This window comes from Mustela nivalis (assembly GCF_964662115.1).
Source record: "Mustela nivalis genome assembly, chromosome: 16".
NCBI classification, from domain to species: domain Eukaryota; kingdom Metazoa; phylum Chordata; class Mammalia; order Carnivora; family Mustelidae; genus Mustela; species Mustela nivalis.
In genome coordinates, this window is record NC_139035.1 from 29,359,686 (window position 1) to 29,593,570 (window position 233,885).

General features: G+C 45.5%; 2 protein-coding genes and 4 long non-coding RNA genes across 28 annotated transcripts; 4 read left to right on the top strand and 2 right to left on the bottom strand.

Annotated features, from left to right (window-relative positions):
- Positions 1 to 6,068: 6,068 nt before the first annotated feature.
- Positions 6,069 to 17,332, bottom strand: SRP9 (signal recognition particle 9). The gene is made up of 3 exons (XM_082704487.1): positions 17,118 to 17,332; positions 12,285 to 12,353; positions 6,069 to 8,341 (listed from the first exon to the last, which is right to left on the bottom strand). Exons 1-3 carry the CDS (start codon positions 17,187 to 17,189, stop codon positions 8,222 to 8,224), a joined length of 261 nt encoding a protein of 86 aa, XP_082560613.1. The 5' UTR covers positions 17,190 to 17,332; the 3' UTR covers positions 6,069 to 8,221.
- LOC309850498 lies at positions 17,326 to 20,766 on the top strand. Its single transcript, XR_014304282.1, has 4 exons — positions 17,326 to 17,667; positions 18,978 to 19,135; positions 20,013 to 20,187; positions 20,356 to 20,766. It is a non-coding gene; the product is annotated as an uncharacterized lncRNA (long non-coding RNA).
- Positions 20,767 to 22,113: 1,347 nt separating this feature from the next.
- On the top strand, positions 22,114 to 28,604 carry LOC309850497. 6 transcript variants are annotated; one of them, XR_014304276.1, is made up of 7 exons: positions 22,114 to 22,342; positions 22,893 to 23,241; positions 23,387 to 23,473; positions 23,910 to 24,023; positions 24,392 to 24,660; positions 24,762 to 24,837; positions 25,928 to 28,604. It is a non-coding gene; the product is annotated as an uncharacterized lncRNA (long non-coding RNA). The 6 variants fall into 6 exon arrangements; XR_014304277.1 differs by lacking the exon at positions 22,893 to 23,241 and having other exon boundaries at positions 22,148 to 22,326; XR_014304278.1 differs by lacking the exon at positions 22,893 to 23,241 and having other exon boundaries at positions 22,227 to 22,326; positions 24,762 to 24,909.
- Positions 28,605 to 34,562: 5,958 nt separating this feature from the next.
- Positions 34,563 to 38,111, top strand: LOC309849742. The gene is made up of 4 exons (XR_014303871.1): positions 34,563 to 35,088; positions 36,972 to 37,016; positions 37,253 to 37,349; positions 37,525 to 38,111. It is a non-coding gene; the product is annotated as an uncharacterized lncRNA (long non-coding RNA).
- Positions 38,112 to 99,762: 61,651 nt separating this feature from the next.
- Positions 99,763 to 231,836, top strand: ENAH (ENAH actin regulator). Of its 18 annotated transcripts, none has more exons than XM_082704457.1 (16): positions 99,763 to 100,393; positions 161,534 to 161,699; positions 171,851 to 172,028; positions 192,416 to 192,472; positions 197,244 to 197,328; positions 210,950 to 211,263; positions 212,426 to 213,220; positions 215,375 to 215,679; positions 216,596 to 216,741; positions 216,891 to 216,948; positions 217,582 to 217,630; positions 219,321 to 219,387; positions 221,935 to 221,997; positions 225,199 to 225,277; positions 228,132 to 228,189; positions 228,966 to 231,836. In XM_082704457.1, the coding sequence occupies exons 1-16, from the start codon at positions 100,389 to 100,391 to the stop codon at positions 229,001 to 229,003; spliced, it is 2,463 nt and encodes an 820-aa protein (XP_082560583.1). In that variant the 5' UTR covers positions 99,763 to 100,388; the 3' UTR covers positions 229,004 to 231,836. The 18 variants fall into 18 exon arrangements, with proteins under 18 accessions (XP_082560583.1, XP_082560585.1, XP_082560596.1 ...); XM_082704472.1 differs by lacking the exon at positions 99,763 to 100,393 and adding an exon at positions 100,404 to 100,689; XM_082704473.1 differs by lacking the exon at positions 99,763 to 100,393 and adding an exon at positions 100,538 to 100,689 and having other exon boundaries at positions 213,110 to 213,220.
- On the bottom strand, positions 110,635 to 111,532 carry LOC309850499. The gene is made up of 2 exons (XR_014304283.1): positions 111,155 to 111,532; positions 110,635 to 110,773 (listed from the first exon to the last, which is right to left on the bottom strand). It is a non-coding gene; the product is annotated as an uncharacterized lncRNA (long non-coding RNA).
- Positions 231,837 to 233,885: the final 2,049 nt, after the last annotated feature.

The window sequence follows — 233,885 nt, forward strand, 5'->3', positions numbered from 1 at the left end:
GTTTGTGTTCCTACCAGCAGTGTATGAGATTTCTGGTTGCTCCAAGTCCCTATCAGCTCTTGTTACAGTCAAGCCTTTAAATTTTAGCCACTCTAATAGTTGCGGAGTGTTATCTCATGGTCTTAAATTGCATCTCCTAACAACTAATACTTACTGCTCAACATGTTTTCTTGGGTTTATTGGCCACATGTACATTCTCAGTCAAGGGTCTTTTGTTTACTTTTTGGGGGGAGGAGGTTTGAGAGACCTTTATATGAGAGTTTATACATATATATATATATATATATATATATATGCACACACACATATGCTTTACAAATAATTTCTTTTGATATGTGGCTTGTCATTGCCTTAGTGTCTCTGGAAGAACAGAAGATTTTAATTTTGAAACCAATTTTTTTTTTTTAATACATTGCAGAGAGATTAAGAAATCTTTGCCTAACCAAGGTCACAAAGATTCCCTCCTTTTCTCTTCTATAAATTTTGTGGTTTAGGGGAGAGTGGGTGGCTTAGTCAGTTAAGCATCCAACTCTTGATTTCGCCTTGGGTCATGATCTCGGGGATCCCGATTGAGCCCCGCATTGGTCTCTGTGCTTAGCGAGGAGTCGGCTTGGATTCTCCCTCTCTCCTCCACTCCAGAATAATCTTCTTAAAAAAGTTTTGTGGTTTTATATTTAGATACATAGTTCATCTTTTAAGTTAATATCTGCATATGGTGCAAGGTAGAGGTAATGTTTGAATTTTTTAAACCATAGGAATATTGAATCCCGGTACCATTCACCATTCGTTAAACAGACTGTCTTTTCTCCAGACTGTCTTTTCTCCATGACTTGCTTTTAGATCTTTGTAACTTAAGTTATCCTTATATGTGTGGGTCTGTTTCTGGACTGTATTCTGTTCCACTGATCTCGTTTATGCTGGTGCGGTTTATGCCGGTAGCTTTGCAAGACATGAAAAAAGGCAGTTATATCTCCACATTTTGGCACACCTTTGGCAAAGATGTTTTAGCTATTCCCACCTGCTCTTTCGCTTTCCCATGTGAATTTCAGAATCATAATACCAATTTCTACAAAAAAGCCTGCTGGGATTTTAACTGGGGAATACATTGAATCTATACATCAATTCGGGGGAAAATGACATTTTAATATACTGATTCTTCTGAGCTGTAAATAAAATAGCTCACTTGTCTTCTTAATTTCTCTCAGCTATGTTTTGTAGCTTTCAGTACATATCTTTTGATATTAAAAATGTACTTTCAGTTTAATTTCCATGTTTCTTCTAAGTATATTCCTATATATAGGAATAGATATAGGAATATAAAGTTGTATATATTATAGAAATATATTAATCTTGTAACCTGCAATCTTATTAGTTTCTGCAGTTTTTTTTTTTTTTGTAGATTCCATAAGATTCTCTATGTAGGCAATCAAGTTATCTACAGATAGTTACTTCTTCCTCTTCAATTTGGATGTCTTTTATTTCTTTTTCTTGCCTTACTGCACTGGTTTGTCTCCTGTATGACATCAGTGAATGTTCTACAGCTGAGATTTATTGTAAAGAAGTTTTCTGGTCTTTATTCCAGGAAACCAAGGTTCCTAGGAATTAACCTCTAAATCTTTGCAGTCTTCTGAGAAGGAGAAGTACCTTTGTTATTCATGGTGGGTCCCTGGGACCACCTCTGAGTTTATGCTAATGAAGTAACTCAGGAAGGAGGTTAGCCATGCCAGAAAGACCAACCGTGTAATTAGAGGATTAGGGCTCTACGGAGGGTGGTTAGCCCTCTGGGAAGGGTAAGGGTGGCTGGAGATCAAGTTCTAGTGCATGGCCAGTGATTCAATCATTGTTACATCACAGAACATAATGGACAGCCAAAGCTTGCGTTTGTAATCATTCATGAACACACTAGGAGAGTAATAAACCCTAAGGTCATGGAAGGCTTACATTTTATATCTTTCCAGACCTTATCCTGTATTTCTTCATTTGATCAATCCTGATTTATATCTTTTTTTTTTTAAAGATTTTATTTATTTGACAGAGAGAGATCACAAGAAGGCAGAGAGGCAGGCAGAGAGAGAGGAAGGGAAGCAGGCTCCCTGCAGAGCAGAGAGCCTGATGTGGGACTCTATCCCAAGACCCTGAGATCATGACCCGAGCCGAAGGCAGCGGCTCAACCCACTGAGCCACCCAGGCGTCCCTGATTTATATATTTTATAATAAACTGTTAAGTAAAGGGCATATAGTTGGTTCTAGTGTTTTGTTTTTTGATTTTTTTTTTTTGAAAATTTCTGTGTGCTTAGACTATTGGCACTTAATGTAAGTATTGATATGTTTGCCTTTAGGTCTATCATTTTATTGTTTTGTGTTTGTTTCCTGTTTTGTTGTTATTCCTGATAACCCTTTCTTGGGGTCTTTTTTTTTTTTTTTTCAGTATTTCATTTATCTATCTACTAAAAGAACTACTTGCAGTTATTTTAGTGGTTGCTTGAGAGATGAGGATACACATATGTAGTTTTTCAGTCTACTTGGAAACAAGATTTCATCACTTTGAGTGGACTGTAGAAACTTTATCATACAGTTTCCACAATCCCCCTTTGTTACTGATGTCTTATGTGTATTCTATCAGTGAAAACACCATTGGTGTCTTATTTTATTTCTATCATCAAATGTATTTTAAGAACTCAAGAGAACTGTTTAATTCTTTTAACCCAGATCATGACTATTCCCGTTGCTCTTCCTTCTTTCCTCAATGTTTCTGTTTTTGTTATGGCGTCATCTCCTTTCGGTCTGAGGAACTCCCTTTAGTGGTTTGTTTTAGACCAGGTCTGCTGGGAATGAATTCTTTGTTTTTCTTCATCTAAGAGTGACTTTTCGGTTAGTTCCTGAAGGACATTTCACTGGATATAGAATTTTGAGTTGTCAGTTCTTTCCTTTTAGTCTTTTCAAAATGTTGTGCTCCTTCCTTCTGGCCTCCATTTCTGATGAGAGATCAGTCATCCAAATCATTATTTCCCATAATGCATTGCTTTTTCCAATGGTTGCTTTCAAGAGTATTGTCCAGTTTTCATTACGACTCTGTTGGGTGTGGGTATCTTGTGAGTTTCCTGAATCCAAAGGTTTAAGTTTTTCACCAAACTGGGTAGTTCCTAGCTAGTATTTCCTCAAATATTTCTTTCCAGCATTATGCTTTCTCCTCTCCTCCAGGGATTCAGATGGCACAAATGTTAGACCTTTTATTATTGTCCTGCAGATCTCTGAAGTTCTGCTCATGGTTTTGTTTTGTCATTTCCCAACCTTTTTCTCTGGTCAGATTAAATTCTCTTGGTTTATCTTCAAGTTCATCGTTTCCTCCATTATGCTACACTATTCAGGGAGTTTTTCATTTTGGTTACTGTGTATTTCAGTTCTAAAATTTCCTTTTTGTTCTTTTTATATATATCTTCTATTTCCTTGCAGAGGTTCTTTTCCCTCCCATTGGCTACAAGAGAGTTCTTGATTATTTGCTGGAGCATTTTTATAATAGTTGCTTTAACGTCTTTGTCAAGTAATTCCAACATGTGATATCTGTGTCTTTTTCTAGGAGCTGAGGTTTTCCCCATTTCCTGGTGTGCCAGGCAATTCTGGATTGTATCCTTGACATTTTGAACACTATCATTAAACTCTAACTCTTGTTCAAATCCAAAGAGTTCAAAACTCTTTGAATAAGAGTTCAATACTGAGTTTCTAAAAACTCAGTTTATTTTTAGAAAATACTGAGTTTTTGTTTCAGCAGGCAGTCAACCTGGCTAGGTTGTAGGCAAAAGTTTATTATTTTTTTAAAATTCTGGCAAAATGGACATAACACATTATATGAGTTTCAGGTGTGTAAAATCAGGCAAGAGTTTTTTTTTTTTTTAATATTTTATTTATTTAACAGAGATCACAAGTAGGCAGAGAGGCAGGCAGAGAGAGAGAGGGAAGCAGGCTCCCTGCTGAGCAGAGAACCCAATGTGGGGCTCGATCCCAGTACCCTGGGATCATGACCCGAGCTGAAGGCAGAGGCTTTAACCCACTGAGCCACCCAGGCGTTCCAAGGCAAGGGTTTTGAAAGCTAAACTAACACTGGACTCACAGCCTTCAGAAGACAGTTTGGGATGTCTGTTCAAAACTACTGCAGCGCTTTCTGGATCTACAGGATGTAAATGCCTCCTAGTTGCCAGGCTGGGATCTAGGTGGTGGTCTCTTCGTTAGTCTTTGGTCTACTGAAAAGGATCAGATCCACACATACGTACAGCTTGGCTGTGGACCCAGGGGTTCATCAGCAACTTAATGAGGTCCCTTTCTGAAATTCCTTCCTCTCTGTGATCCCTTTGGTATTTTTGGGTTCCTTCTATTTCTAATTCTCTGGACAGAAGACTACTTTGACACTGTGTCTGCATCCAGGGCCAAGTGGAGGGAGGCCAAAGAGAGAAATGCAATGGGGATTGGTTCTACCCTCTTGGAGACAAAGCTGTACAGGAGAGGAAGGGTCCTCTCCCCACGTTTTGGCTCCCACAGGCTCCCAATGCCGACAGCGGATGCTACCACCATGATGGGACTGCTGGGGATCAAAGTGGTGGTGTGGTAAGATAACACAAAAGAGCAAAAAACCAAAAGATTTCTACACTCTCTTGGGTGTATTAGAAGTTCCCCTTGTACTCCTTGAGCCAGACTGAGAGGGCTTATGCCCATCTGTACTCCAATACTCACTTCCAGCTTTCCCATGTGCTGAGTTCAGGCTGTGGGATACTGGGGGCACTGAGGGAGGGTAGACTCGTCCTGGGTTCAGTAGTACTTCAAGCTCTCATCTTCTTCACTAATCCACCTGCTGTTTTCTTTTGGAGGTCCACACACTCATAGCTGAAGCTGGTAGAAGAGCTGCGGTGGCAAGTGGCCGCTCCACCTTATCGCAAACCAGTCCAACTAGTGCTTTTAAAGCTTATTCTCTCTCCCCACCGTGGGTTGCAAACTCACGACTCTGAAATCCAAGAGCCACACATTCCTCCAACTGAGCCAGCCAAGTACCCCCCCAACTAGTGCTTTTAATATAAGAGGAATGAAATTATTTTGACTTTCTTCTCACATTATCATACATTTCAACTGCAGTAAAAGGAACGTTCTCCGTGTTGTTCCAAGAGAAGTAATACTGAATATGATGACAAGTTACCACAAGGCCATCTTTGACGAAGATGAACAGGAGGAGTGCAACGAATATAGGGATTTGGCTTTTAGTTTTATTTTCAGTAGGCAGAAAGGATAGGACCTCTTACTGTTCTTGGGCAATTAATTTCATATTTCCCTCATTTTGAATTTGTTTTAGAATACTTTGAAGACTTTTAGCATCATACAATTGCTAATCTTAGAGTTTCCTAAGGGTAACAGAAGGTATCAACTATAAAATGCTGCCAACACTGCCTCTATCAATGACTTAAAGCTGTGGCTGAGAAAGACACTTTATACACACACACACACACGCTTTTTTTTTTTTTTTTTGCGAGCACAAGCAACCCATGTGGGACAGGGGTAGAGGGAGAGGGAGAGAATCTTAAGCATGGAGCCAAATGCAGGGCTCAATCCGACGACCAAGGTCATGACCTGAGCTGAAATCAAGAGTGGGACACTTAACCAACTGAACCACTCACATGCCACGAGACCTTTTATTTTTAAGACAGAAAGCTGGCAGACTAGGTACCCCAAGAGGTAAGTAGAGAACATATGTAGCCTAACAGCAATGTTTAATGAACTCTGCGCTCCAAGGAGAGTGGGTCCTTAGAAGGACAAAATGAAACTGTTTTAACTGCTAACTACACCTAGAATCTCAATCATTACTGTGACTTCATGTGGGTTACATGAGAGTCAGCAGGGTTTGACCAAACATATCACAAACACGTTTGTTAAAAATTAACCCGGGTGTGTGTGATTAGGGTGTCTAAAATACTTCATGAGTAAAAAAAAAAATTGGGAGTATAGAGCACTGCAATTTTCAGAATATATGATGATTTGGGGTTTTGTTATTTATATTTACTTTAAGAAACTCGATACTTACAAATTAATTATCTTAATAGTTTTATTTTGTGCAAACACAAACAGAAGTTTTAGATTTAAGGATTTCTGTTTCTTCCCACATAAGAACACTCTTTATGGGGACAGTCCTATTTTGTTCCCCAACTGCCAAAAATGACATTTAATAAAAGATACAGCTCTCAGCAGAAAAAGCAGATGTTATTTCTAAATAATCCTTCAATTAAAATTATGAAATAAACTTTAAGAGCCAGGTACACCTTTTCCTCTGAAAAAAATATAATTACTACTGCTAGCAGCTACTATTTATTGACCTAGATAGGCTCTACCATTTGATTCTCAAGTCCTAGAAGTACTGTTGTCAGCCCAATTTCCAGAGAAGGAAATGGGCTCAGAGAAGTATCCAAAGACCACAGAGTCAGGAAGTAGCAGAGCCAATACTGTAACACAGGCTATTTGCCTTGCGCCCTCTGCTATAAGCTCTAAATTGTAAGGACCCGAGGAATCCCAATCCCAGTCTCACCCTTCCAGGTTATTTTTATAAAGTAGTGTTAGTAAGTAGAAGGCGTAAATGAAAAAGAAAAAGGCCAAAAATCCTCCAGTGATCCCACTGATTCAGGGGTGGGGGGTGGGGACACAACCCCAAACCCCAAATACCCTTTACTATTTGATGTTACTCCTCTTAATGATGAAAACAACCTTGCCATCAACATACCTCTTCAGAGAAAGTCATGTAATAAAAAGTACCAACAAACAAAACAAAACAAAATTTACTTACAGCATCATCAGGTTCATTTTAGACTAAACGAATACAGTATATTCTTGAGAACTTAAAAACTTCAACAGAAACAATATATTCATATAATATTTTACTTAATTCTCTGAAACATGCAAAAATTTATATGGCTAATGAAATTTTCCACATTAAAATGCTGCTCAACATGACAAATTCCTAACCAAAAAATACTGTAATGTAGGAAGCAACATGTGAACATTTAGGTGGTAAAATTAAGGTTACAATATGATAAATATCAAATAACATCCTTCTGGCCTAATGGAAAACATAACAGCTGTGACAGTCAGGCTTAACACCCTGGTTAAATACAGAGAGAAACCAGTGGGGGGAGTGGGGGCAGGCACAGACACATGCAAAGATTTAACAGTTGGAATAATCTTTAGCCCTTCCAGGAAAATGCAGATGGGAAATCTGTGGCAAACACTTGTGTATACGGTGCTTTTAGTCCACTAGTGATCACTCTGTTCATGCACTTAAAGTAACTGTAGTTGTTTCCAAGCACAGAAAACTAGATTCAAAGCAAGTCTCTGCTTGCAAATCCCTTATATTCAAAAACACAGTTCAAATTTGTAAAGTGTTAGGTAAGGAAAGCATTAACTGTTTCCATGATTATTTTTTAAAGATTTTATTTATTTATTTGACAGAGATCACAAGTAGGCAGAGAGGCAGGCAGAGAGAGGAAGGGAAGCAGGCTCCCCACTGAGCAGAGGCCTGATGCAGCCAGATCCCAGGGCCCTGGGATCAAGACCGGAGCTGAAGGCAGAGGCTTTAACCCACTGAGCCACCCAGGTGCCCTCCATGATCACTTTCAGACAGAACAGAGACTACACACTGTATCATACAGAGTCTGGTATGCTGCTGTGCACAGATTAATTCCAGTTACCATATTTTGTTTGTAGGTCATCAACAGCACAGATTTCATGCTCCAAAAGAAATATATCAATCTGGCAAAATAGTTACATTTAATTTTCTTTCAAAGATAGATTAACTAAATTTAATAAAGGAAGAACTGCCTTTTAATTAACTGCCTTTTAATTAAATTAACTAAAATTTAATAAAGGAAGAACTGCCTTTCACTGGTATCTCATTTTCAAATTACCGAAACAAACTTACCAGAGAATACTTAACGTATTTTGTCCCACATCAACCTGCAAAAGGTTTCCCAACATAGATGTATTTGTTCAGTTTCCAAAAATAAATAAAAGTTTCCTACCTGAAAGCATTTACATTCCTAGCTCTCTAAAGTAAACATAAAAAAAAAAAAGTACAAAAATCATCTCCCCATTTCTGAAGAGCTCAGTTACATAAAGCATTTTCTTTCCCAATACTTTTTCAGATTCAAAAGAGATTTACTTCCTAAGAACATGACAGATCTTCTTTTCAAACCATTCAGTCCGTTTCCATGGCAACACTGCGGGATTCCTTGGCTACCATAAGTCGCATTAGTTGACTGTGGAATTTCTCAATCTTCTTTACGTCTTGGGCTTGGTCTGTTCTATACACCAAACACTGTCAGAAATGTTAAAAGTACACATTAACTACGCAAAACTAGATTATCAACAACGTAATGTAGGATTGGGTACAAATAGGAGTCTTTCCTCATACTAAGGCAGTTAAGGTTTCTATGCGGACAATTCATTCCTTTAGTATCTTTTAGTATTTCCAACTCCACTGCCGTAAGCAAAAAACTAAATGAACTCTGAAGCTCCTCAAAAATGACTAATTAGGGGCGCCTGGGTGGCTCAGTGGGTTAAGCCGCTGCCTTCGGCTCAGGTCATGATCTCAGGATCCTGGGAGCCTGCTTCCTCCTCCTCTCTCTGCCTGCCTCTCTGCCTACTTGTGATCTCTGTCTGTCAAATAAACAAATAAAATCTTTAAAAAAAAAAATGACTAATTAAGTAACATGCTAAGTCCTGCTGTAGGGTCTGATGAGAACTCCAGGCTAGGAATCAGATTATTTTCTCCCTGGGATCTGGTCATGAGTAACTGAGTTATACTGGGAAAAGCACAGCAATATTAGGGCTTGTTTCCCTACTTGTGAAATTGGGAGATGGGAAAATATAAAAATTTTCCTTTTTTAAGGAAAAAAAAAATCCACCATCCCTTGCTCACAGCTGGTGATGGTCTAAATTAAACCAGATAAATCTGTCCAGCTTTGATTTTTTGAAGGTATTCACAATTTTTAATCCAAACCAAATTCTTCCTTGCTCTAAGTTAAATATTTGCTCCAAGTTAAATACATGCTTAAGATCTGCCTGTGGTTTGTCAAAAACCATTTGTTCTAGAGTCTTCAAAAATATCAAATTTAAGCTGCAATTCCCCCCCCCTTATTTTGTATTAAAAGGTCCATTTTTCTATAGCCCATCCTAAGGGTTCACATGAGTCTTAAAGAAACGAATGATTCCACAATAATATTCATCAGCTTAGGGTACCTGGGTGGCTAGCTGTTAAGCAACTCCCTTAGGCTCAGGTCATGATCCTGGAGTCCCTGGGTCGAACTCTGAACCACCCTCCAAAGTCGGACCCCCCCCAAGTCGGGCTCCCTGCTGAGCAGGGAGTCTGCTTCTCCCTTTGGCCCTCCCTCCTCTCTCAGGCTCGCTCTCTCAGATACACAAATAAATAAATCTTAAAAAAAAAAAAAAAAAATTCATGAACTCGAGTGACCTATAGTTCAATCTTATCATCCCCGACTGGTCTGAGTTGATTTAGCCTTTAAAAGGCACTCACTTAAAACTGTTATCCACGTACTGTAGAAATTTGTGTAACAATCTTATAAAGAGGCCATAATAGTCTCCAACATTCCAATTTCAGTATATGTGCTGTGGGAGAATCTATCTGCCTTGTCACTATGGTTTGACAGAAAAGATTTCAAAGTCCTAGAAAATATTATAAATCAGTCGTGGGATCAGAAAAAAATGAAGCATAAATGGGATTATAAAAAAGTCAAAGACACAGTGATAATAATAAATGTAGCCTAAGACTGAGTTTCTGAAGGAAGTAGTAACTATTAAGATGAACTGGCAAGGGGAGTGCACACATTTTTTAAGAGTCATTAGGAAACAGATTTTTTTCTGTCAGAGTTGAGTCAGATAATTTATTATTTAGGAGAATGGATTTGGTTGTGTCTTTGGCCCCTTCCAAACATGGACTAATTCTCAGTAGATTTAAGAAAGAACACAGAAGGCATTATTCACATTTCGATCTTGTCACAGGAATCATCAGTGTGACATAAAGTTCCTCCCAATACCGGCATCCATGCATCCTTAATTATGTTTAATCATTACTGGAGGCAAAAAGTCTTCATTTTGAGTTAAAGTCTTTTGTATTAAAATCAGTTCTGCATTTTTTCCTAACTTAAAAATAGGGCATGCCAACTTGTCTTCAGTAGATAAACCTCCCCACTCTGTGCCCATCACAACGGAGATGATGGAGACAATCATCAGTGTGAACACCCCAGACTCAAGTGCATGCGCGGATGTACTGGGAGGCAAGCACTAATGCTAAGTACCTTCCTGTGTAGGGTTTATGTCCCACCACTGATCAGGGGAGCAGATCATCACTACGCAGTTTACAGATAAGGAAACGGGGCCCCAGAAAGCCAAACTTTGGTCTGAACTTTTCCAAGGCTGAGACAGTAGTAAATGGCTAAACTCCGATTCCAATCTCTTGACTCTAAGTCTAGCACACAACACCATTTTTCACGTTTTCAGTTACTCCCAACTTAACTGGTGCCTGGAAGACACGATAATCATTAAAAGTCTGAATTCACGCAACCTCACAACAGAACGTGGAACGCAAATATATAAAAAGCTAATATATGAGCAAAGACAAAAGGTCACTCTGAAATTTTTTAAAGAATTCATCTAAGTAACCTCCGGGTCTGGATACCATGCTAGTCACTGGACATTAGGTAAGAACTTTATTGCTCCCTACTGTCTTGAAGCTCACAATCTACTAAGAAGACAAATATGATAAAACAATTATGATACAGCACAGAAAGAGCCAAAAAGAAAAGCAAGAGAAGAAGCATTCCTTTCAGCTGGATTTTGAAAGATAAGCACCCATCTCACCATACTGGGGCGGCAGTGGATTCAATGCCGCAAAGATGGGAAGAGGACACTCAGAGGCACAGAGGCCCAAGACAGCCCGCCCGGTCACAGGAGCCCCGCAGTAATGCAGGAAAGGCAGAAGATGGAGGGCATGTGAGGTTGCAGTTACACTAGCAGTGACGAGGAGCCACTAAGGTTTTAAGCAGGGTCTAATGACCAAACCTGCCTTTTAGAAATCTCTCCAGACAACTAAAGGGTGAACTGGAAGCAGGGACACATTTGGGAGATGGGTCTAGCCAGCCAGCCAAGTGAGGATGACACCCTAAACTCAGGGGAGGCACAGTGGAGACAGAATGCTTGTGACAAGAAATGAGACCAGGGTGCTTGAGTCAGCAATTCCCAAGTGCCTGGAAAGTGCACGGAGCATGTCAGAGGATCGAAGACAAGCTCTTCACTTGAGGAGCCAGTGGACGTGAGAACGGGAAACGGCGGACTCTATTGCACTAGAAAACAGGAGGTGGCAGTTTCAGAAGTGATGAGGAGTTCCATCCTGGACAGGCTAATTCTGAGGAGCATCGAGGAAAGGACGCTGAACAGGGAGCTAGTCAGGAGTCAAAAGAAAAATGTGACCTAAATGTACAAATCTGAAGACAGATTTTGTCTCCAGATTGTAGCAGACTGCAGCAGTCCTGGGCACTGTGGCTGAATGGACTGCTCCAGAAGCAGTATGAAAAGCTGATCCAGGATAGATTCTGGAGAAACCAGTATTTATTAGCAAAGAGCACTAAGACAAGCACAGAAAAAGAAAACGAAGATAAAACGGAGCCACAGATGCCAAAACAATTTCCCCCAGAGTGGTTTTATGTATGAGAAGCAGCCAGGAGGTCCAGTAAGATGCAGACTGCTGAGACCATTAGGTTTGGAAGCGCAGGGCTGCTGCTGGGCTGGCCGCGAGACTCGTTCAGCGGACAACTGCTGCTGTGTGGAGATCAGGCGGCAGAGGGTCCCCGAAGTAACGGGGTGTGCAGAAGGGACAAGACTGAGCAGGGCGGGAAGGAGGGAGGAGGGAGGCAGCTATGAAGCCTGTAACATGTGTCCGAACACCATTTCCTTCCCATACACTCATAAGGAGACCTCTATCCCCTCATCCCCAGTTTTAGTTTTAGTCTGTACACTCCTTTTGTTTAAGGTCTGAAGTAATTACTAAATGACACTTGACGTACTACATTATTTCTCCAAGAGTCTATAAAAGTAGCTTCTAGAATGAGATTTCTGACTTTAGAATGAAATGCAAAATAAGCATCCTAATGGGCAATCTGCATAAATTCTATGTAAACAATTTCAAACAAATGATTAACTCAAACGAATCTGGAAATATGCAACAAATAAAAATGTATACTTACAACTAAATCATCTGTTACTTTAATACACAAACTCCCATCAGAATGCCTATATTTGAGAACCACACGGGCCTGAAATAAAAATACACATTTAGAAACAGTGAAGTCAGAAGACATTTCTCATAAATAATTAGTCTTCATGTATGCTAAAGAGGATCCCTCTAGAATAGCCAAAACATCTACATACATCTTTACTGTAAACATCATTATTGAAATGAGATAGAGAATAGTATTTTAGTTCCTTCCTATTACTATAATTCACTTTTTAAAAGGACTTACTAAAAAGTTCAATATTTATTTGCAGCCAGTTTGAAGAGATATCCTGAAAATTCCCCAAAACACATCCACATTCAGGGAATATCCGTGAGACTCTTAAGGTGGTTTGGCATTAAGAATATACAGATCTCAGGGCACCTGGGTGGCTCAATCGGTTAAGCATCCGACTCTTGATTTTGGCTCAGGCCATGATCTCAAGGTTGTGAGACTGAACCCCATGTCGGGCTCTGTGCTGGGAATGGAGCCTGCTTGGGATTCTCTCTCTCCCTCTGCCCACCCCGACATACCCATCGTGAGTTGATCTTCCTCAACTCACGATGGGGTTATTCCCCCAATAAACCCACTGCCAGCTCAGTGGGTAGAGCATCCAATTCTGGATCTCGGGGTTATGCGTTCAAGCCCTTCACTGGGTGTAGAAATTACTTTGTGGCCCGAGGAAAGATCAGAATTCAAATTCATAGTACAATTTCAACTGAATTTATATTGCTTTTGCAGTACCAAAAGTCAAAAAACTAAAGTCCAGGGCGCCTGGGTGGCTCAGTGGGTTAAGCCACTGCCTTCGGCTCAGGTCATGATCTCAGGGTCCTGGGATCGAGTCCCGCATCGGGCTCTCTGCTCAGCAGGGAGCCTGCTTCCTCCTCTCTCTCTTTCTCTGCCTGCCTCTCTGCCTACTTGTGATCTCTCACTGTCAAATAAATAAATAAATAAAATCTTTAAAAAAAAAAAAAACTAAAGTCCAAGCATTGTAAGTTGGGGACCACCTATATACTGAAGGGGATCACAACACGCTTCCTCAAAACATGTCACTTTGGCATAAGGACTGTTCTGAGCAGAGATTAGCTCTCTGCCCTTTCTGGCTAAAGAATAGGACATAAATTAACCTTCGTAAAGGTGACAAAAAATTTCTAGTAATAAAGGTGCTCCTTTCTCCCTTCCTGGGAAAAGGAGGACTTGTATCTGCAGAACAATCCCTACTAATCACCTTCCCCTCCATAGTACCTCCAAATCCCCTGTCCCTCTTTCCCACACTCCATCAGTATTGCTGATCACAGTAAGTAGGCCCCAATTCTAACAACCTCCTCAAGTCAAATACTTTGTAAACTCCGTGCACACTGCATACATATGCTGAGTTTTCTTTCTTGTTACTCTGTCCATTATCAGTTTAATTTGCAGGGCCCCAGCTATGAAATCTAAGGGGGTAAAAGAGGTTTTCCTTCCCTACAATATCAACCCAGCCACGGAAGAATGAAAGGAAAAGTAGGAGGAAAAACAGCAGACTACGCTGTGCAAGTCCAAATCTGTGTGGCAGGAAGTACGGCAGTCACAGTTCATGCTGTCCCCTCCCTGTGGCTCTCAGGAGGTAGAATCGGACTCAAGCATTCAGCGAAATCACGGCACCACACAATGCATTAGGACAGAAAAACAGGATTCTGTCCTGGAAAGAAGTCTCCATCAACGACTTTTCCAAAAACAATCCCTATACTGAACACCGTGCTACATACCTTCCACTATTTGGCATTCCAGTTAGGGAGCCAAGAAAATGATTTATTTACAACAGAACATCTCCCAGTAGGGTTTACCACTTCTGGGAACATCAATTTTATTTTTTTTAAATGATGGATTCAAAATAGTATAGTGCGGCAGAGTCCATTTTTTGCTGACCTACAACAATAACCAGCTGTTTCAAAAGATGTAAAGTATCTAAAAGCCAAAACAGGAACATAATTTTAAAATGGCCACGGGGCGCCTGAGTGGCTCAGTGGGTTAAAGCCTCTGCCTTCGGCTCAGGTCATGATCCCAGGGTCCTGGGATGGAGCCCCATGTTGGGCTCTCTGCTCAGCAGGAAGCCTGCTTCTCTCTCTCTCTCTCTCTCTCTCTGCCTGCCTCTCTGCCTACTTGTGATCTCTGTCTGTCAAATAAATAAATAAAATCTTAAAATAAAATAAAATAAAATGGTCACAATGTAGAACCAGAAGCCTCGAGACAATTCTGGAAACTAAAGAAAAAGGGCTTATGAAGAGCTGTACTCTCCAGCTTTCCCCATTATGTCTCTGCTCTCCTGGGACTGGGGGTGTGTGTGTGGGGGGGGACACCAGTCAGAGATTTGTTTTGGTGAAGGAGAAAAAGGAACTCAGAAAGCACTTATATAAATTACAACTAGATTATCTTTAGACACCAGATTCTATATATTGGGTTATTTAATTCTACATGTTTAAAAAAATTCAGTTCTCCAGAAACAAACAGAAATTTTTAAATGTGCTAATTAACCAGTGGACTAAGCTTCTGACTTCCCCTCTGCTCAGGTCAGGATCTCAGGGTTTTGGGATGGAGCCCACCTAAGGCTCCCTGCTCAGTGAGGAGTCTGCTTCTACCTCTGCCTCCGTCCACTTGTGCTCTCACTCACTCCCTCTCTCGAATAAATAAATAAAATCTTTTTTAAAAAATGTGTTAAGCATGACAACTACGTAAACTCTTCAGTCTCGGTTGAAAGAATAATGGCTGGCTTCATGAGGGGAAGTGGGAGTTAAAAGCTCTATGACACTGTAAGAGAGTCTATTTTGTAACTGAGGGGGCACCTATGTTATTGGATGCCACAAAAGGAGAAAAAGCAATCAAGATTCTTGCTCTCTTAGGAACTCTGAATTCCATCAACCAAAATAACCAAGCACAAGACAGCATGAATGAAGTCCTTTTATAGAGGCGTACACAGGTAAAATGCCAAAAGAGAAAACAAGTCATTATAACTGGGGGAAGGGGAAGTGTAAAAAAGCTTGCTAAAGATGGCTTTGTCAATGCACACTTTTTTCTTTTAGGGAAAAGGGTAGGAGAGAAACTGAAGGAGCAGTGTGAATGAAGATTTAAATTTTGTAACTCCATGAGACTAGAACAGACAATGGTGGATATGGTGGGAAGACAAAGCCAGAAAGATTGGAGAGGGTCAGACTGTGGACTGGGAGTCTGGATTTTACCTGGCAATCAACGAAAAGCCAGTATTTAAGTAGAAAACTGAGAGAATTCCATTTTTGTTTTAGACAGGTGTGGCACGAGTAAAAAGAGGGATTAAAAAGGCAGAAAGACTGACTGAGAGGTTATCACATGGTCCAGCAGGAACACCATCTCCAGTGAGAGCAATGCAAGAGAACAGTAAAAGGTGGCAGGTGTACTCAGCAGGCTCAGAGGGTGGGAGAGAGGACAGAAAATTCTCCAAAACGGATTCCGAGGAGTCTTGACAAAAGTCCTCTTCTTTAGTTCCAGCAGAGACAGCACAGACTTGGCGTTTAGAGAATGGGGTTCAAATTCTAGCTTCATCTCTCGGAGACCAGGCAATCCATTTAAAGTATCAAAGACTATTTATTCATTTGCCTCAAGGGATTGTTTTGACTGTTCACATGAATTATACACCTGAGGATACGTAGTGTAGAATGTCACATAGAAGGCACTCCACAAAACTGTTAGTCAAGCGCCCCTCACCTATCAAAAAAATCAAGAGTTGAAAACCAGTAGAAGTTTTCATGCCCTGGACTTTTCTGTGAGGTGAAGAGAGGAAAAGCTCTCTCCCGATCCTGCGTATTCTAGACAAGCTCTGTTCATGGCAATATGCTGTCATTACTATCTTGTGTTCATTTCCCTATTAAATTTAACTAATTAAAATACGATTACTCTTGACGTGAACTTCTATACTCTTCACTATGTTTTCAGATATTTTGTGTACCGTGTGGGTACCTCTGGACAAAAATCCTGTATCGTTCTCACAGTACACTGCACGGAGAAACAAATGTCCCAGCACACACAGGACGTCAACCAAATGGAGGAGCTAGAAATCGTGTCATACACAAAACACTCGATTTCAAAAATACCTAACTCATGTCATCACCTATTATGTTACTGTAAAGAATGGACAAACACTTTCACAGCTTCTTGTTAGGTATCTAGGTCTAAAAACCTACCGAAACTTTTAATTAACAAGGAGCGACTTAAACAGTCTCTGGATAGAACAACAAAATTAATAGAAACTCGGGAGGAAGAAAAATGAAGACCTGAATGCTCCAGTTCCCGTCATGGGGCCCTCTTTGCTCTTTAATAAGGAGCTAACCTCTGGCATCTACTCACCATAATTTTTGTGGGGACCACGAATGAGCCCCCTAAACTGTCCGCCAACATTTTACGTTTTAAGAGTATTCTCCCGAGAAAAGGGTGCAAGCCTTCTCATATACGCCACAGCGGGACAGGAAAAGGGCACCGAGACCACCGAGGGTCAGGAAGCCGCAGCCGCAGGGGGAGGAGCCCTGCCCTTAGAGACACGTAAACCTACCGCGGCCACAGGGCTTGGGGGCGGGGAAGGCAGAGCAGGGCCGCTTGGGGGCCGGCGACGACCCGGTTTCCAGGACTCGTCCGGCCGCTCCTCCGGGAGGAGGCAGTGGGAGCCACGACACCTGGCAGGGTCCGTCTCCGCTCACACCTAGCACCTCCCGGCGGGGCTGGAGAAGCTCCGCAGGCCGCGCGGACCAAAGGGATGACATCCTGACCCGGGGCCGATACAGCGGCCCCGCGGGGATTTACCTTCATAGGGTCGGCGAGGTAGAGTTTCTCGGCCGCGCGACTGAACTCCTCCCAGGTCTGGTACTGCGGCATTGTGGCTCCGCAGCGGAGAGTGAGGGGACGAGGCCGGGGACCGCAGGCAGCGCGACCCAGCCCACCTACCACCTACTTCTGACGGCCAGAGACCGGTGCGGGGGGCCTAGCGGCCCGAAGATGGCGGCACCTCCTCGCACCAACGCCTCGTCCCATTGGGCGGCCTGGCCCGCCCTTGCCCAATGGGAAGGAGAGATGCTGCAAGGAGGGGCGGAGCCCCGAGCGAGCCGCTCTGGGAGCGCGCAGGGAGAAGTCAAGAGGAGGGAGACAGGCGCGACATTGCCACAGTGCCCCCTTCAGGTCTGGAGGAGCGAGTCGACGGTGTTGTCCCGGGGGTCCTTCTTGAGAGGCCCAGGACGCAGCGGCTGGATGGGAGGTGCTGGAGACGCAACCCTGGAGCCGGCTGGTTCCAGCTGACACGCCCGCAGCCTACCAAAGCGGGGCGGAGGGGACAGAAACGCCAGGACGCCACCGGAAAGTGTGTGCGATGGGCATTTATGTCTGTTCGCGGGACCCCATGGGAAGCCTTTGCGCCCGGAGGCTCAAGCCTAGTGTCGAGGATAGCAGCGGATGTTCCGCGGAAGGGCGGGGACGGAGAGGCCCCTTCCAGGTCTCAGGGGTACGCAGTGGGCTGGTGTTTAGGGGAAGGGGAAGAGGTCCCATAATTACCTGTGCAGGGGTCAGAAATTTTAACTTGGCTCTCCAGGCACTGCGGTGACATGGAAGGGTATCTGGCTTTAATCACCTTTATTTAGGTATACTTTACATACAATCAAACACACTGGTTTTAAACGTACAGCCTGATGCATTTTGACAGGCATGTGTGTAGACCCAGCAGTCACATACCAGTATGCCCAATGCCAAAAAGTTCCCTTATGCTACTTTATATTTAAACCCCCCCCCCCGCCCACCCCTGACCCTGGATGATCACCCATCTAGAGTTGCTTTCTGCAACTCTAGAGTTCTGTCCACTGCCTTTTATCGGACTGAAGGAAAATAGGGCAAATCCAAAGGTAGGGGAGGCCCCTTAATGTGCTGGTGCCTAGTTACAGGTATAGGAATTTGGATCTGAGTTAGGGCACTCACCTGGGGCTGGAGAGGAGCTTACAGATTAGGGATGGAACTGGTGAGTCTGGTGGGGTATGCAGGAGAGAGCGGAGGGATGCCCAAGCCTGGAAGCAGTTGTGGTGCCACTGATGGGGGCACAGGGCAAAGAAAAGGGAACAGCCTCGAGGGAAGCTGGGGAAGACTGTGCGGGTGGAGCCCTCTGTCTCTATGGGAAACTCCAACAGAGGTCAGACATAGGAGTCATCAGCAGATAGGGAGGGCATCACGGAGCCTTCCTCCAGGGAGGAGGAGACTAACACAAGCCCTGGGAACAGCCACACGAACAAGGGTGAGAGAGAGACAGACAGAAGTTATCAGAGGGATAAAAGGAGGGCAGGAGGGTCTGTGATGAGAGGGGAGGAGCAGGTTCCAAGGAGGAACTGTCAGTGATCTCAGGGGGCAGAGAGATGGGTACACAATTACAGAGAACTGAAAGGAGTCAGTAGATTGTGGTCATTGGTGACCTGGGCCAGAAGAGCCCCACAGTTGGACTGGGATCTGGGTAGAATTGACGAAAAGAAGCAGGAGGGGCAGAAAAGCAGAGCCAGTTACTTTATACTCTTCTTGATAGAGCTCAGTCGGAAACAGAAGAGATCAGAACACGGCCTGAAGACAATGGTGAAGCATGAGTATTCTTTTTCTTTTCTTTTCTTTTTTTTTTTTTTTTTTTTTTTCTTGTAGGCTCCCCGCCCAGTGTAGAGCCCAGCAAGGGGCTTGAACTCACAAGCCTGAGGTTGAGACCTGAACTGAGATAAAAAGTTAGATGCTTACCCGACTGAGCCACCCAGGCGCCCCGAAAGAGAGTTATTTTTTAAGATGGAAAGAGTTTGTGCCTGTTGGTAACTTTCAGAGAAGGAATCATAAGAGCTGGAGGGATTAAAACTAGAAGGAAAGGGGAAAGCAAGATCTCAGGGAGAACATAAAGGGGACGACCAAAGGCAGAGATGTGTGAATGGGAGGAGGTTCCTGGCTGCCTTGGAGGTCGTGGGGAAGGAGGAAAAGGGGAGTGATGTGGAGGTGAAGATGTCTGTAGGAGGGCAAACAGGGATTTGGAGCTTTGAGGAGAGGATGTGGAAAAGCCGGACTGAGAAATGATGGAAAGAAGCAGACCGGAAACTCAGATAGCATGTCAAACAGAGCCAAAGGCCCAGTTGAAGTTGGAGATCCTACTCCTGGAAGAGCCCTGATCTGTGTGTTTTGGGGTCCATGTCCAGCACCATCCCGAACCCTGGGTCTTGCAGTGCGAAAGACAGGTAGTAGGGATTTGTAGGGTGGATGCGGCAGAAGGACAAGGGAACAGAAATGTTGAAGGTACTGGCATGGGAAGGGATACATCAGCGTGGGAAGGGTTACATCACAGGAGCTGGGCTAAGTAGGTGGGTCTTGAATTGGGTCAAAAGAGAGAGGTGAAGGGAGCAGGTGTCGAGGGCATCTGAGGCTTATAAACCAGGAAAGAAGAGCTGATTTGAGAGGAGAGGTAGCTCCTGGGGAGGCTGACTTTGTCTGCTCGTTGTCAATGTCGTCTATGAGTCAGGCAGAGGATAGGGTGAAGAAGAGGACTGGGAGCCAGGGGCCCAGGTACTGAGAATGGGGTGGAGGAGCCATGCAGGACAGCAGTGAGGGGACGGAGGGCAGAGTGTGGACCAAAGACCCTCTGGGAGGAAGGGTTTTTGCCTGTAGGACATGAGACAGTGCCATCTTCGCCTTCTGTCCTAGTGAGGAACATTCCTATGTCACGTGCCTCTCCGGGGAAGAGCAAGGCTGACCTCGACCCTGTATCCTAGACACCATGGCTTCACGAGCAGGGATTATCGTGGTGAGGGGGTTCCTGCACCCTTCTGCTCAGCCCAGCTCTGGTGCCTGAAGACAGACAGCCCAGGATGAGCAAGAGGTTAGGGGATCTGTGCTGGAACATTCCAGCATCCCCAGCTATGCTCCATGCATTCTCTAAAGCAGGTTATTTTTCCAGCTGTAGAGGAATGGCTTCAGAAAGGTTCCCTGAGAGCACCCTTTCTACATTGCACTTGGCCTCCTTTTCACACACACGTGTCTTGTTTAGGTGTTCGAACGATCCCGAGAGGGTGGTTCTCAAACCCTTAGCACAATTCTGAACATCGGAGAAGCTCACAAAAACCAAAGTATCTTAGTAACTGCATTGGTAGAAGACGACCCAACCTATTGGATGGTGGAGTCTCTGTCCCTCCTGGTGTGTTTGAAGACAGGCTGGAGCTCAGGGTACCACATGGCCGTCCTCCCTTTGTGGACTCCAGCAAGCTGTGACATCCCCAAAACACGTGGCCGCCAAGGATTTTGGACAAGGGGTCATGGATCTGTGCAACCCTCCCTTCTAGGTGACAAAGACACTGAGTCTGAGGGGCGCCTGGCCGGCTTAGTCCATCGAGCTTGCGACTCTAGATCTAGGGTTTGGGTGCAGAGAGGAGTTAAAAAATAAAATCTTTTAAAAGAAAAATCGGAGAATAAATTATACCCTCCAGATTGGCACAGAACTTTGCTCCTCATTGGCCGTCAAGTGGCAGGCCAGCGGATGTGTTAATCACAACAGGAAGTTGATATGATTTGTTTTGGTTTTCAGAAATTGCAACTGGTGAAGTAGGGGAGCTGGGTTGGTGGGGCCAAGCTCGGTGCAAGGTCAAAACCAAAAGCCTTTATCCTTTGGCCTGCTTCTGGTTGATTCCCCAGTTGCTCTCCTGTCCTGGGAGGGGGTCCCCTCCATCCCCCATCGATCCCGTTGGCAGCGGAGCTTGCCCCCCTGGCAGCCCGAGATGGTCCCCATCTCCCTTCATGTCACCCCTCCTGCAGACTCTCAAGCCTTTCTTGACTACATTACTCACCAGCAGTGACTACATTACTTACTATATTACTCACCTTGAGGCCACTGGCCACCCCATCGTCCTGAAAACAGGGCCCTGACTTGTCTGACCTCATTCTCCCTTGTCCTCCCTCTCCCCATGTGGCTTTACTGCTCTGGCTCTGTTCTGGCCCCAAGGGCTCCCCAGCTCCTCCAGCAGCGGTCCTGAGGAGCTAGACTTCAAGCTCACCTCCCAACCCCCAGTTCATCCCTGGGCCAGGCTATGCCACTCCCAGATTTCTGTTGAGTGTCACCTTCCTCCCTAAGTCTGATTCCTGTGACTAAATGCCTGCCAGGCCCTGGGCTAACCCCAGTTCCATCCGTGGAGATGAGCCTAACTTCTCGGCAAACCGTAGCAATGGATAGGCCATATGTGTGATACCTTCTTTTTTGTTTATTTTACCGTCGCTATTGGCAAATTAAGCCACTCCTGTCCTGTTACCTGGAGTTGAGGACCTGTGCTTTACAGATGAGTCCGTCAAGTACTTACAAGCTAACGGGGTCAGGGCAGAAATAGTAAGGCAAATTAAGGAGTCCCCGTAATCGAAGAGAGGAAGAGTGTCATGGGGAAGGAGAGAGCAGTCTGGCCTATGGTGCATGTGAGGGCTTTCCCTTCCCTTGATCTTTCCCCAAAGGAAAAGTTTTGATCATCTCAGTAACAGGCTACGGTGTGGTTGGCTTGCCAGTGACTTGGGGTCGCCTTGGTTTTCAGGCAGTATTCACGGGACCTGCAGTGTGCCAGGACTCAAGCAGCCTTGTTCACTCGTACCTTCTTGGGGGACGGGAAGTTTCAGCAACACATCTGGGCGAGAAACCGATCAGGGGAGAGGATACTGCTGAGAAACGGAGAAGTGGGTTAGGCTGGGAGCTGGGGACCGAACCAGAAGGAAGGAGCCCCGAGGGCGGCCGCGTCCCTCAGTGTCCAGTGGGGGGCAGTGGTGTTCAGACAGTCACGGGAGACGTCCCTGCAGGAAGGGCCCTCCCACCCTCGGGGAGCCAGCCGGACTCCCAGCATTGCGGGGGAGTGGCGGGTGCCTCTGGGTGCCTGTTGCTCAATCGACACTTCCTTTGGGGAGACAACCCGGGCACGGAAGTGCTCGCCAGGAACTTCCAACCCCAGCTGAATAAGTTAAGGACAAGGAGCACCTCTCCAGTGCTGCAGTGAGCCCAGAGCTGAGTGCGAGAGCAAAGGGGACGGGATGGGGCGAGTGGGTGAGTCGTGAGAGCTGAAGGCTTTCCTGGAGCCCCTGCAGTGGGGACCATGAGGCGCCCTGTGGAGCTGGGCAGGTCTAGGCGCTCCCTCCCTCCGGGGTGGGTGGGGCCAGGGCTCAGAGGTCGGGACAGAACAATAGAAGGTGTGACTGTATAAAATGCCAAGACTCCCCGGGAGTGTCCGTGGGAGGAGCCCGGGGCGGCCCCAGGGGCTCACCTTCTGCACTCTCTGAGCCTGTAGTCCGAAGTCCTGGTAGCGGCCCGGGGACAGCAGGATGACCTGCAGGCTGGGAGTGGCAAAGGTAGAGAGGTTCTCTAAGGGATGAAACTCCTTCCCAGGAGCCAGGCTGAAGGGGCTCAGAGACTACAGATAGTGTGAGATCTGTAACCCAGTTACAGTTAAGGGTTAACGGGCTCCCGGGTCAGCTCTGGGTGTCCCAGGTGCATCCCAGTACAAGAACGCTGACATTGCCCTTCCATTGGGTAGGTAATGATCTCTTTCTCTCTCTAAGTAGGCTCCACGCCCAACGGTGGGGCTTGAACTTGCTACCCTGAGATCAAGAGCAGCCAGCCAAGCAGAATGAAAACATCTCACAAACAACAGGGTAGAAAAGCCTTCCCCCCAACCCTGGGTGTTGAAAGGCAATGACTGACTGAGCCCTGGGGTTGGGGAAGACCACCCTCAATGTTAAATTCTCTGGGGGAACGTGGGTCAGGCGGGGTCAGACCTGCCCAGGCCCTCTGCTGGCTGCTCTAGAGGTGGAGGCCAAAGGCGGGTCCTCAAGATCTCCAGGATCCTGGCTGGTCAGTTGCATCTGAAATTGTCTGGAATGAAATGCAAACCCAAGTAGCTGGGAAGAAAAGGTCAGAATTTTAGCCCTGTGTGCTCCCCTTGCTGGCCTGAGTCCCATCACTGCTCAGGTTCCCCTGCACTGCCCAAGGCCCAGAGAATGGCCCCATTGTCCGTGAGACAAACAGAAATAGCAGCATCTTCTGTTCTCTGCCTTAGGGAGATTCACTTGAAACCCCCAAGTCCCAGATGTGGGGGACAATGGAGGTTGTTGTTGCAAATTCGGGAGCCTGGAACAGATGAGAGGCAGGTATTGGGAAAGTGGCCAGTGTGGTGGGCTGGGCTGCCGGGAGAGCCACCACGTTAACCCAGTTAGCAAGCACTGGCAGGAGTTTGTTAATCACCAAAGAAGGGCGGTGGATAAAGGGGACGACCAGCTGGTGGGGGTGGAGGGGCCCCCCCAGAGGCCAGGAGGGGGACCAGCGCTGGAAAGAAAGGACGGGGAGTTATTTCTGGGCTGGTAAATGTTATTTTTATCATTTTAAAAATGTTCTGTTTTTTTTTTTTTTTTTGTCTAACCATGCCCTGGAGCATTTGGATGAACTGTGTTTGCATTAATTAATAAATCAGATGACATCTCCACTCGGCAGCGAGCTGTGCCTCGGAGACTGTCTGGGTGGCCCGGGAAATGGTGGCCGCGGCCTCCTGACTGATCCCAGCTGTTGCGTCTGTCTGTCCTCAGTCCTTCCGTCCCGTCAGTCCACACTCTTGAGCGCCTACGGCTACTTACTGCCGTTTTGTGAGGAATGAGCCCGGAAACAGCAGCATCTGGACTCAGGGCTGGCTCTAATGAGGGGTGTGTATAATCCAGTCACACAATCGTGCTGAGCAGGCAAGACCTTGGTTCACTGCAGCTGGGATTCTGAAAAAGCTGACAGGGGTGCTGGAGTTCAAGGACAAAGGTCAGATGATTATAGATTGAAGGGCCAGGCTTTTGGATGTAGAGGGTGTGAGCAAAGGCACAGAGATGAGCTGTCAGGGAGCAAGTGCAGCCCTTCCCCAGGGGGAGGTCAGGGTACCTGGAGTTTAGTGAGCTTAGCAGCAGAGTCACCCAGAATGGCCACTTGGGAGAGAGTGTGCTGAAGCGGGTAGTGACCACTGGCGTCACGGCAGGCAACATGCTCCTGTCCCATTTCACCCCTTCTTGACTGTGTCTTGTTTTAGAGGATCTTCGCATGGGGCTGCAGGATGCAGGGCACTGATAACCGAAGCCTTTACGACAGTGAGGGCGACGAAAGAGACACCCCACCCCCCCGAGGGCAGAGCTCCAGAGGGACAGACGGAGAAGATAAGCTCAGGCCCAGGAGAAGTTGTGCCTGTCCTGTTCCCGTGTCCCTCAGCTCCCTGCTCTCACTCGGGCACACTCTCCCCCGTTCCCAACCCACCCAGCCTTCCAATCCCCGCCAAAGAGGAAAGGGATGAAGTGTGCAAAGGTGAGTGTAGAATGTCCCTGCTTGTGATCAGGTGCAAGGCGGGGGTATCTGGTTGCTCAGGCTCCTGCTAAGCTTTGCTGGCCTTTGTGGTCTCTCTCCAGGATGCAGGGGTTGGGCAGCAGGTGCTGACCTTCATGACCAGCGTGATGATCTCTGGAGAAACTACCACCCACCACAGTTAGTAGGAAGATTTCTGTATCCCCAGAGACCTCTCAGGCTCATGTGTCGACACGGCATGGCTAAGTTTTTGTACGCAGGGGGTCAGGGCTGGGAAACATGTCCGTCTTGGCTTCTAGACCTTTCTTCCAGGGACGAATCACCAGCATGTCCCAGGTGTAGACTCCCTCCTCCCATTGGGGTTTGATGGCGGGCCTCCCAGGCTGCTGGTGGGCCTCTGTCCCTCCATACAGGGCCTGCACAGAACAGGTCCACAGAGCCTTCTGTACCCGAGCACGAAGTACCTGCTGCTCTCTGAGCAGTGGCCCCAAGTCACTCCTGCTGCTTCTCTGGTTTCAGAACTGCGCTGCGATGGGCACCGGGTCCAGGTCCCCTGAGCTGCAGGGTTGGGGGCTAAGGCGATGGCCACCTTCTCCCTCACTCCCTGCTCTCACCTGCCACCACATGGCCCCCAATGCCGCTGGGGTTGGAGGCTGACCCCCGCTGTCAGGCCATTTGGAGGGCAACTTGGAGCAGGGTGCGGGGCCTCCTTCAGGGGTGAGTGGTCACCTGAGCTGGGCAGGAAGAGACTGACAGGGCAGAGGTGGGACAGCTGCTTTGGAAGGGCAAGGAAATGTGGCCATGCCATGGTACAGCACCCAGAGAGCTTCCCAATGTCCTCTGGAGAACACTGGCCCATCTCCCAGCCGTCTGGCGCCCCGAGGCCTGGGTGCAGCCCTCGGCAGGCCCTGACCGCTGCAAGCAGAAACAGGCCTCTGAATGCCTCCTCCCTTCCTGACCATCATCACTGCTGTGTCATCCCCCCGCCCCTTGCAGTTCCAGGGGGCCAGCGCCTGCACCTCTCCTGGGGCTCCATGCAGGGGCCAAGGTGCTCGAGGGACAGAAACGAGCCCCTGTGGCCTCTCCCGCGTCAGGGAAATCTTGCAGCTGGCCTGAGCCTGCGGAGCCTTGTCTCGGCGACTTGGAACCTTTCGGATTAAGGGTGTTGGTGAAGCAAAGTTTTGGCAAGAACCTTGGTGGCGGCTGCCAGAAGGAGGCAGAAGGGAGATAATTAGACCTGGTAATCGGTTGGCTTTCTGCTTCCTTACAGGGCAGCAGGGACTGTGGATGAGAGAGGAACACACAGAAGAAAGTTCTCCAGGACCAAGGCTGAGCCGTCCCCATCAGGGCCCGCCATCCTGTCCCATCATGCCTGGTGCATGTGTCTGGTGTGACCAGTTCCTCCGTACCCCCCTCCTACCTCCCAGGCCCTGCTCACCCATGTCCTGGCCAAGCCTGGGACCAGACAGCTTAGGGCTTCGAATCTGCGGGGTCCTTTGTAGCGGGATTTCCCCAACTCTGGCCCCTTCCCCAGAAGAGCTCCAGAAGGGTCCACAGCAGAGGGCTTGAGTAAAGAAAGGGTTCTGTCTCCGGGCAGAGCTGCCTCATCATTTCCCCCAGAGAAGTTTGCTCTTGGGGTGGTTTCCAGGCCCCTGTCCCTCCGGACCAGATGGCTCATATTAGATCTCAGTGTGCAACTCGCTGCCCTTTGTGGGAGCATGTTCTGGATTTGTCCCAGCCTGAGCAGCTGATTCACCAGGACCTTCTGGGAAGGCCTCCCCGTTTGATTACACCTCAGCTCGTCAGCATAGAAGCTGTGCGTCCCATTTCCAGCTTTTGTGGGGAGCACATTGCTTCTAGGCCCAAACGCAGAAGTGTGTACCCCGGGGACCAAAGTCAGACCTTGGGCTGGGGCTACGGGAGCCCTGCGTTAGGTCTGCAGACCTGGTACTGCTTTCTGAGGGGCTGGTTGCTCAGAGTCTGGCAGAGGCCAGACCGTTTGAGGTTTTGTTTTCTTTATAATTTGTCTGTGTATTTTGGAAAGTGAGAACATGAAAGCATGAGTGGGAGGGGCAGAGGGAGAGGGAGAGAGAATTCCAAGCAGATTCCGCACTGAGCATGGAGTCCCATGCGGGGTTCAGTCTCACAACCCCGAGATCGTGACCTGAGCCGAAACCAAGAGTCTGACGCTTAGCCGACTGGGCCACCCGGGCGCCCCAGAGGGTGGACTGTTCTGTGGCTGTTTCGTGTCTTGGGAAAAGCAGAGGAGGGAGTTCCTGCCAGGGTAGAGCTGGAAAGCCTTGGGTCAGCGGAGCAGCCTTCTGCGGCCTCCCTCCTCCCCGATGTCTGATGCTTACTCACCCTGCTGAGCACATACAGGGTGCTAGACACAGTGCCTTCGAGGGACCCCCACCCTGTGGACCTGGGAGCAAGACGGTTCCCCCTGCACCCTTTGGGGAAATCACTCCGCCCCCACAGGCATCTGGTTTCTCCTGCGCAGAGCGAGAACAGGCTACCTTCCTTCCTGCTTTGTGAGGACCCGGCTGGCTAACAGATGCCAAGTGCCCCGCCCCAGGGCTAGGAGCAGTGAGGATGGTGTACAGCGGAGAGGTTTAGGAGGATGGGTGGGAGGAAGGGCTTGAGAGGCGTCCTGGATCCTGGGGCTGGATGTGTGTGGCCAGGAGCGCTGGCTCTGAGTCTGGGGTCCCCTTCTGTGCCTATTTAACCTTAAACGGTTACAGCCTCAGCTGGTTCCTTTGTCAAATGGAGATTGTGTTCTCCCTTCCAGCCTCAGTGGGAGAGAGCAAGAGAAAGCAACACTATCCACTGTGTTCCAGATGCAGTCGCAGGCTGACAATAGGAAAGAATGGATGTAAAAAACCATCACCTTGTCACCTGCGCAGTGCAACCCCCAGTTAACTGTGACTTTCAGCTCTGCCGAGCTCCTGGCCACAGCACCCCCGCTCCCAGCAGGGGTGATGGAGGTAGTCTGCTCAGGTTTCAGACCCTCAGTACTCTGGGGATTCACTGCATTTCCCTTCTTGCCCCCTTGGGAGGCTGTCAATTGTCTCAGTGGAGGGTCTGGGACCCCCAAGGAGCAGGGAGAGCCTTGTGGAGCCTCGTGGGGGAGGGGACTTGGGAACGGGGTGCTCACAGAGGTTGAGGGAACACTCCCCAGAGCAGCCCCTTGGGGTGGCAGGGCCCCCTTGCCCTGTACACAGCCGGCTTGTGTAGGGGGAGGGGGAAGAGGTGGGTGGGGGGGGTGGGAAGGCCCAAGCGTCAGCCTGCTGCTTGCTCACCCTCACGGGCTGCCTTAGCACGTCCCAGAGAAGCTTCTTTGCACCGTCTGGAGCTGCCGCTGGGTTCCAGACCAGCCGGCCTGGCAACAATGTGGGGGAGGAGGAAGTCTGCTGCAGAGCCCCGTTCAGGGAGCTGGGCCAACGCTAATGGGATCACCGGCCTCGGCCCCGAGGTCCTGGCGAGGTTGGCCAGGACATTGTGAAATGACATTTCGAAGACCCCACCGCAGAGAGTCAGAGAGCGTGTGGGTGGACTTGGCAGTGAGTGAGGACCCTTCGGGAAGTCGTCGGTTGCCCTGGCACTTGGTTAGACTCTCTGCAGAACAGAAGCTCGGGCCAGGCCAGCCCTGGGCAGCTGTGGACGGGATGAATGGTCCCTGGGCAGGACGGTGGGGGTGGTGCAGGCTTGGACCCACTGCTGGGGCCAGATTAATATGAGCTCCATAGGGGAGAAAAAAGAGGGGCGCCTGGGGGCTCAGTTGGTGAAGCGTCTGCCTCCAGCTCAGGTCATGATCTCGGGGTCTGGGGATTGAGTCCCACATCGGGCTCCCTGCTCAGTGGGGAGACTGCTTCTCCCTCTCCTGCTGCTCCCCCGCTTGTGCTCCTCCTTCTCAAAAGAATAAAATCTTAAAAAAAAAAAATTAAAAATTTGCAAAGTACTTTCTAGGTGGGAGGAATTGCTGCCAGACACCAGATCGAAGGCCCAGAGGGTAAGAGTTGTTGTCTGTCTGCTTTGGGGCCTGAGCTAGCACTTCCCCTGTACTGAGAGGGGATCCTGTGGGGAACGAGCATACCCTTTCTCCTTGGTGGCCTGGGTCCCAGGGAAAAGGAGCTTGCAAAGGTCAGGAGGGTTCCCCTGTGGTCTTAGGACAGCTCCAAGGCTCCCCAGTGCAGGATGGGGGGGGGCGTGGGCGGGGGCCTTGTTTTCCGCAGGATTTGTGTTTATAACCCGATAGTTTCTTTACCTTTTATCTAACAAGAGTGAGTAATCTATTGGGGAGATTTAACGAAAACCAGACATTACCTCACTGGTGTCTTATCCAAGGCTGCTCCTGTGACTTGGGGTCTTTTCCCGTGTTAAGCAGGTTGGGGAGAACTTCATAGACTTCCGCCGAGTCAAGGGAATCGCAGAACACACATGTTTGAGAAGCCCTGTTCTAGTATATGTACTCAAGCCCTTCTCTCCACCGCCCCCCCTCCCTGTAAACATCTGTTTTTTTCATTCTGGAAACATGGCAGAGGGATTCAGCCCAGCCTACCCCACGTAGTGAGCAGTCTCAGGGGCTTCTCTGGCTCCCCTCTTCCTGGAGGGGTATGAAGAGTTTCCTGTGTGAGCTCACAACGGCCTCCTCCTCAGGCGTGGGAAAATAATAGTAGCAGGCAGACCCCTCTCCGAGGTCGATGGCTCTCTCTCTCTCTCTTTTAAAAGGTTTTTATTTGAGAGCGAGCATGAGCAGGGGGAGCGGCAGAAGGAGAGGGAGAAGCCGACTCCATGCCGAACAGGGAGCCCGATGCGGGATTCAATCCCAGGACCCCGAGATCATGACCTGAGTCAAAGGCGGACGCTTCATTGACTGAGCCCCTCCCAGGCGCCCCTGAGAGTTACTTTCTAACAGAAGTGTCAGACAAATAGCGACTCAAGTGGCCCACGTGTCCCTTCAGGTGTAGAAAGGCTGCTGCTTCTCGGAAAAGGAGAGTCTGATGGGTCCGAGACGGAATTCCCCCCAGGGTTGTCCTCACATAGAAGGACAGCTCTCGTCACTGCAGGCTGGGCAATGGGACATCTGTGTCTGGCAGCAAAAAATTTAAAGCCCAGTAAAAAAGGTCCACATACCCACAATCGCTGTGTAGTAGGTAATACGAAGAGTAAGTGTTAACAGGTGTCATTGTGGTTTGGTCACTACCAACCATCTGCTGCTCTGCTGATGGCACTGACATAAGTGGGAGGGACAGGACCTACAGTCTGGGACTGACCTGAAAATACTTTAGTGGTGGGGCGCCCGGCCGGCTCAGAGCAGCGGAGAACTCTTCATCTCGGGGTCGTGAGTTTGAGCCCCAAGTTGGGTGTGGAGATGACTTAAAGATAAAATTTTTTAAAAAGATTTTATTTATTTACTTATTTTACAAAAAGAGACACAGTGAGAAAGGGAACACAAGCAGGGGGAGTGGGGGAGGGAGAAGCAGGCTTCCCGCCAAGCAGGGAGCTGGATTCAGGGCTTGATCCCGGGACCCTGGGATCATGACCTGAGTGGAAGGCAGAGAGTTAACCGACTGAGCCACCCCGGCGCCCCTTGAGATAAAATCTTTAAGAAAATAATAAATATGTTAGCAGAAACGTAAGAAAAAGAAAAGAGGTAAACACCTGAGACAAAACCTTTTAACACTTGAGTCTGGGTGATGGATAATATGGTTTCATTTTACAGTTTTCTCAACTTGTGTGGTAGATTGAACATGTTCATAATTAGAAGAAAAATTAAAGACACTGTGACTAGTGTTAAAAGACAAACCACAGACGGGAGAAGATATTTAGAACACATGTAACTGACAAGGGATTTCTACCCGAAATGTATAAACAACTCCCACAAAATAGTTAAAAAAGAAAAAAAAAAAAAAAACCTTCCAACACATAGGAAAAAGACATAGATTATAAAAAGCAATTTCAGGGGCCCCTGGGTGGCTCAGTTGGTTAAGCATCTGACTCTTGATTTTGGCTTGGGTCCTGGTTTGAAAGTCGTGAGACTGAGCCCTCCCTTGGGCTCCTTGCTATGCATGAAGCCTGCTTAAGATTCTCCCTCTCCCACTGCCCTCCCCCACCTCTCTCTTTCCAAAAAAAAAAAAAAAAAAAAAAAAGTAAACAAATAACATTTTAAAATAAGTAGACAAACCAGTTTCATTCCCCAAAGGAGAAACTTGAATGGCCAATGTCTCGCCTCGTAGGTAATCTGGAAAATACCAAGTAGAGAATAAGACAGTAATGGCCATAGATGGGCAGGCATTTGAAAGTCTGGCAATATGAAGTATGGGGGAGATGTAGAGTTTAAAACATATACTTAGGAAGCCACTTGGCAATGTCTGTTAGAAACCTGTATGTCTTACAACCTAGGAGTCTACTTCTCAGTGTACAACCCTCAAAAAAATCTTGGGTGGGGTCCCTGGAGGGCTCAGTAGGAAGTGTGGGCAGCTCGTGATCTCAGGGTTGTGAGTTTGAGCCCCACGTTGGGTATAGAGATAACTAAGAATAAAGAAATAAAAAAGTCTCGGGCTGGTACCCTATACAGATTTGATCACACAGTAGATGCCCATTACTGGGTTGTTTGGAATAGCTGAAACCCCCCAAAATGGGGAAATAATTAATGACATAGTCATATATGGACATACTACATAGACATCAAGATAAATACAATACATACTAATATATATGTATAATTATGGTTGAATTTCCCAAACATAATATGAATATTGAATGAAATAAAAGAAAATTATGAAGGGATATGTATGTTATTATACCATGTGTATAAACAATTTAAAATCCCTACATAATATTTTTGGGTCTCTATATATGACAGGGTGCCTGGGTGGCTCAGTGGGTTAAAGTCTCTGCCTTCAGCTCAGGTCATGATCCCAGGGTCCTGGGATCAAGCCCCACATGGGGCTCTCTGCTCAGTAAGGAGCCTGCTTCCCTTCCTCTTTCTCTGCCTGCCTCTCTGCCTACTTGTGATCTCTGTCAGATAAATAAATAAAATCTTTTAAAAAATAATTAGAAGGGCCACAAAGCAAAAGGATGGTAGAGCTTATCTCCAGGGAAGGAAAGAAGAGAATGGGAATGACCTCAGATTTATCTGTAATGTTTGTTCTTTCTTGAGAGAACAATGTTTTTAGAAGAATCCAAAGCAAATGCCTGGGAAGAGCGACATTTGCATGTCTGACTAGTAGGGACAGGGTGATTAGGCAGACCTAGCTGTATTGTGTGCTTCATGGATACTGTGTTTCTTACAAACTGAGGGTTCAAGGGAGGAAGTTGTTGCAGTTGGGGAGCAAAGAACAGTAGAGCTGGAATCAGGAGTGGAGCCTGAAGACGGGACCGATGGGCAGCAATGCATGGTGAAACCTGAACGGAGACACAAGAGTGGTTTCTTGAGATGGGACGTTCTCCTGGTGACCATGCCATGAAGATAGCTGACACGACAGTGAAGGATTTAGAACATTCCAGAAACTGAGTTGATAAGGTCAGTCAGATGACTGACCCCAATTCTGGACGAAGTTCTCCCATGGGTCCAATGGTATCAACAGCACAGCACGCTAGAGAGAAATCTTTCAAGAAAGATCCAGTGATGCCAGAAACCTCATTGTTGTTATATTAAGAAATCGCCATAGCCCCTTACCCCCTACCTTCAGCGCCTACCACCCTGGCCAGTTGGCAGCCACCAACCTGGAGGTGAGGCCCTCCAGCAACAAAAAGATTGCCACTCCCCAAAAACTCAGATGATGGCTACCGTTTGTAAGCAATAAAGTATCTTTTGATTAAGGGATGTCCATTAAAAAAATTTTTTTTGGTACATTGTTCCTTAGACATAATGCTATTGCACACCTACCGGACTCCAGGGTCCTGGGGACGTACCCTTTCTATGCACAGGGAAACCAGAGCATTTGCAGGACTGGCTTTGTTGATTCCCCTTTGTGGTGGTGCCCACCCACAGCTCAGGCAGTGGATGGATACGTTGTTTTCTGTACCACTCTGCATGCTTCAAATACTTGGTAGCTTAGAAAACAATTTCTTCAGGGGGCACCTGGGTTAAGCCTCTGCCTTCAACTCGGGTAGTGATCTCAGGGTCCTGGAATCGAGCCCCGCATCGGGCTCTCTGCTCAGCAGGGAGCCTGCTTCCTCCTCTCTCTCTGCCTGCCTCTCTGCCTGCTTGTGATCTCTGTCTGTCAAATACATAAATTAAATGTTAGAAAAAAAATAATAAAACAATTTCTTCAGGTTGTTCCCTTCTGCTTCTCAACTTTTCCCAGAACCCGGACTCCATTTTCTCCTCTGTGCCCTCCAGGAGTCCCCTATTTTCACATTTTAATGTCTCTGAAATCAGGATGCATTTCACAATCAATGCAAGTTTTTTTGTTTTGTTTTGTTTTCCCTGGGTGGTTTACAAAAATAAAGTGCTTCCTATACAGATGGTGTCTGTAACTGGATGAAATAAGGTACAGGGGAAGGTCATGTAAAATACGGATGGGGCACCTGGGTGGTACAGTCAGTTAAGCGTCTGACTCTTGGTTTTGGCTCAGGTTGAGACCTCAGAGTTGTGAAAGCAACCCCTCCCTGCATGGGGCTCAGCCGGTGTCTGCTCGAGATTCTCACTCCCTGCCCTTTCCTGCTTGTGCACTCTCTCTCTAAAATAAATAAATCTTTAAAAAATGCATATAAAATGCAAGTAAATAGCTCTTATTATTTGATATAAATATTAATAACCAGTGTTAAAAAATCATATCCTGGAATACTAGGCATGCCCACTTCGATCTCTCGTCTCTTATTTTTCTTTTCCTTTTTTTTTTAATTTAAAAAATTTTATTTTTTTCCAAGATTAAAAAAAAAATCTTTTAAAAAAAATTAATTATTTTATTAACATATAATGTATTATTTGCCCCAGGGTTAACAGGTCTGTGAGGCTTACACACTTCACAGCACTCACCATAGCACATACCATCCCCAAGGTCCATAACCCAACCACCCTCTCCATAATCGTCTCTTCTTTTTTTAAGTAAGCTCGACGCCCCTTGTGGGGCTTTAACTTGGGGTGTGGAGATCCAGTTACACGCCCTGCTGACAAAGCCAGCCAGGGTACCCAGAGGCGGGCACACTTAGAGAGCAGTGGTCCAGTACATTCTCTCCCGGAAGCAGCACCATGTACTTGTCTTATCTGTCCTGCCAAAGTTTGTGAAGAAGAGGGCAGAGACCCAGAGGGAGATGGAGCTTAGTATTCTCTGCACGAAGGTAATAATGAGTGGACATGAAGCCCTGCGAGCAGGAAGTGTGAGCCAGAAGTTTCTATAGAGGCAGCGGCTGATTGATGGCGCGGAGAGAACACATGGAGGCTTAGGAATTGAGCCTGGGGCTCCTGGCCTCAGTCCTGGGGAGATGGCCGCCCTCCCATCTCACCTCTGGGACCTCTGGCCACCAGGAGGAGAAAGGCTGGCTCATCAAACTGTCCCCCCAGACGCGTGTTGTGACAATAGGAGTTGCCTAAGAGTTTGGTCTGGAATTCATTGTTTATCCTTTTGTCCTTTCCTGATCTGAGTCCCACTTGCCTCTGCATCTCTCCCTGCGAGGAGTCTGGTGGTCCGGACTCGCCCATCTTTTGGTGCTCCCGCCTCAGACCACTCTTCAGGGAGGAGAGGACCCCAACTTAGGTCGCTGTGCCTTACCCATCCACTTATACCTGCCTTGCCCATCCCGTCTTGAGGGCCTGAGGTGGCAAACGCTCTGTGAGGACAACCTGGCTGGGGTGGGGGTGGGGGTGGGGCTCCTCTGTAAATGATTAGCTGTGATCGTTGTAAAAGCAAGGAGCTCTGTAACCAGAAAGGCAGAGCAGAGAGGTGTCTGCACACACGTGCACGCACACGCACACAGGATGAGTTTTCTTAGCGATTCGTTACACGCTCTTCTCCTGGCGGGAGTGCTCGCTGTCACACACAGGGCGGTGGCTAGCTCGGTCCCTGGACGCTTGCCTGAGCTGGGGGCTGGCTGCAGAGGACTGTTCCTGCTTATGGAAGCGGCAAGGGAATGATGGGCTCCTTCCCAGGAGGTGGTGTGCGTGCAGGGGCGGGGGGGCGAGGAGAAGCGTGTGTTGGTGCAGGAAGGGCTGAGGTTCGGGAGCCGAGCTGCTCTGGGTTTGCAGTCTCCTGTCCCTCCAGCAGCCTGGTGGAGGCAGGTCAGGGAGTACAATTTTGAGCGCTCTGAGAGGGCCCGGCAGCTGCTAGAACTATCAGCTGCCCGTGGGAGGCCAAGGGGACCAAAGCCCCCGGTCAAGGCTTCACTGACCAAGGAGGCCGCTCTGACTGCTGCCCTTGCTGCGTCACGCCTGGGGGATCTGTCTCGGCCAAAACCACACAGAGAGGAAGCTGCTGAGACAAAGAAGTAACCGTGGAGCCAACTTCTATTTTCAGCCTGCGCTTGACCCTGGCGAGTGACCTTGAGGAGGTCACTCACTCTCTCGGGGTAATTATATGGGATTCCTTCCAGGTCCAGGAACTCCTGCGAAAATGGATAAGTTGAGATTTTTAAAGGACCCTGAGATGTCAGAAGAGATAAACAATGTCTGGGGCCAGTTTTCTGGGCTGTCCTTGAAGTCTGCCTCTCCACGCACTGGCCATGTTCTCTCTTCACTCAGTGACCAAGTGTAGGACATGCTTAAGATCAGAGATGGGGGGCGCCTGGATGGCTCAGTAAGTAATGCGCCTGCCTTCAGCTCAGGTCATGATCTCAGGGTCCTGGGATCGAGCCCCTCGTCAGGCTCTCTGCTTGGCGGGGAATCTGCTTCTCCTTCACCTCTCCTTCTCCCCGACTTGCGTGCTCTCTCTTTCAAATAAATAAAGAAAATCTTAAAAAAAAAAAAAAGATTAGCGATTAAAATAGCTAACATTGATTAAATATTGACTACATCCTGGCACTTTAGTTTAATACTCACAGCAACCTAATGAGGGACAGCTGAAGAAACGGAAGTCCAGAGAAGTTAAGTAACTTTCCTCAGATCACACAGTCAATTAGTCACAGCCAGTATCTGACTCTGGCTTCCTGAGCCCAGTGTCTGCCCTTAACCATGACACTGGAGCATTCTTAATAACCAGGCAATTTGTCTTTAGCTGTATGTTCTGCACTGAGCTGGGTGGTGTGAAGTTCAGAACTGTACAAATAGGAGACAGGCAAAGGCTGGGTTCTAAAGTGGGGATACTGAGGGGCACCTGACTGGCTCAGTCAATGGAGCATAGACTCCTGATTTCGGGGCCCAGAGCTCAAACCTCACTTGAGGCACAGAGCTTACGTAAAACACAAAATCAGAGGCAGAGCAGAGAGAAGAAAATGAAGAGGAAGGGAAAAAAAGCACACTTGAAATGACAGCAATTATTGGCAATTTGCAACTGATTACTTCGTTGTTAATTGCTACTCGTCAATCAGTACTCTTTGGAAGACTGATAAATTGTTTAAAATGCAAAATAATGTAGATTTTCGTCTTGGTAGGAACTGGATATGCAGTTAGAGGAAGCCAGCTTGGGACACAATGTCTAAAATACCCCTCCCTGTATTAGCTTGGGCTGCCTTCTGGCGTGGGGGGCTCTGGCCAGAGCCGGAGGTTTGACGCCTGGACCTAGAGTCTGATGAAGCCCTAGGACCCCTGGTCTGCAGATGCCAATGGACATGGCTTGAGAAGAGGTGTGGGACTTCTAGGCTATAAACAGTCTAACTCCCAGTGACATAGGAGAGATGTTAGGGTTCAAAGCTGAAGGCCAAGAAAGAGTTCGAGACATCTTCGGTGCAGAAAGGTGGTTTTATTAAATAAAGCACAGGGACGGGACCCATGGGCAGAAAGAGTTGTACTGGGGTCATGAAGAGGGGGTAGGGAGAGCGAAAGTCTCTAAGGAATTTGGATGCAAGGTTTCCAGGACCTTGTTGGGCTAGCTGTCGTTCAGAAAAGGTAATTTATTTCTGTCTAGTAAAACCCTAGTCATAAGACCCTTCAGATGTGTATCGGTGGGTCATATGCTTGGGGATGATTACTAACATGTATCTTGGTGGGGCAGAGATAAAGGAAGTCTCCAGAGGACATTTTATATGTTAAAGTAGACTCATAAGATCCTGGGGGTGGGGCTAAGATTGCCTTTTGCCCTTAGCGAAGAATTAACATCGAGGCAGCTGAGCTCCTAGAGGAAGGTCACTCTGCCTGCCTCAAGGACTTGACAGTGGGGTCTAGGCGGTAAGGAAATTTAATAATTTTTCTTCTGCCTTTGTTTCCCACATCATAGCCCACCCGGAGTTTGGAAGCTAACCCACCCTGGGAAGGATAACGTGTAAGCATTTGTTGCTGACACTTCAAAGGGGTCCCAGGGTGAGTGGGCAGGGATGTCACTCCCTTGGCTCCAGGGGCTCCTGATGGCAGTGGGGTCCCTGCACGGGAGGCAAGTTTTTCTGAACATCAGTAGCTTTCGCTTAAGAAAACTCTGGCTCCAGTGGAGAGTGGGGGTAGGGTGGAGTGAAGGGGTGGGGAGGAATTTCATCTTGTTGGTTCTTTTTGTTCTTGGCTGAGATTCCCGTGCAGATCCTGTAGGCATTCTGTCCTCCATGTCCGAACCTCCCAGGCTTGGTCCTCCCCGGACCGGGACTCATCTTGTCTCCGTACCCATGTAAGCTGCACACCTGGGGGCTTCGAGGTGCCTGCAGGCCACCTCTGGTAGGGGATGGGGGTGGGTTGGGGAGGAGTTCCAGATCCGCAGCTCTTTAGAAAGGACTGGAAGGAGGGGTGGAGTGACTCTGAGCCTTGAAATCTGATCTGTGATTGTTTTTGATCTAAACCTGAAGGGATCCCCGCTGAGCACCTGGCCCAGGGCACCCTTCCAGTCCCACAGTGACCCAGGAGGGGGCTTTGTGCCCTTCCAGTGTCCGTCCCTTGCTCCGGAAGCTCTGCTGGCCTGATCTGGAGCCTGCCCGGGTCTCGTGACCACCTGCCTGCAGCCCTGGGAGCCTGACACGTCCACGGCTGAGCCCCCGTAGTCGGTTTCCCCGTTCACTTCCCACGGATTCCCACCGGGCTATGCACACAGGGCACCTGGAACCAGTGCTGCTGACGGGGCATGCAGTGAGGTGGGGAGGCAGTTTCAAATCCAGTGTTATGGGGAGAGTGCCGGAATCCTCACCCTGACCCTGAATTTCTCTGATGCCTGTTAAGGAGCCTGGGTGTGCACAGCTACCCTCCCAGTGCCTGACCCCGTCGCCACGGGTCACAGTCCCCGGAACAAAGAGGAGGGCTTGTGGGGGTGCCTTGGTGTGAGGCTTTGGCCTCATCCAGCTTGCCACAGGATCTCTTTCTTGTCATCCCCCCATCCCCTACCCCTCCTGACTCTCTGGTCACCCACCTTCTATCTGGTGGGAGCAGCCTCTCCCCTGCATTAAAGCCTGAGGCTGAGCTAAAGCTTTTGACCGTGACCTCATCTTGGGATTCCAGCGGCTTCAGTCGGGACAGTGTAGTGAACCAATGACTTTCTCAGAGTTCTTTGTTCCTGACGAGCACAGAGGCCCATGTTTACTGTGGTCTTCTCGTGCGCTGAGATAATACGCCAAGCACTTCCTGCGTATTATCTCATTTAATCCTCACCCTGCTTCCAGAGGGACATTCGGTTATTGCCCCAGTTTTACAGAGGAGTTGACTGAGAATGGGAGTAACTTGTCTAAGATTGTACAGCAGTACGCGGTGGAGCTGAAAGTCTGACAACCATCCTGGTGCTGGTCTGGAGCTCTGACCATCTCTTGTATGGGCTCGCGTTCCCTTGACTTGGATGAGAGCCTTTACATTGTCCCAAATCTGTGTCTTGTGTGGATTGAGCTAGCACAGGGGTCAACAAACTTTGGCATGTGGGCCAAATCTAGTTGTGGCCTGGTTTTTCACAATTTTAAAAAACAGATTTATTTCACACACACTAGAATGTGAGCAGGTTTTTGGGAGAGGGGGTGGAAGGGGGAGAGAAAGCAGGCTCCCCACTGAGCAGGGGGCCCAATGCTGGGCTCAATCCCAGGACCCTGAGATCATGACCCAAGCCAAAGGCAGACGCTTAACTGACTGAGCCAGCCAGGCACCCAGTGGTTTTTCATACCTTTAAAGGGTGGTTAACACACACACACACACACACACACTGAATGCTACACTAAACATGGTTCAGATGGCAATAGTTTTTTCCTGCTGGGCCTTTGAATGCTTTAAAAAAATTGTAGTGAAAACATAACAGAATTTACCATCTTAACCATCTTTAAGCATACGGTTCCATAGTGTGGTGTTTTCATGTTGTTATAAAATGGGGCTCCAGGATTTTTGTGTCTTATGAAAACTGAGACTCTATACACATCACATGACGATTCTCAGTCTCTCCCCAGTCCCTGGCAACCACTGTTCTGTCTGTTTCTAGAAATCTACTTTAGAGGTCTCACTCCTATGAGTGGAATCCTCTGTGTTTGCCTTTTTGTGATGGGCTTATCTCCCTGAGCACGACGTCCTTGTGGTTCTCCCCAGTTCCAACGCACATAACACATGATGGGAAAGGATCATCTTCCTTTTGAGGCCTGAGTAATATTCCATTGTGTGTAGCTAGTACCTTGTGCCCTTCGATCCACTGGTGGACATGTGGCTTGTTTCCACCTCTTGGCTGCTATGAGTATCACTGTTCAGAATGTGGGTGTGCAGACATCTCTCTGAGATCATGCTTCTGTCTTTTTGGATGTGGATTAACTTTTTGAAGAACCACCACATGGTTTTCCACAGTGGCCGCCACCATTTCAGAATCCAGCCTACAGTGCTTGAGAGTTCAACTTCTCCACATCCTCGCCAGAACTCATGGTTTACTATTTTTTTGTTTGTTTGTTTCCTTTTGATTGGGTGTGTGAGGTGATACCTCGCTGTGGTTTTTTTATTTCTGTTTCTCTGATAATTAGTGATAGTGAGCATATCCGTGTTTGCCGTGTATACCGTCTTAGGAGAAATGTCATCTATGCAAGTCCTTGGCCTCTTTTTTAATTGGGTTCTTTGATTTTTTATGTTGTTGAGTTGTGGTAGCTCTTTACATAGTCTGGACCCTAAACCGTCATCAGACAAGTGACTTGCAAATGTTTAGTCCTCTCTTATTTCAAAGCTTGCTTTTTAAATCTGCCGATGGTGTTCTTTGACGCACAAAAGTTTTAAAGTGTGATGTTGTCGCATTTGTGTACTTCTGTTCTTGTCGCCAGTGCTCTTGGTGTCATGTCCAAGAAATCTTTACAAATCCAACTTCTTGAAGCTTTTCTCTGTGTTTTCTTCCAGGGGCTTTATAGTTTGGGATCTTATGTTTAGGTTTTAAATCTATTTTGAGTTAATTTCTGTATAGCATAAGGTAAGGGTCCACTTTGATTCTTTGGCATGCGGATATACAGATACTGGGGCCAATCTTTTCCGTTGGCGGGAAGAGATGGTAAATCTTACGTTATGTGTACTTTAACACAATTTTTTTTCAAAAGTAAAGATGAAGAAGAAGAGGGAGGAGAAGAAGGGGCAACAGAGATGACATCTGGCCTGTAAATCCTAAACTATTTGCTATTTGGGACCTGGCCCTTTCCAGAGAAGCTGGTACCCCACAGCATCCTTCTGAGCCCCCCAACGTTGTGTTACATTCTGACCGTATCCACAGTAAGCCCCGGCATGGTCTCTGACTCTCTTTGAACCAGGTCTCTTCCAAGAGTGCACTTCTCAATTAAACACTCAGTGAATCCATCCTGTGCATGAAGACGGGGATCCTAGTGGGGATTGGAAGATCCTTGGCTGAACCTTCGTGTCTGAGGAAACCTTGGGCCAGCTGCCCGGCAGGCGGGCCCGTGGCCTGCTTCCTCACTTTCCTGGCTGTGAAGGGAGGATGAGCAATTCTGGCCTCAGAATGGAGAAAAACGAAAGAGGGGAATCTGACCAGGGTTCCTGAGAAGCTGGCAGGGAGTTCTGAGACTTCTTCGAAGGAAGAACCAGTGTGAATCCCAGACAACACGAGCATCTTCACAAGTCCCAGAGCTCCCGGTCTTAAGCTCAGGGAAATACCCCTTCTCTTGAAGTCACACCAGACGTGTGAATGCAGGGCCAACATCTAATCTAATGTCTTTCGTGTCTCAGTTCTCTACCCGGGGGGAGGGGGGACTCCCTGACATCGGGTCTGGAGCTCCTGTTTCCCTAGAACCTTCTCTGAGCATCTGGTGGCACCTGGCATTTCTTTGGATTTGCTTCCTGTCTGACTCGAATGTTAAGAAAAGACCCTGAAAGGAAAGAGGCTTCTGGAAAAGTCTTCTAGGGAGGAAGGGCCTTCTCTCTGCCCCCAGAACAATCTTGGGGCCCCAGCTAGCTGGGAGGGCCACACCGCCTCAGGTGGTGTACAGGGGGTGGGGGTGGGGTGGAGGACCCAGGGCTGACTGCTCAGGTGTTCTCTCCCCTCCTTCTAGAAGTCAACCACGCCTGTGTCTTCAGCCTGGGACCCTGTTCAGTGCTCCCCGAAAACAGCCCAAGGGGTCATTCCTTCTGGGTGACTCAGAGAATTCTGTCAGCCAACCTGTCTTGCCATTATGCCCCTGAGGGAAGCCTTGGATGTGATCCTGGGAGGCAGCCCCAGGGGGCAGGGAGGCTCAGAGGGCTGGGGCTGGGGATGGGGTTGGCTCTGGGTGAGAAGCCCAGCTCTAGGACATTCTCACCATCATGCTGCCTTTCAGCCAGTCTCCTGGGGCCACCCCCACCCCCTTTCGTTTTGTTGATTGGAGATTGTGTCCCTGAATAGAGCTTAATGTCCTTTGGAAATTATCTGTTCTTTCTTTAAAAAATGTTTCCTGCTTCTTCCCTTTGGTTTAGGTCACTGTGTCCCCAACTGCCAAAGGTGCATGGGGGCCCCCCCGGGAGGATGGGAATGACCATCACCATCACCAACAATCTGCTCTGAGGCCAGACTGGGGCTGGGAGGGAGGAGGTCAGCCTCTGGGGGAAGGGCCCTGGGACACATTTTCTCTCTGGTCCCCTGTTGGAGACAGAGCTTGGAGAGTGGAGCCTGAGGAGAGGTGGTGAGGGCAGGGCATCCCAGAGCAGATCAATAGAGAGGGCAAGGCTGAAGGAGCTGGGAATAGATCTGGGGTTGGGACAGCTGGGGAGGGGGAGGAGGGAGGCATAGGGCCATTCAAAGAGGCCTACCTGGTCTGGAGAGCCAGGGACAGAACCCAGGTTGGGAGGAGGCCTGGAGGCAGCGGGGCCCAAGGCTCACTCTTCCCTGGGCAGCCACGCATTTCAGCTTGCCCTCTGACACGGGACACAAGAGGACATAGGATCACTTCGCCTTCCTGTAGTAGAGAGGAACCAGAGGTTCCCAGGAGAAGGCAGGCCTCCTTTTGTGTGAGACAGTCAATGTGCTGGTGACTTCTGTGCCCTCGAAGAGCCCCAGGCCTGTAGGAAGGGAAGGGACGGGCACCCTGGTCTGCCCCCACCTCCCGCCAAACAGCAGAACATCCAGCCCTGTTTTGCAAGAGTGAATAAATATTTATACACCTATACAAGGAAGTGCGTAACGTATTATACCATTTAATCTCAATAACTCCGAGTCTATTACCAATAAGGAAACGAAGACTAGGAGGGGCCCCAAGGTAGCCAGGTATCCCAGGGCCAGAGAGGGGCCAACAGCCCAGTAGGGCTTAGTGTGCAGGGACTGAGGCCTCGTGGGACTAAGTGATTGTGCCTGCAGGCTCCCAGACAGGGCTTATCCTTGCTCCCTAATTCTGAATATGAATCCCTAAAATGAATATGCCTCAGGAATGTTTTCTGCTTCCACTGGCATCCCTCTCCAGTGCCTTTCCCTCCCCTGCTGCCCCCCTGCCCCCTTCCCTCTCCAAGAAAGCATGGATTCATTCTTTGCCGTACTGGGTATCTGCGTGCCTACCATGAGCGTTATTCAGACACTGAATTATCTGCGAGGATTACTTTGGAGGCTGGGCTCGAGATGCAGAGAGCCGACAGAACTCTCCACCTCCGTGGAACTGGTCCTCACTCCAGCCAGGGCACGGACGCTGGTCTGAGACACCAAGTTCCCATGGAATCTTGTCAGTGCTGTGCGGGTCGGAGGGTGTGGGGGAGACCAGAGCAGACCCTCCTCCCCAGCTTTGCCAGCTCGCATGCCTGTGGCTGCCGGCGTGGGATCGACAGCAGTCAGTTGGAGCCCCCTGCCCGTGGCTTGCACACCAGGAGGAGCTTCTCAACCAAGCTGGACCAGCTGGTGTCTTTGCCACAGGACCTGGCACTGGGACTGAAAGTCTCCTTTGGGCCGGTCTCCTGACCACGTGGGAACCAGGAAATCATTATTTGATTCGGCTTTGTGACTCTGTACACAAAAGGCACAGAAAGCCCATCATAGAGCAAGAAAAGTAGCACGGACATGAATGCAGAGACGAGACATGGAGAGACACTCCCCAGACCTTCCAGCACCCGATTCTGTCACATTCCGTGGCCACATGCCAGTGACTTGTTTTGGTGCATGAGCTGGGTCGAGTTGGCTTCTGCTACTTACAACCATTTCATTCTCACCTCCAATGTGAACAGAAACTTTCTGTTAGGGGCAGAAGCAGCAGGCCTCGAGCCGCCTCAATATTGTCAGGTCTGGGAGAGGCAGTCAAATGGTGCCAGGACCAGGGTTCCCTAGGGGCGCCCCCTGCTTCCTGCCACCTCTCCTGCCAGGCCACGGCCCCGCAATGCAAATCGATCAGGATAAACACAGAGTGTGACCTTCCCCTAAATCTCTTCTTTGTATCAGATCGGACTGTCTGGCGCACGCGCACTTTCCCCCTTGCTCTCAGCCCTAGGAGGGAGTGAACCCTGTTGCAAAAGCAAAAGAAGGAACAAGATGAACTTCCTTCTAAACTTGTACAGGTGACCAGACGTTCTGTGCATTGTCACACCATGAGGGAGACCCATGTATACGTTTATTTTTTATTTTTTTAAGAATTATTTATTTATTTATTTATTTGACAGACAGAGATCACAAGTAGGCAGAGAGGCAGACAGAGAGAGAGGAGGAAGCAGGCTCCCTGCTGAGCAGAGAGCCCGATGTGGGGCTCCATCCCAGGACCGTGGGATCATGACCTGAGCCGAAAGCAGAGGCTTTAACCCACTGAGCCACCCAGGCGCCCCTCATGTATACGTTTAAAAGACAGAGAGAGCAGGTAGGACTGAGGGGCCCTAGTCTAGAGAGACATTCTGGCACCTTCAGTCAAATGAAACTCACTGTCTAGGATTGAGTGAGACTTTATACAACAGATACAAGGGCACGTTCTCTGGCGTCAAAGGAGTTCAGAAGGATGCCGTTCTGGGCAGGCATGCTGTCTCCATGAAGTTATCGGGAACCCCAAGGTGCTCTGGCTTTCTCCAGCACCATCTGTAGCCTGGGCTTCCATCCCCAGGGTTACCTCATGGTTCAAAAGGGCTACAGCGTGTCAGCCATCACATCTGCATTCTAGGCATCAGGAGAGAGGCAGAACAGCAAATAGCAAAGGGCAAAAGAAAGGCAACCTGCCGTCCGAGTCTAAGCAGATGTCCTGAAAGTTACCTATACCTCCTCCCCTGCTATGTCACTGGCCAGGAAAGCTTGCACATGCAGGCTTCAGCGGAGCCCAGTGCTGCTACAGATAAACATGGAGTTTTACAATTAGGGGGAAAAGGAGAATGGGCATCAAGCAGGAACCTGCAGTCTCTGTCCAGGTCTCTAGGAAAAGCTGTCAGAAAGGGCCTCTTTTTTAATAAGTGAAAAAAAAAAAATTCCACAGATCTGTAGGCAGGTCAGCTTTGCTGTACATCTCAGTGCCTTTGATAGAGAGGCCAGTGATCAATACTTTTATCTCTGCGCAGGGAACTGCGAGAAGCGTGGAGGGGTGACCCCCGTTCTCTGTTTCTGGCTGGCGCTCCTCACTTGCCCTTTACCACGAGACGGGGCCTAGTGAAGAGTCGGTGGCAGACAAGCTGTGGGAAGTCTCCTCAGCCAGTGGGCACTTGTGAGGTGGGTTGACTTAGCCCCAGTGGGTACTGACCACAGTGTCCCACGAAGCACAGGACATCAGGGCCCTGCTGTGGGATCAGAAGCCTGGGTCCACGAGCGGGTGTCCAGGATGGAGGAGGAGGATGCCACCCCTGGTCCTCGTCCCCCAGGGCACAGGACCCCTCACAGCCACACTTACAGCATCTCTCTCCGCGCCGTGGGCAGAACCTCTAATCGACCCCTCAGCCAACGGCCACTCGCTCTCCTCTGAGACTGGGAATGTTGGAATGTAGGGCAAGCACAATAATGCACTCTGGGCTGGAACCCCAGCCCTGCCCCTGTCTTCTGTGTCACTTCACTAACTTGACTCCCGCAGGTGTCTGTTTCCCGGATAAAATGGGAACGCGGTGACACCCACCTCGGAGAGTCAACAAGCTGGTGTCAGTGGATGGGTTTGGCATAGTGACTGGAATATAATAAGGACTCCCTAAAAGCTAGTGAAGTTTACAGCTGAGAAAACAGAATGGAGAGAGAGGGCCAGAGCCATTGTGGGCGCTCAAGCCGGGAACAAAGCTTCCTGTGAAAGGAGAGAAATTTGCAACCGTGGCATCTTGGCTGGGATCCCAGGAAGGGATGGGCACTCGGGGCAGCGCAGCGGGTCTCGGCCCCAGACGGCAGGCTCCGGAAGGCTGGCCAGGTGCAGGGAGCAGACCCACAGCTCGTCCCAGGGCCGCTGCACTCAGAATAACGTTCCTGATGCTGTGGGTCAGGTTGCCCAAGGGAGGACAGAGGACCGAGTTTCATCGCAGAAAGCATTTATGCCCATTTTACTTTCTATTTGGCGATTTTCTGATCGTCTCTCCTTAAAACAGTCTCAGTGCTAGCTTATCTCCAGTTCATGGAAGAACCTGGCTGAAGACTGGGGAACTGAAGAGTGAAATTAAGGGCGTGTGACTCCCGAATGTCTAGGCTCCGCAGCCTGCTCCAGATGTGCCTGCCCCGGGCCTCTCCACTCACGGATGCTCACAACCACCATGTGACTGTTGGTCCTCTCAGCTTAGGGCAGGAGATGAAAAATGACCTTTCCCACCCAAATCACGAGGGGATCTGCTGCCAGCAAGTTCTGGTGCAGGGATGTTGGCGCTCGTCCGGGGTGCATGTCACCCCATGAAGTCCTGGAGATGGGCCTTGGGTGGGCGCAGGGAGCACAGCCAGAGGCAGCCTCTGTGCTCAGCACCCAAAAGAAATCATTGTGGGAGAGAGCCAGCACAGAGATAGATCCAGGGGTCAAAGTTCAGGGCCTCCCACTTCCATTGCACCTGCTGTATGCGGGACCCTGGTCTGATCATTATCCCCCGTTACAGAGGCTGGGGGTTGAGCTCGGACAGTCCTACTCTCAGCTCCCGGACCTTCACTGTTCTCCCCACCCTGCCTCTCAGGATGATACCAAGTGGGGACTCTGGCTCTGGGGACCAACACCCCTCATCTGGGAAACTCATGCCTTTGACCACAAGAGCATTACAATCTGTCCCAGATTCCAGAAAAGAAACACTCTTGGCATGTGCCCTGCTGGGTGGGTCCGTTTTCTGAGGACAGGATGTTTAGTGAGCTCCTGAATTGTACCGAGAACATGGTGAACCTTCTAGGCCTGGTTGGCGAGGGGAGTTAGGAGGACAGGATTGGTTGCTTTTCCTCCTTCTCTAAAGCCAGCAGGTGCCTGAAATCAGCCCTCAACTTGGGCCTAATCTCATGCCTACCTTGGCCTGGGAACAGTTTATCAATTGCAAAGAATGCATTTCATTTCATAGACTTCCAATACCAGAGCTGCTCCCTCTGGTCTCCCTTCTGGGGCTGAGCCCCTCCTCTCTTCCAGAAAAAAATCCCAAGTCAACAACTGTCTTGCGTTAAGGAGTTGACCCAGAATGTAGGCTGCTCCTGTGGCACTGCCTGGACCTGAGGTTTTAGGAGGAATCCCAGGGGACATGCATACGCACCTGCTGCGGGCTTATCAGTGGCTGGCTAGGCATGACTGTCTCCTGTTAGCTTACCAGAGGGGCCTCCGCAGGCAAGCTCCTTGGGGGGGCTGGGGGGTGCCCTCAGCTGGGCAGGAAAGCAGACATGTCGTCCGACCTACATAAAACACGTGTTGCCCTTTTTCCATTCCCTGGTTCTCCCCAAGGCATTTACCAAGCAGGTGCGCCGTGTGATGCCCACAGCAAGCGGGGTGGTGGCAGGACAGCCACTGAGTGGGGCTGGCACTGGTCCTTCAGCCCCCCGGTGCTGCTTGCTGGTTTCCCCGCTGGGACGCAGGTGCTTGGCCCTCCCATTGGGGCTCTGCCAAGTCTCTTGTAATATTCTAAAGCAGCCATTGAAATGCCAGATGACAAAATTTCCCGTGGAGATGGAGACATTGCTATTCGGATGATGGCGGAATTCTGGAACCTGTGACAGATTGGCTTTCCAGGGGCTGGGAGGGGGCGGGTCAGGGCTCCAGGTCCCCATCTAAGCTCAGCCACAGGACCTCTTTTCTTTTTTATTTCGTATACAGACAGTGGGTACAGATTTCATTTGAAAGAGAACTTTTTTTAAAAAGATTTATTATTTATCATTTGTTTATTTGAGAGAGTGAGAGCTGGGGGAGGGGCAGAGGCAGAGGGAGAAGCCGACTCTCTGCTGAGCAGGGAGCCCGATGCAGGGCTCAATCCCAGGACCTTGAGCCACCCAGGTACTTAAGAATGTTAGCTGGGGGCGGGGCGGGTGGAGCAGTGCCTGGGTGGCTCAGGGGGTTAAGCCTCTACCTTCGGCTCAGGTCATGATCTCAGGGTCCTGGGATTGAGCCCCGCATTGGGTGCTCTGCTCAGTAGGGATCCTGGTCCCCCTCTCTCTCTGCCTGCCTCTCTGCCTACTTGTGATCTCTCTCTCTCTCTGTCCAATAAATTAAAAAAAAAAAAAAAAAGAATGTTAGCTGGGTGGCTCAATGGGTTAAAGCCTCTGCCTTTGGCTCAGGTCATGATCTCAGGGTCCTGGGATCAAGCCCCGCATCCGGCTCTCTGTTCAGGAGGCAGCCCGCTTCCCCCTCTCTCTTTGCCTGCCTCTCTGCCTACTTGTGATCTCTGTCTGTCAAAAAAAAAAAAAAGTCCACAGAGGCCTGACCTGCTTTATCCCTATGCTACCCATTAGTAGCTATACAGAGTTTTGAAAGGGGAAAACCCAGAAGGAGAGGAAGTGAGCCCTTGGGTCTGAGGAAAAGCTATAAAAGTTACCTGGGTGTTCAGACGCAGGGCAACCCTGAACCCACCTAAATGGGGAAAAATTTACAGGAAAATGTGAGCCAGGGGTCCAACCTGCCAGGGTCCCAAGAGGTCCTGGGAAGACTTTTGTGCCCTAACCTGGTAGCCCAGCCTCCCCCCCAGTCCCCCACTGAGGGCCCTGTGGCTGTCCGCTGACGCTCACACACCCTTCCAGCCCTTTCTCCAGCTCTGCATGGTTCATTCACCCCGGGGCTGGGAACTCTGCGGCAATGTGGGAAGGTTCCGTGTTTGCAAATCAGCGTGGTAAGGGCAGAGTGACTTGGAAGCCACTCCGTTTCTCGGTTCATCAAACTCCCACTCACTGGGAAACTCTCAACCAGCGATACGAAACCTTTCTGGAGTTGTGACACTCTGGTGTCATTCACTTGATTTCATCAAACACCCACCCCTCGGAAAAATGCCACGAGGCATGTATTTATTTTTAAGATTAAGGTGAATTGAAATTGGAAAATTACCTGAGACTTTTCTGGCACTCGAACAAAAATGAGATTTACCGGCGGTGATTGGGAATCAGAGCTGGGGATCAGTACTCTATGTAGGGAACACGGTCATCCCAGGAAGTCCCAGGGAAGTTTCCTTTGCTGTCTCCCCCCCAGCGCATGCGTCCTTCCTGCGTGGGCACCCCCATCCCCTTGCTCCCCTGTACCTCCATCCACGGTGCCCCACGCAGGACTGTCCCTTCCTGCCTGCTCACCCCCGCCCGCACCTGTCTCCCTGCAGTGCTGATGAACACGCGCCAGACTCCAGGCCCTCCTGCACGTGGCTCTTGGAGGCTGCTTGTCGCTTCAGACAGGAGCTAATACCTTCTAGTTAGTAGGGTTAACAGTGGTGAAAATCGATTCTTCCCAAGGATGTTAGTAATGGAACTGGAGGTAATATAACACCGGAAGAAGTAATTCCGCTGGAATTTCACAGGTAAGGGAAATGAGAGAGAGGAAGTTGAGAGAGGCTTCCTCTCCACCTTTTTTGATCATGCGCATGCTTGCTTTGTAGGCCTTCGAAAAGGCATTGGGTAAGGGTCAGGTGCCCTGAATCTGGTTCTGGGTCAACCTGGTTTGGCCAGGATTTACTACGCACCTGCTGCAGTCCTGGCATTGGAGTCCAGTGAGGAAAGAGGCATACCATTTGCACGGAACTCCGCGCCTAGCAGAAGGCAACTGACCCCACGGAAACTGCTCCCCCAGCGGAAGAGAGGGTAATAATTTCTGTCCAGAGAAAGCTCCAGAGAATTCATGTTTGCACCAGGCCTCCAGGGATGAAACAGTCTTCGGCAGACTGAGAGAGTGAGGGAAGACAGCACGGGGCAAGACTGGAACAGAAGCACAGGAGATGGCGGTTGGGGGCCGGGGGGGGGAGTCCCATCACCTGGAGCCTGTGAGAGAGGGGCCGGGCCAGAACAGAAAAGCAAGGGGCTGGAGGCCAGATTCTGTAGGGCTCTCCACACCTCACTCAGCAGTAGCAACGGTAGCCTGCACACCGTGGGGAGCCATAAACCAGAGACCAAGCTGGATGGAAGCTTCCGGAAACTCTGTTCCCCCTTGGGTACAGACCTAACTCTTCACTTTCTACAAGTTCAGCTGCCTCCCTCTATTTAGCTCTTCCTTTCTCTTGTTCTCAAGTCCTATCCTTGCCTGGGAAAGTATTCTTCCAAAGAGAACTTGTGACTTCCTTCTTGCTTATTTCAGCGCAAACTTATTGGACAAAAACCTATGTTCATGTGTGAATTAGATCTGTGTTGTGGAGATACAGTAGTTGAGCAACTAGGAGTCCATCTCAAAAACCCTAGAAATGTGCACTCTCTCTGACCCCGTAGCCCCATTCCTTAGACATCACCCTAGAGTAAGGGCGCGTGGGCACACAGATCCGTGTCCACAGTGTTGCTGATCTGGCTTATTGTAGTAAAACACTAAGAAATAACCTCAAAATCCCTAAGTAAGAGATTATGTGTAATCATGAAAATCATCCACGTAATTGTATTTTAGGAAAGTTAACTCATTATAAATGACAACGTAGATCAACTGACAATGAGAAAGTGAGAGAGGTGTTCAAGATTTATTACCTGAAAATAATAGATTGCATCAATGTATCATATGAAAATTTTAATAACACTCTCTAGAAACCCACATCAACTAGACATAAATATCAATTATCTGAGAGCACAGGGGAGCGCAGGGGGAGGAATTTCTGTTGGTTTAACTGTTTTTCATTCTGTAACACCTGCTCACGATCTCTCAGAAAAACTGTTGACTCTGCACTGTCACCCTGGTCTGAGCCGCTGTCCTGGCTGCTGTGGGTCACTAACGTACCCTCCCAGTCAGCCTCCTGGAGACCATCCTCACCCTAAATACAGCAGCCTGAACAATTCCTTTACATGGTGGGTTAGACTTTGTTACTTTTTGTAACAAAACAATGGAGTGGTGCAGCTGAGTGAATCCTGGGGATGACTTTTGGGGTGACTTTCTAGGTCCCGCACGGTCCTGCATGGGGTCCATATGATCCATCTTGTCTCCTGGTCCCACTAGGCCCCTTTGCTCCCTCCCCTGCAGGCTTCTGCTATTCTGACTACACAGATACTCTTGTCTGAGGGCCTTTGGACTAGCTGTCCCTTTGCCTGAAGAGTCTTCCTTCTTGTTCCCTTCCGATCTGCTGAGATGTCACTGTCACAGGTGGGCTCCCAGAGGCCACCCTGGAGCTGGCATTGGCCAGCGGGACGTCTGTTGAGGAGTGCTCTGGGGTCCGATCCCACAGTTTGGACCGAAGCTGTTGGCCAAGTTCGAGGGGAGCCTGTCAGAACTAATCTGCCTTCGGGTGTGGGGCCAGGCCGTTCCACCTGATTCCACGGGGCATGGGATGTGGTGGCCCTCGGGAAGGGACCAGGCTGTGCACTGGTGACCCCACAAGTAGTTGTGGGAACAAGGGCATCCGTCCCGATGGGATCACAGCATCCGTGATAACCTATTCTGGTGCACTCAGATCCGCTCCTTCCTAGAAGTCTGGGGAGTGGCTCCCCCACAACCCAGGGGGCTTCTCTTGGAGAACTTCTAAGGAAGGTTCTGGGGAGGTGCCCCTGCGGGTCACCCAGCATGAGAAGCCTGGCCTAGCCTGGCATTGCTGACCTTCTGTCTGTTCTAGATTCCCCTCACCCACAAGCGGCATGTCTACCAGCCCAGGCAGTTACCTGGTGGGGGGATCCGGAACCTTCTTTCTTTCTTTTTTTTAAATTATTTTTTATTATTTTAAAAAAGATTTTTATTTATTTATTTGACAGACAGAGATCACAAGTAGGCAGAGAAGCAGGCAAAGGGAGAGGAGGAAGCAGGCTCCCGCCGAGCAGAGAGCCTGATGTGGGGCTTGATCCCAGGACCCTGGGATCACGACCTGAGCCGAAGGCAGAGGCTTAACCCACTGAGCCACCCAGGTGCCCCCAGTACCTTCTTTCTGAGGGGTCTTTCCCCGGGACCACCATGCCATTCTCGGCCAGAGCTGCTGCGTTTGTCCATTAGCTGTCAAAATGGGGCGAGGGAAAACCAAGGGTCACCCAAATGGGTCGCCCGTGTGCCAGACATGTTCCCTCTTACCCCTCCCATGAGGGAGTGTCCTGCCTTCTCTGCTGATACAGGTGCATTTCTGCAGCTAATGTGACCCCTGCGGGTCACCCAGCATGAGAAGCCTGGCCTAGCCCAGCCACAGCAGCCAGAGCTCCATGTGTCCCTGGATGGAAGTGTTTCTTCTTTTGAAACCAGCCCCTCTGACTCTGAGGAGCCTGGCGTTACAGAGACCAGAAACACAGATCCCTTGAGTGGGTCATGAAGTGGGTGGCAAGCAGGGTTGCTGTCACTCTCTTCTCTCGGGCCCCAGACTACAAGGGTCGATCGCTGTCCTCACAGTGCCCCATGGTGATGCTTCGCCCCTCCCTCTGATGAGGTGGTCCAGGGCAGGTGTCAAGTTCACGGGCCTGCTCTGGTGCCTCCTTCCTGGTCACGTGGGCCCTGGGGTGTGGGGCAGCAGTCTGTGGGCACCTGTGCTGGGGCCCTGAACATGGAGCCCTTGTAGGTAGGTGTCCATTGAGGCCCCACGTAGAGTGAAAGCAAAGCCCTCCCTGGAGGGACTGTCTAATTCTTACAAAGTTAATTACTGAGACAGAAAAAAAAGAAAAAGGGAACTTAGTTAAGTAAAATAGGGCAGTGTCTCTTCGCCTGTGAAATCCGTCCCAGACACTGAAAGGCACGTTTGAGAACACAGTCCGCGCGGTGACGTGAGAACTCTTCGGTACCCGAAACCATCCGCTCGACCCAACGTTGTTAAGTCGCTGCGGGCAGCGAATGCTGTTTGGTCCGTGCTGCTTGTGAGAGTCTGCTTGTGTGTTAGGGTCCTGGCCCGTTTCGAACACGTCGGGTTGGCTGTGCGTCGAAGTCCTCACACCCACTAACCACTCCTACGTCGCACACGGAACGCACACGTCCCCAGTCTGGGGTCTCCTCTGCACGCAAGTGTGAGATGTTGACATATTCAGCTCGGGTCATCTTTGCCTCGCTGGTTGCTTCTCTGGCTTTAAAGCCGCGAATGTATTCATTCCCGCACACGCCTAATAGGTACTCCGTTTTCTGCTAGTCTTCTCTAAAAAAAAAAAAAAAAAAAAAAAATCCAATGGCTACACCTTGTAAGACATCTGGGGCGGGTGGCGGGGGCTCCTCTCAAGAGTAGAGACCAAAGAGAGAACTCAGGGTTGGTCTCTTTGGTGGCAGGCTGGACACATGGCGGCGGTGGCTGGGTCAGTGGCGGTTCCACACCAGACCTCCGTCCCTACTGTGGCTGCTCGGCTCACGCATGCGCTGTGCTAACCCGCCTGGCTATTAGCACTTCTCTGGCGGGTGCTATCTCAGATCTCAGGGGCACGAACATGCAAACCCAGGACCTTTCCACAGCACACCCACTCCCATATGTCTATCCAGCTGCTTCTACTGCATGCAAACTTCCTAGTCCCCAGCTTCAAGTGTTTTCTCTTTCAAGGTCCTTGGCTGAACTCCTCACGGCTACTCAGGAGCTCTTGTTTACTCTAAACCCAGACACTTCTTCTTTCCCAGCAGTGGGAATGACATTGACTGCCGGAGAGCCTGGCTGTTGAGAGACTATCCGCCTTACATTGTCTTTCAAGGTCACCTCTGACTTACAAGCTGGTGTAGCTGGCATCCATTTCCAGTGTGTACCCCGGTATGGAGCCAAGCCATCCAGGAACCGTGCTCTGGATCTTTCCTTCTCTGAGAACCAGCTGTCCAGGGAGGCACACGAAACCATGGAGGGAGAGGGCCCGGGTCAGTAGCGATGGGTGTCAGGTCCACCAGCTGGTTTAGATCACATGCGCCCTTCAGCCCTGCTCGCAGGCAATCCTCACTTTACCAATTTTGTTTCCTGATGCACCGTTTTAGGACGGCCTGATGGCTTGGACAGAACCTAGCTCACGAGGAGCCGTTCTGGCTGCCTGACCACGAGGCTGTGGTCTCTCTGAGGGCCTAAGAGCATGCCCAGAGCTCTCCAGAAAGGGACAGCATTCTCTGCCTTGCTTCAGGACCCTGGGAATGCGTATTGTGACTGTCCCATGGGGACGGGTCAGCACTCTCGCAGACACCTCTCAAGACAGAGGGCCAGCCGGGTCACATGGCCCCAGAGTAGGACCGTTGGCGCTACAGCCTAGAGCTTCTCCACTGGGCTTGGCTTTGGTTAAAGTGGACAGGCTTCCATGTCCCCCGGAGTGCGATTTGGAAGATGCGACCTGCAGGTCTCAGAAGCCAGGGGCTGTGCTACCTTCCTTGTGCTGGGAGGTCCAAGAGCCAGCAACATATCCTTCACTTTGGGGGGACATCTCAGCATGACCCAGACCATCAGGCCCCTGAAAGTGTTGCTGACATGACAGACCCCTGAATCTTTGATGTTTTCCTCCCGTTCTTTGGAGTTATGTGCTACGAAGGTCTTTGATGTACTAGTCACTGCTTGCCCGGCTGGTGTGGTGAGCACGGTGTTTTCAATCCCCTGCCAGGCCAGGTCCCTCAGGACTGTATTATGCCAAGAGTGGGAGCATGAATGTAGCCCTGGGGCAAGACCGTAAAGGTATATGTTGTCTTCTCCAAATGAATCAACTGTTCTGGGAAAGAATACACTCGTTGGCTCGGTGCCCACCTATTACGTGCAATTATGGTAATTTGTTCTAGCTGAGGTCACGTGTGGCTTAGCAGCTGCAGAGGGGGCCCCTGCCTACTGGACCGCAGGAATCCCTTGTCATCATCTGGGGTCCACCTGCCTTGTGCTGGGTGCAGACTGGTGATGAGCGGAGGCGTGATGGGGACCACCAGCCCTGTACCCACTTACGATCCTTGATTAGTTTTGTGGTTACTTTGCATGAATTGCACTCAAGCTTCCCCCAACTTCCCTGAATGCACTTTTTAATTTTTTTTTTTGCACTATTGTTTTTAATTTACTAGCTTGGCTCACACAGGGCCAGGTGTGGCCCAAGAGCGCCTCGGGGAACTCCGTCAGTAAAACTTCTGCCTTCGGCTGAGGTCACGATCCCAGAGTACTGAGATCGAGTCCCTGTGTTGGGCTCTCTGCTGCCTGCTTCTCCCTCTCCTTCTGCCCCTCAACCCACTTATGTGCTCTCTCTCTCTCTCATTCACTCTCCCTTTCTCAAATAAATAAATAAGTAAAAGCTTTAAACACCTGTTCCGGCCTGTCTCCTATCTGTCAAACAGTAACAAGTACTTGAGTATTAACAGATGATAAATATTCCGGTTAGTGACCTCACCAAAAATGACTAGAAATGACTCCAATGCTATCACTACCAAATCCCAGCTGCCTTTTTTGCAGAAATCGACAGTGGATCCAAATTCATACAGAAATCCCAGAAGAGTCCAAATCACCACCAGCACCACCAAGCGAAAAGGCAGCATGCTTTCACACTTCTGGGTTTCCAAACCTACTACAAAGGGACAAGAGTTGAGACAGGGTGGTGCTGGCCTACAGATAGAGGTATAGGTCAAGGGCATGTAGTCCAGAGTGCAGAAATCCACCCTGACATATGGTTAGTGGATTTTCAAGAAGGGCATTGGGAATTCAAGAGGGAAAAAAATAGTCTTCCAACAAATGGTACTGGGAACAACTGGGCATCCTTATGCAAGAGAACGAAGTTGATGCCCTCTAGCAAACCATATGAAAAGGAGCTTGAAGCAAACCTAAATATAATAGCTAAACCATGAAAGTCTTAGAAGAAAAGACAGGAGCAAATTTTTGGGAGGCTGGATCAGGACGTGGGTTTTTTTTGTTTGTTTGTTTTTTAAGTTTTTTTATTTGACACAGACAATGAGAGAGGGAACACAAGCACGGGGAGTGAGAGAGGGAGAAGCAGGCCTCCTGTTGAGCAGGGAGCCCAATGCAGGATTTGATCCCAGGACCCTGAGATCACGACCTGAGCCAAAGGCAGATGCTTAACTGACTGAGCCATCCAGGTGCTCCAGGCAGTGGGTTCTTTTTTCTTTTTTTCTTAAAGATTTTATTTATTTATTTGACAGAGATCACAAGTAGGCTGAGAGGCAGTCAGAGAGAGAGGAGGAAGCAGGCTCCCCACTGAGTAGAGAGCCCGATGTGGGGCTTGATCCCAGGACCCCGGGACTACGACCTGAGTCGAAGGCAGAGGCCTTAACCCACTGAGCCACCCAGGCGCCCCCAGGCAGTGGGTTCTTAAATATACCACCACAGGCACCAATGACCAAGGAAAAAATACATTGGCGTCACCAAGATTAAAAACTTTTATGCCTCTAAGGATGTCATTAAGAAAGTGAAAAGGCACCCCACAGAATGGGAGAAAATATTTACAAATCATATGTCTGATAAGGGACTCCTATTTATTACGTCTAAGGACCTTTTACAACTTGACAGTAAAAACAAAACGCAGTTTAAAGATGGGTATAGGCTGGTGCACCTGGGTGGTTCATTCAGTCAAGCGTCCAACTCTTGGTTTCAGCTCAGGGTGTCAGGGTGGTGAGAGCCTTCGTGCTGGGTGTGGAGTCCGCTTAAGATTCTCTCTCTCTCTCTCTGCTGGCCCTCCCCCCACCCCCATTCCCACACTCTCTCTCTCTCAAAATAAAATACAATAAAAAATAAAAGTCTGAACCTTTCAAAAGAGATGGGCATATGCTTTGAGTAGACACTTCTCCAAAGAAGATATGCACACAGCCAAGAAGCACGTGGAAAGATGCTGAACATCATTAGTCATAAAGGAAATGCAAATCGGGACCACAGTGAGGTACCACTTCACCCACGAGGATGGCTATGTTGAAAACAAGGACTGCCAGCAAGTCGGGGAGAGTGTGGAGAAGCCAGAAGTCTCACACACTCCTGGTGGGAACATGAAGGGGAGTAACTGCTTCGGAAAGCAATGTGGCTCTTCCTCAAGACGTTAAACATGACCTTTCCAGATGACCCAGAAATTCTGCTCCTACATGTACGCCTGGGAGAACTGAAAGCCTGTGTTTAAGAAGAAATCTCATGCATTAGTGTGCATAGCAGCGTTAGTCCTAATACCCAAAAGGGGAGACCACCCAGATGTCCATCAGCTGACAAACGGGTACACGAGTCCATGTGATGGAACATTCTTCAGCAATCAAAGGGGACGGATATATACAACATGGATGGACCTTGAAAACATGCTGAGTGAGAGCAGCCAGACACGAAGGCCACATACGTGTGACCCCATGTGTGTGAAGTGTCCAGAACAGACAGGTGTCTAGAGAGAGAAAGTAGCGGGGGAGGGCAGTCTCTGGAGGAGGGGAAGGGAGGGGGAAGGGAGGGGAGGGGAGAGACTCCTCCCCGGCTCAAGTTTCTTTCTTAAAGTGATGAAAATGTTCTGAAATTATAGAGTGGTGATGGGGGCACAACTCAAAATATAGTAAGATCCACTGAATCGTACACTTCTTAAAGAAAGAATTTTATGGCATAGGAATTACATCGAAATAAAACTGGTTTTTTATTTTTATACTTTAAAAAAGATTTATTTGGCAGAGAGATAGAGAGAGGGCACAAGTAGACAGAGCGGCAGGCAGAGGGACAGGGAGAAGCAGGCTCCCCGTCGGGCAGGGAGTCTGATGCAGCGTTCAACCCCAGGATCCTTGGGTTCATGACCCGACTCAACTGACTGAGCCACCCAGGTGCCCTAAAACTGGTTTTTTAAAGGTGAATGACACAATGAGGTGTCTCATGAACTAAGAAGAGGAGGCGGGACTTGTCGTTGCCCGCCCCTTGGGGACAGAAAGCCAAAGCCGCAGGAGGCAGGGCAGCCTGCACCCGCGTGCATCACCTAGAGGCTCTCTGTCCCTGAGTCCTGCCGGCTAAGGTCCCCCTTCTCCTGCCCCACAGGATGCTTCGTTCCTGGAGGGTTTCTATCCCCTACTGGTCACAAAGGGCAACCACTATCACCAAATCTGGTGGATCAAAAACCTCCCTGGGGTGTTTTTTTTAAGGTGGATTCCTGAGGCTCAACTCACTGAAATTCTGAGTCAGTATGTCTGGGTGGGTCTGGGATTCTCGAAGCTCCCCCAGGTGATTCTCATGATCAGCCAGATCTGGGCTCCTTTGATCCAGTCCCTTCGCCCTTCCACCCAGGGCTACGGCACCGCTGCCAAGAGCTTGACTCAGCCTTTCCAAGGAGCGTTCCCTGGCTTGCCTAGCCCGAGTGGGCTGCCCCGCCCGCCGGCACATCATCACCTTCCTTAGTGTGCATCGGGGACCGCCATCACCTGGGTGGCCAGTCAACCCCCTCCTCTCCCCTGTCTAGACTAAAAGCTCTTTGAAGAAGGGACTGCGTGTCAGTTAATGTCTTATCCCCGGGGCCTGAATTATGGTAAGGGCTCAATATATTTGTGGAAGGAAGGGAGAGAGAAGGGAAGGAAGGCACAAGGGAAAGGAGGAGAGAAGGAATGAGAGAAAGGAGGAGGGAGGAGCATCGCCAGAATCTATGGAGAGTCATTGCTTAAGGTGGGATGACTGTGCTTACAAATCATTGGTTACAGAGACTTGGGCAGTGACGATATTTATCTGGTTATTGTATAAAGGCAATTAGAATTGGATGGTTGGATCACTTCTGAAGATCTAACTGGAAGCTAGCTGCTGTTCTCACCAGAGCAACATTAGGAAGATGGACCGTTTACCGGAAGGGTTTGATATATGTCTGAGGACCAAGCATAAACCTTGAACCAGACTTTGTGGGCTGTAAGCGCCAAAGAAAAGTAGGGACTGACTGTCTCAAGGCAGGGAGGACTTAGATCTGCCCATTGATCCAGCTAAGGGGGGTTTCTGGTTTTGGGGGGCCCCAAGCTCCAACAACTTTGGAGACCCTGTTTAAGAGAGATCTTGTTTCTCTAATGTCCACAAACTTCCAGTCTCAGGAGCCTAGGACACACTCAGTTTTGTGACACCACATCTGACCCTGGTCCTCTGTGACACACCCTGTGAGTGTCTACAGTGGAGGGTGGAAGTACTCCTGGAAGTCATTCCCATACTGGACAACTAACAACAATTCAGCTACATACCTTGAAGGATGCATAACACACAAATAGGTCTCTGTGGCCCACACTAAGTGTATTCCTAACACTACTTCCTCTTAGCTGGGTCTCCGAATGCCCATGGCCACTCCAGTGTCACTTGACTTCAGGGGAAGGTGATGGGGGGAAACTGGGCTAGGGACAGAGGTTTCAACTACTTAAAATAGCTTTTGAAATTTTTTATAAAAATATGAAACCAGGGGTGCCTGCGTGGCTTCATCAGTTAAGGGTCTGCCTTCAGTTCAAGTCATGGTCTTGGGGTCCTGGGATCGAGTACTGTGTTGGGCTTTCTGCTTGGTGGGGAGTCTGCGTCTCCCTTTGCCTTTCCTCCACTTGTGCTCACTCACTCTCTCAAATAAATAGAATCTTAAAAACAAAACAAAACACATCACCATGACATCCCATAGTAGGGCCCTTCCCAGAGCCCCAGAAGGGGCTGGTGTAAACAGGGTCTCAAAAAGTGAGGGCTAAAGCTTAAACCCCTGGGGCTTCAATGGTCAATGCCTTGTGTGGCCAGCAAACATTTGCCGAGCAACTATGATGGCCAGGCACTGTTTCAGGCTCCAGGAATGGAGCAATGAACAAAATCATCAAAGTCCTTAATTCATGGTGCTTCCGTTCTGGTCCAACCAAAGTAGATGTGCTCCCCCTGGCTCTGGAGGGGCCGCTGCCTGATGCGGAATAAACATTTGTGGAATGAATGAATGAATGAATGAATGGACATTTCAGGACAAAAAACGTCACGCTACAGAGGTTTGGAAGGTCAAAAAGAATGTTAGGACAAATTACAAGGTGGATCCAAAAGCTGATGGAAGGTTCTGAGGGTGGTAATGAAATGGGCGTGGCCCTCTGTTCTCCAAGACTCGGTAAGACTGTTGTTCTGACTTGTGCTGGTCCTGGCGGGGAGCCAGCCTGCCTCCTTCTTTCTGGAACTAAATTGGTACTCTAGCTAGGGCACCTCCAAGGCAGGCCCACCCTCAGTTCTGAGAGGTGAAAACAGACTGGTCACCGTCGTTGCCGTGTGGCTGCCTTGTCCTCGACTTCTGTCCCCTGGCTGTCAAGTGTCCCTGACCCAGGCAGCGAGGTGCCCCCCTCCCGGGCTGCCAGGAGCCATGCATGGGCCCTGCCGGGTGATCATCTGTCCCACCACTCAGTGTGTGGGCAACCTTGCTCTCCCCATGGACCCCTCCGCTGACCTCCCACCCCTGCTTCACAGAGAGGACACAAGGTGACAGTGGCCACTGTTGCCTGTTCCCAGACCTTGACATTGAGCGACTGGGGCAACTGTGTGGGCCACAGTTGAAAATCGGCCCCATTTTGAAATGGGGGTAACAGGGGCATGTCGTTTAGTGGGTTGTTGTGGGCATGATAGAGGGTCCTGAGGGTTAAAGAGTCCTTCCTGTGCTGGACACATCCTTTCTGCCGGGGTGAGTGTTACTGCTGTCCTACTGCCCGGGGCAGGGGCGACCCTCAGGGTCCTGTGGGAGGCCCCCTCCTCTGCAGGGAGGGCGTGCATGCCTGCTGGGGCCTCATTCACCCCACCCTCCTTCATCCCAGCGACTCTGTGGCTTGTCACCCCCCCAGAGCTGAAGGCAGGTGACCCATCTCTCATGGGGCCCCAGATGCAGCATCCAAGCACCTACTGTAGTTCCTGCTCCCCACGGGCCCTCAAAGTCCACACGTTTAAAAACAAGCTCATCATTTTATCCCACAGGCTGGTTCTTCCTCCTGCTGCCCCTTGGGATGAACCGGTAGCCCTCCTGACCCAGCCCCCAGCTAGAAACAGGGGTGGCCCTCCTGACCCAGCCCCCCAGCTAGAAACAGGGATGCCTTCATGTCCCTTTTGCCAGTGGATGACAGGCCTCGTTGGCAGTGCCTCAAGTGTCTTACCATCTGTTCACCTCCAGCATTATTCCTCCAGGCCCTTGTTTCCAAACTCCTTCCCTCTCATAGGATGAAACCCAGACTCCAGAGATTTGGAGGCCAGGCTTCATGCTCACCTGCCCCCTGGCAGTCCCCCTCCTGCCCCCAGGCATGTCACCCCACTGCCAGTCCCCAGAAATGCCAGGCTCTTTCTTGCTCCTGCCACTCGCCCTGCCTGGGACAGTCTTGTGGCCAGTGGCTCTCTGTGAGGATGGGACCCGGCTTCCCATAGCCCTGCACTCAGCCCTGCTGGGACACATCCCCTTGTGGGTTCCCAGGGCCTGCCTGCCTGGCTCCTGCCAGCCCCCCCCACACCTGGAGGCAGAGCGGGAGTCTCTCCTGTCGGCTCTGCCTCCCCAAAGCACAAGGCACCGAGGGACATAATGGCCGGTGGACCTAGTGGTCTGCTGGGTCAGCTGTGGCTCCATGCTAGCCAGGAAAGCAGGTGCCAGAGTGCTTGGAACCTTCTAGAACACTCTTTTTTGGTATCTCAGCAGCAGCTGTACACTTTCTTTCCATGACCAATCCTGAGCCTCAGGATCTGGGAAGGAGGTGGGAAGAGGTGGTAGGCTTTCCCACGAGGAGACCCAGGTTCTGGCTTCTCTGAGTCACCCCTCCCCCCACCACTCCTCCCCATTTCTTTCCCACTGCTCCCTCTCTGTGTCCTCACACACTTTTCCTTCCTTCTGTCCCGGCAGAGGAGGGGTTCTTCCTGCCAGCCGAGATTAGCCCTCCTTCCTCTGGTGACCCTTGATCCCAGGCCTCTTGGGGACCACGATTCTCCACCTCTCTCCTCTGTCTTTACCTGTAACCGTATCCCCCACCCCTAACCCACAGCCTGTTCCCTGCATGGCCTCTTCCAGTCTGGAACACCGTCTCCCCCTTTCAGCCGCACCCCCTCTCCCCACACTTGCCTGTCTTCACCCACAGACTCTTTTCAAAAAGGACTTCATTGCATCAAAATGAAAGAGACAAATGTTGGCAAAGACATAAAGCAAAGCGACCCAGTCTCCTTGCTTGCGGGGATGCGAGTTGTACCTCAAAACATGAGGAAGAGGGCTACCGTATGACCCACCAATTCCACTCGTGGGGGTTTATGCAAGGGAAACAAAATCCCTGTGTCCAAGAGATGTCTGCATGCCTGAGTTCACGGCAGGTTCACAAGCTCCAGACATGCAGACAACCTAAGGGGCTGAGGTCGGGGTTTGGCACTGTGGAAGGTCCTCGTGCCGCACACACTGACACGTCGTGGCGGGCCCATTATGCCTCGAGCAAACGGAAAGAAAACGATTGTAAGGAAGAAGAAGGAAAAAAGAAGAAACAGGATTTCCTTGTGTACTTCCCGCCTGCCCTGTTCTCACCGCCCCCTTCCTCCTTTCTCCTCGCCCTCCAGTGCGGTTGCCCCCACCCACAAAAATGCCCTCTTCAGGTCACCAATGAATGACCGTCCCCAGCCCCGACCCCACTGACACAGGTGCATGGAGTACTCTGCCTCACCTTCTCCATCACCCCGCGGGAATCCACTGAACACCAGTCCTGTGTGAAGCTCTGTACCGGGCAGGGGAGGGAGGAATGGAAAGTGTGAGGGGTGGTCCCTGAACGCAGAGATGTGATTGAGATGAACACATGTGGAGAGGAGCAGTGGATCACGGAATGTAAATATGTGCTGAGTTTCATGGCACTGTCTGTCCGTCTGTCCTGGCGCGGAAGGTGGGGAACAGCAAGGCTGGAGGCCCCGGAGGCGATCTGAAGCCTAAAGTACGCTGAGCTGAATAGGATGGACAGGATTTTCAGGGGCAGAGTGGGGTTAGAGGAGTGAGTGAGCAACAGGCTCCCTCAAATGTGTTCTTCATACTAAAGTGTAAATGACTGACCAGACTTTCATAAGAAACCTGTACGTTATCCTTGCATTTTACATTAAAGCCTTCAACTAAGAAGATGCAGCCTTCCAGCTAGAGTGTCAGGCCTCTACTCTGAGCTGGAGAAAAATCTCAGAGCAAAACCCAGGTCCTCCTCCATCCCTACCTCTCTGCAAGTTCTCCAACATAAGAACTCTGCACAAATTTGCCAGCTCTGCCGTGCAAATATTTTCCTTGCTATGAGGTCAGAGCCAGGTCTCGGCCTGCCTCAGGCACACACAGCATCCCGTCCTCCTAGTGGGCTGTTTGTTCTCTGTGTCCTTTGATATCAATCTCTGTTCCCTGGGCTTTTATAGCCCAAGTGTTATTTTAATCAAAACCATGTTTTATTTTTTAAAAACCCTTTCTTCTTTTATACCGCCCGGCGCTCCCCTGTATTGCCGAATAATATCAGATACTCCTATAATGTTTCCAAATGCTCTGTGTGGCATCGGCCGGCTCAGTGTTTTTTACAACAATACTGTCATCATCATCCCCAGTTACGGGTTAGGACACAGAGGTGCAGTCACATTCCTTGCCTTTTATTAGTGCAATGAACGTTAAACTATCTGTGTTGAAGAATTAGTTTTATTCTATGTTTTTTTTTTTTAAATTTTCAAACCATTGAGTGACACTTTAAAAATTGCTATAGAAATTTCTTTCTTTCTTTTTCAAAGATTCTTATTTATTTAGCAGAGAGAGAGAGAGAGAGAGCACAAGCAGGGGGAGAAGCAGAGCAAGAAGCAGGCTCTCCGCTGAGCAAGAAGCCCAACACGGACTCAGACCCAGGCCCTGGGATCATGACCCAAGCCAAAGGCAGACGCTTAACCAACTGAGCCACCTAGGAATCCTGCTATAGAAGTTTCTAAACACTGGTGTTCAGTGTCCATCCTTGTTGCAGATGACCCGTCAATGTCTTACAGACTGGCATCGGTTTGTGGACCAAACTCTGAATAGCGCAAATGCCTATTACCAGCAAAATCCATCTCATGGGTTTAAAACTTCTCCATTCATCCAGTAGTGTTTGTTAAGTGCTTACTGTATGGCGGATGATAAACCAGGTGCAGGAAACTAGAACATTAGGGCTTCCACAAAACTAACATTCTCACAGGGAAGCCGACTTGAAACAGTTCACTGCCAAATAGTATTTAGATAAGTGCTAAGAAGATTAGAGTACTTGGAGTTCATATCACAGTGCCTCAAGCTAGACAGACAGGTCAGGGAATACTTCCCTAGGGAACCTTTCATCTTAGAGCTAAAGAATAAGCAGGGGATGCCAGGGCCAGAGGGGGAAAAGAGGCTTCTGAGTAGAAGGGCAGGTGCAAAGGCCCTGAGGCTGAGAGGTAGGTAAAGGGCTGCTGAAATGAATAGCAGACTGTGTACTGCCGGCCTCTAGGGTAGTCTAAAGAAATTTGCATTTGATCTTAAAAGCTATGGAGGGGCACCTGGGTGATTCAGTCAGTGAAGCATTTGCCTTAGCACAGGTCATGATCTCGACCCTGGGATCAGACCCCACATTGGGCTCTCTGCTCAATGGGGAGTCTTCTTCTCCCTTTCCCTCTGCCCCTCTGCCCCTCTGCCCCAATCTCTCTCAAATAAATTAAAAAAAAATCTTAAAAAAAATAAGTTATGGAAAGCTACCAAAGTATTTTAAGGTGGGGGAGCACGTGTGGAGTTAAGATGGTCAGACTGAGTTTTTAAATAAGTCTTACTTTTCCATTAATTTAAACCCAATGCATTTTCATAGTAATGATCATAGGGAATTAACCTGTTACAATTTCAGCTATGCACAGAACTCTGGGACTGCTGTCCCATAAACCACGGTGCTTTGCAATGTCCACGCCTCTGAGAACACGGGTCACAGCCGTCGACATCTGTCAGGAACCCAGCCTGTGGCGTGTGGCCACGTGACCCAGCTCTGGTCATGGAGAAAACAGCAGAATCAGCCCTGGGCTCATGGAAATGTCTTACGTCCCAGATGCCCAGAGAGCACCCGCCTGGCATGGCCCTGTCCCTATCCTCCTGCCTTAAAAGTTGGATCCCAGGGCGCCTGGGTGGCTCAGTGGGTTAGGCCGCTGCCTTCGGCTCAGGTCATGATCTCAGGGTCATGGGATCGAGTCCCGCATCGGGCTCTCTGCTCAGCAGGGAGCCTGCTTCCTCCTCTCTATCTCTGCCTGCCTCTCTGCCTACTTGTAATCTCTCTCTGTCAAATAAATAAATAAAATCTTTAAAAAAAAAAAAAAAGTTGGATCCCAGAGGCAAAGCCACTATCTGGCCACTGTGAGGGGACAAGCACCAGGACACCAGCATGGTAAGGCTGGTGGGACAGGCAGAAGCAGCTAAGTCTTGCGTGGACCAGCCTGGTCTGCCCCTTCCTGTCTCCTGGTTACATGAGAAAAAGTCCTGTCCCTGCAATGGAGGCCCTGTGAGTCTGGTTTCCTGACTCTGGCTGTTGAAAGGAGTTGAACTTTACGATTAGAAATAGACGATCTGTAAAATCAGATCAAAGAGCGCTGTGTGGCATTCTCTCCCGGTGGCTGTTCCCATCTTTGGACGTTTGGATGATTCAAAAGGAAGAAGGCTTTGCTTTTATTGCTGACGTCCTGTCCCCCTTCTCACCAGGAGCTGTAACAGAACCAGTCGCTCTGCCTTGTGTCTTTTGTCTCCTGAACGGGAAAAGGCAGGCATCGAGACTTCGGGTGGAAAATGCGGCTACACTACACATCAAAATGTGGAATGTGCTGTTCTCATTTATTTTTTTTTAGTGCAAGCCCATCTTTGCATATGGGCACTGGCAAAAAAAAAAAAAAAAAGGTGGTTACGAAATATTGACGAAGGAGTTAACACGGGAGGTGAGTGACACATGGCAATGGAATCTTGTCTTCAAATTACACAGAACGCCACCATTGTGGTCCGTGACACAGCTCCCACATTCTTTCCATCTTTGGCCCACAGGGCTCTGGCAAAATAGAGCGTCCATCCTGTTCATTAAGCGGACACATAGCCACGTGGAAAAGCCGCTGGAAGGTCCCTGCCACTGACCTGGCCTTGCAGCCTACCAATTGGGTCCCTCAGCACCATCGAGCACCTTTGAGAAGCAATAAAAAGGGTTTCTACCACACTCAGGGATGAAGCATTCTCTATTCTGGGTCTCTACATGATACATGCTCTTACTAGATTCAGGCAGGGCCAAAACAGTTCGTGGATCTTTTATGCACACACACACGGGGGTGGGGGTGGGGGGAGTCAAAGCTATACTTCTGGGCAGAGAAGACGTTGCAATTCTAGACACACTCTCCAGAAGCCTGTAAGTCTGCAACGTCAAGGACTTTTTAGGATTATAGGCCGTCTTCCAAGCAGAGCAGCCTCTACCACCAGTAATTCCATTTTATCAGACAAAGCAGGAAAAGGCTACTAGTTAGTGTCTCTGCAGCAAAGATAGATTCAGAACAGAGCATAAACTCTCATGCCCATGAGAGAATCCCACCAAGGGCTATCAGACTGTGGACTGACCTTTCAAAGGAAGATATGCAGTTTTCCGGGAGGCTTACCCAAAACATCAAATGCTGAACTGTATGCATAGTGAGGGCTCCTGATGGGGTCTGACTGAAGCTCTAAATTAAGAGAACGCAGATATAACCCCCATGACCTTGAGCCGGCAGGGGAAGGCTTTAATGTACGTCCATTTTCAGTCACTAAATTTTTGTAACATCTGGAACAAGATTAATGCCCAAAGAGGTTTAAGAACTTTTAAAGATGCTAATAGCCACCAGTTACACTGAGAAGTGGTCCAACTGCAAGAAAAACAAATCATCAGGCATTTAAAACCTCCATCGGGAGGGAAACAGGCATTTTGCCAAGTTTGGTCCCCTCTTAGAAACCGCCTGGTCAGCTCTCTGAACTGTACTTGAACTTGAGAAGTCCGTGGTTGCTTCTCTGGACAAAACAGGCTTCCTGGTATCTTAAGTCGATTTGTAAGTCTACGTTAAGTCTAAAAAGTTTCCAGTTCCCAATTTTGGGGGAAAAAAGAAAAAGGAATATTATAAATAGATACACAGAAAAATACCTTACAAGAAACTTGGAAAGTTCTATGGGGGTAGTAGAATGACTACGTTTTAATGCACTTCACGTTTTCCCCATTTCCTGACACGAACGGGCGTTACTCTAATAACCAGGAAACTTTATGAACGATATTTAAGAAGGAAAAAAATGCTTTGAGATACTCCTTAAAAACCCAGGAGGCCTTCTGTCGGCATGTGGGGGGGAAGGAAGGTAAGCGGATTCTGCCAAGGCCCCTCAGGAACCAGAATACTGGGGATCTGCTCTGTGAGAGGAAGGGCAGTGGTGTGTACAGGGCCTCCGACACTGCAAGGTGCATAGTAGATGCCCAGGAAAAGCTCATTAGCCTCATGAGTCCTCCTCCCGTGATGTTCAGTGCTCCGGAGCCTTTCAGAGGGCCCCAGGGGTCCGATTCCTTTTGAGGAAAAATTTACTTGAATTTCAAAGTGGAAAAAGACCAGACTGTCCTACAACAGGATTAAAGAAGAGTCCTCTCATTACTCCAAAGAAGGGGGAGCCTCCCTCCCCCTCAAACTCCACAACTTCCCTTGGGAGGAGAGGGATGGCGGGAGGGCGCCAGTGGCAGCGGCAGAGTCTGGCTTCCTCCTCCCCCCACGCCCCCCACCCCCGCCGCCACCTCCCCAGAGCCATTGGCTTCCAGACAGAGAACAAATGTGAGGCTCTCACGACCACTTGTCAGGGATTCCCCAGGCCGGGGGGACAGATGCATGACCCAGGACACCACAACTGCCTTCGCTGGGGACTATTTCAAGTGTCACCCTGCGTCCCCTGGCCTCTAGAAATGCTTTGAACTCTTCAAAGACTAAAAGACCCCGCAGTCTACCCCCTCTGGGCAGCCAGCCTTCTGCTGACTCAGCCCCAGGGAGGGAAGGGTTTCTCTTCTGGGAGGGGACAGATAGCTACACACCCGGGCTGGAGCTGTCGGGGAACAAGACCAGAGACATCCTTGCTCCGGGTCAAAGCCCTCGTGGAGACGTTCCGCTCCAAGATTTCTGGTAGTTCCAGCTAACGGTGTCTCTGGCCTGAGCTTCTTCCTCGCAAGGCTGCGTCTCCGAAGCTGGGGAATGTTGACCACTGCGTCTGTGCCCCTGCCGTGCTCTGCACCTCCTCGATTGCTGTCCTCCTTCCTCACAGCAACCCTGAGAGGCAAACGCAGCTGCTGTTACTCTTTTATACAACCCCGGCCCCATATTACTGGGAACCCGCAGCCACCTTGACACGCATACGTGCCCAGGAGCATGGAATTTCTCAACCAATGACAAGGGCCAACGTGCACTTGGCTTTTAAGTATTCAAAGGAACAACTCCTGGTAGGCTCTTCTTTCTCTCCGCACTCCCACCTCACTGACCCCGAGCAGATGCTGCGGAAGGTTTCAAATGTGGGTTCTTGAGATCATGTCCCCGAAGACCAATGCCCTGTGGTGTCAGCTTCCACATTCTCCTAAAAGCTATGATGCTCCTTTTAATGGCCTGGGGAACAAATGTACTTCCGCAATGACTGGACCATGGGATGGGAGGGAGAACTGGCCAGAACCATATGCCCTGAATTTTTTAGTGTAAGAAGAGCCCCGAGGACCCCATTATTCATTTATCACACAGACGTCCACCAGGCAACAGCTGACAGGTGCAGAACGACGCGCGGCATGTTACCAGCTGTTGGGACGCTGAGTGTGGACCGGCCTGGGCAGCCCATTCCTCTCTCCCCCTTCTCCCTGACCCCTCCGAGCCCGCTCAGGGCAGACATATGGCAGCCCTTTGGGCTGCCTCCTCCTCTCCTGATGTCCAAGTCACATGGACAACAGAGGATTTATGACTGCCCAAAATGGAGTGTTTAGTTTTCTTTCGGATTATTCCAAGCTTGGGGCCTGCGAAAAGTTTTGTAACTACATAAATATTTATCCGGAGTTTTTGGTTACTATATAAACATAACAAACATGACATTGGCCCCAGATGCAGTCAGGCACAAAGAAGTCTTCCAGTTATGAAAGAGGGAAACGAACCAACCAAAGGGCTTCGGAACGGACTCTTTTGATCGTGAAATATCTGGATGGCTATTTTTAATGTGGCACTTTTCAGATACCAAAGGATGTTCGTCTTCGACTCTACATAAATATTCCAGACCTCCCTTACTGTCCACCAGCCAGCTTGCTTAAGCATGCCCTGGATCACAGGGCCGTGGGCAAGAATGCGGACAGGGTGACACAAGGCTTCACCTCTATAAATAAACTCAGGCTAGGAGAGGCACGCTGAGGCTGACAAATGTCACTCTGGGCTTTGTCACCTGTGACGGCAAGAGAGGATTCTTTATGTTCAAGTGCCATACATTTGCACCTGTTGGTGAGTTCTGTCACTTGCGGATGTCGGGACAAAGCTGAAGCATCGGCTGCCTCACGTCGACATTCTTCAGGCTAGCCAGTCAAAGACTCAGACCTAGGAAGTCCAGGTTTGTGGAAATACATGGAGCGATTATACCTGTGCATTATTTTCTGAACACCCGTTTATCATGGAGTAAGCCCTCTGAAGCCAAGGGGAGTTTGTGCTCTTCAGATCTGTGGACACAGGAGGAGGCCCTCAGCCCGACTCCTCAGGCTTCCACAGAAGGTGGCTGGTCCAGGGACGACTGGTGTGTGCGGGAGACTCTTGGTCTCGGGGTTGTGAGTTCAAGCACCGCTCTGAGTGTGGAGATGACTTAAAAATAAAATCTTTTTAAAAAAAAGAAAAAAGAAGGTGGTTGGTCCAGGGAGAGGCCATCGTTCCTGCTTCTGCTGCCTTGGCCTGGCCCCGTCTCCCCGCTCTTCCTTCAGCTCGCCGTCACTACCGCCACTGGACGAAGCAAGACTGGCCCCTCTACTGCTTTGCTGGTGATTATGTTGGAACCCGGAAGTGGATTGTTTTTCTACATTGGCTGGCCCCTGGTTAGAGGAAGCAAGCCCCTGTAGCTCCAGCTCAAGGTGAAACAGGAGAATTTTTGCTGGCTTAAAAAACTCTAACATAATCTTATCTATTGTCCCAAGAAGGAGGTAACAGTTAGCCCTGGAAATCTTGCAGACACGGCTCTGGTGAGGCTCCTGGTCACTGTGCGAGGACCTCATTGCTTTAAGGGGCCCAGCTGGTGGGCAGTCACTGTTGGTGGGACACTATTATCCTCATTCTGTATGTGAGTAAACATTGACAGAGAATGGTCTCATGACTTGCTCCAAATTTCAGAGAAGAATACTTAGAGAAAAACGGGCTGCAATTTCTGATTTTCAGACCTATGCTTTAGCTAGGAGACTCAGCTCTTAACGGACATGTTTGAAGCGCACAGCAGGGAAATCAGAGAGAGAGAATGCTGCAGAATCTAGTATCTTCCAGAGGCTTTGTGTGGAAGTTACCAAAGCTTGCTGCTAACATTTTTACTCTCTTGCCTCTGCATAGACGTCTAATGATGATGCATTGTTTTCTCCCCCCTTTAGAGGAGCTGCGGTGCAGAGAGCAGCTTGGCCAAGGACACTTTTGTAGGGTGGGACTATGACCAGATCTCCTGTTGTCCTGACCCCAGGCCTGGGTTTTCCCCACGATGCTAGAGAGTGACCAGCTGGATTCTGGGCACCTCGGATACATGTGTGGTGGCGGTGTGCTGTCTGGGGTCAACTCAGTTTCGCGGAAATTAGGTTTCCAGGACCTCTCTCTCTGTAGGATGTGGGGACGAATCTGGAAGGTTGGAATCCAACCACAGCCGCTGTTCTGGGAAAGGGGCTGTGGTTCAAGGCCGTGGCAGGGGTCCACGTGCTGGGGGGCTCCGGCTAGTGCTTGCTGACTTCCATTCTATATTCAGCACTTTTTTCTTTCTTTCCTGAAAAAAACCCCACGCACTTTATTGAGGTGTGATTGACCTAGAAAAAGCTGTCCATGTTTCCCGTGGACAACTTGTTGTGTCTGGAGCCAAATATCCTACCTAGGAGGCCAGCAATGCGGTCAGAGCCATAAACACATCCATCCCCTCCGGAAGTTTCCTCCCGAGTCCCTCATTTGCATTCTTACTATTGTAATTTTGTGTGTGATACCATTAAACTGAGATCTTCTCCCTTGCAAGTGTCTGAGTATACAGCCCAGTGTCCTTAACCACAGGTGGCATGCTGCCCGGGCCATCTCTAGGACCTACTCCCCTTAACTGAGATTTTCTGCCCCAGGCCAGTATCTCCCCATGTCCCTCTTCCCGCCAAGCCGCACCACCAGATCCAAAGGGGACCATTCCCTGTGGACCAACCCTGCTCTCATGTCAGTGACGAACCCTCCAGCCTCTCCGGGACCCGACTTCCCTGGCTTCTCCCACAACTGCCTGGTGTGTTCTGCGATCACACGGAGAGGGGAAAGGGGTGCACCCTGACCAAACCCTGGCTCACGGAGCAGTCGTCATGTATGCCGTGACCTGCAGAAGAGTGTAAGGAAGTCCTTGCCCTCCAGGGACTTCCAGCTTCCGGGCGGGGAGCTGGAGCCTTCAGACCCAGCCACCCGGAGACTTGTGATGGCCTATGGACTGGTGACAATTGCACAGTGTGCTCACTGCCTTGTCCCTGCAGCCTGAGGTGTCCCTACCTTCCAGCGCCAGGCAGGAGGAGCTGCTGGGGAGCACGGAGAGTGCTCTGCACCGCTGGTGGCCACCTTTAGTCTCAAATGAATACAGACTTTTTGCTCCTCTGTTCCATCTGGGCTCCGTGTTGGCCTAAGAATGGAAGCAAAGTTCCTTATGTATTGGGTGAACATGTTGAGCTCAGTTGAGCATGAACGCTGACATTGAAGATTTCTAACCCAACCGCTAGAAATTCCCGTGGTCTACCACTCTTGGGTTCCTGGAGCTCTGGAATGCTCTAGAATTCCAGCCTCGGTTAACCCAAACCCACAAATTTGCTGGCTTTACGAAGATGAGTGAGAGCACTGCTTTTTTATTTTTCATGTCCAATATGGCCTGTCCTGAGCCGACACCACGGAATGTTATTTATCCCTGCTTTTAACCCTTTGTGTGTCGACGCCTTTTGGTGTCTGCCCAGAGAATAACAGAGAGAAGCAGATGTTCCTGGTTGTTTGGCAAAATCCATTTTTATTTCTTTTTTTTTTTTTAAGATTTTATTTATTTATTTGACAGACAGATCACAAGTAGGCGGGAGGGGGGGAAGCAGGCTCCCTGCTGAGCAGAGATCCCGATGCGATCGATGCGGGGCTTGATCCCAGGACCCTGGGATCATGACCTGAGCTGAAGGCAGAGGCTTAACCCACTGAGCCACCGAGGCGCCCCATTCCATTTTTATTTCTAACTTGGCTGGAGATGGCCCCAACCACTTAGTCTGTTGCCTTGTTTGGTGGAACCTCTGTTTCCTTCTGCTTAAAACAGAGTTATTGACTCTTCCCTCCACAGGGAGGTGTGAGCACGGGGCCTTGGTGACAAATCTGGGTGAGATCTCTGGATGAGAGGTGGCTTGGAGGCCAGCAGTAATCAGGCTGAATGTCTTATGGCAAAGCCCAGCCCTCAGGCTACAGCCATGCCACAAGCTTCCGGAAGCTGCTTGCCAGCTGAGGCTTGACTTGCCAGTGTGTGCCCACCTGCCTGTGAGTCCGGTGTTGATTCTGGAGACCGGAGAGCATGGTCAATGACATCACAGTAGCGCCAGGAAAATGAGGGTTTATTTTTAGCTGTGACCCCTGTCTGTTCAACGATTGAATTTGAAAGAAGGGAGAGAAGGGACCAAAATATAAGGCAATGCTAAAACGTGGGAGTCCTTCTTGAGCTAGAGAGCCGCAGGAAGGAGCCCGAGTGGGGCTCGCCTCCTTCTTTTCAGCCAGAAAGATGTTGACTGGAGAAATGTCTGAACAGTGGAGAATATGCTGTCTTCTGAGAATCTGATGCTTTCCCCACACATTCATTTTGAGAGCGGAGCTCCAGGTGTCCACCGGGGAGGTGATGGTCCTTTCCAGATATCAAGCTATTGGCTCGATACTCATTTATTCCTGGATGTTGTGGGATCCTATTTCCAGGAGATCTGTCACCCGAGGGCCTCCTGCGCCTTCTCTGTCTCCATGCTGCTCCGAGTTGAGGAAGAGAGATCAGCAGTCCAGGAGCAGGGTTGCACAGACAGCGGGTTCTGGGGTGCTGGCTTCTTCTAGTTCTGGCAGCGTTGCTAAATCACCATGAGACCTTGGACAAGTCATTTGAGCTCGCTTGACTTCTCTACACGCAGAAGAGGTTGAACTGGGATGGGGTCCCTAGAGCACAGGTCCTGGTCAGAAGAGTCAGACCAGGGAGCTCAGACTCGCTGGAAGACCTGAGCTGGATCCTTCCAGCAAGCCGTACCTGGCGAGCATCCTTCTGTCCCTGCGGCACCCTGAGTGGGTGGCGGCAGATCCCACACCCAAGAGGGGGAAGCTCTCCATTGCCATGAGCTTCTCCGTCTCCATGGAATGTATGTTCCCATCCCATACTCCAGCTCCCTGTGATCCCAGGACTTCAGAAATGCCTAAGCAATTTCTTCCCCCAAATCCCAGAACTGGTGTTAATGCCCCGGGCCTTCTCCCAACTCTGAAACTACTGGATTTGCTGATTCTGCTACAGAATAGGACAGCAGACCCTTTACATGGCAGCTGATACAGACGTTTGTTCCAATCTGCAGGTGAGCCATCCCCATCGGTGGGACAGCCTTTTGGGGACCCATCCTAGTGTCCCTCTGTCCCCAGAGCTGTTCTTGTCTGCGTGGGGCATGCAGGGTCATCACCACATTAGTGCCCTGCTTTGGGGAGAGCAGAAGAAAATATGTGGTTAAGCAGATTGTTTTTTAAAGGTATTATTTATTTATTTGAGGTGGAGGGGCAGGAGAGGGAGAAACAGGATCCCTGCTGAGCACAGAGCCTGACAAGGTGCTGGAATCACAGGACCTGGAGATCATGACCTGAGCCAAAGGCAGAGGCTTCACCCATGGAGCCACCCAGGCCCCCCTTCCCCCAACAAGCAGATTCTTTTTAAGCAAATGATAGGGAATTCCACACCCCATGGGGGCTCACAGTCCCCTGGGGCAACAGAGTCCTTGGGCTGAGCTGAGCCAGAGAGGCTTCTGGTTGGGGGGGCCGAAACCCCGCTACTGGGGACGATGGGGAGCATTGATCTGGGGAAACAGCTGCTGTCCGCCACAGTAAGGAAACGGAAGGTTATGGCTGCTGGGACAGGGGCGTTTGTGGACCCCCGAGCAGTCATCGCGATGTCAGGGGAAGACCAAAGAAAAAAAGGTGTCCTTTCAGCAGCCCCATGTTTATTTGAAGGGAAAGAAACCATTGGCAGAAGCCGGCCTGGAGCCCTTAACTTTGACCGAGTCCTCTGAGGGCTTTTGCTTCATGGCAAGCCGCCACTGTATTTTTCAAACTTCACAAAAAAAGAAGTTGCCTTCATAAGAACGAGTTCTTACCTGGGGTTCTATTTACAAAAAAAAGTGAGCAAGAGGCTTCTCTGGTTGAAACAGAGGACGGAGCCTGTCTGTGTTGCTGCTCTTGCTGGCTCGGCATCCAGGAGGCTGAGGCCCGAGGGGCTGGATGTCACCTCCAGGACAGTGGCAGAACCCAGGTGGAGAACCCCAGAGCTGGGGGAGGCAGGGTCCGGAGCTGCTCCCAAGAATGGCATCATCGGGCAAGCCAGGACCTCCGGGAACCTCGTCTTCCCAGAGTCATGTTCCAGATCACATCAGCAGCAAATCTAAACTTCACCTGTTTTTTGGGTCCTACATGCATCATGACAGAGGCCAGGGTGATGTTTGATTTTTGGTTTATGACACTGGGGTGCTAGATCCATGATGGAGTTAGTCAACAGCACAAACCCCCATCAGCACCTGGTCAGCGTGGAAAACTACCGTCTGCTTTACCATGTGGTTGTGCGGACCACACCGTTATGGGAGCCCTCCTAGAGGAGGTGCCTGGGGAACCCAGCGGGTTCAGCGTTGAACTCCTGGTTTTGGCTCAGCCCGTGATCTTGGGGGTCGTAGGATTGAGCCCCGTGTCTGGCTCTGAGCTCAGTGGGGAGTGCGCCTGGGATTCTCTCTTTCCCTCTCCTTCTGCCCCTCTCCCTGCTCACACGCGCTCTCTAAATAACTAAGTAAAAATCTTCCAGCAAAACAACCCCCCCCCCCAAAGTCCCCAAAGCCCTCCTGGTGTCTATGAGCAGACCCACAGCAGTGCCACCAGCCGGGGGTGACCCGTGGCTCTCTGCCCCTTCTGGTGAAACACCAGGGAGGAGAGGAGAGTTGGAGAGGGAAAGTCCAGAATTTCAGCTGAAGGTTCAGTTTTGGATGCCGCAAAAGAAGCCTCTAGAGCGTGCGGGGGCCCAGAGTCCCAGTGCCAGGTGAGCCGAGGAGCAGGGAGTTCCAAGGGGGGCAGAAGAGCGATGCCACAGGAAAGGGGACATGGGCTGCTGTTCCTGCAGTGGCACCCGGGAGAAGAGGCTGGCGACGGCCTTCAGCAGCTGTTGCACGCTGGAGAAAGAGACAAAGGAGAAAGGCAGCAGGTCTGGCTGAGAGTAAGAATGTCTGACGCAGGTTTGTTCCTGTCAAAGGTACACGGAGGACTTCGGTAGTAAAGCCGAAACAACGGGGTACTCGCTTTCCTCTTAGCCGTCTCAGGCGAGCTCAAGGACCTTGGCACCCAGTTCACCCCAAACAAGGTAATCTTCCCGCCTAAGCCCTGGGTGAGCTGAGCCAATACCGGAAGGCAAATCGTCCAGAAGTTGCTGTGTCAAAAAGTCCAACAGAAAAGTGACCGAGAGACATGACTCGTCATTTCAGGGAGAAGGGCAGGAAAGACTCAAAACGCTGCCAGGCTCCTCATTCCTCGGGGAACTGCAAACGCAGACCCCAGTCATGTGTCACTGTTCCCTAGCAGGGTGAGCAAGGGTGAGCAGGTGTGGGGGAGGGCGCGGACCTGCACGGTTCTCCCACCTGCCCAGAGGCAGCGCAAACCAGTACGGTCCCCCTGGAAAGGAAGTGGGCATTTCGCCGTCAAGTTGAACATGCACGTGGCTAGGACTTGGCAGTCGCGCTGTTGGACACACAGTTGACCCTCACACAGTTTTATTCAGGACACACCCCTGAGTATAACGTTGACTCCGCCAAACCGATCTATTGGTACACAACTAGTGTCTATAACAAACCCAACAAAATACAGTAGGGTAGAAAAACTTAAAGGACATCGTCTGTAGTAAGGATAACTTCCGTCTCATAAATCATGTCATCCGTGTGTGTCTTCCCATGAGTGTACAGTTGTTATTATACACATAAAATATGTTTATTGTCAGTGTCCAGAATACGAATATTCCAGAGTGACTTTTGACATAGGTGCCAAGAAACCCATAGAATGCTCATTATTCACAAGGACGAAAAACAAAAACAAAAACAACAAAAAAAAAACCAAACCACGGTAAAGAACTCAAGTGTGATTTTCCAGGTACACTTCAGAGCATTAACACAATGGACGATTGCTAGAGCAGCGTGAGGACAAGGGGTACATCTCAGAGCCACAACATTGAAACAAAGAGCTGAGCAAAAAAAAAGCCAACATATATTCACACACGGCAAAGGCAAACAACGAATCCAGTAGGTTCCACAGGGAAGGGGAAAGTGAAGGGCGGTGTTCTGGTTCTTCAGCTGGGTGGTGAGTTTCACTGTGTTGATTTTATTGTTCTAGTTCATCCTCACAGACAGGTTTCACGTGTGTATCTGTGTGTATCGCGTTTGAAGCGTGCGACATTACATGAATATAGTCATAAAATCATCTCATCCATTGACTCAAAACACATCTGTTTCCAATAAGCAATTACAATTTCCCCTATTGAAATAGAGACAAAACAGACCAAACAGAAGAAGAAGAGAAAGAACAACCCCCTGGAGCCATCCTCGCCCATTGTGTGGAACTTCAGTGCCCAGATGGGAACCTGATTTCGTAGTGGGTAAATGGGTCAGGTGAGACCCTTGCTGAGGAGGAAAACCTTCGCCCTTGGGGTTGGCCCTTGACTGTTAAAGCAGAAAAGGTTTCCGGAACAAATGCACCAAAGTTTGTAACACACCACTTTCCCTGTCTACGTTTTGTGAGCAAAACAGGTTGTTTTCTTTGAACTGTGTTTTGGCACGAGTCTATATGCACCAGTGCAAGTTGCATAAATCTAAAGAAATAGAAATAAAAATAACAATAAAAAGAGGGAAATCTGACGCAGACATGCACCCAGGGAATGTGCTGTGTGATGATGAAGGCAGAGATGAAATTTCTTGGCAGAAACCCAAGAATGCGATAAATCGCCAGAAAACCACTAAAAGTTAGGCGAGAGGCATGGAGTCGATTTCCCCTCACAGCCCTCAGGATGAGTCGCCTAACATCTTGACTTGGGATTTCTTGTCTCTGGAACTGTAAGGCAATGATTTCTGTTGTTCTAAGCCACACGGTTTGGGGTGCTCTATTACTGTGGTCCCAGCAGACGAATACATTTTGGTTCTTTATAATTTTGGCAAATGTTTTATTTCTTAATGGAATGCAAAATATCATAATGATGACCTCTTGAGTCAAGAGACCTGGAAGAAAGATTCTATCCTGCCTTTTATTTTATTATTATTTCTTAAATATTTTATTTATTTGACAGAGAGAGAGACACAGCAAGAGAGGGAACACAAGCAGGGGGAGTGGGAGAGGGAGAAGCTGACCTCCCGCCAAGCAGGGAGCCCGATGCAGGGCTCAAACCCAGGACCTTGGGTTCATGACCTGAGCTGAAGGCAGACGCTTTAATGACTGAGCCACCCAGGCGCCCCTCTAGCCTGCCTTTGAACCGGCTGTTTAAACTCAAAGAAGGTGTTCAGGCTCCTTGGGCTCCTGTTGTCTCTTGTGAAGTTGTCATGGAGGCAGTACTGACTTACCCTTCCCCCTCATGGTGGTAAATGGGCGCAGTGAGACAAAGTTTATGAAGTTTGGGCAACTGGTGAATTATAAAGCACTAGATCACAGCCAATATTGATTGTCAACTAACCTTCGTGTGCGTTGTGCACGTCAGTGTGTCAAATGCTGGGTCTTCAAATCACGCCAGCACAACCCGTTGATGGGAGAAAGCGGAGTTTATTGCTTACTTGGGAAAGGAGATACCCCCTCGACAGAGTTTTGGTAGCATCTCCAAGGGGAAAAGGCAAGGTCTTCAGAATATCAAGAACTGGTCGTTTGGTTTAGGCAAGTCTTTCAACACGGGGGCTTGAATCCATCTGGTAAGGATTTTCCTATAAATAGTGGGAACAGCAAGGGTTTCAAAGGGTCTTTGGACAAAAACTGTTAACGATTTTTGCTGAAACAGTTGGAAGTTCCTATAACAAACAAGAAGGTTATTTGTGAAACTGTCGCCAGGCATAGGAAAGCAATTCTTTTTTTTTTTTAAGTTTTTATTCATTTATTTGAGAGAGAGAGAGCATGAGCAGGGGGGAGGGGAAGAAGAGGCAGAGGGAGAAGCAGGCTTCCCACTGAGCAGGGAGCCCGTCGTGGGGCTCGATCCCAGAATTCCAGGATCATGACCTGAACCAAAGGCAGATGCCCCACTGACTGAACCCCCCAGGCATCCCAGGAAAGGAGAGCAATTCTCTTAAACACAGTGGAATAAAAAAGTCATGCTAATGTAGACATTGGAGGCTTGGGTCCTTGTTGTTTGAAATGTACAGAAATAGGGAGAGATGGTTTCTGTTCTCAGGCATGAAAGTTGGGTGAAGAGCTTGAGATCATGTTGCCCTCTCCTCCCTCTGTCGTACGCACTCATCTTGCTGATATCCATCTGTGTTCTTTCTCCCAAGGTCAGCTCCTCATGCCAATGGGCTCTCTGTGGGAACCGTCTGTCCCTCATCCAGAAACTTTGTCATCCAGAGACTCATTTCTTCCTTCCTTAAAACCCATCACTAATTTTGGTGACTAAGGCTGTTATGATATCACAGATTTCTCTTTAAGAGTCCCCTGAACAGAGTCGTTTAATTTTAAGGAGCATTCAATGCAGCTGAATAATGCTGTGTAGACGGTTCTGGAGGAAAAATGTCTTCTGGAGAGGATAAGCAGATGCTTTCCTCCACCTACCGCTGCTGTATCACTCTCTACCTTGGCTCTCAGAGAGAGGACAGGAGGCCACTCAGCCCATTCAGCTCTCACTCCTTCTGCTATGCTGATCAGATAAAGTCCCTCTTAGATCAGCTGTGTGCAGTGTGATGAAGATTTCTCTGCATTAAAAACAGAAATAGGGCCACCCGTTTAGAACTCGGACAGAGGACGTCAATGTGGAACCAGCATCCAGGTCCTGGGTAGCCCGGGCTGAATTAATTTAGATCCAATTTCTTACCCCTACCTGTTCCCAGCCTATCTCACCACCCCCCCCCCCCAAAGCTAATTTAGTGCTTTAAAAAGCTACTCAGCAGAACTGGTAATTCTCTCCTTCTGGTGTGATCACAAGCAAATGAATGGTTCATTGTTAAGGAAGTCATTCCACAGAACAAGACAGGCTCTCCTTCAAACAACGGGAGGAGTGTGGGACTCTGCTGAAGCAAACTATTTGTCTCTGTTCCTGGTTAGTCAGCCCCGTGTAGACAGGCATTTCAAGTCACTGAATTTTGGGGTTCCATCCATGTGATTATGTTTTAAGATGAATGAATTCATAGACAGGAAATGAGTGAAGTACAACAATTCTATCTGACCCAAAAAGGGTCAGAGACACCTAAGCTTTTCGAAAACATAGACATTTTACAGGGATCCGGGAAAGCAGCTAGCAGTTTCTGGAATGGCTGGGAGAATTTGCTGGAGTTTGTGTCAGCAGAGAAGTGGCACTTTTTCTAGATGCCCAAATCACCCTCTGTCCACTCATAATTCCTACTGTGGGTGTGAAATTAAGATGTAATTTACTTACCGACTGCCTCCCAGAATGAGTAGGAGAAAACAGAACATACTAGAGACGTAATAAGCCAAGTGGCGTTAGAGATCCCTAAATTTCCGCTAGAAGATGTTCCTTCCTTTTCCTCCTGTGGTAAAATACGCAAATTATGAAGTTTACCATCTTTGCTATTTTTAAGGGCCAGTTCAGTGGTACGAAGCACATTCATTCACATTGTTCCACAAGCATCACTGCCAGCCTCCTCCGGGACATTTCCATTTTGTAAAGCTGAACTGCCGATCCTAACCCCCCACGGCCTCCTCCCCGAGGCCCTGGTAACTTCTCCATGACTCTCTGTCTCTGGAAGGTGCCTACTCCAGGTACCTCATGTAAGTGGCATCACACATTTGTCCTTTTGCGACTGGCTTATTGCACCGAGAATAATGCCTTCAAGCTTCATTTATGCTGGGGGGTGGCACAAGCAGGGGGAGCAGCAGGCAGAGGGAGAAGGAGAAGCAGACTCTCCGCTAAGCAGAGAGCTGGATGCTGGGCTCAATCCCAGGACCCTGGGATCATGACCTGAGCCGAAGGCAGCTGCCCAACCGACTGAGCCACCCAGATGTCTCTGGGTTTCCCTCCTTTTTAAGCCTGGAAAATATTCCCTTGTCTCTATTCTTCTTCTTCTTCTTCTTTTTTAAAGATTTTGTTTATTTATTTGACACAGAGAGAGAGAGATCACAAGTAGGCAGAGAGGCAGGCAGAGAGAGAGGGGGAAGCAGGCTCCCGCTGAGCAGAGAGCCCGATTCGGGGCTTGATCCCAGGACCCTGAGACCATGACACGAGCCAAAGGCAGAGGCTTTAACCCACTGAGCCACACAGGTGTCCCCCACTCCTTGTCTCTATTCTGCCACATTTTTCTTATCTGCTCATCTGTTGGTGGACACTTGGGTTGCTTCCACGTGAGATGTTATTTTTCATGTTTTTTTTCACTTCCGGGCCTCCCCCACCTTTGGATGGCTAGGGAGAGTCAGACACAGTTGTGGTGGGGGAGGGGCGGAGGCAGGTGGGCAGCCAGGAGCCTGCGCTGGGAGGGCAGGGCCAGCTTTACCCAAAGCCAGGCAGGCGGCAGCAAGATGACCCAGAAAAGCTCTATCTCTTTTTTAAAAAACCTCTAAAGAAGAAGTGCCTAGGAGGGCTCTGTCAGTTGAGTATCCCCAGCTCTTGGTTTCAGCTCAGGTCATGACCTCAGGGTCCTGAGATCAAGCCCCGTGTAGTGCTCCATGCTCAGTGGGGCCGGGGGTGGGGGAGGGGTTTCTGCTGGTGATTCTCTATCTCCCTCTCCCTCTGCCCCTCCCCATCCAGCCTCAGAAAAATAAAGAAAAGATAAAAGGGGGAAAAAAGGAGCATATGGCCTCGGGCACGTCAGGCTGTAAGACACCCCATAAATAAAAATGTTGATCATTTCGGGACACAACACTTTCAACATAAATATTTCAAAATCTGTTTGAAACACAAAAGCTGGGTCGTTTCATTCGACACTCATGACAACCCGAGGGAAGGGGAGTCACACACAGTTTTACATGTGAGAAAACCGACTTTCGGAAAAACTCCATGACACGTCCAGAGTTCTATAGGTATGCGGCCTCCCCAGAGCTGGAGGCCAGGTCCCGGGAATGTAAACTTGAAAACAAGACCCTCTCCTGACGTCAGAGTATTTGATCCTGGGCAGACACGATGGGCTGGGGGTGAAGGACTAAGTCCACGAAGACCGTGAGTTCTGGCTTCGCGACTCACAGGTCATCTCGCGTGGGATAAAGAGTGTCACCCTGACCTCGCCTCCTGAGACACTAGCCCAGGGAGGTGGCTCGCCCCGGGACAGGGGAGTGTGCGACTTGGCTCCTGTCTCCTTTGGAAAGTCCTCAGCCTTTACCTCCATTCTAGAAGCAGAAACATGTTTGAATTTTGGGGTATGGTTTCCCAAAGTTTCCCAATGGAGGCGAAGCTGCTCTGACTGAAGGGGTGAGGGGTCCAGGGGCCGCCCTGGGAGAGCGCTGTCCACAGGCTGACCACAGTCAGCCCCCAGCCTCTCTGTCTGTCTCTGTCTCTCCAGGTCAGAGCTGTGGCATTTACATTTTGTGATGTAAAAGCTGATCATTGGTCCTCCAGCACTGCAAAACTGATTTCACTAAGAAAGCCCTCCCCCAACCCCAAGGCGGGCTTGTAGCTTTGCTTTGTTGTGTGTGGGGGGGCTTGGATCAGCTGGAAGTGATCCTCACGGAGCACTTCTTTAAATACTACATGCCAGAGGTTAGCGGTCTGGGCCCCAAGTGCAGGGAGAGGGGAAGGGCCAGGAGCCCCTTGCAGTGAGGGTGTGGTCATGTCCCCCCCTACCCCCGCCCTGCCTGCAAGCTGGGAGCGCAACTGCACCTGCCTGGAGAGAGAGAACTCAGGGAGGGTAAGTGAATGAAGATGGCCCCGGGGGACTATAACCAAGGCGACAGTGGGGCTGGCCCTGTGTGGGGTTACTCAAATGACAGCCAGCCTCTGGATGGGCGACACCTTCTTTGTCTAGCCCTGGGGTGGAGAACGCACTCCTCGGTGTTGGTCAACATGGGTGACTTTTCCAGGTAACCAGAGTGTATTCTTTTAAGAACCCAAGCTGCACATTTTCAACTTTTTGTGTTGTTTGGAAAATTTCTACTCCCTTTAATGGATCTGGATTGGACTCTGGGTCCTCATTACTGAGATGCCCTTAATGTTCTGTGTTCAGGGCACCTAAGGTCGTGGGGTTCCCCTCCCACATCCACAAGTGCCCACCACCCTTGCCTCTGGTCACAGGTGCCGGCCTGACACTCTGTCCCATGGCGCGGCCACAGCTGCCTTGTGAGGCTTCTTTCTCTTCTGCTAACTTGTTTTCTGTGGGGCATGGAGCCAGCACACCCAACTTCTCCGGACTGGTGAACAGTCAGGGTCTCCATATGAATTTAGTGCCTGGGCTTTTATCTAGTGATTTTTAAAACAACAGAAATATGTTTTTTAAGTTACTCATTTTGGGGCGCCTGGGAGGCTCAATTGGTTGGATGTCTGCCTTCGGCTCAGGTCATGATCTCCAGGGTTCTGAGTCGAGCCCCGAGTCGGGCTCCTTGCTCAGCGGGGAGTCTACTTCTCCCTCTTCCTTTGTGGATCCCCCTGCTTGTGTTCTCTCTCTCTCAAATAAGTAAAATCTTAAAAAAAAATGATTCATCTTAATTGTGGTAAAATACACAGAACAGAAAATTTACCACCATCATCCTTTCTAAGTGTACAGCTCAGTGGCATTGAGCACGTCCACAGTGTTGTGCAACCATCCAGAATGGCTTTCCTCTTGCAAAACCAAAACTCTGTCCCCATTAATGTCCTCTGTCATTCCCTCCTCTTTCTGGTCCCTGGTCACCACCTGTCAATTTTCTGTCTCTATGAATTTGGCTACTTTAAGGACCTCAGATAAATGGAATCATATAGTGTTTGGTCTTTTGCCACAGGCTTATTTCACTTCACAAAATGTCCTCGAGGTTCATGTGTGTTGAAGGGTGTGTCCGAATAATATTCCCTTTTTTTTTTTCAAAGATTTTATTTATTTATTTGAGAGAGAGGGCGTGCATACAGACAAGTTGGGGGAGGGCAGAGGGAGAAGCAGACTCCCCACAGAGCAGGGAGCCTGATGCTGGGCTCGATCCCAGGACCCTGAGATCACAATCTGAGCCGAAGGCAGATGCTTAAACGGCTGAGCCCCCCAGGTGCCCCTTCAAAAGAGATTTATTTATTTATTTATTTAGAGATAGAGAAAGAGCACTGAGGGGAGAGGCAGAGGGAAAGAGAAAATCTCAAGCAGACTCTGTGCTGAGTGTAGAACCTGATTCGGGACTTGATCTCATCACTCTGAGATCATGACCCGAGCCAAAACCAAGAGTCGGATGCTTAACTGACTGAGCCACCCAGGCGCCCCGGGATTTCCTTCCGCGTTAAGGTACATGAGATTTCATTGTATGGATATAGACCATATTTTTCCATTTCTTCAGCTATTGCAGACCTGGGTTGCTTCTGTCTTTTGGTCATTGGGAATAATGCTGCTGAACGTGGCTGAGCGGATATCTCTTTGACTCCTTGCTTTCAGTTTCCTTGGGCAAATACCCAGAGCGGGGATTGCTGGCTCATATAGTCAATCTATTTTTAACTTTTTGAGGACCCTCCATCCTGCTGTCCACAGCGGCTGCACCAGTCTGCATTCCCACCAACAGCGCACGAGGATACCTTTTTCTCCGCGTCCTTGCCAGCTCCTGCGATTTTCTGTCAAATGCCCTTTCTGCCTTTGTAGGAGTTCTTGGCCATCTTTTAGATGTTGAAGACCACCAGCTTTCAGACTCTCCTCTGGATCATGGGGGGTTTCCTACACGAAGCAAGAACAAGTTAAGTAGGGATGTCTCACTTTGCGCAGCAGTTAACGATCATAAAAATCATGTTCTCAAGGCACGAGAGAGCTAGCTATTTCAAAGATATCTGTAATCATTTATTTGAAAAGATATTTTTAAAAATAACTTTTAACTGGGAGTGCCTGGCTGGCTCAGTCGGTTAAGTATCTGACTCTTGGTTTTAGCTCAGGTCATGATCCTGGGGTCCTGAGATCAAGTCCCGCGTCGGGCTCTGTGCTCAGTGAGGTCTGCTTGAGACTCTCCCTCACTCTAAAATAAATAAACAAATACATCTTTAAAAAATAGCTTTTTGGGGACGCCTGGGTGGCTCAGTTGGTTGAGCGGCTGTCTTCGGCTCAGGTCATGATCCCAGCGTCCTGGGATCAAGTCCCGCATCGGGCTCCTTGCTCAGCAGGGAGCCTGCTTCTCCCTCTGCCTCTGCCTGCCATTCTGTCTGCCTGTGCTCGCTCTCTCCCCCTCTCTCTGATAAATAAATAAAATCTTTAAAAAAAAGCTTTTTATTATAAAATAATGTACATTCATTGTAGGCAGTTTAGAAGTTGTAGAAAAGTAACTGAAAGAAAATAGTGCCACTATCTAGAGAGAACTTTGGTATTTTTTTTTTTTTTAAGATTTTATCTACTTATTTGACAGAGAGCAAGCACAAGTAGGCAGAATAGTAGGCAGAGGGAGGGGAGAGGGTGGGGTGCCCCCTTTCGTTAATGTTTTGTGCACGTGTCTGCCCATTCGCTATACCTCCCAACACACAGCCCACGCACATCACGCATGTGTATGTGGATACTAATGTGTATATAGACACGTGTGTGTAAGTACATATGTATAGATACATTTGTTTGCTGCCATTTTTTCTTCCATATTTTGTCTCTCCTGGTCACCCCCCTCAACACACATAGGCTTGCTCCTCAGATTCTGGGTCATTTCCTAATCCTGCCATGTGTGCTCATGGATTTGTGGATTACCCACTCTTACTTTTTTAAATTGCCCTTATTCTGGGGCACCTGGCTGGTTCTGTCTCCGTTGGTAGAGTGTACAACTCTTGATCTTGGGGTTGTGGGTTTGAGCCGCACTTGAGTGTAATGATTATTTTAAAAGTAAAACCTTTAAACAATAAATAAATAAAAATTAACCTTATTCTGTGGGGGGCCTGGGTGGCTCAGTCAGTGAACATCTGACTTTGGCTCGGGTCATGATCCCAGGGTCCTGGGGTCGAGCCCCACATTGGGCTCCCTGCTCAGCCAGAAGCCTGATTCTCCCTCTTCCACTCCCCCTGTGTGTGTTCCCTCTCTCACTGTCTCTGTCTGTCAAAAAGTAAATAAAAGCTTTAAAAAAAGATTCATTCTATTCCTCCAGTTTGGTAGCCAGGTTTTCTCTCTTCATAATATGTTAAGAGCACTTCCCCATGTCATCACATTTTTAAATTATTCACTTACTTTTTAATAGTTGTATGGTAAGAATCCTGAAAAAAGTAATAATCACTTCTTATCATCTGTTGGGAAGGTGTCCATGTTCTGGACTTTCTTGGTGATACTGTATAGAGTTTAAAAAAAAATTATATCAGTTTTCACAGGAGTTCCACAGGGTAGACTCCTGCCCAAGACTGCCACTCTCATTTTATAGATGGTGGAAGACAGATGCCCTGAGAGGTCGTTCTGATCTGGTACCTTTTTCTAAATGGCGGGAATATGGATCTGCTACTTAATGGGAAAGACACATGTAGTATGGGTCAATTCAGTACAGCTCTCAAACTGTCAGGGAAGAAGATTCCTAATTTGGATGAAATTCCTTAAAACTACGAAAGCATCCTGGAAGGTTATCCTGATAATAATTCCACAAGCAGCTTTCGGTTCAGATTTAATGGACTGTTAACAGTAATTTTAACGGTGCTTTGATGTTCTTAGAACTTTGGGGCTGATGCCTCCATATGTGTCTTTTTTTTTTTTCAATGTGTGTCTTTTTATAGAGCAATTAATAAATGCTGGCTGTGTGCTTGTGGTCCTTCTGAAACGCTGGGGAAGGATAAAGTTGTTGCTGTAGCTTCGCATATTCTGGGTCTTACAAATGATTTCCCACTTACTAAATTTGAAATCCAAATTGTGGAGTTGGTTCTGGCTTTTGCCAGCTAACAAATGCAGTAATTCTGGGAAGAAATTAAGAAGCTATCATAGATGGCTTCCATTTCTAACTTCTTCCAGGGTAATCATATGGGGAGGAAACTTCTGGATTTATAGGTCAAAAAAATATTATAGATAATTCGCACTATTTAAAACAATATTTGTGGGGCACGTGGGTCCTGGGATCTAGCCCTGCATCAGGCTCCCTGCTGCATGGGAAGTCTGCTTCTCCTTCTCCCACTCCCTCTGCTTGTGTTCCTCTCTTGCTGTGTCTCTCTGTTAAATAAATAAATAAATAATCTTGAAAAAATATTTTATTTTATTTTATTTTTTTAAAAGATTTTATTTATTTATTTGACAGAGATCACAAGCAGGCAGAGAGGCAGGCAGAGAGAGAGAGAGAGAGAGAGAGAGAGAGAGAAGCAGGCTTCCTGCAGAGCAGGGAGCCTGATGCAGGGCTCGATCCCAGGACCCTGAGATCATGACCCGAGCCAAAGGCATCAGCCTAAACCACTGAGCCACCCAGGTGCCCCTTGAAAAAATATTTTAAAACAATACTTGTTATATCCTGTATGGAAAAAATGTATTCATATATTTTTAGCTTGTTATACTTGGTAGACAAACTTTATAAAATTATTTATTTATTTTTAAAAGAATTTTATTTATTGGGGCGCCTGGGTGGCTCAGTGGGTTAAAGCCTCTACTTTCGGCTCAGGTCATGATCCCAGGGTCCTGGGATCGAGTCCTGAATCTGGATCTCTGCTCAGCAGGGAGCCTGCTTCCCCGTCTCTCTCTACCTACTTGTGATCTCTGCCTGTCAAATAAATAAATAAAATCTTTAAAAAAAGAATTTTATTCATTTGTTTGAGAGGCAGGCAGAGAGAGGGGGGAAGCAGGCTCCCTGCTGAGCAGAGAGCCAGATGTGGGGCTCGATCCCAAGATCCTGGGGTCATGACCTGAACTGAAGGCAGAGGCTTTAACCCACTGAGCCACCCAGGCACACTGCTTTTTACTTTTTTTTTTTTTTAAGATGCTAAATACCACATTACAATTTAAGTCATAATTACTAGATTGCTTTAATTGTGACTATCCAGCTAAATACTGTATGTCCCTAAGTACTATCCTTCTTCCCTCAAACTGTAGAAGAGACAAACACAGGACACACAGAGACAGAAAGGAATGAACTCATAGGAAAATGTGAGAATGTGTTGTTGCTACAGCATGGTAAATTTAGACCCAAATGGTGCAATTCTTCATTATCACATCTGCCAGCAGAGGTGATCGAGAAGAATGCCACCATTTTCAACTTGTCACTTTGTAATGAATCAGATCCTGCTCCTCCAAGCCTCAAACTCAACTACAATCCAGTTATCTAATTAGCGCCACTGGACTCGTCATCTGGTTTCAGGGTATGGTGACATCTACTCTTTTACTGGATTTCAAGCACTAGATAAAGAATTTTAAAAATGTTAGACCTAGAAAGAAACTATGAGTTAGCTCTTCTACACTCAACGTAGAGATAAGGAGATATAGGACTCTGGAGCGCGAACCCTGGTCTCAAGGCTTGTTTCAGGTTTATTGGCTCAGATGCACATCCCATTCAGTCAGCCAGAGTTACCAAGCATGAGTCAATGCGAAGCCCTTGGGATGTAAGAAGGGGTAGGACATCACAGCTGCTTTTGAAGAGTTAAACTCTGGCAGGCAGCCCTAGGACCAGGTGCCTAGCAGACCGTGTGTGCTGAGGACTACTGAAACACAAAGATAGATGTGAGTTCTACCTGAGAAAGTTGGGGGGGCTTTCCAGAAGAAAAGAATTTTGAGCTGAGTGTTATATATTCATGTGGCGAAGAACAAAGAGCAACCCCAGTAGAATATATGGCACAAAAGAGAGCCACAACCCCATGAGCACATATATGACAGGGTTAGGAAATGGTCGACAGTCTAAGGTGCAAGTGTGGGGAGGGATGAGGTCAGGGGGAAATGTCAGGAAATTTGTCTTAAAAAGTGTCGTGTGGCTCAACTGGTAGAAAAGTTAAATGCCATGCTAAGAAGTGCAGACTGTATTCTGAGCAAATAAGGTTCCATGGAAGGCTTGTAAGTATAGGGAGGATATGATCAGACCTTGATTTACACTGGAGGTGAGTTAGCAATTTACATTGTAGACAAGAGAGCCTAAAGGTGGATGAGTGGAAATAATGAGGAACAGAGGAGATATATGAACAGCCAATAAGCACACAGAAAGGTACTCAACATCATTAGTCACCAGGGAAATGCAAATCAAAACCACAGTGAGTTAGCACTTCATATCCATTAGAGTGGCTAAAATGAGAAAGTCCTACCATACTAAGTGTTGACAGGATGTGGAACAACTGGAACTCTTACCACTGGTGGAAACGTAAAAGGGACAATACTTTGGGAACCAGCTTGGCAGTTTCCTGTAAAGTTAAATATATCCTAGCCAGACGATCCAGCCATTCCAAATAGAAATATTTACCCAAGAGAAATGAAAATATGCATTCACACAAATATGTATACATGAGTGTTCATACCAGCTATATGCATAATAGCCTAAAAACTGGAAGCAACCCAAATGTCTATAAACAGATAAATGGGTAAAGAAATGGTGGTACGTCCATGCAATGGAATAGTACTCAGCAATAAAAAGGACCAGTCTACAGATGGACATAACATGGACTAACCACAAATACTTCATGTTGAGTGAAAGTAGTCAGCACGAGAATACGTATGACATGTTCACATTTCTAAGAAGCTCTAAAAAAACAAATCTAATCTATGATGACCCAAAGCAGACTGGTTGCGGGTGAGAGAAGAGTCACCTAAGAACTTTTTCAGGTGATGGATTTTTTCTACTACTTGATGGTACTGGTGGTCCCATGGCATGTAAATTTGCCCAAACTCATTGAAATAATGTACACTTGAGGTGGCTACATTTTATTCCATATAAATGATATCACAATCAATTTTATTTAAAAATAATGAATTTGAACTTGGTGGATGAAATAAACTAAAACCATGGTAGTTGATCTGATTTTATAGGCTTTCCTCTTGGTTCCATTTAATTATGAATTGATGTCTTCGAGTAAGCCAAACAAACACAGACAGGAACAAATACAGAAAGGGCCTCCTGTTCCATCCAACTAACCAAAGGGAGTGAAGTCTATAGTAAAATTAAGTAGCCAATATAATACAAAGCCCCTGATCTACACAGTAGTAAAAAACAACTCAACTAGAAGTTAATAGGGGTAATCATAAACTCCACTAGAATTAGGAATAATTTAATGATTCATATCACCTCGTACCTGTTTGAAATGTTATTTTTACCTTTTTCTGTGCTTTAAATACATCTTTGGTCTACTTATGTATTTAGGCTTACAACCATTGGTTTACCTTTAATACTGCTGTTTAAGGAAAGTATATTGATTCACTTTTAAGCATTTTATTTATTTGAGAGAGAGGGACAGTGAGCATGAGTTGGGGTGGGGTGCAGAGGGGGAAGGCACCAGGAACCCCTGTTTAAAGAAAGTTTTTAAAACTTTCTTTATTCCTCTTTATTCTCGCATTCATGATTTTTGTTCTGTGTCCAGATGAGAAGAAATATGGAAGGGCACCTGGCTGGCTCAGTTGGAGAACCTGTGACTCTGATCTCATGGTCATGAGTTTGAGTCCCACATTCAGTGCAGAGATTACTTAAAAATAACATCTTAAAAGGAAAAAAAATGTGGAGAAGTAAAATATAGAGGGAGATGAAATGAGATAAAACAGAGAGAGAAACATTGCCCAGAACTTGGTCCATAGCCATGATGCCATGATTTAGTCGTTATTTTCTTCTTTTCTGTCTTACTCCTTAAATGTTAGTGATCCACTGGGAAGCAGAAGAACTTTGTAGGGAGGCCAGAAGAATTTGCAACTGTCTTATTTCTATGTTCCAGGAAAACCCACTCTCTCCTTGCTGGGGTCTGGTTCTAGGAGGGCTCTCTGGCCACACATGGGATCGCAGCCAGACTGTGTACCAGTACACGACCCAAGCCTTTTTCCCTCCTGCCCCCCCCCCCACCACCCACAGTTCATTGGAGTAGAGCAGTCCCTCCGACAGCGAAGAAGGAGGGGAGCTAGGAAGTGCTGGTAGCTGTGGTTAGAGCCTTGTGAAGAAGCCAGTCTGAGAGGAAGAAGCTAATACTCGGGGCAGGGATGGGGGCAACGAAAGACAGATGAGGTTTTGACACTTTGAGACACCAGTCATCCCTGCTTTTCCTAGGCTTTCTGACATGAGAAATTATTCCCTTAGTGCAAGCTGGCTGTCTATCGCAGCCTTGTAGGAGGGTCCTCTAGCATGAAAATGCAGTCAGCCTGCTCAGGGCAGCAGAAAGTGACTTGAGACCCTAATGAGAAAACCACTGAGGGGTCTGGCCAGAAAACATACATGTTGATATGTAATCTATTGGTTTCCAGGACTTCTCCTGGACCACTTCGCCCCAGGTATGTATAAAGGGGTTCTTCTTCCCCGCCATCTGTCCTGCTCTTTCCTCCTCCTGACCCTCATGTCCACCTCCATCAGACCTAAGTGTCTTAAGCTTGGCATTTGCCTCTTACAGCCTCCTTGGCTCTCTCCCATACGCTTGCTTCCCTCCAGTCACGCCCCTGGATGGCTGCCTGGTGGTATGTCTGGAGGCCAAGATCTGAACTTCTGCCCTGAGACCTCCAGGATTATTCACTTTCTCTCCTTGGAGAGACATCGCCTTCTTGAACTCTTCTGAGGGATGACCTCAGTGTCTTGTTCAAATTGGAGAGAAATGTGGGTTTTAGCCCAACGCCTGCCTGGCTCCTTAGCCAGACAACAGTCTCTCACTGAGAACCGTGCCAAGTGATTCTGCAGATTTGGTGGCTCAGAGAGAGTTTCCTCCTCCTATGTAACTCTGCCACCAAGCTGATGGTCTAGGAGGGGAGCTGCTCCCACGAGAACGTTGAACTTAAGCATCAGCAAAGACTAGTCATGTCTTGTGTACTAGCTGGGAGCAGTTTGGAACGTTCCAGTGAGACTTTACTGAAGATTTGTGGATAACAAAAGGAAACTGAGCAGAGAGAGGACAAGAATGTCGATCGCTCAGTTTATGAGATGCAATTCTTGAGCCTGGCCTCAAGCCCTCCTCTCTTATCTGCATGCCACTGGGTAGCTCTATGGCCCTGCATTTTTATCATTTCATTCCCACTTGCCTGTCTTGCCTTTCCTGCTCTCTTCTGCTTGGAGAACTGTAAAGTATAGTAACCAACCAACCAGTGAGGAGCTGTGATGTCACCACATGGACTCTGAGGTGTCCTCGGAGCATCCCTCAATATCGGAGCCTGGGCCAACGTGGACATCCTTCAGGTGGAGCAAGATCTTCTAGAACAGATCTCCACCTCAGGGCAGCATCCAGCATTGTACTCAAACACTGTGGGCACTTCTTGAAGAAGAGAATTGGTTTATGCGTTCATCTTGCTATGTAATAAACTGCCCCATATCTTCAGTGGCTTTACAATGATGATCATTGTTTCTCATGGTTCCATAGATTGACTGGGGAGTCATTTTGGTTGGAGTCAGCTCAGGTGGGGTTGGATGGTCTAGAAAACCTCATTCATGGTCTGGGAGTTGTCAGGCTGTTGGTCTAGGACCTCAACTCGGGCAACTCTCTTCTACCCATGTCATCTTTGGTCTTTTGGCAAATCAGCCCAGCTTCCTTCACGCATCCATCTCAGTTTTGGTTTCCAGAGAGCAACAAGTAAGGGCAGACCTTCGTACATCCCTGCTTGCGTCACATTTGTTATCGTCTCATTGGCCAAAACGAATCACACGATCAACCTCAGCATCAGTTTGGGAGACCAACCCAAAGGCACGGATATTATTATGACTATTGTAATATTATCTATTAGTATTTTAATATTATCTATTACGACTTGTAATATTATCTATTAGTGTATAATAATTTACATTTATTGTGATCGTTTTTATAAAAAAAATCTCACCACATGGTGAACCCATGATTTGGTTCTGGCTAACTGGAGAGCCTATTCATTCAGGTCTTCATGACTGGTTCCGGATGGTTATGTGGCTCAAGCTGGTCCAGAGTCCCTGCTGGTTGGACAGACTGTCCAGCTTTTGGATCGCAGGGCTGTTAGAATGTGAACTTGAACCTTGCACAGTAGGAGAGAACAGGTCATTACACGAAGCTAGAGATGGTGACATTGAGCCCTGCATCTAGCTATCTAGCTAGTCTGAAGACAATCCTTGAAATTCACTGTCAGGCATGCCTGGGTGGCGTGGTCAGTTGAGTGTCTGACTCTTGGTTTCAGCTCAGGGCACGATCCCAAGGTCATGAAGTCGGGCTCTGCACTCAGAGTGGAGTCTGCTAAAGACCCTCCCTCTCCCTCGACCCTTCCCCATCAAAATAAATAAAGAAGTCTTTTTTTTTTTTTAAGATCTTATTTATTTATTTGACAGAGAGAGATCACAAGTAGGCAGAGAGGTGGCAGAGCAAGGAAGGAAGCAGGCTCCCTGCTAAGCAGAGAGCCGGATATGAGGCTCAATTCCAGGACCCTGGGATCATGACCTGAGCCGAAGGCAGAGGCTTTAACCCACTGAACCACCCAGGCACCCCAAAATAAATAAAGAAATCTTAAAAAAAAAAAAAAGAAATACACAGTTAATTTATTTCTTTTGCTTAAGCTACTTCAGATTGGGTTTCTGTCCATTGCGATCAGAATCCTGACAAAGAACCTGGATAGAAGGTCAAAGCAGACGAGCTCCTTTTCTTGACCATGTTGCTAGCAAGGGTGGAATAGTTGTATTAGATTTAGCATCAGGGGCTCCTTACTACACTCCCCTTAGTGTCCTCTCACTAGAAACCCTATTATGAGAGGATTAAGTGCCTTATATGCTAGGGGTTGATGACAGATGAGTAGGAGTCAGCCAAGAGATCGAATTGCCCCATGTCAGTAGCTTTTATGCATTTATGCTCACACCTAGACTGCTTTGACTCTCCCTTCCCTACTTGTATCACCCCCATCCACTCGTAGAACAGGCTTACTTTGGAAAGTTCTGGGAGTCAAACCTGCCATAAACTATGCACTTGGCTCGATACTTCAACTTTCAATATTAAGCAGACTGTCCAGTGCTTGGGATACCTTGGGACCATGAAGAATCACAGGCCAGCTGTCTTAGGAATTGTTTCTTAACTTAATTTGGGCATCATTCCTTAAGGAAGGAGCGCCAAACCAGCCTCAACACTCAACAGAGGCCTGAAGATATAAATGACTCAAATAAAGCAAGTTGAGACTACCATCTCATTAGTAATAGGAGAGAAAATAAGGTGAAAAGAAGGAAAAGACCAGACTGTGAAACTTTGAAGGGAAATATTGTTAGCAAGTGAGAGACACTGAGTAAACTCAAGTTCAGTGGGATCTTCAGTGAAGGCAACATTGCAAAACCCCCACACAAAACAGGGGCTATTTATTTTTAAAGATTTATTTATTTTATACATTTTTTAAAAGGGGGTGCCTGGGTGGCTCAGTCTGTTAAGTGTCCGACTTAGGCTCAATTTATGATCTCAGGGTTCTGGGATCAAGCCCCACATAAGGCTCGCCACTCAGGAGGGAATCTGGTTCTCCCTTCTCCATCTGCCCCTCCCTCTGCTTGCACTCTGAGTGGGGATAGGGGGTTCGGAGGGAGAGGGAGAGAGTCTCCAGCAGACTTCCGGAACTTGATTCCAGAACCCTGAGATCATGACCTGAGCTGATGTCGAGAGTCAGAGAATTAACTGACTGAGCCACCCAGGTATCCCCAAACAGGAGCTATTTAAAGAAAAGTTAATGCCGAGATGCTTGACAGATATGCAATGCTACCCGAGTTATACCAGAAAGCACGGATGGGAAGCTAAGACAGGAAGTGGGGTTGCATTCAAGACCCTTCCCTGACTTATTACAACCATGTGGATTGGTGGTACATTCTCAGTGAGTACATCAGTCCTTAAAAAGTAGTCTTTCACAAGAGAATATACCAACAGAGATTACAACTCTCATTCCAGATTGAGACTTTTGAGCCCAATTCCTTTGCAAAAGATCAAAGTTCCAGAAAGCATGGAGTCACCCAGGGGGTGTGGTATTCCCTGTCTAGGCTCTCCAATAACCAACTGGAAGATTAATAAAGAGAATGTACACACCTCTCTAGGCACCTTGAGGGTTTGGCCTCCTCCATGTTTGTTGGTCTTGGCCACCATGTTTGTTGATTGCCGTGTATTCAATGAAAAACGTACTCTAACATAGTCCAACATACTCCAAACGTTTGCATATGAGTTTTTGGTTCACTGGGTTGGCTTAAGAAACCACTCCTCTAAGCTCTGTACCCCTCTGTAAGTTGTGTGCGTGGGACAGCCGAGGTAAAGGCAAGCTGAAGGAGTGAGTTCCTCTGGTCACTTCTCAGTAGCGTTATTATTCTGGAAAACAAATGTACAAACATTATTAGAGCTCTCTCATTTGGGGAGACTCATTTGAGTGCTTCCATTGAGCGAAGTACCAGCCTGCAAACCATGACATAAACCTGTGTCTAAGGCAGGGTTGGGGTGGGTTGGGGTGTAGTTTATTTCCTGCTGGGAGACCAGATGTCATGATTTACTGGGTAGCCTCCTCTTGTGACTACCAAGGGTTGGTAAGGAAGAGGTAAATGACTTGAGGGTGTTTTGCTTGTTTTGTTTTTAAACATGTTAGTCCCATTTCCTAAGTGGACTGTGAGTTTTTTTTTCTCTCTCTCTTTTATTCAGAGGAAGTGACGTAGATGAGACTCACTTGTGCATAGCTTGAAAATGTGGCCTGTGGAATGGCTTTTCCAGTTTTCTCATCAACTGCTTAACCCTCCTGGACTTCACTTGCACGAGCTGTATGCCCAGCAAGGATGAAAGAATGGGCCCCACTTCCCAGGAATGTTGGGAGGATTTAATGAGGTATATAAATGCCTCGAGGGTTAGCAAATACCATTATTGGCCAGCCGATTACTGAGCCACACTCATCACTCACATTCCTGTGACTCTAAGACCATTACTTTTCTCAGATGGAGAGCCTATCCATATGGGCTTCCATCTAAAGCAGGGATTGTTAGCACAGACAGGAGAGGGGAAGGGTTCTGCCTTTAATTTCTTTTACGTTTTGATTTGCAGTTCAATTCACTGATTGCTGCACCAAGAATTCAGCCACCAGCTACCTTGCTTACAGACTCAGCCTCTTCTTATGCAGAATGGATATGACGTCACCATCTTTCCTCCTCATAAGTTGGTGGTAGCGATCAATGATTGCTGGAGGTTGCTGCTTTTCTTTCAACTATAGGAAGACTTGACCCAGAGGATTCTGGATTCTGGATTCTGACATTAAACTTAAGAGAATGAAGAGTAAAATATCCTTTCTTGAATTAGATTCTGGCCAGATCACCATGCTTAGCAACAGTTTCAAAGAGAAAGATAGCTGGGATTTTTAATGAACTTTGCAACAAACAGCCTGGCTCTTGAGCAAAGCCACAGACGATGCAGTGTGAAGCCATGTGAACTCATTTTGGACAGCCTGCTCGTTCAGGATACAGCCTCCTGGTACTGTCTTTCTCCGCTACTGTCATTAGGCAGAAAATCATCTTTTCTTTATTAACTTTCTGCCTGATCCCCTTTGAGGAAAGACTCCAAGGTCAGTTGTCACCTGATTGTAATGTCCCTAAGATGATTGACTGGTGGGACGCCTGAGTGGCTCAGTTGGTTGGACAACTGCCTTCGGCTCAGGTCATGATCCCGGAGTCCCGGGATCGAGTCCCGCATCGGGCTCCCAGCTCCACGGGGAGTCTGCTTCTCCCTCTGACCTTCTCCTCACTCATGCTCTCTCTCACTGTCTCTCTCTCAAATAAATAAATAAAAAAATCTTTAAAAAGAAAAAAGATGATTGACTGGTATTCTAGAGTCTGATTACAGTAAATGGGACAAGTAAATCAATGTAAATGCAAAAAGAGGGAAACCACTAGTTCTTCCCAAGCTACCGGCAGATCTTAGAAGACGTGAGGGTTCAGAAATGGATTGTGGTGGTGCTTCTTTTCCATCCAGTCTGTAAAGCACCATGATTTGATTGTTATCTAGAACTGGAGCCCATCTATTAAAAAATCTTAAAAAAATCGTTGGGGCAGAGGGGAATGCCTGTGTGGCTCAGTTGGGTGAAGCATCTGTCTTTGGCTCAGGTCATGATCCCAGTCTTGGGATCGAGTCCCACATTGGGCACCTGGCTCAGTGGGGAGCCTGCTTCTCCCTCTGCCTACTACTCCCTCTGCTTCTACCTTCTCTCTCTGAAAATAGACAAATAAAAAAATTCTTTAGAACTGGAGCCCACCTGCTGTATTCTTTAAATAGCACCTGTGGCAGGGGTACCTGGGGGCTCAGTCTTTTGGGCATCTGACTCTTGATTTTGGTTTAGATCACGACCTCATGATGGGTCGTGAGATGGAGCCCCACATTGGGCTCCCCTGCTAAGCATGGGGTCTGCTTGGGATTCTCTCCCTCTGCCCTTCCCCCTCCCCTATAATCTTTGAATCACAGCCATGGCTGAATTCTGTGGAAATAACGTACTGCATTTTATTGAATATGGTGTCTACCAGTTCAGTGTAACAGTTCAGGATTTTGGAATCTTCCGTCGTTACCACAGTGAAGCACTGAGAAAAGAGACTCTGGGAAGAGGAAATGAAATTAACTGAATAAGTCCTAATTTGGAAGGGAGAAAAATGACAAATGGAGAAAAACACAAATGTCAGAGGCAAATACTTTCCCCTCATGTTTACGTCTTCTGATAATATTTTAGGACCCAGATTATATATTGGCAGCTAGGGCTGAAAGATGAGTAAGAAAATATCTTGAATCCTACTGGAACATCACATTCTCCATTATTTCTTTTTTCCCCTTCTTGGAGAGATAAACAATATGCCATGAGCTGGTTAGCCACACAAGAAAAAATACTGATAACAGAAGAAGGATGCATACAATCATGTTCCCTCTGAGTGACCTGCTCTTCCCTAAGTCACTCCTGGAGAACCCTTTTTTGGGTGCCCGGGAGACCATGCCTACAACCCATAGCGCTGACTTCCTGACGGGTGAATTGCATTAGTCATTCATCCTCCTCATGCCCATAAATGGAGGACAAGCCCACACTGATGCTATCAGACGAATTTAAACAAGGCGTGTTCTGAGAGAGCCCTCCGAACCAGACTGACAACACTCCGGCAGCAAACTCATCTTCGGCAGAAGCATGGATTCTGTTTCATCTCACGCCTGGCTGCACACTGACAGATGTGTAGACCAACACCAAGGCTGTGAATACCTAGGGCTTGGAGCAGACCTCCTACGGTCCTATCTAGCTGGGGTGTTGCTGGAGGAGGCGACGTGGAGGCTCACACACTTAGCATTAAGAGGAGAATCCATTTCTTTTGATGAATGGTCTCTTTTTCATCTTTGATTAGAACGGGTGGACATTCCTTCCTTCCTGCCTGCCTGCCTTCTTTCACCTTTCAAACATCTGGGTGCCTATATAAAGGCCAGGCATTGGGCTTCTGGCTGGGCAATGCTTCTTCTAGGTGTTCAAACCATTTTCGCCATCCAGCCTAGTCACTCAATTAAAAATTAGCCTTTAAGCAGGGTTTATGAGAAGAGCATCAGCTTTAACTTAGACCGCTTCACCCCGCTCTTCTTTTGCTATAGATAGGGGGTTTGAGGGGGCGGAAAGAGGACTAAACCTGTCCCTGGAAATCCTGGGTTTACATTCCCCCACAAAGTGGCTGTGTGACAGTGGGCAGTTTACTTAACCTCTCTAGGTCTCCGTTTCCCCTTCTGGAAAAATGAGTGGGAGGGATTTAAGATTCTTTCCATCTCTAAAATTCTTTAATTCCATAGGGCAACATGTTCCACAAAGTTTCCTCTGTGACCAGAACTCGTCTGTGATTTCCCAAGCTCGAGCTTTTCTTTGCCCCTTTTTGACTGTTAAACCAAATATGAATGAGAAGCAACAACATTTTGTCACAAGCAACAAATTGCCCTGCCACAGAATGACCTTTGAAGGTCGGGCCTCCCATTGCAATATCCAAGTCCAAGGGCAACGGTATGCCCAACTCGAGAGCTGGAGAGCTGCCATGCCAAAGGATGGAAAGGGTCATAGGCAGCCAAGACTCTTGGCCGGTACATTTTTAATAAACGTAGAAAACAAGAGCAGCCTTTTCCACTCAGATTGCTTAATTTGGTGCCCATACCATTGGAACGTTTGCTGTTAGGACAAAGATGATGTGATAGATGGCTTACTGAGTGCGGATGGATTAAATTTCACAAACGCGAAGTGGGTTATGGAGTCATCTGTAAGGCATTTTCTGGCAGGAGGAGGTGGTCTGAGTCATTACAGCAAAATCTCCACCCCCTTTGGGCCCTTTGTGAGAGTTTTCCCTGAAACGTAAGATTTGCTGAGCTTACTGTACTGCGGTGAACTGACTAGGGCAAATGGGTGCTAGTTCTTTGCGGTCGAGTCTGTCTTATTCATACCTCCCCCACGATGGCTCAGGGTTTCTTACTCCTTTTCCAAGTACAAAGCGTCCCAGCCAATGGTCTTCAGTTGATTTGGAGGATCCTCTTTGAGGTTGCGTGTGTTTTATGTTGATGGTCAAACGGTGCACCTCATAGTTTGTAGCTATGGTGTCTAGGGGTGCCCAGCGCGGGCCTGGCCCAGTCCCTGTGTTGTCTCCCTATCTCTGCTGGCAATATGGCAACAAGGACACCTGACTGGCAAGGCTGTTCTCTCTTCGTGCTTGGAGATCCCCGAATAAAACTCTCTGTGGCAGTAAGCTGTAATTAGGTATGTGGGTGGAAATTAGCGTTCTCCGAGTACACCGTGTTAAGGCAGACGCACGGAGCTTTGTACTACCTGAGGCCACCCTGGTCCTGGGCCATAGCTCCAGGACACTGCTTCCACAGGGTTATCGGCTTGGGGCTGCAGGTCCCGAAAAGAAAATCCTTCAGTACAGAAACTGGAACCAGGGGAAGCTTTTTATAGTTAAAACTGGGCCGCACAGTTCCATGAGAGACGAGGCAGGCATTGACCAAGCATGACTGTCACTCACTTGCTCTGCTTCTGGAAGTGCACATGATCTCCAGTGTCCTAGTACAGTTGCAATTGTACGTCCATCTTAAAATAACACACCAAAACTTTTGAATAGATTCCTGGAGTCATGCTAGGGCCTCCATTTTGGACCGGAGAGCGCAGCGATCCGAACCTGGTTACAGGGGAGCTTTTCCATGCCAGCCACCTTTTATACAGTAGAAGTCCCCCCGCCCACCTCGTCTCCCTCCTCCTCGTCGTCGGGACTCCAGGATGCCTGCCATTTGTCCATTCTGAAGCCTTACTTGACTAGGGGATTTGTTTTTGGAGGCCGCCCCCCGCCCCGGGGCTTTCCACGAGTTTCCGGCGTCCGCAGTCCGCAGCTACCTTTCCAAGCAGGTGACTTGGAAGCCCCGTGAAAGACAGGACCCTTGACCCCTGGTCGCCGGGTCCCCCACAAACGCCCCCACCGCCTAGCGACAGCCCCCGCCCCTCCGCCCGGAACCGCGTGCGCTCGCCGATGAGGTCATGCCCACTGCCGGGGAGCGTGTCTCCCGACTGGTGCGTCGCGCGGGCGGTCCCGGAGGACAGTGCGGCCCCCCTGTCGTGATTAGGTGCCCCGCCCCCGCCCAGGCGCGGGCTGGGGAGTCCGCAGCCCCCGCAGCCCCCGCAACCCCCGCGCCGGGGAGCGCAGCCGGCGGGCCCGAGGCCACAAAAGGACTCCGCCGAGCGCGCTTCGCAGGCCAGCGGGATCCGTCGGCCGGCGCGGGGGCGCTCCTGCCCCGCCCCTCGCCGCGCGCCCCCCGCCCCGCCCCCGCCCCGGGGGTGGGGTGGGGGCGGGGAGGAGGGGGGTGGGGCGGGAGCGAGGGCGGCGCTTGCGTGCTCCCCGGCCGCGAGCCCCGCCTCCCCGGCCCCGCGCGGCGCTCGCGGCTCTCCTGCGCGGCTGCGACGCCGCCTGCACTCGGCCCGGCGGCGGGCTCCCTCTCAGGGCGGCCGGGCGCTCCCGCAGAGGGGACTACGCGCACCCGGCGGCCCGCCCGCCTCGGCCCCCGCCCTCGCAGCCTCGCGGCCTCCGCTGCGTCTCCCGCGCTCTGCCCGCGCCGCCGCTTTGTGCGGGGACATGGTGTAGCGCCGGCCGCCGGAGGAGGAGCCGCGCGCCGGCCGCCGTCCGCCGTCCGCCAGCCGCGTCCCCGCCCCCGGAGGAGAGGCCCCGGCTCGCGCCCCCCGCGTTCCCGGCCGCCGGGGAGCCGCGGGCCGCCGGCACCATGAGGTGAGGGCGCGGGCGGGGGCGGCGGACCATTGTGCGGCGGGCGCCGCGACCCGGCGGAGGCCCCCACCCCCGGCGGGCGCCGCCCGGCCCCTGTGCTTCCGTCCCTTTGTCCCTCGGGCCTCGCTCCGCACCCGGCGCTGGGTCTCGTCGCGGCGCCGCCTGCCGTCCCCGGGGCCCTGCTCGGCCGGTCCCCTCCCCCGCCCGCGCGCCCGGCCGGGCCCCGGGATAGGGATGGGGAGGGGGTCGCGGGCCCTGGCGTGCGCGTTGCCGGGAGACGGGTATTGTTCCGGGCGGAGGTGAGGAATCGTGCGCCTGCATCCCGGCTGGAACCGGGGGTGGGGGGGGATGGGGAGGGCAGAAAAGTTTGGGAGCCCCGAGTGTGCGGTAGCGGGTGCCGGAGCGCGGTGGGCGCCGAGCACTGGAAGGTGACCGGGCGCCGGCGGGGCGGGGGCGCGGGCGCGGCGCGGGCCTGCGTCTGGAGGGCGCGTTGGCCTCCGGGGCGGCCGCGAGGCACTGCAGCGGCCGCTCCCCTCTCGCAGCCCGCGGGTCCTCCCCTGAGCCGCGGCGCCAGCGTGCGGTCGGGAAGCGGGCTTGCGGTGGCCGCGCGGGAGCCGCGGTGGGCTGCGTGTCCCCCCCGGCCCGCCCTGCTGGTGGTGACGCGCCGCGCACTGTGCGCCCCGGCCCGCTCGGCGCCGGGAGCCCCGGGGGCTGGCGCAGGACTCGGGGCGGGTTGGCCTTCGGGCTTTGCCGCCGGGGGTCCCGTGGGGGGCTGCGCTCGGCCTCGAGGGGAGGTGGGCTCTCCTGCCTTCGCCGCGGAGGCCCCTTTGTGCTCGAGATTAATGGCCAGCCGTTGCCAAGACCTTCATAACGCAGTACAATGAGATTTCAGCGGCAGAGCCTTGAGATTCCTTTGCTTTGGCGAGAAAATGTCATGTCATTGGGATTCTTTCTCAATTTAAGTAGTTTCCATTTTAAACCCTAGTTTTCTTTAATTTTTTTTTCTATCCAGCTTGAACATTTTGCCATTTTTATTTTTAAATATGTTTTTGTGTGACATAACTGTGTTTTTCACTTCAGCTTACTGGGGATTTGAATTCTGTTTTCTCCAATTCCAAGTTACAAACCCTGATTTTCTTAGCCTTAAAAATGTGTTTAAAGCTTTTAAAGAAAAGTGACCCCTTTTTCTTAGTCATTCCACACAACTTATTTTCCCAAATGTAATGGATCATTTTAAAATGTAATTATGGCGTGCAGACCAGAAACAACATCTCTGAAAAATTCAGCCGGAAAAACTTGAACCATGGGTTTGAGCTTTTTTTTTTAAAATCCGGGTACTGATGTCCTTGAAAACGCAGGAACTGTAATAAAACATATGTAACGTTATATCTTCTAGTAGCATTTATTGTTGATTTCTGTCTTAAAGACTCAATGCTGTAAGGAGTTTTGCAGACCAGAAGTTACGAGGTGTCCCTCACCCCCCAATCTCAACATTGAGAAATGTAGAACAGCGAAAACTCGGGGGTATTTTAAAATAAAATCATAAAAGCTTTTCGATTTAGAAGTTATGAACTAAAAAAAAAAAAAAAAAAAGTCAAGTTCTGGGTACTCAGTGAAGTTTGATCCCTGTCCTGTGTAGTTGTCTGTGTCACAGGTAAATTACATGTTCACTTACTTATAAGTTCCTTTTCTAATGCAGAGTAATTTGTAAATTTCTAAACTTCCTGCTCTGTTCCTTACTGAATTTGGAGTGGGTACTTGCCAGTAGCATAAAAGCAAAAACATGGGTGGCCAGGTCTGAAAGGTTTGCTCAGGTAGTCCACAGCAATTCTTCAATTCTTCGTAGGTGAATTCTGAATAATTGAGGAGCACAAAAGAGGATCAGCTTTTCACTTGGTAGGCATTGGATTGTTTGGTAGGTGGTTGGTGCAACTCCCCTGTTCAAGTTTCCTTAGATCCTGGGGAAAGTAGGCTGCTTTGGTGTGGAAGTAAAAGGTTCTTGTGTCGGGTGCAAAAAGCTTTGGGATATTTTGGTGCTTAAAAAGGGCTTTTCAGGTTATATTAATATTTGACTTCATCTCAGTGATGCTTTTGAGTGCAGTAGGACATTAGTATTAGGGTATTAAATAGAGTCTTTATATTAAGAGGTACTTGATGGTTTAAAGCCTGTACAGAAATAAGAACGGATGGGCAGGAATTTCCATGAAGTTGGTCAGAATTCCGAAGAGAGGATATGTTGCCATTTAAGTATTTGTGATAAGATCATTCAGATGACTTCAATTTCAGGAATAGCAAGCTGGCTGGGTGTAATATTCTTAGGCAGAAGGGGAGTGGATAATGCTTTACATTCCTGAGACCATCTTTAAGGCATTCTACACATGTGAAAAGCTCTATATAGAATTACTGGTTAATACTTTGTTTAAAGAAGATTCTCTAAAGAAATGAAAAGTTTCTCAGACAATACAGTGAAAAGGAGGAGGCCCCCAAAACTAGTAGTTTTGTTACCATAACTTCCAGGTTCTTGGTTCTACTATTTTTCATTTCAGTAATATTTCAAAAGAATAAGATGATTTGTGTTGGAGGTAGGTGTGTGTATATGTAGTAGTAATAGAGTGTAGGCCTTTTAAATGATTCCTTTTTTTTTTTTTTAACTATTTGGTTACTCCAGATTTTTTTTTTTTTTTTTTTAAGATTTATTTATTTCAGAGAGCACACAAGCAGGGAGGGGCAGAAGGAGAGGGAGAGAATCTTGCCTCCCACTGAGCACAGTGCAATGCAGGGCTGATCCCACCACCCTGAGATCATGACCTGAGCCAAAAACTCAAGAGTTGGGAGGATGCTTAATGGCCTGAGCTGCCCCGGAGCCCCAAGATCTCTTTTTTACAGAAGGAGGAGCTTTCTGACGTAACATAACTGTACATAGACTAGTGGGTAAGAAGAGCCTGGAAGATTATTGCTTTGATGTCCGTTGTGTATGTAAATAGTCCACGCTTCTACTCACCATTGTGTCACTTTCTCACCTTAGAAAGAAGAGGCGTGGTGGGGTTGTGAGGCTTCATCGAAGCCACTGGCTAGCTGGGGAACCTGCAGCTAATCACGTGATTTCACTGATCCATGTCTTAATATATGTAAAAAGGGACCGTTATTGACAGGGTAGTGGGGGTCAGATGATTGTGGAAGAGAAGATGTTTGCATGCCGTGTAGCGAGTACAGTAATGTTGCTTCTCTTGTTTCGGGGCTCGGCTCTTAGACTAGTTATGTAAAACTTTGGAGTAGTCTGCTTTACCTTTCTGGGCCTCTTCTGGTTCCAACATGGTAAGTAGGTAACATTTTGCTTATCTTCTCCAGGTAGTGGCTCTCTTGTTGATAGGCACATAAATGTGTTTCTGGGTTTGGAGGGAAAGAGTGCTTGATGTCCTCACCCTTGGGGTTGCTTTGGGAGGTGCGTGGTCCCAGAGAGTGGTGGTGGGAGGGTTTCCTGGAATGCTCCGTATCTGATCACCTGATCCAGTCCAGCCTTCTTATTTCATAAGTCAGGAAACTGATCTTTTACCATTTCCTTCCTCTGTGGATATTTAGAACCTCCGGGATACTTGTTATGATTTTTTGTTACTTTGCTTTATGGTAATAATAAGCTTAATACACATTTTAGAGTGTCAAATGATCAGGGCTCAGAAGATTCAGGATTTGCTCGTTAATGGAGCAAACTTGTAAAAATGGACATACCCTGTTTTTTCACAGGATTGTTGTGTTGAGTGTCAAGTAGGATGTCCGGGAACGGATGCAGCTACAAGTGCCTCTGTTCTCGTTGGTCTTCGCTTACACTGTAGCTGTCGGGTGTCTGACTTTCCCACACAGGTTTATTTTAGGGGCAGCAGCCAAATTTGCATTTTTGGGGGAATGCCAGCGCTCCTTATGTAGGCATTGGTTTGTGTTTTAGATGTTTATTAAGTATATAAATCTTGGTAACAGTTTGGATTAACAGAGAAGATTTACTGACGTTTTGCACAGTGTTCAAGCGTTCCGGTACAGTGCTAGCCTAGGTGGAATAAGCAGAATAACTAGGCGGACCCCATTTAGCTGGCCTAGAAGAAATAACATCCCAGTCTGATGGTTTTGGTTCCTTACCCTCCACACAGCTTAAATATGGGGTGATTGTGTAACTTGTAAAACACCCAGTCTTCATCATGGATGTAAGAAGGATTTGGGAAAATGTGATTTTGATTTTTATGTGGTCGTGAGAGAGGAAGAGAAGTAACCCTTCTCTGTGTTGCTTAAATCACAACCTGCCGCACCCCCCACCCCAATGATGAATGGGATTGAGTGTGAGTAAAAGTTAAAGGAGAGAGTCTGAGATGAGCTGTACCTCAGTAGGTGGTTCCCCAAGTAAAGGCTTAGGAAGCTTTCTGGAGTAAAAAGCAAAAATGGAATTCTTTGTCAACCATCTGGGATGTAGTTCCAGATTTATCTACCCACCCCCCTCCCCAGCCATTCCCCTGTGTTCCCATATATTCTGTATATACATATTTTGCTTTTGCATTTATCACATTGTTTTATAAATAATGGACTTTTCTATCCTGTTTCATTGTAAGCTCCTTGAGGGCAGGGATTGCATTTTTTTGTTTATGGTATTGGTAAAATATTTGGCCAATGGAAGGTGCTCATGTCAATATTTGGCTTTGGCCCAGGTTTTCTTTTCCAGAATCTGTGCCCTGGCAGTAACAAGCACCATTTTTGGAGCACCTTTAACATTCTTTAAGCTGGACTGGGTACCAGAGGGTATATTCTGGTATTTGGCATGTAATAAATGTTAATTTAATTCAAACAAAAGCCAGTATCTGGACCACAAGATTGGGGTAGTTTTTCTCTTATTCAGACACAAATGGAAATGGCAAAAGGTGTGTGACTCTGCTTTGTCCAGCTCCAAAGCTCTTTGGAGGATACCAGGATCCTGCCCTGACTCATTATATTCTGAATTAATAGAAGGTGGGTTTTTCTGTTTGTCAGTCTTTTCGATATGAGACTTATAACTGTTTTGAGCAAAACGCTTTTTTTCTGTGTCTCTTGGGTTAGCTTGTTTCTGTTCCACTTAGTGCCTCCTTTGTTTTGATTCTCACCAGTGCTTTAAATGCTTTAAAATGCCCGTAATTGCTTAGTTTCTGATACAAAGAAGATGTATTTCTCAGCTCGGGCTGCCGTAACAGACAATAGCATAGACTGGGTGGCTCGAACCTCAGAAACTTAACTTTCTCAAAGTTCTGGATGCTGGCTGTCTGAGATCAGGGTGCTGGTAAGGTCTGGCTCTGGGTGGGCTCCCACTACCTCCTGGCAAACTGCCTTCTTGTGGTGTCTCCCTGTGTGGAGACTTAGAGACAGACAGAGATCTTTCTTCTCTTCCTGCAAGGTCACCAGTCCTGTGGATTTAGAGCCCACCCTACGACCTCATTTAATCTTAATTATCTCCTAAAAGTCCTGTCTCCAAATATAGTCACATTAGGGGTTAGGGCTTTGGCCTACGAATTTGGGGGGGGGGGTGCACAATTCAGTCTTGTAGCAGAAGGTGCCCACATTTTTGTTTTGTTTTGTTTTGTTTTTGATAGGACTTTGATGGAAGAAGCTAATTTGTATAATGTTTAGGCAGTCTGTAGATAGGTTTTAAGTAACTCTACACGTAAGTGTATTTTGCTAAAGAAAATAAATGAGGGAGGTGGTTTATGCAGGAGACATCATATGTTCTAGAAATTTCTATATATGGGGAAGCTTCTTTTTTTTAATGATTCTAATAAATTTAATTAACATGCAGCTTTTCCAAAGAACCATTTTGATGTGAAGCCGTGTCCACATATCTAAGTGTACAGGTGGGCACGGCAACGGGTTAAGGGGACAGGCTTTGAGGTCAGTCTGAATCTGGGTTCTGTTTTGACATTTACCAGTTTGTTAACTTCTGGAATAGCTTCTAGTTTGAGATTTGAATTTCTTCTGTAAGAAGAAGAGGCTTTCTGCATTATAGAATTGTTGGCAAAATTAAATCAGAAATTATAGAAAACCCTGGCATGGCACTTGGCACATGAAATGGACTTGAGAGGAGGGAATCCCTTATTTCCATGAAAGTCTGCCGTCTCCTCAGTTTGTGGTAACCATATGAGGAACCCTGTAAAATGGGACAGCTGCGTTAGGACACAGCTTGGCGGTTCCTTACAAAGTGAAACGCGGAGTTACGCTCCCAGGTGTGGATACCAGAGAAGCGAAAGCCTTCATGCACACAGGAGCAAGTCCACGGATGTCCATGGCGGCCGCATCCAGAGGAGTCACACAGTGGGGACAGCCCAGGTGGGTCGTCCTGACAGTGCCGACTCGGTAGGGAAGAAGATTCGAGATCTGCAGAGCACAGGTGGCATCAGATGAAGAGCCCTTTAGGTCAGATCGCAGGGGAGCGTGGGCTGCAGTGAGGGGCTCTTTCTGTGGCTCCCACGTGTGACCGTCTGCTCAGACCTGCAGTCCTGAGATGGCCCTCCCCCTCCTCTCACACCAGCGTCCCGAGCAACTTGGGACAGTTCAGTTTTTAACAATTTCAACAATTCATGAATCTGAAGTTTTAATTTAAAAACTTGGGTTATTTTTATGACTTTGTAATCTCTTTAATCATTCGTATGTGTAGTATTTTGAGGGAATGAACCCATTACTGTTGTCCGGATAAATGCCTGGTCAGTGTCGTGTTGTGTTTTAGTGACTTTTTTCCTTGCGTTATAAACTGCCAGTACAGGTTTTATGTAAATTTTAGAAGATATGGAAAGTTTGAAGATGTTAATAACTCAAACCCAGACCATCCAGAATTTTGCTGTTTTGATTTGTAGCTTTTTAGGCTTTTTGTAATGCACATATGCAGCTGTAAATGTGTTTGTGTGTGTATGTCTATGTTTTAAGTAAAGGTGAAATTATACTACATTATATGGTTTGTAATTGGCACCTTTCTATGTAATTCTTGTCACTAAATACCAAGCTGTGTAATTTTAAGTGGCTGCACAGTATTTTTTCACTATGCTTTGGATGACCTTAATCTACTTAATTTATATCTTAGGGGGTGGACTTTGAGATTTTTTTTCATTATTTTTGTTATTATGAAACTGCCATAAACATCTTTGGATATATGTCTTTGTGTACATGTTCGATATTTTGTACTTGTACATCTACTTGTATTTTGTGATAAATTCCTAGTAGTAGAATCAGCAGGATTTTTTTTTGTTTCTCTTGCTTTTTTTTTTTTTTTTTTTTTAAGATTTTATTTATTTATTTGAAAGACGGAGATCACAAGTAGGCAGAGAGGCAGGCAGAGAGAGAGAGAGAGGGAAGCAGGCTTCCTGCGGAGCAGGGAGCCCGATGCGGGGCTCGATCCCAGGACCCTGAGATCATGACCCAAGCCAAAGGCAGCAGCCCAAACCACTGAGCCACCCAGGCGCCCCTCTCTTGCTTTTTTTTTATTAGTAGGTCCTGTGAGGTCGACCTGTGTGTTTGCAGCTGCTTCTCTTTGATACTGCTGAAGTATAGGCCACTGCTACCTCATGTGAACATTTATTTATTTTTAATTTTTAAAAAATTTTTATTTATTTATTTGTCAGAGAGAGAAAGCGCGTGTGCACAAGCAGGGGGCACAACAGGCAGAGGGAGAAGCAGGCTTCCCACAGTGGAAGGAGCCCATGTGGGGCTCCATCCCAGGACCCTGAGATCATGACCTGAGTCAAAGGCAGACGCTCAACTGACTGAGCTACCCAGGGTTCCCAAGATTTTATTTATAAGTGGATCTCTGCACCCAGTGCGGGGTACAAACTTAAAATCCCAAGATCAGGAGTCACAGGTTCCTCCAGGTGATCTAGCCAGGCACCTGTCACGGGAACATTTAGTGTCTCCCTGTTTCCATTCTCATCCCCCCCTCTTCCATGCAGCAGTTAGAATAATCTTAAAAGTGGCCACCAACTATTGTTATTCCTTGCTAAAGCCTTTGGTGGCATCTTCATACTCTTAGAATGAAACCCAAATTATTAAGGTCCCGATCCATCTGTGTTCCTAGTTCCCGGCACTGGCTTCTGTAAGTACACAGTAAATATGTGAGTGAATAATAAGTGAGGTGAATTTACCAGGCCAAAGGGAATTTTATTAGTTTTACCAGATTAACAACATACATGAGAGTTCCAGTTAACTGACCTTCTGGCCAACTTAGGGCATTAGCCACACCCAATGTGGGGCTGGATCTCCTGACCCTCAGATCAGGCGGTGCGCACTCCACTGTCCAAGCCAGCCAGGCACCCTTCTGTGTTTTGATTTGCATTTCCTTGATTGCTGGGAGAATTGGACATTTCTCATGTGATTATGGAACAGCTCTGTTTTTGTGCGAGTTGTCTGTCGGTCCACTTTGTCTGTTTTCTCCGTGGAATATTCAGTCCTCCTTGCAGTGATTTATTATGTAGTTAACAAGTAGCCCTTTGTCGTGCAGGTAAATCAGTTGCCTGGTAGACTGTGTGTGAACTGGCGGGGTGCACCTGGGGCTGGTGCCCCCGGATTCGCCCGTGTGTTTTCATCCCTTGGCTGGGCTCCTGTGGTGCGTCTTTCCGTCTCACCTAGAAGTGGCCATCGAAGTGCGCAAGCTTTCATCAAACCTCTGCCGACAGCCTGTTCCCCAGCCTCCTGGGCAGAAGCCAGGCACATGCTCAAGCCCAGAGTTAAGGGCCGGGGGGCGGGGGGGCGGTGGCGGAGATATGGACTCGTCACCTTGTCTTTGAGTTTTGTTTGTTTTGGTGTAGAAGCACAACCATTTCGTGTCACATCTATCTGTCCTTACCTTGATCATTTCTGCCTTCTCCAGCCGAAAGCTGTATGTGTACGCCCCTATGTTTTCTTTTCCTTTGGTGGTTCCATTTATGCTTCAGTGTAAGCCACCTGCAGTTTCTTGTGATGTCATGTGGGAGATGTTAGGTTAACCTCGAGCTAAATAGTGAGTGTTTGATCACCTGTCAGTATCCTTTGTTGACTAACCCATCCTTTCACGTTGGTTTAAAATGCCATGTCAGTGTGTCCTGGGTTTCCATAAACACTGGCTTCTGGATCTGGACTTGTTAATTATCTCATTCTGTGCTGTTTCCTCACAGTTCAGTGACTCTAAGTTTATAATATATTTGAATGTCTAGGAAGTGAAATTACTGTTCATTTTCTTAGGATTTTCAGAACTTTATTTACTTTTCCATTTAGTGCATTCTTCTAGATTAGTCGTGGAATTATTTTATCAGTTACAACAAAAATGAAATAAAAAGAATAGGTACATCCCTAACCCTGTTGGGGTTTTGGTTTGAATTGTGTTAAGGTAATGGACTAATAATGGGTGAAGGACGGAATTGACCCTTTGATAGTATGAAGTTTTCTGTTCTGTTTCCGTATTCAGACTTCTCACATCATCTTTAGGAAGGTGCAGCATCACATAGTTTCTAGTTCAGTAGGTTTGATGCGCTACCTTTAAAAAAACTTCTATATTTAGAAGTTAAACTTTCAGCTCATTTACACTGCTAGTACATCTGTTCTCATGTTTGCTTTTCTTAATTTTACTTAAAATATATGTACTTGTATTTAAACATAGTGTCTGGGATTTCAAAGTTTTTCCTTTGCTAAGAACTTAATTCCAAAGTCAGAATTTACATTCTATGGTTTTCTTAGATTTTGAAATCTAACTGCTAATGGTTATTGGGTACTCATTGCCTGAAATGCTTTACCTATTTCTAGGTTGATATTCCTCCAGTAAGTTTTTTTTTTTTTTTTAACATTTTATTTATTTATTTGAGAGAGATCTGCAGAGATAGCAAGTGAGAGCAGGAGCTGGGAGGAGAGGGGCAAGCAGGCTCCCTGCCAAGCAGGACCATGGTGGGATCATGACCTGAGCCAAAGGCAGCCACGTAATGACTGAGCCACCCTCAGTTGGAGGAGGTGCCCCTCCTCCAATAACTTACAAAGTAGTAGGAGCTGTTGTTACTGAGTCAAATGAGGACTCTGAGCCACAGAGGGCTACGGTGACTTGCCCAGGGTCACCTGCTAGTAACTGGTGGAGTGGGGGGTCCCTGCCCGGCAGGCTGGTTCTAGAGCTCACGTTCTCAACCAGTGTGCCCAGGGTCCTCTCTGTCCTGGTTAACTTGTGCGGACTGAAGTGTGTATTTAAGTTTTCTAAAATGTTGATGTGTGAGGAATGATTTGTTTTCTCCATGATCTCATCGTATACGGGTGCTTTATTTTCTGCAGGTAACTGGTCCCAGAGCAGGGCTGCGTGGAAGGGGCAGGCCTAGATTGAGCGACACTTCAGTGATAGCCAGGCTGGGGAGAAAAGGCTTCATTTGTTTGGCTTTAATCCTAAACAACGAAACAAAATTATGAAAACATTCATGCTGTGGTTGCAACTGTGTTAAATTCTTAGAGGAACAAGAATGAGGCAAGTGTTAGTTCTTGTTTTTACATAATTTTTCTTTAAAAATTGTAAGATAGGATGGAGCTATACCCCTCCTGTCGTGATAGATTTTTCTAGTATAATCCCATAGAAGGTCATTTCACCCAAATACTCCAGGGCTCCACTAGTAAGGCCCGGGGTTTACCTCAACTTCCAGTTATTTCCTTTTAACCTCCTGTTACCTCATCTCTGTTAGCTTTCTCCAGTTATTCTCTGCTTGTAACTGTTAAAATGCTTTCAGCGGCAAGTAACAGACTGAAAGTATTTAAACGTCCACGTTTACTGACCTGTAGTTGGGTGCAGAGGCAGAGCTGGCGTCAGGCCCACGGCAGCCCAGACGCACTGGTGTCTTTGATCTCTTCCCCACGCTGGCCTCATGTTCAGACCCTGTGGTTCTCGGAGGTAGGAGGGTCATCTCCAGTGTCCCCTTTTCTCCCCCGAAGGTGTAATCCATCTACTGCTGGATGTGCTCATTAACAAACGTTCATGCAGCTTGGTGGGTCTGCACTGTGTGTGCGCACCTCTGTAGCTGCCAGCCGGGTCAGCAGACAGAGCACCCTTCCTGCCCGTTAAGTTCTTCAAGGTTCCTGGCCCGTCAGGGTCCCTCTCAGATTGTCATTTCTGTGGCTTTGCCACTGGTTGGAAATGTGCGCCTCATTTGGAGTGGCTTCATGAGGCTTGCACTTGCACGTCCTACATGGCTCGCATTGCTTTGTCACTGAAGCCTGTGCCTGTCACCGAGAGACCAGTGGGGCGGAGGGGAAACCGACTGACAGAGCCAGTGCCGCCAGGCACAGATAGTTGATAGGGACCGAGTTTCAAAACGGTTAGTTCATTAGTGGATGTTTCTGTGTTAGGGTTCCTTTTCTGTTTTTGGGCAACCTGACATCTTTCTGGGGTCCGGCAATGCATCCTTTCAGGACCCCTGGACCTATTTTGCCCTGTATTATGTTTTCCTAGACCTATCCTTCTGGATTCGCTGTTGTGTGGCTCTGTTGTCCCATCCAATCTGCTGTCTCTGCGGTAGTCAGCCCTTTCTGCGGTTCCCTTGTGGTCACCTCCTCTCCTAACCCACTTCAGTGGCCTTCCTTCACCGTTAGAATTAAGACTGAACTGGTCGTGGTCTGGGGGGGGGGGGCACAATTCCTGCATGATTCTTCTTGCTCTGTGATTCCAAAATTAGTGATGTGGCCCAGTAAGATAAATCATCAGAAACCACTTTAAAAAAGTAAAGATGTGCATAGACATGATGCATTCTCTTGTGCTTATAGTTTAGTGGGGGGAGTAGCCATTAATTGCTTTTCACAAGCTTTGAGGAGTGGTAAATGGTATCATGAGGGTAGAGACCATTTCATATATTTGTGTTTGCTTTCTTTCAAAATGTCATCTGCAAATAATACTTAAAATTTTCTCTTGTAGTCTTTTTTACTTAAGGGAGAACAACAGGATTATTTTGTATTGGTTTAGTGTTTTGTGATAGTTGTCTGTTATTTTGTTCAAATCATCGACTTTAAGGAAACTCTCTCCGTCATCTTTTTAATATTCCTCTGGATGTGGAAGTTTTTCAAGGTGTTTTCATTTTGGGAAGAGATAGTCAAGTTTAACAGAATCCTCTTTGGCTTCAAAGCCTTTCTGCTCTTTACCAACTGTGAGATCTTCCCTTGGCTGTCCAGATCTCAGAGCCTTTCTGTGCAAAATGGGATTAACAGTCCATTGCCTTGTTTTGCAGTTCGCTGTGGTGCATTTAGAGGATTTATGGATTTGGTGTGTTCTAGTTACTCTTTTCTTTGTGTTGCACCTTTACTTTTATTTTAATAAGTACAGGTTTCTGACTGTTCCTTGGCCTTTTTTCTTTGAATGTGAATGACTTCTGTTTTTAGGCACTCTAGGAGCAAGGAACCAGTTAAACTCTTAGAGAACCTATATTTTATTTTTTTAAAGATTTTATTTGACAGACAGATATCATAAGTAGGCAGGCAGGCAGAGAGAGAGAGGGGGATGCAGGCTCCCTGCTGAACAGAGACACTCCCTTCCCCCATCATGACCTGAGCGAAAGGCAGAGGCTTTAATTCACTGAGCCACCCAGGTGCCCCGAGAACTTATATTTTAAGATGATGTTTAAAATGTGTTAAGAGGAATCTTCAAATTGAAAAATAAAGCCCTGAACTGTAGAGCCATCGTCTGCATCGTGGGGAACCAGCCTCCTGTTTCCCCCATCAACCTTCGGATCTCCCCGACCTTCCCAACCTTGTGCTTGGGCGCTGTGTGGCCCCAAACTTGCTCCTCAGACCCTTGACCTGTCCCCGTGGCACTCAGGATGGGTGTCTCCACCTGGCCCTTCGGCACCTTCTGTGAGCTTTCCGCCAGGCCAGTCTTTCAGGATGGTCTGTCTGTGGTTCCCCGAAGGTACCCATGGGATTTTGGTCTTGTTTCTTCTGTTCTGTCTTCCTGAAAGTTGCTTTGGCGCCCACTCTGTCTCTTGCTTCAGTTTTCTCTTTACTTTATGTCTTTAGTGATCACTCCCTTCTTGGGTGGATAGCATCTGTTCACCTTCCAGAGCATTTGGTACTACTCCAGGCATAAGTTTTCCCTCAAAAAATTAAAGGTAAGCTTTTACTCAGGTGCATTTCCCTAAGCACTTTGTAACATGCTGGGCATCATCAGGGACTTCTAATAACTTTTAAAAAATAAATTAAAAAAATAAACTCATAATTAAAAAAAACACCAAAAACTAAACTCATGATTATTGATTGTTTTAGGCCTTCCCATTTTAATTCTCTAGCTGAATTCTGCTATTTTTCAAAGGTATTAAGATAGTACTTTGAACAGTTTTGAGTTAAATACAGTATGTTTTTTATACCCTTATAATCAGGTTACGCGGAAAGGTATGATTAAGTGACAAAGTGAAGGTATCATGGTGTAATATTGGGATAAGAAATTTCCGTATGTAAATGTTAATACATTTATGTAGTATAAGGAGGACACCTGGAAACCTTACTCAAATAGGTATCCTATCACCCAGTCAGCAATTCTGTTTCCTTTTAACTGATTAATTGGTGCAGTTCTATTTGAATCTGCACAAAGTACTAAAATCAGAAACTGATTCAGTAACATTTTTATACAAATCATGGGTACAGTTGTGAAGCAGGCAGTTTATTTTTTGTGAGCTCCAAATGTATTCTTTCCCTTTACTGGTGGATGTTTGGAGTTGAGTCATGGTAATCCGGGCTGATACATCTGAACTTTGTAAGGCAGACTGGAAACTCAGACGAGTTGATCTTGCATCTGAAATTGGTAGGGCAGGCCAGTAGGTTGGAAACTCGGGATTTTTATGTTACAGTCTTGAGCCAGAATTCATTCCTTGCTTCTTCCAGCTACTGGTGTTTGCTGGCAGTCCTTGGCATTTCTTGGTTTATATAAATGCATCAGTCAGTTTCTGCTTCTGTGGGCATATGGCCACCTTTCCTTGTGTGTCTCTGTCTTCGTGTGGTGTTTTCCTCTTTTAAGGAGACTGGTCCTATTGGATTAAAGGCCCGACCTACCTCAATGTGACCTCATTGTAACTGATTACATCTGTAATGACCCTGTTTTCAAGTAAGGTTCTGAGGTACAGGGGTGGGGGGTGGAGGGTGGGTGTTAGGATTTCAACATCATTTCCATAGTTTCCTACTATGGTATGGGCCACAACTTTGGTCTCCTTCATCTCTCCCTTTGATCAGCTAACTGCCCAAGATGACAAATTTGGGGGGATGTGTGCATACGCACACGTTAAGTAGAAACACATGCAAAACGTCCGTAAGGGCTACCAGAACTAAGAAATTGCCTGGCATAAGATCAACACACAAAAATCAGTTGTGTTTCTATGTATCAGCAGTGAACAGTCTGAAAAAGGACTGAAGAATGCAGCTCTATTTACAGTACTATGTAAAAGAATGAAATACGTAGGAATAAATTTAAGAAAGTGAAAGACTTGTATATTAAAAATTATAAAATATTACTGAAAGAAATTGAAGGTCTAATTAAATGAAGAGAGCTCTGTGCATGGATTAAAGACTTAATAATGTTAAGATGACAGTACTACAGTCATCTACACGTTCAGTATAATCTGTCAAATCCCAATGGCAGTTTTTTTTTTTGCAGAAATAGAGAAGCCCACCCTAAAATTCAGATGGAATTTCAAGGGATCCAGAATAGTAAAAACAATCTTGAAAAAGCATAGAGTTGGAGGACTTCTATTTGCTGATTTAGAACTTCCCCCAAAGCTGCAATGATCCCAGCAGTGTGGCTCCAGTGTGGATACAGCCCTGTAGACCAGTGGAGCTAGACGGAGCATTTGGAAATGAAATTTGCACATTTGTGGTCAGTTGACTTTTGGTAAGGGTGCCATTCAATGGGGAAAGGATAATCTTTTCAACAGATGATGCTGGGAAAACTAGATATTTCTAGTCATTTTGAAAGAAAGTATTTTTTCCTCCACTGTGAATCCCAACCTCTCAATCAGGCTTTATTGATGTTTGGGGCCAGATAATTCTGTGTTGTGGGGGCTGTCCTGGTTGCTGCCTGTAGATGCCAGTAGCTCACCCCAACCGTCCCCCAGTGGCCCCCAGTGGCCCCCAGTGGCCACAGCCAAAGATGTCTCCAGACAGCCTCAAATGTTGCATGGCGGAAAAGTCCCCTCAGTTGAGATCTATTACTCTAAATTCTGTAATATCAGGAATTATTGTACAATTTTGAAAAGTTTAAAAAAAAAGCTTAACGTTTAAAATATTTAACCATGTTTTGTTTAAGTGAGAAAAGGTGTTTTTTGTGCTGTTCCCTATTTTTATTACAAAAGACACATCTGTTAGCTTGGTAACATCACCACAATTTGTAAATAGTGTTTCAGAAAGAAAATCTGTCCTGAAATCAGTTGATAAAATCCCATTTCTAAGTTAGGAACTCCATGAAGAGGAAAAAAAAATCAACTTTTGAATTTTAACACAAGTGAAATGGAAAAAAAAAAAACTATTGAAAGAAATTGTTATACCTCATTGTTAGTTCATGCAATTATTTAATTAGCTCATTGTTTTAAAAGATATTTTCATGATGAACTTTTGTGTCCCAAAGACTTGATCAGTTTTCCTCACTGATCTGGCAGCTTGATACAGGCCAGGCACAGGGCACGAATTCCTGGCTAGAGGTCACAGTATCTCCAAGGTGAACCTTTGCTCACGCTGGGCCAGTGACATATGACAACTTTTAATATTCCTTCCTTCTGTAAAATATGTCAATCTGTGATGTGTAAAAGCTATTACTTGTACATTTAAGGTCAGGCCAGGCGACTTGCTAGGTGCTTCTGGTGAATCACTTTATATAACGGATTAGGATAAGCCGTGAGATTGGTGTGGTCACTTACTTTGGAGGATCCTGGGTTTAGTCACGTGGTTGGTGAATGACAGCTGAGGTTCAAATTAGAGTCCTGCCTAATTTCAAAGACCTTGCTCCTCAGACTTTATACGGCCTGTAATTCTTTTACTTTCTAGTGCTGCTGCTCAGATTTGAGGTCCAGTCTTAAGATCACATCCTGTGCTGTCCTCTGCTCTCCTCTCAGAGTTTGTACAGGAAGGAAGTGATGGGCAATGTAGTGAGGGGGGGCAGATTTTGTAAGTCTTTGAAGGACAGGGTAAAGGAATGATACTGATGGGCCGTGAAGGGTACAGCCACCTGCAGTGGGGGGATTAGCCTGGAGAGATGCTCTGGCTGGAGAGAGACAGAGACAGCGCATGAGTGAGCATGGCCAGCAAGCAGTGGAGCCTGGACCCGAACCTGGGAGTGGTTCATTTTCAAACCTGTGTGTACTTTACCCTAGGTCTTCAAAATGATTTGAACTTTTCTGGTAGATTAATGACTTCCCGTTTGTGGGCTCTGAGGGCAGCTGTAAGATTATTTTGCAGAGTACTTATACACCTGTGTGCACCAAGCTTTGCCTGTGATCTTGAGCTGCCAGCCTTCAATTCACATGCATCATATTTCAAGTAAATATGTACATGCTGTTAAGATATTATACAGATTAATTTCAAAGATGGTAAATTCAAAGTGCTTTTATATGTATTTTTTTTTTAGAAAGAGAGAGAGGGAGGGGCAGAGGGAGAGGGGAGAAAGAATCTTGAGCAGACTCCCTGCTTAGTGTGGAGGGGGAGGGGGGACACGGGGACATGGGACTTGATCCCACAACCTGGAGACATGACCTGAGCTGAAATCAAAAGGCGGTCACTTAACTGACTGAGCCATCCAGGGCAGGGCCCCTCCCAAAGTGCTTTTCAATCACATTTTCTCAGTCAACGTACAAGTCATGACTTTAAAATGGCCTTCTCATCTTCGAAAAGTTTGAGAGCCACTCTGTAAGTTTATTTTATCTGGTATTTAATCTGTTTATTAGGTGGAATGTGGCAACCATTTCACAAAAGAAGTGGGGAAATCCCAAAACGATGAACGTTTTTAAAGCCATGGCAAGAATAATAACAAGCTTTTATGTTTTGGTCTTTAGATAAAGCAGAATTCTGTTGAAATTATGAAATGTTACTAATTACCTGTTTAGGTAATAAGATAATACATACAAATAGTTCAAATAACATTTTAAATCGGGAAAAATTTAAGTTGTTAGAAAATTACAGCCCTCACTCATAAATTACGATTTTTAGAAAACAAAATGAAACACTCAAATTCCTTCTTTTAAATTATAAAACAAAAGATGCATGGGCATGTTATTACCTAGGATTTTTAAAAAAAGATTTTTATTTATTTATTTGACACAAGGAGAAAGATCACAAGTAGGCAGAGTGGCAGGCAGAGAGGAGGAAGCAGGCTTCCCACCGAGCAGAGAGCCCAATGTGGGGCTTGATCCCAAGATCCTGAGATCATGACATGAGTGGAGGCAGAGGCTTAACCCACTGAGCCACCCAGGCATCCTGAATTTTTTTTTGTAAACCAATTCTTGCAGATGATGCTTTTCAAAGAAATGTGTCCACTGGGCAGCGGTTTTTTCCTTGTACATAGGGAATCTGCAGAGTAAAGGCATCTCAGTTGCTCTCAAGATATAAATGGGTTGGGACTTGGGCTTGTGTTTCTGTGGCTTTAGATTTTCTACCATTAGGCTGTGGGTGTTGGCAGTAGTCTCTGCCTGACAGTGTTTGCATCCCTCCTCAGCTACCACAGGGTTAACTGTGGCTTGGCAAGTGGAGAAAAGGAGTTCTGTGCTGTTTCCAGCCTGCGGGCCCTCGTTGCCAGGCAACAAGCATTGTCAGTCAGTACAGGGTATCGGAAATTGGTATTCTGTGTCCCTTCGCACCACATGCTCATTTTGTAATGGGAGAGAAGTGGTTTTGGGCTATTTTGCAAGGTTTCTTTTTAAAACAGACGTTTAAAGATGATTCTCCTTGCTTTTTATAATTGGTTACTTTAAAGGCCTGGGAGGTCTTTCAGTTCTCACATATAAGTTACACTGAGATGCTGTGTTCAAAGAAAGGGTTTTATATTTTTGCTTTGTATTGTATTTGTATATTTGTTTTGTTACTGTTTACTCAAAAACGAGTACATTTTTGCTGGAAAATTCAAGTTAAGTAATTGGAACATCAGAGCTTTATTTGTTTCTTTTGAAGTATGGGTCCAGAAGTTAATGTCAGAAGGCCTTGCTTGATAAAGATTATTTTTACAGGATTCCTAGCCTTATATAGAATCTCAGGTAGAATCTAATAGTTTATTATTTTTTTTTCCAGGAGAAATCAAAATCTTCTGATAGCAAGTGGATGACAGATAATAGCCTTTTTCTAGAGCATGGTGGTACAGTATACATACTGTCTCCTGTCTCGGGGTGGGATGTTTGCGTTGGGCATCTTCACAGTGGTGTCCTGGCCGCCCCCTCCGGCTGTGAGGCCAGTTAGTGACCTAGGCTGTCTTCCACGTGCTTCTGATAAACTGACTCATTTAATCTTCGTGACAAACCTAAATAGTGCTTTTGCTTTGCTCCAAGAGAGCACACATTGTGTGAGATAGAGCAGGACACGCAACTAGCCAGATGGAATTGGGGTTTGGGCCCTGGAGTCCAGACCCATGTACTCAGCTGCCACGAGAAGGCGCCCTTTCTTTGAATCACTTTCTTTTCTGTGCAGTGGTTAAGAGTGATGATCTTTTCAAAACTACCCCCCCCCCAAAAAAAAGCTACAGAATTTTTTCAAGTAAATTTAGTATCTTTTGCCAGCATTTTGGACTGTTACTGCATTTAGTTTGGCTATAAATCGTGTATGTCATAAATTTTAAAAGGATGCAGTTTGTGTTCTTTTCTATTATGGCGAATTGTGTATAAAATTATAAATTTACGGCTAATTACATGTCGAGGATTTAGTGCCCTTTTCCGGCCTGTTTCTGGGCCACTTCCCATGCTGTTCCTTCTGGGAGAGTGCGCAGGATGCACGGTGTTTTCTGGTAGCCTAACACACATGTATATAGGGAAGTAGGTTATGAGGGAATTCTGATGTGATGCATCCAAAGTCTGAAGCCCTTCAGCACTGGATCTTCTGCTTCTCAGTTGTTTTCTGAGTTCATGTTCCTCTTCTTCATGGAGAACCTTTTTGACGCTCATATTGGCAATCTCGAATGAGGAGTAGAAGGCTGGAGTGAGGCAGGAGAGGGCAGTGCCCGGTGTCCTTGGAGCTTTCTGTTAATGCAAGAGATGATGGATTTTCTTTCTGCTAGGGATCACATCTCTATTCCCATTTTTTTTTCTTCTTAAAATAGAGATTTACTTATTTATTTTAGAGGGGTGGGGAGGGGCAGAGGGAGATAGAGAATCCCAAGCAAGCTCCACGCCCAGTGAAAGCCTGATACGGGGCTCGATCCCATAAGCCCAAGATCATGATCTGAACCCAAATCAAGAGTCGGATGCCCTCCCAGGTGCTTCTCTACTCCCATTCTTTAGCTAAAGAACCCACTCTTCCCCTCTGACTCTCTCCCTCCCCCTGTGAATATTCTGGCACATCATCTGCCTTGGGACTCCTTGGCCTGAATCCCCCCTGATTTGTATGTACCATCCTGATCAACCAGATTAGCTCTACAGTTTACTTCCATTTCTCTTCACTGTTCACCATCTTAAAAAAAAATTTCCTCCCTTTATTTTTGTGCATTCATGTACACATTTGATTATGAGCTCTGCATATTTTGTTCATTTGATGTTTTGCAATTTCTATGCTTCTAAAAAACCAATTTTATTAGTTGCATATTTCACTGTAATTTACCTATTTCCTTTTAAATGGCTATTTACATGGTTTAAAGTGATTCTGTATAATGAATAATGCTTTATGAACTCAAAGGGTTTTTTCCTCCTAATTGCAGCTAATTCCTTAAGATAGATTTCCAGAAATAGTATTAGATCTCCAAATAAATAGAAACCGTTTTAAAAGCTCTTAAATCACAGTGCCAAATGCTTTCCAGAAGTGTTGTGCCAGTTTTCATGGCAGCCTGCAAATATACAGAGTGTCCATTTCACGGCAAGCGGCGGCGGCAGAGAATGTTTTGATGTTGACCTTTAAATCTACAAGGATTGACTCATGGCTCCACTGGGCCTTTATCCTGAATCACACCTAGACTGTAAAGGTGGTGGGATTGCGTTTGGGTGGAGGAGGGCCTGGCTACCCCCATCTCCTCTGGCTCTCTTTAAGTTCTGTGATGATGCATTTGCTGCCTAGGTAAGCGCTCATTTACTGCTGTGCCCTTTTGGATGCGTGAAGCAACAGACTCTTTCTGCTTTCATTGTTTTGATAAGTTGGAGAGTGTGGGACAAAGTAGTGAGTCTTTGGAAATGCCATTCCCTTGGAAGCTGGGGGCAGGAATAGGTTTGGCTGTCTCCTTCCCCCTGCCTTTGGGCTCTGTACAGTCAGCATACGCATCCCAAACAAGGTCCAGGGGGTGCTTCTGGGATGTAGCCTGAGTTACTGTTGCTTCTCTAGCTAGAAAATCATTAGCAACTCTGGAGGTCAAGTGGCTTTTCTCAGAATGGTTGTTACAGGATTCCAAACTCTCATGTGCTGAGAAGAATGTTTTCTCTGAGGAGAGGAGGCTGAGGGAAGGGACTCCTGGTCACCCCGGGCTTTGTCACTGCATCCAGCACAGTCAGCCCTCCTGGCCTTGAGCCACTTGGACTTAAGGGACTTGAAGCTCTTGATTCTCTCTTTATCACACTGGCTGCATCCCTGGGTCCTTCCCTCTGCTGTCTTTCTCTTCTCCCCCCTCAGAAGTTGCATTCCTCCCAGTTTTTCTTTATGCCCCTTGTACTACTGATTCCCAGATTTAAACTTCAGGTTCCATGTCTCTCGTGAGCTCTAGACAGTCATCTGAGAACTTAATTCATTTGTGATTCTAACAGGCACCTTTGATACCACATGTCCAAATCCACTTGTGCAGTATGTTCCTACAAAATTACACTGACTGAGAAATGGGTCTTGCAATGACAGCGTTTTCTTAGAGTCCTAACTAAAACAGTAACATAAAGGGCTAAATTATTAAGGCAAATGCCTTCCACCTCATTTGTTAAGCTTTAGATCCCATCATTTTCTTCTAGTGAGAAGGTCTGTCTGCATCCTCCTGAATGACTGAGTCCAGAAGTTCTTGCTCAGGACTCAGGACACTTACTTGTGAGAGCTCTCATGTGTCCCCGTGCCTGCAGGCACTGCTTCCAGTTCTCAGGTTAGTATTTTTCACATCAGCTGATGAACAAGAATCTGGGCGGTTGGCAGGGTGGACGAGCTGCTGGCTTGGGGGTGCACTGTTAGTGCCCTTGTACCGAGTGTGGGGTGCACTGATTGACTGTGACTGTACTTTTGCCTTTATAAAAATGAGGGGGAAATAGAAGAGATGAAATATTAATAACACAGTTGCTACAAATCCAGAAGTCACTAGGTATTCCTAAGCAGTGTTCTTCTGTCTCGGTGGGACTCCACCTTAGTTATACGTAAGCTGTGTCTATATGGTAGGCAAGATGATTTCGTTGAAACTGTTGGAAATTCAGGTCAGCTGAAGAAGTACACCTCTTCCAGAATCAGAGCTGCCTTTGGACCTCAGGGATGAGAAGAATATGAGCAGTTTGGGTTGACCAGGAGTTACTCTGGGCGCCCCTGAAAACTCATTTTCACATTAAGACTGTTGCTTGGCTCTTGCCCACTCCCATCTTTGGGGTGGGTCATGTAGGAGAGTAGGGATGCTGGGACCCAGTGTCCGAGTGTTTCATATCCACGTTATTGACCAAAGCACTCCACCATCAGGTGTCAGAGCAGGGGAGAAGCCACTTCACATCCCACCTACTTGGTGATGCAGGATGTACACGCCACGTAAGATTGTGGCCTGGGGAGAACTGACCCCATGCCAGGTGTCATAAGAACCAGGATCCCAGGTATGTTCCCTTCAGGGGATCTTTAAGCTTCTTCACCTTGAGGTTGAGACTGGATGTGGGAAACAGAGCACCCTTTTGTTGTCAAGGACAGATTGCTCAATTGCCACCAAATTACAAAGCTTTTAGCTTTTATTTTATTATTATTTTTTAAAGATTTTATTTATTTGAGAGGGAGAGAATGAGAGTGAGAGCTTGAAAGGGGGGAGGACAGAGGGAGAAGCAGACTCCCTGCTGAGCAGGGAGCCTGATGTGGGTCTCTATCCCAGGACTCCAGGATCATGACCCAAGCTGAAGGCAGTCGCCCAACCAACTGAGCCACTTAGGCTCCCCAGCTTCTATTTATCTATCTATCTATCTATCTATCTATCTATCCCCCCCACCCCATTAATGTCTAATAAACGTTCCAAGGAAACCACCAGCTTTTAGCTTTTAAAGTCTCTATCTCCTCCAAGAGATTTGTTAATGAGAGAGTCATTGTACTTCGGATTTATAGATGAAATTATGGGGTTTTGATTCCTTGATAAAAAGACATGTTGGCTCTTTCTTTCCTTACTCACCAGGTTATTACAGATGTTTTTTAGAATAGCTACCCAGCACAAAAGGGTTACCCTTTAATCTGGGAACCCTTGGAGAAGTATCTTCTTAATATTTAGCAAAGCAAAAAAAAAAAAAAAAATTGGGAAAAACATTTTAGAAAACAAATGAAAAGGACTAATTTACTAATTATAGGATAAAATACACAAAAAAAGTGGGGCAATAGAATAGAGAAGTGAAGCACAAGAAGCATATATTCCTAAGCAAACAAAAAAACCCTGCCACCTCTTTGTTTTATGTTGGCCCTTTCTCTAAGCCTATTTTTTGGATTTTTTCCCTGAGATTTCTTAAATCCATGGGAAGGACTCTGATGCCTTGAAAGTTCTTGACTGCTTTTCTTCTGGGTTTTAGTGTAATCCCGAATCTCTGCAGTACAAAAGTTCCACTTCTAATGCCTTAACTTCCAAGTATTTTTTTTTTTTGCTCTGAGTAGAGAAGGCTTGTGTGTACTGGGTGGTATATGGAGGGGGTGGTGGTGGGGGGGAAGAGGGGAGTTTCTTAAGAAGCATATCTTTCTTTTTTTCAGGTTTGTCCTTTCTTCCTTTTGAAATTCAGTCTTTGACTTTATGGAGCAGATTCCTGCTTGGACCCCCTCCTTCCAGCCTTTCCTGTAGTTACATGTTTGAGGTTTGGGTTAATGACATTTTGCAGCAGTTTCTCAGGCATACCACTGAGACTTTTTTTTAACAGCTTCATTAATGTACATTTTATATACAGTGTACAGTTTGATAAGTTTTGACATGTGTGTGCCCATAAAACCATCGGCACAGGCAAGCTATGGAACATATACATCACCCTCAATTTAAAATTAGAAGCACTGTCAAAAAAAGTTGGAATATAGGAAAGAGAACGACGTTACCTATAAACCCTAACACTTAAGATGCATGAGCTTTGGTGTCTCTTTAACACGGTATCATTAACACTTTTCCATGCTGTTACATGGTCTTAATAAGACTTTTTAAAGAGTTGACCAATAACACATTAAAAACACCCTCTCTATGCATCTAACATGATAGTACACAGGATGTTTCATGTTGGGGGTAGAAACAGTTTCAGCTGCGTTTTAAGCCTTTCCTACAAGGAGAGGGGGCTACAAGGAGGGAGTCGGAGGAGACTGTGGGAGAGCATGAGCGGGTCTCTATGGTCCCTGTCCACCAGACCAAATGCTGCTGTCCCCTTGCGCTGTGGGAGTAGCTTTGGAAGGGAGAACACGCATGTAGCAGCTTATATTTGGACATGTTAGGTGACAACGAAGCTGGGGGCTGAAGTATGTGCCCAGGTGGTGGGATGTGTTCAGTTGTTGGAGGCTCCTGTGCCATATGGGGGAAGTCTGAATTCAAAATAATTTAGTAAAAACCACTGAGGGGTTTGGTGGGTGGTGTGATAGGATCCTCATGGTGTGTGTGTAAAGTAACCTCAGTGTTGAGGGGGTAGACCATTTCATTACGCGTGCACCGCTGTTTTCCCCAGCTTTATGGAGAAACGCTGTTGACAACATAGGGAAGTTTAAGTGTGCATCGTGCAGAATTGATCCGTGTATGTTGTGAAATCCTCACCACCTCCATACCCTCACATAATCCCCTTTTTCCTTATGGCGAGAACATTTAAGACGCCCTGTCTTAACAACATCCGACTCATCGAAGTTGCCGCGCTGTAGACTGCCTAGAACTGAGCTCGCATCCGTGTAGCCCTCCTCTCCACCCTGGCCGCCTCTCCCCCTCCAGCCCCTGGCACCCCCCTCTAGTATATTTCTGTGGGTTTGTCCTTCTTAGGTGCCACGTGCAAGTGAGAGCGTGCAGTGTTCGTCTCTCTGTCCGCCTGACTAACCCGTGGTGCCCTGAGGCTGAGAGAGGTCACTTGGAGGTCCTCCGTGGTCCCGGCTGCAGGAGTGAGAGTCAGGAGGGCTTGAGCAGGAGGAAATGTTGGGGAAGGTTTTCTGTGCATGGAGTAGCACTGACGCAGCGACGGCCCGGGTGGTGGTGACACGAGGCCCGGGGTGTGAGGGGCTCTCCCAGCGACCAAATCTGCTGGTAGGTCGGATGGCTTAGCCGGCACTCCATAGAGGAAATGGGGTAGGGATTTCCCGAAGAAGACTCCGTTCAGCCGCCCAAGGCCCTGCCGAGTGCCGGGTTGTCAGGGACAGAAAGGATCGCCTAAAGGATCGTCTCCTTGGCTGCTCGGGGCGGAAGAGACTCAGAGAGCTAGGCGGGTGGGTCCTGGCCGTAGGCCGAGCTGGAGGTGGGTGGGGGTTGGCGCCCGCCGCCACAGGTGCTGCGCTGTTGTCCAGCTGGGCGATGTGCAGCTCTGGGAGGTCTGAGGCCGGCGCACAGGAAGTGCGGGGCTGCTGGCGCGTGGGGCACCCTGGGAGCACTGCCGCGCTGCATCTTGGGAAGGCCAGGATGAGGGGTGGACAAGGCAGGGCGGATGAGGGCGCCCTTGCTCGTGGTGAGGGCAGGGGGCTGGTCAGGGTTGGAGCTGACTTCAAGGCAGAGTGCACGTTCAAACCACGGAAGACCTGTGACCCGGACCTCGATGAAAATGGGCAGGCCAGTGTGCCATTAGTTCGTGCTGGAAACTGGGAGCTACCAGGCGAAACGGACCTCGTGATCCAGCTCCCCGCAACGCTGAGGCACGATCCCCCAGCCCTAGCACCCGCTCGGGTCCAACCGATCTGAAGAGTGCTGAGAGGGCGGGAAAGCTTTCATTCCACAAGGACGCGGGAGGGGTGAGCGCGGGCCTCCGCCTGGCGCTTGCTCGCTCAGGGCGGTTACTGGCCTTCCACGGATGTCCATTCAAAAGTGGTCTAGGTAACCTGCAAAGGGCAAAAAGTTTAAGATATTCTAAACAAAACAAAACAAAACCCGTCAGATATGGGCAACTCGGTATATTTTGTCTTCACCAGCGATTTTCATTGTCGTACTGGGGCTGCAAAATTGACTTGATAGGTCTTAAAAATATTTCTCCAGGACCACCCATTCAGCGTCTCCCAGCGGAATGCCCAGGTTTGAAAACCCCCTTCCCCTCGATGCTGCTCCCTCCGTCATCTGCCTTGAGAACAGGGACTCCTCTGAGTTTCCAGGCTCAGGTGGCTGTCCTCTCCAGGAGTTCGCCTCCCTTCCTCTGTCTCCAAAATAAGGCCGAGGAGCGGGGAGCAGGGCAAGCAAGGACTGTTTAGGGTGGTGGTCTTCGAACTGGTGGTTTTTTTTTTTTTTTTTTAAGTTATTTATCTGACAGATTTCACAAGTGGGTAGAGAGAGAGGGGAGAAGCAGGCTCCCTGGTGAGCAGAGAGTGGGATGCAGGGCTTGATCCCAGGACCCTGAGACCATGACCTGAACCACCCAGGTGCCCCTCCAACTGGGTTTTTAACCGCGTTTATCTGAACTGCAAGAATAGAATGTGCCGGAATACATTGCAGTGGTAATGGCAAGTATTGATCTGTGAAGCTGTGTTGTTTCTCTTGAGTGTCCAATCAGTAAGTACTGGCTGTATTCTGTACAGTGTGTTTTTCACTGGCTTCAAAGCATTGGCAAGTGCTTTTTGGGAGATGAATGGTTGTGGGTTGGACATCTCTAATTCAGGGTATGCCATTGTAGGAGTCTTGGGATTTTCTTAACCTTCTGCCTTTCTGCTGTGTCAGAATCCTTTGGGGTTTTGTTTGGTTGGGTTTGAGGGGCTTCCTAGTAGTTGCTGGTATAAAGATAGTTAAAAACTGGAAATTTAAGGCACAGAGCTGGCTCTTTGCTTTTTCATTTCAGTGTTGTAAGACTAAAACTTCTAGTTGAGTTTTAGTAAAGAAATCACTGAGGATTCATCAGTGATTCAGAGGAAAACAAGGTAGGATAATTTGTGACGTTTAGTGGGCACTCAGTGACTCTTTCTGGACTGAATGAATGAATGGATGGGAAGATCCCTGAGCACCTGTCTAGGATCCCTGAATTATTAGTGAGTGATGAAGCAGGAGTGATGATAGGAGCAGAGGAAGTTGTTGTCCCATTATTTCTGTGCTGTATTCTCTTAGAAGTAGAGAACTAAAGGAGACAGGGATTTAAATTGGCATCTGGTTGGCTAAAAGCAGTCCTTGGGGCAGTTTTGTATCTGGATGACCATTCTTTTTTAAGAGAGATGGGTGAGTCCTTTGTGCAGAGGGCTGCTGGTGATTTTAGTTTTTAGGGATATTGGCCCATGGTTCCCTTTTTCTTTTCCCCAGTTACCGAAAAGTTGAATGTTAGGAAGGCTGATTGCTTTCAGGGAGTTGTCATTTTCCTCCAGGAGCATGTTTGGGGCAGCGTCTGCTAAACAGTCTGTTTGGGGATTAGGTACACATTGGTATGTGGCTGAAATCTGCTCCTGGTTCCTGAAATTGTGTTCCTTTGCTTCAAGGATGAAGGGGTTTTGTTTTTGTTTTTGTTTTTTTTTAAGATTTTACTTATTTATTTGACAGCAAGAGAGGGAGCACAGCAGGGAGAGAGGGAGAGGAGGAGGGAGAAGCAGACTCCCCTCGGAGCAGGGAGCCCAATGCAGGACTCAATCCCAGAACTCTGGGATCATGCCTGAGCCGAAGGCGGATGCTTAACATTGAGCTGCCCAGGTGCCCCAAGAATGAGTGTTTTCTCTGCTCAGTCCTCTTGTTGCATTCACTTTGTTTTGGCTGATAATGCTGCTAACGGATAACCTTTCTGTTTAGGGGAGCTTCCTTTAAAGAGTAGTTGACAGCTAGTATTGAGGAAACTAAAAATGTTGCTTGTGTGTTTTCTTAGTTTTTGCTCAGAGTTTAATTATGAGTGGTGGTAGCAGAATGTAAAAAATTAGCTGTATATTATTTACCCATTTTGGCAATGGCAGAGACACAAATGCCTTCTTACTGTTTGGATTGTATGAGGCATGATTTATCATATCCATATTTTGTGTTTGAATTTAAATTCTAATAATTTCTAGAAGCGTTGGTAGTGGAATTTACTTAGTTGGTTGAATCCTAAATTTGCCTAGTGGGTTTGGGTGGCATCCATGGGGTGAGATCTCTCACCTGCTGTGATGGTTCTAATTATGTCAAGACTTTACAGAAGACACTAATTGCCACCCTGTGGCTTAGTACTGCTCTGTTGAGATTCTTTTGATCATCTGAATGAACATTTATTTAATACTACAGAAATAAGAGCCTGTGGTGGGTAACTTTTAATGTGGATGTATGCTCATCTTTAAACACCAGATAATGTGTCTGAATTATGCGCCAGGATCTTAACAACCCCTGGATCTATTTAGGCTTGAGCTGTAAGCTGTCAGTCATCAGTAGAAGGTCTTTCTATGTTACCAGGGCAGGTTTTTTTTAATCTAGAAGGTCTCTGGTGGTATCTTTGAGCCTTGAAGAGTAAGAACTTGGAGGTCTATTTGTATATGTAGTTTGGTTGTATCATTGTGAGTAGAATTTAAATCTACTTTTAAAATGGCTGGCACATTTGTCAGTACACCAGCAAAGTTCTTCTAATGATAAAATGACAGAACGTTTTTTTTTTTGGATGTTCAAGGTTATATTTGCTGGCTCAGTAGATTTTTAGCATTTAAGCCAGGCATCTTCAAACCTTGATTTAGTGTAGGGGTGCAGTTTTTCAATGCCAAATGGAAACAGTGACAGTAAATTTTAAATGCTTGTATTTTATTGGAATCTGGCATTGTCCCCTACAAAGTGTGGTTGCACTTTTGATTCTTGAACATCACGACTTGCTCTCTCTTCAGAAAAGGATATTTTTCTTTTCAATTTTTGTATATGGATACAATATAAATATAATTATTATAAATGCTATATATAGCTATGTTCTTGTGAAACTGCATTTCAACCACAGATCAACAGAAGAGGCTGCTTTTGTAGTGTATCTCAATTTGAAATTCACATATATAAGTAGGATTAAATTTATTTACTTCTCAACATCATTTAATATTTTTGCATACTGTTTCCAGTGAGTTCTGAAATAATTCTCATGCATTACATGTGACTCTTTTAAAATGGCACTCAAGGTCGTATGGTGGGGAAGGGCATGGGTGATAGAATGAAGGGAGGATTGGTGTTGGGGAAGGTGATTAAATACCTTATGGAACTTGAAATTTGAGCTCTCTAAGCTTCTGAAAATAGATAAGATAGCCTATAAAGTATACTAGAGCATTATCCTTTATTAGGAAGGATTTATAACTAGTTATTTTTGTGGTTGTAATAAAAAACTAGACCCTTGGCTTGTCCTTTGGGAATAACCAACAAAGTTCTGTATTTTCTTTGCCTTGATAAATAATATTTACGCATTGAAGTAGTTTAAACTTTAAAAATAGGATTAAAAAGAAAAGTAGTATATACTTTAGAATATTGACAAACTGTGGGAAAGTAAAGGAAACAGGTTAATGAGCATTTATTGATTAGCTTCACAAATACTCATTATTGCTGGTGGGTACAGTTGTCTGGGATGTGTATATAGACAAGATGAGAGTCCCTGTACTCAGGGGGTGTATTTTAGTAGGGAATGGAGAAGCAGTATGTACCAGTAAATCAAGTCAGTTACTCTCAAGTTAGTGTAAAGAAGATGAACTGTGGGGTGGGAAAAGGTGGGACGGGGTCGGGGGGTGCACCAAGGCGTGTTGCGATGGGAGTGGGTAGGGGAACCCGGCCTTTCTCAGGGGTGAAGTCTGAGTTGACAGGAGAGAGGAGGTGTCAGGTGAGGAGGAAGAGCATTCCAAGTAGACAGAGCAGGTCCCAGGGCCCAGAGATGAGAAAGAGCTTACTTTTGTTTAAGAGACAGAAAGTAGAATGAAAATACAGTGTCCATAGCAAACCCACAGTAAACATTCTTTGAGTCTTTTACAATAATTGGCTTGTGTTTATAGAATTTGTATTATTTGCTTTTAATCACAGTTGCTTCTTCATATAAATATTCCCCTATTTTATAATGGATTCCTTCAGTAAACATTTTTCATTTTGGCATAATTAATTTTATAAATATATTGTTGATTTACTTACCCGTTCCCTGATAGCTTGGCATTTAGTTACTTTTTTGGAGGGGGGTTTGCTATTACAAATGTTATAATGAGCACTTTTGGATCTAAAGGGGTTTTTTTGGTTTGTTTCTTAGGGTTCTCAGAAGGAGAAATATGAACTTGGACAAAAACGAATTTTTTTTTTAAAGATTTTATTTATTTATTTGACAGACAGAGATCATAATTAGGCAGAGAGGCAGGCAGAGAGAGAGAGAGAGGAGGAGGAGGAAGCAGGCTCTCTGCTCTGCAGAGCAGAGAGCCCGATGCGGGACTCGATCCCAGGACCCTGAGATCATGACCTGAGCTGCAGGCAGAGGCTTTAACCCACTGAGCCACCCAGGCGCCCAAAAACGAATTTTTAAAAATAGATCTTATTTATTTATTTGACAGAGACAGCGGGAGAGGGAACACAAGCAGTGGGAGTAGGAGAGGGAGAAGCAGGCTTTTCCCCCAAGCAGGGAGCCCAATGTGGGGCTCGATCCCATGACACTGGGATCATGACCTGAGTCGAAGGCAGACGCTTAACAACTGAGCCACCCAGGTGTCCCCAAAGATAATTTTTTTTATTATTTATTGCCAAAATTCTTTGCAAAATGGATTGTTTTTAGTTTAAATGCTAACCATATCCTGGTCTGCATTTAAGGGTTACCTTTTTTCAAAAAGACATTTTTTTTCTTTTTTTGTGGTGGAATAGATATAACACAGAATTTACCATGGTAACCATTTTAAAGTGCATGAATGAGTGGCATTAAGTACCTTGGTCATGTGGTGTGACTGCCAGCACTGTTTGAAGCCCCATACCTGTGAAACAGTCACCCCCCACCAGCCCCTGGCAACCACTGATCTTCATTCTGACTTGACAGACTGGCCAGTTCTGGGTATGTGCAATGAATGGAACCAAATGTATGGCTTTCTGTGTCTGGTCTCCTATCTAGCTAGGGTGTGAGGGTCATCCGTATTAAGCTTCAATACTTAATTCTTTTTCACACTTCGATTCCTTTTCATTCCATTGCTTGGTTTGTAGATAGCTACATTTTGATTCTCCATTTGTCTATAGACAGGTATTTGGGTTCTTTCTCATTTTGGTTGCTGTGGATGGAGCTGCTGTGGACATTTATATGTAAGTTTTTTCTGAGGTCCTCTATTGAGTTCCTTGGGACATAGACCTAGGGATGGAATTGCTGAGTCATGCGGTCAGTCTGTGTTTAACTTACTCATGATATGTCAAACTGGTTTCCCCAGTGGCTGCACCATTTTACACTCCCATCAGCAATGTATGTGAGTTCCAATTTCTCCACATCCTCTGCCAGCTCTGATTTTTAGTTTTTTTTGTTTTTGTTTTTATTGTTTGGTTGTGGCCATCTTAGTGAGTGTGAAGGGTATCTCTTGTTTTTTTGTTCGTTTGTTTGTCTTTCCCTAATAATTACTGATGTTGAGTATCTTCTCATGTGCTTGTTAGTCATTTGAAATTTGAAATTGTTACTGAAGAATAACAGGTAATGGAGAGAACACATATCCTAAGTCATCCCTAACTTAGTAGACCCATGTAACTAGCACCCAGAGCGCATAGAGAACTCTGCTGCCCTCCTGCCTTCTCACAGTCACAGTCTGTCCTCAGAGGGAAACCACTGTCTCACTTGTGACGGCATAGATTAGTTTTGCCTGTTTTGGTCCCTACGTAAATAGAACTGCACGGTGCGTGTTCAGTGTCTTGCTGCCTTGGTGTAACGTCAGCTTTGTGTCGTTTGTGCATGTCACTCATTTTGTTCATTTTATTTCACTGTGTGGAATGCTAGTTTGTTTATCCATTCTACTTTTGATGAACATTTGGATTAATGCTGGGGTAGTACAATGTCATGAACATTCGAGTATTTGGTTTTCCCTCGAACGCATGTGTGGGCCAAATCCAGCGTTTGTAGTGGTTGTACTACTTCTGTTTTGTAAATATTCCTCTACTTTATTGGTTGCCCCCCCCCCTTTTAATTTGAGTTCTGTTTTGGACATAAGAGAAATTCTAAGTTGTTTCTGTATTCCAGCATTTTGGGTTACATTTTAGGTTTACGAAGTGACCGCTCCCATCTAGAGTTTTGAAGCTGGAAGTCAGCTCTCTGAGCTTTGTAATCTTGGTGTGAAGTTTACGACAGATGAAATGTAAGGATGCTTGAAAAAGATGAGAACAGCTTCTGGCATGGGGACCTGGCATTGTTTTTTTTTCTTTCTTGCTAGATTTGGAGTGTCCCCCAGGTTTTATAGTAATTATAAAAATTACAAATTTATTTTTAACTACACAGTGGGGCCTAAGCGACTTACTGGGACAGGAATCATTATTTAATTATTTGGTCTTTGGGCTCTACTGACCTTTTACTTCTTCTTTACTTAATTAATTGAATTACAAAGTAATGCGTGTATATTCTAGAAAATTTGAACAATACAGAAAAGCTTACATAAGAAAATGAAAATAATGCCACTACTCCAGAAAAAACCACTTTTGGTATGTTTATTTTCTATTCTTTTTTTATTGAACATAATGTTCTGTAATGTGATTCCCCCTTGGTAATGTGTACTGTGGATATTTTCCTCTGTAATTAAATATTATTCTAAAGCATGATTTTTATAAATTAAAGCATGATTGTGACATTTAATTTTTATCAAAGTAATACATAGTTTGTGAAATCAAATAGTTCCACAGATCCTAGAGTTTAAAGATTTTTTCTTTATTTATCTGACAGAGATCACAAGTAGGCAGAGAGGCAGGCAGAGAGAGAGGAGGAAGCAGGCTACCTGCAGAGCAGAAAGCCCGATGCAGGGCTCGATTCCAGGACCCCGGGATCATGACCTGAGCCGAAGGCAGAGGCCCAACCCACTGAGCCACCCAGGTGCCCCAGATCCTAGAGTTTAAAAAAAAAAAAAAAAAAAGGGCATCCCTGGCCCTGTACCGTACCTTTCTAGAATCCAGCTTTCCAGAAGAACCACTGCCACCTTTCCATGCTTCTTCTGAAGTTGTTTTGGTATTTCAAACATTTTTTGACTCGCTCCAGTTTTAGAATTTATGCCTTGACTTCCCATTGTGGAAGGTACGGATTTAGTTTCTTAGTCCCTCCTCCCTCTACGTGTTTTTCTTTTCATCTTCTAGATACAGTTATGTAACAACAGTCTTAACCAAGATTGGTATTATTATGATTACATAAGTAATGTTTATGTCTGAGCTTTGTGGTACACCATGGTCACATTTTCCTTGCAGATGACTTTGTCAAGTCTAGATTTGGTGCATCTTGGCATTTTGTACTTCGTTTTCCACGCTCACACCACTTTCTTGGCCTCAGACTAGCCCACCAATGGTGACCTCTCCTTTCAGTACAAACATACCAGGCCATCCTTCAGCGGCTTTTTATTTTTTATTTTTTTTGATACCTTTAACCTTCTGCTCCAGTTTGGACCAGTTGCTTTTTTGGTCGATGTACAGTATAATTTTCACTGTCCTGTGAATTCTCTTTGCCTTTTTTCTGTATTGCTCACCACTTGTAGCTTTCTGAGAAATGGGGCCTGGGAAGCAAGTTCTTATAGACCTACAGTGTCTAAGAATGTTTTTCTTAGAGCCTCTGCTTGATTGGTAATTTGGCTGTGGTTAGAAGTCGAGATTGGAAATTATTCTTCCTCAGGATTTTGAAGGTGTTGCTCCAGTGTCTTTGAGTTTCTGGGTTACTCTGAAAAATTGGATATCATTCTGTTTCTCAGTCCTTTGGAAGAAACCGGATTTTTCTTTCTGGAAGCTTTAGAAACTTCCCTTTTATTCCTGGTGCTCTGAAACTTTGTTGTGGTATGTCTTAATGTGAGTCTGTAAAAACCAAATCATTGTGCTGCCTTTTGATGGATACTTTAAATCTAAAAGCAATAAGTCCTTCTGTGCTCAGCAATTTATTTGTTTGGTAATGGGCGATCTGAAAGGGAAGAGCTTCGTATGGGGTTTCTGGGCCTTCTGGACTAGCTTTTATCTTTTTCCCTTCATTTATCATTGTTGTTATTTATGTTTCAACTCTTACTGGATTCATGAACTTCTTTCTGTTTATTTTTTATTTTTTAATTTCAAAGAGTTTTTTGTTTAATGAATATTTCTTCTTATAAAATGCTTACTTCTCCAATGAATATTTCCCTTTGAGGATATTAATTATATGTAATTAGAAAATTTTCCTCTTCCCTGCATTGTCTTGTTTTTGTTTTATAAAAAATGTCTCCCTTCCCTCTGTTTTGTTTCTTATCTTCCAAATTGGAGGATTTCACGAATGTTTCATGGTCCTTGGCTGTCAGATTTAAGTGTGAGGCTCTGTTTTGTTTTTCTCTTACCATGAGTTGGGAGGCGCGTTCTTGAGGATGGAGCCTTACAGAGTGGTGTCGCTCTATTGGCCAGACCGCTGGATCCGACTTTCTCAGAGACTTTCAGCTGTCAGTGTCTATAGGTCCTTTTTCCTGTAAGGGAAAAAAGGGTCTTCCTGCCTGAGAGGCGAAGGTGGGCTGTGGAGACCCTGCAGCTGAGCTGGGGTAGGCGGGCAGGGGGCTGTTGGTGGTGATCTTTCCCGGTGGGCCTCCCTCAGAAATGCCTTTGTTCATGTCCTTCCCCTGTGAACTTGGCAGTGCTGAGGGCTCCGTGTCTGCTTGTTTACTTGTGTTATGGGATCTGGGGACTTGATGGATGACTCCTTCTGGGGTGTTTCAGACAGTTCTTTTTAGCCTTCCTCATTCCTGATTCCAGAGCCTTTCTAGGGTTTTCTTTGTTTGTACCAGCAATGACTCCATGAGATAATTTCCCTGTTCTTGAGCTTGCTCAGTCCGTCCGCGTGGATCCATCTGCTTTCCAGCTCCCAAGTTGTGCTGACACTTGTAGTCAGCTGTGGCGCTCTGCTCTTGTTTATGGTCTCTGCCTTTAAAGAAAAATCATTCATTATTTAGTGTTGGACATGTAAGACATACCACTACTCTGCTGTGCGTCTCATGTCTTTGCGGTTGGCACTGTCCACTGCATTAATCAGGACCTAGGTAGGTTACTTTATTAGATAGGTGTGAGAAGGGCTAGTTTTGGGATTGCAATTGAATGGACTACCAAAGCTTTTTAATATGGTAATTCCAGTAGGTTAAATTTTCCAGAGGTATATTTTTAAAATGATCTCATATTTCATTAAAAGTATTTGTAAAATGTTCTCTTTTGGTGCTTTCTGGGTAATCTGTCTAAAAGCATATTTTCTTTAATATGGGAGGGGGGTCAGGTTTAGGTTTTTACGACGTTCAGTCCTTTCAGAGTAAGGGCAGCGTGGTAGGCTGCTGGGGCCACCAGAACCAGACACCACAGATGGTGCCTTCATTGACACAAACTCACCTTCTTTCTGCCCTGGGGCGGAAGTCCAGAAAGAGGGTATTGGTAGGTCCAGTTTCTTCTGAGACTTGTCTCCTAGGTTCGCAGAAGGCCACCTTCTCGCTGTCCTCACTTTGCCCTCTGTCTGTATCCTCGTCTTTTCTTCTAAGAGCAACAGTCAGGTTGGATGGGGCCAGCTGTATGAGATCTCGTTTTACCTTAATCACTTCTTTAAGGGTCCCGTCTCCAAATACAGTGGCTTTCTGAGGGGTGGGGTCACAGCTGAGCCCACAACATGTATTTTCATGGTCTTTTTTTGCTTTGAAAGCAGTATTATTTCATGAAATTTTTTTATTATGTCCTGGATGTCCTCCTGTTATTGATAATATGTTATAATATTAGTTTTAATACACTTGAGGAAGTAACCGATTGGAGATGGTACAGGCTTTGAAGTCAGACATGAAGGTCTGCTTTGAATCTTAGCCTCGCCTTTGACTAGTTTCCTAAATTATTCAACCTGAGATTTGCTCCCAAACCTGTGAACTGAGAGTAACAGTACGTTACAGGGCGACTGTAGGAAATTAGAGACAATGTCTGTAAAGGTGCCAGGTGGAGAGTTGATTCTCAGATATTCTCTTTACTGACCTTTCTTTTTACCTAAAATAGTGTAGTTTGTCTCTATTTTTTCCTCTTTAATATTTAAAAGGTCAACTTTAAAGATTTTATTTTATTTATTTTTGTCAGAGAGAGCAGCAGGCAGAGTGAGATGCAGACTCCCCACTGAGCAGGGAGCCTGATGTGGGCCTCAATCCCAGGACTCTGGGATCATGACCCTAGTCAAAAGCAGACGCTTAACCAACTGAGCCACCAGGGCGTCCTAAAAGGTCAACTTTAAATACAGATACATATTATTTTTAAAGTTACTCTGTGTATTTCAATTTACAAGTGACCAAATATCGACAGTTTCATAAAGTTCAACCTGAAAATGTATTTACCTAGTTGGTCTCTTGTTGGAATTTCCCATCATCATGAGTGGTTGTTGGCTTAACATTCGTACATACATGATACACTTACAGAATACACTTAACTTATAAACAGTGTAATCCGCTGAATCAGTGGATATCTGCATTTCAAAGACTCCTGATGCATAAGGACAAACAGCTCTTGGCAGGGCTTGTACCATTTCATTTTTATCGACAAGATTCACCTTTTTCCCAGATGGGCATTAACAGGGTTTAAAAAAAGGGTATCTTGCATTTCTTTGTTTTAGCTTGCATTTCTTTGCCATAGCTAACTGGAGTGTTTTCATCTCTGTTTTCTCCGAATGTTTTGTGAATTGTCCTTTTTTAACTGGGGCATTTGTGTTTTTCTTACTGACTCTCTTTTCCACTCCTCCAAAATCTGTCCTAATAGTTGAAACCTCTGTTGCTGCTTTTGCATTTTGTTAGAACCTTTGATTGTACAGTTAGAACCTTTGACTGCATGGGTGAAGAAGCTGAAACCCAGAAGACCAAATACATACCCACTTGGTAGTTAAGGGAAGCATTCTGTGCTCAAATGGCTCAAGTTTGAACCCTGGGTTATGACTTAGAATCTTTATAATCCTAGGCAAGGTCTTTAACATCTGAGCCTCAGTATTGTTATCTGCAGAATGGGGATAGCAGCAATACCTGTTGGCTGGGATTATTCCAAGGATTGAGTGGGTCATGGTTGCGAAGCTTGTGGCAGGGTAGTCAGTGAAGCTAACCTGTTGAAGGTCAGCAGTCAGATTAGTCAGTGGGTGGGAGTGCAATCCTTGATTCAGTTGGTGCTCTTTGTTTTTGGCATTCCTCACCTTTTCACTAGAAAACTCCATCAAAGTGATAAAATTTAAAATTTAAAATAATATTTATCATTTTTCATTTCAAGACAGTATGTGTTTCCTTCTAATTGTAGTTAGTGTTAAAGTCATTTCTTGAATACATCTATTTAGGTGCTTTTTTGCTTTTCTAATCATGTGAAAATGCTAGTTTAAAAATGGTGTAAGCCAGGGTGCACCATGTTTTAGAGGGATTCCTGTGGTAGGTCAGCATTGGTTTTCAGTGGAGACCAGTAACTGACCTGTGTCTGTGATGGTGCTTGGGTTTTTCTTGGTACCCGGTTAGGTTACCACACAAGCACACACTCCCTCCCTCCCTGTGTCTTGACTGGAGCCTGTGCATTACAAGAACAGTGCCTAGTTTTAACTTTGACGGCTTAGCTTGATTAAATACTGAGAAAAAAAATGGCAGCTTTTTTTTTTCTTCCCCCAGTACAATTTAAGAGCTAGATCTTTGTCTCCAATCTTTTTAAAATTGGATTATAGTAATTCATGACGTGGTTAGTACATTGGAAGTACTGTTTTTGTGACATAGAGGACTGTTGAAAGGGAAGATGTAGCACTTTGTTTTACATGTTCTGAGCTTTATTTTACGATGTTGTTGTTGTGTTTTCAAAGTAATATGCCTGTTTACAAGATGTTGGTTTTTTAATTTTTTTAAGATTTTAATTTGGTGTTTCCTATTTGCATTTCAGAAATGAACAGGCCCTTGATTGCTCTAGGTTCATGTTTTTGGTATTGTTTTTCTGTTGTGCAGATTTTCCTTCATAAACCCTGTGAGAAATCAACACTGTAGGCTGACATCATCCCCTTTGTGCATTGTTTTAACCCTTGACAACCCCTACTGGAATGTCTAATTAACGGGTGACTAAAGTCAGCCTGCAGCCATTTTATAATCTTTTCCCTTAGGGCTTACTTAAACCATCTCTATTATGCTTATTTTCAAATCTTGTTTTTTCACCATTTACAAAAGTATTTGCTTTCTTGTCATACTTAGCTGAATAAAAAAGGAGGATTTCTACTGTTAGGTCATTTGCATACTGTTCGGAATATAGTCCAGGATTCTGTGTTAACACATGGGATTTTTACACCGTGGTGTTCACTTCAAGTGGATAGGTCACTCTGTGCAGTCCTCCCTTGTTCAGTAGCTGTTTGGTGCCTTTTTCCTACCTGCTTCTGCCCCCCCCCCCCCCCCCCGCCCCAAAGGTAGAAACACTGTTTCCCCTTTGGCTTTGTTGTCCCTTCTTTCTCAAGGTACTGTCCAAAGGAAAAAGGAACAGTTGTAACTTCATTGGCTGGAAATGGTAGAAGAGTCTGGGCTTTAATTTGCCTGGAATATCCACTAGGAATTTGGTTTTTTCCAAAATGAAGAGACAAGGAATTCCTGTTTTTATTGTCTACCACTGAAAATAACCTGTTTAGGATTCTGAGTTTATTTTGTGGAATGACTGTTATTATTTTTACTCATAATGTATACTGTTACTAAAAATTTTGGGGCATACACTCAGATGTTTGCTTATTAGAAGTTTCTAGCAGAAATTTATAGTGCTCACAAAAAGTTTTACCTTGAATTATAGTTGAATAAGATTGACCCCTTAAGACTCAATATGTGAAAGGCTTTTGGGTGGTATTTTCATTTGTTTTATGTAACACATTTCTAATTTTGCCATGATCTTTTTTTCTTTACAGTTATGCGTGACTACCAATTTTTATTTTGACCATTCAGTCCAATAGCCATATGTTACTAAATTTGTGAAATTTTATATAAAGTGGGTTTTTATGATTTTGTATATTGGCTCAATCTCTGATTTTTAAAACTGCATTTGGTAAATACAGATGTTTTCCTTAATGTAGTTTTCACAGTCATTTTTTTTTTAAAGATTTTATTTATTTATTTGTCAGAGAGAGAGAGAGAGAGCAAGCACAGGCAGACAGAGTGCAAGGCAGAGTCAGAGGGAGAAGCAGGCTCCCTGTGGAGCAAGGAGCCCGATGTGGGACTTGATCCCAGGACGCTGGGATCATGACCTGAGCCGAAGGCAGCTGCTTAACCAACTGAGCCACCCAGGCGTCCCACAGTCATTTTGATTGATAGGCTCTAAGTGTTGTCTTTGAAAATGAAGTGTGACTCGCAGCCCATTGTGCCTGCCATGAGCCTCTCCTGTGGTCCGAGGCCATGGTAGCATAAACAGCAGCTCCCTGTCTTTGTGAAACTGCGTTGTGGACAAAGAGAAAAGCATGCGTCTATTTGAAGGTGTACTTTGTCCTGTTTTTCTCTAATTTTGAGTATTACTGTATAATTAAAAATTTTATGGGACCTACAAGTTACTGTATCTTAAATTCTTTCAGGGGTTATTTAAGTGTCCAAGCTTTAAACATGTACTTTGAATTCTGATAAAGAACTGTATGTGTTGTTAAAAAAAATCCTTTGAACTTTCAAGAAGTTCCATGTGTAATCTTTTTTTTTTTTTTTTTAAGGTTTTATTTTATTTATTCAGAGTGAGAGAGAGCGCACAAGCAGGGAGAGTGACAGGAAGAGGTGGAGAGAGAAGCAGGCTCCCTGCCCAGCAAGGAGCCCGATGCTGCGGGACTTGATCCCAGGACCCTGGGATCATGACCTGAGATGAGGCAGCGGCTTAACCCACTGAGCCACCCAGGCATCCCCCACGTGTAATCTTAAATGCTTGTTACATTACTTAAGTTTACTTAGGGAAATGTTCTAAATTAGAACATTAGAGTCCTCATTTTGGACGGCCAAGAACCATCAATTCCTTGTTTGGCCATTAATTTGTGGTTCTTTTTTTTACCTTTTTTTTTTTTTTTTTTTTAAAGATTTTTATTTCGAGAGAGAGAGAGAGAGAGAGAGAGAGAATATGAGAAGGGGGAGGGTCAGAGGGAAAAGCAGGCTCCCCGGTGAGCAGGGAGCCCGATGTGGGGCTCAATCCTGGGAGTTCAGAATTAGGTCTGAGCCAAAGGCAGATGCTTAACTGACAGGACCACCCAGGCGCTCCCCTTCTCTCCTTTATTAAGTTATCCTTTCATCCTGTGTCATGAAGAAAGTTCCATTGTTTTCTACTTGGCCCTTGTTCTTGTGCTCACACCTTAACTGTTCATACTGTTGTGTCTGTAATTTAATAGTATGTCTCCCTATCTGATTGTGCAAGTTGATGCTTTTTCAGGTTGATTTAGGCATTGATTAACCATTGCTTTTGCATAAATATATTGGGTCAATTTACTGAGCTCCTTGAAGAGGCCAACTAGAATTTGAGATTGCCCAAACCTTCAGATTTTGGGGGGGCAGTGGATGGGTTCTCATAGATGGGTGATGTCGTCTGTGGCAGTAGTGCCAGTGTTCTCTTTTCCTTTTGAGTGTAGCTCTTTCTTTTTCCTTTTTCGGTGTTGGCTGGGCTGTCTGCAGTCCTCTTTTGACTTCAGGGGAATGCATCTGAAGTTCCTCTATATTTATCATGGCTTTTGGTATATATAACCTTTGCCAAAAGAAGGAAACTCTCTTCTGTTCCTCTCTTGATAAGATTTAAAAAATTGTTAAATGGATTCCTTCAATTTTTTCTGCTTCTGTTGAGATAATCATGTTTTTTCTTTTATCTTCTAATATGGAGAATCTTGTGTTTTTTTTTTTTTTTTAAATACATTACTGGCTTGGCCAGTGACTTAGACACCTACTTCAGTAAGTGAATTAGCTTTAACTTTCCCCAGGTTTCAAATCAAGACAACACTGGTCTGATTAAATGGAGTATGCAGCTTTTGCTCTTTACCTGATGAACACACTTATTTAACATACTAATAAACTGTTTCTTCAAGCTTGGTAGAATCTACCTAATAAAAATAGTCTCAGGCAGGAGTTTTTGTTGCTGGTGTGTGTGGTATATGTCTGTGTGTGTCCGTGTCTGAGTGTGGTGTTTGTGTGGATTTCAGGTTCTTTAATTTTTGGGTTTGTTTTTCAGTCTCTTCAGATCCTCTGTATTTTCTTTGATAATTTGGCCATTCATCTAGATTACATATTCATTGGTGTGTAGTAAAATTCCCATGTTATGAAAATCTATCTAATGATTTCCCTACGCTTGGGTCTTTTATCTGTTTTTCTACTACTCTTAACCACTTTAATCTCTTAACTCTTTAAAAACCACTTTATCTGGATTGTTAGTATTTATTTGTTTATTATTATTTAGGGGTTGTTAGTATTTATTAAGAAACATTTATTGATGTTAATTTTCTCTGTTCTCTTGATCTAGATTTTCATTGGCTTCTGCAGATCTCATTTTTCCCTTTCTGTTTCTTTGGTTATCCTCTTTTGGTTTAAAAATTTTCAATCTTTTCTATTTTTTGCTACGTGTGTTTAAAGCCACGAACATCCCTTTTAAGCTCTGTCTTTGCTCTGACACATATGTTTTCTAAATATTTCTTAACTTTTACCGATCTTTTCAACCTTGTGTAATTATACTTCTTTTGGTTTCTAAATTTGGGAAATTTTTAATAGTAATTTTCTTAATATCTAATTTTATTGCATTATATCGGTGCATAATCTGTAAGATAGATTCTAGAATTTAATGAGGCTTCCTTTTGCCCAGTACCTGGCTTATTTACATAAATGTTTCAGATTGCTAGAAAACCTGCATATTTTCTTTTATTGGGGTGGTATTCTGTGTATTTCTAACTCAAGCCTTTTAATTGTGTTCTTCAGGACTTTGATGTTTTTGCTTATATTTTGTTTGCTTGATCTGTCCATTCTGAACAGGAGATTCAATTAAAAATAATTGTCAGTTTTCCCCTACAGTTCTGTTAGATGTATTTCAAGGCATATTGTGTAGGGTGAATGTGTTCATGGTGGATCGAGCTTACTCTTCAGTTTTTATCAGTATGAACCTCTTTATGTATTTTTTATGTTCCTTTACTTTTTTGGGGAACTTTTTGAAGTTCTAAGAATGTTACAAAGAAAATTAAGGTACTCTTTATGTAGATTCACCAGCATACTGGTTAATATTTTTTCATATTTGCTTTTTAATTTTCTTTGTGTTTGGTGCACTGTTTGGGAGTTGAACGCAGTTCCCCCGAATGTGAACAACACGGGCACCTGGCCCTGTCATCACAGTGAAGTTATCAGACTGGAGTTTAACGTTGGTGTGTGCTGTCTAACATGCTGTCTGGCCCAGAGTTCATGTTCTTTATTGCTCTTCCCCTCCACTCCATTCATTCATCCGTTCCATTTGTCCAATCTGTCTCTTTGGTTTCTTATAATCTAGATTCTGGAAATAGTTCTTAGGCCTTTTTCCCCTGGCTTGCCATTGCCAGTTTGAGGAGTCCTGGCTGGGTGCAGGATTGTTTGCTTGCTTGCTTGTTTCTGCTTGAGCACGTGTAGGCTAACCATTGAGGCAGGAGTATTCTACTACATAGCCATGTTGTGTTCTTTCTAGCCCATCATGTGGAGGCCAGTGATGTCCATCTTTTCTAATTCTGGGGTGTTAGGCTTGATCATTTGGTTAAGGTGGTGCGGAATCACATCTCTTCATTATAAAGGCATCTGTGTCTCTTCATTATTGATAAGTACTTTGTGGAGTGATGCTTTGAGACTGAATGCATATCCAGCAGCTGCAACCCACTGTTTAGCGTTCATAGATTTTTGCATGAATCAAACATTATTATAGGATAGTAGTTTTATTCTGTTCACTACCATGCCTCTGTAATTTTGCTTTACAATTATATTTTGTTGGGTATTACTGCTTTTTGAGCTTTTGTCTTTTATATTGTTTGCTTTCCTTTTGTTCTTGTTTGCTCCTCCTGCCTTCCCCGATAGACGTACTCTTCGTCCTTTGGTTTCCAAGTCATCGTTTGTGCGCACACGCATGCACTTGAGCATAATTTTCTCTTCACTTAAAACGTGTATGTTCATTTACTTTCGTTGTTTTTAAACATTTACCAAAGACTGTACCTTCTCTAATGAGACAAGTGCCTTACTATATTTCATGTTCTTGGTGAGGCCTCCCCCACCCATGGAAGCTGATGCTATGTTGGATTTTTAGTTCCTTTCATTATGGATAGCTTTCTGTCTTTCCTTTTCTTTTTCTCATTTGTCTTTTTCTTTTTCTCCTCTCTTCTTCCTTCCTTCCTTCTCACTTTCTTGTTCCTGTGTACTCTTGTGTGGGGTTAGCTTAGAAGACAGCAAAGGATGGTATAATTTATAGTTTCTTTTTAAATGATTAAAGTGAATTAAAGGAATTACAAATAAGGTTTTGACACTTCTGTATGAAGAAACACCTTTATTCTCTGTGAACTTTACCCCACAGGACGTGAGTGTAGTAGACCCTGTGTGAAGGGTCTTTGGGTCCTGCTGGGCGCTCTGCTCTGGTTCTTTCTGGCTTTTGCAGCTGTTACCATATCTTTAAAAAGGAATTTCGAATACTGACCTTGCAGAGGGTTGCAAAGATGGAGGTCATTGGGAAGCATATAACTAGATAATGATTGTAAAAAACATTAATTAGAGGGAAACTCTTAATACCATTGATTAAAAAGTAAAGATTTAAATTTTAAAAGTTCAGCAGTTTGACTTTAGATCTGGTTCACCATAGAACATGATTTTAGAATATACCTTGTGGGCCCAATACATTATTTATGAAAATTTGTTCAGATTTAGTGTAGCAAAAGAAAGCTGTATTTTCTAATCCAGGAGTCGATTGAGATGGCATGTGAGATTTCGTCATCATGTGTCTTTTAATACAGAGCAAGTCCTTCAGTCTTTCTTAACCTTGACCTTTTTGATGAGGAGAATTATTTTGTTTAGTGTCCTCCAGTTTGGGTTACAGGTTGGGTTTCATTGTTAACCTTCTTCCAAGGTACTGCTGTTACAGAACACAGTCTCCCTGGGTAAAGATTTAAATTGTCCTGTGTCACCACTGGCAGAGTATTTGTTTCTTTCCAGAACAGAAACATCAATGTGTGGTTGCTTTGGGTAGGAATGTTGTCCAGGTGTGACTGGAGAGCTTCTGTTGCTGTTCTGCAGTGTGGGAGAAAGAAGGGGAGAGATGGGGGGGGTTCCCTTAAGTCTTCTGCCCCAGAGTGCTCATCGGAATGACAGAAACTGTGCCACCAACAGCTGTGGCCATTTGTTCAACTTATTTACCATTTTTAATCTCACTGGTCAGATGTTTAATTTTCATTTTCATCTAAACATTAGAGAGAGAGATGGCACTCTTAAGGTGGCAGCTTTGTGAAGAACAGCCTGTCCAACTGTGAGATAAACCATGATCTTTAACCCTTTGCCACCCAGCTTGTGCCTGCATCACCTGATTATGTTTTTAAGATATACTTAATTTCTTTTTAGAGAGGAGTGGAGAGAGTGGGTGGGGAGGGGCAGAGAGAGCAAGAGAGAATCTCAAGCTGAATCCCTGAGTGTGGAGGCCAACAGGGGGCTCGATCTCATGACCCTGAGATCATGGCCTGAGCTGAAACAGGAGTCGAGTGCCCAACTGACTGAGGCACCCAGGCTCCCCTCGCCTGATTATGTTTTTATTTAGTGGCTTTTGAAAAGAAATGGCTATCTAGAAGTATGTTTTTATTTAGTGGCTTTTGAAAAGAAATGGCTATCTAGAAGATCAGATTTTGAATCTTAATCCTAGAAAAGTAAGTAAAATTTCCTAGAAACTAAATCACTCATTTCCAGCTTAAGAATTGGAGAAGAGTATTTGTAGTCTTGGTTGTTCTTGTAGCATAATTTAACTGCTATTTGGTAAATTTAAACAGTGAAACTTTTTGGAAAAGACTTATTTGAAGCCCCCCCTCCCCCGCCCAACTGACGTTGAACAGCATCACTATAGGGCTCTGTGTGTTCTTCTTATTTTGTGATATGACTTGGCTATTATTAGGAACCCTTTTAGTCTAGAGATCAGGGAATTGAAGACCCCGGAAGGCTGAGCTCATTGCGAGCCCTCCAAGACTCTCTGCTGACTAAGCAGCAGGTCTGACTGGTAGAGGTCCCTCTTGCGATTGTCACTGAGGGGAAGAAGTACCTGAAAATTGGGTTTTTCAATGAGTACTTTGAGATGTAGCTGTCAGTCTCACGAGAGGTAGGACTTGCAGAGTATCGGTATGACAAGGTGGCATGACACAGCGAGGCAGCTTCAGAAAAGTCTGTCTTGGTTACGGTTGTAGGAGGGCTGAAAAATATGTCAATATAATGAGAAAAGTTACAGTTTCTAAATTTTTAGCCAAATGGAATATCTTCATCAGTAGTAGGGAAATAATGATAAAAAGAATACTCTGTGCTTAGTTGCAGGCATTATATATCTTGAAGGAAAAAAAAGGGCACTTCTAAAATTAGAATGCAGCCCCAGAACGTTTTTATTTTTTATGAATTGGATTACTCGTCATTTTGAGGTTGCCTTCTGCTAAATTACTTTTTTAACATGAATTGAGTTGACTGTATTTTGTTCAGTCATATTCCTAAATGTTAGATGAAATTCATTTAATGTTTGAACTTTATATTTTTAGAAATACTATAAAAGTTACACAGCTGTTGCTTAGAGATGTTGTGTGAATTACTTCGAGAAATCGGATCAGGATTTAGGTCCCATGCCAGTTGATAGTCAGCTGCTACACATTTAAGAGATTAAGCTAACACATGAAGATGTGGGTAGGAACATCAGACGTTAGAATGTTCTGATTCTGCACGTGCAGTATTTTAGGTATCCGTGTGTCATGACAAAGCCTATTTCGTGATTCGGAGACTGGGGGGAAGTCGAGAGTGCTTGCCCATCATTTTGCTGGGTGCTAGAGTAAGAGTGACCACCTGCTCAGGTCAGGATGCATTTCATTAAATCTACTTCAGTTTCATACTTCATCTGGTTAAAATTAATTGATGAGTAGAAAGATTTAGTTTGAATGATTAACGTGGTAGTTTTAAGATTGAGTTGCTCCCAGGTTTCAGTGAATAGATCTGACACTGTATATATTATTTTCTGTATGCCTGTTTTCTTAAATTTTATCAGTTTTGTATATTTGTTTAGTGTATAGTGTCTAACCTTCATGGATCATACTTTTTTTAAAAAAAGATTTTATTTATTTGTCAGAGAGAGAGCGCGTGCGCGCAAGCACGCACAGAGAGGCAGAGAGGCAGGCAGAGGCAGAGGGAGAAATAGGCTCCCTGCTGAGCAAGAGCCCAATGAGGGATTCCATCCTAAGACCCTAGGATCATGACCTGAGCCGAAGGCAGCAGCTTAACCAACCGAGTCACCCAGGCATCCCCATTGGTCATACTTTTAGCAAAGACATAAAAGTAAGAGACATTTCCCCCATTGACCTAAAATACAAAGTTCCGTGTTATTTCTGAAAGGTGCTCTCTAATTTTAAAAAGTTTGTGAACATTAAATGATGGTGGTCTGTGGTCACGTGGTCACATTGTATGTTACTTGCTCATTCAGTGTTCAGCAAATACTTCAATGTGCCTCACGTATTAGCACCATGGATAGAGGTGATGCAGTTCTCTATGCTGGGACGCCGGGGCTGGTTAACAGGTGATGCGAATCTGGTGGGAATCATCTGGGGGAGGGTGATTACCAGAGTTTGATGGTGTTGCAGACCTTTGTAAGGGCTGGTGTAGGAAGTGGCCAGTCCGAGAGGACCACCTTGTGTGAACTGGGAGGTAGATGAGCAGCAGCGCTTAACAAGGTGGTCAGAGGAAGAAGGCTTCCCGGACGCTCGGCAGTAAATAGCATGATTAATGGAATGGGGAGAAGAGACTGTTGCCTCGGTGGGAATGACGCGAGTTAGTAGATGGTCGTGATGTAATCTCCCTGAAGAAATTCCAGTAGATTTTGTGCTCTGCTTGAAAATGTCCTCACTGAAATTGAAAAAATAAAAACTGCATGGCTTGCCACTTTTCACAGCCATTTAAGACCAAATTGCCCTAACCGTTGAATCTAGCAGGCTACCAGAGAAGTAGTGTACTTGGCTCTCAGGGTAACAAACTTGTCTTTGCGTTTGTTGCCTCATCTAAATTTTGATTGTGTGCATGCCCATTTCAGCTTCTTCAGGTAGATGAAAGAGAATTTTACAGCTGAGACTGTGTGAGAATCACAGGTGCGCTTCTGGCAGGTTCCAGTGGACTCTCTTGCCTTCAGGCGACAGTTGACTGATAACTCCGCTTTGCCCTGAGTGTCGGAAAAGCACAGCATGGAGGCCTTCTTGTCAAGCACCTTTTTTTTCTTCTTAAACATGTAATAATTAGCATTCCATCTTGTTTGAACGTTTTGTAGAGCATAGGACACACCATTCCAAAGTCTCTTGAGTGTCATGCAGTTCATATTCGGCTGAAGACACAGGATAGAAGCAGGCTGCTGGTTTTCAGATGACGGCCAGTAATTCTCTTCGATCATGCTGTGCTATAATTACTTTCTGAACACACTGCCAAAGTGTGTGAACAAAACATCATATGCTAGTGACACCGAAATCACTCCTTGCTTTTATCATGTTTGTTCTGTTGTCAGTGACAGTCACATGACTTTCCATCTCTACGTTTCGTGTCCCCATCCCCCGTCCCACTGGAGGCTTTTGTGGCAGGCCTTGAAACTCAGGCTTCCTCCTGTGGCTCAGCAGCACTCTCGGGTATGCCTGCCTTCTCCTGCTGGGATACTGGTACCCCCTGGGGCCAGGCTGCGCAGCGTGCCAGCACGTGGAGCGACCATAGGGTGAATGTGGCATACCCACCTGGAGCGTTTGTTTTACTGCAAGGTTTTGAGGGCAGAATATTCTATTCAAACCAGCTGTATGATGGAGTGAATTGCAGAATATTCATTAAATTTTAATATGAAACATGAATCTTGCAAGATCTCTGTTAGCCATAGGCTCGTCAGGGCTCCCAGCCTCATGTTGGGCATGTGTGTTGACAGTCCGCTGTGTGCTGTCTCAAATCGTGTCTCCTGGGGTTTGTGGTGTGAGGCCATCAGAAGAGTCTAGTTCCCAGAAGTGAAGTATGCTGGCCTTATTTGACTGAGCTCATGGTGCCAAGTGATCTGGCCTGGCGTGGTCGGGGGCTGGAGTGCTGGTCTGCACGGAGGGGCCTTCCACAGAAAAGAGGCGACAGTGTGCTCTCCCAGCTGTGGTGGACAGGCCAGCATTCTGGACTGGATTTCACAACATAGGAAGTCGTTTTGAGCAGGAGTGGGCAGCTCGTGAATGTTGAATATTTTTGCCAGACTATATAAATACCTGGTTTGGATCCATGAATGTCCAAGAAGTACTCTTGGAAAATAAAGGGATTCCTGAGAATGATAGGAAAAGCAGGCTTGCCTCAGCTGCCCCCCTGCCAGCTCGAGCAGCATCCATGTGTAGTCGTTAGTGTGTTCAAGGTACTTGGGTGTTATATTCATAGAGATCTGGTTTTCAGTTGACTTTTTTTTTTAATATTTATCTTTTTTTTTTTTTAAGATTTTATTTATTTATTTGACAGACAGAGATCACAGTAGGCTGAGAGGAGGAAGCAGGCTCCCCTCTGAGCAGAGAGCCTAATGCGGGGCTCGATCCCAAGACCCTGCATGACCTGAGCCGAAGGCAGAAGCTTTAACCCACTGAGCCACCCAGGTGCCCCTCAGTTGACTTTTTTTTTTTTTTTAAATATTTTATTTATTTATTTGACAGACAGGGATCACAAGTAGGCAGAGAGGCAGACAGAGAGAGAGGAGGAAGCAGTCTCCCTGCCAAACAGAGAGCCTGATGCGGGGCTCCATCCCAGGACCCTGGAATCATGACCTGAGCCGAAGGCAGAGGCTTTAACCCACTGAGCCACTCAGGCAGCCTCCTCAGTTGACTTTTAATTCAAATCCTAGACACTAACAGAAAAGCAGCTTGGTAGGACTTGGTGAACCCACACTTCTTGTAGGTCACATGCAGTAGCAGCTCATTTAAATGGAAACAAGAAGTGAGGCTTGAGCCCTGGCCGGGAGAGCTGAGCAGTGTGCTGGTATGCCAGTGCACTGGGGGCGTTTCAAGGCTGTGGTGACTTCCCAGTTCCACAAACATCCCCTGTTCCTCCCGTGGCCACACGTGAGGGGGAGCCCCAAGCCTGGAGGATGGGGAGTCAGTCATGCTCACGGCACACATGCACTGGGTGATTTGTGCACACATCACAGGCCAAGGGGGCGCCATCGTCGTTCTATGGTGGCGCACACACGTGATTAAGGAGCCCCATTTCTTTGTGGCCCTTGCTCAGTTCGTGGCTGCCTCTGCTGGCCAGAGAGTGTGAGTGTTGCGTGCCACCTGTGCTCGTGCTCTCGGGGCACTTCTAGGATGCAGGTGCTTCTCTGACTCCGCACTGCAGGCGCACGAACGGAGGCTGGGGGGCCCTATCTGGCCCTGGTGCATCCAAAGACGCCTGCTCTGCAGGACCTTCAGGGTGAGATGGGAAGCCTCGCTGGACTCCGGGCATCTTGGGGGACAAGGGCCCAGTTGGTGTGCTGGTGAATTTGGTGACGTATGTGGACCTTGAGGTGGTTCCATGAGGAAATCTAAGGTCTCTGCGTTACCTGGTCGATGAGTAACGTGAATAAACTGCCTCTAACAGTCTTTCTGAAAAGGACGTTCCTTAAGCCAGCAGAAATGTAAATGTATTTTGTCAAAGCCATAATTAAAATATTCTGAACTGGAGTCTCCTATGCAGAGATAGTGGGACAGTGCATTTTCTGGGTACTGCTTAGATGCATGTCCTTGTTGGGACGTGCCGGTGCTTGGGCTGCTCGCAGGGGGCCGGAGAGGGGTGTCATCTGGGACAGAAGGGGGGTGCCCGGGAGTGGCCGTGGGGCCCAAGGGACGGGGCCTGCTGGAGATGCTCGGGTGCTGGGCTTTCTAGCTGGGCCCAGACAGCGGGGTACCCTTCCTCCAGGTTGGGAAATGGAGGCAGGAGCGCACAGGTTGGGGGAAGAAAGGAGGTGGCATGTTGAAGTGTTTGTGACGTTTAGGTAGAAATACATGCTAGGTGGTTGTCTCTGTGGGTTTGGAGCTCAGGAGAGAAGTAGGGGCTGTAAATATCTTTATGGCACTTACAGCTGTTATTGCAACTGTGCTGTGGGGCTCTGGAAGCCTTGGGGGGGTGTGTGTGCACGTGTGTGTGCACGCATGTGTGTGTGCTTGCGAGCTGACAGCAAGGGGGAGGGGACTAGTCACTACCCTGCTGCCAGACTTTATTTTCATCTACACATTGTTCCTAAACTGATCCAATTTAAAACTTTTAGAATTCTCATTTGAATGAACGTGGAAAAATAAAACATGCCAGTTTTTTGTCTTTCGTTTTTATTAACGAAGATTTAAAAATGTACTGTTCTGCATAATTTCCATTACAGGTGTGAAGCGTGTACAGAATTACTGCTTTAGAGAGAAGGCTACACAGGCATGGACACTGAGTTCTGCTTAGTCCCCCTTCCCCACAAGTTTATTATGAGCAGTTCCAAACATACATAGCAGTTGAATTATTCAGTGAAAATATGTAAACCCACAATCTAGATTCTACCATTAACACTTTTTTTTTTTTAAAGATTTTATTTATTTATTTGACAGAGAGAAATCACAAGTAGATGGAGAGGCAGGCAGAGAGAGAGAGAGAGAGAGGGAAGCAGGCTCCCTGCCGAGCAGAGAGCCCGATGCGGGACTCGATCCCAGGACCCTGAGATCATGACCTGAGCCGAAGGCAGCGGCCTAACCCACTGAGCCACCCAGGCGCCCCCCATTAACACTTTTTTAAACATTCTCCAGGACTTTGATTTTCAGCAGTGTGAAATTTATATATTTATTGGATTTTGGCACAAATGTGAAGAAAAAGTTATGGGTGTGTGTATATATATATATATATATATATATATATATATTCTTTTTTTATCAAGATATAATTGACGTATTGGTTTCATGTGTACAGCATATAGTGATTTGATGCTTATAGTGAGAAATGATTCTCACAGTTAAGGCTAGTTAACATATGTCACTACACACAATTACAAATATTTTTTCCTTATGATGAGAACTTTAAGACCTGTTGTACCAACTTTCAGATATACATTATATTATTAGTAACTGTACTCTGTACCCCCAGAACTGATTTGATAACTGGAAGTTTGTGCCTTTTGACCCCCTCCATATCCTACTCCTTCCCATCCCCCACTTCTGGCAACCATCTCTCTGATCATTAATATTTGCCTAGACTTGCTTCATCACATACCTGTCCATTTATCCATTTCCGTGTGTGTGTGTGTGTGTGTAAATTATTTATTTAGATGTATGTCCAAGAAGTAAGGTTCAATCACGAGTGCACAGTGTTTTAAGTATTCAGTATGTGTATCATTCACTAGGGCCCAGTAATAGTTTTCCTTCCTCTTGTGGCAAAATATACATGGTAAAATAAACCATTGGGTTGAGTTTTGACAGATGAATGCACCTGTGTAACCCAAACCCCTTTCCAGACACAGACCATTGTGAGGGCGAGGGCAGAGTTCCCTTCCCATTTCCTCCTGGCTTTCATCCCTCTCCCCCATGGATAAACACTGTTCTGCTCACTTTCTTTTTTATTTTTTTTTTTAAGATTTTATTTATTTGACAGACAGAGATCGCAAAGAGGCAGGCAGAGAGAGGGGAGGAAGCAGGCTTGGCATGGAGCAGAGAGCCCAATGTGGGGCTCGATCCCGGGATCCTGGGATCATGATCTGATCTGAAGGCAGAGGCTTTAACCCACTGAGCTACCCAGGTGCCCCACGTTCTGCTCACTTTCTATTATCAATTAGCGTTTCCTGTTCTAGAACTTCATTTGTCACAGAATGTGGACTCTTGTGTTAAGTCTTCCTTCATGGTGGGATGCAGGTGCTGCCACCTGCATTGTTGCAGGTTCTTGCTGGGTGCTAGGGCGTTGTGTGAGCGGACCACCGTTGCCTGTTCTGTTGGTGGCAGTTTGGGCACTCTCTGGGTCTGTTGGCCACACCGGCGTGGGGACAGTGGCTGATGCGGCCATGCTGTATTTGCAGAGGCACATTGCGTTTCACTTCCAGTCCCATGTTGCGTAAGTTATGGGGGAGAATCAACACTTGACTGTGAAACCAGCTTTGTGTTAGAGGCTGATGTCAGTGTTCTGAGCGCTGCTACGGTGGGCAAGGCTCAGCGAGGAGTCCAGTAGTTTAAGTGTATTCAGTGCATTTCAACTTAAAATGGATTTATCACGTTGTAACCCCATCCAGTCATGAGCCGAGGAAGATCTGTATTTAGTTGTAGTTTTAAAAGACAGATCCTGGATGTGTGCCAGATTCATGTTTTGTGTTTATTCTCCTCCTCTGCGCCTTGCCTATCTATTCCCTCCACCCTCCTGTCTTTCTGGAACAGCTTTATTGAGCTATTATTTATATTTATACATATGCCTTTTCTTAAAGGTGTATTTTGAAGAGAGTAAATTTTGATTTGCCAGCTCTTTTCTTCTATGACTTTTGCTGAAACTTTGCTTGCCCCAGTTCTTGGGGACCCTCTCCTGTTTCCCTCTAAAACCTTTCTGAGTTTAGCTTTTATATTTAAGTCGATTGATGTGTCTTGAACTAATTTTGTTGCGTGGTGTGTGGTGTGGAATGACATTTGTGTCCCTATTGCTTCTTGAAGAGAAGTTCGTGGTCATCTGAATTATTCTCTTGTATGTAATATTTCATTTCTTTCTGGTGTTTCAAGCATTTCTCTTCATCTTGGACTACAGTATGCCTGTGGGGGTTGCTTTTATGTGTTTATGCCTCACTTTTATTTATTTATTTTTTGAGGTCCTGTACTCTTCCTGCGTGTATGTTACGACCTGCTGCTGCTCCCCACAGGCCCCTGAACCACTGCTTGTCCCCCCCCCCAGTCTTTTTTCCTCTCTCATCTTTATATGGGGTAATTTCTATTGATATATTGTAAAGTGTACCAATTCTTTCCCTGCCATTTCCATTCTGTTGAGCCATCCAGAGAATTTTCAGTTTAACAATAAAGAAAACAGTATTTTTCAGTAGTGGGAATTTCTCCTCTGATATTTCCTGTCTTTCCATTATCAGTGCACTTACTTTATGCCTTTGGACACAGTGAGAGTAGCTAGCTGCCTTCAGTCCAGCGCTGGTCGCCTTCATCTTGTGCGTGGGCTCTTGTACCTGTCCCTTTTCTGGAGACCCCTGCGTATTTTCACGGACTGACGGACCTGGTTCTCGAGATATGTTGCGGACCCTGTGGCTGCCCTTGAGGTGCCCTGAAAGGTGTTGGTGATGTCCCAGCAGGCCGGTAGCTTGGCTGAACTTGAACTGCACATTAAGTCTGGGTAGCTGTCAGCCTTAGCTGGGTGCTGTGCTAAGAAGATGCTGGCACCCGCATCATGTCAGGGCTCCCCGGGAGGGGCAGGCAGAGTGTGTACACGAATCTAGCCCATCTTCCTCCACGTGCTGTGTTCCCTGAGAGTTATCCGCCACTTTTCCAGCCTCCTGGATTGCCCTCAATTCTAGCTTTTGCTTCTTTAAACTAGGAAGACTGGCGTTTTCTGTTGGCACCAATCTGCCAGGTCATACTGTTCCTGCGCCCTGTCCTCTGAGAGCAGTACAATTCAGGGATCTCTTCCTGCGTTGTTACTTTTCTGCCAGAGCGGACTCCTTTCCGATCGCTCTTTAGCACTTCCAGATCGTTGTTCTGTCCATCTTACCCAGAGTTTATAGCTTTATTGATGGGAGGGTCATTTGGGAAGGAGCCGGCCAGAAGCAGAACCCTCTTGGCATGGATTTTTGTCAGTGGGGAGGAAGTTGAGATCCTACAGGATTCTGCTTCAGTTCTTTCCCAATCTTATGTGGTACCTGTTTTTTCCCCTGTTGCTCATACATGTTCACTGAATTATTACCTCAGGAAACTAATAACCTACCAGAGTGAGAATATAAAGAGAAATAAGTGAAACTGTGTCCAGCCCAGCCCCACAACCATTTTTACTTCCAGGACTGGCCTACCCTGGCCCTGTGTGGTGTCTTTATAGCTAAAATCAGCCAGACTTGCTATTTTGAAAAACTTTTTTTTAAAAGATTTTATTTTTAAGTAAGCTCTACGCCCAACATGGGGCTTGAACTCACACTCCCGAGATCAAGAGTTGTCCGCTTCTCTGTCGGAGCCAGCCAGGTGCCTCCTGGGTATTTTTAACTCAATTGCTTGAATGTTCTTTGGGGTGCTTTGGTATATAACCTGATGAAAGTTATGTGAGGCAAAAAGCCTCAGGAAAAAGGGGAAATAACCTCTATTTAGTCGTTCTGAGAAAAACTTCTTGTTAGCGGGAAGATTTGCTAGGATAGTGAAATAAAGTGTTTCCATGTATCTCTCCTTCTGTGACTGTTTCTGAATGTCTATACTTTGTGTGAGCTCTCATGCTGTTAGGTGTGCCTGGTGCATTGGGAACTGGTCTTTGAAACTGCAAGTTCGATTTAAGGAGATGATGGGCTAGATAAAGAATATGTGCTGTGTGTGTCTGTTATGTGCTAAGTGCCATGGGGTGTATGAGTTTGAGGTTATCTTGGCTTTAAAGAAATACTGTAAGTACTGGATTGTTCATTTGTGCTAAGAGAATAGACTTAAGAGTTCTTGTCATAAGAAAAACATTTTTAACTATGTGTGGTGGTGAATGTGAGCTAGATTTATTGTGGTCATTTTCACAGTATATACAAATACTGAATCGTGTGTATACCTGAAGCTAATATAATGGGGGGAAAGTTTTAAGGTCTTAGGGACAGACAAGAGGGTGTCCGGTCTGTGTGGTATGTAGTTCTTAATGGCCGTACAGTTAAATGACAGTGAAACTGCAGCGGCTTCAAACAATATGCGTTCATTACCACATGGTTCCTATGGGTCAGGGATCTGGGTGCGTGTTGGTAAACAAGTACCGTCAAGACGCCAGCCAGGGCTGTGGTCCTGAGCCACCTCACCCCTGGGAAGATCTGCCTCTAGGTTCATTCACTGAGTTAGTGGTTGGATTCAGTTGCTTGTGGACTGTTGAACTGAGGAGGGTCCGTTCCTTCCTGGTGGGTGGCCTTGTCATGGGCCTTCCCCACAATTGGAAGCCACTGTTTCTGTAAATTAACCTTGGAAATGACATTCTGTAACTTTTGCCAAAGAATAGAAGATCATATAAGGGCATGAGTATTAGGAAGTTGGGGGCACTGGGAGCCTCCTGTCTGGTTGTTGTTGGAAGGAGGGAAGAAGATGTGAATTGTTTCTCATAGTGTGTACTTATAGCAGGGGCCAGAAACGTACACGGGTCAGAGATTTTAAATCCTGAGTTTATAACAAGGAAGCAATGGGTCGTCAGTAACAACCCAAAGAGAAGTCTTGCAGAGAGAAAGAAATGAGAGTAGCAGAGTATCTCTAAGAAGGATAACAAAACTTTAAATTCTTATCATAACAAGTTAGATTCATTCTGGAAAATGTCATCATTTTTGTTTTCATTATTAATACTGATTTCCTAAAATTTATGTTAAGATACAACCTTCACCCAAATGCAAGTAAGATTAATGAATATAGTTTTATTCTTTGATGGGCAAAAGTACTTTCTTACATTTTCATAATATTTAAAGCTATTATATATATTTTTTCATTGTGGCAAAATACACATAACTAAATTTACCATTTTAGTCCATTTTTGGTGTACAGTTCATTGGTCTTAAGTACAGTCACATGGTTATATAAGTAACCATCACTGCCATCCATCTCCAGAACTTTGTCATCGACCCAAACTGAAACTCAACCCATTGAATCACTCTTTACCTGTCACTCCCTCCAGCCCGTGGCAGCCACCATTCCCCTTTCTGTCTTTGAGTTCGACTGCTCTGGGTGCCTCACATAAATGGCATTTGTCCTTCTGTGACTTGTTAATTTCACTCAGCATAATGTCCTCAAGGTTCATCTGTGTTATAGCAGGTGTCAGGATTTCCTTCCTTTTTAAGATTGATATTCCATTGTACGTACAGTTAATCTTGGACAATATGGGGTTTAGGGTGCTGATCCCTCACGCAGTCAAAAATCTGTGTATAATTTGCAACTTGAAAAAACTTCACTATGAAGAGCTTCCTGTTAACCAGAAGCCTTACCATCCCATGAACAGTTGATTAGCACATATCCTGTATGTCCTATGAATTTTATACTGTATTCTTACCACAAAGTAAGCTGGAGAGAAGGAAATGTTAAGGAGCTCAAAAGGAAGAGAAAACATTGACAGTACTGCACTTGTGTCGACCTGAAATCCACACACAGTTGAAACCCATGTTGTTTGAGAGTTCGTCGTATCCAGGCTCTTTTCTTTTAGCATCATGTAAAGTAGAACATGAAGAAGAATGTGGAAATAGTAGAACACTTTGAGGAGGTGGTTTTGTGGAAATAATATAATTGATCATTAGAGTCTACTTTATTCATTAGAAAGAGTCCACTTTATTCAAGTAGAGTGGTCCTGAGTCCATCCTCTGAAGCCGACTGGCCGCTCTGAATCCCACTTCTGCCCCTGCTGACCAGTATCTACCAGTAAGGTTGGTGGGTAGATAAATGAATTAATAAAGGCAAAGCACACAGAACAGTGTGTGATACTTTGTGTTGTATTCATATAGTCATACTTGTATTAATGTCATTTTCTCCACAGCACTGGCTTAGGAATTAATGACATGTGTCACCGAAATGTCTCTGGGTTTTAGGTCTTTGATGATGTAAAGTGATTGGGATTCTTTATGACCTTGATTTTAAGAGGGGTTGTGACAGTTTGGACTAGATAGTACAGAGAGTGGTACCATTAGTACATTTTACCTCCTTCATTTTGTTAGGATTTTTGTCCTTACAGTTAAGTAATACGTTAAAACATATTTTTAAATTTAAGTATTTAAAAAATACTGGTTTATGGATAGTGGTAGAGCACAGTCCTCTGAAGCAGTTGGTTTTAATTTTTAGGAAAATACCATTTACTTTACTTTGGGAACCTAGTCTTCCTTCCTGTGGGCTCCAGGAAAGGCAGGAGGGCTTGAATTTGCCTGTGTTCCTTTGCAGTAAAGCCGGCCTCCTTCCGAGAACCCAGCCTGAGTCGTGCACTGAGGCAGGCTTCTACCCAGGCTCTTTCCTGTCCTGCTGTTCCCTTGACTTCAGCCCAGCACGACTTCATTTTCTTCTCTCCCCACAGATGCCTCCAGCTCTTGTCCTTGCTTCCTTGCTTCCTCCTCTCGTGTGGTTCTGAGCTTTCCAGAGCTGTGCCTTCTCATTTGCTTTGTCGCTCCTCTCTTTCCAGCTACATTGTGGGCAGAGCTGGGTGGTTCTTCTTGTCACTGTCATGCTGACCGGATTGTGCATTTTGTGTGCTTGCTCAAGTCAAGAGGTGTAGTCCTGACTAAAGCTAGATGGGGTGCCTCCGGATGTCTGGGGGATGCCCTCCTCACCTCTGAACATGCACGGCTCTGTGCAGTGAGTGCCTCCTCGAAGGTACTTTTTCTACATTTTTACCCAACCCAATGATTTTTCCCCATTTTAAGAGATTTGTTTCATCCTACAGGATAACCCAACAGATTTGCTGAAACATTTCCTGAAACACGCTGTTTGCTTTAGATAGACGGATCATTTTCTTTTGTGACTATGGATCAGTTAATAAACTAGATTGCATTTGTACTTCACACATGAATATAGATGTTGTGGGATGAAGAGTTCAGTAGTGACATGTTGGTGTTTTCTTCTTTTTTTTTTTTTTTTTAAGATTTTATTTATTTATTTGACAGAGAGAGAGAGAGACATCATAAGTAGGCAGAGAGAGAGGGGGAAGCAGGCCTCCATGCTGACTGGAGAGCCCGATGCGGGACTTGATCCCAGGACCCTGAGACCATGAGCCAAAGGCAGACGTTTAACCCACTGAGCCACCCAGGCGCCCTTTTATTTTCCCTTTTTAACCTTAGTATTTCTTAGAAGAGTGATCTACGTCTATGTGGTCTTTATGGGAAGTTTTGCTTTTCTACATATTTGGAACTGCTGCCTCCCAGATGGTTTCTTCGCCTTGCAGAAAACAGATTGTTTGCTGCCTTTCCTCGTGTCTCTGTGTGTCTCTTTCACGTCTTTTCCTGTGTCCTTCGGTGGCACCTGTCACTAGCAGGCAGTTTTCCCTCTGAATCTTAGCAAGGTGGTTTTTTCCCCCCAGCCCCAGGATGGAATATGAAGGAGAAAATCTTCATTAGCATTTCATAAATGTGCCCTGTAGTGGAAGCCCTCAAATCCAGTGTGACCTGTCCTGGTGATGAAGGTTGGATCACTGAACTCGTTCAAGCTTGGTGTCCTTAAAAATGATTTATGCTTTTAAACGTTATAGTCTCTTAAAATATACATGTTAGTTCTGCAGCCTTCTTCTGGTAAGCTTTTAGTGTTGGTCTGGTGATGAGAATTCTATCCGTTTTCTTTCCTAAGGCACAGTTGTGCCTTGTCTTGAGTGCAGCCTGGGTTTCTTTAAAGTGGAGGGAGAATGGAGATGCACACGAAGTATTCTGACTGTGGAGGACACTATTGCCCATTGGTGAGTGCACCCGATCTCTGGCCTTTCTTCCCTCCCCAGAGGTGAGGGGTGCAGTGGAACTGAAAGTTTCCACCCTCTAAGCATGGTGTGGTTTTTCCAGTAGCTGGCCCGCATCGTGAAGCATAGACACACTCCCTGCTCGGGAGATTCCAGGGGTTTTAGGAGCTCTTGCCTGGAGCCAGGACAAAGACCAGATAATTTTTATGTCAATACAGATGTCTGTCTAGTGAGGAGAGGTCCTCAGATGCTGTGGAATGGAATTGGAAGGACTTGGCTTGCATTCATCACCGAGGACCCCAGCGGGTGGTGCCGTTGCTTCTTGTCTGGGCCTTGCTGTGGCTTGTAGGATGACAGAGTTATTCAGGCTTGACCTGTCCCTCACAGCTTGCCACACAGCTGTGTTACTTTTTCTTCTCTTTAATCTTGGCTTTTCTTTGTGCTTCTTGGCTTTGCTTAGATTTGGGTTTGTATTTTTAGTATCTCATTTTGAAGATTTCTTTTTTTTTTTTTTAAGATTTTATTTATTTATTTGGCAGAGAGAGAGAGGAGGAAGCAGGCTCCCTGCCGAGCAGAGAGCCCAAAGTGGAACTTGATCCCAGGACCCTGAGATCATACCTGAGCCAAAGGCAGGTATCATACCTGAGGCTTAACGCACTGAGCCATCCAGGCGCCCGATTTCTTTTTCATCTTCATTAGAAAACTAGTCAACTAATTTTGGCATTTGTGTCCTCTCTTGGCTGCTTGGATATGTCTGTCTGTCTTTGTTTCTGTGGTGATAGCTTTCCCTGGGCAATGGAAGTGACCAGACACTTGATTGCTACGTAGCTTGTAGCTATCTTGATTAATCAAGGGTGAGTTGAAGCTGTTGAGTTAACTTTGTACTTCACTGTGTGGAATGTCTCGAGCTGCCCACTCCATTGCAATGGTGGAAAAAAATGGAGGAAACAGTGGGGACATTATGTCGAACTCTCTTGATTTTAGATTTCCTATGTATATTAAAAAGGGTTTTGGGGCGCCTGGGTGGCTCAGTGGGTTAAGCCTCTGCCTTCAGCTCAGGTCATGATCTCAGGGTCCTGGGATCGAGCCCTGCATCCCTGCCGAGCAGAGAGCCTGCTTCCTCCTCTCTCTCTGCCTGCCTCTCTGCCTACTTGTGATCTCTCTCTCTGTCAAATAAAAAAATAAAATATTTTTTTAAAAAAAGGGTTTTGTTTTGTTTTGTTTTTAGTCATGGAATGACTTAGTTTACAGCAAATGGGGGTTTATTGCTTTGGTTTCTGTGATCCCACTGGAACTTCTGGAGGAGAAACTGAATTACGAATCTTCAGGAAACGTGTGTCCAAAATACTAATTTTTTTGAAAACTGGAAAATACTGTTTTGTTATTTATGATTATTAGTAGATTTCTTGAATTATTTGCTGTAAGGGGCACTTTGCCTTAGCTTTTTTCACATAATCTTTGTGTGAGGTCCTGAAAATGCTGTCACTTCACAAGTATTTCTGTTGTGAGTAATGAAGAGATTTCAACTTCTGTGCTGACAAATGCTCTTTAATCAGTTGTTTTAGAAATAATTCTCGCCTTTGTCATTAACTTGCCTTTATTCCCAGGACTAGTGTACCAAGAAATTTCAGTGCAACATGAAAATTTAGACAGTACCACTCTATTTCAGTGTTTGTGTTGTACATACATTGTTATGAGTTAGTTTTTGTAAAGTTTCTCTGATGGAAAATTAGAAATAATGATGACCTCACTGTTCTGAAGTTACCATTGTCACTCAGTCCTGTGACCCCTGTGGGTCTCGCCCTGATCGTCTGTCATCAAGTCATGTGACGAGTAAACCACAGGCTGTTGAGGAATGGGGGAGGAGTGTAAGAGGGGAGGGTCTGAAAGGGATTTTTTGCTTTTGAGGGTATTGGCCAAGAACTGATGTGATTAGCGGTTTAAAATCTTTGAGGCTAAAATTGGTAGGTGAGTAGTGCTTTTGTTAAGGATAAGGTTGGATGAGCTATTTAGGGGCATCTCCATTAACTTCTCTTTAAGTGTCAGATGTGTATCTTTTCATCTGTTGCTCACTCTTGGAATTTGACTCTAAAAAATAAGATATGGTATGAAGTAATAAAATTCAAATCGTCTTTTTTCGCCCAGTAGTATTATAGAATATTTAAAAGAATATTTAATATGCAATTCAGATCATCTCTGCATTTTATTTCTGTATGTATCTCAGTCTTACTTGGTAACAGATAATTGAAACAAAGCTGAGATTTAAAGATTCTATCATGGAAATAGTCTTTCCGTTAATATTTGTCTATGAAGTTTAGAATTAAAAATCTAGAAGGATCTTTAAAAATTATCTCATTTTTACATGAAGAAATTGAGGACATAGGCTGCCGTCTTCCCAAATGGAAACAGGGCCTTAGTCTCATTGCCACTCACTGATTGTTGGTGGGCTCTTTGTATTTCAAGGGGCAGATAGAGCTTATCAGAATTTGTTTTGTAGACCTTGAAGCAAGCCTGATGGTAAAACGAATCTTGCCAGTAAAGAGTGGGTAATCACAGGTCATCAGTATTATAAACAGATGTCCAGTTGAACAAATGGTGGTTGATTTATACTTGCAGTTGTATTCAGTTTCATGAGCGTGTTAGATACTCTGCGTATTTGATGAGAAAACCATTCTTGTGTTGCTTGTCTCTGCTGTTTGTGGACCCGGACCACCTCCGGTCCCTTGCCACACTTCAGTTTTTGGTCTCTTCTCCGCATTAGATTCTGCTCATCATGGCTGGAAGCCACTGTCTTTCTTGTTCTAGTACCCAGGAAAGCACTGATTGTTTGCTAACTCTGCATAGCTGTATGGGAAACTTCGCATATTTCAAATATCTTAAGTTTGCCTCTTTTATTTTTCACAGTGAACAGAGTATCTGTCAGGCAAGAGCTGCTGTTATGGTGTACGATGACGCCAACAAGAAGTGGGTACCCGCTGGTGGCTCCACGGGCTTCAGCAGAGTTCACATCTATCACCACACAGGCAACAACACGTTCCGAGTTGTGGGCAGGAAGATTCAGGACCATCAGGTAAGGGTCTGTTAATTAAATTCTTGCTGTAAGTTGTCTCGAATTACGAAAGGACTTGTGAAATAGTGGGCTGCAGTAGTGCTTTGCCAGTGCAGTCAGCACGCTCTGTGTGGGAGAACCGGGTACCGGTCTTCCTTCCCCTTGTTTCCCCCTTTTAGGAGTCATGCGTTTGGGTGAGGATTTAGAGCTAATTGCCCAAGAATATAAATACAACTTTAAATTATGAACATGTGTCAGGTCTTTTGGCCTTCCAAATAACTAGGTTTGGGAATCTGGAATAAATTTAGAACAAACAAAAATGTGAAATACCACTTAAGGAGCAGATTGTGTGTTTAAGGAATTGATTTCCTGCTGAAGTTGTGGGGCTAGAGGAAAGAGTTGAAAGTGTACATACATAGTTTCAGAAAGTACTGTTGAACTCATGTGTGATAGAAAAATTGTAGGGTCAAGGTTGTTGGGAGAGTTAGGCTTTTACGATGCATATCTGGGATGAAAACTAAACTTCTAACCATTTCCCGCCCTGGATTTCTCAGAAGGATGACGGAATTTATCAGATGACTTGATTTCTTGACCAGGAGCAGTAGATAGAGGAAAATGTAGATGGGGTATTACTAGCATTAAGTCTATGCTAATAGCAGCAAGAACTTCTCTAAAGGACAGCTTTAGGAAATACTTTTGGTTCCAGTAAGATGGTGGAATCAACCAGGGTTAGCCACATGCAGGAAAAGTGGACCAGATTTCCAGCCGAGTCCTTAACCAAAGACAGGTCCCTAGGTTTCCACTGGGATGCCCTGAGGTGTGGTGTGTAGCAGGATACTGCAGCAGTCCTGTGTTATAGGGTGGTGGTTACAAACTGCGAATACCAGGGACTTAGGTTCGTCATGGTTGCACGCAGTGGCTGTGGGCCCGTGAGCGGTTGGGCTCTGAGACCACAGTTTGGGGTGCAGGGCAGGGCTGCATGCCAGCCTGCACATTGTCAGCCTGGGAGGCAAAGGTGTTTGGGGCTTTCTGAAAGATGGGAGTCTCCAGCTTCATTTACACAGCCATGGTCTGGAGATTAACAGACACTGGGGACCCTCCTGGGACACCCCGCAGAAATGCGTGCAGTAAGGAGTCAGCCTGCGGATAGAGCAGTTCCCCTACTTAATGCAAAGTGCCCAGCCTGCCCCCCTTCCTGCCTTCGCAGGGTCCCTTCTCCCTCTGTTGGCCCCCCTGGACCCTGCCCTACCCTGTTCTTTCCGTCCTCGGTCTGCCCCCCCCGCACTCCGCCCCATTGTGCGGCTCTTCTCTGGTCCCCAGTCTGTGTACCAGGAAACTTTGCTGCTGTTCGGGAACCCAGGTGCCCAGGTGCTGTCGAGGGCTCTCCCTCCAGCACAGTGGCCCCACATGGGTCAGGCCGGAGACAAAGCAGGCACTCCTGAAGATGCTGTTACAGAGGAGAAAGTGAACTTGCTATGTGAAATGGCTTAACATTTTTAATACAACATGTCAAACCAGTATGACATTTTTGGTAAATTGAATGAATTGATCATTTCATAGTACTGATGAACAACCCTAAAATATCTAAAAGTTGGCAGAAAAGAAAATGACTATTTAAAAATAGTTAGATTGAATCATGTTGTATACCTGGATATTATTATGTTATATAAACATATTATGTATCAGTTATGCCTGAATGAGTGAAAAAATTTAGAAATAAGTCAGGAAAATTTCATATGAAACACTGACATTTTTATTCATTAGTAAACTATCACTTCTAGGTTTTGACAAATGGAATGTTTCTTAGAATGTTGGAGATTTGGGATGCCTGGGTGGCTCAGTTGGTTGGACGACTGCCTTCGGCTCAGGTCATGATCCTGGAGTCCCGGGATCGAGTACCGCATCGGGCTCCCAGCTCCATGGGGAGTCTGCTTCTCTCTCTGACCTTCTCCTTGCTCATGCTCTATCTCACTGTCTCTCTCTCAAATAAATAAATAAAATCTTTAAAAAAAAAAAAAAGAATGTTGGAGATTTAAAAAAACTTCTTAGTAATTTGTGACACTAAGATGAAATCATTATGAAGATAAAAACTGTTTTTTAGAAAAGACTTTGGAGTGACAGGATGTTACATCTAGAAACCAGTAAAACGTGTAAGCTGTCCTTTGATGGACAAACCCAAAGAAAGCAGGAGGAAATACTAAAAATACTAATTTTTTTGAAAACTGGAAAATACTGTTTTGTATTTTTTGTATTTTGTATTTGGAGATGTTAAATAAATGAAAAAAATGGAAATTGACAACACAAAAGCTGTTTCATTGAATGGAAAAATTGGCAGAATCAAATAAAAAATGAAAAATTAAAAATAAACAGTATTAGGATTGAAAAAGGTTTTTATAGTAAAGAAATCAGTTACAATATTATGAACAGCTTTAGCCAAGAAATGGATCATCTTGTAGAAAAACATAATTTACCAGGGTTGGCAGAGAAATAGAAGACAGACCAACTGTCATAAAATATATCAGTAGTTAATAGGCTACCCCCCAAATCTAAAAACTTAGGAGGGAGGGAATCCAGAGCTTCACAAACAAAATCTAAAAACCTTTAAGGTATTACCTGTTTTATACCAACTGTTCTAAACAATAGTATTTTATGAGACTAGTATAATGTTGATATCTGCAACATAGAACAGTTTGAGAGAGGAAGATTATAGGCTAGCCTCAGTTATGAGCATTGACATAGATGTAGAAGTCTTCCATGAGATATTAGGAGACCAAATGCAATAATGTGTATGGAAAAATTATCACCTCTTGACCAAATAAAGTTTGTCTTCATCTTGGTAATGTAAGGCTAGTTTAACATTAGATAATTTCTTAATGTAATTTGCCAGGAGAAAACCTACAAAAAAAGATTAAGAAAAAATATTTGATGAAATCCATACATAATAATTTCTAGCACAGTTGGCATAAAAATGAATTTTCTTTTTTAATATTTTATTTGACAGAGATCACAAGTAGGCAGAGAGGCAGGCAGAGAAAGAGAGGGAAGCAGGCTCCCTGCTGAGCAGAGGGCCCAATGTAGGACTTGATCCCAGGACTCTGAGATCATGACCTGAGCCTAAGGCAGAGGCTTAACCTACTGAGCCACCCAGGTGGCCCTAAAAATGTATTTTCTTAAGCTAATAAGGACTCAGAGTGTAAACATACATCCAACATCTTATAGGATAGTATCATGTTGGAGGGGATTACTATGAGACTCGGGAATTACTTGGGGATTTCAGCTTTAATCATTTGCATTTAGCAGTGCAGAGGGGGAGGTAACCTAGTGATAAGAAGAGGAAGGAATCCAAGCGGTACAAGTTGGAAAGGAGAAAATAGAGCCGACCTTATTCCCCAGTGATATAGTTGTCTACATAAAAAATCCCAGGAGCATCTGCAGATGAGATATGAGAACTAATAACATTGTCAAGTATGGTTGCTGGATAGAAGATCAGTTTATAAAGCTCAGTAGCGCTTTTGTGTAAGTAGCAATAAACAATCTGAAAATACAGCTGACCCTTGAACAACATGGGGGTTGAGTTCACCACCTCCCATTCAGTTGAAAATCCCTGTGTAACCTTGCACTCCCCCAGAGCTTAACTGTTGATGGCCTGCAGTTCACCGGAAGCCTTGCCAATAACATAAATAGTCAATGGACACATGTTCTCTATGTTATATATGTTATGCATTGTATTCTTACAATAAAGTAAGCTGGAGAAAAGAAAATACCATTAAGAAAATCATAAGGAAGAGAACGTACATTTACAGCACTGGATTGTTTAAAAAAAAGGTCCATGTGTAAGTGGACCCATGCAGTTTAAACCCGTGTTGTGTGGGGGTCAGCTATGTAATTTTATAAAGAAAAGATACTGCTAAATAAGAAAAATGATAATGTACCTAAGAATAAATCTAATGAAGAATTGGCTTGCTTTCTTTCCTCCTTTCTAAGGGTGGGAGGGCCAGGAGGAGAGAGAATCTGACAGGGGGTTTGAAGCCACAGCCCTGAGATGACCTGAGCTGAAATCAAGAGTCAGATGCTTAACCAGCTGAGCCACCCAGGTGCTCCTAATTGGTTTCCTTTAATTTCAGATCATCTTGTTATCCTTTTTTTGTTTTTTAAACATTTATTTATTTTGAGGGGGGCAAAAAGAAAGGGACAGACTCCCTGCTGAGTGTGGAGCCTGACACAGAGCTCAGTACAGGACCCTGAGATCACGACATGAGCCCAAACCAAGAGTCGCTGTGCCACCCAGGGTTATATTTTTTAATGGTTATCTGTTTTAAATAGAAACATCTTTTTATACTTTGTTGAATAATACCTAAATTTTCTGTAGTGAGAGCCAATAAAAAAAATAATCCCCCATTCTTAAAATCAAATAGACACATAATACATTCATACGTATTAAAATATGCTTAACACTTACTAAGCAGGTATTATGTTCTAAGCACTGTGCTTAGGTTTGAAAGCAAGTTGCAGTAAAGAATGAGTTGTTTCAGTTATGGTACATGTAATTTGCAGCACAGTGAAGCATACATACAGGAATGGTCACTTTGTTGAGAACATGCTAAGGGAAGGTCATGAACAACCTCATAGACAGGATGGGATACTGAGCCAAGAAGACAAGGAAGGGTAGATGCCCAGTGCATGGTTTGCTCTACTAAGATGTGGCTAGAAGTGGGAGAACACGTGGAAGATGGAACATTAGCATTCATCCAGACTCAGGCTCCCTGAGTGGGAGTATTGAGGATGACCTCCCTAGTGGACCTCGAGCAAGCAGTTAGTCTTACATGAATACATCTGCTTTCCCTTTTACTACTACTACTACTACTACTACTACTACTACTACTACTTCTTCTTCTTCTTCTTCTTCTTCTTTTTTTTTTGAGGGGCACTTGGCTGGCTCAGTAGAGTCTGCAACTCTTGATCTCAGCTTTGTGAGTTCAAGCCCCATGGTGGGCATGAAGCCTACTTAATAAAATGCAAAAAATAACTAAAAAATTAAGTTTCTTGAGATTATGTACGCTGCTGTCTATCCTTGAAAGTTAGAAAGGAATGAAGTAATTGAATCAACATGTTCAGTCTCTCCCAGTGGAGGAAGTGAACTAGTGATGTGCATAGTAGGATTTAAGTAGCATATTCCTCCTCTTTTGTAACATTCTGTTGCTAAACAATTGAATAAGTAAACGTGGCTCTCTTTGCCCATCTTCTCAGACTATTTGCCTAGCAAGGGAATAGATCCACCTTAAAATGGGGCTTATAGGGTGCCCAGGGGCTCAATTGTTAAGTGTCAGCCTTTAGCTCAGGTTGTGACCCTGGGGTCCTGGGATCAAGCCCTTAGTGAGGAGCCTGCTTTTCCTCTCTTCCCCCACCCCCGCTTGTGTTCCTGCTCTCACTGTCTCTCTCTCTCTGTCAGATAAATAGTAATAAAAAATTTTTTTTTAAATGGGGCTTACAATTTTCTGATAATGATTTGTGGCCCCCGCCCCGGTACATACAAACATCACATGGCAGAGGCCATCATGTTTTAAATTGTAAAATATACAGCATGGAAGATTGACCATTGTACCCACATCTGAGCGTACAGTTTGGTGGCTTGATGTTCACTCCTCTTGGTGTGCAGCCGTCAGTGCTATTCATCTTCCTCCTATGCTGAAACCAAACCTGTGAAACAGGCTCAGTTTGTCTTTCCTTAGTCCCTGGCAACCTTCAATCTACCTTTTTTTCTCTTTTTTTTAGTGAATTTGATTACTATAGGTATTTCAAATAAGTGGAATCAGAAAATATTTGTCAGCTTGTGTTTGGCATAATGTCTTTAGGTGGTCATCGTATTAAATTTCCAGTTTGGGAATTGGTGGATGAGGTAATACAGACAGAGCTTCTCTCTGAGAACCAACACTATCGGATGGAATAATCCTAAGAAGAAAGTGTTTGGAGATCCTGGTGACAGAAGAATTATGGGTCCATGATCTGAAAGGAGAGAACCAGAGAAGTGCGCCCAGCTTTGGGCCTCTGTTTACCTAGAGGCGCGTCTCAGTTTTGAAAGAGGGGACTGAGCAGAGCGTTCGGCTGACTTCTGGGACTAGCAGAACAAGCACTGGGAGTTAGAGCCTGCTCATGGCGGAGGACTTTCTTGCTAATCCCCGGGCCATGATTTGGGACCCTGAAGCCCCATCCCCTGGGAAGAGGTTTGCCTCAGAATGAGGCTGGTCTTTATGGGAACTGATATCCAGCCTCTAATCACTTCATTCATTCTGGGATTGACTTGATTTCAGATTGCTAATTTTCCTAGCTGCTTGCCAGAAGCAAATGTGACTCTTCCTGGAAAAATAGAGCATCACTGTAGGCTTCACGATTTCCATATAGTTGTCCACACATGGTGTCTGACGTGAGGAGGCGAGACAAGTGGTAACAGAAAAGACCCACCAGGAATCCAGAATTGACTTTAGAGTAACTATGCCCGATATATTCTAGGAAGTATCATGAGGGTGAGAATTTCAGCAGAGAATAGAAATTTGACAAAAGAACCACATGGAAATTTCAAGAATTGAAAGCTCGGTGCTGTTAACTGTTCAGTGGTGGGTTTTCCAGCCAACTAAAGAGAAGCAGTAAAGGGAATATAGGTCAGACGAAAATATTCAGGGGCACCTGGGTGGCATGCTTGGCTCAGCTTGTGATCTGGAGGTTGTGAGCTGGAGCCCTGCATCAGGCTCTGTGCTGCAGGTGCCACCTGCTTAGGATTCACTCTCTCCCTTTGTCCCCCACCCAAGAAAGAGGAAGAACATATTCAGACTGAAACTAAGAAATTCTGAGAGAGGAAAAATATGGATGTATTAAAAAACATAGGGAAACAAAAACTAACCCCAGAAGGTACATGTACCCAGATGTTTATTGCAGTAGTATTTACAGTAGCCAAAACGTGGAAGTAACAACCCAAGTGTTTGCTGATAGACGAATGGATAAGGAAGATGGGGTGTATGTACACAGTAGAGTATTACTCAGCCATAAGAGGAATATGAAACCTTGTCATTGGTAACAACATGGATGGATTTGGAGGTTATAACACTAAACAAAATAAAAGACAAATACTGTATACTTTCACTTACATGTGGAGTCTAAACAAACAAACCAACAAACAAAACGGGAATAGACTCATAAATCCAGAGAATAAATGGGGCATTGCTTAGGGAGGAGGGATTGGTAGGTGGTGGTGAAAGAGGTGAAGGGGATTAAGAGAAAAAAGAGCCATAGTGGGGGTGCCTGGGTGGCTCAGTTGGTTAGGCGACTGCTTTTGGCTCACGTCGTGATCCTGGAGTCCTGGGATCAAGTCCTGCATCAGGCTCCCTGTGTGGCAGGGAGTCTTCTTCTCCCTCTGACCCTCCCCGTTGTCATGTGCGTGTGTGCTCTCTCTCTCTCTCTCAAATAAAATCCTTTAAAAAAGAGAGAGAGACATAGTGGACATAGTAAAAAGTATAATATATATGTGATTAGAGGCCCGGGGAGAGGAGAGAATAGGGCAGAAGAAAAACTGAGGAGGTAATGAAAAAGAATTTTCAGAAATTAATAATAGAACATCCGCTTAGAAATGCTGTAAACCTGAAGTGAGCTAGATACAGAGAAGACCATGCATAAATCCATCATACAAAATCATCATAAGCTAAGTGCAGTGTGAGACCCGCAAGCGGCCAGTGGAGACGAAACAGCTTGAAGATGCTGCAGCAGACAGCTGACTTCTCAGTAGAAGCATCAAAACCCAAGAAGGCAGTTGGTTTGAAAGAAACAATGACCTATGTAATAAAAATCCTCTTCGAAAATGAGGGTGAATTACAGACATTCTCTGACAGACAAAAGGAGAGAATTCATCACGAGATCTGCATTGAAAGGAACTGAAATTCTGCAGTGTTGCAGAAACGATCAGAAATGGGCCCAACAGAAGCGTGGAAAGGGCAAAAGGATTAAAAAGTAGCAGCAGGTGTAAATATGGGCAAATCCCAGTGGTCATCTGTTTTATAAAAGTACCAGTGAGGTGCTGATGCTTGCCAGACTCTCTAAGGCAGTGAAAGCTTGTATAACTAGCAAGCTAGTGGAAGGGTAATAATAAATAGTAACACTCTAAAAGAAGGTGGGATGGGTTTAGACCCAAATTCGTATGTAATTTACGTGAAACTAATAAATGGACTGAACCCTCCAGTGAAAAGCATAGAGAGGCAGATTGTGTAATCATGCAGAATTAATAGTCTGCATATAAAACTGTAGCTGCACATAGAGAATTGAGGCTAGCCACGGCAACAGTGAGGAACAATAGAGTGAGGACGACATACTCCAGTGGCAGCCAACGCTCAGGATAGAGCAACGTAATTAAGACACTGATGGTGGCTCAAAGTTAGGCATATTGACCAGCAGAACAAAAACAGCCATCTAGATGCTTGGTTCATGAAAAAAGTAAGCCTGCGGCACAGTTAATAGATAGTGCTAGATTGATTGGATGGCCATAAAGAAATGAAAAGGAAACTTGAGCCTTATTTCACACCAGAGGCTAAACTTTCTGGGTGGATTGGAGATGTAACTATGAAAGTAAAACAGTAAAGCTCCTAAAATAATAGGGTAATATTTTCATGGTCTTGGAATTGAGAAGCACTTTTAAAACAAGTTAGAAAAAGCATTAATCATGAAAGGAAAAGATTGCTACTTTGGACTTGAATAAAAGTTATGAACTTGGCATTCATTAGAAGACACTATTCAGGGAGTGACGAGGCAGGCTGCACCCTGGGGGAAGCTATTTGCAGCCTGGATAACCCAGGGTGAGGTCCCATCTAGAATGCATAAAGGACTCTTCAGATCAATAGAGAAAAAGATGGACAGCTCAGTAGAAAAACGGCAAGAGATGTAGTTTAAGCAGGTGTGCATTGAAGAAGGTAATCCATGTGGCTGTTAGAACACGAATCAGTACTATATCTCATAATCAGGGATATGCAGATTAGAAAGAGGATGGTGTGGTATTCATACCTACCAGAAGTGCTCAGATAAAGATCGACCGTTCAGTTGTAATGTTGTGTGTGTGCTCACACAAGCTGTTGTACGCTGCCGTGGAAGCAGAGATTGATAGAATGGATCTGCAGGGCTGCTGGGAGCTGTTTGCTGAAGCTGAGCATGTCTTTGGCCATGACAGCGCCACTCCTGGGTATACGGCCAGCAGAAGGGGTGCCCATGGGTAGCAGAAGACATTAAGTAGGATGTTCATAACATCACTCATTTAATAGCCCCAAACCGCAAGTAATGCAAATGTTCATGAATGGGAGGATGGGGAAATAAGCGTGGTTGATAAGATGGAACACCGCAGAGAGTGATAAAGAAGAAACCAGAGATGAGGCGCCTGGGTGGCTCCGTTGGTGAAGCGCCTGCCTTCGGCTCACGTCATCATCCTGGGGTCCTGGGATTGAGCCCCGCATCGGGCTCCCTCCTCAGTAGGGAATCTGTTTCTCCCTCTCCCTCTGCCTGCCTCTCTCCCTGCTTGTGCTGTCTCTCTCTATTAAATAAATTAATTAATTAAATCTTTAAAGAAAAAAAAGAATAAATCGGAGCTGCATGCAACAGAGAGCTTATTCCCGTAAACAGTGGTGAGGGACAGAGAGCAGGCATGTGACATACATACCGCGTAGCTCTGCTTATTACATAAATGCAGAAGCCTGCAAGACTGATCTGTGAGTCTGGAACTGTGGTTAGTACCTTTGGGGAGGTGGAATAGTTACAAAGGAAGTTTCTGGTGTTAACATTCCTTTTTCTTGATCACGATTCTGGCTGCCTTCACTGCTTATGTTTCATATGCTTTCTGAATGTGTAATACGTAAATGAGCTTGTTAAAATGTATTTAATGAGGGCGGCGATTTTTTTTGTTGTTGTTGTTCTGCCGACTTACTATTTTAAGGCAGACCTTTGTAACATCAGACAGCTTACCTTCTATCAGACTGTGATTTCTGTGGACTGATGTTACCTGAGAGAATGATTTTTAACCTTTTTTTTTTTTCTTTTTCTTTTTGGTCAAGGCCCACAAGGACCAGGTTTGAATGAGAACACTCAGTCAGGGTCCGTTGATTCTTCTGAATATCAGTTTGACTCTGTGGGGCATCCGTATCTTTCAGGTGGTGATAAATTGTGCCATCCCCAAGGGGTTGAAGTACAATCAGGCTACACAGACCTTCCACCAGTGGCGAGATGCTCGGCAGGTGTATGGCCTCAACTTTGGCAGCAAGGAGGATGCCAATGTCTTCGCAAGTGCCATGATGCACGCCTTAGAGGTGTTGAATTCCCAGGAAACAGGTACGGTGTCCGGGTTTCCTTGTTTTCGCCAAGTGCTGTGTATATGTGTGTGTAAAATGTATTTGAAGTAATTCCCGAATTTCTGTTGTTCTCTACAGAAATGTAAGCTTTGGCTTGTTGATGATAAGCATACGGTCTAGAGGGATGATCTCATGATACAGGGTAGTCAGTCAGTTTTTAACTGCTTCGAAGGTAGTTCTGCTCTTCCTCCTCTAGAACCTCAGCTTTTGTTGCGTGGTGTGAGGCTCAGAGAACATGCAGTGGAGATAAATTATGGGTGTTTATCATCTCGCCCTTGTACGAAGAAACGCATGTTTTCTGAAACACGTGTTTTAAGTCACTGCTGAGCCTGTGAACTTCAAGTAGGACTGGATTTCCTTCATCCTCATTTGTGAGAACTGGATTCTGAAAGTTGTTTCAAGATTTTAGGAGCGCCCTCAGGTGGTGCGAGCCATGAATTGCCTCTGCTCTGACACGGCGTGGTGGTTAAAAAAAGAGAAGCAGAAACGATTCCCTGAAAACACAGGATTTAAATCTGTGTATGTATCAGAGATGAACTGTATTTTAGTTTTGGTTCACAAAATTGAAAACAAATACGCCAGTGTGTGGTTAACTCTTTAGGGAGAGAGAGATTTTATATTCTAAAAATCGGTTCTATGTAAAATAATGTAAATATGATTTCTCTTGCTTTTGTTGTGTGCTTAGTAGTGATGTTGAATATACAAATGTGCCTTAAGAAAAATGTATTTATATATTTTAAGAGGAGAGACAGATTCATTTTTGATACCTTGTTAAGGTGTAGAGTTTCAAAACCTGTTATCGAGATGTTAAATTTTATTTATACCATGTCTTATTCTAAGAAGGGTTGAAACATCTAGCCTGTGGCTTAGTCTATTTCAGACATGAATTACAGAGTAAGAAGACATATGGGAATCTTGCCAAAACCACCTTTTTATGCCTGTAGTTGGTTTATATGAGCTCTTTTGAGGAAATGAAGATTTCTGTAAAGAATTGGTACATAGCTCTTATATCTTCTCTGTCTTGAGAAGCCTCAGGAGTTCCTGGTTCATCTGTAAGTGCAGAGCCTAGAGAAGCCCTGGGATGTGCATGTCTCAGGTATAGATCGTCTGAGTGCCCCCATGCCCGTCTCTTGTCTGCCTTCTGCTGCAGGGGTAGAATGTCCCCTTTGTTGTGGTCTCACTGTAGCAGAGAGACTAGAATTGTGGCTCAGTATCCCTACAGGGAGGCCAGCTGCACACCAAATGATGAAAGGCCCAAAGTGTAGAGGGTGTATATATGTGTATATATAACCCTGACGTTTGGCTTCCCCATGTTTGAAACAAACTAGCATTTTTATTTCTGAACCTTCAAAAGAGTGTCCCTGGATTTTAGGAACTAAATGTTACTAACGTGGTTAAAATGATTGTTTTTCATTTTGTCATTGATTTGTTTTTACCCAATGGAAAGGATTGCTTTTATCCTGTGTAGTCCTACAGTTTGCTTTCAGAATGCAAATGCTCATGTTTTTCCTTCTGATCTCCATCTTTTGAAATCAATGAGTCTTAGTGTAGAGAAACGCTGTTACATTCTCTTGTAGTTTCCACATTCTAGAAAGTGTGGCAAGTGGGGAAATTTCGCCCATCATCTCACTAGCCATGAACATTTGGTAAGGCAGAAAAATGTAACAGATTCTTCTTAGATGATCTTGACATTTGTTCTCTTCTGTGTCACAGCCTGGGCCTGTCATGCGGGGCTGAGGGGAGGGGGATAGTGGTGGAACAGGTGGGTCTGGCTTAACCGGCTCCCTGCAGAGAGGATTTGGTTTCCTCAGAGAAGACAAAGCCTGGGAGAGGGTTTATTTAGAAAATGACTTCTCATAAATTACTGTAGTAAACTGATTTCTGATCTTTGATGGCATTAACTGACTTGGAAGTGGAGGCACAGGAGGAGGCAGGCGCTGAGAGTCAGAAGGCTACAGTTTTCTCTGTAGTTCTGCACAGTAGGATACATGTGTCTCCCATCCCTGGGGTTATTTAGTGGGCCTGTCCCATCCACCTAAACAAACGTACCCGGTAATGTCACCTCTCATCTTGAGCGTGCCTTCCCCTTCCACAGCTGTTTGCTTCAGGCTCACAGCCAGCTCCTTACTGAAATCATCTTTTGTCTTCCTGCCAAAACCACGTTGGGAAAGCCTAACTTGTGTGTCCCCTCCCTAAGCAAACAATATACCCAGTGAACCTCTGATCAGAAACAGCAGAAACAAACATTCCTAAAGCTGAAGTGACTGCAGACATAAGTCTTTCCTGCTGCTTAATGATTTGCCACGTTGTAAAACCATTTTCCAATATTGAATAGTTCTGTTCATTTTGTTTTGTTGTTGTTGTTTTTTTTTAAGCTGCTAATAGCAGTATTATCCATGAATGTTGGTTTATCCTTCTGAGTGATTTTTAGGTTTTTAAAGTCACGCACACCTTTATTCAGACAGAATCTTCTTGAGAACCTCAGCATCTTCACATGCAAAACCGTGGCGCCACTCTGACTGTTGGGGGCTCAGAGCCCAAGCCGCCCAGGCAGCATGCGGCTCTCCAGAGCAGGGGCTGAAGGTACTAGCCCGTCTGTTTTGCCAAAACCCATAACCCATAATTGCTTGGTTCTCCTTTCACCTCTCCCTTGTCCCTGAGTTCTCTAAATCCTCAAACATTTTTTAAATGAAGAAAAAACTACTTTCTTTGGGGCTATTCATACTGACCTTTATAAGGTACTGTGTGTGTGCGTGTGATATTTCCATCTCTTTTATGAAAAGGGAGGGTGGCAGGAATGTTTTCCTTTATTTTGTTTTTAACTTGGTGTGCAATTATCTAATATACTGGAAAGTACAGGAGGTGCTAAATACAGCTAGTTATATTTGGAATTTAAAACCACAAATCACATGTTCTAACGTTTTTTAAAGAGAGTTGAATTAGCCTTCCTTCTTCTGTACCAAATGCTACAGTGTATCTCTTCCCTTCTTCTAATGATAGACTCGATTTTTAAATTTAAATGCTTACATTCGGATGGCATTATCCAGACTGATATTTTTTATTTCTGTGTTGTTAAGTATATTTATAACAGTTTTGCAGATAAATAGTTGTGGATTATATAAAATGTAAAGTTAGTCTTGTGATGATTAGTGGAGGTAAATTTGCACAGTTTTTTTTGAGAAAGGTTGAGGATATTTGAAAATAGGAAATAATTTTTAAAATTCTCTTTTAAAAAGAAAAATTATAAGCATAGCCAGTAAGTGTATTCGACTTTTGTTCTTCTTGATCAAGATTAAGCATATTTTTGTAGAGGGAAAACCTTAAAATATTTTACCATTAGCTAAGACTGCTTTTGCTACATTTATTTTATAGCTATAAGATATATTTTATAGCTTGAAGAAGAGAACACAATGTGATTCTCATGTTTAAATTTTTCTTTAGATTTTAAAAATATTATTATATAGAGAGTCCATTAACTACTCTTACTGGAGATTTGGTCTGATATACCTTCAGTATGAGCATTTATATGAATTTATCTCTGCATTTTTCAATCTTCTGGAGATATGTTTTAGAATGAATTGGATTTTAGAAATCTCAAAAAGTTCTTAGAAATATCTTAAGTTAATAGTGACATTTATTTTTCAGTCCTGCAGATCGCATGTTTCATGGGACCAATATTGAGGTCCTATCACAGATGCCATCCAGTGTGCTCTGAGCTTAGGCCCTGTGCAGGCGTGGGGAGTGATGCTAACAGGCTGAGGCTGTCCCTTGTCCTCCAGGCTTTCAGCAGGGCTGGGGCACTGGAAACAAGATCAGCACATTAGGATACAGTGTGTGGGATGCCATGAGTGAGGTGTGCACCAAGGACTGGGGAGGACCGAAGAAAACTCTGGGGTCCAGGGGAGATTCGAACAGCAGATGATGCTGGAGGTATGATTTGTAGAATGTGTAGGCCTCAGCCATGGTAGGAGGTCTGAGGGGCCATTGGGAAACAATGGGAAACAACCGAGAGGCAGTGTTGTGGCCTAGGTGTGAGAATTTACAGAGGAGAGAGATCTGAGAGAGAAAGCAGGGAAGGCCGGGAGGGGCCTGTGTCCCGCTGAGGGCTGTTCGTGGCAAGGCGCCGGATCTGCCGGGTCGGGGAGATGCCACCTGTGAGGGGGCCAGGAGCACGTTCTGTGAGCAAGTGTGTGCTCTAGCACGGACATGGTGGGCTGGTTAGCAGGTTAGCATGCGCCCCAGGTCTGGCCTGGTTAGGGTATGCTGTGATGCCACGGTTGAGAAAGGTGGCACCCTGAAATGGAACCATCATGGAAGAAGAGGACCAGAGAGATGAGGAGGTGATGCTTTTACTTCTGGCTGCTGTGTCCTCAAGGGTGTTGTTGCATTTTGTCCATAAAGCCTGTCTGAGGCAGGAACGATGATCTGTTTATTAGGTGTCTGCTGTATGCCTGGTCCTTCTTAGGCATGCATATCACTGATGGTCTTTATGATAACCCTGCAGCATTGGGGGTGTCTTCCTCTTAGAAGAGTGAGGCTTACAGAAGGTTATGCAACCTGCCCTGGGGCCCACAGCTAGACCACTGCATAGGATCCCATTTAGGTGGGGGAACCTGTGGGGCTCAGTGGACTAAGGGTCTGCCTTCGCTCAGGTCATGATCCTGGGGTGTTGGGATCGAGTCCTGCATTGGGCTGCTTGCTTGGCAGGGAGCTTGCTTCTCCCTCTGCCTGTCTTTCCCCCTTGTGTGTGCGTGTGTGCGCTCTCTCTCTCTCTGTCAAGTAAATAAAATTTAAAAAAAAAATCGCATTTAGGATCTCTGTCGGTGACCTGTGATGGGCAGGCCAGGAAGGAGGCAGGGGTGCTGTGAGGTGATTACAGACGTGTCCCTCCAGCCACTGAGCACCATCTAGGCCACCGGCAAAAATGGTGTTAGCCAGAGGAGGAGAGGGGCGGTTGTGGTTCTGGGCCCTGGGTCACGGGTTTGATTCTGGACATGCTACATTTGGAGCACTTTATTAAGGCCTTCATAAAATCCTATGAGATCGGACCTTGAAAGAATCCCAGAGCTTGTCTTTTGGACAGTATTTTTCACTGAGTTTTCCCCAATCAACTTACCTTACTAAAGTCCTCTTTCGAGACAGACAGTGTTAGCTGCTCCTCAGGATGCAGTGAGTAACGGGTTTGGGGGTCGGGGGGGGGTCGGGTGGGTGGGACAGGCTTCCCGTGGGTCCGGTCACGTCCTGCTTTTATCCTTACCTCTTCGGTACTCTCCCCCACGTGTAGGTTCACAGTCTTCATAGGCACGGGGGCTTGATCTGCTGGAGCTGTGTCTCCAGTGTCCAGTTACAGAGACTGGCAAGACCCAGGGGACTTCCCTTGGGTCATAGCCCCAGAGGGGGAGGCACAGCTGTGGTAAAGGCTGTTTCTCTGCTTTTCAAATCGGCATCATCGGGGAAAGTCACTTTGGGGCCAGAAAATAGGAAAGAAAAGAGCTTTCATTTACTTTTTGTCTCATGTATTTTAGTAAGATTTCAAGGTCTTTCATTTAGTGGAAAGCACTTGTAATTGGAGTCAGAGCCAGTCTCTTCCTGTGGTGTCCAGGTACCTTCTCTTAACTTCTCTACCACTGTTTCCTTTGGAGACCATGTTAGGAGATCATTCTGGGAATTCAATGAGATGAAGACATTAGTATTACAAAGCTATAAGATGTTGTTTTTGAATGCTAATCTTTATAAACACCTGGAAAATTTTGCAATATGGGTTAACTTGCTTCGAGGAAGGACTTTGGTTTTCTTTAGCCTCTTCCTTGTCTTCACTCCCTGGTGAAGACCTGCCTTGTTCCTTTTTTTTTTCCTCAGAGGAAGTTAATTCCTCCATTGTTTGGGTGCATCTGAATGCACTCAGATCTCCTGTCCAGGGGTTCTTATCTTGGAGGGGAGAGAAGACACACCCATCGTCCCTGAAAGAAGGCCCCGGCTGAGGCAGAGATGAAGTCCTGTCTGAAGGGGAATGAGGTGTCTGCAGAGGGGCCGCTGAGCAGGTGTTGATGAGGTGGCTTTTGGAGCTGATTTAGGAAGGTAAATGAAGTGTAGGCACAGGGAGCTGGGAGACGGCAGAACGGGAGGGGAAGGAGTGAGCCCTGTTTGCCTGTTTTGTCCTTTGGGGACAAAGTCAGAAGCTAGGTCTGATCAAGAAGGGCCTTTGTGAGACACGGAGTTAGTGGAGTTTTTGAGCAGGAGGCGCGAGGGGAAAGAAGCTGTACTTAAGAAAGTGGCAGTGGTTTGAAAAGGGAGCTGCTCGAGGCGAGGGGGACAAGCATGAGATGCCTCGTGGAGACAGAAATCACGAGAACAGAGGGGAAATTGAGACGGGAGCATGACAGCAGTGAGTCAGGTGAGTGCACGGGAAGCCAATACTCTAGTGCTTCACCCCCTTAGGTGCCTGTTTTCCTTGAGAAGGACTTCTGGCTGCCCATTTTACAGGACCTTGGCAGAGCTCTGCAGGCGAGGACGTCGTCTGTGGGAGACGTGGTATGTGGGAGACGTGGTATGACCGTTAGCTTTGGAGTGAAAACATAGTTCAACATAAAGTCGATTTTTACTGTGAATCTGATTCCAGGTTTCAGAAAGGAAGGTACATAGACAGTTTTGTCTTCAGGCAAAGAAACTATTAATTTTTTCTACAGACTTGAAAATGAAATTAGAGAGCAAATGTGTTCAGCCCCAACATTTTTGAAGATTTACTTATTTATTAGAGAGAGGGGGAGAGGGAGAGAATCTCAAGCAGACTCCCTGCTGAGCACAGCCCAACGTGGGGCCCAATCCCAGGATCATGACTTGGTTTGGGCTCAACAGACTGAGCCATCGGGTGCCCCAGTTCAGTAACTTACTGACAGAGTTAACATGAGTATAACATGAATAGGAAGATGATTTCTTTCATGTTAGAACAGTGATTTTCAGTTTGTTACCCACAAGACTACCACACAACAAGTAGTTGTGAGATAATCTCCCTCGGTTTGGAAAGCTGACCCAACAGTACACCATACATTCTAGTGATAGGTGATGTTACACCACTAACTCAAATACTAAGTTTTTTTACTTGGGACTAAAAATTACCAGCTCTTTGTAGAGATACTCCGCTTAAAACCTATCAGCAATTCTGATCTACTGTTACTGACATTTTAGGAATTTTTGGATCTTTTTGTGATTATGTGATTGTGCCAAGATGCCAATAAGAAAAGTTTAAATAGTCCCAGGACCTGAATTGAAAACAGGACCAGCTGCATGTCTGATTACTTGGGAAAGGTTCTTTGCACAGGCTCGCTCCTAATGTCTAGTCCAAGGGAGTTAGTTAAAGTAATAAAAGGGTTTTCAGCTGTGAAACAGGTCAGGAGCTGCTGATTCAGGCTTCTAGGTCCTGTGTCCTACCCATCATACTTCCAAGCCTTAGTTTCCCACCCATGTCTCTCCCTTTCTCAGCTGGGCTTCCAGGGGGCACTGAGCGCTTCTGGAAAGTGATCTGGGTGATGGATCTCTGTTCTCCCCAGAATGGAGCATAGGCATCATTACTTTTAGTGGCTACACCAGACCCAGATTCCCTTGGAAGGCTGCCTCTCGCTGGTTCTGTTCCCTTGGCCTCACCTGCAAGAGCTATCTTGAAGTTCTGGGACTAGAAAGTGACTGGATTAGTGCCAGTGGTAAACACTAAGGTATTACATCCTTCTCATTTGTTCAGGATAGCTTGATCCTCCAGTATTTGTGGTGAGTCATACTTGGAATTACTCTGTTGCTAGTTCTTGGTCAGGACAGTTTGAATGAGTGGTTTACCTTGTAGCTTCCACTAGTGGTTTGTAGATGCCCTCAGCATCCCCTTGTCATCGGAGGGGTTGATGCCATCCCTGGATTCTGCACTTGATCTTTGGCCAAAAGGCCAAGAAGCGATGCCATCCCTGGATTGTGGTCTCTATCTAACTGCTCTCCATATCTCATTTTCTTTGGGCCAAGCCACCTGCAGCATCAGAAATCTTGAGTTGAAAGCCCTTATTCAGGATTTAAGAAGTGTGCTCCAGGGATCCTTGAGGACCCTCTTCTAGACCCTTCCAGGGAGTCTGTAAGGCTCTCCTTTTTCCTTCTTCTATTTCAGCCAAAGCAAGGTGCTGTAACATACCGAATGCAAAAGCAAATAAAATAATCCAGGTGTATTCACTAAACCAAACATTAAAGAGATTTGTAAAAATATAAATCCATGTCATCCTGATAGTAATATTTTTTATTTGGGAAATAATTTTGTTTTGGAAAAGAATTACTATTTTTAAAATGAATTACTGGAGATTAAAACTGGAAGAATATTGTTTATTTAATACAGCAAATAACAGTAGCTATGACTCACCTTCACAAGAGCTGTTCAGGGTCTTTAATAATGTTTAAGAGTATGAGGGGGCCGGGACCAGAACCTTTGAGGATGACTGCCCTCCTTAATCATCAGGAGCACTGTTGACTGAGGAGAGAATTTCCAATGGCTTTTATCCTCTCCAGGCAGCCTAGTGAAGAGCTCTTGTCTTCTTAGTGGTTGACAATTGAGGTTCCATATTTTCTATCTCTTTAAGACTCTGTGTCTTTAAGATAAGCCTAGCTTTGCTTACAACAGAGGAGCCTTTCTTCTGTCATTATTCTTCCCTCTATTCTGCGTCTTCTGTCCTCCCCATCAGGATGACTCCCAGGCTGGGCCTGTCTGGTGGTGGGCAGACTGCAGACCTCACTCCTGTCTGGATTGTCACCACCTGTCAGCAGGAGAGAGAATGGGGGTCTGTTTCCTGCTGCAGGTTTAAAAATTGCCCAGCAATAGATTTGGAACCATCTTCTCTCCAACACTAATAACCCCTGTGGCTGTGTGAGCTCTGCCTCTTAGAAGTTCAGGTTCTGGTTTCTCATTGGTACATTTGTGACTGCTCTTGTGATTTCCACTGTGATGTTCTAATAGTTGAATTACATGTTTCTATAATCTGGAGATAATGATTTGTAATAAATGTACTTGAAAATATTTGCTGCTAGACTTTGATGTTCCAGATGGCTAGCTGTTTGGGGAAAGCACTTAAGTGTGGCTGTGACTCAGGTCTGACACTGCATTGTTCATGGGCGTGGCGGCGTTAGTCTTACCGTGCGGACTTGGAGCTGGTCCCGCTGCAGAAGGATGTGACCGAATAACTACAAGAGACAAGATTTTTCTGTTGAATCTGCATGTCATAGTCTTATGGAAGGTGCCCGTGGCCTGAAGTTTGTTGTCAGACACGCTCTTCTCTCTGCCTGTCATTCTTGTTTCTCTGCTTCTCTGGTGGCGGGACCTCTTGTCAGGTCTGACTCAGGTCTGGCTGGGGATGATGTTTCTCAGCTTATTTTACAGACAGTTTAAAATTTAATGAGTGGCGCTGCCGTGATCTGGGATGTCATCCTCGATTATTTGCACACTTTACCTCAGCAGAGTGGTAATTATATAGTCCCTTTACTTGTATTCCTGAAATTTAGTCCTGTTTGTTGCCCATAAATTGGAGAAGTATTTGCTGGATGTCAGAAATTCTGCTACCTGTTTTGTTAGATTTTTCCATCTTTAAATAAGGATGTAGGGAGTAGGGAGCAGCTCTGATAGAACAGATTCCGCCTTGCTCTTCATTGATGATGAGAACTGACTTGTAGGACCTACTTCTCTGCTGACACCAGTCACAACACAGGGGCAGCAGAGCTGCCCCGCCGTTCTTAGAGCTGGATTTTGGACTGCCCTGTATTGGTCTGTAGGTGAGATGGTGTATTGTGGTTTGTCTGTGTTTGCATTCAGCAAAGAGCTTGCTTACATTGCTGTCTCTGAGTGAACATTGGACATTTCTGTTTCTGTGTTTTAATAGCAAGACAGAAAAATTCTAATCAGTCTCTTTTGGAGATGGTATTAAATAGTAGTATCTTTGAAGTCGGTATTGTATAAAGAATATTGTTTTGTTAACTCATAGAAAATACCCAAGAGGTAGGTGGGTCTCATGCTCTAAAGAAGAAAAGCTACAGGGAACTGAATTATTTACACTCTTAATAAGGTTCTGTGTTACGTGTTATGAGAAAAACAAAAATGAGTAATTCAAAATTGTGGACCTTAAGAGGCTGTGAATTCGGTAGAGAAGACAGAAGTCAGAAAGGTCTGCCTGGTAGCTTGTGTCCCACCAGAGGGACAGAGTGGTGATTGTGAGGTAGAATGAACACAGCGAGCTGCTCATGGGAAGACACTGAAAATAGTTCTCATAAGGTAGACCTGCTGTTTCTGTGGGCTTTTGCAATTTCTGAGAAAATTCACACCAGAATTCTGAAACTTTCGGGAGTATTTGGTTATGACAGTGTTGTTCACGTAGGAAGAAATGCATGGTCTTTACTGTGATAATGCTGTGCTAAACATAAGAATTACCTTTTCTTACTCAGATTTAGAGTCCCTAGTCTTCATATATTTAAGCCTTAGGAGCGTACATTCCAATTTGAGGATGTCAACTGAATGAGTGACATTAATTACCAGGAAGTGGGTCTCTGGTCTCTTTACAAGTACTACTGGAGGGGGAGACCTTGCATTGATGTGGAGCACTGGAGATTTTCACAGTCCTGCTATCGTGGGCACCAGATAGCGTTCTGCTTGCTTTCCATTGTTCTTAGAACAAAGCAGCTCCTTCATGTGGCTCTTGGTCCTTGGGCTCTGGCCCCTCTGGACTGTACATTCAGCAAACAGCCCCCTGCATCCTGGGCCGCGTCTTTTTCTGCTGCTGCTTTCACCACTGAGGAACTATGTGTTTTCTCAGAACACTTTAAACTTTTAATTTCTGGATTGAATAAATAAATTTGGTAGAACCGAAGTTAGTGACAATGCTAGTCTTTACTAGCAGATTCTCTTGGCACAAACAGATGAAGTTACTCAAAGCATCTCTGCTGACCTACTGCCTGCTAATTTGGACTAAGATGTGATCTATAAACAGCTCTCAAGTGTATTTAATGCAGTAATAGTACCTGGTAGCATTATTTCCATGAGTGGATGTCAGCATGTCTAGAATTCTGTTCGCAGGAAACCATAACTATTTTTCCACTCCAGCGGGATCCATGCTGTTCTTTGGGGAATTCGGCTTGAATGACATCTCCTCATTTGTAAAGAAACACATCTGCTTCCGTTTGCAGAGTGTGGTTCTGTTTTCAAGTATCGTATCCCCCCGAACAGCACAGTGGGGCTGTTCAGGACCGTGGTGATCCCACCTTGTCTGTTAGTGCAGCTTTTATTTTTCTGCCAAAACTTCCCCTCTACTCAGTACAGTATGATTTTGAGTGAGTGTTATCTAGACGTCCCACCGGTGTTTCTTGTGCACTTCACCTTCCTATGAAGAGCAATGGCAGCCGGTGTGTGGAGTGTGGGTTTGCTTACACGCAAGCTCCGGGTAAGCTTGTTAGGAGGGTACATGGTAAGAGGATGCATGGCCAGACTGCCTTTCTCAGGATAGCTCTGGTTTCTGCGGTCCTGCCTCCCTTGAAGGGTTGCTCCTGTGTACTGCCTTCTGATGGCTCTTGGTCCTAAGGACTAAGCAAAGAACTTGCCCTCACCTGAATTTCTTCGTGTTGGGTAGTGGCTGTGGATGAGGCTGCTTCCTTGTTTTTAAAGAATTCCCTGGAGGCTCATGGGATCCCAACGTTACAGTCCATTAAAAACTTCAGATACATCCACACCAAGGGTTTTTTGTTTTGTTTTGTTTTGTTTTTTTGTTTTTAAATTTAAGACCAGTTTTATTTCCCTGACTTTTGTTTAAATATTTTTGGTTTCATGTATCTCTCCTTTTTAATAAAATTATGTACAGATTGATTTGTTCTCATATTCATCTTACCCATTTGCATCATTTAGATGGATTGAAGTAAAGGTACTTAGATGGCCGCTAGCACACAGTATACCTTCTACAAGCTCTTTAATTTGAGTGGATTCTGTGAAAAATCACTTGAGCTAAACAAATATATCAGTTACTCCGTGCCAAGCTGGTTGCTTGCATTAGGATGTGAAAGTGGCACAGATGTTACCTCTGAGCATCTTCAAGTCCAGCGAGGCAGACCGCTAACTCTGAGGAGACAGTACAAGGCCTAACTCCACAGTCACACAGCACATCGCAGGGACCTTGGGCTCCCTCAGGCTGTCCTGGCGTTTCATGGTATTTCCTTCCAGGCTCTTGCTGGTACTGAAGACCCCCGAACCCCCATTTTGTTTGTAAACAACAATGAATTGCTACTGCTTTTACATCTTACTTTTAGAGGGTGAGTAGTTAAAAGATTCAGATTTAACATGAAAAATGTCTAATGAAGAATATAGAATAATAGAAACCTAAAGATTAAAATAAATATTAAAAATACAATTAAAGGGGCGCCTGGGTGGCTCAGTGGGTTAAAGCCTCTGCCCTCGGCTGAGGTCATGATCCCGGAGTTCTGGGATCGAACCCTGCATTGAACACTCTGCTCAGCAGGGAGCCTGCTTCCTCCATTCTCTCTGCGTGCTTCTCTGCCTACTTGTGATCTCTGTCAAATAAATGAATAGAATCTTTAAAAAAAAAATATATATATATATGTATATATAAAATTTAAAAGGTAAGTATTTAGTGTACAGTTTTCCTGAAAAAGTACTTTATTAACACTTTATTAAGAGTGGGAACCTGTGACACTCATAATTTAAAGTTTCCTTAATTTTTATAAGTTTTATAACATAAACGATCCCCGTTTTTAGTGTTATTTGAGTAAATAAACCAATGCTTCATTACCATCACAAACCATCACGTTTGAATAGGCAGCCGAGTTTATGGCCTGTTAACCACTATTTATTCGTGAGACAGTTTATTTAGAGAGTAATGGGGTGCTTGGGTGGCTCAGTCATTTGAGGCTCTGCCTTCAGCTCAGGTCATGATCTCTAGGTCCTGAGATCGAGTCCCACATCGGGCTCACTGCTCGACTTGATGCCTGCTTCTCCCTCTGCCTCTGTCCTCCCACCCCCTCACCCCCTCCAGCAGCCCCAGCGGTAAACCCTGCACCACGTGAACAAACCCAGCTTATTTTGTATTTTATGTATTTAACCAAACTATCCTTTTAATAAGACTTTACCTTTTTTTGAGTTTCAAAAAGTAAATTTTGTGTACCTTCGTTCCAAGTATTAATTGCCTGATGTAGAAGTTGGTAGAAGTTGCTTCCTGGTCTCGATGCTGGGGTAGCTGGATTTCCTGTGCAGAGATGAGAGCCAGGCACTGGGCCCCATGGACAGGGAGCCCGCTGTCCTGGTGTCACTGGGATGAACCGTCCCGACGAGCGCATGGGTATTCAGAGGCACCACCTAAGAAACCCCTTCATTGTTGATTCCTGCTGGCAGGAGCCCTGCCACGGACCTTCACACACCAGCTCTTGAGTTTGGAAACGGCATCCTAGCCTTGTAGCCCATCCATACCCTTGGGGTTACCCTGGTGTCATTGTTCGGGTCCCTTCCTTCATCATTTGTGTCCTTTTCTTTGATCTAAGGCCAGAGTCAGGAGGGCCCTCAGCTGGCCAGAGCTCTTGCTAATGGAACTCTGATTTCCACAAATTTTGTTTTTCAGGGGAAGATAAATGGTTTGTTTTGTTTTGTTTTGTTTTGTTTTTTATGATTAAAAAGTTGTGTGCTTATTTTAAGAATTTAAGCAGTGCAGAAAAACATAAAGAAGAAAGAAAAAAAACCTAAAATCCTACCACCCAGACATAATCACCTTTTATATTTTCCATAAGGGAAAGGTGATAGGGGTCAAAATACTTTTCAAGTTTGTGTTAAAAACAATTTTGAGATAAAGAACACAAAGCCACCATGGCACTGTATTTTTCCTTTACAGCTTTCTGGAGCTTTTGCACAGCGTTTCCCTGTGTGAGGCGTACGGCCCAGTGGTCGGTGCTTTCACCGGGTTGAGCAGCTATCCCCGCCGGCAGCCTTAGACAGTTCAGTCACACAGGAAAGCAGCCCCCCAGCTTGGATCCGCCGCCACCACCCCTCCCAGTTCCTGGCGACCACGGAGTTGCTCTCTGGAGACTCGCTTATTCTGGACGTTCCCTGTACGTCGAACCAGATGATACGTGCTCTTTTGTGACCAGCTTTTGTTCAGCGTGATGTGTTCATGGTTCCAGCTGTCTTGTAGTGTGGGTCACGCATGGCAGTGTGAGAAGTCCAGCGTAATAAAAAGCGTATGTCACATGTCTAGGTGTGCTGTCACACATTTGCCAGTGAGACTCTCACATTTCGGTAGTTGGCTTTCTTATTTTAAAGTTGTTGGGCCGCGTTGTATGGTGAATACAATGACCGAATCTTAGCATTTTTTTAAAATAAAGAGCTTAAAAGCAAAGCAGAAAGTGTTCTGCAGATTCTTTAGTTAAAAAAAAAAAACTCAACCTCTTAAACCGTGGTGAATTGCAGAAGTGTGTGCCAAGCTGAATGCAAACAGAGGAAGCCCTTGACCGGTTCGCAAAATCTCTGACCATATTATCTTGTGTCCCAGGCTTGGTTTCCCCTGCCCACGGCTGCCCTGCCTTCATTTTTTCCCACATCCAGGAGCATTCACTTGAAAGCCTGATACCTTTTTTGATTCTCTTAATTCTTTTTGTTTTGTAGAAGTACGAATGAAGAGACAGGGTCTTTGAAAGCCTCTGTTGTATGGTGAGAGTGCAAACACTTCTCTTGGTTACACTGTTTCTGCTCCTTCCATGTGGATAAGGGAGTGAAGTGGTATGAGTTTTCTGAGAAATGATCTGAGGTGTCCTTGTGTTTCTGCCGGTGCCTCAGTCAGCCTTCCGTGCTGAACTGGGTGCCTTGGTTGTTCTCCCCCAGTTGGTCTCCAGTGTTGTGGGCTGTTGTGGGCCTGTTTGGTCTGTCTCTTGCCCAAGTAAAAGTTTGGACCACTTTGCCTAATTATAATATTGTACTCAAACCTCTCTCCTAAGTCCTCAGACAGATTCTTCAAGTTTCTTAGATAATTTGATAATTACCTAATTTATGCTTATTATGTCCTTTCAGATTTTTTGAAGTGGCTAACAGGAGAATATGGTTGCTAAAACTTGAAGTAGGGAAAAAAAACTCCTAGTGAAGGGGGGTAATGATTGTCCTCATTGTAGGGGCCTGATGGGAACTCACATTGAGTGTAGACTATCAGCAAGTTCTAGTTACTGCGGAAGGAAATCTTCCCGCCACCCAGGGAAAGACAACTGTGGGCAGGAGGGCATGGGCACAGGCATGGGCACGGGCAGGGGAAGGGATTCGGGGAAGGGGGTTGGGGAGGGGGCAGGCAGAGGGAGGCGCTGTGGGCGAGCCTATCGGGAAGGTGGGAAGACTGGCATGCCTGAAGCCTGGGGAGACAGCATGAACTGGATGGCAGAGGCGGTGGTCACATCACAGAGAGAGGGCCCTGGAGTTTGAGGTTTAGCTGAAGACCAGTGCGAAGCAATTGAAGACATTTTATGGAGGGAGGCAAGTTCATCTGGTTCACTGGCTGCTGAGGGGAAGGGGGTCATACCGAGATCAGAACGGGCAGCTTTGTGAGGCGATGCTGCCGCCACAGTCAGGGCTAGCGGTCCGCGAGTGTTGGAGCTGATCCCTGCTTGTGTGTGTGTCTGGTGTTAAGTGTGTGTACTTGGGTGTTGACATTCTGCATATATTATGAAACCTAAGGAAAAAAAGGCATGAGACAAAAATGAACAGAAATAGAAGTGCTGGTGTTTTCTTTCCCATGCCTGTGTGTGGTCAGCATTCTGGGGTAAGTGCATCCCTCTGCAAACCCCTGTCTGGACAAGAAGTCACGGAGCAGTGGAGGCTGTTCGGAGAGAGGGATTTCGAGGGGACAGGAAGGGGTGAGCAGGGCCCTGGATTTCTGGTTTGTGTCACTGAATAGAGCACGGGCTCCGGCAATAAGCAGATCCTGCTCGTTAAAGTAGCTGCTGCCAGACTGTGCATGTGCATCCTGGTTCCCGTGGTGGCCGAGGGGCCCTGCAGGGAAGTAAGCATGGGACGTGGGTCAGTCTCCCCTTCATGAGTGTCGGTCGGGATGTGGCAGCTGGTACACTCTGGTTGACTCTGACGATTTCTTTAGCTGGGGGCAGAGTCGTTGATTCCACAGCCGAAGATAAATGATGTTAGAACAGGTGTGGGCTGGGGACACGTCGGGACTATCGCAGTTCAAGCCTGTAAGGAATTCTCCGCAGTCTGTCAGCTGTCAGCAGCCATCTTGCACTTGCTGAGAAAGGAATACAATGTTTCTTGAGGCCATAAGTTGGGGAAGGATTCAAGAATCAAAGGGGCAGGTGAACCCCATCACCTGTACAGTTTCCCTGAGACTTGGCATGACGACACAAGAGAGAAGTTTGTATGTTGGCATTTTTTCATATGTTGCTAGAGATCCATGACACTCCTGAGATATATAAAGATTTTCTTTTATTAAAAACTGCATGGGGGCGCCTCGTGGCTCAGGGGGTTAAAGCCTCTGCCTTCGGCTCAGGTCATGATCCCAGGATCCTGGGATCGAGCCCCACGTTGGGCTCTCTGCTCGGCAGGGAGCCTGCTTCCTCTTCTCTCTCTCTGCCTGCTTCTCTGCCGACTTGTGATCTCTGTCTGTCAAATAAATAAATAAAATCTTAAAAAAAACCCTGCATGTATTTTAAAAGAAAATATGAACATTTTTTGAAAATGTGTTAAAATGCCCCTTTTAACACCATTACTCTGAACACAGTTTGGTCTTTGTTGTGATTCTTGTGTCTGCTGACACGGGGTCCTGCAGAATGAGACTCACATATATATATGTATGTGCCTTTTTTTCAGCTTTACGGATGTATAATTGACGAACAAAATTGTAAGATATTTAAAGCACATGTCATGATGACCCGATACAGCATATACTGTGGAAGGATCCCTCCCATCCAGTTAACACATCTATCATCTTCACCTGTGTGTGTGTGTGTGTGTGTGTGTGTGTGTTGTGGGTGCGTCTGCACATTTCAATTACACCGTGCAGTGCTGTCAACCACAGTCACCATGTGTGTATTCGAGCTTTGGTCTTTATGCATCTTATGTCTCAAAGTTTGTACCTTTTTACCAACCTCTGTTTACCTCCCTTTTCCCCACAGGCCCTGGCAGCCACTTTTCTGCTGTTTCTGTAAGTTTGTTTGTTCAAGTCCACACACGAGTGATGCCATGCAGTCTTTGTCTTTCTTTGTCTGGCTCATTCCGCTTAGCGTGATGCCTGCAGGGTCCATCCATGTTCGCGCAAGTGACAGGATTTCCTTCTTTCTTACTGCTGAGTGATACACCCTTGTGTGTATTCTGTAAGGTTCCAGAATAGAATATCTCACACACTGCATCCTCTTGATCCGTTCATCCGTGGATGGATAGTAGGTTTTTGCAGCGTCCTGACTGTTGCGACTGAGGCTGCAGCAGACAGGGGTGTGGGTGTTTCTTGAGTGTCTTGTTTTCATTTCCTTCAGATATATGCCCTGAAGCACAATTGCTGGATGGTGGGGTAGCTCTGTTTTTTTAAGTTTTGAGGAACCTCCATCCTGTTTCGCAGCAGTGGCTGCACCACTGGCATGCCCGCGCTGCCCGATTTTGTTTGGTTTTGGTTTTGTTTTTCATTGCAGGCAGCCACACCACTGCAGTGTCTTCCTCTGTTTTGTTCTTGACACCTTAGCGCGCGCGCACACACACACACACACACACACACACATTTGCTTTTGTTCCCTTTTAAAACATAAGTCGTAGAACGGCGCGGTCACGAGGGTCACATCTGGGGGCTTTACTGATGGTCAGAGCACGAATGCTGCTCATTTGGAAGCTGGTGATGGACGTGCCCCCTCAACAGACAGCTTTCTAGAGAGCAAAGTGAAATAAAAACCAGCTTTAAGAAAGCATCATCTCATTAACCACTCAGAAAAAAGGCCGAGAGGGGTAATAGCCCCATCACCAGCTGCGTCGGGGACTGTAGCCGAGGGTCTGCCGTTGTGATTCTCTCTGGCAGGAGCATGTCATACTGATAAGATGCAAACAGCCTGGCGCGGTTGCCGCTGCCACTTCACCCAGGCTGCTTCCTTCTTGCCATTTAGACCAAACCCCAGAGGGGAGTGGTGGGCACCCCCTGACAGGACTGTCTCGGGGAGAGCGGCTGATAGATGAGCTCATTTCGCTTCTCTGGAAGTCCAGGACAGATGCTACATCTCTTGGGTTTGGCGCATCATAACCTCCTTGGTGCATACTTTCCTTCAGGGCCCGTGCTCGTCTGAGCGCCTAGCCTGATGAGTCCTGTGGCTGACTTGGAGAGACGGGGTCTCTGTGGGTGTGCGGAGCACCGGCACTGGCGCTGACCATTAGCCTGCCGCAGGCATCCCATTCCTGCGTCCGCCTGGTCGGGGCCGTGACTGCCACTTCTTGCACTGCCCACCTTCCCCCACCCCCCAGCTGAGCCTGGACAGAGTGGCATCAGCATCTGGCAGGAAGTGCCCCCTGCAGTAGGACGGAGAGCAGTATTTGATGCGGTGGCGAGCAGTGGAAGTCCGTAGACAGATGCCTTAAGATACCGAGTGCGGGAGTGGTGCTTAGCAGGCGTAAACGGAGACAAGAGTGGGAGTTTCTGGTGGGGAGTTGGTGGTCTCACGAGGTCTGCATGGGCTCCTCGCATTCCGACAGCGGTCAGATGGCTGAGCCAGTGTGATTGGCAGCGCAGTCTGGCAGGCGCTTTGCTGTCCGAGGCGAGATCCTGTCTCAGGGCTTTCTTGTAAGTTTTTATATTTTCCTTACTCTTTTTCCCTTTAAACATGAATTAAAGGAACAGAAGGGTAAAACCTGAAGATCAGGCATATTTATTGATGAAGGCTTTACAGGAGTAGTCATTTGCAGACATTGGTAAGACAGATTCTTTTAAAGTTTAAACTTAAAATATAACTATAGAAAATTTCCTAAATTGTTTGTCTCCTTTGAAATGATGTGATTGACTTGGTAGACATGTTACATGCATGCCTGTGGTCTCTCTCCTGTCATTACAGTGAATGTTGTGCATGCGGCTTTAATAATAATAATAATAATAATAATAATAGGGTTGTTGAAAGTACTTAGCAAAGGTGACATTTCTTGATCCTATTTATTTTGTGTTTGAAAATATCTGCTGTATGTAATATTTTTAAAGCAAGGTTTAAACTTAATTGGATGATATTAAATCTATAAATGATTTTTAAAATTCTGATTATTTAAGATTTATTGCCATTTTCAGATGTATGGTCTTTAAATTGGTTTGGTTCTGATTCTATGTAAACTTTTTTAGTTAGCATAAATTGTATTATTTAAAGAACACAGTTTGGGGAATCTAAAATACTGTCTGTCTTGTATGCCTTTATGCAGTCTTTCTTGAGTCAGTATATTTTAATCTGTTCATTGTTTTTTGGCTAATACTGAGGGAAAAAGAAAATCTTTCCTACACTGAAAAAAATTTCTTTGAAATTTTATAGAAAATTATTGATACAAAGTTATAAATGTCACTAATGTAATAGTAAGAAAATTTTTAATTTTGTTTTTCCCATCCCAATTTTGAGTGTCACCTTGATTTTATATAAGCCCTTCTCCTTTTCATAAATTAGCACCATCTTCTCACTGAGTTTTTTTCTGTTAAAGAGAATTTACTTCATTAATACTTAGGGTAAATTTTAATGTAGGTAGCCTAAATAATAAATGGCTATTTGAAGTGGCCACGTGTATTTAGTAAGATATTTTGTCAAGTGTATAAACATATTGGGCGGAAAAAAGGAATCATTAAATATGGCTTGGTGAAACAGTGAATAGTTTTGATGTTTTTTCAGAGTGCAATGAAGATACTCTTATTTACATCAATGACTATAAAACACTTTAATTGCTACAGGCTATTTAAAACAACTTTTGTCCAACTACTAGAAATGAATTCTCTTGGGTTAAGTTAATTTTAAGTGTCTCCCCTGAATTTTTTTCAGCTGCAAAGTCTTCTAAATGCTCAAGAGGGTAGATACTGTGAAATTAAGTCATTGATTGCACTCTCTGATTGTCTAACTCCAGAAAGAAGGTAGAAGTGCGTCATTTGGTCTGGGGCTTCTTACAGGGTTTTTCCACAAATAAGATTACACAAAATTCTTTTTTAAAGTTTATATTAAAGAAGATACGTTTTTATTAAATTACAGAGCTTCCAGAATGAGGATCTAGATAGGACGTATGTATAAAAACATTTTGAACCATTGAAAGCACCTTTTAGTTTGTGTGAAGTTCTTCAGACGGCCCCGTTGTCCTTTGAAGCTTCTAACACCAGGTGTCTGTTGCAGCCCAGAGCAAGGTTGCTGCTACCCAGGACAGCACTAATTTGCGATGTATTTTCTGTGGTAAGCAACATTATGTTTACATTCCTTTTTCAAGCTGTGGTACATACTACTTGCACATTTCCATAACTTTTGTTTCCGTAGGCCATAGTCTGGCTTGTGGTATTCGGGGTATCCAGCAAGCTCCCGTTTTATGTCGTGCTCTCTATCTGTTGTGGTTCACGTAGTGATTCGGGCAGCTTTTGAGTTGGCTTCTTAGGACGTAGTCAGGGTGAGGGTCTTCCAGTGAGTTCTTCCGCAGTTCTTGCCACGGGAGCAAGAGGGGTTTTTGTTTGTTCATTTTTGTTTTCAACCTTTTTGTTTGAGGCAGTCTTTTAATTTATAACTGAAGGGACAGAATCCATGCACCTCAGTATGTGTCGAGGACTGTGAATGTGTCTTATCCGAAGTGAGCGTTTGCTCCACCGGAGTGAAGCTGTAGGCACCCTTCGAGGCGGGTGGAAGCCACTGCTGCTTCCAGCTCCTCAGTGACCGCCTTCTTCCTGCTAAGTAGCTTGGGCTCATAGAGTGCTCTTGCACTCCTGTGCACACCTATGTGGTGTTCGTATGCATGAGCCGGAGACGTCCCTTAGCGGCCTCGAGTCACAGTTAGGTGCGTGCTCCTGCCCTTATACGAGGATAGAGTGTGTGCGTGTGCACACACACATGAACACACACACAAACACGCACACCTTCCTCTGAATTGTTTTTATCCTTATTTGATTCTAAAACCTTCTGTTTGGAAAACCAAGTTCAAAAAATGACTTAAAAGTGTTAGAACTTTTTTTTTCTTTTTTTCTTTTTTTTTTTTTTTTTTGACTCCTAATACATAGATCTTTTTTTACTCCTGTATACCTTGACTGGCCCAGTTGTTCTATGAGACATATAATTATAAAGTATTAATATTGCTAAAATTTTATATAAACAGTTCAGCCGTGTATGTGTACTTTATCCACGTGACTCAAGTTTTTGATGTGATTCTTCAGTATTTCTCATATTGTTTCTTTACCTAATTCTTTAGAATTTAAAAATTTATGTACTGCTGGTTGAGGCAAAGAAGCATGTGTTATAAAATTTCCAAAAATAAAAACTCTGGTGTATTTCTTAATCACCTAAAGTTCCATTTTCGGCTTGCTCAGGGCGACACGGTCCCATCAGTGAGCCTGTGCTCCTGGTCTTCCTAACTCCCTGGTTCCCAGGGTGACTCTAAGCGATGCTTCTCTCGGCCTCCTCCTGGGGGTTCTTCTAGGCCACCTTTTGAACTAGCCATGAGTTATTCATATTGGTGTTATTAGGACTTTTTTTTTAGCTCATTCTGATGTTCTGTACTTTGCTACTTACTATGTTGAGTTCCATATGCAGAGTAATAGATACAATTTACCCAATTGCAGAGAGGATTGATTTGCCCTTAATAAAGGTGAATTTTTAAGTTGTAAAATAATGTGTTAAAATAAAGCAGATTTCCCCCCATTATTACCTTTAATTGATTTAACTGTGTACAATAATATAATTACCACATTGCTAAGTTTACACTTGATTGTACTGTGTATAATAACACCTCCTGGTCTTTTAGTCCTGTGTTTTTAAGCAGTCTGTGGCTAAGTGTGAAACCAGATTTGTGGAAATTAAAATGTGACAGCAGGTGCAGTGTGCTTTAGCCAAAACTCAGTATTAAGTCAAGACTGAAATGCCATTCATTCCTGGGTTTGAGAGACACACTATTCTGCTCTCCATCATTTATAGAGAACCTATGAGTGACATGGACACATTTTCTTTATTAGTCGCATCTCTGCTGTATGAATTTTAGCCAGGACAGATTAATATCAGTCCTTGTCTCCAGCTCTGGTAATAAAACAGAGACAATAATCCTCAAAATTAGCTACCATTCTTCATGACACCACAGTAGGGATGGGGCAGGCTCACATGTCTCTTCTCTTTTTTCCCAAAAGAGAACCATCAGCAACCACAGGATGCTCATAAGAATACTGTCTTGTGCCCACCGGATAGGAAAGTGCCTTTTTTTGCATTCTGTGAGAACACAGATGCTCATTTAGGAATCTATGACTGATGTGAAGTCGTGGTTACAGTCCAGAAAGCATGGCGGCAGCTGGCAGCCTTGATTGCTCCTAGTTGTTGCTTCATGTCCAGACCCTCCTGTGGGTGGGACCAACCAGAAGGAAACATGAGATTGTGTCCCTGGAGTTAAGTGACCCTGAACTCTTCTCTTCAGTGCTTACGGTATATTTACATTCTCTTAAATACACATGAGTTTGAGTGTGCTCATTATTGTGACTTGGCAGTACTTATGGCGAAGAAACAGACAAGACAACTAGACTAAATACAGGTGCGAGAAGACCCCAGGGGGAGGCCCCTCCTCTCTGGCCCACCAGGGAGGGGATGTGTGTGGAAAGACAAGCTGCCCGTTACCACAAAGAACCATGTAGAATACACTCGGAAGATCTTTTCTTGGATCAGAATTACCCTCACGTTAAGGGGTCTTCCTTAACGTTTTCCTCTTTCGGCTACATGAATACGTTTGTGGTGAATTAATTTTCTAATGATACCAGCCAGAGAATACTTTCCACATTTTTAAAACCTCCTTTTAAAACAAATTTGTGAAGTTTTTAACTTAAAAAAAAAAAAAAATCCAGAACAGTTTCTGTAAATTGTTTTTAAAAGATAATTTTTTCTCAAACTTTTTTTCAGTTAGCTCAAACTTTTATTATTTTTAATCTGTTGAACAAAATCAGGGTTGAATTAAAAATTTGACACCCTTTTCTTGAATTTGTGTATTTGACTTATAACTTAAATCGGTAGATTTATATTGGGGAATTTCATCTGTCAATATCAACGGTGGAGGTCACAAATGCCTGTGCTACATGTGAGCAGTATGTCAGTGTCCTTTTTTGGGATGGGTGCTGGATGAATCTCTCTGACCCCATGGCATCCAGCTGTTCAATTATTTGAGAAGTATGAGCTTTTCACTTAAATAACAAATATTAATTTAAAAAATAATTAAGCCAGACTGGTTTCATGAGTTGCCCAGGCTAAGTGCTCACATTTAATATTTTTGGATAAATGTAACTTTGGATATAAAAAAATACTTCCCCCAAATAGTTTAGTTTATATTTTTTTGTGTTTATTCTCCACTCCCAGTCTTCTGTTTGTCCCCCCTTCTGCTGGAAGAGATAAGACATCTTTTCCTTCTAAGAGTATTAGACATTATTTATGGCTTAATATGACAGTCGTTTTTACATCAGTATGTTCATTTCCAAAAGAAGGAAAGAATTCTAGCCTGTTTACTAGACAAGTTCTGTTTTTCATTTATGCAAAAATTTAAGTGTGTGTTTAACACTAACTTAAAACGCTTTTTGATTTTTTTGTTCTTGTTACTGATGACTTAGAATTAATATATTTTAATATTTCCTTTATGTGGTTTTCAAAATAGCAGACTTAGGAAATCTAATGAAATACATCACTGCAATTGTCATGTAACTTGTCTTTTAGAGGACAAATTACATGAATAATCTAGAAATGGGTAAAGAGATGAGAAAAAAAAATTAGTAGGTAAGTTTAGATCCACTTATCTGTTTTTCCACATTTGGGATATGCCAGTACCATACCAACATTGCCCGAACCTCATCCTTCTAGCTGCAAGGTTTACTTCCCTAGCACCGCACAGAGTTAACCAAAAATTTACGTCAGTACACAGAAGCATTTCTCTCGCACTTGTTTCTGGTACTAGCGGCCTACAAAACACTGTCAAAATATCTGTTAGGGGCGTTTGCTGGCACTCTAGATTTACTTGTTTACTGGATTCTGTTTGTTTGCTGGGTTAGATTTCAAGATTGTTCTGTTTTAACCCTAGGCTTTGTGTATTAGGTCCAGTACTTATTTCTCTCATGACACATTTAATTTTTATATCCAGTGACATTAAATTGTCCCATATTTAGTGGCATTTGTTATAAGATGGTAAAAATGGGTCTGCATTGCACATGGTATGTGGGAATGGATGGTCATTAGTTTCTCGTGTCCGAACCATGCTGGTTTGAACGTAGCTTTTTGGCTTTTGGGTGGGTTTTTTGGTTTGTTTTGTTTTTGATTTTGGGTTTTGTTTGTTTGTTTTTTTTTAATCCCCAAATGAAAAGTTACTAAGATTATCTATGTTACATTAAAAATTCAGATAAGTAGGTTAATTTTATATAGAAGTTTAGCAAATGTTTGTTTTCACCAGTGCTGGAAATGCCAACCTGTTAAATCCGTTAAATAAAAATGGCAGCTTAAATTGGGCAAATTTGTTAAATGCATTAGCGTTCTTCATCTTAGTAATAAGGTTCTCATGCTCTCTCTCTCCTGTTTTTCATTTCCAGTGTTCTATTTAGGTGAGTTTTTGAATTCTGATTTTTTCATTTAAGTTCTCCTTCTCCACTTCATGAATAAGTACCCCAAAGAGAATGTCTCATTGTCCTAGAAACGTCCAGCTCAGGTGCCTATTCAGATGCTCATTGAACACTTGTTTTCCTCAAGCTCTTCATATATAAATGTTTATTTTTCCTTTATCGTTGATGTTTTCCATTTGTTTCAAGTAAGCCTTCTGGAGATGATGACAGTATTATGTTGCAGTCTTTCATTTGCTGTGTGTTATGTAAAGCTTATATTTTATTTTGCTAAACAAAAAAAGAAGATACATTTGTAAATATGTGATGGTTTTATGTTATTCTTCTCATGATTTTATCTCTTCCATCCAGCTAACTATAAAGATAATGTTCATCTATAATGTTTTCCTCCTTTTTAGGGCCAACATTGCCTAGACAAAATTCTCAACTACCTGCCCAAGTTCAAAATGGCCCATCACAAGAGGAATTGGAAATTCAAAGAAGGTAAATTTTTTATAAGTTGCTCTTTGCAGTTTTCCTTTCTACTGCAGAAGACCTGTGAGCATCCTGATATCGAAAGTGGATTATGTCTTGTCAGCTGTTTAAAAGTCACTTAGCAGCATACAAAGTGACTTTCACTTCAAAGAGTCTTATTTTTATAGCGGTTATAAATTGATCTGTGGTCATTATGGCTTTCACATAACTAATTTAACTAGAAAGTCGAAATCTTGTTGGCTGTTCATAGAAGTCATTGATCTTGAGATATTACCATAGTGCTTAGTAATGGAATACAAACTCATTCTATTTATGATTAAATTGCTGGTTTGGCGAGGTCAATAATATTATCTCATTGCTTCAGTTCAGTTTATAAAGAAATACATTGGAAAGCCTAATACTGCCTCATCCAGGTATAGTTGTTTCTGAATTAGCAGAGTCTCTGAACTCTAAGTTACCAAAATCATAACAATAGTTTTATAAAATTCAGGTACATACAGTAATGAAAATTAAACAAGGTGTCCCATTTTAAAACAAATGAAAATTTTTGGTGATGTTGGTATTGCTTTTTATCACTATAGGTCACCTGTTTTATTTTAGAGAGCTGATAACCATTGTACGGATGGATTCTTCCATTTGATAAGCATTTGTTCCATGCCAAGCCAGCATTTCTTCTTGTGACCTTGGATTTGGATCTCACATTTGAAACGCTCGTCAGATTCTCCATGTTGTTTTGATACATGTGTCATGTTCCCCTGACAGACAGACAGATGGATCTCTACTATGTTCTCTACTGGGTGTAACTGCTTAGCTCTTGGGGAAGGCCTCCCGAAATGAATTTTGTTTTTGTCACAGCCTTTTATATTCAGTTCAGTCGCTCCAGAAATAGCCCCCAAATTTGATGAAAATCTATGCAACTCTTTTGAGTGATGCTATTATAACATGCAAATAAAATTTTTGTAGAAGTAAGGGAAGTTTAAAAGATAGAATCTCAGTTCTATATTGAGTGTTTTAAACATACCAGAACAATTGCAAGAGTTAGAAATTGTAATGGTTCTGTTGCCCCTCCCCCACAGAAAAGTGATTAATAACAAAATGATCATGGGTTCCTGGGTGGCTCAGTCCATTGAGCATCTGACTCTTGGTTTCGGCTCAGGTTGTGTGATCTCCAGAGTTGTGACATCAAGCCCCAGGTCAGGCTACACGCTTGGAGCATCTCCTCCACCTCTGCCCCTGCTCATCCTCGCATTCTCTCTCTCAAATGAATGGATAAATCTTTTTAAAAAAGATCATGGTATTATCAGGAATACCATTTGTAGAAAGCTACATCATGGCTTGGCAAGCAAAGGGCCCCCAGGGACAGTTGCTGGGTGGGGACAACACAGAGCAGAGGTTGGAGCCAGTGGAGGGTGCTGCCTGCTTCGTAAGGGTCTCCAATGAGGGATCCACTGCACGGATGTCATTCAGAACTAGCAACCTGCAGTTTCAGTAGAAGTGAATATTGAGTGAATTTTTACCTACCGCTGTGAAACTGCTGTGCCCTGTGTCTGATTTGGTCCTGTCCGAGTGCTGGCTGGCCCTGTGGCACTCCCCAGGACTTGAGGCTTGTCTGCCTGTGTGCAGAAGGCTACTGCAGGGCTTGAAAAATTGGATGGTGTTTATGTTACTTGTTTAGTTCAAGACTTGAGCTCAGTTGTTTTGAAGAGTGAAATCCAAAATTCTGAAAAATGGATATACATTTTAAAATTATTTTCTGTCCATAGCCACATGGAATCTTCTTTCTTTTATTTTTAAAATTTTTTCATTTTTAAAATAATTTTAAAGATTTTTTTATTTTTTAGTAAACTGTATCCAGTGTGGGGCTTGAGCTCATGAGCCTGAGATCAAGAGTCACCTGCTGCACCAACTGAGCCGCCCAGGCACCCCTCTTCTTTCTTTCAGGGAAACCTGATACCACTGTCTTTCTCTGTCGGTGTTAATTTTCATCTCTGTCCCTTCTCTCGCCTCCACCAACTTCCTGTTTTACCTGGTGGATCTGTTTCGTGTCTGCTCAAATCTCCTGGAAACGCTACTTCCAGCATTGACTTGTTTCTGGTTGAGATTTCTGCTCATGCATGTCTGTCTCTTTGCTTTCTTCCTTTCGATCCTTCAGACTCTCTTGCTTCTCGCGTCCTGTCCCGTAGGCCCCTCCAGCTTCTTCCATGCGCGCGTGCACGAGCTGTCCTCATGCTCCCTCTGTTCATGGTCTGCCTCGATAGACTGATGGTAGGATTGCATAGTGTCATTTCTTCTTAACCGTCTTATGCTGGTGGCTTCCACAGGGACAGCTGTGATCCTGCACCTCAGATTCATGTGGTATTTTTCACGAAATGGAGCCATTCGTGGATCCTTTCGAGAACTGGGTGATAGCAGTGGACACGTGCCCTCTTCCCCTCACCTCCCACCCTTCTAATATGCATGTAGCCATGCATTTGTGTGTCATTTCAGAGGGTCAGAGACCCTCTCGGTTCCACCAGGTGATCGGCTGTGAGAAGGCCTGTCGTGGAGCTCATGCATTTGGGTGTCCCACTAATACTGCAGTGTAAGCCCGCAGGATTTTACTCTTCGTGTGCATGCTTTTTCTCTTCCGTTTTCCTCCCAAGCTTTCTGTGCAGGAGGCCTGTAATGCTCTTCATTGACCATCCCTGTCCCAGTGTACCTTTTGACTTCTTTCTCTAACAGCCTGTTGGATCTGCTGACACTGTCAGGACTAATAACTTTTCCAGGATTTGTTCTTCTGTGTACCGCTGGTGTTTTCTAGTTGGTTTTCTGGTCCTTAACCCAGAGCCCTTTCAGCTATTCCCACGTTATTTCTTTCAGATTAATTCTTCAAAAGTTGTTTGCACGTGGTACACTCCCATGTGGCACCAGAGGGCGTGAGATGGGGAGAGGTCACCTGCCATGCAGTCATGCCCTTCCCTTCATATCAACCCCCAGAATGAATTTCACACCTAACCATTTCTACGTTTAGTACTTCTGATGGCTTCTCCCATAGCATGAAAATAATGTGTTTCTGTTTCTAGTTCTTGATGGTCATGTGATGGCTGGGGGCTTCTTACCGCGCCCCCGCCCAACCCCTGCACTAGGAAGTATGACTTCTCCGCCTCCCTGGCTGGCTTCCATTAGCTGTTGGTTTCAGTTCTGCTGCTGGTTTCTCAGCAGCAGAGAAACCTGCCTCTTCACTTGAGCTGTCTCTGGGCTCCTTGCTCTGTGACACCCCTGTCCCCGCGCTTCCATCCCACCCCCTGGTTTTCTCACTTCACAGTTTAGAGATTTGCAGTCTTCCTACATCTGTCGTTAACTCTGTCTGTATGTCACAGGTGATCTTCCCCCCACCCACCCCTTTCTGGAATCCCTTTAAACCTGTCAACCATGGTAATCTGGGTTTTCAGGAATATGTCACTAGCTGAAGTTTTTGGTTTCTGTGGTTTCTTTTTCATCATTTTTTTCCTTTAGGTCTGTACTTATTGGACCTCTTGCATTTGAAGACTCACACCCATTTAAACATTTCTTCTGTTTTCTCTGCTCTCTTTTTTGTGAACTCCTGCTAGTCAATTCTGGTCCTTCTGTATTATTTTGTCATGATACTTCTCTTTTCTCAGTTTTTTCCTTCTTTTTTTTTTGTTCTGTATTCTTGGTGATATTTTTAACGGTATAGTCTAGACCAGCACTTTCTAGTAGAAATAGAATATGGGCCATATATGTAATTAAAATTTTTCTCGTGGCCATATTAGCAAAAGTAAAAAAAAAAAAAAGGTGAAATTAATTTTAAAAATAGATTTTATTTAACCCAGTCCATTTAAAGTACTATCATTTCGATATGAAATTTGTATAAAAGTTGCTAAGGTATTTTACATTGTATTTTTCATACTGAGTCTTTAAAATTTGGTGTGTGTTTTACACTTACTATGGATTTCTGTCCATACAGGCCACATGGTAAATGCTCAGGAGCCACATGCATGGCTCACGGCCACCCAATGGGGATAACGTAGTAGTAGTTGTTTGTCTATCAAAAGATGATTCTTAATTTCCAGGAGTTTTTTGTATTTTGTAATTATTCCCTTTTTGACAGCCTTTTCCAAATTCATGATTATATCTTAAGCCTCTCCTATTTCTCTTCCTTTGCTTGAATCTTCTCCTTCCTGCAGAGTTGGTTTGTTTTACTGGTTTTATTCAAATACCTGGTCATCTTGAGTGGTGTTTCTTTTTAAACAGATGAGATGGACTGGTCTCAGTCCTTGGCTTGGCTTTCCTCTTGCATTATGGAAGTGAGGTCTCTGGTTGGCCCATACCTCCCTGACCCAGAGGGCTTCTAGGAGGTCTGTGGCAGCGGGTGGAGCTTGTAGACTGGCAGGCTCTCCTTTAGGGTATGAGGGTGGGGCCCCACAGGTGCTGAGGAGCCCTGGCTCACCTGAGGCGGCATGTCCAGTTTAAGGAACAGTCTTCTGTGGCAAATGTCACCCTGTCCACCGACCTGAGGCTGGGGAGGAGGGAGTGGTGGATGCCGCTGTTCTTCAGACAAGGCGCGAGTTTCTGAGTCAGCCTTATCATGGCCATGTCCCCCTCTGCCATCCTCTGTGTCCACTGGCCTCACGGGGAGTGTCTCCCAGGTTCCTCTTGTTGCATGTACCATAGCCACTCTCTGTGTATGTGCTGCTTGTGGTTGCCGCCTTTCTGCAGCATGGCGAGGAGGGGTGCCAGGCATTGTTTGGAATTCCCCATGCTTAACGACACAATGGGGCAGGTAGTGGCGTCGGGGCGTAAACAGCCTTATTATCCCATTTGACAGTAAACGGTAGACATAGCAGAAGGTGACTAGTGCTCTCGGGGGAGACCCAGTGGAGCAGAAGGGAGTGTGTGTGGCAGAGGGGCAAGGGAAGGCCGGTTATAATTTTAGATAGGCTGGTCAGGGTGGGTCTTACCGAGACACAAGGAAGGAGCCAGCCAAGTAGGTGTCTGGGTGAAGTGCTTTGCGTGCAGAGGGAACAGCCAGTGCAGAGGCCTTGGAGCAGGAGAGAGTGTGTGTGTGTCTGTACACGAGGACAAATGAAGAGGCCACGGTGGCCTGGGCAGAGAGAGCAAGAATAGAAGGGGGAGAATGCCAGGAGAATGTGACGCTAACGGAGAGTCCTGTTGTGCGGGACCTGGCCAGTCATTGCAGGGAAGGTAGCTTTTGTTCTGAGAGAAGGTGGGACCATGGACTTTTTCATTACTTATTTATTGAGAGAGAGAGAGAGAGAGAGCATGCATAAGAACAAACAAGCAGGGAGGAGGGTCAGAAAGAGAGGGAGAAGCAGACCCTCTGCTGAGCAGGGAGCCCGATGTGGGGCTCAGTCCCAGGACCCTGAGATTATGACCTAAGCCAAAGGCAGATGCTTAACCGACTGAGCCACCCAGGCGCCCCTGAATTTTTTTTTTTTTTAAAGAGTTTGTTTCGGAGAGAATGGGGGGAGGGGCAGAGGCAGAGGGAGAATCTCAGGCAGACTCTCTGCAGAGCGTGGACATGGAGCTCAATCCCAGGATCCTGAAATCATGACCTGAGTTGAGATCAAGAGTTGGATGCGCAGCCAGCTCCCCTGAATGGCTTTGATAGAAACGATTTGGCTTACCATAGAAACCGCCAGTCTGGCTGCTCTGTTGACACCAGCCTGCGGAGGAGCACAGATGGAGAAGGTGAGCGCAGCCCAGTGGGAAAACCAGGGAGACTGTGAACGGAAACTAGGCGGCATGTCATGGTGGCTTCCGCCAAGTTACAGAGGTGGTGAGAAGGCAGATTCTGGCACTTTCTGGGGGGCGTGTATGTGGTATGAGAGGAGGGGAAGTTGTGGCTTTTAACCTAAATGAGTGGGAAGGATGGAGTTGTGCTTAACTGAGATGCAGAAGACTGTGAACGGAGCAGGTTTCGTTGGGAGGTACCAGAGGTAAACTTCGAGAACATGAGAGTGAGGTATTGGTTGGACATCCACGTAAAGAGGTTGAATGAGCGCTTGGATATACCTTTCTATGGAAACTGAGGAGAGAGGTCTAGGCTCATACTCCTCTCTGCCATTCCTGCTTTCATGACCTTGATGATAGAGTTGGTCTGCTGATGACCCCTTGGTTTTCTACTTCATCATGAGTTTGTTTATGGACAGATACAACTTTCTGGAATTTCAGTAGAATCTTGGAGTGCGGGGAGACTTGAATATGAGTTGAGACAGTCTTGCTGTGTCGCTTCATCCTCGGCACTCCCAAGGGCCGGCCTTCCTTACATCCAGCTTCACCGTTTGGCCTGATGTTTGAGGATCCGCCCTGCGCATCTGTCTCCTCTCTCCAGACTGTCTCACCAGCGTTTTCTTCTTCTGACTGTGTTGTTGTCTGTAGATTCTTCTCCAGGTGTACCAGTGGCTTTTCTGAACCCTTACGGGCTTCATCACACACTCTCTTATATTTTACCATGTATTCATACAGCCTCACCTCACCTCCACAGCGACATTCTAGGCTACTTGAGAGTAGAGACCTGAATAAAGTCTCTGAGAAAAAGCCAAGAAGTTTCTGGTACTGAATTCATGTATCTGTAGGTGTTAGGTATGAGAGGCAGAAAATATATGTGTGTGTACGGCTTGGGGGACTGTTAAATAGGATAATACGCCCCACTTTCATGCTGCTTAGACTTTTCTGTCTGTGCTATTTGGGAGATGCTGGGAGGCCTCCTTGAGGAGATTTGCTTGGAGCCGTGCCTTGAAGAGGAAGCGGAGTAGGAACTTGACGTCCTCGAAGGGAGGAACATTCCAGGTAGACAGAGCAGATGCGCAGGGGCATGGGGGTGCAGAAAGCCCTGTGACACGGGACTGACGGAACTGTTGGACAAGTAGGTTGTATCCAGCTTGTAAAGTGTTTTTCTCCTGAATTTGTCGTATAATAAAAAGGCACTTCAGTATTCTCAAATTATGAGAAAGGTATATGCCATTTCCTTTGGCCTACATCCCACAGGATCTGTTTTTGCCCCTGGTGAAACTGTACTTGGAAGAAGGTGCTTTAGAGTATGTGTTCACACACAGGCTTAGCATTGGCCTTCGTCTCTGCAGCAGTGTGTTGCTGTGGGACCATCGTCCGCAGCTGAGGAAACATGGTGGCGGTGGGATACACCATGTGGTCTGCTCAGAAGTTGGGTTTCCAATATAAATTCTATTTCTAAAACTTATTTCCTGTGGTTATTTATACAGAAATAAATTTTCTTGTGTTGGTTTTATTTTCAGAGGCATGATACAGTACCCTTGACCAACTTTTATTTTGGGACCTTATTAACTTTGGCTCCCTAACTGATTCTTTTCTACACCATTACTGAAAAGGGCAATGAAAATGGAGATTCATTTCCATCTTAATATTCACCTGTCAGATTTGGGTAGTTCTGTTTTTAGTATACTATGTATTTCTTTTAGGTCAGCTGTTGTGAGGGGTATTAGGAATTGATTTTTGAAGGCAGGCAAGTGGTTTGTACTTGGTGATCAAACAGTGAGTGATGGGTAGGGAGAGAATGATAGGAGTAATGTGCTTCTCAGGCATGTGTATGTTGGGTACACCTAACAAGCTTGTAGGATTTTTGTTCAGAATCATAAATTATTAATGGATTATTTTATTTAATAAGTAAGAATTCTTACTCTTTAAGTTGTTTTCTCGAGGCTTCTGAAATAGTTCCAAAAAGGAAATAAATTACTAAAGAAAAGTTTAAACAACATTTAGTTTAAACAATATTTAGAACCTGGTTTGTCTAGGAAAGTCAACTGAGCTTTGAAGACCATCGGTTATATAACATGACAGATACGAAATGGCCATCCACTTTCTAATTTCCAAAATAGTATTGGTGAGGGATGTTACGGATTGAATTGTTTCCCCCAAGAAAGATATGTCCTAATCCCCAGTATCTCAGAATGTGACCCTTTGTGGAGATCGTTAAGATGAGGTCATACTGGAGTAGGTGGGCCCTCTTAATCCAGTAGGACATGTCCTAAGAAGAGGAGAAAAATACAGAAGCAGGATGGCCCCATGAAGGCGGAGACCGGCATGGGGAGAAGATCCTAGGCTGGAGGTAGAGACTCCAGCGATGGATCTGGAAACCAAGCAGCAAGAAATAGCAGCCATCACCAGAAGCTGGAGAGAGGAGTGGGGGCAGGCTCTACCTCAAGAGGCTTCATCGTTCTTTTGGAGAGTTTGGGGTGAAGCAGAGATAGTGTAAAGAAAAAGAATCAGTGAAAAAAATAGTGATTTTTAACACCAGAACAAGGAAGAATTGCTCTGAAAAGTAAATTGACCAGCCATGAATAATGTAAGTGACTGATGAGGGTATCCGAAGTGACAGTGTGGTTTGGTCAGAAGAATGAGGAGAGAGAGGTTTTGAGGGTCGGAGGGGTGGGAATGCCCTCCTTCGTGCGGGAGAACGGCAGTCTGGGGGCTAAGAAGGAGCCGCTTTGAGCACACCATGGTGTTTAGAAACACAAGCTCAGTACCAGATTGAAAGTAGTTGCTTCTGGAGAGAGAAATCAGGAGCAGGGAGGGTCCCTCCCCAGGAAAGGATTCTTGTTTTGTTACAAACTTTGTCGTAGTTTTGTTACAAACTTTGTCGTCCAAACTACAAACTTTGTCGTCCTGCTGTGCGTGTATTTTATTCATTTCATTATTTTTACTTCAGCAAGAGTGAGTTCAAGTTGAAGAAACAACTGTTGACTTTGCGTGTTAATCAGTCCCGTACCTTTCCTGTCGTGCCATGATGTTAGTATGGTTTAGTTTTCTACTCATTTTTGTTTCATTTGTTAATATCAGCTTTTGGTGTCTACTCATATTACTAATATTTGGCTTCTTTGACAGTGATGAAAAAAGTATTAAAGAAACATGACTCAGTCCTGTGTTTAGCCTCAACATAGAACTCAATTTAGTTAATGTCTATAAATAGTTAGCAGATCAGCACTGCTACCTGAAAGTTATAAAAGGGGACTAGTTGTCCCGGTACCAGGCAGCAGGCAGCAATGAGGGTGTACAGCCCCCGAGTCGGCCTTCACAGGCAGGATGGGCCGAGAGTCGACCGCCTCCTCCTGTAAGTACGGCCCACAGCATGGCCCGCAGCGTGATGTCTTGATGGTCTTGTTTTGTTTTGTCCACTTTCCATTGGTTTGCTAATAGAGAAGTGAGATATCCACATGATGTGATCAGAATGTAGTTATGTAATTTTTTCTTTCTGACAAATGTCAGGAACATTGTAGTGTTACTAAATGTTACCAGCTCAGGTTGTTTGCCAGGTCTGCTCTCCTCTACTTCATTGTGTCAAAGTTTAAATGATTCTTGACCTACCTAACACTCTTCCGCATAGGTAAGGCCGTATTAAATTTATTTTTAAACTTTAATTATATTTTGCTTGCTTTTAAAATAAAGTCTTTGAGTAAACATAAACTAAATCTGTGTCTGAATATATTTAAGAAAAAGCTATTAACTTCATCATTGGCTAGTGCTTTGGGAATCTCTTTACATTTGGGGATGGCTCTTTCAAGGAAATAGGTATTTTGGTGGTGGGAGGAACGATTTCTGATGATTTTTTAAATGCTCTTGGTGGCTTTAATATTGGTCATTTGCCCTATAATTGTCTTTGAAAAATTGCATATTTTCTCAGAAACTTCCAAGTTGATGTAAAACGCATATCCTAGTTTAAGAGTTAGTCTGGCAGAATTCTTGCATAGTTCAGAATTCAAGCCCTTGTATTGTGAGGAAGTCTTCTAGAGGTTGTGACAGTGAGTAAAGAACGGTTGTAGATGTAGCTCTGGGAAGAAGAGTCACGTGTGTTCCCTGTCTGTGAGTCGGCAGTGATGCTTCTAAGCAAAGCAGGGTTTGTAAACTTGGAAACTGTTCCCTTAAAAAGATAATACAGATGTCCTGCTTTAGAGGTCAAAACATGAATTATATATCATCCATTTAAGGTGGGAATTATTCATGCTGCTAAAGATTTGTAAGCCTGAGATTTTCTTTCTGACACACCACTTTGGGAAATATATTTAGATGTGCATCCCTTCAGGGAGCAGGCTAAAAATTACCGGGGAGTTTCATCACCTCCTTTTTTTCCCCTTCAAATTAAGAAAATCTCTTGCAGCTCTATGAATTGCCTGTTCCACTCACTACCCATGAGCTTGGGGAATCTCTCTGGCACCATACTCCTTTCCTGTATCAGTAGACGTTCTTGATCTTTTTTTTTTTTTTTTTAAAGATTTTATTTATTTATTTGATAGAGAGGAATTACAAGTACACTGAGAGGCAGGCAGAGAGGGAGAGAGAAGGAAGCAGGCTCCCTGCTGAGCAGAGAACCCGATGTGGGACTCGATCCCAGGACCCTGAGATCATGACCTGAGCCGAAGGCAGCGGCTTAACCCACTGAGCCACCCAGGCGCCCCGATGTTCTTGATCTTGAAAGACTGAAAACCCTTGAATAAATATGACCTCCTGACGTGTGGAATAATCCTCCTAAATCAGGAATCCCGGCTGTAAATGCTGCCATGCAGTAATTCTTTGAGATCTGGCTTCCTGTGTGTGGCTTAAGTTTATTTTTGTGATAAAAGCGTGTGTGACTTGGAGAAGTGGCCGTTTCCTGTGAGGTAAAAAGAACAAAACAACACAACAAACCAAACCAAAGAATGTCAGTAGGAAATGCAGCATGGGGCACTGGACTGGCTCAGTTGGAAGAACTTGTGACTTTTGATCCTCAGGGGCCTGAGCTCAGGCCCCACACTGGGTGTGGAGATGACTTAAAATAAATAAAGAAGAGTAATGTAGTGTAGTCTTAGGATACTGTACGGTGTAGCTGTCTTAATAACGTAGATTCTGAATATCAATTTCACCAGGAAGGTGTGTTCTCCTGTGATTGTGCTGGGAGAGACTTGGGTGTGATGAGGGAGCCAGAGGAGTTATCCATAGGCAGTGTCTACAGTTCAAAGAAATGTCCCAAAAGAATTGACAGTAATTGGAAATGGGTGGGAAGGTTGGAGCAATGAACTGTTAGTTTTTGTTAAGAAGCTTTATGTACCTGTATTGTGTTGAAAAGAATAAAATGAAAGAGATGGCATGGGAACAGAAAAGGGCCTAGGAATTTGTGTAATTTCGTCCTAGATTTCTTGGTGAGCTGCCGTACTCTGAAGCTAAACAGTTTCCCTAGCTTCTGTACACAGGTGCGTTCTAATTAGAAAGTACGGGTGTATCTTTCCCTTCTGCTTTCCCAGTAGCTTGCTTGGAGTATCACATGTATAGTGTGTGCTCATTTTTTTTTTGACACATATGGTGTGTTTTAAATATAAGTCCCAGCTGAGTTCCTTTATTTAGAGGTCATTAGAAGAAGAACCAACTCTTCTCTAATTTATTATTGAGAACATCCTTGTGAATATTCTGAATTTTTTGCCTTCACCCCTGTGGCAGTATTGTTGTTACCCCTCAGAAACTGTGGCAGCCAGTGCTCTGGTTCCTCCTGGATCACAAAGTCGGTACCGCACCCTAAAGGTCTGCCTTAGAATTTTGTGGCCAGTGTCTTGACGCAGCGACCACACACACAGAGTGCCACCGTTGGGCTCCCCCCACACACACACCATGCAGGTACTGTTATGTACAGGGATAGATCCAGAGCGAGCCTTCCCGCTTTTCTGAGACAAGTGGGATTGGCTCACTTGTCAAGTGGCCTCTTTCCTTTTTATAGTTAGTTTAGGAGACATGATGGGGAGAGATTTCTGGAGAAAAAATGGTTTCCTGGTAGTGCTGGGAGGGACAAAGGCTGGCATCCACACTCTGTCACTTAGCTGTGCCTCTACTACAAACCCTACAGTCTATTAGCCAGTCTGAGAGAAGTCCACATGTGAAATTCCCCATTGTAGCTCACATTTATTGAGTGTTTTAATGCCCCAGGAACTTTTTAAAGAGCTTCATTTAATCATACCTACAATGCTATGAAATATATGTAAGATGGGGCTATTTTTTATTTCGGTGAGAGTTAACTTTTATACCAAGACTATTGTTGAGGTCGGGATGGATACTTGGAGACATTTGCTTGCTCTGTTACCTATACATATGGAAGTTGAAACTAAACTGTATGTTTCAGAGCCATAAACCTTGGGCCTCCCGTTTTAGCATGAGTCCTAGAAGTGAAGGAGTGAAGTCCTAGAGTGAAAGATTTTTAATTTAATTGCGCAAATACTGAGACATTCCGAACATTCTTAGAGAAGGAGATTAAGATACATGAATGTTTTTCTCATTGATCTTCAAATTTAATAAAGCTTTAATAGAATTGAGAAGGATAGGTCTTGGTAGAAGGCGTAAATTTAACAAAGTGATTCCGATATGTACCCAGAAGAAGCTGAGTGTCTGAAAATCATCTAGAAAAACTCAAAAAGGAGTGATAAGGATGGTTGCACCCTACTAGGTGTTTATCTCAGATGTCAGAGTATCAAGGAACTGGTGCTATACCACACAGATCCACCAACCAGAACATGCTGGAATTTCAGAAACAGTGAATACACATGAAGTTGGCATCCCAAATCAGGACCACGAGCAGCTAAATGGTGCTGTGATGTAGCTCAGTATTACACATCCCAAACCCAAGATGAATTTCATAGGAACTAAGAGTTTTGTTGTAAAAACATGTAATTATATAACCTTGTGAGAAGGGGCCAAGATTGCAAAGGCAGATCACATAAAGGAATACCAGCATTAGACTCTCAGTGGAAAAGTTACAAGCCAGATCACGACTTTAACAAAGTTAATACATTGTAGTTTTAAATGAAAGTTTAAAAATCAAAGGCATCTAAAAAGCAATAATAATAGTTGAAAATACATACGACCAGCGTTTGTGACAAAGGGTTATTATCTTTAATAGAGAAAGGAGCTATTCACATGAGCATAGAATCTGAAATCTCCCAGGAGCCGGGAGCCAGTCAGTCTGAGCGCGTGTCCAGCCGTGGGTCAGATGCTGCGCTCTGGAAGGGCAGGGTGTGGGCTGTCCGTGGGAGCAAGCCTCTTGGCCGCCGGTAAAAACGGTGATGGTGTTCAGTGTTGGAGAGGAGAAAGGGAGCTCTCATCTCTCGGGCTGCTTGTGGGCCCCGTCACCACTCCCAAACAGTTTGGAGCCATGTATCCAAATCTTGAGACATGGTGCCATTTCAGCCCTAGCCACCCTGCTGGTGGCGGTCCTTCCAAAGCTGTAGGGACAAGGCACAAAAGTAAAGGAAGCCAACTGCCACGGAGCTGCGGCTGCAGCCAGCTGTTGTGTTTGCTGAAGGGAAGTGTTCCTTGTACAGTGAACATTCAGTAGCAGGAGGTCATTTATTTGTAGTACTTCATTCATGAACAGTGCAGACTAGAGTGAGACGCTGGTGTCATGTGTGGCTGATCCAGCCAAGTCGTTTTCCTGTCTGGAACGCTGGCTGCTTGACCGGTGCCATCTCTTCACCGGTGGGTGTTGGCTGATCGGAGGCTCCACTTGGTATCTGCCCCAGAACTAAGGCGCGCAGAGCTTCATCTGGATGAGTGGGTGCTGTCAGTGAGAAGTAGCCATTGTTGCATATTTCTGATCGTTAAAATTTTTACATTTCAGGCAGCTGCAAGAGCAGCAGCGACAAAAGGAGCTGGAGCGCGAGCGCGTGGAGCGGGCGGAGCGCGAGCGGCTGGAGCAGGAGCAGCTGGAGCGGGAGCAGCGGGAGCAGCGGGAGCGCGAGCGGCAGGACCGGCTGGAGCGGGAGCGGCTGGAGCGGATCGACCGTGAGCGAGAGCAGCGGGAGCGCCAGGAGCGCCAGGAGCAGCGGGAGCGGCAGGAGCAGCGGGAGCGTGAGCGGGAGCAGCGGGAGCGGCAGGAGCAGCTGGAGCGTGAGCAGCTGGAGTGGGAGCGCGAGCGCAGGCTGTCGGCCGCCGGTAAGAAGTGCACTGGGCTCTGTCGCGAGGGTGCGGGGTGCACCAGGTGTGGGGCACCAGGTGCAGGGAGGGTGGACAGGGCAAAACGTGCAGCACTTGCTACTTTACCACTTTCTTAGTCCTCTCTGTATGGCACTTATTGCTTGGAGACTTAGGAAAGCTCTTTGTAGTCCGGCTTTCTAATTCTTCTGACTGATGGTAAATTGGCTGTAAAGTGCAAGTGTGTTTTTCATGGGAAACGTTTTATATTGCGTGAACTAGGAATCTCTTTCCCTTTTGAGGTTGCCTCAACTGAAACGTTTTATATTGCGTGAACTAGGAATCTCTTTCCCTTTTGAGGTTGCCTCAACTGTCCTGAATCCTATAGGATTCAAGAAATGTGCTTGATGGCACTTAAGACTTGTCGAAGGAGGAAAATACCCTCTCTAAAACTGACTAGTAGTTTATGGATGTCCTAATATTGCAAAATTTTAGTGAAAATGTCTGAATCCGATGGAGTTTATTGAAAGACGTAAGGGTTAAGAGAAAAGTGAAAATTTGAGCCAGTCATTAAAATTGACACTTATTGGAATAGGATTTCAGAATGATCTTTCTATTCCATATGGCCTATATCAAAGGTCTCACTGTGGGTCCCAGTGTGGTTGATTAGTTTGTTGTTTGCAACATTTGTTTTTAACTGCCTAGTTATTTTCTGGGGTGATAGCTGACAAAACAACACTTATCCACAAATAAGCATTGAATAGGGGGTTCCTAGCCCTTTGTAAAACTTTTTGCCAATTGCGCTATTTGTTGTTCTTGAAAGACCAGCAGACATATTCTTCTGTTTGTGGTCCTATTCCTGTAATTTTAATGTCCTTTTAGTGGGCTAAATAATGAGAATTAAGATAGTCTTGTTCTTGCAAGGGATAAGCTTAAGCAATTTATCAGTATACTTATCAGCTAAATAGAAAACAGATTTCTTCCTCTGGGTTTCAAAATGCAGGAACGAGTTCACACGTTCTCAGGTGAGATCAGTTCTTGCACACGTGCTTAGTTCTTGGGTACTAACTGTGGTCTACATTTGTACATTTTGTCTGAATGCTGGTTTTGTGGCTTTACTAGCTCCCTTTTTCTCTCTCCTTTTTTATCCTGTCCTTGCTGCTGCTTCCCACCTTCTGTGCAGCTCCATCCTCCGACAGCTCCCTGTATAACGCGCCACTTCCTGAGTATGCCAGTTGCCAGCCTCCTTCGGCACCTCCTCCATCCTATGCTAAAGTCATCTCAGCTCCGGTGTCGGAGGCCACTCCCGACTATGCTGTAGTGACCGCTTTGCCACCTACTTCCACACCCCCTACACCACCACTTCGACACTCAGCGACACGTTTTGCAGCATCTGTAGGTTCAGCCTTCCACCCTGTTCTTCCCCATTACGCTACAGTTCCTCGTCCTCTGAACAAAAACTCTCGGCCTTCTTCTCCTGTGAACACACCCTCCTCTCAGCCTTCAGCTGCGAAGCCCTGTGCCTGGTCTACTTCCACTGTTTCGCCCCTCCCTCCGTCTCCTCCAGTAATGATTAGCAGCCCCCCAGGCAAAGCGACTGGGCCCAGGCCTGTCCTTCCTGTTTGTGTTTCTTCTCCTGTGCCCCCAATGCCTCCATCACCAACAGCACCCAATGGGCCGCTTGACTCTGTCCCATGTCCAGTGTCTCCACCGCCTACCTCAGGGCCAGCAGCGCCGCCACCGCCGCCTCCGCTGCCTTCCCTCGCACCGCGCTCACACTGTGGATCTCAAGCCTCTCCTCCTCCAAGCACCCCTCTTGCCTCAACTCCCTCATCCAAGCCTAGTGTTCTCCCTTCTCCCTCTGCAGCTGCCCCTGCCTCTGCGGAGACTCCTCTAAACTCTGTGCTGGGGGACTCCTCTGCTTCTGAGCCAGGCTTGCAGGCAGCCTCTCAGCCGGCCGAGACTCCAGCCCAACAGGGTAAGGCTTCCGTTTTTGCTGCTGACAACGCGTCCTGGAAACGTGGTGTCAGCAGATGTCACTGCCTCAAAGCGTGGGGAGGTGGGGTGGGTGGGAGAGCCGAGCAGCCCTGTGTCACTGTGCCCGGCTTTCTGGAATTTAAACAAGTAGCAGAGGAGTGAGGCTCTTTCTGCTGGATTAACTGCAGCCAGAGGATCCGTGTGAGGAATATCCGTACTGACTGGGGTCTGGTATCTCCCACAGTATTGTAGCTGGAGGGGTGTTCCCATGTTTGAGGGCCTCCGCAGCACATCCCTTGTAAACCCCACTAGGAAAACGTTACTTGACACATTTAGCTACACGGTAAATACATGACCTAACCTGTCTTCCTCTAATTTGTGGGAAATTGAGAGATTCTGTTTGGTGCCCAACTGAAGTCAGGCCGTGTGTGATCCTGGAGTCTCCTCCTGAACAGTTCCAATTCTTGGGCCCTGTTTCATGTTGGCCTCTCCTGTATTGGGCTTCCCACATTAGACTAGGTACACCTGGAATCCTAAGGAGCAGCCCGATGCTGCACGAGGGGTGGGGGGTGTGTGGCAGGCATGATGTGTGCCCCAGCGGATTCCGTGCTGCAGAATTACAGGAAGTCGTGGCCTGAAGGGACAGTTGGAAGAGAAAAAGCATCTTCCGCAGTTATCCCTCCCACCCCCTCCACTTGCCCCAACTTGCTGTCATGGTAACAGGGGAGGGAGGACGTGGTCTTCTAAGTTTAGATTATTTGTAAGGAGAGAGGGACCTGGTTCCGTAAGTGAATAAGGAGATGCTTGGCAACCCTTTTTTTCCTTTTTTTTTTTTTTTTTAAGTTTTTATTTATTTATTTCACAAACAGAGATCACAAGTAGGCAGAGAGAGAGGAGGAAGCAGGCTCCCTGCCAAGCAGAGAGCCTGATGCGGGGCTTGATCCCAGGACCCTGGTATCGTTACCTGAGCTGAAGGCGGAGGCTTTAACCCACTGAGCCACCCAGGCGCCCCACCTTTTTTGCAGTGATAGGATTTAGCAGGAATTTCACAGGAAGGAACGTGACAACTGATTTGTACATAGAAAGAACCAGGGTTATGCTTAGATTTAAATATCCTTAAAAAAAAGCTTTATTCTTAAGTAATAAGACTTGTTACTGCTGTGTGTATAAATATGTTTTCCTTGTGGACACATCAGTTGTGCTTAAACACTGAGTCGGAATTCTAGTGCATGCGGACTTGTGTCCCATGGTAGTAATGCCAGACAGGGAGGCACCCTGAGCCTGACAAGGTCACGTGTGACCCACCTGCCGAGCCCTTACAGCCCATAGCCCGAGGGAGAGAAACAGTCTTTTGCTCTGTGTTCCTCTAAGAGCTGCTGCTGTTTACAGTTAAAAAAAAAATTACCACCCCATGTGCGAATAGCATCTTATTTGTCCTAAAATACCCCTTTAAATTTGGTCTTCTGATACTGAATAAGTTCTCGTTCACTTCTATGATTTTTACAAGATTTGGAGACATTTCTCTCTTGTCTTCTAGACTAGGAGGAGCTTCAAATTCTGTATCATTTAATTTAATTATTTCTGGCCGTTACTTTCAGGTTGTATTTGTTCTGGTAGATCCCTTCACTTCAGTGATTCTATACACCTTGCATTTGAAGGCAGAACGTTTTTAAGATGCTGAACTGCCCCCCCCGTCCTGTCTCAGTCCAGCCACTGTGGCCATCTGTCAGAGCATAAATGCAGGTCTTCACAGGTATAGGCTCCAGGGTCTCAACGGTGGCAGGTTCACACAGACTTTTGGGGGTCTGTTATTTCCATCCGTCCTAACTGCAGTCCTCCACACAGGCTTGCTTCTTCAGGGTGCTTCCTCCATCATAGATTTTTTAAGCACCTCCCACAGCCCTGGGAACCCCAGAGGTGGAGCTGGGTGACTGTCGCACAGTTCTGTTAATAAAGCTCTAACGTTAAAGTAAGACCTCACATACTTGGCTTTGCATTTTAGTATCTTTTTAACACTGATCTAGACTTTAAACGTTATTTTAAATAGAATTCACGAATAGGCAGGAAATGTTTGAGGCATCCCACATCCCTGTCCACGAGGTCACCCCGTTTGGCTCTGTTGTTGACGGTCTTATTTAACATCTTTTTCACTCAGGCCTTGTCTTGGGACCACCAGCACCTCCGCCCCCCCCACCGCTCCCCCCGGGGCCAGTGCCGGCTCCAGCAGCGCTGCACCCCCACCCGGGGCCTCCGCCCCCACCTCCACTCCCTGCTGCAGGGCCTCCGCCCCCACCCCCACCACCCCCTCTTCCTAATCAAGCACCCCCGCCTCCCCCTCCGCCTCCTGCTCCCCCCCTCCCTGCATCTGGATTTTTTGCCGGATCTGCATCTGAAGACAATCGCCCTTTGACTGGACTTGCGGCTGCCATCGCTGGAGCGAAACTGAGGAAAGTGTCCCGGGTAAATGCATCTTCCCATCTCTGTGCTGTCTGCTTGTGCCTCTTCCTCCTCGGTGACTGGCGTAGCCTGTTTACTGCCTTCTCCTTTCATGAACCCAGTGTTACTTCACTGATTAAAATATTCGATGTAATTTACACTTACAGAAAAGTCAGGAGAATGCAGCTTCTGTAAACCCACCGCCCAGACTCACCACTTCACATTTTGTCGTATTTGCTTAATTATTCTCTGTGCGTGGGTTTCCTTCTGTGGGACACACACACTCTCCCTTTTTTGTCTGAAATGAGAGTGAGTCAGACACATTGCACTCAACGCACAACGCTGGAGTGTGTGTGGTCTGTGGAAGTAGGGATGTTGACCTCCATGCTCACTGGAGAGTGCTTAGGAATGGGGGGTTTAGTTGATGGACTCTTCTAATCTGCAAGTGTGTTCAAATGTCATGTATTGTCCAATATTGTCCCTTAGGGCACTTTTCTTTTCTAGCCCAAGATCACTTGGTACATTTAGCTGTGATGTCCCAAGTTTGCCGTAAAATGGGGGATAATTCCTCACAGTTTCATACATGAGGTTGACTTGGGCAAGGTCTACAGAGCTGACTCTGGAGCCTGCCCTTCAGTTTGGTTTCCCCAATAGTTTCTTCAAGATTGCATTTGGATTATGCATGTTTTGGCAGATTACGCATTTTTTTTTTGCCACAACAGTGACGTATCCTTCTCGTTGTAGGGAACAGGGAGACATATTAATGTTTTATCTCCTTATTGTTGGTGTAAACTGGGATGAAACTTCCATGGTTAATAGAATGTTAGTATCAGTCATGCCACAGGTTCTTAGAAAGATTTAAAAAATAATATCTGGATGTTTGTATTGAAATTAAGGTCCTAAACACAGGAGTTTACTATCTGTCTGTATTCTTATTAAGATGGAGGATGGCTCTTTCCCAAGCGGAGGGACTACTGTTGGTGTGAACGCGGCCTCCTTGAAGTCAGACACGGGCCGTGGGAATGGACCCCTTCCTTTAGGAGGCAGTGGGTTGATGGAAGAAATGAGCGCCCTGCTGGCCAGGAGGTGAGTGAGCAACCGTGTGAACGCGTTCGGGACCAAGAGTACTGTGTTCGTTGAGGCCAAGTGAAGTGTAACTAGATGTGACTCTTCCCTTTCCGTATAGTTCTTACACTAAGATGAATTTTAAAAAATCGGATATCCCTTCTCTCTAGGAGAAGAATTGCTGAAAAGGGATCAACAATAGAAACAGAACAAAAAGAGGACAAAAACGTAAGTAATAAGGAGAGTTGACCACGACTGAAAATGGGAAAGCCAGGCGTAACTCTTTAGGAGAGTGAAGTCCAAGATTAGCTGGACGTTCAGTTTCTTATGTCAGCTCTGCACATGTTACAGACGGCTGTCTCGAGCCCGGTGTGTCAGTTTTCAGAGCATTCCTGTGAGATGGGCGAGGGTGGGGCCGCAGTAGGGGGGGAGCATGGCACTCAGCTGGGAGCGAGTGCCGCACCTTCGCTCAGCATTCGGAGTCTCTTCGGGTCTCTGTTTCCTCAAGTTGAAAAGGAAAGAATTAGACTGATCCCCTCGGAGCCCTGTGGTTATTAGCTGTGCCCCCGCCCCGAGTCTGCTCCGTGTGCCACTGTCGGACACGCTGCACTGTTGCTTTCCTGCCACCTTTGGGCTCTGGTGCCCTGACGCCTGGCTTGGTAGCGTTGCCCGGTGCCGGACAGGGGCTGTGGAGGACAGAGGAGGCAGGTCTGGGCTGCGGTGGAAGGCAGAGGGGGCTGATGAAGGGCACGGCAGGCAACGCAGCAGGTGTGTTGGGTATGGATGAGTGTGAGCCTCTGAGTCTCTGCTCCAGGTTTCTGGTAGGCTCCGTGGGATTAATAAGTGTTCCTGTCTGTTTAGGAAGAGTCAGAGCCTGTAACTTCTAAGGCCTCGTCAACAAGTACACCTGGTAAGTTCAGGAGCTCTATTTTAACCTTTATGAACCTCGAAATACTAATACTCCTCAACTGAAAATGCCCTATTTGCCCATGTTGGAGCCAAGTGCCTGCCTGGTGATGGAAATGTTTTTCGTTCATCCTTGAAAGCAGCGACTTGCTTGTCCTCTGCCTTCATGATATGGAAAGATCCATCAAAACCCAAAGATCAGAATCTGATGATTCTGTCTTCAAAAATCGTAATTTTTACTCATTCCATGTGTACAGCTGTTGATGATTTAAGGTGATTCACTAGAGCATGGAGACATAGATGATTAGATGAAAGGGAAGGACTTTTAATCCCGGAATTTTAAAGGTGGAGATGAGGTGAGCACGCAGTTAGCACTGATGTCCATTTCAGAACATTCTCAGATGGAGAGCGTTGTCCTTTTGACCATGCCTTTGGGTAATACTGATAATCGGGGAACTAAGACTTCTCATTGTTAAGGAAAAAAGAGGCTTCATTACAGCTTTGGGGAAGTGGTGTTGAACTCCGTGAGGTTTCTGATGTCAAGGACTCTAGGTTGCAAGGCTGTTCCGTAGAATACGAACAAACTCCCTGCCCCTGGAGGCACATGACTGGTGCTGGGTCCGTGAGGAGGACGGGAGGGGCCGTTCCCTGTGTTTGGCCAAAGCGAAGAACAGATCTATCTGTTCAGCTTTTTATCTAATTTAAAATAACGTGAAGAAAGAAATTCTTAAAAAAAAAAAAAGTCTGTTCTTGTGATTGTGACCCATTTGCCAAAAAAGTAAAAAGAAAAAAAGAATCTCACATTCTCCTTACTGAGTGGTGATTATTCAATATTTTTTTTAGGCTGTCCTGTGGTAAATATTGTGACTTTTTCCTAAATAGGACTCAGCTCAGTTTGTTAATGTTACTTCCATTAAAAATTTTCTGGTTTATGAACTATTTACTGTAATAGCTTTATCTTTCTTCCAGAAGCCAAAATTAACATAGGTGTTTTTATAAGAACACAAAAACTGTAGAACTCCACTGTAAGTTAGAGTCACAGAACCATGTACAATTTGAGAAGAACTATGAATCCTCCCTGCCCTGCAAGAGGGGATGACCATATTTTTATACAGATTTGCTCATAATTTCGCTCTTGCACTCCCTAACGCTTACCCTGGCCCCAAGCTGAGACATCCATCTCTGATATGAAGCCCTGCTCTGCTAGAGAGGTGGTGCACCTCCTGGTTGTAGGCCTCCGCTGTCAGAGATTCACAGCCTGCGGCTGCTCTCCCGGAGGACTCGTCACAGTTGCTTATTAATATCTTCTCATCTTAAGGTCTGAAGTTGTACAAATTAGGATCCTTAATAGATTTTTTTTTTTTTTTAAAGATTTTATTTATTTAACAGAGAGATCACAAGCAGGTAGAGATAGAGGAGGAAGCAGGCTTCCTGCTGAGCAGAGAGCCCGATGCGGGCCTCGATCCCAGGACCCTGAGATCATGACCTGAGCCGAAGGCAGCGGCTTAACCCACTGAGCCACCCAGGAGCCCCTCCTTAATAGATTTTAATTAAAGTTCAGAATTGTAACTAAAAACTTTTCATCTGTACAAAAGCATGTTTAAAGTTACTTAGTATTTTGTTGGTTTTTTTTGCAATAAATTACTCTGGGAGCAGGCAGGGCACTTCATAACTTATGTTCCTTATTTTTAAAGAACCAACAAGAAAACCTTGGGAAAGAACAAATACAATGAATGGCAGCAAGTCACCTGTTATCTCCAGGTATGTCTCCTTTCTGACTTTCATGCTACAGGTGTATCTAAAAGAAATTAACCTCTCCGGACTCTAGTGGTGGATTTGAAATTGTACAGAGAAGCAGATAAAACCCTGAGCACCAGGGTGTTTTTCCTAGCGATTGTCGGATGCTTACTGTTTAGACAGGTTGTCTGAAATTTTAAGATCGCTTTTATTCCTCCCAATTTTTTTATTTTAAAAAATTCAAAACTACAGCAAAGTTGAGAGAATAGTAGAGCACATGCCCATGTGCCCCTTACCCAGGTTCCCCAGTTACTAGTTTTGCCCCATTGGTGTGAGGCAGAGACACAAAGAGACATGCCTTTGTGTTCCTCTGGAGAGTGAGAAAGCAGTTTGCAAAAATTGTTCATCATTTTCCCTAAGAACCAGGATATCCTCCTGTGTAACCGCAGTACCATTATTGCTATCAAGAAATCTAACATTGAACAATGATATTGTGTGATACAGTCACGTTTCCCCAGTAGTCTCAAAATGACAACCTTCATTTTGGTAATGCAGTCTTTCAAAGAAACTTCTATGTTTTAAATTGAAAGGCAGCAGGAGAAAAATGCCTGCAATGTTTAAGAGAGAGCAAAACAAAACCTGAAGTTTTGAATTTGTGAAGTAGAAAGATTGATTTCTCTCTCAGTTGAAATTTCTAGTTAAAATCAACTTAGGAAAGAGAGTGCCCAGAAACAAGAATAGTGAATTTCTGTTTCTCCCAGGGGCTGTGAGGCATGGTATTAGCAATTTTCAGCATTTCTTAGCTATGCGTATTTTATTGTCATACCAAATTTATATCTCAGGTCTTGAACATAGGTGAAACTTTCTGGATTTATGAGATAGTTTAAAGGACTTACATTTTTTTTTTCCAGAAAAAAAAAGTATGTGTTTAGAGACTAAAAGTGTTTGGCCTTTTCTTTCTGAGCTGTTTGCTTTAGTTTTACCTCTTAAAAAGCAAACTTGGCTCTAATAATAGAAAACTAATAAAAAACAAGGATAGACCTCACATTGTCACAGATCTGTTCAATGTTAGCCTAAATCTAAATTTGGACTTGTTTTTTCAACCATGTAGAGGCTTTTAGTTTCTCAGTGACTATAAGATGAATGTATTTTATTTTAGGAGAAAATGCAAGAATTGCTTTTGGTGGACATGGTTTCAACAGAGTGGAAAATCACACATTTATGTTTATCAGATACCTGATTGATGTGGCCTCCCAGTGCATCTAGCTAGATTTTCTCCACTAGCACAATTTGAAGCCTAATTTATCGAGTACATATCAGAGCACAGAACTGTGGTGTCCCATGTATCTTTGGAAGACAGAAATGGGACAGGGAAGAATCTTCCTGTTTATGTCTACTCTTTATCTGTACCTTACTGATAGGGGTTCCATGGTGAACCTGAGCAAACCTTAAGACCATGGAGGGACATGAAGTGGGTTCTCCAAGTGGAATAAAAGTTCCTTGATGTGTTTGGGTTCATTTAAAAAATAGCCTTTAAAAGATTATTCAGACTTCTAAAGGAAGTTTAGTAAGTGTTCAGAAAGTCCCCTTTTCGTTTTTAGGACTTTTCTGTAGATTAACCGAGTATTGGTTCTTATTATCTAGCAGTATATCGTAATGGTGTTCTGCTCTGGTAGGTTGGTTTTCTTCTCCTTTCCTGAAATGGAAATTTGGAAACGCCCGGTCGTTTTCTGACCACTCATATACCTTTTGATAGATTTGAGCCAGCCAGTGATATGTGTCTTAAAATTTCACCCCAAGTGGTTTTAAGCCAAGAAGATTTCACAAGTACATTGGAAGGACTAAACAGTATGGCTTTTCTTCCCAACTTTTCTCCCCCGTTCCTGCTGAGAACCATTGTATTAATAAGGCCACTTGATGTGCACCTCATCCTTGCATGGTGAGGAAAGAACCCCTTTCTCTTACCAATGTCCATGTCGAGGTTGTGTTAGGGTGGGATGGGTGGACTCCGGTCGTGTATATGAGGTGCTGCACTGTGCCGTTATTTATTCAGTGAAGATGCCAGGTAGTTGGGTAAAAGCAAAAATGTTGTTAAAATTACCTTAAACTATGACTAGAATGTCCCATTGATAAATTTGTGAGTTATCATACGGTTTTCAGTAAGAGCTCACAGATCTTATATTCAAGGTAGAAAGAGAGTTCACACGCTTTCTTTCTGAGAAGAGTTAATTTTGCGAACTTAAGGCTACAGTGATTTCTACTGTGTTTCGGTACTTGTTTTGGTACCTTGTGGAGTAGCTTTTATTATGTGCACTCTCTAAAGGTGGTCATCACAAACGCACCACGATTTACTTTTCGTTCTTTGCAGCTGTCAAATGACTATGTTACATAACTAGAATTAGTGTCCGAGTACATCCTTTCATATTGGGAAAAAAACTATCGTTTTAAGGTTAATGGACTTCTTTCATTGTTCGGCTATGACTACAAACCTATAAAACAGGAACATAGTGCGCATTATTTTTTTAAAAGTTCTATTGTGTTTCCCTTTAAATGGTTTTTTCCCCTTCATAGACGGGATTCTCCAAGGAAAAATCAGATTGTTTTTGACAACAGGTCCTATGATTCATTACACAGGTATCATCCTGGTGTGACTTTGTGGTTTGAGACTTCAGAATAACATGTTCAGGATAGGGCTGAGCTTTTTCTACCTGGATTGGTAATCACCACGAGGGAGATGACTTGAGGAAGAGCAAATCTTTCGTATTTAGCTTTATTTACAGCACTTTTTAAAAAACATGAAGAGATTTTGATTAGGAAAGTTAATAGGGTTTATTCTCCTGCCTTGATTCCCTAGTTGGATCAGGGTACATATGAACAGCATATACCCCAGCAAGGCTGGAGTGGCGTATGAGGCCGCCTATGTCTTCTCCAGGCCCTTTGTAGCTGTTGCATTTTCCTCTAAAGGCTTTTCTTTTTAGAAGCTTTGAGACAACCTTTAAAAGGTAGAGTAGGAGATTTGTACTGGAAGTTCATGGAACACGGGACTACATCACAGCCACACTTGTAAGAAACATATTCCTGGAGGAACATCCCCGGCCTCTCTACACGTGGGGGCAGGTTACATGCCTTTCCCAATCTGACGTCTTCCATCCTGGGCAGCTGGTTTTCTAGGATGAGTCCTGTTAACCTTTTTTTTTTTTTTTTTTTTTTTTAATTAAAATTAAGAACCATGTATTTCTTAGCTAAAGAAATTGACAATATTTTAAAACTCCTCAAGTGTTCAAACTTCTATTTAGAATGGATTTGGAAGAACAGGGACTTTAGATATTTTGGTAGTTATTGATAGGCAGCTGTTTAGAGGTAACACAGTAACCTCTGGGAGGGCCTCATACTTTGTTATCAGTTGTGGTGAAAACCCATAGATTATAAATAACCGAGGTGTGCCCATGTTACCCTGTGCACCTGTTTTTAAAAAATACATGTGAAAGTCTACTAGGAACATGACTTAAACAGTATATGGAGGGATGCCTATGGCACTGAGTCAGGAGTTCTGCAGATTGTATTTGGCCAAATTGTTTTCATGCCATTCATGATAAAAATATTTGGTAAGTTTGCCAATCAGTTGAATCTGCATAAAATGTTTATATTACAAGCATGAAAAAATTTTCCTGCTTTTCTCAAGGTAGTTTAATCATTATCACCAGAAGACTTGCTTAGAAAATTTGCTAGTACATAGGAAAATAGCATTTAATAAGATCTTCTGTTAATCTTCTCAGTTTTTTTGCTGCTTTCCCACTAGGGCCCCTTGATAGGGTAACATTGATAAACCTTTTTTTAAAGAGTGGTGATTACTTCTTTCCTTCAGTATGAAAAGTTCCCCCCTTTAGTTAATCATGATGGTGATGGTGGTGGATTGCATGTTAGCATGAATTAAAATTTCTTAATTGCATGTTTCCTCGATTGTTTATTATGGAACAGTAATGTGTTGTGTTTTTAATAAGTACAGATATATTCATAACACACTGCCCGGTTAACTTTTGCATACTGTAGATACTCATGTGAACGTTGGGAATACTCATTATAAAACTTTGGAGAAAAGCGTTCACTGATTTTACCACTTAAATGTGAAAAGTGAGAGAGAAGCCGAGTAATTAAGAGTGTGAGTCTGGCGAGCAGGGCCAGGCAGCGTGGGTGACTGAAATGCAGTGTGTGGACCGTCAGGGGTGTTCCCCAGACCAGCCTGTGGCCACAGCGCCTGCCTTGCTTGCCAGGGCCTTCAGTGCCTCCTCTGTGACCAGAGGGTACAGTAGTCCCCTCCGCAAAACAGAAAGGAAATACGTCCTGGAAGTAAGTGTTCTTTTGTCCTAGTGCCTCGCTCAGGGCTTACTGAATGAAGTTTTCTGAGAGTTGGTTTTCCTGGTTCGTACAAGCAGAGCAGCTGAGGTCTCATAAAATAAAATTGGTCGATTTGCTTTATATAACAACATGTTAAGCTGTTATGTTTGATATGAAAGCAAATTAACTTACTATTTTATCTTCCCCAGCAATGCCTGTGGGTTTGGAGCATAATATGCCTTTAAGAGTTATGAAATCATAACTTTGAGAAGTTATTGTGCATACCAGTTTTGGTTTAGATTTGTGACGTTGGTCCTCTGAAAACTTGAAGATCCATGACTCAGCTGATAGTTTTCATCTGCACTGAGTTGTGGTCCTCAAATTGTGGCCACTTAATGGTATTAAACCAGAATGTAGAGGAGTGCCCAGTTAAGACTCGAGATTTTCTGCTGGGATTTTCTCTACTTGCCGGAATGGGAGAGGAGCCATGACTGGTTTATTTGATATTGAAGCTTTTGCCTAAGGCATACCTAATTTCTAAGACTTATTTCTTCATGTTGAATTTTTTTAAGAGAGGCTAAATTTCTGAGCATGTAGTAATAATTGGCAAACTGCATCTGTGTGGCATTTCTTTCTTTCTTTTTTTTTTTTAAAAGATTTATTTATTTGAGAGGGAGAAAGTGCTCCTGGTGGAGGGGCAGAGGGAGAGAGAGAGAATCCCAAGCAGATTCCTGACTGTGTGTGGAGCCCCACGTGGAGCTCAGTCCTTCGACCCTGAGATCATGACCCCAGCTGAAACCCAAGAGTCAGACGCTTAACTGACTAAGTCACCCAGGCACTGCCCTATTTTTTTTTTTTTTTTCTTAAGACAAAATAAGTTTGTGTAAGTAGTTGGAAACTCATTCAGATATCATCTCCATAAAAACTTGTCTGGAAACAGCCACATAGCCAACTGGATATGAATCTTTTAATTATTTCCCCAGCATTCTTATTTATTTGAATGCTTAAAACGGCATGAAACACATGGAACAGATCATATACTTATTCCAAAAATGGCTTTTTCTGTAAACCATCGGATTTGTAAACTGATTCATCTTGGTGGTTGATTTGCACACTTTGAGAAGAACGAGATTGTGTTTCCTGGGCCTCCTTGTCGCAGCTGGTCCAGTGTGTCCAGTCCTGGTCCGTGTGCTGCAGATGGCCCCGTTTCCCGCCTCTTGCGCAGAGAACGTGTTCCTCTGCCCTTTGCGGAGGGAGCACCGTCATCCTGTCACCGTTGTCTGATTTCTTTACAAAGAACTGGAAACACTGAGCAAAGTGAAAAATGCTTCCTGTTTTCTGTTCTAATCAGTCCTGCAACTTTCAAAGTTAACTTTTTAATATCTGTGTTTTAAGAAAAGTACCAAAATCTGATGTTGGGTTGATAAATTTGCAATTTTGTGTGAACTCCTTAAACATCCCAAGTATTTTTTACCTGTCCTGGAAATTCCATTTGTACAGACCAAAATCTGCACCTTCATCACAGCCCAGTGCCAACGGTGTCCAGACGGAGGGGCTAGACTACGACAGGCTGAAGCAGGTAGGCGCCCGACGGCAGCTTTCCCTCCCTTTCCCCCGACGTGCACTGTTTTCTCTGGAAAAATGTCTGGTGTGCCGGCATTTGACGGATTGTGAATATACTGGGAAGTAGAGTTTAGGTCTTTCTGTACAAAGGAAACAGCAACATGAGTACCAAATTGTTTTTTTCAAATTTTCATTTTTTTGGGTCAGTGTGTTCACATGAAGTTCCAGCAGTGGTGGAGGGTGGGGGCAGGTGTCTTAATGGCGTAATGTCAGCACATAGTATGTATTTGTACCTTTACAAATACAAATGAGATTGCACTTTCCATTTACCATTGGCAAAAATGGACCCAGTGAATCTGGTTTTGGCAAGAATGTCGGGGAAATGGGCATTCTCGGATACTTTTATTTTCTAGGAAGCACTTGGGAAAACAGATCACAAGCCTTAAAAATAAATATTTTACCTTTGAACCAAAAAATTTCACTACTAAGAAAATATTGTAGAAGTATATAACTCTATAGTGTCGGGCCGGGGCCAGTGGTCATTAAGGAATCAAAAATGAGCATGTTATGTACTGAATGGTGAGCACTCGCCCAGCTAGGTGAGAGAGACAGGTAACCAAACAGTATGAACAATTCTCTCAACTTTCTGAAAAAGAAAAGGATCTTGTCCATATTTTGGATACCTCTGCATTATATACATCGGTACTCAGACAAGAAAGGGGAAGGAGTGATAGGTGAGAAGAGCTGTGGGGCTTTAAAATATTTAATTCCCAGGAGAGGTAAAACAATTTAAAAAAATAGGTAGTGTTAAGGAAAATTTAAAGGAGGGCCAGTGTACACACCTTAGACAACGGTCAGTTTCATGGACCTGAGCCCAGAGTTGCTGCCGCCAGCAGGGTCTTGTCTCCTTGGTCTTCCTACCCTGCACCCCTGGGGGGCCTCTCAGAGCAGTGACCACACCAGTCCTTGTCATAGCCTCGGACTGACCTGCCGGTAGATGAGCAGGCCAGGCGCCGGCAGGGCTCTTAGCATGGTGCTGTCTTCTGGTTCTCGTGGGAGGCCTGTGGGACAGTGTGTAGACTTAGATTTGGCTTCTGAGATTCCGAGGAGTTACCTGGCTTGGTCCCATGTCTGGGTCAGCAGCTGAGTCCAGATCAGAGCCCAGATCGTTCCTCAAAGCCAATTTCAGATAAATCTGATTTTTATATTGCAAAACTATTAGAAAAGTTTAACTTGAGTCATATAGTTTGAAAAGGAAGTTTGAGGTCATTGATGATCAAGCCCTAATTTTCCTGTATATTAAACATGGCTTTCTTTTCTTAAAAACACTTTAAAGTAGATGCTTGCACACACTTGAACACATGGTAAATTCTTGGCTATCTGAAGTAGTGGAGAAGAAAGGAAAGGTTTCCTGTTGGGGCTGATTTTACTATAATTTGAGTAAGGATATCTGATAGTCTGTACTAATAATTTCTGTGCTTGTTTCCTCATTGGTAAAGTGTAGGAGTTATTGTATTAATTGGTAATTTCAACCTTATTTTAAACATGAAAAGCTTTTTAAGATAATGAACCTTAAATTAGAGTGATTTTATTTTACCCGAGGTGTGCAGTATTAGAAAAAGTCCCATAATGGAAACTAATCATTCAAAGGGTAGGTGTTACTCTTCAAACTGCGTTACCGTGTCGGAGCCCTTTCAGCTGGCATTGACACTGTTCTTGGCGATTTGGGGAGGGGAGGGGCAGAGGGAGAGGAAGTACTAAGCAGGCTTCAAGCCCAGCCCGGAGCCCAGCGCAGGGCTTGATCTCACAACACTGAGACCGTGATCTGAGCTAAAATCAGAGTCAGACACTCCACTAATTCAGCTGCCAGGAGCCCCTGTTCTCAGTGATTGTTTTAAGTTTGGGCGGGGGTGGGGTGGTGGACTGTTATTTCAAAGTGAACTTATAAATACAGATTTTGCAAAATATTTGAAGGTGGAGTGGTTTTCACGGAGGAAGAAGCATCTAGAACAACAGTATTAAATCAAAATACAAACAGGGCTCACACAAGCACTTTTAAAATTTCTGATAGTCTTATTAACTAAGTAAGGAGAAATAGGTGAAATTCATTTTAATGTATTTAATTTAATTTAATTTAAATAGTATTTCAGTATGTAATCAGTATTTTAACATTACTAAAGAATTATTACACGTTATTTTCTTAATGCTAAGTTTTTGAAATCTGGTGTGTGTTTTACCCTGGCAACGCATCCTATTTCACACTGGCCACGTCTCCAGTGCTCAGAGGCTGTGTGTGGCTGCGTCCGCCCTGTCAGACCACACAGATCCAGGTGAGGCCTATCCACCCTTGCCTCTGCCAATTAGGGCAGCCCGTGAGGTAGCTCCAGGGGAGTCTCGGATTCCTTGAAGGAAGGTTTGGCAGCCATCGTGCGATTCCTAAGGAACCCCATACTTCAAACCGGATCACACACAGGCCAGGATCTGCTTATCTGGTTTACATCTCCTGTTCCCTGAAATTGCCCTGCGCAGCATCTTCCAGGCTGCTCCCAGTAGACAAAGTTAAAAGCAGAGCTATTATCTTTTCTAGAAATGACCTGCAGCCTACCTTTCTCTGGATGGCAGAATTATTTTTAGTTTTAGAAAGCACTGTAATGTTTCCCTTTTTGCTAGGCTAAAGTAAGTGAAGACTGGGAAGACTGTTAAAACGTGAGTTGCTCGGCTGCACTTAGACAGCCTTGTCTGGGAGGGAGTCCGGCAACAGAAACTATACAGCAGACTTCATACATTCTTAAAATTCTATATGAACAAGAATATTTGTAGCAGTAATTTTTTCCTCCCTGTATTTATGATATTTTTCTTTAATATTTTAGGACATTTTAGATGAAATGAGAAAAGAATTAACAAAGCTAAAAGAAGAGCTCATTGATGGTGAGTATATAAACAGCTTTGCTGACTCTGTAATGTTGTAGAATACCCATTTTTAAGGAAATGCACAAAAAATAACCAGTTTATTACTTGAGGGCATAAAACAATTTTGCATAGTATCCTGTCCTTCACATGGCTTAGGATGTCAGAAAAGAGCCCTCTCTTCCTTACGGTGGAAATTATGTGTAAAAATTGGGATAAATGAGGTCCCTATGTGTCAGGGGTGATTAACATCAGAACAGAGTCCAGGCAGAGGGGCCCATCTCTGGCCTCACATCCCAACCTGCTGCCTTCTCTATGGACTCTGAGCCCACAACGTCCGTGTTATCATTGTGGACACGAAAGGGAGAGTGCGAATGAGTGTGTGCGTGTGTGTGTGTGAGTGTGTCTGTGTACACAAGCTAGTACCGTCTCTATGTTAAGAAAAGCAAAGTCTGGGGGCACCTGGGTGGCTCAGTGGGTTAAGCCTCTGCCTTCAGCTCAGGTCATGATCCCAGGGTCCTGGGATCGAGCCCCGCATCAGGCTCTCTGCTCCTCGGGGAGCCTGCTTCCCCCTCTCTCTCTGCCTGTCACTCTGCCTACTTGTGATCTCTGTCTGTCAAATAAATAAAATCTTTAAAAAAGAAAACCAAAATCTGTGCAGCAGCAGATGTAGGGTCTGCTTGGCTCTCTGTTACTGGGAGTTTGAAGACAGCCACTGAGTTTTCTTAGAAGGAATTTCTCACTGATTTTACCTCACCATTGTATTTACTTGAAATACGTTTCCTTTTCGTGCCCAGCAATCAGGCAAGAACTGAGCAAGTCCAATTCTGCGTAGAGAGACGAACCGAGGAGGAATAGGACTCTAGTCTGGAGAAAGAGCCCTGTGAACGACAGCTGTTAACAACAAACCCCTACATTTGTGAGCTGCGAGAAGAAAGTGGAGACAAACAGTTGGAAGAGGAAAACCAACATCCTCACAAGCCTTCAGACGCATTATTCTGGCGATAAGCTATTTCCCTCCCAGTTTGCTGCTTTTTTCTGACCTTTTCAACAGGATGAAAGAGTCGGATATGAATTCCTGTTTCCTAGTTATGCAGAAAATACTAAACCTATCAGGCAAGATCGCCGTGCATTGAAATATTTTCATGTCAAGACAAAAATCGCACGTTTTTCACAATCCATTGCTAAAATAAAGAGGAGAAAGGCTTAAGAAGTTTGTTTTCAGAGAGTGCTGATGAAGAAATGAGCAAGTTACACTCTTGTATTGTAAATGTTTCTCAGGTTTGTCTTCCTATCACATTTGATATTCCGTGAGGGATGGAGATCAGCCCTGTGTAGGTTAAGATCCTAAAATGTGGAACAAATGGAATTGTATGTGCTTTCCAAGGGTGATATTTATAAGAAAGTGTCCTAAAAATGGTTTGTCTGGCTTGAGGAATTTTAGAATGATAGGAAGTCTCTCGAGTTAGCCTTCATGCAATTTTGTAGATTAAAACATAAAATTCGTCCAGAATTTAAAGATTTAGATGCCTTCCTAAATTGTTAAAATGCTTTACCAAATCTGTGACTCCTACATAACACACCAGTGGTCAAATGTAAAACAATATATTGTAGACTTACTGTAGGTTTTCAACCTTTTTTAGATTTATGCATGTGGACATTTTTATAATGTAATTACAACCACCACAAAATTAGCTTTTTTAATTGCAGACAATAATGCATGTCCCACTAATACGTAGTGGCCTTTTCAAGGCCTGGTCCCAGGGAAAACCTTTTGTAGAGTTTGGGGGAGGCGGGAGGAAGGGAAGGAATAATTTTTCTTTTAAAGTTAATTTCTGCACTTTTTTTTCTCAATTACCTGCATGAATAATAATGAGGACTATTTTGTGACTTCAATTGGTAAATATGTGAGCAGAACCAAGTACTCAATCTTTTACATCATGTGTTCAGCTGTTCGTATTTTAACTTGAGTAATTTCAATGGTCTGAAACATGATTCTGAGCTTCCCAGGGATTATGTCGTACTGCGGAACTCGAAAATCCGATCCCTGAATTTGGCAGTTGCTTTACTACCTAGGTGCCCTGCAGTTGGACAGGTATGTGTTCCTGACCGAGAAGCTGCTTTTGAATTTTGTTACGTGGAAACACGAAGTAGTTGATGTCCGCAGGAACTGAGGTCACGGACACCATACAGCAGAGGGGACCAGCGAGGGGCTCTGCGTGGTTGTCTTGTGACCGAGCGAGACTCAGGTGGTGAAAAGAAGGATCTAGACCCCCGCTCACCCCGACGCAGGTGTGTGTGGGCATAACCCATGCCCTTCTCCTGGAAACTCGCGAAGATTAAAATAGGGGAGAAATCCTATATGTTGCAATGATAGATTTTTTTTTTTCTTAATTTAGGAAATCACAAATTCTCCAGGCTCTCCATCTTGATTTATGCTTCAGTTATGTGCCATATTTGCTTTGAAATCTTTATCTGAAGTTTTTACTAAAATTTTGAAGAAATAATCCATTTTCATCTGCTTTCTAGATTTTGTAACCTCAGTCGGTCAGACAGAGCTTGTCGGTAGCATAGTTTACCATTCAAAAGGGTTTGAGTGAGGAAATTGTTTTCCTTGTTAAATAGTTCCTGTTTCTGTAGAGAGTTCAGTTTTAGATTAATCTGTGATGGATGAGCTATCCTAACTGTGCAGTTCTCTGTCAACCACTCATCGTCAGGCAGCAGTAGGAAAGGCATTCAAGCTGCAGCCAGCTTCTAACGTACTGTCTTCTAGAAGAAAGCAGAGGCACTTTGATCTTTATTTTTGTCCTTTTGGTTATACAAACACTTGGATGGTGTAAACACTCCTGTCCCCTATAAATCAGGTGAGCAATCACTTGATTTTTGTCGGTGAAGTTAGTCTCTAGTAGGTTAGAGTACTGGGTACAAGTGGTCCAAAGTCAGCGAAGAGACTAGAGCCGCACGCTGGACCTTAGTGAGGGGCTGCTGTCTGCGCTCGCTGTCTCGTGCCTTGGTCCGGTCCTCCCAGGATGTCCGTGTGACAGGACAGAGCCAATGCTGGGTCACATCGTGGTCCATTCGTGTGCGTTTGCCCGGATCACTCAACGTGTTCTTCCCAATCACTGTACATGTTGGCTGTCCAGCGGGACAGTTTTTGTCATCATTAGAGATTTCAGTAATTAAAATGGGAAGCAGAAGCCTAAGTGACTTTCCTTAGCGAGGTGATGTTCCCTGGAGCCCGTCATGCCCACGGTGATCATGCTGTGCTCACTGGGTGTCGGAAGCTGCGTGCAGTTCAGGGGGTCCTTTCTGACGACAGAAAGGCGCTTCTTTCCTCAACACTGTGATGTGACCCGTGACAAATCTGTCCTACATGCTCTGTACATGGCCAGCAGCCCATTGCAAACCAACTGAATGTACACATTTTAACGCGGTGCTGACATCTCCCCCGAGTATCGTCGTGGTTTCCCGGTTTGTCCGCAGTTTGCAAGCCTCACGCGTCAGTCCGGACTGAAGAAGAAACACTGATGAATGTTGGACTCTCATGCTTTAGGTGTGCTTCCTTTTTCAATTGTTCGGTTCTCTGCTATTTTTACCGTACTGTTTCATTTCAATTTCCTACACGCTAACTTTGTTTGTGTGATTGAAATAAACTTGCAGTATATACATGTTGCTTGTTTGTGACACTTAGGTGAAATAATCTGTCGGCTCCAACATAAGTCCTGTTGAGTGTGCAAAGCCCATGACTTCACTGCCTAAAGCCTACACAGCTCGTCACTGTTCCTCCCAGATTTCCCAAGTTGAAAATGCTGAGTAACACAGACAGAGGGAAGACGTGATTAGTCGTCTCCTGTTGGTTTGAAACGGCTGTCGTGTGTCCCTGCTCCCTGTCTCCCTTGGCCTACCTCAGCGCAGCGGCTTACTCTTCCTGTCGAGAGAGCGACAAAGGTTTAATTTTACTGTTTTGTTCTATGGTGTAGGTGCTGAAACTCACATGGTCACCATTTCCCTTTATGTGGTTTGTGGGGGAAAAGACCTTCCAAGCCCTGAATTTTAAGCGTAGTGAAGTCCGATCTGTGGTGTTTTTCACACGCCGATGTCATGGCCCCTCATGCGAGCAGCGACACTGTTTGTCTGACTTCATGCCATACTGATTTTGAGTCTGTCGTTAAACTGATGTCTTCATGAGGGGTCCAGTAATCCCGTCTCTCCTCCTCCTCATACCCTGGGTTTCTCTCCGTCCTCCTCACCACCTCTGGGCGCCTGCAGCCGTCTCACCGGTGGCCCACCGTTCCAAAAATGTCAGCGTCTCTGACTCTTGCTTCCCTTCGTGTATAAATCACAATGTTCACCCACAAACTAGAAGTTTCTTCCCGTTCGGAAATGAATTCAGCAACATGGAGCGCCTGGGTGGCTCTGTTGATTGAGTGACCAGCTCTTGCTTTTAGCTCAGGCCATGATCTTGGGGTTATGGGATCGAGCCCTGCGTGGGGCTCTACACTCAGCATGGAGTCTGCTTGTCCCTCTCCCTCAACTCTCTCCCTCATAGATAAAATCTTTAAAAAGAAAAAAAAAAAAGTGAATTAAATAACAGATTGCAACCTTTTCAACTTGCCTAGCCACAACTTCTGTGTCTCCTAAGATCTCTCTGTACTTCAGTGCCATGAAGAGCTGGCCTGTCAGTTCTAAGGGTTACCCTGCAGAGCACAGTTGACACAGCAGTGCTGTGTCGTAACGTTTTAACCCCATCACCTTTAAAGTCTGTCGACGGGCAGCATGGAAACGGCACCACAGGAAGCGCTCTGTGTGGAAGGATGCTTTCGGGGCTCTTGCTCCTTCGTGTCTCTGTCCTCTAATCCTGCTTCCTAAAGACGTTTACTTCAAAACCCCAAACCTGTTGTTGTTAGGCCATTTTTGTTTTTACTGGAGAGATGAATTTGTGTCCCTACGTCTCCTCAGAACTCTCAGGGATGAGAAAGGGGTCCCAGAGTGCGTCCAAAGGGCTGATGGTTAATACCTCTGACTTGTGACTGAAAACCCACTAGTATTTATACGCGGATGCTTTTGAAGTTGTCAGAATCTAAAGCATGTGCTAGGACCTGTGAATATAGGTGAACGGAATTGTTCTAGGTGCCTTCGGTGCCGTGCGAAGTGAAGAACACTGGCTCTTACACAAGTAGCCTTCTCTGGTGTCTGAGCACACGTAGCGAAGACGCTGGAGCGGGCAGCCCTCCTGGGAAGAACATTTCCGTGACTTCACGCCATACTGTAGGCTTCCTGTGTCCTCGTTAGGTTGTTTCTAGAGAGTTTTTGAGAAGAGATTTTTTTTTACATCCTAATAATATTAGAAAAGTAAAGCCTTCAACTTAAGTCTAAGACTGATTAGAAAAGAAAACACCTCCGGCAGCAAACATCGGGCGGCCAGGGCTCTGCGGCCTGGGGACGACAGGGCTGGTGGGGTCTTCTGGGAAGGACACTCATTCACACACTGCTTGTGTACAAGCTGTGTGAATTCACCCGCCTTTCTAAGCAGTTTTTCCTTATAAGGTAACCATTTTTATGAGAGGGTAATTCTGTGAATTTGTCCCAGTGACTTAGGATGTGAAGGAATGACGGCCGCATGTATTGGTTATTTCTGTTAAGTCTGAACAAATCATAGCTGCGAAGACTTTGAATTATTAGAGGTGTCTGTGGCCCGGAAACCCCAGAAACTGAAG

What these genes read in the sequence shown, in the direction of transcription:
- SRP9 (XM_082704487.1), bottom strand. Translation starts at nt 17,189, where the DNA reads ATGCCGCAGTACCAGACCTGGGAGGAGTTCAGTCGCGCGGCCGAGAAA. An exon ending in ACCTCGCCGACCCTATGAAG is followed by an intron (nt 12,354 to 17,117) that starts GTAAATCCCCGC and finishes TTTTTATTTCAG; the next exon opens with GCCCGTGTGGTTCTCAAATA. An exon ending in AAGTAACAGATGATTTAGTT is followed by an intron (nt 8,342 to 12,284) that starts GTAAGTATACAT and finishes CATTTCTGACAG; the next exon opens with TGTTTGGTGTATAGAACAGA.
- ENAH (XM_082704472.1), top strand. Translation starts at nt 100,625, where the DNA reads ATGGGGAGGGGGTCGCGGGCCCTGGCGTGCGCGTTGCCGGGAGACGGG. An exon ending in TTTGCGATGTATTTTCTGTG is followed by an intron (nt 192,473 to 197,243) that starts GTAAGCAACATT and finishes CCTCCTTTTTAG; the next exon opens with GGCCAACATTGCCTAGACAA. An exon ending in AACAAAAAGAGGACAAAAAC is followed by an intron (nt 216,949 to 217,581) that starts GTAAGTAATAAG and finishes CTGTCTGTTTAG; the next exon opens with GAAGAGTCAGAGCCTGTAAC.